The 243498-nt window shown below is 36.5% G+C and overlaps 7 protein-coding genes and 2 long non-coding RNA genes across 17 annotated transcripts; 4 read left to right on the plus strand and 5 right to left on the minus strand.

The window, feature by feature from the left end:
* Positions 1-1998: 1998 nt before the first annotated feature.
* Positions 1999-12026, minus strand: LOC127975914 (14-3-3 protein zeta). Its single transcript, XM_052579968.1, has 6 exons — positions 11858-12026; positions 10260-10650; positions 5132-5255; positions 3936-4099; positions 3747-3842; positions 1999-3374 (listed from the first exon to the last, which is right to left on the minus strand). Exons 2-6 carry the CDS (start codon positions 10551-10553, stop codon positions 3315-3317), a joined length of 738 nt encoding a protein of 245 aa, XP_052435928.1. The 5' UTR covers positions 10554-10650; positions 11858-12026; the 3' UTR covers positions 1999-3314.
* Positions 12027-28874: 16848 nt separating this feature from the next.
* LOC127975923 (uncharacterized) lies at positions 28875-45784 on the minus strand. The gene is made up of 3 exons (XR_008157654.1): positions 45378-45784; positions 30534-30608; positions 28875-29506 (listed from the first exon to the last, which is right to left on the minus strand). It is a non-coding gene; the product is annotated as an uncharacterized LOC127975923 (long non-coding RNA).
* grhl1 (grainyhead-like transcription factor 1) lies at positions 42592-60248 on the plus strand. Of its 2 annotated transcripts, none has more exons than XM_052579940.1 (15): positions 42592-42740; positions 44640-44826; positions 45402-45475; positions 46246-46582; positions 47030-47112; positions 47373-47529; positions 48088-48199; positions 49011-49105; positions 51226-51472; positions 51604-51734; positions 53921-53949; positions 54243-54328; positions 56470-56555; positions 58256-58320; positions 58827-60248. In XM_052579940.1, exons 1-15 carry the CDS (start codon positions 42721-42723, stop codon positions 58939-58941), a joined length of 1824 nt encoding a protein of 607 aa, XP_052435900.1. In that variant the 5' UTR covers positions 42592-42720; the 3' UTR covers positions 58942-60248. The 2 variants fall into 2 exon arrangements, with proteins under 2 accessions (XP_052435900.1, XP_052435901.1); XM_052579941.1 differs by lacking the exon at positions 42592-42740 and adding an exon at positions 42799-43213.
* A 6679-nt stretch (positions 60249-66927) lies between these two features.
* Positions 66928-72302, plus strand: klf11b (Kruppel-like factor 11b). 3 transcript variants are annotated; one of them, XM_052579951.1, is made up of 4 exons: positions 66928-67062; positions 69554-69808; positions 70706-71504; positions 71596-72302. In XM_052579951.1, exons 2-4 carry the CDS (start codon positions 69563-69565, stop codon positions 71889-71891), a joined length of 1341 nt encoding a protein of 446 aa, XP_052435911.1. In that variant the 5' UTR covers positions 66928-67062; positions 69554-69562; the 3' UTR covers positions 71892-72302. The 3 variants fall into 3 exon arrangements, with proteins under 3 accessions (XP_052435911.1, XP_052435908.1, XP_052435909.1); XM_052579948.1 differs by lacking the exon at positions 66928-67062 and adding an exon at positions 68231-68433; XM_052579949.1 differs by lacking the exon at positions 66928-67062 and adding an exon at positions 68526-69465.
* A 3404-nt stretch (positions 72303-75706) lies between these two features.
* On the minus strand, positions 75707-84187 carry dhx32b (DEAH (Asp-Glu-Ala-His) box polypeptide 32b). The gene is made up of 11 exons (XM_052579939.1): positions 83715-84187; positions 83195-83388; positions 82331-82709; positions 81394-81624; positions 81177-81270; positions 80147-80296; positions 78622-78813; positions 78243-78383; positions 77744-77934; positions 77231-77421; positions 75707-76868 (listed from the first exon to the last, which is right to left on the minus strand). Exons 1-11 carry the CDS (start codon positions 83988-83990, stop codon positions 76688-76690), a joined length of 2220 nt encoding a protein of 739 aa, XP_052435899.1. The 5' UTR covers positions 83991-84187; the 3' UTR covers positions 75707-76687.
* LOC127975910 (fibronectin type 3 and ankyrin repeat domains protein 1-like) lies at positions 83308-89601 on the plus strand. Of its 2 annotated transcripts, none has more exons than XM_052579962.1 (11): positions 83308-83421; positions 86110-86278; positions 86402-86526; positions 87145-87226; positions 87395-87469; positions 87647-87712; positions 87805-87970; positions 88868-89011; positions 89094-89171; positions 89303-89347; positions 89420-89601. In XM_052579962.1, exons 2-11 carry the CDS (start codon positions 86175-86177, stop codon positions 89507-89509), a joined length of 975 nt encoding a protein of 324 aa, XP_052435922.1. In that variant the 5' UTR covers positions 83308-83421; positions 86110-86174; the 3' UTR covers positions 89510-89601. The 2 variants fall into 2 exon arrangements, with proteins under 2 accessions (XP_052435922.1, XP_052435921.1); XM_052579961.1 differs by lacking the exon at positions 83308-83421 and adding an exon at positions 84873-85178.
* On the minus strand, positions 89598-177791 carry LOC127975893 (disintegrin and metalloproteinase domain-containing protein 12). 5 transcript variants are annotated; one of them, XM_052579926.1, is made up of 23 exons: positions 177343-177791; positions 157225-157331; positions 153063-153136; positions 135684-135762; positions 132948-133024; positions 130374-130560; positions 126412-126477; positions 125447-125518; positions 125055-125224; positions 124013-124097; positions 119173-119321; positions 108171-108348; positions 105697-105786; positions 104867-105062; positions 104355-104463; positions 103315-103513; positions 102427-102504; positions 100356-100464; positions 98905-99091; positions 97952-98060; positions 96775-96996; positions 92038-92207; positions 89598-91960 (listed from the first exon to the last, which is right to left on the minus strand). In XM_052579926.1, exons 1-23 carry the CDS (start codon positions 177452-177454, stop codon positions 91921-91923), a joined length of 2865 nt encoding a protein of 954 aa, XP_052435886.1. In that variant the 5' UTR covers positions 177455-177791; the 3' UTR covers positions 89598-91920. The 5 variants fall into 5 exon arrangements, with proteins under 5 accessions (XP_052435886.1, XP_052435887.1, XP_052435885.1 ...); XM_052579927.1 differs by having other exon boundaries at positions 98905-99043; positions 177343-177789; XM_052579925.1 differs by lacking the exon at positions 177343-177791 and adding an exon at positions 176363-176807.
* LOC127975924 (uncharacterized) lies at positions 117617-120550 on the plus strand. Its single transcript, XR_008157655.1, has 2 exons — positions 117617-117818; positions 118474-120550. It is a non-coding gene; the product is annotated as an uncharacterized LOC127975924 (long non-coding RNA).
* Positions 177792-178971: 1180 nt separating the features above from the next.
* On the minus strand, positions 178972-191272 carry LOC127975902 (uncharacterized). Its single transcript, XM_052579946.1, has 7 exons — positions 191054-191272; positions 188818-189826; positions 186759-186928; positions 186119-186287; positions 185348-185411; positions 184951-185050; positions 178972-180415 (listed from the first exon to the last, which is right to left on the minus strand). The coding sequence occupies exons 1-7, from the start codon at positions 191117-191119 to the stop codon at positions 180377-180379; spliced, it is 1617 nt and encodes a 538-aa protein (XP_052435906.1). The 5' UTR covers positions 191120-191272; the 3' UTR covers positions 178972-180376.
* Positions 191273-243498: the final 52226 nt, after the last annotated feature.

A 243498-nucleotide genomic window follows, 5' to 3' on the forward strand; every position in this document is an offset into this window, starting at 1 on the left:
TGTTTAACGCGTAATTAAACGTATCATATATGTTTGTCTGTGAATAGAATGCTTAATTAATAATTTGTTTATTGAGTTTGGTCTTTTTAAAAAGCGATTGTAATGCATTAAAATCCTCTGTCTGAAGTCCATTAACGCATATACGCGTTTTGCGGGTTAATCTCCTGATAACGCCGAAAATAACTTAAATTGGACTTCCAGTTTTTATCTTACAGATAAGAGCAATACATCAATCGAATCTGTAAAGTGTTTACTGTTTTTTTGTATACACTCATGATAAAAACAAAACGCTATACTTTTGTAGAATAAACAAAATAAACAGTGTGCGTGATCTGCCGTCTCTGTCTCTGTCACCTCTCTTCACAGACACCTAAATGAAACAACCCGAATCTCAGCGAATACTTGCCTCAAATACAAGATAAACATATCTATAGAACGCTTAAAATGTCTGGTAAGAGACAGGACATTCCTTGGAAATGCCAGGCATGTGATGTGAACTGTTTCCTGGAGTTGCACAAAGACCTATAACTGTGCAATTCTGGGCACTTTATGATAAAGTGGTCCCTTTTTTTTTATCTTGCACTCTTCCTGATTACCTTTTTTTTTTGCACTTTCCTTTTTTTTTTGCAGTTTCACCTTAATTGTGTCTTCTGTACTTTTGCTAACTTCTAATGTTATTTTGTGTGCTAGTTAAATAGTCTAAATAATAAACAAAAAATATATACATTTATTTTTTGTCCTCACATTCTTTCTTGTAACTCCTCCCTCTTAGTGGCATAGCTGACTGAATGGCTCATTATGCGGGCATTATGCGGGCATTTGTCTTCTCAGGTGTAAATCACAATGATATTCATGATAGTTCACGCCCTCTCGCATATGACTTTTACCAACAAAAAGTGAAATAGAAAATTTAAATCAATATATTGTTTTCTGTGGGTGAGTAAACAAGATGATTTTCACATCATTTAGAAAGAAATATTCTAGGCTACAAGCTCCAGTTCTCGAAAATCCCGGGAACCATTGTTCTTTATGTGTTTTATGGCCTTATTCAGGTGTTTTAACATTTTTAGTTTTTCACTAACCACGCATAATATTTTTTTTTCTCAAAAACACAATCATGTACATACATGCATTTCACATATTATTATAGCCCAGTTTGTGCTGATTACAGTGAGATTAGACTTTACCCATTTAGATATTTATAAGAAACTGAAACAAGCACAAATGTCGGGGCATGACAAAACTTCTCCAGGCCCCAAAAATACCCTTAGACTCCAGAGGGTGCATTAAGCCACGTACTTTCACGTTAAGCGTTTTAGAATGTCCCAATGATTCATTCGTGAATTCGACTGGCCAAGAAGATTAAACTTGCAGCAGCTAACATCTCGTTATATAATAAGTCAGAAATAGTGAGTCAAGTTAACAATAAACAACTGTGTATTATAATGAAGGCTTTGTAAAACTATACAGCGTTTTTAGCTTTTTAAACAACATACTCCGCATGCCCTACACCAACTACGTACACATTTCCTATCATGTATGTCAATGAAAGACGATCGGACCAATCAGAGTAGGTAGGGCTGCACTTGTCGCCCCGCCCCTATCTGCAGGCTGCAGCTGTTCTTGGCAACTGAGGGTGCTGAAGCATGTATAATACTATTATATACTATACGAGTTATAATGTCTCAATATTCCATTTTTAGTGTAATATTTGGGTAAAAGTTAAGAGTAAATAAACTTTTAATTAATATTTCCAGGATTTTTAAAACCTTTCATCAAAGTTGTTGTCTTAGGGCAACTTTGATCTTGTTTTATCCAAGTGCACTTCAAATGTTGACTACTGTGTGTGTATATATATATATGTATCTTCCTGCCTTTTTCCATTGCATATGTTACTACTAAAATATAAACAAATTTAATTTTGAAGGATTGAGCTTTGATAGGTTTTGGCATCCAAAGTTACCCCCCATAAATAATAAAAAAACACAAGACCGTCAATTGGTTTATAAAATGTAATTAAGCATGTTACTTAACATACATAGGGCATAAAACATTTTCACAAGGCTTTTGTGAGACTAAAATTCATGGGGGGAAAATAAAAATAACATACACAATAGAATAATGGACATAAAGGAGAAACAAAACATATAATAGTGGTCGAATCTATAATGACACTCTCTGGACAACCACACACCTGTGCACAATGCAATGAAAAGTACTGAACAGATCTTTAATATTGGCAATATGGCAATTGATTCCCATTCCAGTGTTCTGGAAATACACAGGCAATGTTATTTGCCACCAACACAAATTCACCACTAGCAGTCAAAATCAAGATGCTCGTTCCTGGTTTCTATCATTCATAACGTGCGTTATGTGAAACTAATTTCTAGAGTGGGTCGTTTATACGTGACCCTCAAAACCATATCACCAAACTGTGCCACAGATTGGGACAGAATTGGTCTGCATGCTAGTGGGGTACTGCTAACCAAACAGTTTCACTTTAACACAGCATTATTATAAAAAAATCAAATCAAATAAGCCTTAAGTCGTCTTACAAATGGTTTAAATTTCTACGGATTTCGATTTCCATAAAATAAAAGTAAAAGGAACACTAAACAGGCCAAACTCAAGTGAAAAACTGTTAATATATTATTAAACCGTTTAGAAACCGAGGACCATCAGATACTACATACCACTGCAGATGCTAATATTTACAAGTTAAATCTGAAAGGCAGCTTGAAACATACGCCATTTCAACAAGTGTCTTTTTTTAATTTCCACATTGAACTATCTAAAACGTGACTGACCACTGGTTCCAGTGGAAGTGCACGACCCGTGGTAGTGCTGAGGTGAAACAGGTAAGAGTGTTAAAGTTCAAGATGCAGTAGGTGTATATGGTTATCAAAATGCTTTTAATATCCCTGCAATTACTTTTTTAGTCTCAGACTTACCTGTGATTAAATGCATGTCCTTACTTTTAATTTATTCATGAATCAATTTCCAGGCATTAACTATCACTTTAAGATTATGTTTGTATAGAATGACACTAGTCATACTTTCCTACAGCAGAAACTGCACATTATGGAAGGCCAAGACAAACAAACTAAGGAACAGGGGTTCTCCCCAAATATCTTTCTTTTCTTGTCCAAAAGCTGCACCATGAAAGGACTAAATGATTATTCTTATTTTTTTTTCATAAACAGCTCTTCATTAATCATGGGTTTGATCTTCACTGGAGGAATTCTGGCATGGAGTGATAAGGAATGGAGATGTGTAAAAAGGTCATTTTCTTTGTTGAAGAAGCATATGGTCTAGTTCTCTCCTCCGTCGCCTGCTTCTGCCTCATCTGGAGCGTTGTCGGATGTCCATAACTGGTGGAAGAGGAGAATATGACATGGTCAGAACACATTCAGTATTATTATACACTATTACAATATTTATTAATATTTTAAACAATTTTTTTTTCATTATAAATTTAGTATTTCTAAATGTTACTTCTGTTGGTATGTTATATTATTTTTTCAGTTAGTTTCTTTGATTTTCATCTAAGCTATGTTTAAATTAACAAAAATGTTTTATAATAGTTTGTGAATGATAACAATACTGAAAACAATGGCAATTTTTCACCTTGCCTGATCTCTTAAATTGCACATCACACAACTATCAAATCATAACTGGTCATATTTGCCCTCAAAAATCGTATCACCTGTGAGAAAATAACATTTTTCTCTGCTGTTACTTACTGTGAGGTTGTCTCTCAGTAGCTGCATGATAAGAGTACTATCTTTGTAAGACTCTTCATGCAGCATGTCAAGCTCTGCTATGGCCTCATCAAAAGCCTAAATTTGTACAAAAACACATTCGTAAATAATGTCAAGTTTATATATCAAACAATGTAAGATATACTGCCAGCATGGTCACTTGAAAAGTACCTGTTTAGCAAGGGCGCAGGCCTTTTCTGGACAGTTAAGGATTTCGTAGAAAAAGACAGAAAAGTTGAGGGCCAGACCCAGACGTATGGGGTGTGTGGGCTGCATCTCTGTCTTGCTTATATCAAATGCTTTTTGATAAGCATCCTGAGAGTTCTCTATGGTTGCTGTAAAAACAAAAATATATATATACTTTTTTAGGCTCGCAAATAATATCAGCTACAAAAATGTTGACGAAGCACTCAATAATATGATGAAGTTACAGGCCAGTGCTGATTTGACTAAATCTTGCATTCCCTGATGTACATGCATTTGTCTTGCAATTTTTTTGATAAAAGTTTTTGAAAATTGTGATTTAAATGTTACATTATCAAGCTTTCTAACATAAATGACAATGTCGTAAATGCAAGAAAAACTTGAGAATAATTTCAAATGGGTTCATAGTCATTAACCAGTGTAATATTTGAAATATTTAGCATCTTCATAAGCAAAATTGCAATTATGAATTCTTTAGATTTGTAATTTCTACTTTTTGTAAAAAAAATTGTTTTTTTTTTAATAAAAACAAAAGATATATATATATATATATATATATATATATATATATATATATATATATATATATATATATATATATATGCTACAATAAATATAAATATTGTAATTCAAATATTATACATGTTTAGTTTAACTCGCACATAAATAGCTAATAAGAAGAAAGCAAAAAAAACTAAAAATATTAACTAAATAACTAACTAAAATAAATACTAAATAAAAAACTAAATACAATAAACAATTATATTATTACAAATACATGCACAAAAATGTTAGCTAATATAATAAATAATATAAATATATATACACTTTTTAAAATGTTTACAAAATATATGTTGCCATCAGAAACAAAATCCTTACTGTTGATGCCTACAAAGCTACAAAAAGAAACACTAAAACTAGGTCATCCAAAAAAAAAAAATATAAACATGAAATTACTAATATGAGACAAAAAAAAACAACACATAAAATATTTGTTGCTGGTAAAGAGTATCTCTATTGAGCAGATAATGATCAGCCTATACTTAGACACAAGACAAACTTCCCCTTGTTTAGATCCATTACATCATACTAAGGAAAGTCCAGTCCTACATTTAACAGAAATGCTTGTAAAACCCACAAAACCAGGAGTAAAGCATTCTTACTTTTCTTGTCGTCTCCTGAGGCGACTTCAGCAAGGTATCTGTAGTAGTCGCCCTTCATCTTCAGGTAGAAGACTTTGCTCTCAGGATTTGTGGAATTCTGGATTAAATATTTGTTCAGCAGCTCCTGTAGAAGAATAAAAGAAAGAATTCAAATGGTGGAAAAGCTTGAAGTCCACATTTAGACACTTCAATGTCATTTCTTTAGGCCACAAGAATCATGCAAACCAAACCACCAGGTGAATGACCTTAAATACAGGTTAAATATCAGCTCATCCTCCTGTTAGTGCTGTTCCCATGCCGAATCAAAGTAGTTTTAAGGAATGTCCCTCCTTCATTTTAGTCCAGGATTAAGTTTAATCTCTGTCTCAGAGACTAGTCCCTATCTGAAACTCTCCATCTTTGCCACCATCTACCCGTCTAAGACTGCTTCAGCAGTAATCTGTTTCAGTGAAAGAAACAGCTTTAAGGCATGAGTAAATACCAGATTAACCACAGTTTACCGCAGAAAGGCCAACGCAACATCATAAGGTACTATAGGACCCACTCCTTACCACGCTATGGTAAGAACAGGTCAAAAAATACACCATCAAGAGCTTAATACTTCTCTCCATCCTCCTACACTTCACAGCATTCTGCTTCACAAACACCATTACAACAGAAATCATTTGGAAACAAATCAGCTCGGCTTCAGATCAGCAGAGGTTTGCTCTAGGATAGTCCAACATTTTATTGCTCTCTCAGTGAATAAAGGGATAGTTCACCCAAAAATAAAAAATGTGTCAACATTTACTCCCCCTGAATGACTTACTTTATTTTGTAGAATATGACATAATTTTGGGCTTACAATGAAAGCCACTGAGACTGATCACACCGGTGTGATCGTATGTGTTAAAAAGCTATACCACATAAACACATTGCATTACACCAAATACACAAAATAATGTTCTTTTTTGCAACGTCATATGACCCCTTTAAAAGAAATCGAGTCATCTTTGTTTAAGCTTTAATATTTTAGTGGCGGTTCTATAAAAGGGAATAATTTAGAGATATCACTTTTCAGTGAGGATTAAGTGTGGAAACAGTAATTTCAGTACATTCTGGGAGCCAAAGACCTTTACACTTTTTTTTTTTTTTTTTTTACAAATCCACTACATTGTACAATACATTTTGAGATAATTATGGTCAGACCACAAATATTTTTAGTTGTTGATCATGAACACACATAGGTGAATGTCTTCATGCATTCCCCTGATGTTCAACAAATATAAATTAATCATAAATGGAGGAAACCCTTGTTCAGTGAGTGTAGTCCTCCCTACTGAGAGTATGAGAGCTGGCAGCATGTGGCAGGCTGTCTGGACAGGTGGGGGTGTGGAACAACCTTGATGCCAGAGCAGATTCAACAGTAAGATGAGTCACAGACACACCCTCAGCCATCACAGACGAGCTGGGAAATCAAGCCGGAGTTCTCGCTAAAGCCGTGCACAAAAAACGGCCATGAATCACTGAACAAACACAGTTCAGCACTTACATGGGTTTAAACTGGACTACAGCAAAACCACTGCTAACAGCACCACTGACTTACAAGAAAGACAGTAACTGATTGTGAATGCTTTCTATTTCCACATGAAGCACTTTCTGGAAGTCCAGGTAGAAACTGATGCATTTTTCAGATAATTGATAAATGGCCGAAGTTGGCATGAAACAGAAATTTGTCCATCTACATTCTAACTATTCTGAATTTCTAATCGCGCCATGTTTATAGGGCTTTTTTATTTTAATTATTAGAATTTTTTTAATAGTTAATCACAATGTTACTGTTGTCTTCTATAAGAATTTCAGAAACAGTGCAATATGTGCATTAAGAAAAATTAACATTGGTAAGTAATTTTGAGATTTGCTGAAGATTACTTTTAAATTATTGGTAGTTGTTTAAAGATTAAAACACTAATAACAGTGTTAGATTTTTATCCAATACTGATTAAATATTTTTTATATATATTTAACATTGGCAATAGGGGTGTAACGGTACGTGTATTCGTACCAGACCGTTTCGGTACAGGGCTTTCGGTATGGTGCACGTGTGTACCCAATGACCAAATGCAATGTTTTGTTTGGGGAACATAGGTAAATTTTCGTGTTTCAAAACGAACATATTAAGTGGCGGAAATCTCTGCGTTCAGCGCAAATCCCGCCCTCCAGCTGATTAAGGCCGGTGACACACTGGCTCCGTGGCGTGAGTTGTGCATTTCTGCTGTGTGTCAGTTGCTTCGCATTTTCTGTGTCTTTAAACACTAGAATCGTGCCTGACCCCTCCTTCACACCGCAAGCGTGAGCGGTGCGCGAGCAGCGCGTCCGCGCAACTACATTGTCACTGCAGCAGCAGTATTCGCTGCTCGCGCACTTAAGGTTTTCAAAAGGCATCACGCGAGTGTGAACATCACTACAACTAGGGGAAAAAAACGATTGTAATTCAAACGCAGCTCCCGTCTGCATTTAAACAGACCTTTGCTCTTAATTCCGATCGGTCCAACGCAATAACGAAATCTGAGCAGGTCTAAAAACTGAAACTGTTGATGCTGCACTTTACACTTTGGAAAAGTTATATATATTTTTTTTTAAATATGAGCAGGCCTACAAGCTGGGATTGGTAATGCTGAACTGTAAGCATAGTTATTTATTTATATTTTTCATTATATTTTATTATATGGTATTGGTTTGAGACAGAGTATTTTATTTAGTGGAGAACTTTGCAGCAGAATTTTATTTCTTATTCTTTTTTATTTTATCATAAATTATATTTTATTATTTATTTTATTAAAAAGTATTTAAAAAAGGGTAAACAAATTGTTAAAAAAAGTTTATAGTAATAAACAACCTGCAGTTTAATGTTTGCATTTCTTTCCCTTACTGTACCGAAAATGAACCGAACCGTGACTTTAAAACCGGGGTACGTACCGAACCGTGTTTTTTGCATACCATTACACCCCTAATTGGCAACTTTGTCTATAGCTCACATGGTCACTAAATTGTATTATGCATATATAAGTCACCTAGATATCACCTCACACACTGGTTGACCACTACATACGACATTAGTGAATTTTACAATATTGTTCTATAATAAAACATATAGCAATTGTCTATGCAACACCCATAAAACATGGTCTAATAGTAGTAATGAGTTATGGTTTTCTCTATGAATGAACAGACCACAATAAGAGCTACCATTTCAGCTCTTTGTGAGAAAATAAACCACATCCATTTTTAGAACAAACCTCCTTCAGGCATCATTAAACATTATTGCATTTATTTAAAGAAACAACATGTCTGAGTGGATAAGGCTAAAGTATTCCACCAGTAGCACAAGCATTGAGAATGAGGAACTGCATAGCTCACTATTACCCAGCTGACATTCAGAAAGCATTTCTAAACTGCACCTGAACACACACACACACACACACACAGCTGAACTTTGATCATCTCATCAAGTCAGGGCCATGATTTGATTATATAAACAAACACTTCCTTCTGTGGAAAGTGTCTATCAGGAAACACTTCTCTTTTTACATCACACCAATTACATCATGGTAGGTTTATTTTACATAAAGCTATTAAATACAAACTGCGTGGCTTCAAATCGGACACATCACTACATATTCTAGATTTTAAAATAATGAGACAGTAACTGTCCTTGTGCAAGACTGTGCATGCTCCCCTTAATATAGACACCCTCGTCTCCAGCGAGAGCCAAAACTGGGCTGCTGGTCCACCAGAAAAGAGGACATATTCTCTTCCATGTTACGTTTAACACACACACGTGGTGAACATATACTAATATGACACACATATATGAATATGGTCAAATCATATCTGTGCTTATATTCAAAATGTCATTGATTCAGCAAAGACCACTGAAATGTACATACTCCAATTGTAAACAAAAAGCCAAAAATGACAACCATTTGCATACTGATTTGGATTAGTAGTTATTATAGACTAGGGCTGCACTATTTGGGGAAAATAATTAATTGTGATTGCACTTTTTCTGATGACAACGTTTGCTGTGTAGGGCTGCACAATATGGCCAAAAGAACTTGGTCAAATATTCATAGAAAAGTATTATTACTATAAATTGCCTTTTTCATTATTAAACCTTAAAGCTGTCATTTTGGCAAAACACTGCCAGAAGACTTTGAAGCCTCTCTTTTGTTCACAACAGCCGTTTTACAAGCACTTGCCAAACATTATTTGGGAAGATGGCACATGGTGTTCCAAAAAGCACAATATAAGTGACCCAAACAGAGAGCACGTAGAGATGAGTTTGTGTTCGGAGCAGCTTTTCCTGCTGAAAACACCAGCTCATGAGCTGCTAGTGTGTAAATGAACATGGTGCCATGCTTCGCTCTAAAACAGGGATTTATCTATTTAATTAATTGATAAATTACACAAAGCCATATCACAGATTTGGTTTTATTTGGATTAACTGTGGAGCCCTGTCACAGACATTTCTGTTCTTAAAGCTGCAGTAGGGAACTTTTGACGCTCTAGCGGTTAATAAACAGAACTGCTTGCATCTTGCGGAAGAACATCGTAGCCGGAACTACTTCTCTCTGTTTATGTCTATGAAGAATCACAAAGGTACTGGGTTAATTCGCCGCGGTACCCCCGAAGCAATCTACAATAGTCCGAATATAAACACTTATTATAGGTGCACCCTAGTGATTAAGGACAAGCTAAAAACATGGTTTGAAAAATGGATTCATGGTGTACTCGCTTATTATATACATTTTTCTACATTTTGAACACAAACAAAGTTACGGACCGCAGCTCTGATTGGTTGTTTTTTACCGGGAGCGCATGACTTTCTGCAAATGGCAATAGGACCACTGGGAGGAGCCAGAGGAGCTTGATTTTTTTCACAGATTATCTGTCTCATATTCTACTGTCAGGACATAATGACAGGTTTAACAAATATGTAAAAAATATATATTTACAAAAGTTACCTACTGCAGCTTTAATTGTGACTGTTATTTTTTTTCCACCTGTTCATCCATTGCTGACAAAAAATTATTTTATCTAGATATTTTACACTATTCTTTTAAATTGTATGGATGTGCAAACTCACCAGCACATCGTTGCAGATATCCCGCAGTTCATTCTCCACTTTCTCCCGGTATTCCTTCACCATCTGCAGTTTCTTGTCGTTTCCTTCTGTCTTTTGCTCAATGCTGGAGATGACCCTCCAGGCAGACCTCCGTGCGCCCACCACATTCTTATAGGCGACAGATAGCAGGTTTCTCTCCTCATTAGACAACTCAGACCCACCTTCAGTCACAGACTTCATACAGGACGCCATATCATCATACCGCTCGGCCTGCTCAGCCAGCTTCGCCTTCTGGATGAGTTCTGTTGCGTCCATCCTACTGCTTTTCTTTAAGTCTGTGAGTGTTTCTAGGTCTATAGGACACTCGACTGATTAATGGGGGGGATGAACCGCTGCTTAATCCCTGGAGAGGCTGAGAGGAAGATAATGACAGTCAAGACTCCATAATATTGATTAGAGAATAGTGGTCACGAATCATTTATGCAAACCAATCATTCTGTTCACTACCATACATTGACGGTTCTTCCTTATGAAGCATGTGGCTATTTCGTGATTTCAAAGGCAGAATTTTGCACAAGCTTTTCAATACAAGTTGTGGAGCATTTTAGCAACAAAAACACAATTTTTGATCTCTAAGACTGAGGTCTTGTCATTAATGAACTGAATAAACTGGGATATCCCGCTGCTAAACGAAAAGAACCAGGTGTGATTCAATGAATCGTTCATATCAAAAGACAAATTTATCGCCATCTACTGGAGTAACGGTTAGAAAGAGTCACTGAACGAATCTTTTTGGTAAATGATTCAAAAGATTCGAATGACTGAAATTACTCAAAATCCCAAATTAAACGTTCCGTTTTACACTTTCATTCTCCACACATACTTCGTGTGGCGTTTTGACAGATGCTGTCGAGGTAACATTAGGTAAGTTAACGTTAAGTCTCTAGGTTTGAAGACACGAAAAGGGTGTTTGTGTGCAGCTTCTGTGTCACATCTGTGTCAGTGTGATCCGTAAAGCCCTGCCCAGTTCACTAAAATGAGCATATATTTAAAGTGGACCCTCTGTTTTATTTAAAATTTCATCTTAAATAAACAAAATGGTACACTGCAGTTCAATACACCGATCATACGGAGTCGATATGAATCAATGAAATCCAGCCTGATTTCCGTAGCAATGAGATTAACGTTACTGGCTCACTATTACAAAGCGTTAATTTGACAATCTCAGCAGTCAGATATGACCATATATTAAAACATTTTCATTTATACCACAAAAGCTATATCTAGATCAAAATAAAGATATATAAATACATTTTCTTTTTAATCTTTTTAAAAAGCAAGTGTAGACAACACAAAATATATAACAAATATGCAATCGGAGAATACAAGCGTTTCATAAAAAGGTAAATAAATGTTTACTACATTGTAATAAGCAAATCAAGCCTTTTTCCTGATCGATATGGACGCAGTTTGGCAGCCTCTCCTGCCTCTCAAACGACCGCGCGGTTATACCGATTACGCCGTCCATTGAAACAATACAAATTGTATATACGAATATAAATTTGTACAATAAATTAACATTAAACTTTAAAGCTGAAATAAATGAGTCTGCATCTCACCTCTCGATCAATGGTTGACTCCACCGGATTGATAGCCTTTGAGCTTGGATGGTTAGGCAAAAAAACGTAGTGAAGAAAGACAATCGAAAGTGTTACCGTAGGACGTCGCTAATCCCGCCTGTCAGCCAATCAGATGCTGCGTTTCCCTCCTGTCACGCGTTATACTTCAGATGATCATCGAATAGCTGATTAGCGCGGGGCACGGAGGCGGGCCGATACGAATGCGTTCGGTTGCCCCGTAGACTCTGACTTGTAGCCACGGGGTTTCCTCCAATTAGAGCACGGGGGATGACGTCACTATTGCTATGGTGACCCCCCTCCTCCTACTCATCCCCAAGCATCACCATCAGCATCATGATTGGGAAGTGGATGCAGCAACAGCAGAACTAGCCTACCTACTGAGACCCAAAGACCATCTCTCTAATTATAAAGATTTCAAAGTTAATTGCTTTGGTTTCTTTCTAGTTAAGTCCATAGGAGATTTATTTGGGTTTTGCAAAAATGTACAGAGTTAAGCTCTTAAAAAAAAAAAAAAAAAGGAAAGATTCTGCAATCCCAGCTCAGATGTAAAGTATTCTGAAAAAATACACTTATTCATAAATAATAAAGTAGAACTGGATGTTTCACATTATTAATATAACCATGCCTAAAGGACATCTTTACAAAGCTGTCATTGCAAATCATCAACTGACTTAATTTACAACTGGCATCAAGTGCATTTTTGCTTTTATAAAATGTTTACTTCATGTTAAAATATTAAGGACACAAATTTTATAGACGGTTTCATCGGGCGCACGCGCCTGGACCTATGTTAACTTCCGGTCTGTGTTATATCGGTCTGGCTGCGGTGCCATCTACAAACCCAGTTAAAGCCAAGGTGATTAGTAAACTGAAGTTGGGCTCAGGTGGTTGTGCTGCGGGATGTGTTTCCCATACATTTATTTATTTTTGGAGACTCGCCACAATTTTAAAACTGATCGATTTTCAAAAAGGCTTCGTTAAATAAACATGAGTAACGTAACATTACGTAACGTACTGCACGTTTAATATAATTCCTTACATTTATGTTTCCGAGGCACAGTTGTTTTTATATCGCTGTATTTCTGAAGTAGCCTAGGACTTGCATGTTATATGCGTGATAAAGCCGCGTGTGAGCGTACCAGCTCTGCTTTGTTTACAGCTGTTACTGGGGAGACCTCTATTTCTCGGGCTTTATGCCTATGCTTTAAAACATCTCCTGCGGGCAAAGAATGAATTTGCATTTTCATTAAGTCCGCCTGATCCACACAGCAAACATATTTTGTTTGTTATCAAAAAATATCTACTCTAGAGGGACTTGATTGTTGTTATTGATTCTATTTGGAGTCTACCGGAAGTTAAGTTAGGTCCACAAAAGCGCTCACGCGCATTAACGTTTGTTTATGTTGATGCCCTTGAAACCGTCTATAGAAAAAAATAAATAAATAAAAAACAGTCTTGGTGTCACTAAGATTTAGTCTGATGATCAACAGTACATTAAAAACTGAAAAAAAAGTGAAATATTGTTACAATTTTATAAGTGTTGTGATGGAAGCTGAATTTTCAGTGCATTACCCCAAACATTTGATTGACAGTGTATAATACACTTTTAATATTTGTAGAAAGAAATATAATACATAAAATACAGCAGAGAAAAAACTATTAGACTAATTATCCCTAGAGCCTTAAACCTTGAGAGTTCCCATTTGACCAAAGGCCCTTTAACTTGTTGAAGCATGTTTTACACTCCACAGTCAATTTCCTGTGAGTTAGCTATCAGATTGAGTAACTGGGTGGGGCTGAATGTATGACAAATTCTGACATCCTAGCTTTGTCTGAACAGGTGAAAGTATATTCATCCATTTAAACACATGATAACTCACAGTGACTGTAGTAAGTAAAACATAGGTGGTATAAATTTTGTCCAAAATGATGAAAGACTTAAATTAAACAGGTAACTTTTCAGATATTTAAAAAAATGGGAATTTTAGCTGTATTTATACAACTCACACCCTACCTGGTTTTAGCTGAAGCTCATCTATTTTGGAAAGAAGCAGGATTTCAGTGTCTCTCACACAGCCTGCATTGGCAAAGACCAGGCTCAAGCTCACGGAGGAGAAGGCTTGTTTAATCCCCTTTGAAAAGTGATGTGTTAAACTCCAGCAGGACACGTCATGTCCTACTCAAACAACCTACATCCCATGAAAAAAAAATAATAATAATTATATATATATATATATATAGCTGTTGAGAGTAGAAGAAAATAATCCATGATGCGTTCCTGTCCATTTACTTTCTTTGAACACTAGACCTAACAAATGAATAATATATGTCCAGATATATTTTACAATTTAAAAGAAAAGTTTTCTATTTGAATATATTTTAAAATGTAATTTATTCCTGTGAAGACAAAGCTGAGTTTTCAGCATCATTACTCTAGTCTTCAGTGTCATATGTAATTGCTAGATAATAATTGCTAGAAACATATAATAGGTAATAGAAAAAACTATAGGTGCTCAGTTATTAACAATGGTTCTTATTATTATCAATGCTGACAACAGTTTTTGCTGATTAAAGGGATTGTACACCCAAAAAACAATATTCTGTCATCATTTACTTGGCCCCATGTTGTTCAAGTATGAATTTCTTTCGTTGAACATATAGGATATTCTGAAGAATGGTGGTTGCCATTGACTTCCTGCGACTATTTATTTACCAACATTCTTAAAAATATCCTATATGTTTTCAACAGAAGAAAGAAACTCATACAGGTTTAGAATGGGGTGAGTACATGATGACAGATTTATTTATTTATTGTTATAATTTTTATCCCTTTCATATTTTGTGGAATCTGTGATTTTTATTAATGGGACAGCATTTATTTGTAACATTATTCTCTTTTCTCTCTATTATTAGAGTTGCACTGAGTAAAATAATTAATTTCTCCATTTTTTTTTATATCCCAAACTTTTAAATGATTTGTGTTCCGCAAGAGACTTATTCTATACAAATCTTAATTATTCCAAACTTTTGGCCACCTGTGTATACCTAAACCTTACTGAAATGTGTTACCAAAAGTTGTAATTATAAAAAGTAAGTGAAATGTGCTGTGTTGGTGAATGAAGCAGCAGCTTTGAGCAGTCTGTCAGTGATGGTGCTGTCACAGGTCCTGTGTCATGGTCACATGCCCGGAGGGGAATCAATATGTGACATCAGTTTTTGTCAGAGAGGAACAAAGACATTCACCGACATACAACAAAGTCCTGAAAATGGCTGCTTGTGTGTGTATGGATACATAGGATACAGAAACAGATGGCTAATAAGAGAGCAGATGGACAACAAGCTTTTTCTACAGAAGATATATTCAGTTTTTTTTAAGCTTGTGGTCTTAGAGATCCATATGCAGTATCAACTATGTAGGTGTTAAAAGAGCTGTTCCACATGAAACGAACAATCCACCCACCCATAAGCAAAAACAGCAAGCTCTACTGCATATAAAGACTCAAACACATGGTCAGTGTTGCACTTGACCCTGTCCAAATTTTCCTTTGAACTAAATCGTTTACCTGTCTACCATTTCACACAGTACCGACATGATCGGTTTAACTACACTGGTTCAACACAATCATCAATCTTTACTTAAATTAGATTCTGTTCTAATTACCATATGAAAAATACAATAACCTTGTCTCAGTGGATACATCAAAGCCCCTGCTGAAAGTGCTCAGACTTGGAGAACTGATTACCTTATTGCTTTCCCACTGTAAATGAGGAGACAGGGGGGATGTAGCAGTTACGTAGGTGGGTGGGCTCTGGGAGTTGTGTAGGCAATCAGATTGAATGAGATGAGGGTGTATTTCGTACTCTGCATGGCTGTGTGTGAGTGTGTAGGAGTGAAGAGGGTGTAATTGGCCCATGGCACTCTAATTTTCTGTCCTTTCACCATTGTGATCATCCGTCAGTGAGCATGTAGCATTGGATCCATTACAGCTTTAACACAGCAACAAAGAGATCTTTTCTTTTCTTCTTCTTGCGTCAATTGTTAATGTTACAGCCCATTCAAATTGACTATTTACTTAATTTTCTTTACTTTCTCTCTCTCTCTCTCTCTCTCTCTCTCTCTCTCTCTCTATATATATATATATATATATATATAAAGATTGCTTATGCTCAAAATCTTTTTTTCTTTTTAATCAAAATGTAACCGTTTTCGCCACTTTTAAATGACTTTCCATTTTGGATGACATCACAAATCTCTCTTTTGTTCCTCCTATCCAACTAACTAGTTCCATTCTAGTAAAGAACACCCATTTTTCGCAGAAAAGCAAGTTGTCCAACATTTTTTTCCCTCACTGAATAATTATGTGCAACTTGGAAACACATCTCATTGCTTTACAGACTATGGACATCTGATGCTTTAGATTAATACCAAAAACAGTTCTAACTCAACTTCTTTTTGACATCTAGTAATTTGCACATTTACTAATATATTTTTAAATGTCTAATATGTGTGTCTATATGTACTGTAAGTTATTCAGAATTTAAAGTTTATATCTCAACATACATACAATACATACAACACTGTAACAATTCAAAGGTGAACATCTCCAAACGTATTGTTTAATTTCTAATAACATTTCAATATTGTGTGTTGCTGTGCAAGAATGTCTGCATCTATGAGTCCTGCCTTATAATGCACCTACTAAGCAGAATGCTCACAGGACCTTAACTACACAACTACATGTGAATATGCATGCATCACCTTTATCCTCTTTCAGTCTTGCACATGGTGTTAGTGAAATTTTATCTTTATGTTAAAGGTGCGATAATAGCAGCAGTGGTATTTTATTGCATAGTTCAAAACTGTCTAAACTGAGTCACAACCAAGAGCTCAGTCATCTCCAATAGTCTCATCATCGATATATTTTCGTACTGTTTCCATGGATGTGTTTTACCTCTCCATTTGATGTGGTTGGTGGATGCAGAGATGAGAAGGACGTGAGCAACAGACTATAAAGAAACACAAACAGAGCATTAGTTTGTTTTAAATTGTGCATTTCTGAGAGAAAAAAAAATCCAATTTCAAGATGTAAACTAAATTTTCCCTTTACAAAGAGCTGGATTGAGAGGTGATCTGACCAATCATAACACCGAATCTGCCAGTATTGACGTCTTTCCGCGGTTTAAATTAAAACCGTTCTAGTGTTCATTCATGTATATTTTGTGCTTTAAGTAATTATGAAAAGACTTGGAGTGATCGGTCACAACATTAAAGAGGCCACAAAACTGTATTTATTGTTTGAATTTCTTACAAAATGACTAAATTTGAAAGCTGAGACCATGATGTTCCATGTTCTTCATGGTGCAAAGAGGAAACTGACAACCTGCCGACAGACAAGACAAGACAAGACAAAACAGGTTAATTCTGGTATGAAACTGTCACGGTTGGTAAACCGTAATCTCGGGTTTTGCACTATGTGGGTGGAGTTGTGTGTGTTTTGCATCAGCCCTGATTGTTTCATGTGGGCGTCTTTGCTCATTGTTCATTATCACCTGCTGCCACTCATTATCCTTCCCTATATATTGCCCTGTCTAGCGTCTTGTGTTTGTCAGAGCATTGTTAGTCATTTCTATGTTTCTCATGTTCTGCCTTCCGTGTGTTTGTGATTCTCGTCGTTGGATTGTCCTATCTTCCTGGAACTCCGTCCACTCCATCTTATCCCCAGACCTCATCACTCACCTTCACGGCTCTTCCCCCGCAGTTCCTGTGTCACACTCTCCTGCTGCCAATGCACCCCGGATCACCTGTGAGCTCTGCCTCTTCCTGGACTTCGTATTCCCGTCAAGTTGAGTCGAGAGAACATCATCGATCACAAACCCATGCAGGTGGTTAGAGCTCGACTATCCCGGGAGGAGAGAGAAAGGCAGAGGTCCCGAGGACTTTGTTTATACTGCGGTGGCTCGGGACTTCTCCTATGCACGTGTCCGGTAAAAGGAGCCAGCCAGGTTAGTAAGTTTGAGGCTACTATCGGGTGAAGGTAATTTCATTGACACTGTCCTTGCTCGTCACCTGAACCTTCCTGTCCTTCCCTTGTCCCATCAGATCCACGTCAGTGCACTCAATGGCCAGGAACTACCGCACTTCACCCACACCACTGAACCCATAACTCTGCTCACCTCTGGCAACCACACCCAAACCCTATCCCTGCTCCTCATGGACTCCCCTGTAGCACCCATCATATTAGGTCTTCCCTGGCTGGTCAAGCACAATCCACAAGTGGATTGGGGTTCCAACACTGTCACCTTGAGAGTGAAAGTTGTCATGAGTCTTGTCTGGTTTCTGCTTGTCCTGCTGTGTCTGTTTCTATCTTTCAGGGGGAGACCATGGTTTTGTCAAACGTGCCCGTGGAGTACCTGGACCTGAAGGAAGTGATCAGTAAGTCCCGTGCTGCTTCTCTCCCTCCGCATCGTCCCTATGACTGTGCCATAGATTTAGTTCCAGGTAAGTCTCCACCTAAGGGAAAACTTTACTCTCTTTCTATTCCGAAGAGGGAGGCCATGGAGAAATACATTTCTGATTCTTTGGCATCGAGGTTCATCCGCCCTTTCTCTTCTCCAGCTGAGGCGGGATTCTTTTTTGTTGGTAAGAAGGATGGTTCCCTGCAACCTTGTATTGATTACCGAGAGCTGAACAACATCATGGTAAAGAATACCTATCCTTTTCCGTTGATGTCTTCAGCGTTCGAGAGGTTACAGGGAGCATCCATCTTCACAAAATTGGATTTACATAACACTTATCATTTGGTCCGCATCAGGAAGGGGGATGAGTGGAAAACTGCCTTTAACTACCCTAGAGGGCACTTTGAATATTTGGTGATGCCGTTCGGGCTCTCCAACTCACCAGGAGTTTTCCAAGCACTCGTGAATGATGTGTTGAGAAACATGGTAGATCAGTTTATATATGTTTACCTGGATGACATACTGATTTTTTCTTCATCTCTCCAGGAACATGTGCAACACGTCAGACGAGTGCTCCAGAGATTACTTGAGAATGGTCTTTTTGTCAAGGCGGAGAAATGCGTATTCCATGTACAGTCTGTTCCCTTCCTAGGATATAACGTCTCGTCTGAGGGAATTCGTCTGAGGGAATACGATAGATTGGCCAAGTCCATTGGCTAAGTTTCTGGGGTTCGCCAATTTTTATCAGCGTTTCATTCGTAATTTCAGCCAACTAGTCTCACCTCTGACCACCTTGACCTCCCCCAGTACTCCGTTCAGGTGGTCTAATACAGCCGAAACTGTATTTTCCAACCTCAAGAGCCGCTTCGTTTCGGCTCCCATCTTAATAGCCCCTGACCCCACACGCCAGTTCGTTGTGGAGGCCGACGCATCAGAGGTGGGAGTGGGTGCAGTTCTTTCCCATCGTGCTGCCTCAGACAACAAGATGCCATGCACGTTTTTTTTCTCATCATTTATCTCCTGCAGAATGTAATTATGACATTGGTAACCAAGAATTGTTGGCCGTCAAATTAGCATTAGAGGAGTGGCATCACTGGTTGGAAGGGTCAGTGGTACCTTTCATCGTTTGGACCAATCATAAGAACTTAGAATACATTAGAACTGCTAAAAGACTCAATTCCAGGCAGGCTCGTTGGCCACTTTTTTTTCGGTCGTTTTGATTTTTCTCTATCGTACTGCCCGAGTTCCAAAAACATCAAACCCGATTCTATGTCACATCTTTTTGATCCTTCCAAACGCCCGGTGACTCCCGAGTTTATTTCACTTTGTTTTGGCTTGCTCAGTTTGCGCCAGTGGCAAGTCGTCTAATCGACCTCCGGATGGGCTTCTTCAACGACTGTCATTCCCTTCGAGACCCTGGTCCCACATCGCACTAGATTTTGCTACCACCCTCCCGCCCTCTAATGGCATGACGGTCATTTTGACCATAGTGGACCGATTCTCTAAGGTGGCACATTTCATTCCCTTGCCCAAAATACTTACAGCCAAGGAGACAGCGGTCAGTGTTATTGATCACGTCTTTTGGTTACATGGCCTCCCGGCAGACATGGTTTATGACAGGGGATCCCAATTTATATCCAAATTTTGGAAATATTTTTGTAAATTGTTAGGAGCGACAGTTAGTCTGTCTTCGGGTTATCACCCTCAGAGCAACAGTCAGTCTGAGCGAGCCAACCAAGATTCAGAGAGAACGTGGCAATGTTTAGTCTCCAAGAATCCTTCTTCCTGGAGCCAACAACTCTCTATGGTTGAGTACGCTCATAACTCGTTACCAGTTTCAGCCACGGGCCACTCTCCATTTCAGTGTAGCATAGGTTACCAGCCACCTGTTTTTCCTAGTCTGGAATCTGAAGTCCCGGTCACCTCCGCTCACACGTTTGTCCAGTGCTGCCAATGCACCTGGACCAGAGCCCATGAGACTCTGCTCCAGGTGAGGGAGCGCACTAAGGCCAAGGCCGATCGCCACCAGTCGAAGCCTCCCGTATACGTCGTGGGTCAAAAAGTGTTACTTTCTACTAACAACAATCTGCTCTGTTCCGCTTCTAATAAGTTAGCTCCAAAATTTATCGGCCCGTTTCCTGTCACCAATATCATTAGTCCGGTGACAGTCCGCCTCTAACTACCTCTGGTGTACAGGAGGATTCATCCCGCCTGCCATGTATCAAAAATCAAGCCCGTGTTTTATTCAAGCATTAATCCGCCCACCCTGGTTCCCCCACCGCCACAACTCGTAGATCGGGAGCCCTCCTATTCGGTTAATCGTATTTTGGACTTGAGACGGAGGAGACGAGGATTCCAGTACTTGCGGACTGGGAGGGTTACAGTCCGGAGGAGAGGAGTTGGGTACCTGCTAGGGACATACTGGATCACTCCCTGATCGATGATTACAATCAACAGGTAGGCCCGTCTGGGAACTCCAGGAGGCGTTCCTAGAGGGGAGGGTACTGTCACGGTGGGTAAACCTTGATCTCGGGTTTATCACTATGTGGGTGGAGTTGAGTGTTTTGAGTGTGTTTTGCGTCAGCACTGATTGTTTCATGTGGATGTCTCCGCTAATTGTTCACTATCACCAGCTGCCACTCATTACCCTTCCATATATATTGCCCTGCCTTGCGTCTTGTGTTTGTCAGAGCATTGTTAGTCATTTCTGTGTTTCTCATGTTCTGCCTTCCGTGTGTTTGTGATTCTCGTCATTGGATTGTCCTGTCTTCCTGGAACCCCATCCACTCCATCTCATCCCCAGACCTCATCACTCACCTTCACGGCTCTTCAACCCGCAGTTCCTGTGTCACACTCTCCTGCTGCCAATGCACCCCGGATCACCTGTGAGCTGTGCCTTCGTATTCCTGTCAAGATTCCCAGTATCACCTGTCTTCGTGTTTATTGTTTGTTTTAATTTATTAAATATTCTTTACTCGCAATTGCTTCCTCCTACTCATTGACCATTCGTTACAGAAACTCAACTTTTGCATTTTGTCATATTTTAAGATATTCAAACAATAAATACCATTTTGTGGCTCTGTAATGTGTCGTGTCATCTTTTTATACTAGTAAAAGCTCAAAATAAACATGAATGAACATCAGAAGGTATTTTATTTCAACTGCGGAAAGACGTCACAACATTTTTCAAGTTTAAATCCACTGGTTTGTTAGACACAATAGCAGATTCTGCATTACGATGGGTCAGATCGCCTGTCGATTAAGCTCCTTGTGAGATAAAAAGGCATTTTTTATTCAGTGTTGGAAATGGGCTTCCATAAGCATATACCCATCTGTGGGGTTCAGAAAGGTTAGAGATTCCTACTGACTCATTTTGTTGGGATCAGAGATAATCACGTCTCTAAACAATTCAATTAATAGAGCTAATGTTAGCAGAGGACAATATAGACGGACATGGAGCGGCTAGGACAACACATAGATAACTTGTGTGCAGCAATAATCTCTGCTCTCTGTACAGTGTGGAGGTGGAGAGCTGTTATGTAAGTAGTGGGTGTCCTCCTACTAGCTGCTGTAGATTTCACTGCTCAACTCTGCTGTGTGGGACGAAGTGCTTTTGTCCCTTTCTCTCTTCCTCCTTAGCCTTCCCACCTTCTATACTTACTTTCATCCAAACTCTCGTGCCAAAGATCACAACTGAATTACGTAAAGCACACATACTGTACTTCCTGTCTTCCTGGGAGGAGTTTTATAGTGCTGTGTCAGCAACAAAGCTAAGGAACTGCAGGAAAAGATACTTCATGCTTTCATGGCAACCCGTTTCTTCTGAGAACATGAATACTACATTTTTTACAATTTACATTCAATTTTTACATGTTTTAAGTCTGTTTGCAAAAGTGAACTGTAAAACTGTAAATTCTCTAAATGGTAAAAACATAGTAAACATTGGGGGTTTTTTTTCTTACAGTTTATACAGTGATAAAGTTTGACAAGATGTTGCTATGTAGTTGCTAGGGTGTTCTGAAATGTTTTAGAGTCTCTTAATTTTCAGTCATGTGCTCAATCATTGCTGAATAACAGTGTTTTTACAGTAAAATGACCTGCTTCCTGTGAGAAAATGTAGGGCTCTGATTGTAGATTTAGGGAGTGTGTCATGAAGCCGCTGGCTGGTGACTCAGGAGAACTCAAGCACACCCAAGCCATTCACTGATTGGAAATCAAATGGCTGCCGACTGTAGTGAGAGTGAAGCTAACAGGTGTGTCTGTGAAATCATAGGAACGTAATTAAGTTTTTAATCACCACTAATGATCTTTTCTGAAGCCCGTGGTTGTTCTCTTTACTCTGCTGCAGTTTTTTAGGCATGCTTTTGTATTGCCTTAGAAACACTGTCATTTGTGCTGTTGTAAATATGAGGTCAGGGTTTTGCTGGTTAGCATGACTCTGTTAGCCCCTGCTGCCTGGAACTGCCATAGAATACCCATTATTAATTAGCAGTGCATTGTGATTTTGTTGTTGTTAGCAAGCAATATATGCTATTAATCATGTATATTTATCCAGTACTGGATTCTCTTTTCAGAGCACAACTAATATGACTAGCGCAATCATCAGTAGCCAGGGTCTACTAGAGTGCCCCAGGAAGACTTCTAATTCAATTAATTAATAATTATTAATATATTAAAATGATCAAACTCTAATCTTAAATAAAAAAACAACATAAAATTAAGACAATACATAAGATAAATGTAACATTGTTAATTAATTTAATATACAAACAGCACACCGTTTTGTGTGTGTGTGCATGTGTCTAAATAAATGCACACATTTATATTTACAACACACATTTATAACATAAGACTTTTTAGAATACACATTTTTACAAATGCCCTGCCTCAGCCCTGATAGACTTGATTTTCCATATTGACATAAGCAGCTCATCATCTGATTTGTTTAATAAGTATGTTAAGGTTTTGGATGTGGTGAAAGAAGTGAAACTACATCAGAACAATTGGTCAGCTAAATGCTCTTATCACAGGTCCTTATTTAACAACATCCTAAATCCCTGAACATTATTGTATTAGACTGATAATGGTTGCACTTTATTTTACAGTACGTGTACTTCCATGTACTTATAGTGTACTTACAGTGTATTTATCTAAGAAAGTTCTGGTAATACAAGGTAACTACATGGGTTACACTGTAAAAAATTTCTTGTTGTTTTTACAAAAACTTTTTGGCAGCTGTGGTTGCCAGAATAATTTTGTAAAAATACAGAAAACTGTAAACACATTTACGTCAAAAACTGTTAATTTTACAATATAAAGCTGTAATTTACAAACAAGAAAATGTGAATATAAACCAGTAAATTCAACAACACACAAAATTAAATCTGTTTTTGTACCTTGAAAATACTGACAACCACCATAATAATAAAGATGGTACTGTATAAGAGAAAGCCACATGAAGTATCAAAGCTCATCACAAGTAGCTTCACCACAAGCAGAAGTATATATTAACATATAGAAGGTGCACATTTATGGAAACACAAAACACCATCATGGTAACACACGTGATACTTAAATAATGCAAAAAACTTTCATTAAGCAACAGAAGATGTAACATAAAGCTCAAATATACATAACTGATAACAAGAACTATTTAAAAACTTGATTATTTAAACAAAATACTTTCAAACGTGGAGTGTCACGCAGGGAATTCTGGGAATATCAGTTTACAGTTTTAGACTGTAAATTATACATTGATTTGTTCTTTTTTTACTTCTAAAAGCTGTATAATTAACAGAATTTTACTGTAAACTTACATTAAATGCTTTGTTAGATCTTTTACAGTTTTTCCCTGTATATAGTACGGGAACTTACTGTTAACCTATTATCAGTTTTTTTCCGTAGCGTTTTTACAAAATTTTACAGTTAAAATTACACTTATTTTTTACAGTGTAGGGTTAGGTTTAGGGGTAGGTTCAAGGTTAGTACCTAGTTATTACATAGTTATTGTAATTATTATAATAAGTACATAGTATGTACATGGGGAACAGGACTGTAAAATAAAGTGCTACCCTGATAATTGTACTTCTGTCCAAAAAAGTGACGTCATGCTGAAAGTAGTACATGATGCACTGAGCTCTCAACCTACATTGATTGAATTGGCAGCGTAGCGCTCTCTCTCTCTCTCTCTCTCTCTCTCTCGGTGAGTACATGGGCAGGGGACAAACAATGCAGGCTGCAAGATGAATGTAATTACAGTTCTGCTGAGTCACTTTGTTTTGCCTCCAGATGAGTATCTAAAAGATCACCAAGGTCATGCAGAGAAAGTTGCATTATAGGCCAGGCTTTGAATTTATATGTGTATTTGTTTTTTGGTGAACAATAGCCCACAGCATTATTCATGGTACATAAGAACAGAGGTAAATGAAGGTTATTTAACCTCAAAGAGGTTTTAGTTCTTGCCTTTGAGCATATGCTGATCATTATCACTGATCTTCATGACAAACCTTGCTTCCTATTAATATTTAAAAAAAAAAAAACACATCTCATGTGATGAAGCACAGACTGTGTTCTCAGACAGGGTTATTATTGTTAACTAAAACCATTAAAAATAAGATTTCATTACATTTAATTCCAAAGCCATAAGACCTAGGAAACATATAAGGACATTGTTAAAATAGTCCAAGTGACATCAGTGGTTCAGTCATAATGTTATGAACCTACAAGAATACTTTTAGTGTGCAAAGAAAAAAATTTATTCAACAATGCATCTCTTCCAATTCAGAAAGGCGCCATTCATAAAAGTACCACAACATTTTCAACAAATCTTTTTTTTGAGTGAAGTATTCTTTTGTTAAATTATATAAACATATACTTAAAAAATAAATTAAATGCTAAAACAAGGTAATAACATTTAAAAAATAAATTCAACAGAAAATATAAAAATAAAATCTAATAAACAATATGAACAAAAACGCTTTTATTTTTTGGTACACATTCTGAATGAGTTATTAGAACATTCTGGCCACTCAAGACCCATCTGGGTTTAAACAAGTGCGAGTGTTAACCAAGACCCCCTCCATCTCACACATGATGCATGTTGAATCATCCTGCAATGCTGCCTTTTTTATTTACTGATCATCACGTTGTTATATCAGTTTATTCAGCCACATGAGAGGACATGTTTTCAAATGAGAGAAGAAGATGAAGTGACTATATTCCAGCACAATATCTTTTTTTCTCACTAAAATCTTGCTCTTTGAAGGTCTGTGCATCTCTCTGCATTCTCCCTCCGCCTGTCTTGTTATGCGTAAAACAGCACCCTCGTGGTTACTATAGCAATCCTCCAGGACAACCTACACTTCCTTTTGAGATGACATGTAGAGATTTAATTCACAGGACAAAACCAGCAGGGCCATGTTTGTTTACTGCTTTGTTGTGAATAATCACAAGCAGAAATGCTTCAGGATATGCTTTGCACACTGACACTTTCCTAAAAGGAGTTGCATTTGGTCTCAGGACAAGTTTCAGTCAGCTAAACTTTAAGAAATAATTCAGCCAAAAATGAAAATTTGCTGAAAATGTACTCGCGCTCAGGCCATCCAAAATGTTGATCACTTTGTTGCTTCATCTGAACAGATTTAGAGAAATTTAGCATTACATCGCTTGTTTACGGATGGATTATCGTGTGGATTCTGACGGCACCCATTCACTGCGAATGATTTATTGGGGAGCAAGTGATATAAGGCTAAATTTCTTCCAAATCTGTTCAGATGAAGAAACAAACTCATTTATATTTAGGGGGGGGTGGGGTACATTTATTATTATTTTTAGCATGCAGATGGTTTCTGTGAAAGATACCAATGTCTCATCAGAGTTGATAGATGAGGTTTGAGAGAGCCAGCAATAGCGTATTTGCATATTCATCCTCTGCAGTATAAATGCTCGATGATATAAAGCACTCATTTGGAGGTTGCTGTTGTCATGGCGATTTGGTTTAATAAACAGCATGGTTCAAAAAGACATTACTTATGTCTTTCCATGAATCACCGTTGAGTTCACTTGTTCCACACACACACATAAATACACAGAGTGGATCATTTGTGACTATACTTCTCTTACATAGCAGAGGTTACATTAAGTCTGATACAAATCTCCATAAAAAATACAGTTCAGCCAAGGTTTGTAATGCTGAATGTGCAGATTTGTCATTTTCACTTTAAGGTAATGCAAATACGGCGGTGATTTCCATAAAAATGGAATGCACTGATTGCTGCTGTACTGTCAGTTTAATAGCTTCAGATTTTTCAGGCTGAGATCAGTGAGACATCATTGTACTGTATGATAGAACGCATTTACAACAAGACAGGTCATTTATTAAATATACAATAGTGATATATCTTAGATTTGAATCATAGATTTGAAATGAAATTTGTCCGCAGTCAAAGGCTTTGTATCACATACTGTTAAACTGCTGCTTCAGTCTCTGTGTGAGATCTGTGACATCATACTCCGTGAGATGAAGCTATAATGCAATCCAGTGAATCTGAAACCATCAGAGCCACATGCATTTCAAACATTAACACTCTTCTCCTGTCTCCATGGTAACCAATATGCTGGGGCTAAACGTGGGCCGAAACTAATAACAAGTCTTTTGTGAATATCGAAAAATGTGAAAATTGTTATATGTAGTGTGTGTAAAGCGTTTGCATGAAAAGGGTGAATGGAATAAATCTAGGACCTTATATTATTAAATAATCAATCCATAAACTTGTGAATAGCTAGGACAGCAATATAGCCTTTTGAACTTTAATAATATTTTTGCAAGCAGTTTTCAAACCTAGATTTAATTATTAAACAAAGAGTAAAAACTATCTTTGATAAACTATTAGTCTATTTTTTTTATTAATGTTTAAATTATTTTCATATATTTCTTTTTCTTTTTCATTTTACTTAATGTCTTTTTTTACTAGTATTTTATTTCTTATGTCAAAACGGTTTTTATTAGGCTACTTTTTATTTTAGTTTTTTTGGTACATCAAGTTAAATTAACTGAGAAATGATAAATGTTTCCTTGGTAACTAGCTGATATATTACTTCAGTTAATTTTTATTTTACATCAAATAAGATTTGTTTAATTTTAGTTTTTGTATGATAACCTTGCTATATATTGTTTATTTTTTATATTGCTTACCTACCTTTCATATTATTTAATATTTCATATTATTATACACACAATTTATATAATATTCAACCTTATTTTGAGTTATCAACTATTTTGACACTAAATAAGCATTTAGTTAAAAATGTTAATGTATACATTTAATTAAGAAAAAAAAAAAGAAAAAAAAATTATTTCCCACTTTCTACTCTGACAACCCTAGAAATGTTAAGACTTTTTTTCCCTAAAAAATATCATATGGAACAAAAATACATTTGTGACAACAACTTGTTCATTGTCGAGTATATTCCTGTATGCATTACACACACACAGAGAGAGAGAGAAAGAGAGAGAGCGAGAGAGAGAGTGTAGACGGTAGTTACCTTCTGCTTTGATAACATTTTGTGAAATTGCCCACATGAAAAGTATAGTCTACATTAGAATACACACACAACACAATAGCTGTCCTTCGTAAGAAGAACCATAGGTCAGTTTCTTTAATGAGTGAATGAAACACATGTAAACAGATGCTCATGAAAGTTGAAAGGTCATACAGAGAACAGACCTACACAGAGCAGCAGAGACAAAAATTAAGACTGTGGCTCAGTGGTAGAGCATTGCATTAGCAGTGCTAAAGGTTGTGGGTTCAATTCCCAGGTAAAAAAAAAATGTTAGCCTGAATGCATAAATATATCTACTCATCATTTGTTTTGTGTTTTAAGTATCATGTCATGTGATTTCACAGCATGCAAAATCATTTGTAAGGAGAGGTGAGGTGGGAGTGAGAGTTTATCAAACCACATATCTACAGCATCAGCACTCGCTGATTTCCATAAACACTGGATGAAGGGATCATTTGAATAAAACATAGCTGTCAGTGAAGAGGAACAACTGTCATTAGACAAGACTAATGTCATGTTAGTGTGGTGTAGTCAAAACACTGCACTGATCATTAACATGTTCTTTGTGATCATCTATGAACCCCGTCTTCAGACACTCTCTCTAGACACTGATTGGGCATTGAGAATAAGTTCTCATGATGTAGCCTGATTATAATATATTTTAAACATGAAAAAAAAAAAACGGTATTTGAATTGTTCTAAATGTGAGTATTGATATTTAAGTGCAAACAACCCATTTCTGTTAAGAGGGTCGTCATGTCATACAGCAGGAATAGGTCAATGCTGCCCCCTTGTGGTCATTGGTTAAAATCAGTCCTTGGCCCATCTATTTTTACAGTCTGCCCTCCTTGTAAACCCTCCACGTTTAGTTTGGTTTCAAAAGCAGACGTGCGCAAACAGTAAGTTAATAAATAAATAAAACAATTTAACATTAATAGATTATAACATTTAAGCACGACTGAAAAAAGTGAATAAATATACATAGAATATTTGAACGATTTAATTCTTTAAATTAATAAAAAATGTCTCTATAAAATCCTGTAAAAGGAAACTATCAGCGATTGTATCTGCCATTCATCCTTCACTTAAAAAAAAAAAAAAGTGTGTGTGTGTGTGTGTGTGTGAGTTTGGGCGGTAGGGGGGTAAATGTACAAATAAATTTCACTCCAGCAAAATATCACAAACAATTACTGAACAAAATAAGGCAAGTAACACATTGAACTAAACATGACTCGGTGTAAGTAGAAGAGCTAGTATTTTCTTGGGAAACATGTTTTATTTACAGTGTTTGACTTAAGCAGATGTACATTTAAAAAAAATTTTTTTCGTATTCCCAGATCTTTGCATCCAATAAAGCTGGAATCACAACTGTGGCACCATCAATCTTCCCCATGCTGTTGTTTGCTCACACATCAGCTAAAAGTCTTGGCCTAGTATGCATGCATTATATGTTATCTATAAGTATCCATGTACTGTTCAGTTATTTGGGCCAGTAAGCATGTAGATGCCACTCTGTATATCCATCATATGGTGTGATAAGTGCTGTGCACTCGATCCAGACTTGACCGTCTTGTTGCAGGTCTAATATACTGAACGGAAAACATAATGCCTCTGTTTGAAAGAGAAAAAAAGTTTTGTTTTAATCACAAATGCCACGTGGTTGTTGCAGCAAACTGACAGTTGAAGAAACAATCCCGATTTCTTTTAAAGTGCATTGATTTGGATCTTGAGGAGCATGGGATGGGCAGTAAGACTAGTTTAAAGGTTAACACAGGACAGGTCAGACTGGTTTTCTTTAAGAACAGTACATTCACATCCACAGAGGTGCTGAGATTCAATCCAGCGATGATAAGACACTGCTGACGATGTTACTCTGAAAAAGGGTTCTTTCAAGAGGACATCAAAACATATATTCCACATCGAGCATTCCTTCAGAACTGAATTCGGGTTTCAGGGTCATCTCTATAAAAATATTTTAAAATAATAATAATAATAATAATGTTAAGAGTCTTGATATGTAAATGAATAGAAGAAGTCATAAAATTGTGGCTTTATAAATAAGTAAAAATATCTGTGATTTATTTGTATTTTTATGTGCTCTAATCTAGTGATCAACATTCAAAAATACATTAATACATTGCATTTGAGTTAAAAAATTGTGAAAAAATTTAAAAAATATACCATTGGTCATCAGAATACAATTTTCATCTAGAAAAAAAAGTGACAAAAACAAACAAACAAAAAAACAAAATAATAATAATAATAATAATAATATATATATATATATATATATACACACATATATATATATATATATATATATATATATATATATATATATATATATATATATATACTGTATATATACATATACATATATGTACAAGATTTGTTTTCCCCTTAGTTTCTTAAATGTCCCTTAAAGTCCACGGCTGAAATTCCACCAGCCACACAAACATACACACAGAGAGAACACTTTTTCATATTAATAAAATATATGATCTGTCATCCTATAAGACAATTTAGTGTTTCATCTAGAAAAATAATACACAATTGGTTAAAATGCAAATAAATAAATAAAAAGAACAAAATATCACATGTAGCTCAGAGTATGTGCAATGCTGTATCATTTTCTTACCTTGTTCAAGATTATTTCCCTTAGTTGCTTAAATCTCCCTTAAAACACTGCAATTCCATGATGCTGATCTTAAATCTGCAACAAAAACTTTGATTTTGTTGTTGTCACATTGCCAGTCTAAAGACATTCAGACAGATATTCATCAGATTGTCAAGTCTAAATCTGTCAAATTTAAGTGACCAATTTGCTTTTAACCTGACTGAATATACAGTTGCCTTTAAAATGAATATGGGTTTACAGCATTTTCTTTGAATGACTGTGTCTGTGAGTGGTGTTTTAATCACTGGATTACAGTAGATGTCTTTCAGTAATAGCCTGAACGCTGTCTTTTCCTCTTTGTCTGCAAGATCTGGCTCAGGTTCAACTGAAACTCCTTGGTTTTTCAGAGAGTCGACTTTCCCTGAGTTTATCTGACACTGTGAAATCCTCTTCCATTCCATAGTCACAACACAATTTGACACTTCACTCACTCAGTGCACATCAGCTGGTCTTCTGCTCAGACCGAAAGATCGGTTTCAAAAACTTCATGTTTGTGAGGATTATTAGTTGTGCCAAACCATGCCCTGGATAAGTACTGAAAGTGTGACAAAATGAGATGATGAGGTGCTTTATAGTCTAAAGTTAAGGTGACTCAAACTGTACCAGTCACTCTTCTCCAGTATAAAAGTCTGCCACAATCAAGACAGATTCCTGTGTAAAACAGTTATAAATAGATTCAGTAGTGTAGGGCAGTTTACGTGTGAAAAGAAGAATGATTTACACTTGAATTTATATCATGACTAAGGGCCATTATTTAAAAAAAAAAAAAAGCAGCAAGTTTCCACAAAGTAGTTCTCTGTAATTTTAGTGTAACATGTCAGTCAAGATATCATCGTTCTAATCTATAACTGACACTTTCATCCCACACAACCCACCTCCTCCATCATCTACACCTTGACTTAGACATCCTTAGACATTAAGTGTGCTTGTGTTTTATGACTAGTAAAGATCATATGGCTGCATCAGATCAAATGTAAGTGGAACTGAGACCGCGTTATCTAAAAGAACAGGAACATGGTGTATTGAGGCACTTTTAGGATAAAAGGAACGTTGATGTCAGACCTAGAAATAAACAGAGACAAGATGAGACAAATGAATTTGCATTTTATTAGTGAAAATATATATTAATGCTGTTCTTTTTAATGTTTTATTTATCAAAGAATCAAAAAAAAAAAAAAGTATAAGTGTATAAATGACCAAGTTTTCCTGAGCTGCAAATTAGCATATACTAATGATTTCTTGTGACTCTGAAAAGTAATGACTGCTGAAATTCAGCCTTGCATCACAGGAATAAATTACACCTTAAAATACATTCAAATAGAAAGCAGTTATTATTGTTTCACTGTATTTGTAATCACTTGAAACAAAAAATGCTCAATCGTATTTTTCCTGAATTTTCATTTAGTTGCAAAGCACATTGTGTGAAAAATGTAAAATACTAGTAAGAATTACAATTATTTAAATTATGATTATTAGCCTGTTATTTTTTTAGCTATAGGGCAAAAAGGTGAATGACAGATCTTCACACTGTGACACTAACCTGGGCGGCAGAGCATTGTAACGGGTGACAGAAGTGTGTACAGGGCTGTTTCGTGGCTCTGAGACTGAGGTGACGATAATAAGTTCAGTTTAATGGCTTTGGCTTGGACTCAAGTGAAACCTGCCTGTTCCTACCTGCCCTGGTGTTTGAGTGAATGTTACTGCACCTCCATCACACACACACACACACACACGTTTGTTTTTGTGAAAAGTGGGGACATCCCATAGGCGTAATGGTTTTTATACTGTACAACCTGTATATTCTAAGGCCCTACACCAACCCTACACCTAAACCTAACCCTCACAGGAAACTTTGTGCATTTTTACTTTCTCAAAAAAACTCATTCTGTATGATTTATAAGTGTTTTGAAAAATGGGGACATGAGTTATGTCCTCATAAGTCACTCTCTCCTTGTAATACCTGTGTCATACCCATGTCATTATACAGAGTTGTGTCCTGATGTGTCACAAAAACATGCCCCCCCCCCCCCCACACACACACACACTGTATCTGTCTGCATATCTGTGCCAAACGGCCAGCTTCCTGTTTGTTTCACAATGCCCGTGCATTTCTCTCAATTTGCACTCTCGCTCACAGTATTCTGGGATATTAAGGTCTTGCCACTGTGAATGCATCATGGTCTACAGCAGTGGTCCCTAATCCTGGTCCAGGAGAACCACCAAGCCCCAACACCGCACGTTTTTGGTGTCTCTCTTATCTGACACACACACATTTGAGGTCTTTGAGTCTTCACTAATGAGTTGAATCAGGTGTGTTTGAATAGGGAGAGTGTTGGGGGTTCCCCAAGGCCAGGATTGGGGACCACTGGTCTACAGAACTGAATCCTGCACAGCCTGAAAATATCCGCCAGAAAGTTAAAGTGCAAAATGTTGAAGATGGAATAAGAAATCTAAAATCTCCGTAGCTGAAAAGTTGCCTAAGCTGTAAAAGAAGCCTAACCAGAGAAGCACGTTCAACCTCTGCGGTTTGAGGTTGTTCTTCAGGTCCTAATCTAGTTCTCCACAATGTAAATCGCCCTTTACTACAGCCACATTAGCAGCAGTGTTTCACTCTAATGAAGATTCAAACGCTGTTGTCTCCAGAGGAAAGCGCAGGGTGTGACATACACATGTGTTAACTTGCTCGTTTAAAGTTCTCCTCGTATCAAGCTCCTGTCCCTGCATCTCTGAGGATCAGGTGTCATCTTATGAAAGTCTCTGCGGTGTCAAAAGCAGTGGTGTGTAGTAAAGAAAGAAAGACAATGCTACTTGACCTCTTGATGATCCGAGATCATTTCATTGCATTGCTAATGAAATCTGCTCTTCTTATTTTGCGTTCATGTCATATTTTATGGCTTGGATGGAGCATTGATTTATCTGTTTTTCACTATGGACCGAGTGCAGCGGTGTAATGAGTACTGAGTGCATGATAGTATACTGTGACTATCTATACAGGTGGGTGTGTGCGTGCGTGTGTGTCACGCCTCTCTGTCTTATGACCTGAAAACAAAGGTGAGAGGTACTAAATCTGCCATGCAACGTTCTGTGAAACTGCAGTTGATCCATCACAATTCTAGAGTCTAAGCAAAGTGCATTTCCATTCAAACCGATGAGTGCATGTAAAATGCTGTATAGCTATTTAGATCATTTAATGAAAAGGTTACGATATAATCACTATAATTTGTGAAAAGAAAAGAAAAAAAATTGACATCCAGGTAACAGGTGAATTCTGACATTTCTGGATACTTTGCATCAGTTCTGCAAACATTTTCCTCTCTAGAAGTGTCAAATATGATCATTCATTAAAGAATAATACATTGGCTTAATTGTAAGGAATATGCGTGTACTTCAAATCTTAAAAGCATAATAAAAAATCATTACATACAGAAAATTGTACATTTTAAATGTTAAATATTAATTTAAAATAATATTTTAAACAGTGCACATTTAAAACATTAACTGTTTTAATAATCTTTTGTTGTGCTTTAAAGTACACTTATGCTGACATGTTCACTAACATACTAAAGTACTTGCAAAGTGAATGATTATAATTGTAACTTTTTTAAGTTATCTATTATGCTACATTAGTATAATGCAAATTCAGAATTGTAAAATTGCACAAGACTAATAAGAAATTATATGTATTTATTATTATTATATTTTTTATGCATAAATGTGTGTATGTTGGCAGGATAAAAAAAAATAATGAAATTACATAAAGATGTACTTAAGTCCTACTTAGGTGGCTCAAAAAACACTAAACTTTAGTTTACTTCTTTTTCAAAAATCTAAATAAATCTAACTGATCATTTAATTCATGCAACATTTAAAACGGAGCCAGATGTAAAGGTTTCTTGTAAGCACTGCAAGTGCTGTCAATGCCACTGATGAAAGTGACATACTGACAAAGTATTTAAAATCTTAAAAGTGATTTTTTTTTAAGCGAGTCTTCATTTGAGTGCTGGAACTAAATGGAACGCTGCAAGTTTTGTTTATCAACATTCCTGTCCAGTTCCTGTTGAAGCAACCAGTAAAAACAAACCTGAGAGTGTCCCATCATTTTTACTGTGAACACTTTCCATAGTCGAAGCAAGAGTTTTCAATGTCAACTCAAACTTTGCGTCTATTTTTATTTCTACAAAGGAACTGACTGAGTTACTGAAGTTGAAATTTTAATGAAATATAACTGAGAACATTATATAACTGCATTATATCTCCATTAACTCCATTATATCTCCTGAGATGATAAAACATCCTGCAATGTAAATGAACTAGATGTCTATGTAAACAAGGGGCCAATAAAACATTCTATTAGGGCTAACATAAATGCAAACTATATGTACATACAAAACAGTGTCTTAAACGGGCTACACAACACCCACAAGTCTGACTGCATGTTTGCTTTAATAATTAGTTTTGTCACTCCGCAATTACCTCACTGAAAAAAGGGAGACCTGCTTTAAACACTTTATTAATTATTTTCTCTGAGGACAGTGTCATGAAGATTACAGGTTTTGTAAACTCTCTGAGAATTATTTTGTGAGGTTGCAAATATCTGCTTATCAAATGTACCTGTCATATTTTTTTGGATATGCGTGCTGAAGCATTGCTCTGCCCTTCAAACATGTTTCAACCTGCGTGCTTCAACCGCTTGAGAAAAAGAAAGAAAATGATAAGTGAGTGAAACTGCTGTGGGAAAAGGGTCAGTTTTTAGTCTTGACAGTTGCAAGCTTAAGCCAATCAGATGTCTTGCTACATCTTCACAACAGAACACATCCCATCATCTATTGTTGTACAAATGAACTCTTTCACCCAACCCACTGGGCAAAACCTTGGATATAACCTGAGTCAACATTAACTGGCAGCTTGCTCTGGCACGAAATGCCTATGGAAATGATGTCATTATTTGGATTTCGAAATGCTTCATTTTGGCCAAATACATTTTTGATATGCAACCAGACAGAAAGCCCAGCAGTAACAGCTGGTCAATGACAAGAAATATTAGTTCATTCAAAAACACAAATCACTAATACAATGACTTCTATGACAAACATGTCTTTAGTCTCTGTATTGAAATTAATTGTGATATATCTTGGGAGCATAATTTAATAAATGCCAAACATGATGACTTAATGAATATATATATATATATATATATATATATATATATATATATATATATATATATATATATATATATATATATATATAAAAGATAATAAAGTCATGTGGTGTAAGTAAAAAAAAAAAAAAAAAAAACTCCAGAAACACGCAGAGAAAACATAAAACAGAAAATGACATCACAAAGAGGACCACTGCAGTGTGATGATCAGTTTCTTAAGATATCAGATCATTTGACCATTTTATAATAAGACAAGGTTGTAAAATGTCATGTGGTACAACCTAATTTTATTTTATATTTATCAATATTATTAATAAAATAATAATAATAATTAAAACATATTAACATATATTTATTGTAGGGGTGCTCCGATCACGATCGGCCGATCGTTAATGCGCATCTCGTCAGTAAAGCCGGTTCTCTAATCAGCGGTTTATTCCATCAGGTGCGCGATTTCACATAGAGCAGCTGTTACTACACAGAGCCGTTGTTAACTGAGAAGATGGGCCAATAAACGCTGAAAATTAACGTGATTTGCGCATCTTCTCTATTAACAACGGCTCTGTGTAGTAACAGCTGCTCTATGTGAAATCGTGCACCTGATGGAATTAACGGCTGATTAGAGAACCGGCTTTACTGACGAGATACGCATAACGATCGGCCGATCGTGATCGGAGCACCCCTAATTTATTTATATTACAGTATATTGTATTTTTATAAATTCAGAAATGCCTCAAACATAGTAATATTAATTCATCTTGGTAATAATTCATAATATTTGTAATAAATAATGAAATTATTAAAACTGTGTACACATAATTAATGATTATAATAATGACATGACATTTTATTAAAGTCAGTTAAAGATAAGTTATTTAATTAAGGCTTTAAAAAAAGTATAAAAGTTTTTTGAAAACAAATAAAACCAAACTCGAATACAAAACTTGACACGTGTTTTAAATTCTATTTTCGTTAAATATTTTTTTCCTAAATGCTCTTATTTATTATTGATCTGCCTACAGTAGCTATGAAAATTTAAGTTATTGATGTCAGTTTCAATATATACTGTATAGCCTAACTTCACAAGCAATTTAATAATCCACTAAACTAAATCAACCAGTCCGCTGATGTCCCAGAAAACCCAACATTTCTGCTGACCTCAAGGATGTATTAGACCTGAAAGGACAGGGATAGAGGAGGATTCAGCATACGGGCCCACGCTACCCTCACCCTCTCGCTGTGTTTGCACTGTAAGCACATAAGATAACATCTTCCTAATAGTTTCTCCAAAACACCAGAGCTTATCCCAGCAACCTTCACCGCTGCTCTGTTTATTGGGAAAACGCAAAAAAGCAGTTAGTCATTTGGGCATGTCAATTTCAGCACCTCATGGAGATCATTCAGTATTCCTATTTTATTTGCCTAACATCCCGCTTTTGTCTCCAGGCAGTAACTGGTCAAATGGCAGTGAAGAGGTGAACAGCCGTTACTGAGAGCAAATAGGATGTGGCTTGAATGTAATGCTGATCAGTCTGACTTTATCTGTACCTGGCTGAGCACTGAGAAACACTAGACTCTAGAAGATACACGCAGTCAGGATGAGTCCTGGCAAGCCTAAAAGGTGGTCTGTATTTGCATCTTATAACCCTCACATCCTGGTGCTCTGCACTTATGACTGGAGCTGGCAAATAACTGTCAAGAGCAGAAGCAAGGAGAGAGAACACAAACATTGAGGAATCACACAACACATCCAGAGGGAACTGCAAATAGACTCAAGCAAATCCAGCCATCCGTCCTTCTAAGGAATATGTATATCAGTATAATTTAAGTGTTAATAGTGTTACAGTGCACACTGTAAATACAATATGAGTATTATATATTTACAGTCATGGCCAAAAATATTGGCAACCCTTGGTAAATATGATCAAAGGAGGCTGTGAAAATTTATTTGCATTGTTAATCCTTTCAATCTTTTATTTGAAAAATTCACAAAAACTGAACCTTTCATTGGATAATAAGAATTCAAAATGGGGAGAAATATTATGAAATAAATGTTTTTTCTCGAATACACGTTAGACACAATTATTGGCACCCTTAGAAATTCTTATCAGTAAAATGTCTCTGAAGTATATTCCCATTCATATTCACAATTTTGAGATCTCCAGATTGATTATGAACATATCCAGCCACGACTTCCTGTTTCACAGGAATATAAATAGGAGGGAAAACAAAGCCCAAATCCCCTTAATCGTCCATTACAATGAGATAAACCAAATAATATATTTCTGATATGCAGCAAAAGATAATTGAGCTTCAAAAATCATAAAAAGTGACTTTAAGAAAAGAGCTAGAGCAGTGAAAATTCACATTTCCACTAGGGATGTAAGTAACGGTATGAAAATTTTCATCACGATTCTAGTGACCAAAATTATCACGGTTATCAGTATATCATGGTATTGTTAAAATGTGCTGGATATGTACAGACACTTAAATCACAAGTTTTATATTTAAAAATCAACAAACAACAAATATATTGACTTTTTGTTTGCATAATCACTAAAACAATAACATTAACAATGATGTCCGGATTTTAAATGACAACTTGACTGACAACAGTTTAATAGCATGCTGAGATAAATAAAGAAAGTCAAAATGAGAATTGCTTAATAAATGATTATATGTATTTTATCTGCTCCATAAATAATTCTAGATAACTTATCTGAATTGTTTAAAAGTGTAGAATCCACATTAACTTTTTTTTTGTTTATCAACCTGTCAAAATTTACAGCAGGGCATGCAAATTCGGTCAGTTTTTGGCCAGACAGAAGCTGCACACAGACAATGTAAATATAATTCTCTGTAAATTCACTCTCTGTCAGCAGGTGGCGCTTATGGAAAAGCTGAATTACAGCTGTTAACCCCGTAACCACTGTGGATAAAACAGCATTGCTATAAAGAACACTTCCTTTAGGTCAGCAGTTCTCAATTCCAGTCCTTGCGACCCTCAGCTCTGCACATTTTGTATGTGTCTCTTTCTTAACATACTTGATTCAAGATACTCCTTGAGCAGGGGAAATCTGTTAAAGTTTACCTCACTTCGGAACATTCATTCAAGGATTTGCGCTGCGCAATGTCTTCACACACGGACAAGCCAAGCATGACATCATATACCTCTGTGAATGAATACAATTTAAATTCACGTCCTGCACATTTCAGGGGGCACGGGGACTGGAACTGAGAACCGCTGCTTTAGGTATTACATGTAGCAAAGATGAAAACAAAATGCCATCAAATAGTTTCTGAAGACATTTCCTTCGTTTCTGAAGGTACATTCATATAATTACTTAATTCATATATTTATTTGAATAATTCCCTTGGCACTCTTTTAAAACCTCCCAGCCTTTCCACCCTGTTTTGACTCAAAACTAAACTACTCTGCGTGCTGTGCACAAGTGAATCTGTGATTTATGCTGGACGGTGTTTATTTATCGTGATTTGTTCAAATCAAGCTAATCTAATACGGTTTTAATGGTTATTAAACGATGAAACGGTAATACTAACCGTGGGGAATTTTATCATGATTTACCTGTAATCGTTACATCCCTAATTTCCACCATCAGGGCAATATAGTAATTAAGAATTTCCAATCCACAGAAAATGTTACGAAACTGCCTGGAAGAGGAAGTGTGTCTATATCATCCTAATGCACGGTGAGGAAGAGAGTATGAGTGGCTAAAGACTCTCAAAAGACCACAGCTGGAGAACTGCAGAAAAAAGTTGAGTCTCGGGTTCAGAAAACCTTTTAAAATGGTCAAACAGCACCTAATGTACAGCACTTCATGTTGCTTCGGAGGATTTCAAGAAAAATTCTCCCAACTCATCCAAAAACTCCAGCATATTTAGTTCTCAGACATGACTGGAACTTCAAATGGGACTGGCTTCTATAGACAGATGAAACTAAAAATATGAGCTTTTTAGCAGCAAACACTCAAGATGGTTTTGGTGCACACAGGGATAAAATGTACCCCATGTGTATAATGAAATATACTGCTGTATTTTTGATGTTGTGGGCATATTTTTTCTGCAGGAGGTCCTCCTGGAGGCATAAATACCAACACATGGCATAAATACCAACAGATAAAAAATCTAAAAGTCACTAACTCTTATCAATCTTATAATGGGCCATGTTTGGATCTTCCAACTGTACAATAACACAAACACAAACCTCAAAAACAACACAGAAATTGGTCACTGAGCACAAAAACAGGCTTCTGCTATAGCCATTCCAGTCCACCTGAACCCTACAGAAAATGAGTGAGGTGAACTGAAAAGGAGAAGCACCAACATGGAGCTGGGAATATGAAGGGTCTGGGGTGATTTTGGATGTGTCCAATGTGTATTAGAGAAAAACATTTATTTAATAATGCTATTTTCCCCCATTTTAAATTATTATTATCCAATGAAAGGTTAGATTTTTGTGATTTAAAAAAAAAATAAAAGATCAAAAGGATTAACGATGCAGATTAATTTTCACAGCCTTCTTCGAATATATTTTCTCAGGGTGCAGATATTTTTGGCCATGACTGTATGTAAATATTTTGTTTAATCCTGTGCAAAAATTGTGTAGAAAATTTTTTACCCAAAAAATTGCTAGTTGATTTGACAAATGAGCACAAAGAATCGGCAAGTAACACATTGGATAAAACATGAAACTCCTGCTCTGGATCCTACTTGACCTGTATCTTCATTTACACCTGTGACTATCTAGAGGGATGGATGTAAAGTCTACGCCATCTGACTCGCAGGCTGCTGTTACTGAACTTCCTTGGTGATGGTTTCTATATAATACGGTTTCTTCCATATTCTACAGTATTCATCTAGTGCAAGTTACATACATTTAATAAAGAAATATAATTACAGCTGTTCAGTACTATTATAAAAAATCTAAACACAAAAAATAATTGTGGGATTTTTTTTTTTATCTGGTTGACTAAAATTTGCTTCAGGCTTTTAAGGATTTGCTTTGAATGCATAGTTTTGTAGGGTGTTTTTCAGTGGGTGTTGGTTCGGTTGTTTTGCTATGAGCAAGATAATAAATCCTTATTAAGTTAGATTCATGTGTACAATCACGTCCTGTTCTTGAGTTCAAACAGGGTTTTAGGAATCTAGAAGTTGCTTTTAATGATCAAATATATATAATGTGTCATTAAAAATAACTTCCAGAGTCCTAAAAACCTGTTTCAAACATTTTTAAACCAAAATAAACAAGTAGCAATAACTAAATTAGGCTTTGCCAGTTGCCATCAACCATCAACTACCATTCCTCTTGCATACGGTCTCTAATATGTTCCTGCCGTCAGCACACATTCAAAGCCATGACAGCAAATATAAACAGTGTGCCTGCTCAAGTACGGTTCTGGGCATTAGGGTAAATAAACACTGCAGCAGGACTCAGGACTCAGGACTCAGCAGGAGAAGTGTGTGTATGGAGTGGGGAGTATAATCTGAAAACCGAATGATAGCATCTCTAAAGCCCTCTCTTACTAAGAAGAGGTGATATTTATTTTCTCAGCTCTGTATCTTTTTAGGTATTATCTCTGCTCAACTGTATAAACACACTTATCCAGAAGTGAGAACGGCTTTCTATGCTTAAACATAGATATTAAACTACCCTTTTCAGTAATAATGTCACAGAAACTGAGGGGGAAATGGGTTTCATGAAACTGGGTGATTTGCATATTAAAACAAATTAATTGTCTTGGAATTTGGGAACTGCAAGCAAGACAAACATCGCATTTGGGCTTTAGAGTGGAAGACGATTAAAATGATATGTAAATAAACTAAAATCAGTGTTTTGCTCATAAACAAACAAACAGATTATTCTAAAGACTGGACAAATTTGCTTAGCATGTGTAATTTTATAAGACAACATTTAGATTCAAATCGGTATCTTCTTCTTGAACATTTACATAATTTGCATGCAACATTATTATGCTATAATCTTCTATAAAGTGATTGGTCAGTTTTATTAAATACTGTATACTTGCATTAACCCCATTTTTTCAGTTATGGATCTCTAATCTTCCGTTTTGGGTTGGTGTGGGTGTTCACAGCAGTTTGAATCGGGCCTATCCTACTAAATGAACGCAGGGTACTCAATGTTGTATTGGCAACACCTAATATTGTTATGCATACAAATCACAAGAACCTGAAGACAAATGAATACACATGAATAGAAATGCTGCCGAGAAACTTTACAACATGATAATTATTTAACAGCAAAATAACACATTTCATGGTTTAAATGTGTCCCTTACTTTTTCAATTTTTCAATTTGTATCACTTCGGGCCTTCTTAAGCATTCAGTAACTTAAGTAACAGTAACAATCAACAGTTTCAATTTTAATTTATGTCACACTGAATTTCATTTTTAATGTTAATGTCATTATATAGAAGCCTTAGATATACTGTCAGATGATTTAAAGGACTTACAAAAATAATATTCAATTGTATTAAATATAAAGAAGTATCCTTTATGGTAAATCTGAATTACACATGTTTGCAAAAATTGAAATACTGTGTACATTACAGCAAGATGTAGCTCTGAACAGTTTAAAGGTCATTCAGAAACAAAAACATACTAAGATTTTGCTATCATGTAGTGCTAAAATAGATAAATAAGTAAAAAACACTGCACCATTCATTTCACTGGGTTTTTGTTAAGTTAAACATGCACAGACCATAAGCAATGAGCATTGTTGAATATTAAGCTCCTCCTCTCTGGTGTAATCCAATCCAGTGCCCTGTCACAGGTAAAACCGGCCCCAATTTCGCAGTATATCCAAAAAAGCGAGAAAAGCCAACAAAACCCGTTCTCATACAAGCAATTCTAACGCAGCCCTCATCCCATCCTGAAAACGTTGCTCCATACAAGAAGAAGGATCGGATTTACAGTACCAACTAGAAAGTCCAGTTCGACCATAAGAGATGTCACAGGAGCATGACAAGTAAGTTCACCACTGTAGGTCCATAGTCTACCAAGAGATGATCAACAGAAAAGGATCCAGTGATTGTTAAATAGAGCACTATTTACTGCTTAATCTTGGTTAATTTGCTGGACCTGGCACAGATTAGCTCCTTGAGTCTGACTCGTCTCAGTAATTCCGGAAACTGTGTCTTACCACGAGAAGTCGGACTGACAGCCGAGAGCCGATTCCGCTACACACTAGTGCTGTCTGGGCTCTTCAGTTCACCTGTCATGTTCAGACCTGCGTCGGTCACAGGTGTATCTGCACCTGCCGCGGGAGTTACGAGCGACGCACTCTATTTGTCAGACTTGCGTGTTATTTAGTTGGTTCGTTTGTATTTTTTGTGTGCACATCTTCCTTGTTTGGAGTGAAATCACATTGGAGCTTAAAGGCTCAATAAGTAAAGGCTTCTTGTAGGTACAGCTGGAAACAACATCTGTGTTTCTGGAAAGGTAATATTTGGTGAAACGTACTGGCTGAAGGTTTTTAGATAGTAAAACCATTTTTAATGGCAGTGTATGAATATTTTATGGATTAGTATGATTTATCAAGTGAAATATTGTTAATGTTTTGAAAGAAGAGTTGACTGAAACAGCACACCTGCTTTCTAGGCGTTGGCAATTCCTTCTCAAGAGCAGTGTTTAAGCCTTTTGTAGATTGTTTCAAGCATGCTAATCTAAACTGAATCTGCTGCAACCTTTTTGGAAAAGTTTGGGTTTTGTGTTCTTCTCCGAATTGGTTCGCCTGTACTTAAGAACATCGAGAACCAAAGTATACACCCAAAATATTTCCCCCGTTGGTGAGCTTTGCCCCATGCAAACAGAACTTTGTTGATGGCCATCACCATAGCGTAAGCAACATGAGATCTTGCGTCTGTGAATCCTGAAGAGAAAACCAAAACTCTCCTCTGTTAGTGTTTGGAGTTCGGCGGATGAGGCCACAAACACATCATTAGTAATTTTGCGCTTGGTCGCCTCTTTTGTTTTAGAAGTGGGATTGCGTGTCCACAAAGTTTTATTGTCCCAGGATAACGGCTCTATCAGGTTGCAAAGCTAAAATCAAATAGGGAGAAAGAATGGCACAATTAGTTATCAAATTACTCCTAATCCGTTTGCGTTAACCAACTTGGATGCAAAGTTTTGTCATAGCAACTCTTTATGGATTCATTCCATTATTAAAGGCTAGAGTGTTGTGTGACAAGAGACTGAAGAGACTAACCATCATCAGGATGAAGACTGTCACACATTAATTTGAAAAGGCATGTTCGAAGTTTACACTTTAAAATTTGATCGTAGACACAGGATTTTTTTCCCCTACCTGACTTAACCTGGCCACTCCAGTTAACAGGTTTAAAAGTTGAAAAATAAACTCTACCTTGTCCGTATTTCATTGTCAGATATTTACACATAAATACATTTAATGAGCACTGAATCAGAGTATATTCAATCTCTGTAAGCCACCTTTTTCTAAATAATAGATGATGGTACTCAAGAATGAGGCCATAACCGGTTTTCTTAATGAACTTTGTCACAGTCTGTGAAAAGTCACTAGATCTCCTTCTGACACTTTACTGGCCGTCTTACTGGAAGAGCCAGTGAAACATGCTGTCAAACGGGAAGCTGCGGTCTGTGCAGAGATTTGTTGTTTGGGCCGGTTTTGTCAAAGATCCTGAGATAAAGAAGGCCTTTCACAACTTTTTTCAACTTTGACACTAGCAATAATGCCAAAATATCTTCAGATTGTTAATGCTCAACAGCCATCATATTGTTCCTTTTGACTCTTTGCGTTTACAAATCACACAGCCCGCCTACCACTGCCTGATGATTCATTTAGCTGTTGCTCTAGTACTGACGGCTCTTTCTGAACTGTTCCTCACAGTAAGCGGGCAGTGCTCGTGCTACAGAATGACCCGGCTTACAACCAGCGGCGGCCTTACACAAGTGAGGATGAGGCCTGGAAGTCATTCCTGGAGAACCCCCTCACAGCCGCCACTAAGGCAATGATGAGCATCAATGGAGATGAGGACAGTGCCGCAGCTCTGGGTTTTCTGTACGAATACTACAAGGTATGACTAGTAGAGATTAACATTAATAATAATCATCATCATAATTTGAAATTAACTTTTCACAAACCCAAAATCCTGTTATAGCAATAATACACCAAACACAATAAAAATGTAATTATTAAAATTAAATATTAAATATGTGAAAGTAAAAAATTGTGACCATAGACTGTATAAAAACTGGTCGTGACATTTGTCAAGGACCCTACTCGGAATTGGTGCTCTGCATTTAACCCATTCAAGTACACACACACAGCAGTGAATAGGGAACACACACACACACACACACAGCCAGTGAACATTTAATAAGTTATATCTTAAAATAGACGCATGGAAACTTCATAGAATTATTATTTTAAAGGGGATGAAAGGAGGAACTTTACACAACAACAACACAACCTTATTTAATACCTATGATAATGCGTGCAAAATACGTATTATTTTAATGATATCTGACTTCCTGTTGCTTCATAAAATGTCACCTAGTATGTTAAATATGTGCATTGACAGATATAATGGGTAAAGCTGATGCTATTGGATGTGGTCAGACTTACATAGAGTTTGTTTACTTTCCCCAGGTGCCGCGGGAAAAGAGAACAATATCCCAGCAGAAGGCTGACGTCCTGGGCTCTGATGTGGATCCCAACAAAAGGTGAAGCTCTCATCAAAGATGCAATAGTGAATGCCGCTTTTCCCATGCTGAGAAGATGAGACCCAACTTTATGTTATTCTTTGCTAGGGCTTCAATTAGCTTACTATCCAACAGAAATCATTAAAGAAAACTGTCAGCAACGATTTATTTGATTCATTTGTTAGGTCTGTTCGCTGAGCACGCTGAAACTACGTCATTGACAGCGATGTAAAAAATTACTAAAAGTTCACCTGCACAGATATATTTTTCATAAAAAAAAAAAAAAAATTCAAGCATGCTATCGGTAATATATTATACTTGCGTAGGGATGCGCGTGCGCGTCAAACAGAAGCGAAACACAACAGAAAGCGAAGGGAGGCTAGGCTATAATTCATTTTTAATCACCAAACATTTATTACTATGCGTTTCATTTAGGTTACAAATTTCTACATATAGAGTAAGTAATTTGTAAACCAATATCTGTAAAAGGTGTTTACCTTTTAACATTTAGCAGCTTCATTTTTTACAAATATGACGTATTGTTTATATTTATTCATTTTTGTCAGTGGGTTATATGACTTGGTTTATCTTAGATATATGTTTTATACATGATAGGTTTTTAACAGCCATGCATTTGTGTGTGTGTGTGTGTGTGAAGAAGAACAGTGTTTGTTGCAGTTAAATGTGTACCTCTTACATTTATCAGTTGTTTGTAAGTCATGGAAAATATTTTTGAAACATTTTATACTGTATATTTTGGTTTTTACATATTCATCTACATTTTCCAACAGAATCTTGATGACCACTCTCCAAGAGCCATCGCCGGAGAACCGAAACCAGGTTCTGAAAGGAGTAAATCTCGTTCTTCCAGGGAACCAGCACACCCAGGACAAGAGAGGACTTTTCCCCTCACCCGATACTACAGTGACAGTATCCATTGCGCCTGGGCCAAACTACCCAGTGAAGACTGAGGGTCCATCACATGGATTCTCCGTCACAGTCCCCAATCCACACTGCTCAGAAACAGACAGTCACACGGTGGTATTCGACCCTCAGCTCCCCCACAACCAGTTCAGTCCGAACACACAGCCACGCACCCCAGACTCGACCTTCCCAGAGAGCTCAGATGTGAGTTCTCTCTCACACACACATGCACATATCTCCTGTCTCCCACCCTCAGACAATACTTCATTTACCTGGTGACTCTAAAGACATTGTTGTATTGAGCCCCCTCCCTATTTTTATTTGAACATGCCAAAATAGCAGCTAGCATGTCATTATGCCATTGTCTCTCTTACACAATAAAGTGCTGTATTTTCCTCTCACATAATAGCCAGGGCCTTTTCTCTCGCTCTCTCTTTTGCCCGCTCTCATTCCTGCTCCCTCTCTCTACCTGCTTTTTTTTTTTTAACCTGGAGGGAGGATTTCCTTAGAAATGATAGTTCCACAAAACCTTGCACACACAGGGAGAGCCGTTTGTTTTTTCTATCAGCTTTCTCCCGCTGACTGAATGAGTGGTGATGTGGTGTTTGCACTAATGCCAGGCCCTCTTGCCCCCTCTTTTGTGCGCTACAGGTGTTCGCGTTCCCAAGGGATCTCCAGTTAAGTATGGGTCCCATCCCGCAAGAGGACTACGCCACTTTTGACACAGTGTCAGGGTATGTCAAACATAACCTTATGAAAAAAAAAAAACTTAATTTCAATTAAGAGATACTTTCAGCTGAGTGTGTGCAAAAAGCATGGTGCATCGCTCTGACAGGTGCTCATGGCCCATGTGTAAATGACTGTCAGCCTACAACAAATATAACAAGCTGCCTCCTCTGTGTAATAGCAAACATGGAAATTGTCATGGGTGTATTTGGTCTGATGGTGCAAATATGTATTAAGTGGTGACCCCTTTTTTGTGTTTGGTCAACAGTAATAATTTTGAATACACATTAGAAGCCTCCAAGTCTCTCAGACAGAAATCTGGAGATGGCACAATGACATACCTCAACAAGGGACAGTTCTATCCCATCACCCTCAGGGAAACCGACAATGGCAAACTGCTGCATGGCCCCATCTGTAAAGTTAGGGTAAGAAGAGTATATATATATTTATTTTATTTGACCCTCTAACTCTTGCACTCTCTATTCTTATTCTATTTGATCTGTTTTCTTTTTTTATTAAAACCCTTTAAGACTTGCACTCTTTTTTTTATAACTGCTTGTTTTCTATATAAAAAAGACCTCTAACACAAGCTTTCTCAATTATTTTTCTATCTGTTTTCTTTTTATCTATTTTATAATAATAATAAAAAAAAAAAAAACTTGAGACTGAGACTTGTCATACCAATTGCTCTTTTGTTGATTCTGTTTGCCTCCGTTTTCCTCATGTGTAAGTCGCTTTGGATAAAAGCATCTGCTAAATCACTAAATATATATAATCCACGGTTCCAAAACAGGACCGTCTTCCACATCCACTAATAAATACTTTTTTGCCAGTTGGTTAAAAATACTTGCAGATACTTTCCAGTGAAATTCGTATGTATTTAAGTGTGTAAATACTTCCTGTACCACTGAATAGATGAGTATTTGTTTGAGAGTGCTGGTACATTACTAGAAAACAGTACCAAACCCTGTGGTGTGTTTCAGAGTGTTGTGATGGTAGTGTTCGGAGAAGAGAAATCCAGAGATGACCAACTCAAGCACTGGAAATACTGGCACTCAAGACAGCACACGGCCAAGCAGAGATGCATTGATATCGGTGAGAAGTCTTTGTCTAGGGATATCAGTACACCATCAGTACACTCACAGATATCACTCATACTTTCATGTCTCTTTGAGTCTCTTGGTCCAGTCTAGTTCAGGGTGGAGTAACAAGTACAGATAGCAAACAGATAGCATACAGACAAAGTGGGGGGGATGTAGGTGGGGACAAGATAATAGGTCAAGGGGAGAGCCATCAATGACCTCCACAATGAACACAACAAATAAAAGATGAGCACTGTAAAACATGAAAGGGTACACAACATGATCTTGCTTTGAATGGAAGTCAACTTCTGAGGGGAAAATACCCTTTGTGACTTAAAGGGATAGTTCACCCAAAAATGAAAATTCTGTCAACATTTACTCACCTTTTAATGTTGATCCAAACCTGTAAGGGTTTCTTTCTTCTGTTGAACACAAAATAATATATTTTGAAGAATGTTTATAACTAAAGCCATTCATTTCCATGGTATGGAAAATAATAATAACAATGTGGAAGTCAGTGGCTGCCATCAACTGAGTAAATGATAACAGACATTTTGATTTTGGGGTGAACTATCTCTTTAATGTCATGATATTATATTAGTAAAGTACAACATAAGTAACAAGCCTCGATTAACTAGTTATGCTTAATTGTCTTGATTTTGAATAAAAAGCTCATTAACACTTAGTTATAGTCTATGATAGACACTTCTGCCTGTGTTATTGGTTTCAAATTATGATACTAACAAAATATTCCATTCCCCATTTATCATTACTCCACTTTGTCCATCTATACTAATTAATCAAGCCTCTCTTTTCTCCCACAGCGGACTACAAAGAAAGTTTCAACACCATCAGCAATATTGAGGAGATTTCATATAATGCCATTTCATTCACATGGGACATCAGCGAGGAAGCAAAGGTAAAGACATTTTAGGGCATTTCTAATGAAAGCCTGTAATTATTAAACAACATTATTGCACTTTTATTTGATTTGCCTCTGGACATCTGTTAAAAAATAAGTGGCTTTCTGTTGAAAAGCTTTAGAGTGTAAAAAAAATAAAAATAGCAAACATCTTTTTTCAAATTTGTTTCCATGTGTTACATTTCTAGGTATGTATTTTTGGTATGCGGATAAAGGATCTTAAAAAAGACATGACCTTTAGGAAAAGTATGACTAACATGAAGATTTACACTCAAAATAGACCATATGCATAACACTTTCTAGAGTACATTAAAAAATGCAACAAAAACAAAGTGTGCTGTATATGCCGGAACATATTAAGAAATATCTTAAGAAAATGTGAAGAAGGGACTTTCCAAGATTAGTTTAGTTACTTGAGCTGGGCATTAGGGGTTTCTAACATTGGCCAATACCTTGACTTAATTTTTAGGTGTATGTCAGTGCTGAAATGATTAGTTCTCAGATCGTTGGGCCTGACAGCCCTATTTTGTGCTGAACTGATGGGTTTACGGGGGAGACGCGCCCATCAGTGGCATTAAGAATGAGGAAACTCTGATGGGGGAGCAAGTGAGCACCGACAGCTAATGGAATCCTGTTTGGCGAGTGTGTCGAGACTAGTCGGGTAAAACCCGTCGCAAAGTGACAAACAAATTTTGGTAGACAAATCCTCTTGCCTCAGTCTGATTAGTTTTGATTTTTCTAAGTTGAAGCAGATCTATCTGAGAAATAGTCCTTGTTATGTATTCATGTAATTATAGTTCTAATTAGTCACATTAAAGTAAATAATCCAAAGTTTAAAAATTGAAATGGGGTATTTTTGCAGTGAGCAGTGTTGTCCTATAACCAGGATGCAGATCATAAGATAAGCCCGGTGCTGTAGGATACTCATCCGTGTGCACAGTCTCCCGTGTACTGACTGTTTGCAGTGTTACATGTGGGAGTGGTTTGGATTCTGTGTGCTTTGGAAAGACAGAAAGTGGAAATAGAAAGGGCAAGACCCTGAGGACGGTTGGAATGGATTTGTGGCGCTCCCTAGCGGACTTTTGGAGAAATGACAAGCGTTGAGTGAATGCTTGAGCAAATATTTGATGATTAGTTGAAAGACCATTTGTTTCTAATTCTTATTTTGTCTCAGGCCTTTTGTTAATAATCTATTATTACGTAAGATGCTGTATTGTCGTTGAATAAAGTTAAAGTATATTTTGCTTTGGTAGGAATAAACAGATGCGGTTTAGGAGTTGTACATATTCACAACCGTTCAGAAGTTTAGGGTCAGTAAGATGTTTTGAAAGAAAATAATGCTTTTGTTCAGTGAGGATGCATTAAATTTATCAAAATCTACAGTAAAGACTTTCACATTGTTTACTTTATATCCATCAAAGAATCCTGAAAAAAAATGATCACTACTAGCTATAACAGTTTTATTTATTTTATTTTTAAAGTGTAAATTACCTATAAACATGTTGCACACTTTATATGGAGTGTTTACAGAAACATTCATTTAAACGAAACAGTAAAAACTGATATTTTTTTAATTTCACCTTTTTTATTAAATTATTTCATTATATAATATAGTAAGGTTGTTTTATAGACCATGATGGAGCAGTAATTCCATAATGCTGGATATTAAACCAAAGTCTAAAATCAATATGTGCTGTGATTCTATTCTGTTTTCAAAAGGGGGCGACAAACAACAACAGATAATGGCAACACAGTCTGGTGTTCCCAGTTCCACCTCATGCATTTACAGAATAACAGTATTCATTAGTTCAAAACAAGCAAAGCTGCCCACACAGTGAATGAAGTTTAAGACTAAAAAAGCTCTTTAAGGTTTACTCTTGCTTGTTTTTTTCTGTTCACTGCACTTTAACACTTTGCTATTTTTATTTTTTGAAACAATTCTGAAAGAAAAAATAATTTTTTTTGGACTTGTAAGAATTTATATTCAGTGTGAACTTAGTTATTCTTTTTCTTTTTTACTTCACACAATTGAAGAAATTTAAGTTAAGCATAACATTACTCTTTATTTCCGAGGATCAGTTTGTGGCATTTCAGTGTTCCTTCTCTTCCCTTGTTAGATCTTCATCTCAGTGAACTGTCTGAGCACAGACTTCTCCTCTCAGAAGGGAGTGAAGGGGCTACCGCTCAACATACAGATTGACACCTACAGCTACAACAACCGCAGCAATAAGCCTATCCACCGCGCTTACTGCCAGATTAAGGTCTTCTGTGACAAGGGTGCAGAGCGCAAGATCCGTGATGAGGAGAGGAAACAGTCCCGTAGGAAGGGCAAATGCCCTGATGTCAACCCTCCTTTGGGAAACTGTAAGCACAGCTTCAGGTTTTTACTTTGACATGTAGATTTAACTAACATGATGGTACTTCGTAGTAAAAACATGTGACTAGAGCTCCAGAAAGAGGTGTTTTTCACTCTGTCCTTGCCCCATTTTTCCCAGTTGGGCAAGATGTCAAGGTCCCCCTTCTGCACAAGCGCAGTGACATCACCATCTTCAAGACAATGACGGACTTCGAGACGCAGCCTGTTCTTTTCATCCCCGACATCCATTTCTCCACCTTCCAGCGTCATGTGAGTACACTGTCTGCAAAACTTTAAATATTTGTTTTAATTAAAAATATCAGATATACAGTAAAAGTTTGTACATTTCAAATGACCTCTTTGAAACAGTTGGGGCCCAATAAATGAATATCAGCTTAAAATACCCGTCCCATAAACATATCTAAAAAGATTGATATTTGCTGCTTTTTAACATTTCCATCATTGTCTTATGACTTATGAAACTCAAACGCACCGTGCTCCACAAGTATACAGCTGCTAGACATGTAGATTATGCAGTGTGTGTATGACACACTGCATGTGAGCACTGGTGATAAGATACGAGAATACACGATAATGTATTTTTGCACAATCATATAGTTTAGATAGATTTTGACCTTGGAAACTTTCCAGTTTTTGGGTTACTTCTGCATGGCAATAAACTTGCAGCTTTTGCATTAGCAATCCAGAATCTTATCTGTTAAACTTAGCCGGAGATGGTTCAGTCTGAGAGAAATTTTCTCAGAAAATGCTGGTGCAAGATTGGGTTAATGGAAAAAAAAAAAAAAGATAGAGCAACATGACTTTTATTTGACCAGTTTATCACCTTTTCCCATTTAAATTTATTTAATTATAATTTATGAACAAATTAATGTATAAGTTATACATTTTATGAAATAAAAATATATTGTATATCTGCATTCAACTTTTATTATTCCCTTGCATATTTTTTAAATAATTTTGTCTGAATTAGTCAAAGCTCAATGAAGTTTACCTTATTTAATTAAGTATTAAGTATAAGAATATGTAATGAAGTATATTGTATTAAAACCCATTAAACATATCTAATGCTATTGGGAGTGTTAAAAAAAATTCTGTTTAAGATTATGATTTGTAGTCTCTTGAAAAAGTACAAGTACACCCCCTACAAGTGCCTCTACGTTGAAGCCTCCGAGCAGAAATGTTCCATATGATCATTAACATATAAGTGTCTGTAGGTAAAAGCATATTGACATCATCATTTCAGTGCTCTTTATTGCTTGTGTGAGTGCAGACTGCTGAAACATTTCACGGAAACAGCAGATTGTGTTTGGGTCATGGTGACCAGACTGATGCAGTCAGTTGGAAGGAATACAGTCATTTCTCACGATTATGAAATCTGCCATTTATGGCGTACGATTGGCTGTTATCAGAGGGTTCTTGGCAAGGGATCACATCTTAAGCCCACGTGCGGTTTCTTAATAAATCAAAACATGCATAATTTACCCCGCCAACTTTGTTCAGCGTACCATTTCCGGTCATAAACATCATAGTACCCATCACTGACTCGCATGTCTTAGACCTGGAAGTTATTTTTAAATCAGTTCAGTTTCTTGGTAGAGCTCTTCATTTAACTTCACTGTCCACCTTTGACTCAAAAACCTGGCCATCTATACGGCTAAAATCACATGACACACAGGAAAGCAAATGCTAGACAGTGTCCTGTCCAACATGACCTTTGATCATCACTAGTTATGTGACATTGAAACCCAGAGTATATCTAGATCCAAAAATAAACCCTCTGGCTATTTACTTTTCACTAAAATCACCCAAAAAGAACAAGAAAAGTGAACTTTGCCATACTTTCTAGTGCCACACAAACGAAGAGTGTTTAGAGTGGGAAAGATGTGCTTTTATACAATGCATCTGTGTTGATTCAAATGTTCTTGCTGTTGTTCTGAATGATCAGATTTTGTGAGGAGTTTACACTGAGGTATGTAGGACCTAGAGAGGAAAAATAAAGTTGGTCTCAGTTTACAAGCAGATAATTAATCATCACAAGTAGGTTAATCATGTTAGCATGTGTTAATGGCTTAACCCAGGGGGCTTCAACAGGGGGTCTGCGGTCATCCGGCAGGGGATCTGGAAATAGTTGTTTCATCTGAAACAGATTTTTGAAGCAGTTCAGCTGAATGTTTAATTCCCTTCCAACAATAAAATGCATAAAGTAAAATTAAAATGTAATGTTTTGAATGTAAACATTTTATGTTGACTTGCTTTGAAAAATGTCACAAATGAACTGAAACCAAATTTTCAGTGCAACACTTTTACAGTGCATGGGGCTCTTGGCCTGACAAATGACCCCTGGTTTTACAGTGCCTCCTTTTTCTGAAATATTAAAGGAATTTTGTTAATGAATGTTTTTAATGAAGCTTCTTTTGTGGCTTTTCTCATTACAGCCTTTCTCTCCGGAGGACTCAGAGGAGGGGTGAGTTTCTGTCTTTTGCTTACTTTGTGCTCTTTTATGTCAGCAATGTTTGTTCAAGACAGGGGAGGGTTTAAAATGTGCATTATTAGAGCGAAACGGCCTTTAGCTCTGCCCTGAAGTGTTGCTCCCTGTACAACGTTTCCAGGAAATGTGCCAGGTGCTGTTTGTGTCATGGGTAATGATGTACTTGTTAGCTCCTTCTTTTCCTATAGGGATGGAGGTTTTCTCAGAAATACACTCGTCTGCTGCATCTTTCTCATCATCTCCTCTCTTTTCCTTTTTTCACTGTTCAGCTCAGCTATGAAGAGATTACCTTATTCCGAGGAGGAGTTTGGATCACCTCCCAATAAGCTGGCAAGGACGGATGAGCCCAAAAGAGGTGTGTTTTAACTAGAACTGGGTTATATGTCATGTGTTTTGTCCCTGCTGTGGAAGAGACTGGGTAGTTTTGTGTTTATTTCAGTATTATTGGCACTATAAGTATCGGCACTGTTATGGTGCAATGCCATTTGGTTGCTTGTGAGTAACCACACACAAAAACATCCTAATTCAAAACACATTTGCTCTGTTCCAAAACCAAGTGAGCTGCCTATGAAGGATCACTCCGAAGATGTTGTTTTTGACTAACTCTAAGGCAATCTCCCATGTATCCTTCATGGAAAACACAATCCCATGATGCACTGCAGTATGCTCAGTAAAAATAAAAAATCAAGGTGGCAGACTTTCTGAGTGAAATGTTGGTTTTAAATATATGCTGTGTTCAAGTCATGCTGTAATTAACGTAATTATGAGATGCCAACTAGTGTGATGTGAAATGATATGTTTCCGTGGCAACACTAGCAATGGCAAAATGAATTTGCAGACGTCACGTGATGCAAGTCACAGCTCTCAGAAAATTCAGTTTACAACTTGCAACTACAAGTTCTGTGAGGACTTCAATGCTTTTTACAAGTCAGAGACTCATAATTACAGTAATTCTGACATGACGTTATTTTTATTTAATTGAAGATAATTGTATTTTATTGAAGATAATGAATTTTAGTATATCCAATAATTATATATAAATTGTTTTTCTATTATTTTACCCAGTATGTGTGCTATGTCATATTATGTTAATTAAATGTGGACCATGGCCACGTTTTTCTTTTTATTACATTGACACAGGCACAGATTGCTGCAGTTTTATTGCAGTGGTTCAGAATTCAAATGTGCGGTGAATTCTGCTAAAAGTTTAATGCACCACTGTGTTAGAAAAACAGCCCCTACACCAAACCCAACAATGAACCGAACCGATACTGCTAATGAATGCAAACGTGATATAAAACCATATTTGTCAATGCAACCATGCTATACTTTCTTAAACGCAGGTATCAGCTGTTTTGTCAAACTGCAGTTTCACAGGATTTGTTCCAGAGCTCTTCCACTCATAAGTGCAAACCACCGAGCAAACTTGCTGACTTAAAAAATCCATACATATGAAGCTGTATTCAAAAGTATTAGTTTTCAAATCTTGCAGCATGTTAAAATTGGTTCGAATAACATAATGTTCTGCAAGTAGGCTTTCTTAAACCCCGGCCCTGCAAATCTGTATGTGTGAAAATTAGTTTAGTTTTCATTTCAACTGGAAACTGCAGTGATTTGTACACATAGGTACATTATTTTAATTTTTGCCAAAATTTACATAGATGCACATATTTCCAATGAGCCTGGAAAGGCTCATGCTCATGCATTTGCTCAACTTTAGTTTTTTACTTAATTGCGTGTGTGGTGGTGTGTGGAGTCACTCTGTCCAGTGTGAGGGTTCATGACGGTAGGATGCTGCCTTAGAAGGCAGTTGCCTTTAGTGATTCAGCTGACTAGGTTTTGGAACAAAGCTATTGTTTGTACCCAGATAGGTTCTAATTATAGACTAGTATGTCTCAACATTTGAGTGGTAATCAAATAAAGAACGGAAATGTGTAGGTCATCAAATCCTGCTAGCCCTCCCAACACGATGTCTTGTCTCTCTGTGGCCATCCTCTGCTTGTTTATCTATCAAATAGCAGTCACGGTCAAACATGTGTGGGAGGGTGCGTGTTTGTGTGGATTTAACCAAACCTCTTGCCAAAAGCAACACGTCGGCTTTGGAGTAGAATATTATGTGTGTAATCGGTGTACTCCGGACTTTCCACATCACTGAACATCCCTTGCCGGAGCTCAGTGTTCCCAGTAATGCCTTGGGATGCTGGCCCGTCCTTCTGGGGATTTTTGGGTGAAATGGGAGGAAAGGATGGCACCGGTGTTTATAGATAACAGCAGCAACTCCAACTACAGGGAACAGCATGTGAGGCACAAGGTTATAAAAGGCATGCATTAAAAGAGCATATCAAATCATCTGCCATATGAAAGCCTTGGCAGATGATTTGGACTTTACTTTCTAGTTTATGTTGGTTTCCAAGTCTGACCTCAGTTTAAAAAAAAACTGGGCTTGCAGTTTGTGCATGAGTGACCATAGCTGACCACATTTCTCTGCCTTTGCAGTTTTGCTGTATGTGCGCAAGGAAGCAGAGGAAGTGTTTGATGCTCTCATGCTGAAAACTCCCACACTACAAGGCCTGGTGGAAGCGGTGAGTTCACTACTCTTTTCCCAAATGTCCTAACATTATTAGTGCTGCTTGCTAAGGCAAACATCATTTTTGATCATTTACGGTTAGGAAATGGTGAACACACATTACCATTAAGTATTGCAGTGAGCTCAGTCTATAAAATACATCCAATATAGTTGACTTTAAAAAGTATCCATAAAATAGTGTAAGTAGGTAATAAGTCCGATTTATACTCAATTATTTGGTTGTGCATTGTGTTTTAATGCTTATTATGGTATTAGATTAACAACTATTGAATTTAATTTCACCACCTAATGCATTCCCATTATGCATTGAGATGAGCTCAGTGAAAAAAAAAAAAAAAGTCCAATACAATTATCCATAAAATATTATTTTTATCTAACAACAATACTCATAAAATGCTAATACGCTAAAATAATACTAATAATATACTAATTTAGGATTATGAAAATATTTTTGCTACTTGTATTTGTATTTTTATGCTTAATAATAGATATTTGCATGTGCAACATCAAACTACTGAAATCAGTTGCGCACCATAAAACATTTACTATAAAACATTTTAAAATGGTAATAAATTAAAATGCTAACATATTACAGTTCTTCAAATTATACAAATATGAACTTATTTAATAAAATATAATACATTTATAATAAATGTATAACAAATAAAATAAAATGTGTTTGTGTTTTGTAAATGTATGTTCATAGACTGTTGTTCTATTAGCTTAGCAACATGCTACCTTAAAACTCCTTATGACCTGGAATTGATTTCACTTTTTGAAACAATCATTCTTTGACTTTTTTCCCTGCCTGATTATAAAACTAATAGCAGTGCACTAAAAACGCTAGAAGAGTACCTTTGCAATAACTGCATAACTGCCCACCTATAACATCAGCGTCATGTTAGCACATTTTGTTCAGACGAGAACCACTCATGTTTCTTTAGGAAATCTAATATAACTAATAGAGGTTCACTGCCTGTAGTGCGGGGTTATTTAAGGACACAGTCACAGAAAGAATGGAGAAAAACATTCATTTGATGTTCTAAACATTATAACAGTATAATTTTGTTTAGTAATGCATCGCTTGCACCACAGAAACGGACAATAACATACTCGAATGCTCCTTCCAAGAAAGCTCCCACCCAAAAATTATACATCCCATCCAAACCCACAGCTTGTTTCCACAGCTTCTAATGCAGCACACTACCTCCCAGAGAAATTCAGATGCCAGCGAAGTGCACTAACATGTGGCCAGTGCAGAAAATTCCCTGAAATTAGAGTCTGAAGCTGGGTGATTTAATGGGAGCATTGAGTTACGTAGCAGGAGATCGACTGTCAACAGACCGTCTGCATTAAGACATTGCAGGAGGCCACAACGAGAATCACGCTGGCTCACAAACACATCCATCTAATAATCACAAGAGCTGGCAAGGGCTAAAGAGGTTCCATTTAATCAGTACATAGTGTTGCATTACTCACCGAATTACTACTTTAAATAGATAGTTCACTCAAACATGAAACAATTCTGTCACCATTTGTGGAACATATAAAAGATACTTTGATAAATGTCTTTTATCAGATGTCTTTGATAAATAGTTGAGTTGCTTGAAATGATAAACTGCTGTCCTTACTGCTATGTGATTAAAAAATGCATGTTAATAGAGTGAACTTCCTAATGGATTTGCTCTCCACCAGATTTCAGAAAAGTATGATGTTCCTCTTGAGAAGATGGGAAAGGTCTGCAAGAAATGCAAAAAAGGGTAAGATTGTTTAAAACTAGGGCTTTCAATGGATTACGTTTAGGGGCTATGACTTGCATTAAATTCATTATTTATTTATTTTATTCATTACATTTATTTTTCTATTTTCTATATTTTTATATTTCTATTTTTAATTTGTAAAAAAAAATATTATTATTATTATTATTATTATTTTATTTATGAATTTAATGAAACTAATGAAATATAAATAAAAGATAACACATAAATGATGCATTTTTATTCCAAATGAAATAAATGACCAAAAAATTTTAGTCATTTATTCTAAGATCAAAATAATATTTTTTTTGCAAATTATCATATTCTAAATATATTTTTTATAGTAAATTAATTAACATTTATTTTTATGAATGTATTTTTGAAATCATTTTACTAAATTGCCATGTTAAACTGAAGGACCTTATTTACCCGTTTGATCAATCACTGAACCACAGTCAGTCAGGGGGAAAACTAAACCACGGTGTCCCTCCATCTCTGGTTCTTTTCAGGATCTTGGTAAACATGGACGACAACATCATCAAGCACTACTCCAACGAGGACACCTTCCAGATCCAGATGGAGGAAATGGGAGGAATGTTTAAGCTCACGCTGACAGAGATTTGAAGATCCTACAGACTGGTTTACACCAGGCTTCCTGCTCTATTAGGAGACATCAGATCTTTTAGTGTAATCTAATGAACAGTTTTGGGGTGACCTAATACAGTATATGAGCCTTAAGTACTTTTTGAATTGAGAGTGAAATAATAGAATCTCTCGGATGTGTTTCTGCCAAATACCTTGAAGGTTTTGAGCCATATTTTCTATTTTACCTGAGTATAAGCAGATAGCTGTCTTTTTTATCCCTTCTCAATTATTTTGTGATGCTGAAAGAGAGGTCACAATTACAATTTACTATTGGTTTTCCTCTTTAAAGTCATAGCACTGGAGATGCTAATCTCAAAAAAGGTTGAATGAAAAGGATGTAGTGAAAATGAGTTTGGGAAATACACATTTCTTCGCTGTATTGATATGAATAACCCTGAGCAGTATTTAGTGAGTATAATAGTATATCATCTCTTGCTCAGCAACTCTACGAGATGCAGTGTCACAAGCATTGCTTGTACAGTATGTCTAACTTGTATTCCCAAGAAAAAATGTTCAACCTTGGACTTCCCCAGAGTCTGTCATTCCTCATATGAACAAATAAGGTCCATACAACAGGCCCTCTGATGAATCCTTCAGAAGGCATTTTCAAAATGCGATCCATAGAGAATCAGTATAAACTTTCTTTATTTGAACAAAATAACACTACAGATTTATAAGCACATTATTTTGCAACTGTGATTTTGCTGAATTTGCAATCAGTGCTAATGTAATTCATAATTACTAAAGTTACCATATCAGGAAGTACATGCAAGTACCTTTGAAGCCAATCAAATAAATAGTGTTACATTTTGTTTATTTGGTTACACAAAAAACTGTTATTTGGATTGCACTGACCTCAGTGCACATGCAAAAACTATAATTCATATTTCACTTCTGATTATGCATTCCCCTTTCTAAACAAATGTTGTTTCTGATTAAATGTACAGCTTTTGATTCGTTTTTCTAAATGCAACTGATACACTCTTCGTATCATTTCTTTTGTAAATATTTTTTTTGACAAAGGGGGTGGGACTGTTTTTTATAACCATAAAGTTTTCTATACTATTTTACAGTTTTGCATCATTCTAAATGATCTATTTATGCAAATGGGTATATTTGTAGTTTGTTGTTGATGTCTGATTTGGATTTATGTGCATATTTAAGTGTTCTTATACACACAGATATTGTTTTCCTTTACTTCTTAACTGTTAGTTAGACATGTTTCCTTTTTGTATCAGATGCACAACTGAAGCTCCAATAAAAGCCACTTGGGCTCTTGTATTTTATTTGGCTGTCTGTGTGTCCTGTGGTTTTCAGCTAGCTGTATCCAAAAGAGTTGTCATGGAAACAAGCTGTGCTCCAAAAGCCCATCTGTCTGGTGGACAGGAAGTGGGCGGCTAAATAGAGAGTGTCTCAAATCAACAGTGGCCTCAAATACCCCCTCAGCTTTTAAGTTCCTTCATGGAGGGGAAAACATTCACTCTTCACCAGGGAGGAGAGAGATAGTTTTTTTTATATTTTTATTCCACTTTTTTATATTTTCTTTATATATATTTATTTATACCAATATTTTTTTAATTTTCATTTATGTTCCATATATATTTTTGTATGTATTTTTTGTACAAATAATAATATTAATATAATATTTTAATATTTTTTATTGTTATTTTAGGAATTCACAGTATTTTTATCCATTTATTTATGTATTTTTGTAAAAAAAAAAAAAAAAATCCTGTATTTTTGAATTACTGCATTGTGCACACACAAAAAGATTGTTTTATATATATATATATATATATATATATATATATATATATATATATATATATATATATATATATATATATATATATTTATTTATTTTTATTTTTTTATATAAATGGAAAAAAGAGTCGGTGGTAAGTAAACTGTTTCTGTGCGTGACAAGCTCTAGAGGTGTAAGTGAGAGAGAAAAAAATGAGTTCATCGTCATCATGAGCCTCTTCATGAGTGTGCTTCACTATAACATGAGAGATATTGTTAGATTTTACTCAGGGACGTTTAGTGTCACAACAATGCGGTGAGCCGTCTGCTTTGTGTTTTACACCTCCATCTTTCTTCTACAATTTTCCATGAACCACTTCTGTCCTCATGCAACCTCGTAGTACTGGCTTCAATAACCTCCTCCTTGTTTACAGCAGCCATTACTCCAGTCTTCAGAGTAACATGAGCCTTCAGAAATCCTTCTGATATGCTGATTTGAAAACATACTGTTTAATATTTCTGTGGAAACATAATACTTTTTTTATTTTATTTTTTTTAATCGCAGCATGTTCTTAGTTTGGCACAAAAACATCTCTTAAAGCACTAGATTTGGCTTCATCCTTACACATACTCACTAATAAATTTAAGAAGCATAAGTGCTTTTTTATAACATTTATATAAACTCAAGGCTTTTTGGAACAGACAGAGCTAAAGAAATCTGTAAAGATGGTGTTTTCTACATTTGTTGTTGTAATACTTGTCATTATGTGTGACAAACTATAAGCTACTTCGACCGGTAGGAAGTTTGACACACTTAAAGTGTTAATTTATAGTTCAGGAGGTGTATTAAGTAGCCTGTTCTTCCTGTGTGTGTCTGTACACACAGACACAAAAACGAAGAACACACACGCAAAAATGTTGTTTGCTAACATCCTTGTTCTAATCCATTGTCATTCATAGCACGTGTTTGTACTCAAGTGGGTAAAATGCTGAAAGGTCTGTAATTAAAAAAAGTGGTTACTCTTTACTTGAAACCATACCTCCAAACACCTTAATTTGAGCTATAATGGCTGAACACAAAGACAGCATGTGGAGACACAATATAGGCTCATCCTGGCCCTATCCGCAGCTGTAACGGTTTAGGCCCTGAGGACTGTGCCATGGCTCTGAGTCAGCACACTCTTACTGGATTGCCTCAATACTCAGCAGAGACACACCCTTCACTCGCTAAGACTGCTGACTGACAGGGCAACTGCCATTCTTCATCTTGGCCTATATTCTTCAAATGCATAGGAGGCAGACGTTAGGTTAGGTTATTTATAGTTCACTACGACGGTTGAAGTATGTCACGCACAAAGGCCTTGCAGGCGATTTGGTCTCCCCAACTTGGCCATCTGCCTGCTCCAGACTGACAGAAGCCTAAACTGGGCCTGACTATATATGGTCCATAACAAAACACTAAATATCTAGCACACACCTTGCGTAAAAAACAAAAGGTTAAAATAAATGTAACAAATTTACTTTACGTTTTTTTTTATCCTGACACAAAATGACCAGCTAACGTTAATTAACTAATTGTGAAAGTGTAAATGAGTAGTAGTCAGGTTAATCACTATCATACTAATAAGATCGTAAGATCAGACTGATTGCCATAAAAGAAGGGAAGAAGCTCTTCCAATCATTGTGTTCTTGTTAGCAATGGTTACATCCAAATAAAACACGTGTTGCCATTTTTACTATATTTCTAATCTAATTCTAATATATTAAAAATCATACCAATTCCAAGCTTTTGAACAATATTTTATACAATACACTTATGTGTATTAATACAAGACAACAGCTTTGTATCAGTCGCATCTTAAATGCTTTATTTACCACAAATGCAGTTAATTAAGCTGAATAAAAAAAAAAAGATAGTGTGTGCAATGACTGCTGGGTAAATATATTGTATATGTAGCTCGGCATCCTGATCACTCGTAGTTCTAGCACTGCTGTTTTTTGTTTAGGTTTATTCATTTTATGGTTTTCTTAGGAAACTAATTAATATACCAATGTGTAATATACCAAGTCCTTTTCAGATCATTGTTTGCACTCTGTTTGTGATATTGACAGAGTAACTTTTTCCCATAAAATATTCCTTCAAATCTAAAACAACACAAACTCTCACAGTAAAGAATCAGTGTAGCCAAAACATTTTTTTTTCCTGTGTCATTCCTTTCCATCTGTTGTTTTGTTCCATCTGTTGTTTATGTGGTTATGTAGTTTTTTGTTGTTGTTTCTTTTTTCCATTGGAGGTGGATCTTGTTTGCTATTGCCTTTGATTTTTAAATACACAAAAGTTGGTTTTGACCATACTCATATGAAGCTCTTAAATACAAGAACTAGAATACTATGTGCATCTTTTTATTCAAATGTATATTTTTAAACTTTGGTGCACAAGACTACAGATTCAAACCCTTAAATGTTTAATATTCTTAGCTTCATTTGCTTTGTTTGTTCTAAATCACACTATCACAAACTTCTGAACATGTATATTTCATCACATTTATATAAATTTTATAAAGAAATATATATATAAAGAAAACCACTTTGCAAGTATCCTCAATAACATTGTTTGTGAGGTAAGTCTGTGGAACATCTGTGACAAGCTCAGGCATACCTGCATTATTTTCATAATATGACTCAGACACAAAGATGATTTAAGATGTTACTATGAATGTGATTACAGGTACATTTGAAAATGTGTCTTACAAGCTAAAATTACAGAAGATTGATTACTTACTTATTATGGTTACATATGTCTTACATTGTCTTTATAGTTTGTATCGACTTTTTAGGACAGCATAAAGTGTCTGTTGTATAACTTCTGCACACAATGACAAAGCAGATCTGTATAATTTTGAGCTCACAAAACAAATCATAAACACATAATGAGTGGTTGATGATGCATTTAAACATCTCCATCTACCCGGAATCTTCAGAGAACACAAATAATACCAAATGTTTGGGGTTTCAAAAGATTGAAATCATAAAAAAAAGAAAAAAACTATTCATAACTCACATATAAGGAAAACTACTGGAAAGTACAGTGACGAACCATGCGTCAGACGATCAGTATAGCCTGGAAGGCTGTGAATGAGACTTAATTTGACCAATGACAGGTTTGTCTGGTTCATCAGGACTCAATGAATTATGCTCATGGGCTTTAATCACATAGCCCCCCCTCCCCCCAAATTAATCAAAATAAAATAATGAATTAAAATTAAAAATTAAAATGTCTAATGCATCTATGCTTCATGCAATACATTTAATTTAAATTGCTTTGTCATTGTAACCATCTACAGGTCACGAACATGCGTTTACACATGACTTCAAATGGTGTCAAATGTGCCACTCATCACCTCACATACCACAGAACAGGATCTGTTTTAAATCAGAAATGACATTCTGTTCCAAATGTTGCCCTTTCACCCAGATACACACCCACTTTAGTGAAGCAAGTGAGGAGTTCCTGTTGATCAGCTTGTTATTGAAATCTACGTGCATCTGAATTGTGCTGCCAAAACACAAACACACAGAGAGAGAGAGAGAGAGAGAGAGAAACAGAAACAAACACTAATGCAGCCAATACTTTTTAATGACAGCTGCTTACAGTCTAAGAACTTCTTAGGTCTTCAGATCTAAATAATATAGTGATGGAAGCGGTGAAGTAAAGTATGTAATACTTTACGCTATGTTGTATATGGAAAGATTCACAAATAGGAGACCAAATTGCATGCATAATACAACACCACCACAAGCACAGTAGTATTGTCAGCACCTCTTAAAATAACTGACCCACGCTCTTTTCTGGACTGAAGCCGTTATGTGAGAACTGGTGTCGGGTCCTGGGAGGTTTGGGACAGGGTGGGAAAGGGGTGATGCGAATAGCATAACCTTTCCTCTAGTTTCCTTCCTTTCACTCTCAGTCTGGCCCACTTATATCACGAACATGCCTCCTGCTCCTAACATAACTCCTACACTTCCCACACGCTGCTCGCTGTTGGCAGAACACGATCCTCACTGGAGCACAGACCCCCAGAGTTACGTGATGCACTCGACCATCCTGATGCTGCCAAAAATGATGCTTTCATAAGTGCACACCAGCAGACAAACTGACATGTGGCCTTTCATCCTAGATGGGTCGCCATGATTTTGCCAAGTATAAGACATGTTCCTGGATCAACATCTTCTGATGATCCTGGATCAACATTATTGTCCAAAATAGACTTAACCCAATCCCTAACCCTAAACCTAACCTTACCCATAATTTATTCCTAAAATCAGTGGGAAATAATAGCTGATTAACAAGGGAGTAGAAGCACCTAAATCTGATTGTAAGCCCAAAACAGACATTTTCTGAAAAGTTTTATCTCAATTCTGATTGGTTAATTGGAAAGTTGTTCCAGGATCAGCAAAGATGTTGATCCAGGAACATGTTGTACTTGGTGAAATCACGCTCGCCATCCTAGATGCCAGATAAAGAGGATTTTTACCTTTATTTTCAAAGTGCTTTATAAAGACTGTTTCAAAGCAGCTTTAAAACAGTCTTTATTGCACTATTGCAAAATTTATTGGATTTGTAGTGATTTGACAAATTTAATTGATTAAAGCAGTTATTCTTAATACGAATGACACGAAGAAACAGATCCAGAAGAACTGCTGCAATGTCTCAAAGATGCTTCAAGAAACCTACCTGCAAAGCTGCCTGAAAAACTACGCGCAAGTGCACAGAGGGCAAAAGCTGCTTTTAACACAAAGGATGGTCACACCAAATGCTGTTTTAATTCAGTTAATAGAAGTTAATGGATAAAGAAAATCTGTTTATGACGATATTTTTGACAGCATCCTCCTTTTACATCATTTTTAGACAAGTTCCTAAAACTTTTAACAGTAATGTAGCTTTTCTTGAAGCATCTTGGAGACATTGCCACAGTTCTTCTGGATTGAATCTGTCTCAGGTTGTTCTGTTTCTTCAAGTCATTCCAGACAGACTGATGATGATGATGATGACGATGATGATGATGAGATCGGGTCTCTGAATGTTGTCAGACTCCTTGTGCAAACAATAATCTCACTGGATTATTACAATTAATGGCAAAATGAATGTTTGGAAATGTAAACTGATATTTCCTACTAACACACTACAGCAAACCAATTTTTTTTTTTTTTTTTTTTTTTTTTTAGCTGGTGATAATACTAGTGTTCTATACTTTTTGCCAATACTGCATTTCAGAAATGAAAGTTAAATGAAAACAGTTCTCAATCCAAAGTTTCAAATAATAATGGTTGTGATTTACTTGTTTATTTAATAGGCATAACACATAACAATGCAGCACATCTGAATGTTTTTGTCCCAAAAAATGTCTCATCCAAATAAACTAAATTCAAATGATTAAACTAAACAATAAACCAATAATAAGATTCTATATTTCTTGAACTGCTTCTGTCACTTACGGGGGGAATACATTTTTCACCCACAGTTGGATTTTTGAAATAATTTAATAAATCAATAAAATGCTTAATGATATACAGTATAAATGTATATTTTATATTTATATTGTAAAGTCAAACATCATAACTTTTGGTTTCTCCAATTTAACCCTATATCTTTGCTTGCCAAACATTAGCCTACAGTATCTATTTTATAAGGGTGTTTTTATATTGCTGTGTTAAATAATTAATTCAATGAACTTCAGTCAAACAATTCTGCCACAAAGGTTCAAAGGTTATGAGAACAATTTCCAACCACCTTCATTCTGCTTCTGTATTTGAATATAGCATTAATAGTTCACTGGCTTTAATAATTCAATTTAGGGGTGTAGAAATCATTATAACATATTTTCCCGTTCATACAGTATCTCCCATTTTTGGGAAATTCTCTTCAAAAGACTCTTTCAAACTAAAATGACTGAGATAAAATACTTGGAAGTCTGACCGTTTTTATGCTCAGTCTGTGGGTATCAGTGTGTATTCATGGCAGGGACTGGAAAAGACATTCCCTGAACAGATTTTCCTTTCAAAGAACAGCCTCATCTACAGCACTTTTTACAGCTCCGTCTGTCACCTGCAGGGACCGCGATCAGAACTTCCTGACATTTTCCAGGATAACTTCATTTAACATCGACTCACATAAATGTCACTGCTTCTGAAGGCAGACGAATGAGTTACTGTCACCCCATCCTCACAGAGAGGGTGTGACTTAAATACTACTAAATTCAAGCAAGACAGAATGACTTTCGACACATTATCACACACAGAGATGGTTACATCCACCTAAAGGCCCTCAACTGGGCTCAAATCAGACCAGAGATTGAGGTAAGATGGTTTACATTGTACTAGCACAGTATCAGAAGAGTTGTTGCTTTTTTATGTTTCAGTGTTATAGCATAATAACTAAACTATATAGAGGGAAAACATTCAAACTCTCCTGGGCCTAAAGTGATTTGAAAACAATCTATTACATTGCAACAGGTAATGTGAATGCAGGAAAAAATAATGCTTGAAGAAGTTGAAATACTTTAAATTAATAGGCTAAAATTTAAATATGAACCTTTTTTTTTCTTGCAGATACAATCTCTACATAAATTACATGTATGCATGTTTGTATATATTTAGGTTCAGTTAAGCATCTGGAAGGTCTTAGAAAATCATTGTTCACATTTGCACTTTCTCATCTGTGTGCAATCATGTTATAAGTGTAAATGATGTACACTATTTGGAAAGTTAATTTTTCAAAAAAACATTAAAAAGGCAGATAGTACAAATATTTTCATTAAAAAGCTAAAAGAGCAGGAAATATTTAGTTTTCATGTAACAGACGTATAAAAAAAAAAGATGTCCCCCATTAGACTCTGCAGGTTTGTGTCAAACGTAAATGGGTTAACTTTTGGAGTAACCATAAAAACACATTGGTTTGAAATTAAAACCAATTAAAAAGAGTTAAAAAAAAATATTATTAGCATTTGTATTATTATTACTGCATGCATTTAAGGTGCAAGAAAAATATATATTTTTAGATTCTTCTTCCTTGATGGTTAAACCACTAATCCACTCATTCTCGTTTGTACATCTCATTCTGCATCCATAAGCATTAGTCACTATTAAAACGATAAATTAAATGCATTAATAGATTGTTTGTAAGCGTGTCATTGCTTCTTCGCGTCTGCAATTGTGCTCCTCGTGCTTTGTGTATTGCCCTTCTATGTTTAAGCGGACCAGACACACACACATGTTTCACTACTACACGGCTCCTAAAGGCTGCGACCTTTCGCCCAGATCCGGACTCTCAGTTCAGCGAGTTTACAGTGACACTGCTGACTCCCTCCACACGCCCACCGGAGCCACGCAGGGCACGCACTCCCGCTCCGCCAATCGCGCGCTTATCACGCACTGATCACGCGTCGGCCTTCACACCATTGGTCAAGGTCTCACACACGTTTGTTTTTCATTGGTGGCGTGTTGCCACCCGTCAGACTGTTGTGAATTTTGTTTTCTTTCTTTTTTTTTCTGGGGATTGTTTTACTCAGCTGCTGGTTAAGGCGAACTGAATTCCGGTGCGAGTCGCGTCACTGAACGGGCGGAGCAGCTCCGTGTCTTTGTTCTGCTCTACTTTTCATTTAGTTATTTTTCATACGTTTTGAGCAAATGTCAACACGTCAGTTTTCTAACATGGAGGAATTATGTGGGGTAAGCCCGGAATATTTAATTATACAATATTTATATTTATGCCATATACATTACTTTATGATTTACTGACACTGGCAGGTTATTGCTGATTGTGTTTAACTGGTAATGGAACTGGGACGCATGACGTCAACTCTCTAATGTTACATTGTAACTATTTATCTCACGAAATGTTACAGTGTATCTAAACATTGTGAAGTTCTGAATACATGCATCCATCACCACCTACGTCTTGAGCTGTCTTGCCCTGAGATAATAAACAAGGCTCTTTTGTAGTATACAAACATTCAGTTTCAGTGGGCACCGTTATTCCTGTTAGCCTCATTTAACCCTCAGTTCGTAGTCTGCAAGAAGTCATTGTTTAACATTTTAATAGTGTTATTTTCCCTTTACATTTTTATGTTTATACTTGTCTGTGTAAATATACTTTTACTTTGCTTGCTTTTTTTTTTTATGTTTACATCAGAATTCTGGTGTAATATTCATTAAGTATTTGGTATTCAGTGCTGTCCAAATCACACTTTAAAATGTTAAAGATGCATAAGATAAGTTGTCTTTTGGATCCCACTGAATACCAGTGTATTGCATGCATTACGTAAAGAGTTGAGGCTGGTTGAGATGTCCATACTGCTCACTATATGAAGACTACAGAAGTCAATCAAGTGTACAGCACCTTGCAAACCTGCTGTAAAAAAAAAAAAACATGGATGCTGCTGGCTAATGGTGTTATTTTTCTGAAGAGTAGCGGATAGGAGGGGCTTGAAGTCAGTCAAAGTTTTCCGGCCTCTGGCTGTTCCCGTGTCTGTCAGGGGGTTTCAAGTTTTGCTCACAGCCGTTTCACATGGGCAGCTTGTGAGCATGTCATTGTTTTGGCTTTATTTGGAAGTGGGAGGTGACTTCAATGTAGTGATAGAGGGTCCCCCCAGACGGGCTGTGTTAAAAAGGGCTCCTCTGTTAAACTGTCATACTGCTTCTGGATCCATGAATAGATACAGACAGAGAAAGATTCATTCAGATCCACTCAGCAGCTGAGCTGTACGTGTCAAAACAATCAGAGGGCTTACTTTCACCTGTAACTCATCACGTAACATTCGTATTGTTGTCTTCTTGTGGTTCTTCTCAGGGAGCTCGGATGGAGGTCTGTGAGGATTTTCTGGAAGGGAAAAAGCACAGTGAGCACTCTTCATGCAGTGTTCTGGAATACAATGATCTTGAGGCTGCTGAAGCTCTGGTTTATATGAGCTTCTGGAGTCAGATGTCTCCAAAGCCCAATGCCTTCAAACCTCGCCCTCTTACGCCAGCGTCAGACTCTTGCGATTCTCTCTTGCACCCTGAACCGCCGGAGACCCCGAAGGACTTTGTCTCGCTCTCTTCACTGGTAAGTCTTCTTTGGTTGGAATTATCTGCCAGAAGGTAAAATATGTACACTTCAAGCTCTGTTTAATTTGTCAACATTCACTCCGGGGAACCTCACGGTCCTCTGGCGCCACATGGTGTAGCACAAAGCTCTTATCAGAACCTGATTTGTTTGCTGAAATCTTTGGGAGGGTTTTATGACACACTGGACAGGTGGCAGTCTTGAGATAAGCTACATCTGCAACTGAACTTCAGCACTTCTGCTGAGAGATGAACAGACAAAATAGTACAGCTATGATATTACTGAAAAGAGAAGCCAGTCATCCATAAAATATTCCTCAATGAGATTTAGTTGTTTAGCAAAAGAGATTGATTTTTAGGGATTAAAATGTCTGATACCGATAAGCCGATAATTGTGGTGGATAGCCAATTTTTCTATACTTTACAAATAAAAAAGTAAATTAAGTTAAAGATAAAACATTAAAACCAAATTTATATAAATCTGACATCACAAAATCATAATGTACATTATTAAAAATGTATATCAATTCTAAATATAAACAGACAATTAGCATGCACAATTAAATATACAAATCTCAAAATTTCAATTTTTTTTTTCATGCTGTAGGCCTAGATTAGAATATTTATAATTTGTGAAAATTTAAGTTTGATTTTAGTTTTTACTTTACTTACTTTCCATTTATCGGTTATTGGCCGTAACATTGCCGTAATCGGTTATTGGCTGCTAAATATTTATGAAAATGTGAAAAAAGTTAATAGTAATTAATTGCATGCACAATTAGAGTAAAATATAATATTGGTCTATATATGTCCAATATTGATACCGATATCGGCAGTTAATGATATAGTACCAAAATTGTTTGCACCACTTAACTCCAAATGTCTTCTTTCCTTGCAGTGCATGACCCCACCACACAGCCCCAGCTTTACCGACACCTCCAGCACCACATCAGTGCCAGCCCCCCCCTCTCCGCTGGCTCTGCTCTGTCCCAGCCTCCCCAGTCCGAGATCTGCATGCCCTACCATGGCCTCCATCACACAGATGCCCTCTTCTGGGCACCCCACAGAGAAGATCACACCCCCACCTTGCAGAGCAATGGCAACCAGCGTAATACGCCACACAGCCGACAGTTCTTTATATCAGAACATTCCACAAGCTGTCCACCCACAAAAGACTGAGAAGGTTCCTTCGTCCCACCAACCTGAGACCGAAACTCCTACAAGAGGCATGTGCCAAAACAGCAGCAAACTGACTTCTAAGGCTTATACGCCCTCCATTACATCATCTCCTCAGTCACCACCCCCAAACTCCAGTCCGCCAATCATATGCCAAATGTTCCCAGTGGCCCAACCTGGAGTCATCTCAGCCACGTTTATTCAGAAGCCCAGCCCTGGGGTGAAGTCTATCTTTCCACAGCCGCTCCTGATGGGCTCGCCAGTGCCTCAGGGGACGGTGATGTTCGTGATGCCGCAGTCATCGGTGTCTTCGGCTTCTCAATGCCAACAGACTGTTATGACCCTAGGCAACACTAAGCTCCTGCCTCTGGCTCCCGCACCTGTATACGTGCCTTCGGGACAGAGCAGCACCACACAGGCCGACTTTTCACGCAGGCGCAACTACGTCTGCAATTTCCCCGGCTGTCGGAAGACCTATTTCAAAAGTTCTCACCTAAAGGCGCATCTCAGAACCCACACAGGTAAATAATGTTAAGCAAATATAAGACTATGTGATGTAACTTTCTAATGTCTAGGTTAAGTAGGTCATCTAACAAGTCTTCTGTCTTCTAGGAGAGAAACCTTTTAGCTGCAACTGGGAAGGATGCGATAAGAAATTTGCTCGATCCGACGAGCTCTCCAGGCATCGGCGAACACACACGGGTGAGAAGAAGTTTGTCTGTCCGGTGTGTGACAGACGGTTTATGCGCAGCGACCACCTCACCAAGCATGCACGGCGACACATGACCACCAAGAAGATCCCATCTTGGCAGACAGAGGTGCGGAACCTCAACAAGATCAGCGCAGCCAAGGCCTTGCCCACTGGCACAGCACTACCGGTCAGCATGTTGCTGCCAGCCTCCAACTGACTCTCTTTGAGACTGAACTCTGGACTCTCACTGATGTTATGCAGGGACTCACTTTATGAGGGCATTGCTGCTGATTCTCTCATGGGCAAAACCTGATTATGCACTGGACTCCTTTCTTCTTTGCTGCACATATTTCGCACTCTGCAGTGGAACATTTCGTTTACTATTGTGTAAGATTTATGCACTCTTTTGCCAAAGTCTTTGTACTATGCTCGTCTTAAATTTTTTTTCTTTTTCTGTTTTTGTATACATTTATATGTACATATCTAGTGGAAATGTATGCTAAACTCCACAAAATTAGAGAAAGGAAAATATGTAAAAATGTATATGTGGATAGTTATCTACACTGCGATTATCATATAATACTTTTATTTAATACCCTCCCTTTTTTAATTAAACTACGACAATGAAGTGTTTTGTTTTGTGTCATTTTCTTAAGTTACTAAAGAGCTGAAATCTGTAGCAATAGAAAAATTCAACAACTCCTATGTGGTTTTGGGATGGTGTGTTCTGGCTGTACTTCAGTTTTGCTTCTTCTCGCTGCTCTTGGCAGTAAGTGAACTTCCACTCTCACATTGCTGACACACCCATGATGCATCCACTTCTTGTCAGATTCGAGAGGTCCATGTAATAGATCTTTTGTCTCATGCATCACCGCTAATTCATGTTTCAGCAGCAAGTTGATACAAGTTTAAGCTAAAGTCATTTTGTTTACCGTCAGCAACATTAAGGTCAGTACAAATGTGCCAAATTAATTGAAGAAAGACTCCCTTAAATAAAAACTAGAGACATAGACTTTTTTTCTTTTTATAAAGAGGCATACTAAGAAATAAGTTTCATTTTTTAAGATGTAATTATTATTTATTCCTTCAATCACAAGATTTTATTTATGGAAAATATGCAGTGGCGCACTCGACTACTGCGTTTAAATGAGGACCAATCAGATTACAAGACAAACTGTGGATGTGGGAGGCGCGACCAATCAGCTTTCTGAACCGTGCCCCGCCTCCTGCCTTACTGACCGACTTTCTCCAATCAACTGTCCAATAATGCAGCAACAGCGACACCGTGTGGTGAATAGCTTAATGTATAGCTTTATCTCGAATGCATGTGAAGGCGATATACAGATAGTGATAGTGATAGCCCATATTATTAATTTAAATTGTAGGCCATATTTACCGCCCCCCCCCCTTTTTCCTGTTGGGTAATTTTTTTTTATCACTCAATATAAGATTAACATTAAATATTTTTTTACATAGTAACAAGTAAGGAGACATGTCTACACCCTACTAAAATGTCAGAAAGAAAGAAGATTATAGACAGCTTTCGGTGTTGACAAAACTAACTACTTCTAACAGACATTAATTAAATTTAGGAGCCATTTAGTTTTTATGTTGGTTTTATTCCTACTTACAGGGTCTATCTAAAATAAAATAAATTATTTTAAAGAATCGCCAGATTATTTCCAAAGGTAAAATGCATAACAGTAGGCTATCTGCATGACTTTCCTTGTGTGCAGCAGTTTGGAGACTATTCAGTCTAGTGAACATACATCAGGGTAGTTTAGGGCAGTTAGGGGGCCTCCATGGAGACACTAAAACTGCTGATGTGCATTCCTGTCTTAGACGGCTGGAGGATTTTGCATGGAAATGTGGTCAGGAAATGGAACTAAATTATCCACGCCATATGTTTTTCTCTCTGGCAAGCTGCTTTACAGAATATTATTCTTTAAAAAATGTCAGATGCAAAATATATTTTTATTCCTTTCCTTTTTTATTAGAATAACGACTTAATAAACTGAATAAACTCCATCCTGAACTAGGTATATGCAAACTCTCAGAGAATTACAGGCTTCTAAAGCAGTCTTCCTGATAGCATGGACTCAGCTGTAAATGAAATCACTTTAGACAGGCCTGTGTACATGATCAAACATTTCATGCCAAAACATCAGTGGTTAATAAAAAAATTATCCATAATACTTTTTGGTGATTTATCAATATTCCTTCTCATGCATATTTTCTCTTTTTCTTAGTCGTCTCAGAAGATTATTCTGGTTGTTAACCAAACTCCCTCTCGATTGTGTTCATGAGGTCCTCTTCTGAAGCATCATACATGATAGGCAAGGCCACAAATGAACCACTAATTCCAGAACCTCTAAATAACAAAAAGAGGATTTTTATGGTTAATAAAGGGGTTTTGCTATTCATTAGACATCTCAAATCAAATGTTAAAAAAATATTATAAAATATACAAGTAAAATACATCAATAGTGCTTTTTCATTATTAATAGAGATCTAAAGTCATCAAATTATACAATGTGTAAAATATACTTTACAGTAATAATACATTTGTTCATTTTAGTTAACATTTACTAACTATAAAAAATACTCCTATAGCATTTCTTAATTTAATGTTAATTCCAAAATTTACTAATGCATTATTAAAATTAGAAGTTGTGTCTGTTTATATTATTTAATAGAGCTAACATGAACTAACAGTGACATTCTGTGTTTTTAGCAACTAACGTTAACAAAGATGCTTTATGCATTAACCATCATTAACTAATGGGACCTTTTCTAAAGTGTTACCACATCATCAGTATTTATTTTTATTTTAGTTAACCCCTATAATAATAAAAAGAGAGGATTTCACAGTTAATACAGGGATTTTCGTTTTCAGTAGAAATCTAAAGTCAGTCATCAAATGATCAAATGTTGTGTACAAGTGAAATGCATAAATATTTATTTTTCTTTTTAATTTACATTCCAGACCAGTACTCTCTACTAAGCATGGCACTGGTCTGGACACGAGCTAACTTAGTTGAGTGGAAATGATGTGTGTCACTAAGTTCAGATCAATAATTGATGGAATACACTTACGGAGCTGTTGCTGTGCTCTCTGTGTTGTCTTGTTGAGGCCTGACCTGTTCAGAAAGCCATACATAGGTAGCTATTCCTTACTTAATAGCTGTAATAGTTTCTATTATAATTTATTGCCATTGTCATTGTCAAAAGAAGAAGCCATATCATTTGAATGGGAAAACTAAAAATGAACAGTAGTCCTACCTTTTTATGAATGGAAGTTGGTATGTTCACTGTGTTCATTTCATTGTTGTCACGTGTGCTGAAACTGTAAACGTTGTTGCAGTCTTGGCCTTTGGCGTAGTAGTAAAGCCCTAAAGACTTGGATCCAAACATTGGCATCTTATAAGAAGTCCTGTTCAGTGATATATCAATGTTGTCACACTCAGCGAGGATTCTGCTCACTTCCTCAGCGAGATCCTCGGCTGAGTCCTGTCCCTCACTCTTCCAGTCTGCCTGGACTCTCCTTCTGACGGACACACGCAGATCTGAAGCTTTGCTGTTTGAGGGACCAAACAAATGACTTTCATCCCGGTGAATGCCGCTGTTACTGACGGTTTCCTCTGCCACTGACACAGGTGCGACTTTTTTCAATCTGCTTTTTGATATGCCCATCTTTCAGATTAAACATTTTCACGCCATCGTTGAGAAATATGCAGATTTCCAAATCCCTACAAGCGCTGACAGACTATTTGAATAGCTGATAACATAAAATAACAAGGAAAATATACATCTTAAAACATCTTAAATCCGTAAAGTCGACGCAACGAAAAACTACACGCGACGCGTCTGCCAGTGTTGTGGGTGACGTCGGCATTCATTTGACCAATCAAAACCTTTGTTTACAAGCTGCGAGCGTCGCGTCCACCTCTGCCATCTGTCATATGAGTGAACTGGGTATTTAGTTATTTAGAAAGAACAGCTGCGTGACGATACATTTCAAGAATTAAAACATTTAAAAAAAGTCTGTGGATTTTATTGAATCAAACGTATATCTACACCATACATTAATTTTCAACAATATCATAAAACCTTAACTTGTGACTTTAACATATTCACCACAGGAAGCGTCTAAAACATAATTGTCATAACATGTTTTAAAATGACACCCTTAATTTACGTCTAGTGTTCAATGTGATGTGATGTGAAACATGAATGAAAATTATCAGAATCTAAAGCTGCAGTGAAATTTGGCAAGTGTACACTACAACATAATAGATATGATGAATTAAGTTCTAGATAATTTGAGAACACTTTTTGGACTTTGTTCAGTATAAGTAGTTTGGAAGAAGAAGAAAAAAGTCAAATACATTTGTAAACTACTTATTTTATGCAAATTATCACAGTGAATTTGAGATTAATTATATATATAAAATATTATATTAACTGAACAAATACCTTGCAAATAAATACACATACAAACAACAACAACAAAAATTCAGTAACCAATGGGAAGCACAATCAATGCAAAAAGAAATGAATGTCCAATGATACTATAATGCACATGGCTGAATTACATTCTATTTTTATATATTATTTAAAATGCTAACTAGTAGCTACAGTTTAAAAAGTACATTGTAGACACTATAAAGTCAACGACAGTTTATTCATTAACTACTGCACAGCAGTAGGTTATTTAAATTGCTATTAATTCAGCAGAGAGAATACAAACTGTACAAACTACTATTACTTAGAAGCATCGTCCCGGACGCTTTGAAAAGGGGGGCATAATAAATGCAACACCCCATCCCCCACCCCCGGCCTTTGAATTTAAGCAATAGCAAATAGATCATTTCTTTTTACCATTATTGATTAATCATTTAAACTAATTTGGATTCCTTGTTGTGCCTCAGAAATTCCATGGTTACTGTGTAATAGACCAGCAGGTTGTTTGTTGTCATGGTAAGAACGTGGCGAGGCATTCTATTTCCTCAGTCACTGTATGGTACAGCGCTCATGGCTCTGCTCTTCACTGGCGGGGCTGCTGGGGGTCTGGGGTTTTCTTTTGCCTTTAGATGGGGCAGCTGAACCGTGATCGATAATGTGCTGCAGTAGGTCTTTACTCTCACTAGGTGGCAGGTTGTAGAAGAAGTACTGTGGCGCCATCTGAATGAACCTGTTACAAGCAAACAGCAAAAGAAACCACATGATTACAAAGCACAGAAGAACAAATTGTTTAAATGGTTGAAAGAAAAAGAGTAAATAGCTTGCTAGCCTTAAAGCTTCAGAAAGACATTTTTAATGAAACAAAATAATTTAATTGTAAAATTATAAAACAATAAATAGATAAAAATAATTGATAGGTGGTAAAAGAGGAAAGGAGAGAAGGAAGATATAAAAATATTTTATATTTTATATAAACAAAGTATAATAGTGGAATGGTGGAATGAACTAAGTCACTTTCTGAAACAAATACAGCTGGAGATGTATTCATTGTGAGTAATAAGTTCTAGACAAAGCAGATGGTCCAGTACGTACTCATGTGCTGAGATCTGAGAGACCGTTCTGATGCAGTTGTTCTCTGACAGCGTGTGCTCATGGTACAGAACCCATTCTGGCAGGTTCTTCTTGTGCATCTCGGTTCCATAGCCAGACAGCGGGTGGATCTGAGCCACATGTTTATGGGTCAGCATGAAGTAATTCCCTGACCCGTCAATGTCCCTCGCCACCTGGAAAACCCCACAGAGATTAAATAATGGAAAATGCATTAGAGCACTAAACACTAAATTTGTAACACCACTGTGCCATTTACTAATCTGCCTTCATCACAGACGTTTACTGCGCCAATGCAATGATTTGAGACAGAATTAGTGCTCCCATTTCCACTATTGTGCATTAACAAAGTGCATTTTGTAAAGAGATTAATCCTCTTTCTAGTTCAGTTTTAGAGAGACTCTGACCTTTGTACATTAGAGAGTTGCTTTAGTACAAAGCACACCAATATCTTACAATTTTCAAAAGTGTTTTCTTTGGTATATGATATATCCATACCTGCATGAAGAAGCCAGCTAATAGGGCATGTCTGATGTTCAGGCTGTTGCTTTTAGAGCCAAAGGCAGGTAAAGACACTGGCAGCTCTAGTCGTTTCAGGATTTCTGTTAGCTCAGAGCGTATCGCATCCGCTGTCTGAAGAGCAGACAGACTGAGGAAATGGTCTTCACACCATCCTTCCACATTAGAGTCTGAAATACACATGTGAATGTGATTTCAACACTTTATATATTATAATTGATAGATCTTGTAAGTCAGATCGTGGCATGCACAGCATTGGTTCAGTGTTCGGTAATAGTGCTCGGTAAGTATGCTCAAACTGCTCGCACCCTCCCTCCATACCGCCAAAGATAAATTGTGTTTCAATAAACTCCAGTTACTTGCCAAAGTGGTCCTGTCTGAACTACTGTCTACTGTCTTGTTTCATTCATAGTATGCTCGTGGATTATAAACTTAGGTGGCTTCAATTAATTGCATTAATGCACAAAAAATCACTCACATGGCCCTTCCTTAGCATATTGGTAAGCATTAAAGATGTTAATAAGGGTGAAGTGGTCTCCCTCTGCATGCTGGAACCTCTGATGACACAGTAAGGCCTTCTGTCTCACTTCCACTGGGGGTGTAAGGAAACTGCTTGGAGCTAAATAAAAAAGAGAAAAGGCATTATTATCAATCATGAATGTACTGTATTTGTAAATGCATTTTTAATAAAGATAATAATTTGGTGTTTTTAATTTTATTTTTATATTTAATATTTCAGTTGAAGGTCACTGTGAGTTGACACAGTTCCAAATATATCTGAGCGGAGCACAGACATTATGGAAAAGCAGACACATGGTGGTACAGCTGTTGAGTGGATTGTACTGAGACAGGATTACCTGTTAGCATGGCAGCGATGGTCAGCACTTCGCTCACACAGTCAAATTCGCAAGACGCAAGCAAAGTCTTAGCCATCTGTGGCTCCAGGGGAAACTCTGACATGATAATTCCAATCTCGGACAGATTTCCGTCATCATCCAAAGCAGCCAGATAGTCAAGTTCCTCTAAAGCTTGCATCAGGCCTTCTGGATCTATCGTAAGAGTGAATAAATATTTAATATGTATTTGAAAATATGAATAACAGTTTTCCAAGTTTGCTAGTCATCTATTATAGAAAAATAGTACAATTTAATAAAATAATAATAATTTTAAAATAATAATAATGTTTGTACACACACACACACACACACACACACACACATATATTGATTGGCTAATAAAAAAATCTGACAGTAATAAAATAATAAGTAATAAAATAATTGGTTATAGCTGAAATACTACACTAAAACTGAAATTAATAAATAAATAAAGATAAATAGAAATAAAAAAACAAAAGAAGTTACAAAAGCACATAACAAACTAAAACTTAAACAAAAAATTGAATGAAACCTGAAAATACAAAAATGTTTTTAATTTAATATACTATAAAATTATATAAATAATACTAAAACAATACTCAACTGACATAAATAAAGTTAATAAACTACATTAAAAATTAACTGTGTGATTTAAAAATAAAAATTGCAGTAAAATAAGAACAAAACATTATTATGAGTTCGTTAAAGCTATAGGTGATTGTAAAAACACCAACTCGTTTTATTACTGGAATAAGTCAACCGAGTATAAATTGTGATCTGCAATGCATTTTTCCTGACAGTGCAGAAAGTAAACAGACAACAAACTCTCACTAATTTGCGGCAGAACAAAAGCACCTCACATATTTGTATAATGAGATAAACAAGTTCATCTAGTTCATCCCACCATGTTGTTTTGAGAGAAATGCTGTTGTCGTAGCTCCACTAATGAAGCTGCCCATCTGACTGGTGTGTGTTATGGAAGCAGGTTATCTCTGGAACAATGAACCCAGTCAGAGTGCTGTCGGCTCAGCTAACATACGGCTCACCACCTCTTAACACCAGCAGTGAGCAGGACAGGCCCATCTGCACCCTTACCGGGAGCCAAGAGAACCTGGCTGATCCCAGCTTTGCTTGCTTATTGTAAACAGCGGACAGTGAATAACCTGTTTGTGTTTAGCTGGACTGCTCAGATTCGTGTGAGAAATTCTAGGAATAACTGAATGTGATTATCTTCAATATGTGAAAAAATATGCATACAGTACATTCACTGTTTAGAATCAGTGTAGCAACATAGATTACAAAATATTTTATTAGTGGTGCAATAAATCAACTACATTTACATTGAATGTGGATACCAAGCCGTATCTAGAGACTTACTTTTAAATGGATCCTCTTTATTTGGAAGTAAGCACATAGCAACTGTATGTGCGCCTTATAGTGCTGTGTTTTAAGAGACTTGATTGAAATTTAAAGAGAATAGGTATATCATATAAGAATTGTATCTTACCTGGTCTGTCAATAAAGTCACAGTGGCTCAGGCCAGCAATTTCCATGCGCTTCAGGAAGAGCACAGTGGAAGTGATGTCAGACTCAAGAATATGAGGGACGCTCTCAGCAGGAAGTGATGTGTCCTCTTGATACAAACAGAAACACTTGCCTGCCGAAATAAAACATTTCAGGAATATGATTCAGGGCATGCAAACAAATTTAAGAAGCTTTAAATTTGTTTATGTTAATCCAGACTGCATTTATTTGGTCAAAATTTCTGTAAAATGAATAATATTGTGAAATATTATTACAATTTAAGAGATCGGTTTTCTATTTTAAAACATGTTAAAATGAAGATGCACCAAACATGACCATTTTCGTCTGATACCGATAAGTCTTTATATATGAAAGCCGATAAACGATATGTTGTCTGATAAATCTAAATCCAAATTTGTATATAATTTTTGAGAGCCTGATACAAAAAAGTCATTAAAAACCATTAATGATCATTAATGAAAAAAACATTAAACCACTTCAACATAAATCAAACATAAGGCAGCCTTAAAAATGAAATAAAATAAAGCAAACAAGTCCCAAGGCAACATGACTTACGTAATGTTCAAAATATCATCAAAAATCATGTACCATAGATCAATTAAACTGAATAGACTCCGCACCCACAATAATTCAATTATTTTCATATCAAGCAATGAAAAACCATGATGGCGAACAGTGTGCATCTGAAGTGTCTCTGCAGGAAAAATGCGTTATTTATCGGCTTTAATATATCAGCGAAATGTTCTTATTGGTCCGATAACGATAACATTAAAATTAACATTTATCGGCCGATATCCATATGGTGGGTATCCTGTGATGGGAAAGCTGATTTTTCAGCATCAGTTTGTGTCTTCGCTGAATAAAATATTAAATTTCTTTCAAGAAAAAAAAAAAGAATTCTGATCCCAAACCTTCGAATGTTAATGTGTGTAGAAAAAAAAAAAAATATATATATATATATATTTTTTTTTTAGAAAACACAAAGTGCTCACCTGTTGGGCCTGCAAGTTGTTTGCGGCTCTCAGCTTGGCTCTTGCTGATAGGACGAATAACAATGGAATTGGCTCTGATTCTAGGATTGTACACCTGTCACAATAAAACATCAATGTTTCATATCCACCAATCAAAATGTATACAGTATATAACACAGAGCTCATAATAAGGACAAGTATCTATGAAGTTCAAAATAAAAACAAAATCACTACATACATATCTTTTTTGCACTCCAGCATCAATCACAAAGCGAATGCTGTGAACGGCCCAGAACAAATCTTCACTGGGGCTGCAGGTGAGGAAGACTCTCCTACTCTTGCTCTCCTCAGAGATCACTGAGGGACTGTCTCCTTGCTCAGGGCACAGAGACACAGGCACCAGCTCGCCATGAGATACTGCAAGATTGGCACCCTCTCTCCGCAAAATGGCATGGGCACATTCAATCTCCTTGAAAAAAAGAAGAGAAAAATATGTTTTTATTACCATGGAAATGGGACCATCTTCTGTTCTATGCAAGATTCCCAAAGGAAGGCAGGTTGGCATTTATGTTATGTTACGTTATGTTATTGAAATGTATAAATATAAAAACAGACATAAAGTACTTTTACTTTCTAGCATTTCATGTATTTTATATGTATATATATATATATATATATATATATATATATATATATATATATATATATATATATATATATATATATATATATATATATATATATATATATATATATATAATTACATTATAATTAGCATATTAAAATGCAAATCAGAATCTATTTAATACATAAAATAATATATATATGTAAAGTACTTATGTCTGTTTAACCACATAAACCACAGGAAATTATATATTTTATTAGGATTAGTATTTTATTAGTATTAACAGTATTTATATTATATTATTTTATATTATATAAGGGGGAAAAAAATTAAATCAACAGGAGCATTGTTAACTCTTTTTGTATGTAATAATACGTCACTCTGTTCTTCCTTCAATAAAAATAAAACTAATTTAAAAAATTATATTATATTATATAAAGAATGTGATTTATTTGTTCACTTAAAATTATTTGTAAATAATACTTTTAAAATGTCAACAAAATGTAAACAATTACAGAAGTTCACCTATTAATGTTTAAATGTCTCTTACTTGCTCAGTTGCCAGAAATGTCACAATGTCTCCATGCTTTTGATTCTGATGTATCTCCAGAGCCAGTCTAAGAGCAGAGCAGAGGTAATCCTTCACACCTCCTCTCCCGCTACCGTACACCACCTCGCACGGCTGCGGCCCATCCAGCCGGATCTGAGGAGTGCTTCCATAGTGACGTAGCAGTTTCTCAGCGGAGTGAGGGGCGCTGAGGATGACCAGCCTGAGCTCTGGCCGTGCGAGGAGCACATCTTTGAGCAGCCCGAGGAGCAGGTCTGTGCTGACGGTGCGTTCCTGGGCCTGATCAATGACCACCACGCCACACTGCTCCAAGAGGGGGTCCGACATCATTTCCCGGAGCAACACATCATCAGTGCAGTATCTGCAAAGCAACAGATGTCACTGCAGACTTCTTCAAGAGTCAGCATCGATTTAATACAAACAAAAATAACGAGCTAAGCGAAGACAAGCAGACATGGTTGGATGATAATTTACTCTGGGAATAGTCAGTGATTTCCTTAAGGTCAGTGTTTTCATTAAGTCAGACCCTCTCAGCTGTTTTAATCACTGTTCTGGCTCTTTTGTTTGTTCGCCAGACTGACTTACGGCTGCTCTAAAAGCTCTGATGAAGCATATGGGCAGTAAGGAAACACGGCAGCTGCCGTGGAGACCCCCAGACCGAGTCCCCTCAGCCTTTTGTTAGCTTTTATATTGTTTAGATGGACAGGCGCCCCTGAAAAGGGGATGCACGTGTGGTGGTAATGAAGGGGGGAGGGGAAGACTGCAGAATTGAATGGAAAAAAGGTCCAGAAAAAATGACCAAATAATGCTGTGAAGGCTTTACATGCCTAGGGATCATCTACACACCTCAGTACAGTGTCAGGGGAGCAGCAGGTCTGAAGTGGGATGCTGTATCCAACCTCATTGCCGATGTTGACGTCCATCTCATCAGCCACACGCAGGGCCAGTTCCACCGTGCTCTGTTGATGAATCTGAGTGCACACTACCATGCCGTTCTGATACTGCGCAGACAGGCAAAACTCTGCACACCACTGAGGGATCTTAATGAAGATTAACACAGAAAACCACATGCTGTAAGGCTATTCAGAAATAAAACACACACATATAAGACAGTTTCGCTTTCAGTGATAAATTAACCATGAATAGGTTTCATCTGCCCTATACTAGGTGATCTTTTGCATAAAATAATGAGATTAATGATAAAAGATTCAACAAATTCACTATAAAAGTAACTGAAAATCTGTTCAAAACTCAGCCCTAATTCATCCTGAACATGGAATGAGGTTCAAATAAAATATGAATATAGCCTACTTATTTACACCTGATTTTATGATAAACACACTAGGCATATAACATATAAACTCACCTGAGTGCTTTGTCCTGTTTTAGCTGTGCCAGTAACTATCACAATCTGGCTGCTCATCAAACTGGCCATAAACTCGCATTTCGCTCCCCACACAGGCAGAGCTTTTCTTTCTCTTAATAGTTTGTAATATCTTGAAGAAAACGGGAGCCCGTCGAACTGATTTAACTCTAGCAGATCATCCGTATCAATATCTTGAGTTTCGCTGGTTTCAGACGTAGAGTGTAGAAAAGAGGCTTCAGATAGTTTCTCCACATCTGTTGATAGCTCCATGTCCATCGGTACCCTAATGCGCTTCTCTCTTCAGTTGCACAAATAAATCAAACTGAACAAATCGACCGAAACACGCTCTGTTAGTTTTGTGACATATTTATGGTCTTAAACAGGTTACCTCCTCCAGAAGAGTTTTAGGAACCCGCGCTCAGGAGATACAGACCCTTTGTGTCATCAGTTGTCCCGCTCAGTGAGTGTGCGCTTGTGAGGTCCGATTCGTGGACGAATCATTCTTTTGAATCGGATCTTTTTACTGAATCGAGAACCGGCCGTGGAAGTTAAAAAGCAGATGGTGAATAGCAGAAATGTTGATTGAATTGACAGTTTTATCAAGACATGAAACTGAGTTGATTTTAATAAATTGTTAAGACATGCAAATGTTTTAAACAAGGAATGCAAATTAATCAGTAGAATTGTTTGTTGTAAATGTTTAGGTTTTACAGGTTCAGGTTTAATCAGATGAATCAAAACCGCAACAAACTGAATGTGGAAAAAAATAAAAAAAAAGAAGAAAAAAAGGAACAGCCTTTATTTAATAATCTACCTTCGAAGGTTCTCAACCAGAGGGTCATTAGTGAATGTCCAGGGGGCCTCAAGATGACTTAAAATTATTTACATTTTAATAATTAAAGTTATTTCTAGAGCTTAAACAGGTTTTAACTAATAAATTCTTAAAACAACAGGATATTTATGTGATGGTATGCGTACATTTTCTTTCTGGTTATGCAAGTTCTAAAATAATTTAGAAACTGTGACCAGGTAAAACAATCGCTTTCGATCCGGTTCTTTGAGTGAATTGTTCGAAAGAACCGATTCGCACGTCTCGTCATTAGCTCACTGAATCACCGCTCAGACTCGCAGGCAGAGATTCCGAGCGGTCATGTGGTCATTTAATCCCATCACAAAAGAGCCCAAGCTGATGAAAGTGACTAAAGGGTAAAACAAGGATTATGTCTCAATCACCATACATCGCTCTCATGTTAAAACAAGACTAATATAAATATATTTAGGAAACTCGTGTTTTATGTAACTAAAATTAAATGGTCCAAAGATTGTGCGCAATGCTGCACCACTGCTGTCACCATGACAACGTTAATGCTCGCACGGTCAGATGTGCGCGCGAGAGAAGAGTGAGGCAACAAACTAACATTTCTCTACAGTACACTACAAGGAGACTGACCGAGATGAACCCAGGTAGATATTTGTTTTGTGTTAACTAGTAGGCAGCCTGTTTGATGTTTGATAGAAAGGTTTTTAAAAATGTGAGAAAAACGTTATTCAAACCAATACCACTATTGCAACATAGTTTCATAATGCAGTCTTCGATTAACATGGTAACACAGTCAGCAAAAACTTTTTTATGTTTCGGTGACTCTTTAATTTGAGGACCATGTCTGATAATTAACTAAAAACTACGACTTTTGCCTCAACAAACTCTCAGTTTGCCGCGTCGTAGTTAAGTTTTGGTATGGGGTAGAATTAAGGGATATAAAAATATGATCTTGCAGGATAAGGCATTATTATATAGGCTTTATTAGTTCTAATAAACAGACAATATGCTTGTAGTAATGCTAATATACAAATATAAATAGGTATAATATTTTATTACCTTATAAAGAGCTGCATTTTATTCATTATTTAACAAATCAATATAGCCTATTTATTTTTGAAAATAATGTTATGTTTCCAGCCCGTTTTAGGAGAAAAGAAAAAAAGTCTAAAAGTTTTCTCCAGCAACAGAGATTAAAAAGTAATGGGTAAACTTTTAACTTAATCATTAATCCAGAAACAATCTTTTGTGGTTAGTTATTCTGGGTGTATTGTTATGTGATATTCATGACCTTTATTAAGATGAAACCAATAGGCTGCAGTTTACCCATAAGTCACACCTGAATAGCAAGATCATACCATGGACGCTGCTGTATCAGATAACTGCATATTAACCATAGATTGGTTTAGGTTTCAACCCTTGTCAAAAACACGCATACAAAAAATAATATAACTGTGTTGCATATTACTGCAAGGCGAAATACTGTATATAAAAAAATTCACATTAATCCTACAACTTTATTAACAATGTGCATGATATTAAGAATCTGCCATGTATTTTTCTCAATCTCTCCAGGAAAATATCCAGAGCTTACTCTTGTGATTAAGAAGGTCACTCACCACAGTATTGAGCTGAGTTGGATGAATGAAGAGAATAAACCTCGAAATGGCCCTCCTGAACGCTGGACCCGCTTCTCTGTGGAGCAGATGGACCCCAAAACACACACATACAGCACCGTATACATGTCAGTTTTCTCTGTTTGACGGTGAAGATCATTTCTTTGAATATAAAAGTTATTACAACATGTTCAAAACTGGCCTTTTAGCAACAGTGCATGTAATAATAATGTATTGGTGTTTTATCACAGAGGGTACAGCACTCATCATCTTGTAGAGGGCTTGGAGTCCAGCACCTCCTATAATTTTAGGCTGAGGGTCACCAGAGCCTCAGGGGAGTGCATCCTCAGCCCCGTGGTCTCTGTCTTCACTGCCCGTGAGATATTTTACTGTACCTCCAGTCAAAGCCTTGGTCTAAAAAACCTAGAAAATCTCATGCTTCTCTCTGCTGTTATTGGTAGAAACACAAACCTTTAGGAATTCATTCACACAAAATGTACACAGTAGTTCAAAGGTTTTTTTCAGCATAGATGCATGTAAATGATCAAAAGTGACAGTAAAGACTTCTAGATTTTGAGTTCTAGTAAATTGTGTACTTTGAAATTTACATTCATCAAAGAATCCTAAAAAATCATCAGTTTCCAGAAACCTATTAAGCACCACAACTGTTTTCAACATCGATAAAAATAAGAAATGTTTATTGAGCAAATCAGCAAATTAAAATGATTTCTGAACGATCATGTGACACTGGAGACTGTAGTAATAGCTTCTTTGCCATCACAGGAATATATTATATATTTTAAATAGAAAATTATTATTTTAAATTGTAATAACATTTCACAATTTTAAAGTTTTTACTGTTTTATGATCAATTAAATACAACCTAGCTAAGTGGGACTTCTTTCAAAGGTGTTAAAATCCTTACTGACCCTAAACCTTTGGATAGTAGTGCATTTGTTTCATGTTTTATAATGTTTTGATGGTTTGTCCACAGGAGAGCCGTTCAGTGGGAAGAACCTCCATCAGGCTGTGAACAGGGCGGATGAGGATGAGCTGACCACAGTTCTGCAGTCAGGGTGAGACCACACACACACTTCACCATCACTTCAATCTTCTCCAGCCTTTCTTCATTCTGTGGTACAGGGTGATTCATGATGACAATATTTTAACCTTTATGTGAAATATCCTCTTAAATGCCAGTTCACACATTATTCATAACCCCTCTCATGTAATTCCTCTTCTAGAATGGTCGACGTGGATGTTTATGACAAAATGGGGTTCACCCCTCTCATGGTGGCAGCACAGAAAGGTTTCACCAGGTAAACATGTTCTGATGTTATTCATTTAAACACAAAGCTGGTGTACAGAGAGATGAATTCACAGCAAGCTACTGAATCCCACATCAGTCTATGTTTAGTTATTGCCATGTGATAAAGAGTAAACTCGTTGAAATATAGTCATGTATTTTTAATAATGATCAGCATCGGTTTTTGTAGCTTAGTGGACATTTTAATGAAGCATGGAGCTGATATTAACAAGAGAGACAGCACTGGAAAAGACTGGTAAGCCTGCATATGCATTTTCAATGCAGTTTAATTTTATAATGATTCATGTTTTCAAATATATATTTTCATCTATGCACGTGTTTTATCAGTCTAATGCAGGCTTGTTTCGCTGGTCACCTGAACACAGTGAAGTATCTGCGTAACTGCGGCTCCACATGGCAGTCCCGAGACACGGATGGCTGCACGCCGCTCCACTGGGCTGTGGATGGAGGACACCTGCCTGTCATTAAATATATGATCCAAGATGGTTGTGAGGTCCGAGGTCCATTTTTCAACCATTTAAATGTGTGCAATGTGTGAATATTTGTTGACAATTTACTCCACCACAGGCCCTCAAGGTGAGATTGTTTCTAAAGAACAGATTTGGAGAAATTTAGCATCACTTGCTCACCAGTGGATCCTCTGCAATGAATTTGAATTGCTGCCTTTAGAATGAGTCCAAACAGCTGATAAAACATCACAATAATCCACAAGTAACCCGGACGACTCCAGTCCATCAATTAACATCTTGTGAAGCAAAAATCTGTGCGTTTGTTAGAAACAAATCTGTCATTAAGGCATTTTAACTTTAAACTGATGCCCCATAATAATGCTTCATCCAGTGAAAAATTCTTTACCCTGTTGTCTTTTCACATCAAAATCCATTGTTTTTACTTGTAAAAAGTGCTTGATCTGTGCACATTTCTCTCCTGATTTAGATAAGATCACTTTCTCCTTGGAGAAAATAATATTATGGATAGCGGACTCATATTTCAGCTGGAAGCAATTTGAAGTTGTTTTTATCACGGGGTGTTGATGGTGCAGTGGATAAGACACATGCCTTCGGTGTGAGAGACACGGGTTCGAATCCACTGTGAGACACCAATGTGTCCCTGAGCAAGACACTTAACCCCTAGTTGCTTCAGGCATGTGACCTCTGACATATATAGCAATTGTAAGTCGCTTTGGATAAAAAGCATCAGTTAAATAATGTAATATTACAAAGACGCAATTTTTCAATTTTGGGTGAATTATTCCTATGAAGGTATTTCATATGATCAGAAATATGAAGTAACCGAACTTCATAATACCGTTTGTGGCCCATTACTTTGTCAAATGGTGTGCTTGACCCTGTATTGTCAGTTTAAAGCATGTGTTCTTGTACTCTGACAGGTGGATGTGATAGATAAAGTGTCTCTCTGGACTCCTCTCATGCGTGTGTCAGCCATTGGTGGAAACGCTGCGGTCGCCTCCATCCTCCTCCAGGCTGGAGCTGATGTAAACGTCCGTGACAAAGCTGGCAAGACACCACTAATGGTATTCATCATCAAAACATCCACTAAAATTGTCGGGGACAAGATGGATGGCACCATTGGAGTTCTTGGTTATCATTTTTCAGGTCGCTGTGCTGAATAACCATGTAGAGCTGGTGAAACTTCTGCTTGACAGTGGGGCAGATCACCACATGAAGAACGAGGTAACAGATTATGGTCATGATGATATTCATAATGCATAAATGATTAAACAATACGAGTAGTGCAATCAATTTTTTTGCCACAGGGAAACTAATAACACTTCTCATAAAATGATATTTACACCCTAATGTAGTATGGAGCAGGTGCAGCGGATATGGCAAAAGCATTTGGGAGACAGGTAACCTGACAAACTATACATGAGCAAATTAATATTTTGTAGCTTGGAACAAAAAGACAATTTCTGTTTCAGAGCATCATAAACTTGCTGGATAATATAAGCTTGGAAGATTCAAATCGACTGACATCAGCAGGACAGTTCTGTTATGGAGACAAGAAATGATCTTTCATATTTTACACATTACATTAAAGCCTTAAGTTATTAAAAACAACTTTTATGTCTCTGTAGTGTAAAATAAAATGATCTTGAATTCACGATAGTAAAATCCTCGTTTATTGTTCTTGTTCAAGTTCTTACATTATCAGTATCCAGTTATATTTTTGAAGGCATTCACAGTTCCCTTTTAATATCCTAATTCATAGAAATGAAAATGGACTTTGTTGATTATAAAATTGTTACATAATGAATTCAACACCCAGTGCAAAAACTGAGCAATCATCTTTGACCACAGATAAAAAAAACAAAAACAAAAGAAGTGAGTATTTAACACATCCACATGAGTGCATATAAAAAGGTGAAATGTACATACATTGTTGTAAATAGGTAAACAAGAACATAAAGAAAACACACAGGCTTGGCTTGAATGAAACACTGTGACAGCTGGGTTTGTTATACTCCCAAAGCAACAACGCTGGAATATTATGTGGAAACACTGAAGTGTAATTTCCCTCAGGGTGAAGTACCAAGCAGAACAACAATCTCATAAGTTTATGAATAACAGTGAGCCCAGCTGTGCATAAAGGAAGGATCCATTTATTTTCTGTTATGGGCAAGAAGGAACCACTTGTGTAAAATTGCCATAGTTGTGGCGACACACACCAGCAGTAATATTTACTACATCCTGTGTACTTTACATCATCTTGATGTTTAACACTTTTGTGAAAAGGTTATGTAAAATTACTATTTGCCTAAAGATTTTTTTCTGAAAGTATCTTATAAAGTTAGTGTTCCTGTAGCTCAATTGGTAGCTCAAGGTTGGGGGTTCGATTCCCCGGGAACACATGATAGGTAAAAATTGATAGCCTGAATGTATGTCGCTTTGGATGAAAGCATCTGCTGAATGCATACATTTAATTTAATTTAATTTAAATTTATAAAGCTGCATTTATTTGATCAAAAATACAGTAAAAATGTGTAATATCATGGAATATTATTACAATCTAAAATAACCATCTTCTGTTTTAATATATTTTAAATGTAAAGCTGAATTTTCAGCATCATTATTCCAGTCTTCAGTGTTTGTGTATTTTTTGATGAAGAAAAAGTTCAAAAGAACAGCATTTATTTGAAACAGAAATCTTTACTGATAAGTCTTTACTGTCACTTTTGATCAATTTAATGCATCCTTGCTGAATAAAAGTATTCATTTCTTTGAAAGAGAATTCCATTGACACTAAACTTTTGACTGGTTGTGTACACTGTCAAAAATGATACAAGAAATACAGTACAGAAAATTCAACATCTATAACCTCAAGTATTGGAAGATATTTCACAGAACGGGTGTATACAGCACAACAAGGCCATAATGACAGACATGACAGCTGCTGGATGCTGATGGCTCAGTGGGAATGCTGATCTGCTATTCCGACATATTTTAAGGTCTGTGGTGTCACTACATATTTTGTGTTGCCGCTGGTATTTCTCTGAATGCTTCAAAGCATGTTGGAAAAATGAACATCACAACCTCTCAAGTGTTTGAACTATAAATACTGCCTGGATTTTTTTCAATTTCTGTAGACAAACTGGACAAGCTGTTGCTATGCAGCTGCAATGCATATTCTCTTCTCTAGACTTATCTAGAGCTGATTAATTTTCATATAGCACATCTCACCTCGCATAATTTGAGGTATCATTACAAACAAAGCTGAATGCTTAGGGCTAAATTTGTAGCAATAGTAATAGCGATTCTTGCTTTGTCAGATACTGTAGCACTGCATTTGCTCAAGCACATGTGATTTTAAGGTACTGTAGTTCCCGAAAAGTTTGTTTGTCAACTGGTTTGTCTCACATCACTTCCTCCTTCATGACATCATCATTCATCATCATGCATCAATCCAGTAATTATTACAGATTTTTTTGCACTCAGTGGCACTGATTCCAGCGCTCTGTGTTTAAACATTTAGACTTCATGTTGCTTGTACTCCAGTATCCCAGACATGCCGCATCGTTTTAAAGCAGGCCTTTTTTGATCTTCACAACACCAATCTAAGTCTTACCATAATATAAACTGAATAAAAACACTTAAAAAAGGAAAACATGATTGGTCGGCTTATTTTCAACATGTAAAACCAAACAAAAAACTGTCAGACAGTAAAAAAGGTGTCAAGCACAGCACGTAGTTTCCTCCTCACAATAAATATACATCTTAAATAGTTCTGCAGTACCTGAGCGAGGACAAACTAACACCTTTTCTGAGGAGGCGGAGCACCAAGGTGTCGGGGCAGCCCTCTTCTCTGTGAGACCCTCCGTGGAGTTTCTGCAGGGGTGGTCACTTGGTCCAACAGAGTTTTCATAGTGCAAACAAGTGTGTTCAGATGCTGGTGAAATTCACCCAGTGCTGTGGTGTCCATGTGTCAGTGATCATAAAAGGGCTGTGGTAATCTGGGAAGAGGCCTACGATGTAGCAAAAAAGCAGTTAGTTTTCATCCATAAATATGTGATTTTGCCCGCAGTATCACAGTGGGACCGACCTGTTTGGCAGTGGTATGGCAGGAGGCGGTCGTGGTACAGTTGGAATCGGGATGGCTAGAGGTCCAGGTATCCGCACTCCTGCTGCAGATGTGCTTCGACCCACCCCGTGCCCTCTGATTAAGGGGTCTGCGGGAAGTGGTTTCTGTGGGGGACTGGGCTTGTCGTGGTCCTACAGATAGAAGACAAATTTCCTGGTTTATCACACATATTTAAACTATTGTATAGACCAGGGGGTCCCATCAACCTTTATGACCTTTATGACCACATTATGACTTAAAGTACTGAAGTATTTAAATTATGAATTATATATTAAAGCAATCTAACTGTAATCTTACCTCAATAATATCTATTTAAATTACACAAAACATAAAACTTTATGTGATGCACATTTGTGAGTCATGCATAAATAAACTGAATATGTTTAATAACACACACACACACACACACACACACACACACACACACACACACACACACACACACACACACACACACACACATAGTTTTGAGTCAAAAGAATTTAGAACCCCTGTCATATATATATATATATATATATATATATATATATATATATATATATATATATATATATATATATATATATATATATATATATATATATATATATATAAAAATATAAAAACAGTGATAGCATACTAATGCCACTAGATGGAGCTGTGATTACACTCCTCTTCCTGGTGAACCCTGCTGGCAACAATGCAGAATAACAAAACAAAATGTGCAGCACTCCCATCCCCAACACCCAATTCACCCCATGTTAAGTCAAGAGGTCATTGTGTGTTACCAATTTACTCAGAGGATGAGGTCATGGCATACAGCTGTTACCTTTTCACAGCTGTTCAGCCTTGTTTTGTGGAAAACACTGGAGAAACTGACTAATCCAAAATGCTGAGACAACAAAATCAATCCATTTTTTTTGTCTTTCTGGAACAGCCATTGTACAGAAAAGTGACACGTTCCTGCAAAACCCTCATCCTAGAGAAAGCAATGTCATTACGGCAATACAAGACCTTTTAATCATGAGTGCACGGCGGTGTGTCGAGCCATGAGGCCAATTTGCGAGAACACCGTAAGAGGTGAAAGTGTTTCATGGCTCCCCAAATTAATGTGAACTCAGTCAAGTAGAAAAGGGCACTCAGAGAGCACTAAACAAACCACAGTGATTTCATATGTTAAAGGGTTTAATGTGAATACTTTCAATGAGGTCATTATATAAGCCAAGCTAACTTCAATGTATCAGTCATCTGTATTGTGTGGCACAGCTACAGAATGTGAGCTCTGAAAGGCTTTTTGACGAAAGGCAACTGATGGGGAGCAAAAAACGTCTTCAAGACAGAATCCGTGGCATAATCTATATGCAGCTTCTGTAGCAAAATACAGTAATGAATTTACAATGCAAGTCTATGGGGCAAGGAATTCACTTTTGGTACAAAAATGCATAGCTGTATTGTAAAAAGTAGGATCTTGTTATGTGTTTTCTAATGTAATTCCTATGTGTGGAGCACCATGTCAACAGTATTTTACAAGTCACATCCTTTGTGGTATCCTTGCACATACTGTGACATTTAACAGGTTTATGAGCTTTAGAATATGATTGTAGACTGCGCAGACAAGGTTCGTAAATGATTTAATCAATGCTAGCATGTACGTTTTGTTTATAGTTTACATTTATTCAAGTATAATGTCTCGGCTTATATTGTAATTGAAAAAAAAAACAAAAAACAAAACAGCATGTCACAGATGGTTGTATATTTAGGATATTATCTTTCCTCTGGAGTAACATGTTTACCCTACGGCAAAAACCAAACAGCCTCCTACCTCAAAATTTCAACCTTAATAGTACTTTATAAAGAGAATCTAGTAAACCTATCTCATGGATCAACCTTTGGGTTTCATATTTTAGAATACAATGTGTTATCATATGTGTTATAATCCAAATACTCATCTTGCACTTTTATAGCATGTATATAGAGTCGCGTTGGGGTGAGCCTTTCACAGTGTGCTGGATGTAACCACAGCTAGTTGACTGCAGTGCCGTGAAGTCGAGCTGAGATTTAAAGCAACAGATGTTCTTCTTCATGCTGTCTGATAGCATATCCTGCCAACGTCCCCGAGCAGCACTTATCGTCTAAACCACATACCTTCACACACGGGCGTCTCTCATCCCATCTCACAGGAAAGCTCTCATGCACCCGTCCAATCTCATTCTCGCTGTATCACTTTCACTCCTCCGCCCGCTCTGTCTACCCCACTTTAATATTTTTTGTCTTTGTTTATCTTCAAATGGAAACTTCATATTAGAAAGTGCAGAAACCTCCACTTGGTTTCTGCATCTGTCAGTCTCTTTCAACCAATGAAGTTGTATCAGCTGCAGTCTTAGGGGTCATTTACACAGAACACGTTTTTTCATTATAAAACTTGGAATGGGATAAAAGGACTCAAGACGGGTCTTAATTTATTTTAACTTTGAGTGCCGTGTTTTTAGAAGGACATGCAAGAGACGCTGGAAAAGATGTGTGACGTGAGCGAGACATCAGTCTAGTAAGTTACTTTTCTGGGTAAACAGGCCCTTATGGTAAAACCTCCTGACCCACAAGCCTTTTTCTGCTATATTTTTTGTGATTACAGGCTAACAATTCTAATGCCAATTTATAAAAAAATGAATGTGTGATTCTATTTTGTACATAATGTTCATACTCACATTGTGTACTAATCAGGAACTACATGACAAAGCATTGATTCTACATGACACTGTTTTTAAGTTGATCCGATAATATTCATATATATTTTTATTGTCAGTATATATGTTGATAATGGATATTTAATTGTGCATTTTTTTATTGTATTGCATTATATTATATTACAACTTTTTGCACCAGACATTTTTTTTTCTATTTAGTGTATTATTTAAATTATTTAAAGAGCCAGTAAGATGAAAATTCTAAGCTTCCTATCACTGTTTATAAGTCCTGTACAATAGGTTTAAATCCATCCAAGGTTAAAAAACATTGTCATTTTGTCAAAATATCATTTTAAAATTACCTCAATTCTCAGATATCCCCAAACGGTTCGCGCGAAGCTCTTCAAAAGATTCAGTTTCCTTAAACCCCACTTTTCGGTAGCATACTGTGTTCTGATTGGTCAACTAACATAGTCAGTTTTGATTGGTTGTTCCGCACAAAACATCATGGTAAACAATGCGTTAGCATCTTTTTGGGGTGAATTATGTCTTATTCCTCTCACCGCGAAGCAAACAGTAAAATAAAAAACTTGAACAGTCTCGCTGCTTTTTCTTCTGTGTGTGTGTATTCAAGCCGCGAGCTTCAGTTTGAATCTGAATAGCCGTTCAGCGCGGGGGCGTGGACACATTAGATATAATGAAGGGAGACGTGAAAAAGGGACATCGTGTTGTTTTCATATGGATTACTTTATCACAGAATATCTGTTTTCAGCAGCACTTGTTTAGTTTTAAAGAAGACATGTCAAGCTTTCTATAGATATCTCTCTCATGTCTCTTCGTTGAGTATTAACGGAGTTATACTTCATTTTAATGACGTGTTTGTACATGACGATCAGCGCAGACGGGCTGCAGACAGCACACATACTGATAAGACGCTCGGGAGAAAACAGACACATAACTTCAGAATCATACTTCGCGTTGTGATTCGGAGATGCTCGTTGGTCTAAATAAAGTTGGTAATGAACCCTCTTTTATGACCAAACGCTTTGAAAATCCCGCTGTACTCACCGAGATTAGAAAAGCAGTCATCAGTGAAATGTTGTGAACACAACAAAGGGGATTTGTTGGACTGCTCTGGTATTGTGGTAAAAATGAATTTAGGCATTGGTTCTTCTGATCTTCATTCGTTGGCAGTGAAAATAAAACAAACTTGCCTTTACAATTAAAAACACACTGTCTCCTCGACATGATGCTATCACACCAAACAGAGCTTCTGTGTGTGGGGGGTGGGGCAGGTCAGAGTTTAGTTTCTCCCCAGACGGTAGGCGGAGATTATTATGCAAAGTGTCCCTAGTGACGTACATAGAGATGGGCAAAAGATTTGAAATCTATAACGACTCGTTTCAGCAATTCAGAGTCGACTCCTTACTTTAGAAGCCAATAACTTTATAAATTGTGTAATTTTTGGTTTAATTACTTTGCACATTGTTTACACTGATGGACAGCTACATCATACATGGTAATACAGGTAAATTTCCCATCTGTGTGGCTCTTTAAATAAAAAACACTTGTGTTGCTCCTACATCAGATATCCTAGCTCTTACAAAAGTACCAGCAGTCTCACGCATATTATTAACAGCTCTCTGACACCCACATCCTTATTTCCAGGGTATTAAAGTACATTTTTGAAAATTCAATCACAGGTTGCCAGCTGAGATGCATTTACAGTTATCACCTGGTAATAAATCTGTTTTGAATCTGTCTCTTTTGACCACTTCTATTCAAATTTTGTCAAACTCTAGATCACTTTTGCAGGATTGAATTAACCTGTGTATGTTGGTTTTGAACGAGTGGGAAATAAAGCAAAAGCAAATGATAAGGGAAAGCAGCTGTGGTGCCAATGTGCCTTACATTAAGGAGTTACTTGATTGATGTACTACTACATGTTGAGGCCAGCTCAATTGGGGTAGAAATGCTACTTCATGAAGTGAGTTTTTGCAGGGTTGGATGTCTGGTACATGGTGAAAGCACTTACCTGGATGTTAGCGTAGGGCAGCTGGCGTGGGAGTGTGTGGAAGCCTGCCGCTGTGCCTGGCGAGTGTGTGTGTGACACCAGAGTCCTGTGAAGCTGCAGACCTGTGATGGGCATGGGGTGGCTGATGTGGACGGGCTGGCAGCGCGTGGGACATTCAGGCAGCCGACGCAAACTGTGGAAGTTGTGCGGAGGAAGGAGAGGCTCCGAGCTGTGATGAGACATCTGTGGAAAACAGACAGCTCTTGAAAATAAAGATACAAGAATGCAATACGAGCTCTACCGCTTTTCTTACTGCTAACTTGAGCAAACTATCTAAACATCTTATTGCATATGCTGCCTCACAATTCAATACTGTTTTAGGTCCTCTTTTATAATAAAGGTATTCATGCATGCTGTTGTGGCATGGCACACAGACTTAAAATACATAGATGGAGCAATCAGTCAGTGCTTTACTTTACCAACACCCTTCACTGGCAGCTGCCCAATCACATTGAGGTCTGAGCAAACAAAGACTTCAAAATCCAACAAACAGTTTCAATCATGACATTGTTATGCTACTCAAGTACATTAGACTGAATTAAAACAGAAAACCTTCAAAATTAATCTTTGAGGTTTTAGATGAAGATCTGGACTTCATTAATATTCTTTGATGGTCGATACTGGAGACTAAATCAATTATGCACCTAAGTCTCATGCCGTGTACACAGAAAGCAAGGGATGGATTGGCTTGGACAGGCATAGTAATTCTGCGAGTGAGCTGACCTCATCTGCTCCTCGCTGGGCAGGACAGACACCGAAGTGATGAATTATGGAATTTGAGGTTTAATAAAATATCTTGTAAGTGCTTGTTAATAATAAGGGTTTAAATATTCATTTAAATAAATAAATATTCATTACCATTCTTCACAAAATCATACCATATATAATAAAATCTGGTTTTTGGTCACAAACAGTCTGCTTTGATTCAGTTCAGTATGATTATTAAAAAAAAAAACATTTAGACAAATGCAGCTGTAAGGAAATTGTACAATGAAAACAGGCAAATCATTTTGGATAAGACATATTGAAAATATATAATCCACTACCTACTATTATTTAAAATATTATTACATATTTTGGACGTTCTAATCATGTTGTGTGCCTGAGTCCGTGATGATGAGTAGAGTATCACTCTTACCTTGTCACAGCGGGAGTGTAAAGGTAAAGAGGCGGGCTTGTGCTGAGGCGAGACCCTGAACACTGACTGTGTCTGCGGGGGGCTGGGAGTCTGCTTTCGCCCTACTGATCTGTAAAATTAAGAAACAGTTTTCAAAAACTTTCATGTTTTAGGTTATGGTGAATATAATTACTACAGTAGGGATGACTCCTTTTTATTAAACTCTAATGCGAATAGAGCACACATTTTTACTTGCTCATAATTATTTTTAAAAAGCAAAAATCATGTTCAAAATAAGGCAAGTACAACGTAAGTAAACAAAGTTTAGGCAGTAAATATTAAAAAACAATTAATACAATCAAATATATGCGGTGAGTATAAGAGACTTCCATAAACAAATGTTCTCGACCTCAAACTCCATCAAATACTGACCTAACGCTCCCTGTTTAAGCATCAAATGTCATCATGTTAACCCACTAACCCCCATAACTTTCGCACAAAACACTCAATAATACTAGAAAATGACTTTTTGGAGATAACATACTCCACCCAGAGGAATGACATAAGTAACGCAGAAGTTCATCCACAAAGAAAACTATTCTCACCTCAAAAGGGTGATTTAGACAGCTTTATCGGGGTTTTACTGAATAATTCAAGTGCTTTAACAAAAATACAAGCTTCACAATTTAGACTGTTAAACCCTCTGGAATGCTGGCCCAGTTTACTTCTATTGAAAGTGTGTGACCATGAATTTTACTTTTTCAAGGAACAAGTCAAAATGATTTTCTGTGCAAAACTACATTATGCCCCGAATTCCTGTTGATATGAACTTAAACTGAACCTGAAACTTAATTCCCTTAAGCTTCAATAAAACTCAAGGGACTTTTGTTGTCCCTGGATGGAAACCAGCAGGAATCCAGGATCAAACATATTTTGGAAACTATCGCTGGGGGAAACTGCACCATTTTCGGTACCTGAGCTTTTGGATGGCGCTCTTCTTATTGATGCAGAGCATCCGAACCAATGCTTTCCTCTTCAGGCACACAATCAGTCCCGCCGACAGCAAGCAGAGGAGGGTGACCAGCGCGCCCACGGCCACAGCGCTGCTGTCAGCTGTTGTCACATAGGACAGCACGCACATTAATACACACACTCGCACATCTGTTGTACAGCACGGCACAGAATGGCACAGAGAGGGAAAACACAAGAAGTCAGAGTCAGGTTAGAAAGAAAAAGAATGGATCAACGTCCCTCAGTGTCTCCACCTGCATTGCTTTTACAAGATGTCTCAAAGTTCTTGAATGTCTGCTGAGTGACATCTAAACGCAGTGCTTCAGGTTTCCACCAGTAAATCAATGACGTGTCCTGTCAATGCTGTTATGCTCTTCCACTGGAAAATCGTTTAATGGGTTTTGTAAGTACATTGTACTTTCAGGCTGCACTGTTCTACCTGCGGTGCGGCTGTCACAGAGGGGATGAAAGTGGTTAGAGCTAGTGCACCTCCTCAAGAGGTACTGTCGGAACATCTGAATGCATGAGGACAAGGAGGTCCAAACATACTCTATGCATGTTGGCAAACAGAAACGCTACTACAGTAGGTATGCAAAATGTAATATGCATCTTTGCATCCATTCTCAATAGACATTATATGAGGCATTTGTGTAAGCTTCTTTAATAGTCAGTTTTTTTTTATGTTTGTTTGATATATAAATGATAAAAAAATGATAACAGTTGTCTAATAAACCTGTCTTTGTGTATATAAATTGCTTTGTTCCTCTTTTGTAATTTGCTTTAGATGTGGAAAGTGTCTGCTAAATGCATAGATGTAAATACATTTGTAAATTTGTCATTTATTTGTAATTACGGATGGTCGTTTTCAACATTTAGTTTAATTTATTTGGGTAGAGTTGTTTCTGAAATAAATAAATAACTTTAAAAAAAAAAATAATAGTTACCTTATAAACCCTGCCATTGTGCATACAAATCATTTTGTTCCTCTTTTGTAATTTGCTTTAGATGAAAGTGTCTGCTAAATGCAGAAATGTAAATCGGTTTGTAAATTTTTACACTTTTTTTTTTTTTAAAGTAAAGCATGGTCATTTCCATCATTTTGCTTAATTTCTTTGTGTACAGTTGTTTCTGAAAGAAAGAAAGAAAAAAAGAAAGAAAGAATGAAAGGTTTAAGAAAACTGCTGTTTTGTTTAATTTTTTTGTGTAGAGTTGTTTGTGAAATTTTGTTTAATTTCAAATTATTTCTGAAAAAAAAAATTTAAAAAAATAATAATTTTGTGTTTGCATACTTGCTTGGAAGAGTATGTTTCTGACTGGAAAGGAGCATATAAGCACCGCATTAAGTCATGCTATGTTAGTGTAATGCATACTGCTGTAGCAGTTAAGTCAAAAGTGCAGTTGTCCATCACTGTACCGGCTTGTCTCATTGGTCCACTGTCGACGCTGCCGCCAAACCCCGCCCTATCACAGAAAGGAGGTGCCCAGTGAGCTTCACAGTGGCAGTTCTTCTTGTTGTTGCATTCCTGTAAACATAAAGCAACTGGCATTAATTCCACACACAGCTCAATGCCCCTGATCAAATTTCTTGCCGGACATTATCAACAACATCCCGTTGTTCAATGCTTAAGGAATTCTGGGGGATAATGGTATGAAATCTCCTCATGAGCATTCAGTTCATGGATGCTCTGCTCAGTGTTGCATTCAAGGGCAACATTTTTCCAATTGCACAAAAATGCATCAAATTTTTCCATCAGGATATGTGTCAGGGGTCGCTGCATAAGTTGATTGATGTCACTTGATGCTTAAATCAGTCTGAATATTAGATGTCTGCCTTCTAAAAAGGAAAGATGCAGCTATGTCTTTCCCGCCGTAAAAAAGCATGAGGAAACTTTTCAGACTCTCAAACTCTTAACACTTCATCCAACTTTCTTGGATGCTTGATGGTTTAAAAAAACAAAAAAAAAAACAGACCCTCTCCGCAGACTCTTAAATTTCAAGGATTAATGAGATTGAGTCTTGATTTTGTGGACATGATCTTAAGACCTCTCAAAACTAGAAACCGATAGCCTTAGTGGTCTAGTATTAATTAAGATCTTGAGGGGTTTGTTGTGGGGCTTAAGGGGTCTAGTATTGGTCTCAGTATTTAGTGGTCTTCTATTGTTCTAGGTCTGGTTCTTTAAGGCTTCGATCTGGCCTAAAAACAACTAGCAGTTGGAGCATCCAGGATGCTGACAGTGCTACTAACATCTTTATTAACAATGATCAGTTCATCTTGCAGCACAGCTCCAGTAAGGAAATAGACATTGGAGAAAAAATGGATGCAATTGCATAGCCTACAGACGATATAAAAATTCCAATTTAGGAAGCGTATAACAAGAGAAAATAATATAAACATTACACGCTTGCACACGTGCCCTCCAGAGCTGACAGTGGGTGCAAATGCAAAAGACAGCGTGGGGATGTTCTTGTCCACAGCGTTTGGCAATTGCATTTTAGTAGTCCTCTGGCAAAAGAGTGCATGTGCATGATAAATGGCTCTTTTAATGGTACACAAATGAATTAAATATGACTCATATAACCTTATTGGAGTGACAGAGATTGATTGTGAAGTACTTCAACAGCTGAGACAAGCCTCAAGTCACCCAGCATGTTGGGAAAACAATAGTGTGGCCGCAAAGGTGAACCACGGTATGATTGAGTGAAAAAATAGTTTCTCCAAAATCTGAACTCACTCGAATGTTCTTTCAAATCTTTATAACCTTTTTCCTTGAAACATAAAAAGTGAAGTTTTGAAGACTACCCAAGCTGCAATATTCTATAATATGGAAGGGACATAAAAGTGGACATATGACATGTAAGCTGTGTGAGGAACAGTAATTTACAAGAATCTTGCCCTGGAAATGTTGCTTAACAGCTCTGATCTCCATTCACTTTCAATGCAAAGAGAAGAGCAGCTTGGACATTCTGCTACATTCTTCTTTTGTTTTGTTTTTTCAGAATAAAAGAAAGTCATACGGGTCAAACAACAAAACAACAAGATTAGTAAATGATGACAGATTTTAATTTGGGTGAACTATCATATATATTTAATGTATCAAACTTTCAGGAAAGACCATGACTGACACAAGGTTACACTGTGATCTAATTTAGTCCAGAATCAGTGTCTTAACTGTGCTTTTAACTGTTATTTCATCCATAGCAGTAAACTAGTTCAAGTAAAGTTATAGTATGTGGACCTAGTTGGTGAAGTGCTATTATGGGCACATGCTGTCCCCTTTGCAGACAGCTATAATGTAATGAAACTGACATTTTTATAAAAGGCAAGACTTTGAGCACAGGGCAATAATTTGTGCTGACTTACTATCAGCATTCCCGACTCAAATCTGAGCCTAATGCCTGATAATTAATGTCAGAGAAATTAAAGAGGTTAAACTTTTCCTGCAGATTTGAGGAAATATCAACTGACAGAGTGGAAGCGACCTTACCCCTCTTCCATTACACTTCCCAGAGCACTTGTGCACTCCGAAGACACTGACATTCTGACACTGCCTGTTCAAACACATCTGTTATGATGAGAGAGAGACAGAGAGAACTGCAGGTTAAGAAAAAAACAAGACTTAATGGGCTTAACTTCTTTTTATTTTTTTTTGTAAGGGCCAGGGTAAGGGCAAATTAATGCCAATAGCCAGTATTATATATATATATATATATATATATATATATATATATATATATATATATATTACTGTTACAGTTTTAATTATGTAATAACTCTAAACATACCTTTAAACCTAACCTTAACCCATATAGTCAAAATATATTATCATTACTTCTTTATGTAAGTACACTGTAAGTACATGTAAATGCAATACTGTAAAATAAAGTGCAAATGAATTATTATTATTTTTGTTTATATGCAGATATGGATTTTATTTCTCACTGTTAAAAACTAGGGTTATCAAAAGAACAAAACAATCCTAATTAATTTACTTTATCTAAACAACTGATACATTTCTTTAGAATAAAATAATTTATATAATAATTTAGTGATTTTCTTTTTGTTTAAAGTAATCATGAAAGTCTGTTTAATTATCCAAATTAGTCTTTTTAATGATCTTTTAAGTTTTTTTTCTCAAATAATATAGTGCTTGTATATATAATATAATATAATATAATTATACACCGATATAGCCTAAATTAATATGTGGATGTTAAAATGGATACATTGGGGAGGTTTTTTTCAACAAAACAAACACCAAATGGTCAATGGAAAGCAATAAAAATGGCCAAATATCATCTCAGCCTGCTGATAAACCACTAGCATAATTTCTTGATGACACAACTAATATCTACCAGATGATTTATTCTCGTACCATTCCTTCAGCACACTTAGTGCCTGCCAATACCAGTCCTGGATCAGGCATATCGTCACCCAGGTACACATGTGTTCCACGGCACAGAATACGCCCACCCGCTTGCAGAGGTATGTTTGTGTCTATGGAGACCGCATTGGTTCCGATCACAGGCCTGTTGGCACCTCCTTGGCACTGAATTTTCCCACACCTAGCATCCCTGTTTAAATCACACAGACAAAATACAATGAGTGAGCATGCAACAACAGTGCTAAATGTTTTTACACTGAATAAATGGGAAAAGATGAAAAAACGCCTGAAAACCAGAAAGAAGATTGTGTTGTCTTGAGGTAATCTCACCTTTCACACCCTCTCACTCATCTGTGAGGAGCAGAGAGTGTAATTAATATTGACAAAAGATTACATGCAAAACCATGGGGATGCCACTGTCGCAGAATAATAATGTCATGGCAAAAAATAAATTAATAAAATTACATTCATTACAACATTTGATGGGCCATCTTTTAATAATCAGACAGCAAGCAATATGAATGAATCAGGATAAGCTAAAGCAAAACTATTCTTAATTTCACACTTATCATTCTTTATTTTATTATTCTTTTGTTTGAAAATTGTTATTTCCGTGTCAGTCACTGTTTCTACAGTTTAATTATGTATGCTGTATTGGCACTATAAAAGCAAGTAGAAAAAAGTTACAAAGCAGCAAAGGAATAGTTTAACAAACAAAACTGAACAATGTTGTGTCAAACAAGGAGAACAAGCAAAACAAAAAGTAAAGCAAAGACAAACAAAAACATGATCAAAAATTTAGTTAAGTTAAACAAAGCAGAACAAAACAAAACTGAAAAAGAAAACTAAACAAAAAGCAAAGCATAAGAAGCAAAACAAAATAAACAAAATTAAGTGAACTGAAACAAAAAAGAAAAAAAAGAAATACTATAATAAAATGCAAAACTGAAGCAAATTTGAAAAATGAATGTAATTGTACTGTAAGTAAAAGATAAAGTGCAAAGTGCTGTAGTATCATGCACCGACTGTACCTTGCTTGACATTTAGCAAAGGAACCTTTGGAGTCTTTTCCACAATTTCCATAGGGGTCACCTGCAGAGTTTACTCTTTCAAAACAGATTCCTGGGGCAGGTTTCGCTCCTGGAAAACAAGAAAGAGTGAAAATAAAACAGCATATGCCCACTGTCAGAGATGGAAATGCGACACTGTACAATCCTTCCGTCTTGTTTCAGCTTGTATATAAACCAAAAACCCGATGAAAGGATAACATATGTCAGACTGTGGCCTGAATCCTTTTGGAAGAGCACGAACAGACATATGGAATTAATATCAGCAATCAGTGTGAGCTTTCATATTGCTTGAGCTTGCCATATGAAGGATTGCAAGTGAAATTGCTGGCTAGATAATGGTTACATATAGAACACAATGTCAAAAATGTATTAACAAAATATATATCTGCAGAACCCCACAATCATTTTTTGTCAACCAAATAAGCCTAAGAACCCTGCAGCTATCTGCATATTTGATCTACAGAGGTACCAACCTGGTCCCCACAGAGTGATGCATTGCTGCTCATGAGTCTGACAGATGCCGTTGTAGCAGTAACCATCCATATTGTGGCACGCATGTCCATCGTGCAGGTACACATTGGCAGGGCAGTGGGGGTTTGTTCCGGTGCAGAACTCAGGTAAGTCACAGGAGTTACTGGACTCTCTACAAGGAGTCCCAGCTGGTTTTAACTACAGAGACGCACAAGAATAAAAGGCTTCAGACAACACTAGAAAGCAAACTTAAAGTCCTCAGGGTCAACTAAAATCAAGAAAATTGAGATTTCCTTCAAAATTAAGCAAAGAGAAATATATACTCAACTTCAAAGCAGGCATGATGGAATAAACTCAAAGTCATGCAGAGACAAGCCTTTACATGAATTACAAAGACTATTGGGTACAACAGACAATAGTCCATGGAAAAGTTCTCCAAAAACTATTCCCTTAAGTTGCACTTAGAAACTAAATACAGTCCAAGCGGCATGACTATATTCTTTTAGTTGCTATTTTCACTTAATGAAGCACTTTGTTGAAAGCTTGTTGTAGTTTGTTGTAAAGTCTGTGTGAACATGTATCCTTGTTCTGGGATCTGTTCCGGAGGGCTCTGGTCTGGCTTCTTTCCTCAGTAAGTAAGTGAGCTGAGCACTCTGATTTATGTGTCTGGAGGCCTGAGAGGAAACTGAGTGTCTATGTTTGGAGCGCAAATGTTGGTTCATGTTGCACTTATTAATGGGGCACGGAGAATGTGATTTCCACGCCTTTATATTACACACAGAGAAAGAACGAATGAGGAGGAAAGAGGGACAGGACAGATTTACAAAAGTACCTGGCAGTCATGACAGCACTGTCCATGGGCACACACAGCATCTCCCTTGAGAGTGCAGGTTGTAGCGTTACAGCAGGGATTCAGACACTCCTGAAGAAAACACAGGGATGACAACAGATTTGAAGGCATCGTGTGTCACTGTGTCACATGGGGAAAAGTTAAGTCAATCATAGCACACTTCATTTAACTACCGAAGTCCTGGATTTAAAGTATTAAACAGGTTGTTTCATTTTAAGAGTGAGAAAGAGGGTGAACATTTGTGTCACTCTAAGACCTGACAGACTAAAAGCAAACCAACAAAACAAAAAACAAACAATGAAAAAATAAAAACAAAGCAAAAAACAAGACAGGTAAACAAAGATCAAACAAAACACAAACCCTAAGTAAACAAAGAACAACAACAACAACAAAAAAAAACTAAACATAACAACAAAAAACAAAGTATGCAAAACAAGCAAAGTAAACGAAGAACAAAACAATGAAACAAACCAAAAAATGACAAAAACTTAGGACATTTTAATAGAGGTAATTTACATATTTAAGTCAGGCTGTTTAATTGTCAGAAAGATGGTGGATAATTGTATAAAGTGGCCAAAAAGTTAAATGACAATTATTTTTGGTGCAAGAAACCTTGACTAACATTATAAGCAGACTTTAAGGGGAAAATAAAATGCTACAATAGCACAGGCTATGAGCCCTTTAATTTGACATTAGATAATTAAGGGTTACAGAAAAACAATGGAAAGAAAAAAAAGTCTGAACAGTCACCCCATATGATCACTGCATTGAATATTAGTTCCAGGTGTGGAGCTCATATTCTTTTAGGAAATTCCCTTCTGTCAACCAGTTCTTTGCATCCATGGAAAAAAAAAAAAAAAAAAAAGTTTGGAAACGTTACTCTAGGTTTGTGTATGTGAGTGCATTGATGTCTGGTTTAAATTAGTGGTCCATGCATTGTTCTGATTTTACAAAAAAAAAAAAAAAAAAAGAAAATGTTGTTTTCTCAAACTCTGCGCTCTTGGTATCAGTGAACCGTGTTCATGTGTGTACGTGTCTGAGTGAGTGACATCATCACTGACCCGAGACTGGAAGTGATGGGAACGTCAGAGTCCGAGCACAATTGAAGGAAAGAGGACATTTATCTCAGAAAAGAGAGGGAGAGGAAGAGAGAGAAAGAGGTGAATTTTGAAGACTAATAAACCTGTTTTGTTGTTGTAGTGAAGCAGAAGAGCTTTGTTCTTCTCTAAAAGTACACAAGAAGCTCATTAAGACATCAAGCACTAAAATATTATTTTATACACCACACATACACACACACAAAGTGTCTAAGGGACTTTTTATTCCTCTCTTTCACTCCTCGTCTCCCACTCTTAACAAGGTCCTGGTGTGGGCTGGGAGAGGTGCTGTAGGGTTGGGCTGGGTTAGGTCAGTCCGCTGGCTCCAACTGCTCCTCAGAGTCACAGAAATCTCTTTACAGACCTGCTGTTTTCTCTAAAACTACCGTCAACTAGGGTGAAATGATGGGGGGATGGGCTTCTCTCATCCTTCTACCCAACACTCAAGACCCGCTGCTGGGCTCCGTCTCTGCTCTTTCCCCGCTTCCTCCCTCATTCCCCCCGGTGAGATCACTGGAGCTCACGGGTGCCATTCTGAAGCAAACTTTTCCCCATAACAAGATCCTAGACTTTAAAGTTCAGGCCAGGCTTTTTTCCTCAGGTCTGCACTGACACAATATGCCTGCATGACATCTAAATTACACAGACCATTTCTGAAGGCTCCAGTTCCATTACTAAATGATATTTAGGGGGCATTTAAGCATTTATTTATAGGACAGCAGAGACCGACAGGAAGGGGAATAGAGAGGTGGAACGGGATCAGGCTGCACAGATGACGTCGTCTGGACTCAAACCCGGGTCCCTACAGCTCTTTTACATCACAAATGCACCACAGCTTAGATGGTCAGAACTGTCTATATCATAAAACTTTCCTGTGCAGGATATCTGACAGCTTTTAGGGCATTAATGACTGAAAAGTAAATGGAATTTCACACTGTGAATCATTTCAACGACACCCTGCAGTAACCGTTATAGGATTAGCGACATGACCGTCACTTTTTGGCAGTACTTTTCTACTGTTAGTTTTTTTACTTTTATGTTCAGTAATAAAATGATATATATGTTATATATGTATACAATTTTATATTTATATAAAAGTAATGTCTAAGACCGCCCTACTTAAAAGTAATATATTTAAAATATATTTATTTAATACTAAGTATAATTCAAATCTATTAACATATTTACTGACATCCATACTGAAAGCCATGATTTAGTCTGTGAAAATTAAGCGGACCAAATCAAATTCCAAACATCACCAAAGGCTAGATATGGACCTGGTTCAGATCCGCTAATGCTAGCAGTGGCCTGCTCGGTTGTGACGTACAAAGGTATTTGATGTGTGTAAGGTTTTCATACCTCCAGCTCTCCGCAGTCACACTCCTCTCCTTCCTCAATGTATCCGTTGCCACATTTCTGTCCCCCGTAGAGCATTTTGACTTCAGGCATATTATACAAACACATGCCCACCCCCTTCTCCAGACTAGCCCACAGATCCTTCTTACTACACGTACTGAACACTGTGGGGAATGGGTACCTGTTCACAAAGAGAAAAGGAAAGGGAAAGAGAAGATTAATTGAATATATTTTCTTTTGTATTTTATTTATTGTTCTACTTCTTTTCTACTAATTTTATTTGAATTTGGCTTCTTATTTTATATTTAAATTATTTGTTCTACATTTTTAATTATATATATATATATATATATTTTTTTTTTGATTATACATATTTATTTAATTTTATTTAATTTAATTATTTTGTCATCACTAGGCTTCTTATTTTATATTTAATTTCTTATTTATTTAACTTAATATTCTTTCATTTGACTATTTATTTTAATTAATTTTGTAAAAAAAAAAAAAAATATTTGATTTAAACATTTTATTGTATTTTTTTGCTTTCAAAGCAAATATATATATCTAAACAGATTTTTAAAACAAAACACTTTTTGTGATAATTTAGTAATAAGAGAAAAATAGGCCACAAAAGTAGAATGAGTCTAATGGTACATAATCTCAGCAACCCAGCCAAGCATAAAAAGTGGCAAGTATTACAATTTCCAAAGTCATTAATGGCATTACTTCAACAAGCACGAAAATGACAACAAAGCAAAAGGAATTAGCATATGACCTTCCGCCATGACATTCACGCCCGAGTCCTCTACGTGATAGAACACTAAGCCAGCTAAGAGTAAGCCCATATGGTACAATTCATGTTAATTCATCATACGATACATAATTATAAACAAACCAGCACCGTGCCTGACCTCAGCCTGACCACAGTCACCGTAGAGGCCACAACACAAAGACCAAGCTCTTTGAGATGAAGCAGAGCAGTGGACGATCATATGACAGCCTCGGTCTGGGGCGGCTGCCTCGGGCAGGGAGCGAGACGAGGGGAGATATCTAAGAGGTCATTTGGGTCTGGGCTCTGCTCACTGGAGAGCACTGCAGAAGATCCTTCATGGTCTGTTGCCAGTATCTTCAGTTCACTATCTTACCCCAGCAAACAAGCTAAACAACAAAGTGCGTATTTGCTATGCACTCATAAATATGCGCAATGTTGAATAAATGGATGTCCTTGAATTTGTGTGTTTTCGGAAAGTGACTCTTCCTGCAGATTAATAGTGTATGCATGCATGCATGTTAAGAAGGGATTAAAACATTAATAATCATAAGGTTAATGGGTGTTACACATCTGTGCTGAAGAATTACAGCATGGTTACATTCAATAATAACAGCGTGGCATTATATATATATATATATATATATATATATATATATATATATATATATATATGTTTTTTTTAACTAAAATTATATGATGTTAAAAATATATTTTTAAATAAACGTGACATTTACGTATATACTTGTATATAAAAAAAATAAGTTGCCAAGGATTCGCCAATATTTAAATGGTAATTTAAAGGATAATTTTAAAGCATTTAAAATAATGGTCAGGGTGAAAAATGAAGGAAAAAAAAAATGTAAGCAAATTTGTGACATTGAAAACCTTTAATTTAATTTAATTTTATATATTTATTGTTTATTTTATTAATTGATGATGTCCCCATAAGCTTGTACTTTTGTTCAAAATTTTTGTTTAATTTTCATTTATATTTTAGTTAAATGTATGTTTTAGGAAAGGACCATTTTAAAGTGTTAGACAGATCAGAAAACATGATAATAAGAAATGAAAAACAAGATAGAAACACTGTCCAATTTTTCATGCCAATTTTATTCAGATTATTTAATTAGTATAGAATGACACTGACTACAATTATTTATTGTATTAAATCGTATAGGCTGGTTTATGCTGGTTTTTGGAGCTGGAAACTATTTCTTTCTGGTTAAGCTGGTTAAGCAGTCTAATAGGGACAACAAAACACTAGCATCCAAAACATAATACGCCGCAAAAAAACAAAGTACTCATACTGTTTTATTCAACAGAATGGTTACTCATCCCTACCAAGCTCTTCAGCGCTGAATAATATTTTCCAGCTAATGCCACAATCTTTCATCCACATCAAAAACGGTTGTCAAACAGAGGTGTGCAGCCACACGCATGTCACATCCATCTCACTTTCATGCACCCTTGTCCGAGAGCCTTTGAAGAGTTAGCTGATGAACTCTCGCGCTTTTAACACCTCAGTTCCGTCCGCTGGGACCAACTGTTTCCCCGCCACCCGTACTCATCAAAGTCAACTTCAGCGCTCACCTTTAGCGAGCAAACACAGGAACACAGGCCTGAATCACACATCCATGACTCAGACAAGAAGCCATTCTGTCATCGGTGCCAGTACAGCAAAATAAACTCTGCAGATGAAAGAGAGGAAAACGGGAGGGAAGGATGGAGGGAGGTGTGGGGAGGAGAAACTGTTTGCTGGGAACATCTGCGCTCCCTGGGGGTAAGTGACCGCTTGTTTGAGGTTTTGCGGTGGGAGCCAAGCGCATGGAGGTGGACTCCAGACTCCTGCAAGGGGGTTTCTGGGTCTGTCCTCATACTTCACCCTGTGTCCTCACCGCACCCTGCCTAAAAACACAACACCCCGGACTGTAACGTATTACTCATTGGTTTCTCTCATGTATGTATGTACATATGTATATGTGTATGTAATTCATTAGTTTCCCTTATAATTTTACATATGATAACCTGCAAAAAAGAAAAAAAACTATATATATATATATATATATATATATATATATATATATATATATATATATATATATATATATATATATATATATATTAGTGGTGGGCATAGATTAATTTTTTTAATCTAGATTAATCTCACTGTGATCTTGAAATGAATCTAGATTAATCTAGATTAAAATGGCTCATTCTAATTCTGCCGAAGGCATTCAGAGTATGTGTGTTACCCAAATAAAACTGACAAACAGTAAGTCTTTGAGAAGGGGTTTATCAAGCTAGGTGGTGCATTAGAAAAGGGGCTCATCTCCTACAAAACAAATTTATTCAGACACCTTCAACATTTCTCAAATTATTACAGTTTTGCTACATATATCAAAAATTATATCTGGTGTCTGAATAATTTTTGGTTTGACTGTTAAAACTAGAAATTAATTCAGTCAAGAGTGATTTTAATTTTCTTGGATTAACATTACAGCAGCCAGTAGCTAAGTTAGGCGCGGTCACTTTAAGAGACGATGAACGCATCCAATATAATACACATCACATTTTTTTCCTCAACTGTTTACTTTCACTTAAGAAATAACTGACAGTTTTTTCGAGCATAATTTCCGAGGTGGATATTTTGACATATTTTGTATGTATTTGTCGGCACAATAGCAAAAATAAGCAAATTCGATGTTCAAGTATTTTGAGACGCCTTTCTCTGCGCAAGCCCTGAATACCAGAACACCGCGAGTACTGAATTGGGCTCTTTCACATCTTTTTGTTTGTTCAAACTGTGATTTGTATTTGTTCGTTCAGGTGCAAGAGGGACTTCGAGGAGAACTTTTATTCGAGGCGAACGATATTTTTTTTATCGCCTGATAAGAGTCTCACGATAACGCAGCACGTTAACGCCGATAACGGCCCACCACTAATATATATATATATATATATGTGTGTGTGTGTGTATATATATGTGTGTGTGTATATATATATATATATATATATATATATATATATATAATTATTTGATTGAAACATTAAATAGATCATATTTTGACTTAACTCTTTATTATAGGACCGCACATACACCATCATAATTCAGCCACAAGAGGAACAGCAAGAAATTTATTGAGACTTCTACGTTTTATTGCCAATCAACAAAGTCAGTTTAGTGACAATAAAACAGAAACAATTTAGCAATTTAGCCCCAAAATACTGATTTGCAGTGAGCCCTTGGTCTGCTGAAAATCTCACAGATGGCAGCAGTGTGGCAGTAAGCTGGGTCACAATCAAGTGCTTGCGAGTTTTAATGCCGCCTTTAAAGGGATTACAGTTGAAAGAGACCAATCCGCAGGGGCATCTGGAAGTAAAAGTCATGACATTTGCAAATAGAAGCGACACATACTGTATCTTAAACACCCTAAGAAAAAGCTAATGATCCAAAAATGACATTTAAGTGGTGCTGTAGTTTGTGCAATGAGCCGTTTGCAGCAGCGAGGGCTAGAATAGTAATGTGACAGAGGAAAGGACTTTGCTTTAAAGAGGGATTGGCATTGGGGACAGAGAGCTTGGGATGGCACAGGCTAAGCTGGGAGAAGTTGGCATCAGGTCAAGTGGGTTAAGCGGACTTGGCTTGGTGAAGAATGGCGGATGCAAAAGCCAGATTGGTTTGTATGGCCTGGCATGCAGAGATGGTTTGAGGCACACATGAGCATGAGTGTGAGATTTGTTTGCTTGTCCGCTCTCAAAAAGTGCTGCAGGAGGGTTTTGGGATAAGAGTGAGCACCGATACAGTTATGCATAAAAACACATGCAAACACATGTCCATATTTACAGAGTTAAGCGTGCGAGTTGCACTCAAACCTTCACATCATTTTTCTCTTCACTCAACTTTCGTGATTGCAAAAAATTCGCTCTGTTCCCAGCATCTGTCCAACCCCTAAAGCCATCTTTATGAATTCAAATTCGAGCAAACAACAAATCCTTCCTGCCTGAACTGCACTTTTCTTCCTTACCCCAGTAAATCACAGCCGCAGACGCACAAAAATCCACAGAGAACTCCTGCAGTCTACCCTGTCAAAGCCTCTTTTCTCAACTCAAAGATCTGCTTGCATCTGAAACTTTAACTGCTATCATTAAGCCTCGGCTTCATAATTCTCGCTAAGCGAAACCACATCTTTTCCAAGACTATTGAGCACAACAATGAACCCAGATGCTGATTACAGTGTAAATTATTCTGAAATTACACGCCTGCTGTCCTCTCCAAAACGAGTATGCTTAAACATTTTGATATATTTATGAAACAGTGAGATGTTAAGTGTTTGCAGAAAACCAATGGCCCAAATCAATCTAGCTCAAGCTGTTGGCAACTCTGATCTGAGGCCAGTGCACCTGCTGTGCTTTAGGGATCTTTAAATTACAGGGCAAGGGTGAGAAAAGCCCAGATGCAACCAGCTATAACACTGCACTGAGCAAGACACAAGAGCTAAATGTTGAAAACAAGTCAATAGTAGAGGAATGAAAGAAATTCAAAGACTAGCAGGCTGGCTTATGCTGGTCAGAGCAGGTTTGGAGCTGGTCAACCAAACACTTGCTGGTCAATTAAAGTATTTAAAGAAAATGTAAATTCTGTCATCAGTCTATCACCCTCATGCCTTTACAAACCTGTATGACCTCTTTATTCTGTGGAACACAAAAGGAGTTTTGAAGAATGTACCAGTTTCTTTTTCCATGCAATTATAGTAAATTGCTTTGCTGAGGCTTTCAAGATTTAAAAAAATAACACAAAGTACCATAGAAGTATCACAAAAGTGCAATATTATAGGCTACATATAAGTCTGAAGTCATAAAATAGGAACAGACCAAAATGTAATTGACATCCACCTTAGTTATTTTAAAACATAAAAAAGAAAAGAAAAATACTTTTGTGTTCTGCTGAAGAAAGAACATCATATGTGTTCGGACTTACAAGACGAGTAAATGTTGACAGGATTGTGCTTTTATGGTGAACTCTCCTTTTAAAAAGCAACTTTAAATATCAACCCTGGATCTTTTGACTGGAGGTGCACTTGAGGTCCAACTAGATCCATGAGGTGCATATGGCTTGTTTGTTGTTTTAGATTATGGAGGGTGTTCACACACAGAGAAACACACCCTGATGAGTATTGTTTCAGCTGAGCTTGCAGGTTACCAAAGTATTCCTGGAAACAACGGAGCATTCCTGATTCCTGAGCGATCTTCTGGACACTGTTACTGTGAATCTCTCTACAGTATACGTCACAGAATGCCAAACGTTCAGATTTCATTTTGGGAGATGTCAGAGCAGCCTGGTTCCCGGTCAAACCATGATGACATCTGATATCATAACACACACACCCATGCGTGACAAAGTGTTTAAAGAAAACACTCGGAAAACCTATTCAACACAGGCTGATTGGAAAAACGTTTTTACAAAACTCCATAAACCAAAACCTATACATACATTTCACAGCAGTTTCCAGCCAAAATGAACACTTGGGGCAGTAAAATACCAATAAGTTTTACTCTTGTTTACATAGAATATGATTACAGCAGCAGGTTACCGATTAATCAGGACTCATCTTTTCCAAATGTTAATCGAATGGTAGGCTACTAGCTTATGATTTCATAACACTTTTACCATAGTTCATGGTTTGTAATCTAAAGCATTCTGACATTTGCATCACATAACCATCCCATTATGTATGGCTTTTCTGAAATAGTAAACATGTTCAGTAGCTCCCCTGGTACAACATCACACATGTAGCAATGAAATAGTTTAAGGAGCAAACTAAAATGGCATGGTTTCTACATTAAATGCATTTTTATGTGATGCTTGCTTTTGTTAAAACTATATGTTAGGCTCAGGGAAGGGTTTTGTGTAGGTGGTACATTATCTTCATTTCAAAACTGTAGCAATATGTACAACAACTAAAGTTATAAAACACTGCCAGATTCATTTTCATCTGTTTAGGATAAAGTGCCACTCACTGGACAATTCACTTTGAAAGTGTTGTGAAACATATAAGAAGCAACATATTTCGCAAAAACGTCCACACAGGCATTTTTTCCCAAGAGCCTTCACTGAATCCATTACTTATAAATGACATACATATTTAAACACATTCTCACTCTTTGTGCACCCCCCCCCCCCCCAAACACACACACAATCATCTGCATTAACCTGCCCGAACAGTTTCTAAGTCGTAGAAAAAAGCTGCTATTCCAATTCATTTGCATCTAGACTTTTTCAAACTGCCATTCTGACTTTGACCTATTAGAGCTGTTACGCTATCAGCAATAGGTGCGGAATGAGGAAATTAATGTCTGTTTAATCAGCCTCCTCCGGCGACGCAAACTGATTCGATGTCGGGCTCTATTGTACTGCCTGTCGTTTAGAAGATAACACCGCTGTTTGGGATTCGGTGTGTGGCCGAAACACAATAAAAGGTGAAAGCGATACCCATTAAGCGATAGCATCTGATGTGCTCTTTCCAAAAGGCCATCTGACATGCTTAATATTATTGGCAAATGTTCTTCCCCCATCTGCTCTGTAGTGAAGATACTGGCAGAGATTGTGTGAGGTAAGCACAGTCTAAAGATGTGAAATCACAATGTTTAACCTCCTGCTGAGAGCCGTATACCTCAAGCTAAGATATGTGCTGTGCTTGTACTTTGGTGCCTTTCAAGAGTAGGTTAGTCCACCTTGCGGTCATCTTGGTTGTGTCCCTGACAGCAATTTCCAGTTTTGCATGTACTGTTCATGTCTAACTGAATGAGGAAACACAATAACATACAGTGGGGTTTAAACTTTTTTAATACACACGAAATATTTGGTTTCAAAATCGGATTTATACACAAGTCAGATTAGCTCCCTAAATCTTAACACTTCCTTTTCTTTGAGGCGCCATGTTTAGCAATGCAATTTCCTTCATTCGTTTTCAAACAAGTGCCTTTTTTCCTTCCTCAAACTGTTGTTTGGCACAAACGTTAGCTATTGTATTTGGCTGAAAACATTAAGAAGCAGACAATAACTTCCTGTTTATGCTGAAGTTACAGTAGTTCTTTAGCCTGCGCTCTTAATTTCCTTTTTTGTCTCTGAATCATTCTTTGTTTTGTCTGTTTGTCCTGTCTGTCAGTCCATCTTATTCATTCTCATTTGCAATTGTTTTTAGAAATTCTGCTGAGTTTCCAGCTCTGAATCTCTCTGTATGGTATTGTTGGTTCGATGGTGCAGACAGGACACTGGGGCTGAGAGCTCGCAGCAGCTGTCAAAAAAAGAAAAAACGTTGCATGCAAGATCATGAATTTCTCATGTTTGAACTTTAAAATAGATCCTTGCAGAGTAAGAACACAGCACAACACATCCAGCAACAGCAGAAAAAGGGGCTTTGAGGAACTGAATAAATCAGAGCCAGATTGTGTGCTTTGTTAGAGCCAACTTACTCCAGGTTTATTTAGGCAGTCAAAACAGCATGGAAACAAAGGATCAAACACATGGAGAAAATGAAAACTAAGAATGTGTGTTTATATCTGCATCTGTGTGTGTCAAGTCTATTTTTTTATCCTCAAATAATGATTTTTTAATCAGTATTTAACTGTAATTTTCCAGTACATTTATCTTATCCTTTAAGCAAATCTGATCCTTTAGGCATATTTTTAAGATCTTATACAGTATCTTAATTTAAGATTATTAATTTCATTGTAATAGTACAAATATTTTTGAAAGAAGACTAATTCTCACCAAGGCTGCATTTATTTGACTTTTTTAATATATATATAATGTAGTTTATTCCTGCAACGGCAAAGCTGAATTTTCATTAGCAATTACTCCAGAATCCAGTGTCACACGATCCTTCAGAAATCATTCTGATTAATTTCTTAAACAACAACAACAAAATCTTACCTACACCAAATATTCTGAATAGTAGTGTTTATTCTCTGATAAACGTATCAATATATTTAGTGTGTAGTATTTAAATATCTTTTTAGTCTATGCATGGGCTTATAGTATATTTGCATGTAGTGGATCTGTTTTTGTGTCTTTGAGACCACGTATGTCCGTGAGTTACGGCCTTAGGGTTGAATAAACTAAGGAAGTCTGTGATTCTCCCATGGGAAGTGAAAAATAGGCCAGCATTTTCCTGACTCTGCAATAGTACACAGCTTCTCTGATACAACAAACTCATGTCCACTGTCCTAAAACAACGCAAAACAAACGCTTCGACAAATGCTACATGAACCTATCAGAAGAAGACACCAAACTTCAGCTAAACTGTGACCTCAAAACCCCTCAATGACGCTGCAATGAACAAATGTGTGAGGAGCTATTTTGAAAAGTGGGGACAAGCTTTAGCACTCCAGCATTCTCTTAAAAGCACCTTCTTTTTACAGAAGCACCACGTCCTTTTAAGTATTCATCCATTGCGCTTCTGGAGAATTTGGAGCTATGAATCTTTAAAGAAAAAAGTTAAAATGATGTCAACCTCCCCTGTGGTTAAAATAGTCTACAAAACACCTCAACTGACTTTTTCCCTAAGGTAGCTTTAAAAAGCCCAGAGAGGTTTCTTCCCAGCATGTCGTCGTGTTGTCATATGAACAAATAATGGGAGAATAGGGTTCTGCTGTTTGTTATGGCCATCATCCAGGGTTGAGCAGCGGTCCAACAAAAATATCCCCACTATGAGATAGGACAGCCAAAGCAGAGAGATTGCAAAGTGGTCACAGTTGAGAGCGGACAGATGATTACTGGTGACTTGACTTGTGTGATATGAGTGAAACTGTAAACCTCTTTAGGTTGAACACACAACTGCCACAATTCTGATTCTGGAATATCTCAAAAGAACTAGAAGGTAATACATGTCTTGTTTGCCAAGAATGTTGCATTTTAAGGCAAAAAAAGTTTGATTTGTTTTTAATATTAATTTCGGGGTACTGCCTCAATAATTCATACCTAATAAAAATGAGAAATCCTTCATAGTGTATACTGTTTTTATTCAGCAAGGTGACATTAAATTGATTAAAAGCTGCAGTAAATGACATTTGAAATGCTACATTTCTTTCATTTTAAATAAATGCAGTTCTTTTTAACTTTCTATTCATCAAACTATCCTGAAAAAGGCATTATGGTTTCCACAAATTTTCAACATTAATAATAATAAAGTATCATATGACACTGAAAATGGGAGGCAATGGCTAAATGTAGCAATTAAATGTTAAAATCTAATCAACCCCAACATTTCTTTTTATAACTTTACATAAAGTAAAAATGCAACTGATTTGACAATTAACCAGTTTAATTATACCGACTTGTTAAGTTTTTGCTGGTTAGCATTTGGTAGACATGAAACATAAGAAATTGTATTCTGTATTCTGTTTTACATGCAAAATATAAAATCGCAACTGATTAATTATTTCATAGTGAATATTTTAGCAGTTCATGATCATTTTGGGCTCATAAGCCATCAGCCAATCAGTGTTGTCCTGTTTTCACTTTCCTGCCATTAGACACACAGAACTAAGCAACCAAATACAGCAGATTCACACTCAATTCTCCTACTCCACCGATACATCTAAAGACCCCATCCCAGCTGACTCTCTGGTTCATCGGCTGATAACGCAAACTTGCCTAAGTGTAAGGAGAGGAAATTTCACATTATGAGCAAGCTTCAGCTTATCAACATGGTGTCTACCCATGTGCGAGACCAGCTGCATTCTGAAAACCATTACCAACAAGCACGTTATCAGGAGAAGCCAGGTGACGGCTAAATGTCTGAAATCCAAATTTCTGAGTGGACCAAGCAAGCCTTCCGTCCATATACCAGTTTTTGAGTTTCAATCCAAGACCGGCCTAGTGTCAGTGGTGACGTATGGCTATGTAGTGCAAATTCATCACTGAGAGACGGCTAATTAACCCCTGGTCAATAAGATGCAGGTAAATGGTTGATTATTCTCTTGTGTACATGAATGATGAGAGCTTGATTTGCCCGTTCCCCAGATAATAGGGCTCGTTGGAGACTAATTGAGCCGTAGAGTGATGCGTCTGCAATGCATTAATACATCAAATCCAGACAGGCTACTCCACTCAGGAGGAGGAGAGAAGAGGATATCAAAGACTAGTTCAATTTTGATTTGTTCAGACATAAATATTTTTCTGGCAGAGGTTTGTGATTTGTCAAGTGGTGAAACCTGGTATCATGTACTCACCCTGTAGAAGGAGTCATGATGCAGCCGCCACGATCTACAGTCATCGTACAGCCGCATCCTCGCTCTGGTGTGTCGTGGTTCATACCAAAGTTATGGCCCAACTCATGAGCCAAAGTCACAGCAGCTCCCAGAGGATTGTCTGAGTGGTCCTAGGAAACAACAGGATGTCAAATCATATATTGAAGTACTCGAGCTGCATTTATTTTCATAGTTTTCTGATGTCTATTACTTTGCACACTGATGTACCAAAAATGTACCACTAAAAACATACCTGTCTCATGAGGAGCATTAGAATCCAAATAATGCTCGACTATTTTGATGGCAAAAAAAAAAAAAAACCTTAGGTGTGTGTGTGATATTTATATATATAACCTTTGATAAATCTGTAATAGTTGTTTAAATCTAATATATTGCAGAAACCAAACAAAGCACGCCTTGACTGATCTTGATGTAGGTTAGACTACTGCAAGCACATTTAGTGTTAAGGCTTGCACTGTTTAGTTTATTAAAGGGGTCATATGATGCTTTTTTAAAGATCATTATTTTGTGTATTTGGTGCAACAGTATATCATGACATGCTTTAATGTTAAAAAAAACATTATTTTATTCAAGTACTGGGGCGTGGCAGAGTCTAAACTTTGATAAAGAATATCTCTTTGGACTTGAGACTTTAGTCTTAGCAACTTTACAGATCTTCTTCATGCACCAAGAGCTTGTAACAGTCCAAAGAGAAAGGAAAAATTGAAATCGCATCATATGACACTATTAAAGGGGGGGGGGGGGGGTACAATGGTGTTTCGTGTATTCAGAGTTGTTCACAGTGTTAAAGATGGATTCTCATGCTAAACATGGTAAAAAATAATTTAGAAGAATGACTGAGAATTTCTTCACAGGAGCCAGCCTGTGATAAAAGACCCCATTCATGTAAGTACAATTTTATCAGATTTCTGTATTTTTTTGGAAATCAGCACATAAGTGAAGATATGTTAATGGAAACAACACGAAACACGTCACGCCTCCAGGAGCTCGGCTTTTTCCGGAAAGAATCGGAAAGCTGTATTTTTCTTTTACAAATATGATAAAACTAAAGACTTTTTGGATATATGAAGAATGCAGTACTTCTCTACAGGTACTCAAGATAAACATGAGATTAGGGGAAACTGTATGTTATGTATCCTATAAAATACTTTTAGAATTACCACAAAAAAAGAGAAGGGGCAAAAATGCCCCCTTATGACTTATATACAGTATTTATATCATCTGACAGAGTTGTTAATATCACACTAAGAGTTGTGTATATCAGCATGATTGCAAATGTGATATTGATTTGATGAACAGCTCAATAAAGTTAATATTAAGTGACTTTCATTTTACACAACAGACCGTTTTACTGTATTTTTTTCAACAACAAAAGTAATTCCGAACAAAGCCACATCAGAACTGTTTTTGAGCAACACAAGAAAGTTTTGCTACTGAATTAATCATCCTTTTGAATGAATCGGTTGAATGAATGACTCAACAATTCACTCCTGCAATGATTTGGAGCGACTTGAAGGTGATCTTAGGCTTATGTTTAAAGTATATTTTCCTTTTTTTGTCCCCAAATCATTTCAAATATCAGTATTAAAGTATCATTTTTTTTAAACACAAAAACATTAATTATGCATTTGTAACTGCAGGTTAATTGCATTGTGTGAATGCATTTGAATCATTGTGTGAATGAATCTAAATGCCAAATCTGTTTCAACTCTGCATTACAAACACAAATGTTGTTTATCCTGATTTAATTTGTTTGGTAACAATCCTATAGTGTCTTAATATTAGAATGTATTGATTAAATCCAATAAAACATGTAATTAAAATATTATGCATACACTTAATTAGGTTAGACAAAATGGTTTTATAAAGGAAAAAAAATCCTATATATAGTAAAAAATGCATTTAAATGTGAATGTCTGTTTCTGCTGCAAACAAACCACCACACAGAATATGAAGAATATCATATGCTTTGGGAGTTAAATGTCAACAATAGTCTTAATCTTTCCAAAGTACTAGAACAAATAACACGCTCAACAAAATACAAATTTTCCTTATCGACAATATTCCAGAAAATATATATTTTTGCTTGACCAACTTGAACACACTGCAGAATCTGTGAGGGGAAATCACTTGCTCTCACACTAAAATAATTTAAACAGCATAAGTCAGATACACACTTTAATTTAGTACAAGTATTCATTATTTAAAAAAAAAAATTTGTTGGCCACAATATTATATGTTAAAATATTCTAATATAATTTCATGTTTTTTGACAAATACTGACATATACAATTATTTGCAATCAATTTGTAGCAGTGTATGATTAATTAATTGGATACATTTTAAATTAAATTACAACCCTAATATTCAGTTGCTTCCTCATACTCGACTGGAAAAAACCACAACATCTGATTAATAATGTATGACGCGTGAAAGGACCAGCAGACAGTGATGTTGTGTTAAATGTCTTGAAGGGCTATACTGTAGATGCTCCTATGAATTTTTATATATTTTCTCTTTCAAACTCTCTCTCTTAAAAATCTCTTTCAACCTCGCCATAAAACACAGATACAAGCACCACTGCCCTTATTCTCCTTTCCTTTTTCTTCTGTTCTCTTCATCATCTGTTCACTGAGAACAAAGAAGAGCTTCAGCATTATCCGTTTCAGCTGAGGTGAAGAAAACCTCCCTGCTGCCTCACGAACGTGACCTGGTTACCAGCGAACCAACTCTAATAACCCAGAAACAGATTTTTTTTTTTATTTTTTTTTACACAACTATACTCTGACTGTCTTTTTTCCATTTCGCTGTACATCAAAATGTCATTTCCTGCCTTGATTGCAGAGCAAGGAACATGACAGGCTCATCTTAGCTTTCAGAGCCAACAGAGGTGATATTTATCTTCCTCATTTCACTTATTCAAAATCTATAGGGTGCCACTGATGACCGTATATCTTGAGTATAACTGACTTGCCCCTTTTTGAGAGTAATTGCAGACTAATACGATGGTTAATGCCATGGGAAATCCAGACTTAACTATTCCAAGTATCTCCTATCAAAGACATTCCAACTTTTTGAATTCCTATAATCATGTAAGACTTGTCCATTGTGGTTACTTCAAATTTGTTCGCATAAAAGTCAAACTGTTAAGATTCAAATCTTCACATCTTTCAGAGTTTTTAAGATGATCTGTCTTATAACATGGTACAAGATTTGGTTTAATTCACAGCCAGACACATTTTCAGTCTCTGTCATATGTATGTGAATGGGGGACAGACATGCATTTGGAAATAAGACAGCCAATACAGAAATACAACAGTTAGTGTACAGTTACCCTTTTCCCCAAATCAAACGTGTCCCCTTTTGTCTCTTTCAATTTTCTTTCTAGCTTTAGTGGGTCTGTTGATCTTATGAAATAACATACAGGAATACATCATCCAAAAAGGAAAATTCTGTCACCATTTACTCATCCCCATGCCATGGAAATTTAGCAGAACGTTCATGCAGCTGTTTTCCATACAATGAAGTAAATGTTGTCAAAAATGACAAACGTACTATAGAAAAAGTCAATTTGTGCAAAATATGCACAACTTTTATGATGATTTATTTGTCATTTTTGCAGTGACCTTTCACTGTCATTGTACAGAAAAGTGCAACATGATCATTCTTTTGACAGCAGAAAGAAATAATCAACAAAGGAGGTTAAGTAACTGATGACAGAATTTTCATTTGGGTGAACTATCCCTTTAAGAAGTTAATGGAAATCGTTTATCATACAGCACCACAATAGTTTGTAATTCAGACCTATGGCCAATGACTTCATCTTTGTGAAGCCCCGTTTAAGAGGCACAGTTTGTTACAGTGGCATGGATGATAGATCTATTCTAATAAAAATGTAAATGTGTGTTATTTAGCCATACAGCAGCAAAGCAGCGATACAGGTTCAAATAGGTAGTGCAACATTGACTGACAGACAGCTTGTGGGTGGTTAAGAGAAAAAAGACTAAACTTGTGAATGACCTTCAAGAGCTAGTTAGACTCATTTTCAGACTAAAGGTTCTACAAGATAAAAGAACATTAACTGCCTCTATGTAGTTTCATTACACTGGAGTCTAAATCCCTGTGACCTTAATGAAAACCCTAATGAAAATATTTAAATTTAGCATTTTTCTAAAAAAAAATTAAGATATCTTTATATCTTTAAGATATATTTAATTGCATTTAATGGCTATATATATATATATATATATATATATATATATATATATATATATATATAGTGAAAGCAGTATTACTGATGACTAGTGGGTGCAGGGTAAACAAGCAAGAGTCATTGTTTATTGATTGGTTGAAAATTTCTGGAATTAAAAACAAACAAAAATGGATTTAGTCAATCTGAGCCGAGTGGGACACAACCTATACCTTGAAGGAATAGTTCACTCAAAAATGAAAAACTCATGATTTATTTACCCTCATGACATTCCAAATCCAGATGTCTTTTTTTTTCTTTCTCTTTTTTTTTATCTCAAAAAAGCTGCAGGCTCATCACAATGAATGGGACTGAGGCTTCTGAGCCTTTTGCATTTATTGAAGCTTAAGTCCCTATGTAAAAAAAAGTATGTACCAGGTTTGGAATGGCATGAAGATGATTATTAATGATGGAATTATTATAGAGGGTGAACGATCGCTTGAAATTTCAATGCTTTTAAATCATGAAAGTCTAAAACAGCTGGATGATTGTGCAGCTCAGTGTGAATGTGCTAATTATGGGACACAGAGTGTGTGATGATTTATTTCTCACCATGACAATGCCTCCTGACTGCTCAGCGGTACACATACTCATGATGGGAGCCATGCCTATTGTGGTGCCCTGGAAGTACACCCCACTGCCATAAGAGAATAAAAATGGTTAACTATACAGTGCAATACTTCCACAACCAAGTAATGAGACTAAGATTAATACATGTTCATACAATGCTACAACACCTGCTGAATTAAACATGCAACCCAGAGGTCTTGCAACAATAATGTGGCATACTGTTTCAACTATTTATTGTACCATGATTGTTTTTTTATAAAACTGTAGGCAGCATTTAGTACAATATAGTGTTTTACACAAGTCTTCACATGATCCTTCAGTATACTTGTCATTTTTTATTTATTATTATTAATGTTAAACATGATGTTTGATATTTTGGTGAAAGCTATGACATCTTTTTTTTACCATGACCATTTGATGAATGTAAAGTTAAAAAGAACAGCATTTTTTGAATCAGGAATCTCTTCTAACATTATACATGTCTTTACCGTCACTTTTGATCAATTTAATGAATGCTTGCTGAATTAAAGTATTAATTTCTTTAATTAATAACTTTTGAACGGTAGTGAGTATACAGCACAGAATATGGGAAGCAATATATCTGTATACAGTATTGGGAATGTTGCTTTGAAAATGTACTGTAACAGATTACAGATTGTGAGTTTTAAATGTAATAAGTAGTTTCTACCTACCTTTAATTTCAATTATTTTATTAAAGTAACCGATTACATTTGATTGCTTTTCTAAATGTCCAATGAATGTTTCCAACCATTAATCCTTTTCAAACATTTAAACCAGACAGGGTTAACCTTACAGTAGTACTCAACATTGATTACTGTCAGACTTTCAACACTTGAATAACTCACATTACATATGAATGGCACCTACTGTAAGATGTGCATGCTACTGAGTTAGCATTCGATTATTATGTGCTGTTACAGTACAGATTGGTAAAGAATATAAGACGGGTGCTAAAGGGTGTACAGTATATGTGATAATATTTGTAAAATGGGTGTGTTTGTACCTAATAAGCTGGGCGTTATCATGTGGCCGCTGTGGCAACAGTTTAAGTTTTCTCCAGTCCAGAAACTCATGAAGCGTTGTGAAGGGGTCTTGGGTGACTGCACACTTATCAGCATCACTCCACACCTCCAGTCCCACCAGAGCAACACGGATGTTCAACACTCTGTAAAACTGCGAGAACACATAATACAGTTGATACAGCAGTACTGTATGTCTGGACATCAGTCAATTTAACCTAATAAAAATGACTCGGCTTTCTTTCAAATGGGGGTTTATTTAAAAATCTCATCCTTTACCTCAGCAGTCCTACATTCATCTCTGACAATCATGCCTCTATTTCAGACTTCTAATCAAGCATTCCTATTAATTCGGGCAAAGAATGGCATTTAATACCTTGTCCACGTAATTGGCGATTTCGGCTAGCCTTTGCTTAACCTTCTCCACATCTTTTCCTTGTTTCTGGAACTGAAAAGGGAAAGAAAAGACAAAGGTGAGATGAAAGACATACTCCAAAAAGTATAAGACCAGAGTCTAGATGGATTTTTAAAGAATGCAGGACCCTCTGAGTGGCTGTCATATGTAGGGCGTTATCAGAAGTGTGTCTGATGGCACACTCTTAAGAGCACTTGAAAGTGACCATCACAGCAGGGTAGAGGGACTGAACAATAGCAATCGAAGTATAAAATTAGAATGCGCAAATGTGACAGCTGGCCACTTTCAGTCCAGCATTGCTTCTCCTGTGAGTGTAAGTTTAAGATGTAGAAAAAAAAACTACATTAACAGAATGGATAAACCTTTTAAGTCAAGCAGTGTTGCATGAAAATTTAATTAACAGGGACGAAATACTTCACAATATCTCTGTCTCTCTCTCCCTCTCACACACACACACACACACACACACACACACACACACACACACACACACACACACACACACACACACACACACACACACAGACTTTAATATACAGACAGATGTGTTGATAATATGATAGCTTTCTTGTTGCCTAGTTTCCTTTTCCCACATCCAATGTTCACTTTATACACAACACTTCCTGTTTCCTGTCTGATCATTTGGGAGCATTGCCCTACTTCCTGTCAGGTTCCACCCTCTATGACCTGCTTTTGGTTTGGCCTACTAAGGTGAAACAAAGAACCAAAACTTTACCGTAACCCAAATACTGCACAGCAGTCAACCAAACACAATTGGTTATTAAAGCACATTTCCTTTCATTCTTCTTTCTTTAACAGTCTGTTAAATTACTTGTGCAAAACAGTTTTATATGTGATATCTTAAAAACATTTGAACTTGTCTTGCACTACAATTTCGGTCAAACCTTTTGTGTTTGTTGTCCTACCTCTCTGTTGTCTGCTACAATGATGAGCTCCACGTATTTGGTGGTCTTCTGAACATCCCGTTTATGCTGCCGAACAGAAACATGCACGTCAGTGATCTTAATATTTGATAAAAGGCTCATTACCAACAAAATTTGCCAGAGGGTCTACCAGAGCGTAGTGGTAGGGATTTTAATTCATCCAGTGACTTCAAACTTTTAAACGTGTTTACCAAATTACATACATATTAATTCACTACTAGGCCTACTTTCAAAGATACTTTTAGCAGTTTATACCAGTAAGTGACTTTTTTGTGTATAATAAGCCACTTCACTGCACTTCTTTAAAAGCTACCTGAAACAAGTCATATTTTTCTTTATAAAAGTATGTGTTTTAACTACCTCTATATACTATATATATATATATATATATATATATATATATATATATATATATATATATATATATATATATATATATATATATATATATATATATTATACTATACTTAAAAAAAGTTAGTGCAAGTGTTATTTAAATATCACATATTACTTTATTATTATTATTATTGTTTTCTGATTTCATTTTAATTTCAGGTACATTTTTAGCATTTTTAGCATTTTTTTTAAACTTATATCTATATTGTTTTATTTACTTTGCTAGCTCTTAAACTTTAAACAATAATAAGTATTTTATTTCCCATAATAATTTTCTATGGGGTTAGTTTTAGTTAATGATAATAACCCTGCTTTTTTACGACCTTAACCATTACATTTAGACTTTAATTCTAAGTTTAAGGAGCAAGAATGAACAAAAATGTTGTCATATGATGTATATGTACACTGTAAAACCCGACAAGTTAACTTAACTCAAATCGTTTGAGTAAACCGATTGCCTTGACTGTAATACCTGACAAGTAAACTTAACTCAAACGGTTTGAGTAAAGAGATATCCTTAAGTTATGTTAACTCAAACCGTTTGAGGAAACCGATTGCCTTAAACCATTTAAGTTGAAAAAACTAACAGTTATCAGTACTCTGAACTTAATTCAGTTGAGTTCACTGAAAGAAGATGTACATTGCAATTAAGTGATTAAGTGATTAATTGAGCTTTAGTGATGAACACCTGCTGTTAACAAACAGAATTAATGAAGAAAAGAGAGAAAGGAACAACAGCTGACTTCAGATACAGCCTCACTCAAACCTGACAAGTTATGTTAACTCAAACCATTTGAGGAAACTGATTGCCTTAAACCATTTAAGTTGAAAAAACTAACAGTTATGAGTACTCTGAACTTAATTCAGTTAAGTTCATTGAAAGAAGATATACATTGCAATTAAGTAATTAAACGATTAACTAAGTGCTGATTGAGAATTAGTGATGAACAGCTGCTGTTAACAAACAGAATCACTGAAGAAAAGAGAAACACAAGAACTACTACAACTGACTTCAGACACAGACTTAGATGAAATCAACTGAAATAAAATACATGAAATCTCTCAATATCTGATTAAACAACCCCACAAACAGCATCAGCAGCTCCACTTATTAATAACCAGACTGACTTTATTTCTGTCAGACGTCTACAGAAGATCTTATTGAGAATGAACTAAGGTTTAGATGTTGTTTTATTGTTTCATTCGAAGTAACCATGTTAGAGATCAGTGTTTGCTTTAGTTGGGCTCTTGACCCATGATTTCTGTCTTAGTTTTTTCTTCGGCTGTTATAACTGTGTGTTTCTAAAACACATTTGTTGTAACTCAAAAGCCCAGAAGAAATGCCATCAGGTGTTAACCTGTACTTAAATGTAGGTTGTTATACTTTATATAGGTGGTGATAATTATTCATTATTGTTCGCTCTAATTGGAGTCTAATCTCTGATGAAACAAATGTGTAATTAGAAGAAGAAGACCTAATAAAAATGACACTAAGAGCCAGTGATTATGTGATCGTTAATATAAAAATGACTTCATAAATATTTTGTACACATACATTTGTCTTCTATTCCAGTAACTGGTCAAAACACAGACATCAATAATCAGAATATGAACCTCAACAATGGTGACAAAAAAAAACATGCTGCAATGCATGCTGGGTACTATTGTAGTACAAAACTCATCCATGGCTCCCAGCATGCTCTGCAGCATTTTTATTTTATTTTTTTATGGTCACCATTGTTGAGGTTCATATTCTGATTATTGATGTCTTTGTGTGACTGTTTGACACCGTAGAAGACCACACTGTTTGGAAAGTCTTTGTATTAACTGCTTATTACAGAACCACTGGCTTTCGAATCACTTTTACTATAATAAATCAAATTACACAAAACTTATTTCATCAGAGATTAGACTCTGTACAGTTCAATAATTGATGTTTATCATCACCAATATAAAGTAAAACAACCTACACCTAGGTACAGGTTAACACCTGATGGCATTTCTTCTGGGCTTTTGAGTTACAACAAATGTGTTTTAGAAACACACGGTTATAACAGCCAAAGAAAAGACTAAGACAGAAATCAAGGGTCAAGAGCCCAACTAAAGCAGACACTGATCTCTAACATGGTTACTTCAAATGAAACAATAAATCAACATCTAAACCTTAGTTCATTCTCAATAAGATTTTCTATAGACGTCTGACAGAAATAAAGTCAGTCTGGTTATTAATAAGTGGAGCTGCTGATGCTGTTTGTGGGGTTGTTTAATCAGATATTGAGAGATTTCATGTATTTTATTTCAGTTGATTTCATCTAAGTCTGTGTCTGAAGTCAGTTGTAGTAGTTCTTGAGTTTCTCTTTTCTTCAGTGATTCTGTTTGTTAACAGCAGCTGTTCATCACTAATTCTCAATCAGCACTTAGTTAATCACTTAATTACTTGAATGCAAAGTTTTAAAACTTACAGGGTTTAAATCAAGGCTATCTGTTTACTCAAACGGTTTGAGTTAAGTTAACTTGTCGGGTTTTACAGTGTACAAGGACACTGAGTGCTTTAGAGATCAGTTTTTGTTTCAATGAGTTCTGCCCATCTTGAGCTGAAATCCTGACGTGTCTATAAATAACCACATAACCAAAACTTGTTGTGGGCCATCACATGCAGATAGCAGCTGTGGTTAAACCAAGTAACCATAATACCATTAACAAAAAACTAGCGGTTTTGAAATAGCATAGAGGATATAATTCAACAAATTAATTTTCATTTGACAAGGACTGATCCTTTTCTCTTGTTCAGTGCTACTTTGAGCCTTCAGATGCTATTTCCTATAGTCAGCCATTAAAGACAGGAAAGCAAATTTATATTATACACTTTGATTTAGTTAAATTTAATAAAGATGATTTGTTAATTAACTAATCACCACAACCACCAAAAATAGCTGCCGCCCGAACCAACAAGTAACCCCTCTGAACGGTCTCTTTAACCTCCTTGTAACACTTTCAGTTCTTTATAACTTCAACTAGCAGTTCTGTAGTCACCATGGTGACAATATCAAGAGTCTTCATCTCCTTTTGATATATTCTCGCCGAATGGACAATGAAATTATCTATAACCTTTAGATGTGTCTGCAAATATCAGTGCCAGCATTGATACAGATCCTAACCGTAATCACTTTTATTATATAGATATCATCAGTTTGACATTACGTTGAGTTATAACAAAATCTTCTATCTGCTGCTATCCTTTGGAATCAATACAATGGCGTCTGAATATCTTATTTAGACAGCTATGTTGTGATAAGAACATCTTCAACGTCAAGACTTGTGTTGGGATCATCCGTTAACCTTTAATGTCTCGCCGAGCTCTCTAATCTTGTTTTAGCATGCATGGGAAGTAAGGGCAACCACAATCCTCTCATCTGCATTAACAAAGACATCACATGCTGAATGATGCATGTTAATTCATCCTCAAGACAAAAAAAGTGACACTCTTCAAACAAAACACTGTTATAATAGCTGCTACATTGACAGGCGCTGACGGATCGCATTCATACCCTCGTGCTGAATGATTGTGGCAGTCCTCCAGTGCTCATATGGCTGCCAGTCGATATGTTGTGTCCGTGTCCACAGGTTCCGGAGGGGAAGTGTAGGTGATGCCCTTCATAAATCACATGCGTGTCATTTTCTGGCTCAAAAGCTGGCTCCACCATCAGGGTTTTATTTTCAAGTAAGATGAACCCTCTGTGGATTGAATTCAGATTTAAAAAGTGTGAAGTGCTAAGAATTTTGTAACATTTGTGATATTAATAAGAATTACATATCAAAATGTACGGCTTGCTATGAACGGCTTTTTAAACTGATAAAGGGCTGCATTTATGAAACATTCTTAAAGTAAAGGTTCATCCATAATGAAAATTACCTTTACTTACCATCAAGCCATCCTAGGAGTATTTTGTACATTTGTCTTTTAAATATGGATATTTTTCTTACATAAATTCATCGATTCACTTCAGAAGGCCTTTATTAGCTGTGTGGAGCACTTTTTATGATGGATGGATGGATGCACTTATTTGGGATTCAAAATCTCAATTCCCATTTACTGCCACTATAAAGATTATTTTTTTGGGTAAACTAACCCTTTAAATTCACAAAGGTATGATATTTAATTAATTTATTGGGCTCTTTAGAATATTAAGCTTTTCAACATAAAACTAGCTATAATAGGCCTACTGTACATAACACTTCTAGGAATGTGCACAAGTACTCTGAAGTGACACCAATTATCGGTAATGTAAACAATGAACACTCATGATTATGTATGACAAGACTTTTTGTTGCAAAAATTACTCAATTAGGGACTCTACAAAACAAGGACCTCATATTTAATTTTAGAATTGACATTTTGGCAGCATTCAACCCATATAAGAGATCCCATTCACAGGAGGCATTCACTCTAGTGCTTGCACACACACTGAGAGAGGACAAAAAAGAAAAAAAAAGAGGACAAAAAAAAGAGCACAGATGAATGCATCGGACCTCTCCATCTTGAGGCACTAAAACATGGTTCATTAAAAAACACGATGCGACCCCAGAGATTTAGAGACTTAGTGGTGGGCTCGTTTGACTTGTATCAGTAATCAACTACCAAACAATGCCCCGTAACAACTCCGAACACCATAGAATTCAATTTCTTGGAAACAACCTACAAAAGGCTACCATATCATTGTGTTGTTAGTAAACATGGCAAGCATTAATTTTTTCAGAAAAAATATATGCAAATAGGCTGTGAGGTATAACTGGCAGGTACATTTCTTGAGGTGCAGGACACTTAATGCTCTAAGTATTTAGTGTGAAACAAAAAGATGATGTAAGTGGGAGAAAATAATGGGGGGGGGGGGGAGTGTTATAAAGTCTGCATTCTGGCTAAATCCAGCTCTAATAAGTCCATTTGTATGTCTTCGTCCCATTTGGGAAATGGGTTTATAGGTTTTTTTTTCTGCAGAATGACACTGTATTGTACAGAATTTAATTTCTCCACCAAGTTCTATGACCAATAACCCATTACTCACCAGAAAGTGAAATGCCTGGATTTTCAAATGTGTGAATTTACATTTGTCATATCCTTAATAATATCCATGTGTGATAAAAGACATTTTGAGAGATATCGTTTAGCGATAATTGAATATGAAGGGTTTATGTATAAGAGCCACTGGTTGCAAGATGAAAACTGAGTTTTCACTTTGCAATATAATAACTAGATAAAAAAGATGAAAATCTGGAGCCATACTGATAGCTCAAATGATGCTTGCAGAAGGAATTATAATTTAAATTATATCTGATGATACCCTCCTTTCAATTTATAACAAATCTGCTAATATGAAACCTGAAAGTACTGAACAGGACTGAAATTTGATCTACAGTTTTGCATATTTCAGCAATCTTCATATGTAAAAATTTCCATCTCACACCCCCACACCAGTGTGGAAAAAACCCACGATCACATTTACCTCGGCTCTTGATTCACAGTAACCTTCTGTATTCACATATGGCCTTAATATCTGCCTACCTGAAAGTCTCCAGGCTTGTGATAATGAAGATAAAGTAAAGACTTTCGGTAGAAGTGTTTTGTAATTACAAGCAGGAGACCGTGGGTTTGCTTCTATCATAGCTCTGAGTTCATCTTTACCAATGCTGTTGTACAGGTTGTGCTTTTTACGACAAATTTACTGTAGACACATGCTCCCTCTAATTATATTTAACAACATCACTTAAGCTTTTCACAACATATTAAATGCTTTCAGTCATTTTATGTGCTTATCTTCAGGATAATGAAGCATGGGATTATACTAAAGCATTTATTGATGTTTAATCTCAAGGTTTTATAGGCTTTAAATGAACCCTTACATAGGAAGAGCTGTGAAGTCCACTGGAAACAATGGCAAAGCAATAAATGTTGGACAACTTAAGGCCTAATTTAATAGCTTTCCACACTAAAGAATACACATGCTTTAAACTACTTGTTTAAGGACTTTTAATGACTTTGAAAATTGGAACTCAATATGGTTAAAATTACCGCCTATAGTACATAATGGGATACATGGATATTATGGGGGTGATACCGTGCTTACCTGATACCAGAGCATGTACTGAGGCTGACATCAGAGTGAGAGTATCCTTGGACTTCACCATGGTAATAGCAATTCATCTGCATGAAGAAAAGAAAAGATCCTTGTAAAGTTGAAAATATGTGTCAGGTTCTTGGAAATGTACTCTTTCTATTCATGCAGATTTCATATGGTTTTGGAAAAGTTTGCATGAAAAGTCTTACACGTGCAGGTGGTGCAAAAAAAAAAAAAAAAAGTAATCAAAAAGCAATCAAAATCAGCAAAGGAGTAAAGATATTCAAGTGCTATAACAAGTCTCAGTTAGCTTAACTCAGAACTCGTAGCAAGGTTTTTTTAAAGGGTCCTGTGAAGTTGCTAAAAATAACATTATTTAGTGTATTTAGTGTAATGAAATGTGTTTATGCGGTTTAACTTAACTTTTATAAAGAATATCTCTTTGGATCTGAGACTTAAGTCTTTGCAACTTTACAGACCTTCTTTATGCAACAAGAGCTTGTAACACTCCAAAGAGAAAGGGAAAAATCTAAATTGCATCATATGGCCCCTTTAAACAAATAAATGCTTCTTAGTACAGCAATTATGTACATCATAGAACTCGTATCATAGTACTTGTATTATTAAATGCATTTTCTATGTACTTTTTTATATTTTAAGAATCCGAAAAAAAGGGGAAGCATAATTTACCTTACCCAGCAGACAGATAAAATTGAAGTAACAATTGAATTTTGGCCAGAAGATCAAGTTAAAGTGAGGTCATTTCAGAAATCAATTAACCATAAAATTGGATCATTTACTAACTGAGATCCTGTTCAGGTGCAAGATAATGTCAGATAATGTTGGTCTTAAGGGATCATGTAGCATATTGCCACGTAGCAAGTGATCTTCAAGCAGCTGCTTGCCGATGAAAACCACACTTTTGTGGTGCCAGTAAGAGTAGTGCCTGCTGGTCTATTTTACAAGGAAACTATTCTCCCCTGTTATGGCTGGCACCAGCCCCCAAAGACCTTTCATGTGGAAATACCAATTGGTAGCCACAGGCTGGACGTCTAACTGCCATCACTCTCAAAAAAATGTTCACACACACTCACGCAGGCAGACAAAACCATTCAAAAACACACCTCTCTTTCAAAAGCAATCCGCGTCTCATGGCAAAAATCCTTCACATCAAAACTCGGCTGTCTTAGAGAATTTTTGTGGCTACCATTTCCACATCTTTAAGCTTTAACAGACCAAGAATAGCAAAGAACCTACCAGAAACAGTACTAGATGTGGCATATCTAAACAGCCAGAGCTAAAAATGATGACTGACTAGCTAATGGCCCTGTTAAATAATACACTAGGCCAACAAAGTGAAGTCTGAGACATATATTAGTAAAAGCAGGCCATTTTTCTTTCATAATGTCCTGATTTTAAGGATCACCAGAAAAAATATTAGGCTGCTTTTTTTATGTGTCTGCCTTCGATGACTTTTTTTAATGTTTTATTTGAAAAAAGTTGAAGGATAAAATCATAGTTTCCATACAGTATTTCAAAATAATATTTGAAAAACAGTTCTTAGAAATAAAGCATAAATAGTCTGTATAATCTAAATGCCTTTCAAAGCATTCATTCTAAAGCATTTCTAATTTTTCTGTTTATTCGCATACAATTTCTCATTTGAAAATAAATGAAAGTATGTTCTATCTTTGTGCAAATAAGATTGTCAATCAAGTATCTGTTTTATTACCACTCGCACCAAAGCCTTGTCAAGCTGTTTAACCTATTTTGATGAATTAATCTTTTACAACGGCTCAGTTTTTTTTAGACCTTCTCAGCTTTGAAGACAAAAGATGTTCATGGCTATTTGGACAGGCTTAAACGATTATAAATAAGAGCTAAATATGCCCAGCAGGAATAATATTGTCAAGCCTACACATGTGCGACTGGGAATGGGGGGGGATGACAACATGTAGTCAAAGCTGTCAGTTGCGGTTCTTAGCACTAGTCTAATTATAAAAGTACAAAAGACACAGCGGACAATTCAAATCAGTCCTGACAATAATGTCAACATGCTGTCCTCGTGTCAACATCATATCACAGCAAAGATCAATCAGCTTTTCTGGGAAAATGGCCAGTCAGAGAATGCTAGATCACTAGCCAGCCCAGTTTAACTTTTGAAGATTTTGAAGTATCATATTTGACAACAATATTGGAATATTTCACTAAATTTATATTAACAGTTCTGTTTCAACCTCATGTCCTACTTAATCTTATGAAAATCCTTCCTTAGACTGCAGTGTGCTTTATAGCTAAATGACCAAGATGCTCATTTCAGTTCAATGAAAGCTGTTGTTTTTTGTAGATTTTCAAGATTTTCTGTAAAAAAAACAATACTTCAAATGTAGACTGTACCTCACATAAAGTTATTGTAAGACATATTTATTTATTTTTTTGCTTTATTGTCTATGAGGACCTTGAGAGCCTTTGGTCCCCATCCACTTTCAGGTGTACATAAAAAAGCAGCTTGCACTTTTTACTAAACGTCATATAAAGGAGGCATGAATAAATGATGATGGTCATTTACTCGTGTTTATTTTTGGTTGAACTAACCCAGAAAAGTAAATGCAGATGTATTACAAAGTTGGTCTAATTCCTCTAATAGTATTTGAAATTGGTCAACAATTAATATCCATTTCATTATCTCACTGAGATGTGTGTATACCAAAAAAAGATAAATGTGTAAGAGACTGTTTAACTTACCATAGAGTTGTGAGTGCCCATTACAGTTTGTCCATCTTCCCTATAATGCGTTTCAGTGTAATTGCTGGCGAACAGGCCGCTAAAAGAGAAAACACACACACACAAATCTATTAAGCATTGCATCTTCCCTGCCCAGAAAACTAGCTTTTAGAAGATGCACATAATCAGGAAAAGTGGGTCATCGTATGTGTTGTGATGCCGAGCGTGATTTCGTCAAGTACAACATGTTCCTGGATCGACATCCTTGTTGATCCTAGAACAACATTGCAATCAACCAATCAGAACTGAGATATAACTTTACAGGAAATATCTGTTTTAGGCTTGCAATCAGGGTTAGGTGCTTCTACACCCTTGTTCCCAATGATAAATTATGGGTAGGGTTAGGTTTAGGGGTAGGGTTAGGGATTGGGTTAAGTCTATACTTTTGGACAATAATGTTGATCCAGGATCATCAAAAAATTCTATACAGGAACATGTCTTACTTGGCAAAATCACGGCAACCATGTTGTGATCATAGAAAATGATCAGTAGATCTACCAGATCAAGTGATGACCCACCTAAACATATGGGCATAAATGCAATGTGATCCAAAAGTCCACTAAAGAAAATGCTTCTGATTAGCATTTTTTCACAATTAAGTGCACTTTTCCAAAAGAAATGTATTCACTATTTTCCAAAATCCTAAAACTCTGTTTATTTCCAGGTTTAAATATTATTTTGCATCCCACTGTACAAACAAATACTATGCGCATACGAGAACAAAGATCAGTGTACGTAGCTCACAGAAACACAGGGGGAAAGGATGAGTTGTGCTTGCAAGGATTGAATGTGTGTTTTGCTGGCATGTCAAACTCTGCTCAGGCATTGCTGGAAGAGATGACGGAGTGATGTGTGTCATGATGCTGACATGATGAAATCCAAATGTAATCTGAACAACATAAGCAGATCCTCTTAAAGGGCAAGTATGTAAGGGTGTGTGTCTGTGCAATGTTCCATATTCTGAAACCCTTTAGGAGTGTTTTGTTATAACCTTAAATGTAAGCAAACTTTCCTACTTAAAATTTTATACACAAAAACTCCAGAGACCAGCTACAGAGCCAAAGATCAAACAAGGGAATTTTTTAAAGAATTACTCTTTGTAGCCCAGTTTATTTTAAGCCTAAATTAAGTGTTTTGTACTTAAAAAAACAAACAAGTAAATGACAATTTAGCTGACTTAAAAGTAAAAGAAAGTGGGTTTTTGTTTTAAAAAAGTTTGTTTCTGTGAATTGCGGGGACTTTTCTTTATCCTATAACCCTAAGGCCCCGTTTACACGTAAATGGTTATTTTGAAAAACCGAAACATTTCCCTCCGTTTGAGCCCTTCATCTACAAACAACTGGAGAATTCGCCTCTGAAACGGATTCTTTCTAAAAACTCTGGCCAGAGTGGAGATTTTGAAAATCTTTGTTTGCACGTTTGTAAGTAAACTGAAACTACATCAAAAGTGTGACCTATGTTTACATGTAATTTTCGGGATTCTGATTGGCTTACGTGGGCTTGAGCTTCTCGTTACACCGCCACCTACAGGTTTGGCATGCTCTTGATGGCATATATACATGGGTATGTGTAAATAAACACTTTTCTGAAAACTGACATGTTTGCACGTTGTCATTTTTGAAACCGGAGAGGTTGAAATGTCCGTTTATGAAAATAGCTGGTCACATGTAAACATAGCCTAAATCTACTTCTTACATAAAACCTGTTTGATTGTTACAATTTCATTTACTATTAAATTATTATTATTATTATTTTTTTTTTTATTTGTCTGGTCCCCACTAGGGCTGTCACTTTTGAGAAAAATCTAATTCAAATGGATATCGAATATCATGCAATGTATTCGAATATATTCGAAAATCTACGTGCCCCAAAGGTGCAATTTTTTTTTTACTAAATGTTCAAAACAGCAGGTTATCAACTTAGAATATCAATTTATATGAAGTGCCACTATGCATATCCCACAACATTAGGCTAAATGAAAAAAGAAAAGAAAAAACGATTCAGAACAGGCACAAACAATAACGTTATAACTTAAATAGTAGCAGGAGTAAGGCACATAGCCTAGTCTAATTCATTTCTTAATATTGTTAGCAAGAAACACCAGTCTATCAACTTGATCTGTATTAAGTGCGGCTCTCTTTCGGATATTTTATTTATAGTTAGATTACAGATATTTCACGTCATGTTCACATGCATATTCGAATATCGAATAAAAAGTGACAGCCCTAGTCCCCACAATGTCAAAAATTTCAGGTGTTACTATCCTTGTGGTTACATTTGGTTCGCACAATGTAGCATAAACATTAACAAAGTACACACACACACACACCTTGACAGACCTCACACTCCTCATATTTCTCCTTTGGGGTTATGCATGCCATAATTATGCCCTTGTATACATACACATTCATCAAATGAACATCAGGATATGAAAACAGATCCATTGTTTGTATTCTCCGGGCAAAACTACATTTCGAATTCGCCTCATGAACCTGCCTGGTTTAGACCTTGGGCTAACGTATTAGTAAAACACACCAGCTCAGCTCCCTCAAGTATGGGGGCTGCTGCCTCCATGGTCGCGGTGAGGACTGCATTTTTGGTTTAACGTCATTAGGCCATCTTTCAGTAATGACAGCACTCCAGTCCAATTCCCATTCTCCTCGATTTGATCCACATGCCAGTGGAGGAATGGTTTGTTGTTTTGGAAGGAACTTCAAAGCCTCTAGTCGAAAGGCTTTGATGTTCTTGGGGATGAACTGGTGTGACAGCCATCCGAATCCGAATCCCAAACGTGGCGTGACTCCCTCAGTGCCACCGAGCGATGAGCAAGGGAATGTGGGAGTTCGTCCACAGGGAAGTGTGAATCATGAAAGAAACGCTGAACGTGGTGTAATATGCCAATTAGGGTGGTTACAAAAGAAAAAGTCCACTAAGGATGGAGTACGAAACAAGCCTCGAGTGGTCTACACCATGTTCGCAAGTTGTAGGCCTTGTAAAAGGCCACTGAAAGCTTAATACTGTACATGAAAAGAGTTGCTGATGTAGAACTCCACATGGAAAACCATTTACGCCTACAAGTTAATAGTGAGATTAAGTTAACCATAAAAAATAAAAATAAAAATCACATTGTGAGAATATACTGTAAGTTTTAATTTTAAATAACTCTTACTAGACAGTTACCTCAGTAAGCACAGGCACAGTGACCCACAAAAGGGTGTTTGATAGAGGGCAATATGAACTTTCTCACAGACAGCATCGTAAGCACTTCAATACTTATAAAGACATCCTCTAACAAACCTGCAGAGAAGTGCAACTTGTCTAATGATCAACTAAAAGGGCCAGAGAGCAGTGTTATGTGTGTGCGTGTGTGTGAAGTTGATCTTGACTCTGTGTCTTGAGATATGAAACACTGAGCTTCTCTAATCCTGAACTAATTCTCCTTGAAATCCCAGCCCAGAACTAACAGAGGATGGGTGAAGAGGTGAAACATGCTCAGAGGATTTTAGCAGTATATAAAAAAGACTTGCTTGCTCCACTAAGTTTATATGATTTTGTAGCTTGTATATACAAACACGAATATATATCTTTTAAAAGTTTGGGGCCAGCAAGATGCATTAATTAAATTAAATTGACAGTAAAAGGGCTGGATGGGACCAGCAGTGACGATAGACAGAGAAGATGGGGCATTTAATTTTCCAGTTCAGACTCCCAGTCTTCGAGATCCTCCTCCTCATTTTGGCCCTTTTGTTGTGCCTTATTCAGCTCACACTCAGCCACGGTGTAGGGGGCGGAGCTCCTCTCTGCGCTCAAATTGTCTGTGGCTTTCTCCCTCGTGGCAGGCGGTGTTGTCAGCTCACACACCTGGACTGATGTCACTGCCTCTGGCTCCACGGCGATCCTCAGCTCTGTTGTTCCATGCACCGATGGATCGTCGGTAGCGGCAGGTTCTGGCTTTCCATCAGCAGTGGGGATTGGGGAGATGGTGGGCTGGGATCTGGGTCCGGAGTGGGGCTGATGTCATCCGCGATGTCCACAGTCAGAGGCGATGACACCAGCACCCACTCCACAAAGGTAGCGAAATTCCCCCGAGGACCATCTCTGGACAACTGCCTCTAAACTTGTCGTTCAGGCTGGTCTTGCGTGGCAAGCCGTTGATTATCCTTTACACACACACACACACACACATATATATATTCTGCTACAGATCTATAATTTCGAATTCTGCCACAGATCTATAATGGGTGCAATTAGTTCTGACCAGCTCTTGCATACACAGCATGTTTATTTATTTCCTCAGAGTTTAGATACATCAAACACTCATTAAAAGACCACCTCAGGTGACTTTATTTTTATAAGCTAATTCATTCTGAGCAAAGTAAATAAATGAAGAAATATGTAATATGAAATGCCTCCATCTATATTTAGTCTGTACATACACACTACAGTCAACAGTGCACATTATGACTGAAATCAATATTCATCGATCCCAGACATTTCACAGCCTGCTGACTTCCATTATATGTAGATAACAATCTTATTACAGGTTTGTTCGCAGACTCAGTTAATCGTGATTAATGCACTTGTTCATTAGATGCTGCAGAGAAAAAAATCAGCACAGGTCACTATGACCTTTGACAGGACAAAAGGCCACATGCATTGTTTCTGGTGACAGAACAATGAAAAAATTATGGATGTAAATTCTGGGCCTAAAGCAACACCTGTTAAAAAAAACTGTTTATTTACTGTAAACTATAATATTTGAGACCTATTTAGTCATAATCTGTGTCACGTGAATACCACAGTAACAGAGATGACACCAGATGTGGTACTATGGTACTTACTTTGATATATACCATATTACCATGTATATTCATGTTGCTTAGCACTTCAAAGAATACCAGGACAACACCATGCTACAGCCCTGTGGTACAAAAATACACAGTATTTTTTCATGGAGCATATTGGAAAAGACATGTCCAATTTGTCCAAAAATCATGGCATTAGTGCCATCACCAAATAACCATGTTGGTAATATTAAGTTACTGAAGCTCAGACTTCATACTTTTTACTTTTTTCATCCTCTTCTATTCAATTAGACTGTTAATTGACTCCATATCTGACTAATACGGTTTTAACAGTCAGGGGGAGAAATGAGCGAAACGTTTAAGCGGAAGCATGAAGTCTCAATGGAGGAGAGAGAGAAAGTGCAAGAGGTCTTGAACATCATTTGGCCCTTTTAATTAGACAGTTCATTTCTCTGCTGGAAATTAAATGTGCCCATTACTGCACTTTCTGACACTAACAGGCTCTAAAATGGACACAAATGTGACAACTGCAGCAGAGACTGAAATACTGTGATTGGAGACACATTTTTTAAAAGCACTATTTTTAACTTGCGGTATCTTACAAACTCAACGCACATGGTGTCAGATGCTGAAAAAGTAGCGAGACCTGATTCTCTTTCGCCTTTTCTCTCCATCTATCTATTTTAAGGTGGTAATCTTGTTTATTTTATCAAGTTGCTTTTTTTTTTCTCCCTCTCTCATCTTCTCTCTGGGTCGAAGCATGTTACCAAAGCAGATACTAACACTGAAGAAAGTAAACCATCTCTCACACAAACACACACACATACTAGAGAACAAGACTGGTCTGAAGACTTAATTCCATTTCCACACATAGCTGTGCCTCCAATTGATTTAGCTTTCCACACTAAGATTCACACACAAGATTCACACATAATGGGATGAGATGGGGGATGGTTGAGGATGAAGGACAAGATGAAATCCTTCAGGCTAAAGAAATATTTTTCTATATTCCCACCATCTGGTTTCAGTATATCTGCAAGAATTAATGTACAACAGTATGTCTTTAAACATTAGCTTACTGAATATTTAAAACAAACACATACAGGTGCACAGGAGAACATGATATAGAAGAACAAGAGCTTTTTAATGTTACCGCATTAACATATGCAAATAATCTAATGTTCAATTATACTGTTTAAACAGAATTAACATGTTTATTCAGTTTGTCTTATTGTAACAGTTTCAATAAATGATGGATAAATACCCTCTTTATGTTTATTTCCTTATAAATCAAATCTAGAAAACATGTTTGACAAAAGTAAAGTCCTTTGTAAACGCATATGGCCAAAATCATCCCCATCAAGCATCCTCTAATCTTCCTTTTATCCACTGCAAAAATATATGTGTAAAAATATTTTTAATCAGTATTTTTGTCATTTTTACCCCAAAAAAATTATAATAAAAAAATAATCTAAACAGCCTTTTCAGTGAATGCTTAATCTTGTTTTAAGTACATGTAATAAAAGCTAATTATGCTTATGCTTAACACAAGAAAAATAATTGTTAGTCACATCCTTTTGCTTTTCGAGCAAATTTATTTAGTTTTTTACAGACAGAATACTAATTAAGAACATTTGATGTTTATTTTCTCTTTCTTTCTCATTCCTTTGGTGAACTTCCTTCTGTGGCTTCTGTCATGTGTGTAGCTCTGTATCTGTGTGTAAGATCTCAGGAAAGCCCAGTTCCTTTGGTCTGCTTTCAGGCTCTAGGGTGTTTCAGTCGGAGTGTGTATCTGTCTTTGTATTTGTTTGTGTGTGTCTCTGGGGAATAGATTTAAAGATCAACCAGTATGTTGGAAGATCTCCTTGAAGAACACACCATCCTGTCATCCATGAAGCATGTGTGAATGTGTATATTTGTTCACGTAACATACTGCAAACTTTGTTTTCAAATCCCATTTTAAGGGCTAATTTTAATTTAATTTCAAGTCATATTGTGTTACCAAACATCAGATTTCAATGCTACTTGAACTATATACTAAACAAAATCAGATTTTTGCTTGTAAGAAAGTGAAGGAGAGTAGCCTGATTAATTGATCCACACCAACAGCATTTCTGTTCATATTTAAGCTATTTCACATGACCACATGCTGTTGCTTTTGGAACTGTGATATTCTTAGTGTGATTCCTGGTGCTTTCAACAGTTCAACAAACAATCATTTAATATTCAAAAAAATATATAATAATAATTTATAACAAGTTTTCCAGTTACTTCACCTTTTTTTTCTATGCAAATTGAAATATTGGTTACACTTTATTTGTAGGTGTCATGTGACAGTGTAATTATACATATAAGAATTACTGTGTAATATTTATTAACTAATGCATTTTACTATTGGGATTAGGATTAGGTATTATTTTAATTATGCATAATTAATTGTTATAATAATAATATGTACATGTAACGTATAACAAAGACACCTTAAAAAATTGTTCTCGAAATATTTCCAACCAATGAAAGGCACAAAAGCATTGCATCTTTGAGTGACACCAACTTGAGTTGAACTAATCAGTTAAATGAATTATTCAATGACTCACTTGTTCCATTCTGAATCAGTGTTTTAAATGAATCTATTTTGAGGATTCAATGACTCATTTGTTTCTTTCCACTCTTTTGAATCAGTGTTTTAAACAAATCAGTTGAGCGTATAAATCAATGACCCAGTAACTAGCTGTCACGTAGTGTTTCATCTGTATCAACAATAAACTTCACCGTTTTTTCTGTTTTCCTCCAATTCTTTCTTTCATTATATTTTAACAATATAATATTAGTGTAAGTTGGGATGTTTATACTTTATGTTTCATGTTGTGTTACTGTTGTAGAGGCAGCCAAAGCAGATCACTGAACTGTACAGATGTTGAGTAATCCTTAGTGAGGAAATCTGTGACTCACTTGATGATAAATAACAAATGACAGCTCAGAAACTTTGTTCTCAGCTGGGGGGGAGTGAAACTGTAGCTTTCATGGTCATTAAGAACTTCTTCAAACCACAGATCCTCTACTTCACTAGTTGGGGAGCAAAGGGCGTTCACACTTGAATACAGTTTAACAGATTTCGGCTCTTGGCTCTTGTAAATATGTGCTGTTTCTCTGTGTCGGTTTCCACGCCATTAACCGCTTTCTCTGTCTATTTTCTCTTTCTCTCTGTCTCCCTAAAGACTCACTGATGCTTCTAGTTTAATGGCGTCTCCTCTTCGGCTCATTATACAGGTCTGACCAACCTTCTGGCCTTTTCTGTTTTGTCTTATTTATGATGATCTGATCTGCATATGATCAGTCAGACTGAAAGAGTGCATCACAGTCAAAGGATGAGATCCAACTGCTTTCTTGTCAGGATGTAAAAGACTAAGAACAGTGTGTGAAATGATTGTTAGGTTTCAAAACATCTGTGAGTGATGCAGTAGAGCATTCTTCATTAACTTATCCAGATGCCAGCATGAAAAACAGCTAGCCACACTTTTGTTTGGTCAGCTTGTTGTTAGCTAGTGTAGAGCAAAAGTAACAAAGACAGATGACAAATGAGAATGGAAAAAACAGGAAGGAACAAAGCAAGAAAAAGGCTCGGTTTGCACCTGGTACCCAGCTAAAGGCTGGGAAACACCACACAATTTTTATAGTCTGAGCATATTTTAAAACACTATCATACACTTGCTTTGTTTTTTGACTTTGTAAATAATTACAGAGGAAAACTAGTCGTCATACACTAGTGAGATACACTACAAGACTTGAAATTAATCTTGATCACAACAAACTCACACAGTTGCCAGAACATTCATTGTTGCCAGAACACATGTGACAAATGGAAGCAAAAGGCACTCTACAATTGGCTAAAATCTTTTTACTGAATGTAAAAAAAAAATGTCTGCGCTCATCACACTATGCGATTATGAGCCTGTCCTCCAAGAAAAATTATGAACATATAAGGTCGTTTCGACTTTTTACCCTGATCTCACAGTAATTCGTACATATTTTACTAGGTGGCTTATTCGTTCGAATGACCACCCCAACCCCACCCCTACCTACCCTTTGCAGAAATCATGCAAAATTATGATTTATACAGAATATAAAGTTTTTGAGCATGTGTGTTTTCTGGGATCGAACCCATGATCGCATGATTACATATCATCGTATAACGCAATACTCTACCAACTGAGCTGCAACGAAAACCAATTTATAGCGCAAATAAAAGAGTACAAAACATTAATATGAAAACGTCCTTTTTCCAGTAGGGGCGCAATTGTAATATACGCTCTAATGGGTCATATTTTAGGGATCTGGACAAACGACCTATACGTGCGTGTTGGTTGGATGACAGGTTGGCGAATATGCAGACTGGCTCTGACTTTTGCCAACTAGCATTAACTTGTCTAGACAGTAAATTTGGTACAAAAATCTGGGCGAAAGTTACCTGGTTATGTTCCAATAACATTTGAAAAATGATAAATGTATGTAATATTTTCTCTGATGTTCGGATAACCTTTGTTCTCTCTTTCTCTTTTTTTATTTACAGAACTCAACATTGTGTATTTTTAAAGAGCTAATCACATGTGGCTAGTGCTATGTTTAAACAGGGTTAACAATATTCTGTGATCAGATCAATCTAAATTCAATAGTTAGAAGCTCGTATGAACATCATACTTTGTAGCATAAGTAAATGCACGTTTTTGTTTTAACAACATGGAGCAAACCTCAATGTTCTCAAGTGCAAGTTCTCAATGAAGCTGCTAACCTTACTCCAAAAATGATGTAGCTCTCTGCAGGTCTTTACAGCTTCCTGTGAATAACTTCCCTTTGGATACAATACACAGATCATTGTTTGTCAGCTCCCTCTCCTTCTTTCTGAAAACCCCCTTGTTTTTTCACTGGAGCGTTTCCTCTGTTTTTGCTGTTACTGCAACCGGTCGATGAAAAAGAATCACTTCCTGGTTTGACTGTTGACCTTCAGTGATGAGATCATGGAGCGGTCAGCTGCTAAAGACTCCTGGGAAAACAAAGTGAGGCTGAATGTCTGTGAGACCGAGACCTTTAAAGCTTCAGCGCTCAGTGAGGAGAGAAACTCAAGCTATTCAATAACTGTAAGCTCACAATCTATCATTCTATGCTGCAAATTGCAGATGAATAGTCAAAGTCATATTTTTAAATGCTGGAAATTATTTAAAACTATTTATATAAATAAATAAATTTGAAATACATTACAATGACATACATATTTTAGAAATAAGAGGGGGGAAAAATAACAACTTGTGTCTGATTGTACTGTATACAGTACACAAAACATATATTGGCACAAGATTATTAAAAAATATATCTTCTGGGAAAATCTCAAAAACCTGCAGTTCCTCACTTTCCAAAGTTTAAATGACTTATGTGAGTCGGCTGACTTAGATAAATATGCCAAGGACTCTTCTGAACATTACACTTCATAAAGCCCATATGAAAAATAATCCAGAAAGGCATAATTTACCATATACTTGGCAACGCTCTATTTCGCCCCTTATGTTCTCTATTCTTTTTTTGCATCTAAGCAGCCTTCTGATGACAAACCAATCTATACAGCATTTCAAACGAGCTGCGCTTGCTTCATTGAGGGATGGTTAGAACCAAATTACATTAGCATAACTCGCCCTCTGTGTTTCTCTCTTTATATTTCATTCCCTGCCACCAAATGTGGATAATGCACTAGCACACACACACACACACACACACACACACACACACACACACACACACACACACACACAGAGACAAACAAAAAAGCACTGATGTAAGCTTCTCCTCATAGCTCTTTCTGCTTTCCTCATCTCTGACAGCTGTTCAGAGTTCAGCATGTTCTTGGTTTCTATGTCTTGCAGGTACATAGCATATTCAATATTTTTATTCAGATGAAAACAAAACATACAAACATGCTTCTGTAAGTAATTAGGGAGTGTACAGGGCTAAAGAAGGATACCTGCCTCCAGAAATAGCAGGAGGCAACAATGCAAGATCAGGGAGAAAAATATTTTATTTTAATTTTTAGTTGTTATTCACCATGCAAAATTTATAGCCAGGATACCAGGATATTGTGGTTGCCAGGGTGTCGCCAAATAAGTTTGGGCACTTAGAAAAGTGTTACAAGTTAAGTGCTGCAGTTTAAAACAAAGGGTTAGGAATGGGTTTAATTTCATGAGCAATAATTATAGTGATTCTTGCCTTTAAAAACTAATTTCTTTTGTTTGTCTGACAACTTAATGTTGGCATAATGAAAATATGAATTGTTTTTGCATACTTAAAAAAAAACTAGCGTGTTGTCCTGTCATGCTCTGTCATTAAAAGCTTTGTCAAGGACGTACTGTTATTATGTTCTCTCTCTCTCTCCCACATTCATGCACTCTACAACCCCTGATTAAACTACACACCATGTCATTAATTTTAGCTAGAAGACAGAAAAAATAATTGAAGCCTCTGAGAGGAGTAATTTGTAACAGATGGAAAGTTCACAAGCGAGTCCACAAGTGAATCCATAATTGAATGTGGTGCTGTATCATCTCCCAGTTTCCCCCTTTTATTGTTTGCTCCATCTCTCACTCAATCGTTCTAACCTTGTGTATTGTTCAACTGCTCTACAGAGCAACAGACAATCAAAGTAAAAGACAGCCTACCTCCACAACAGTACATATTGGGTGGAATGTTTAATAACAGGAGAAGCCATATGAAATACCTCACACCTTCACCTTACAGCCACAATAAATAAATAAAAACATGAAAATGAATAATAATGTTAGTAGTAGTAGTAGGAGAAATAATAATAATATAAAAATAAAACAATACAAATAAATTATAATATTTAGGTAAATAAATCAAATTATTATCATATCATAAAAACTGTTTATGATAACATAAATACTGATGATGAAGATGATAATAATAACAATAATAATAAATTTTAGTCACATAAGATTTTTTTATAAAAACAAACAAACAAATAAATATGCATGCATGCAAAAAAGGAAAACGTGAACATTATTTTTTATATACTTATTTTTTACAGCCAACTGAATAAAACAAGCAGCTTACAGAGGACTTAATGCATTAGTGATTACATGTAAAATAAAAAGTATGTAAATTAAGTCCGACAATGTTGTTTTTCCCTTCCACCAGTGTTTGCAACATTGCCGACTGTCTCTGTCAGACAGAATCGTTTATCATCTTCGACCTGTTATCACTTCTAAAATATGATGAATTATATTCATTATCTTAGCATTACCTTACTACTCACACGATACTTCATGTAACTTCGACATTTACTTCATCTTATTTAACATTTAATTACATATTTATTTTTAGCTCTAATATCATCTGTTCCACTGTCAAGGACTTTAAAAACAACTGACAGTAAAACCACCATCCCAATTAATTTTAATAATGTGTATTATGTAAAACTTACCATGCAAATGTTAAAATTTTATACTTATGATAATTCACAAACTAAATAGCGGTGATTGGCTAATCAGAACTCGTGACTGTAACAAACTGCTCACAAGTGGAAGCAAGATTTCGTCATTTTTCACGCAAAATGGTTCCAGCACAACTTTTGAAGTTCTTCAAGAAGAAGACAATAGAAAAAGTATGATTTTTCCTTGATTATAATTTAAAAACATTCCCCGACATTATGTCATTGTGCTGTATGTGTGACTGTGAGGGATTGAGAGATGATAGTAGAGCTGACATTATAAAGTGAGTCACCTACTTTGCAAAAACCAAACAAAAACACGTAGAGAGTCCAAAAGTATTTACTGTGTGCGATGAAGCCTATTAGAATACGGTTAGAATAACCTTATAATTCAAGCAATGAAAGAAAAAAATACCCATGTGTGAGTTTTTATGTGTTTACATTCATTGCACAAGCAATGTAGTTTTCTGAATGTAAGCATCTGCTATTAATTTTATACAACAGTGCACAGCAAAACGTGTTGCATTCCTTGAATTAATCAGATTGTGAACAAATCGAGTGAGCCAGTGATTCAACAGTCCGTTCAGATGCCCTGCATCTCAATGTTCATGCTATCCATCCTAAATAGTATGCAAGATTAGAATAAGTCTGTTCCAAAGCATAGTATGTTGAAAAGAGTATGCCAAAAGTCCCTGGATGGTCTACTATTTCAGGTCGATTTTTAAAGTGTGGATCTGTGTACACTCAAATGGCTAAAATTGTGCACTATCCATTGCTTTGGCGAAGGATTTGGTCCAAAACTACAAACACGAATAAAACGTGTTAGAAAAACTACAAAAAGCAATGTGAACTTTTATAAACACCCAACTTTTAAATGCATCATTATTCAGAAAACATGAGCCGAGTTCTCAGCATGAAAGAAACGCGACTTGCAGATCAACAAGCTACCTCTTTTTTTCTCCAATATGGCAGGAAGTTAAATTCAATGAAATATGGACAAGATTGACAGGATGATTGACAGGCCAGTTTACAGTGAGAGAGTGTGTATAACAAGTGCGACAGAGCGGTCCTTTAAAGACGTGATAGTATGTCCCAAAGCTTGCGTACTATTCTACTACACACTCAAAAATGTCTATGTCTTCACCATGTCTTCACCAAGTCTCCACCAAAAGAGTACATACTTAAGGGCGTAGTACAGGTAGGCACATTGAGACACAGGGATGGACTCACTTGTTTTGTTTCTAATTGAATCAGCCATTGTTTGGTTTAAATGAATAAATAAATCACTTATTAAAACATGGACTTGACATTATGACGGGTCTAAACCAGACAAGGTGCCAGCACTACCAGCACAAAACACATGTAGCAAAATATTTACCAAAATACCTTCATTTTAGGCACCAGAATGAAAAAGCTTATAAATAATAGTTTTATATTAATAATTTAATAATTTACACCTGCCCCCTGCCTCACTGAAAAAAAAGAAAGAAATATTTTTACAATTCGTCCACTGACAGTAATTACATGTTTTGTGAGCTTGGCTAAGCTCCTTCCTGTTTGGCTGAATAAAAGGAAGCCTTTCAATGGCACACACTCTGTCTCTTCCTCAGTAACAGCTGTTTGTGTCGTCCAGAAGAAGCTCTAAATCTTCCTACAATCTTCCTTCATTCAGCGTCCTGTGGACTTTGATCAATTCTGTGTCAGGGATGTTGACTCTAACGTCATTATCAAGATTTACAGTCTAAAAGAGGCAAAACACTAACAAATGAAAAAAACTGATACTGAAACGGAAAGAAATGAAAGTAGGGATGCTACAAGCTACATTTTTTCAGTAGTGTGACAGTAGCTAATCAAAATAATGCAGTTTTTCCAGTAACAAGCTATTTTTACAAACACTACATTGTTGTTTTTTATGTCATATATTGCTCACGCAGCCTTACAATCAAATAATCAAACGTACTCTCTCAGAAAGTGTGTCTCGCTCTCTCTCAAGTACCGCTGGGGAGTCCAATTATTTTTAGCGAATTAGTTTGTTTCGGACGGTGCATTTCAATGAACCGGCTCCAAAAATGAATTCATCCCTTCATGTCACACAGTAATAGTTTTTCCAGTCACTGTGGAGCATTGTACATCTTTTAGTTGTTAAATACTGCTGTTCGGCATTTCATTGATAGAGACATTTGTTATATTTGTACTGATGGGGAACGGTGAAAAATGTGGACTGGGAGAAGACACAAGCCATTCATTCATCAAAAAGAAGCACAATGGAACGTGGACTGACTGCAAAGCCAACAATTTTATCAGTTGTATTTGGGGTATCTCACTTCAAGCCTTCAGTAAGCAGGTGTCCATCATTCAAAATCCAGAAGAGGTACACATATTGCACTGCAAACTCACCCACAGGCCATCCAAGATGTTGTTGCTTCATCAGATAAGCTTGTTGCTCCAGAGCAGATTTGGAGAAATGTAGCATTACATCACTCCCTCTGTAGTGAATGGGTGCAGCCAAAAAAAAAAAAAAGAGCACATAACAGTGCTTCATATAACTCCAGGCTATTAAATAATGTCTTGTAATGTGTAAAACTTAGTGTTTATAAGAAACATTTTTATAATATGATTAAAGCATTTTAACTGTAATTCATAATTTTAATTACTATCATAATGACACTTCCTTCAGAAAAAAATGATTACATCAAAATCATATTTGTTTAGAACTGTTTCACTTGTAAACAGTGCTTGATCTGTGCATATGTCTCTCCTAACTCAGATGAGATATTTATTTTTCACTGGAGAATGCAATATTATGGATAGAGAACTCATATGAAGTTAAAAATAATGGATTAGTCTAAATAATGGATTTCTTTCACACAAACATGCAGTTTTTTTCTTTTATTTGACATTAATTAATTTACTGCTGTGTGGATTACTTGTAGATTATTCAACACAAAGTTTTTATCAGCTGTATGGACTCTCATTCTGACGGCACCCATTCACTGCAGAGGATCCAATGGTGAGCAAGTGATGTAATGATAAACATGGTTTTGGCGAAGAAAAAAAACATCTAGTAGATTTTAAGAAGATTTTCATTTTTCGGTGTATAATGTACCAAGTTATGTTTTATAACTTGTAGTACTACTTTTTAAAAGGAATAGCTCAAAATTCTTTTTCATTTTGAATAGCTTGCTAGAGCTTAAAGTTAATTTCCCAGTCATGCTAAATGATCTTGTTTAAGGAGGCTTTAAAACATCATACACATGCTCTCACTGTGTCTCGCTTTTTGTTACAGACTTTATGGTAAGTGTTTTCACTCAGTCTTGAGATGAACATGGCCCTTAAGAGAATTCAGCAAATTAAGTGAAGCAAAGCTGCAGCATCACTGGGCAGCTGCTGATTAGAGTCTATCAGCATTACAGCGTTCTCTTCAAGTCTATGACAGTCAGCTCTGAAGCTTCACTCACCACTGCACACAGCCCTAAGCCATTTGTTTTGGAAATCCTTTGGATGAGCAATCAAAGGTGGCAGTGCTTTCCTGTTCGTTATGAGTTAAACAGAGTTCAAGGCTTTTGTTTGGTCTGTGTTATATAGCTGATATGTGGTAGAGAATACAGGGAGGAGAAATCCATAGAGTAAAACAACGATTATCAAATGAATTAATCCGAAATGAGGTCAGGATGAGGTTAGATGAAATCCAGAGAAAGATGGGAACTATCAAAGCTCTTTCATCAAATGCATCGTCGAGTGAATAAATGAGAGCCTCAGTTTTATCGTGGCTTAAAAAGATACACGCTGGCTGTTTTATTTGTCGAGGACTTGCCACTTGTTCATCTTTCATTAATATGCAGTGAATCACTTTGCATGTGTAGGAAAGCTTTCAAGATCTGACACTTCATTGTAAAAAGGCTCATATTAAACACCGAGTTGCACTGGATTTCAAAACCCATGCAGATATGTTTGCATGGTAGTGTCTTGATTGTTATGATTACTTTGATGATGTACACACAAAGCTTCATGGTCCTTCTAGAGAAATGAGTGTGTGTCCTCTGGGTTGGGCTTTTATATATCTGGATGAGTGAAGTTTTTTTGTTGTGTTTTTGCTGTGGGAAAAAGTTGAACTCAGCTTAATGTACAGAGAAGGTCAGTGTGTATCAGACGTCCCAGGAGTTTCATTGTTGGCTCGTCGGCTCTTTTCTTCTGTCTGTTTCTATTTCTCTGTTCTTTCCCATACAGTAATGTTATATATGACATACATTGCCCTATATTAGTGCCACATATGTTACCTGTTAAGCAATATCCTCTAGCTATATAAAGATATTTTATAGCATATTTAAAATTACCACAGTAAATGTATACATATGTTAATAATATCTACTGTATATGCACAAGTTGCATATAAGATGCATATGCTACAATTTCACATACTCTTAAGAGTGTATATGATTTATAATTCTGCTTAACTGTTCTCAAACCATCCCCTTGAGTTTTATTCTGAATAGTGCATAACCTTGGTAAAAGACAGAAGAAGTTAAAGAAAGAGAGAAAAACCTAGACATTCATGTTTTCAGCTGCTTAATGTTTCAAACTGTTGAGTTTCACTTTGCTTGAGTGCCCCTTACTACATTAGCCGTTTACTGCATTAGCCCATTTTTTGTTTTGCAATATTAAATATATTTTTTATCCGCATAAGGAAGTCTTACATCATGGTGACATTAACTGTGTGTGTGATGGCTGCCTGCCTGTTCCAATGAATATGAACTGGCACTTTTAAGCTTCACAAAGGACACAAAAGCACCATGAAAGTATCAGGAAAATTATTTATATGACTTATGCACTGTATTCACATTCTTCTAACTGATGTAAATGATATAAGCAAATGATGACAAAATTTTCATTTTTGGGTGAACCATCCCCTTATGTTACTTGAATGTGCTTTGTTTTGTTGAGACAGGATCTGCAGAACTAGATCATGTGGTTTTGTAAAAACTCTGTGTGTCTGGTCATGTGTGTGGATATTTGAGAGTCAGGAGTGTTGTGAGAGAGACTTACTGGTTCTTTTCCAAAGATAAAATCAGCTGTTGTCCTTCTGCTTGGATCAGGATGCGCAGCGAAGCAGGAGGCGTCTAAATAAATGAAAAACAAAACAATCACTTCATGTCCTGTTTTCCTATTTCAACCATTTTTCTCTAAACCCTGCACCTTCCTCACTGAAACACACATACACATACACATACAGTACACACAGCCTTCACACCTTTGAATGACTCAGCCAGAGCCATACAGTCAAAAGGAAGCCACCAAACTGTCATTTTACACATAATAATGTGTCAAGCACTTTGCACGGGCCCATGGCTGATGTGTTCATGTACAGCCACTGCATCTTTATTCGTTCGACTCATTCAAAGACATGGGGAATATAAACTGAACTCCGCACACAAATAGTATCTAAACATAAACTGCTTCACGAGAAATAACAAAAAACCAGTTAGCAGCAAGGCCAGAAATGTTGAAGTGAGTGGATCTTGGTGAATCGGGGTGGACCTCTATGTTGTACCTGTTCACAGTGTTCTGTCAATGGGAATGTTTTATATTTCTTTTGTTTGTCTAGACCAGTGGTTTTCAACCTGTGGTCCGCGGTATTGCAGGTGGGCCGCCAATTATTTTCTGTTCATTTCCAGTTCTTTCTAGGGCTGTGCGATTAAAAGAAAACGTCCTAAAATCACGATTTGAGCGTGCGCATATGCCTAACTCCAGGTTCACACACTGTCTGTGATGCGCCTTTTTTCTGAGCCAATGTTGACGGATCAGAGCGTTCTCACTGCGGTAAAAGGCTAGAAATAAAAACGTGCGAAAATAATTCATGTCTAACACATGAGCATAGAGTGAATTTGTTAGTGAACAGGATGCAGTTTAAGTGAGAGGAGACACGTTTTAAGTGTGCACACTCTCTCCTCGCAAAGCAGCGTGTATCTGAGCAAGCATGACCGGCTTTGTGACAGAGCAAAGGAAATCTGCTGCGAACAGAGAGATTCGCACTCGTGCATTATTTTAATGTGTTTTCGCGTTATATGTATGCGCTCTCACTGCTGACCGCATACACATACTGTATACACACTGCAAACACCTGAGGCACCGCTACAATTAATGAGCTCTATGAACAATGCATGGCAAAAACGAAAAAAAAAAGTCCCTGTATACAGGATTTTTTTTTTTTTTTTTTTTTTTTTTTGCCACAAGTCTATACATTTTTTTACATCTTCACTATAGTGATAATTTTGACTTATATCTGTTCTAGAGATGTTACAACTTTTTGATAAAGCTCTGATTGGTTTTCTTTTGGAAATATGTTTCAAATTAATCCTGAATGCATTTATGACTGTAAAAGCACAATTCCAAAATTGATCAAAAAAATCGCGATAGTTTTTTTTTTTTTGTCCATATCGCACAGCCCTAGTTTATTCAATAAATATAGTTTAAAATCTAGCTTCTGAGTACTAAGTTATTAACCCAACAATAGCGGGGTCAGTTAATTTTTTTGAAGTGGGCCGCGCAAACATATGTGTTTGGTTGTGTGGGCCGCGAGTTGAAAAAGGTTGGGAACCACTGGTCTAGACAATGTACTGTATGCTGTGTTTTCACAGCCTAATGTTCATCTGCAAAGTTAAGGTGAACTGCTTGAAACAAGCATCGTTATTCTATGTGGTGGTGACATATTTCAACTGAAACAGGAAGAGAGGGCGCGGCATATTGAGCAGCCCCGCCCCCTTTTAAAAATAGCCAATGGTGTTCTCGTTAAAGTCGTATTTGACAGAAAAAAAGTTAAACAAAATAGTGTTCATAATCATGCTGAGGCAGTGTAGTGGTGAAAGTTTTTTAATATATGCCAACTGGTGCATGTGATCCACTTCGTGTGGTCGCTTCTCTGGACTGGAGACAAAGTCCAGATGTGTGCTGAAACGGTTCATGTGACACAACGTGAAACCACACCTCATTTGCACCAATCGAAAGCATATTTACACTGTCTGAATCATTCCCTATCACCTACACTGTGCACTACGAGCCATTCACTGTATAGGAAATACTACACTGTGAACAAGTGACTGATCTCAGATGGCACTTCAGTCATAGTGACAACAGCCAATCACATTAGTTTTCTGGTGTTGCATGAACGCGATTGGCTAGCATCTGCACCAGGATATTTGCATAAGCTGATCTGATTGGCTGACGCCGCCGTTGGCGCTTGAAAAGTTGAGCGAATTTTGAAATTACTTACAAAAAGTATTTTTGTGGTTTTGTGCTTGTAAATTTTATTTTTTCATACTGAGAATGAAGAAATTTAGAAATAAATTGTCATTTTACTGATGTACTATACAATAAAAATTATTATACTTTACGAAAAACACTTTAGTATTATTTTATAGTAGAACATTATTATTGCAAATATTTTTTCTTATTTTGTGTTATACGTTTATGGATATTTTATGTTTAATGTTTATGAATATTTATAAATAACACAACTCTTATTACTTTACAGTCATATTAAATGGGTCAAAAACAGTGGAAATGTGGCCTAAAAAACTCAAGCTTTTCATGGTCATTGAAAGACGTCTGTTTACCCAAGTGTGAACACAAACTTTTCCAGTTTTTCTCATTCAGTAATTTTTCAACATTCTAGAATTGCTCACTATTTCCAAACAAAGCTTTTCACATAATCTGGCAAAAAATCATGAATTATATATAGCACAATATATAGCACAGAAAATATTGCAATGTCCTTTTTTCCAATATTGTGCAGCCCTAATACTATAATTAGGCCTAGAAATGTGTGCCTTAAATATGACACAAAAGGCTTCATAGGGTTCAAAAAGTCAATATTTGGATACAGATCCTGAAACATTTCTGAACAACTGTTAAACTTTCACTTTATTACAACAGAATGACCATTTACTTTTCCTTGTTAAACAGCTGATAGAGCATATCTTCCTCCCTTACTCCAGCTGGAGTGATATGGCTTTGGGCCATCAGTCAGGCCACTCGTGGCACAGACCGACGGGTCTTTTATTCAGAGTGGAATTTCCTGCCACCTCAATCTCCACCTGCATATGTTTAATCAAAATTTCTTGGAAAGCAAAGCAAAGCAAAGCCAACCTTTCCCTAGCACTGCATTTTCATGACATACAAAACTTTTTCCTAACAATGCATTAAAACATTCTCGACATTTCAGACAGGTATGAAAAGCTCTGGGTGTCGAGTTTCCGTTGCCTAATCCTCAGAGCACACATGAATTCACAGCAAAATGGGCACTGAAATGGCCTCTAAGTGCCATGTGCCAGACATCGACATTGCTCTGAACTATGGAAGACGTTTGACTGTAATATATGATGTTTTATTAACAAGGTTCGGGAGGAGCGCATCAGATACTTAGCCTAATCAAACACCGGAGGAGCACTATCAAGTTAATCAACACCACAGTACAAATACAGCTGACTCACCTTTATCCATTGACAGTTTATCAGCATCCCTCCTCCACCCCATCACCTCACTTCGAGTTCATTTCACACATATGGGGGAGGGGGGTACTCGAGGTTCGTGTCATTCCCGAGCTCGGAGCCCTTCCCCGGACAGCACGCCACATACGCATTATCATACTTCAGCTAATTATATCTAGCATGAACTCGTGAATCACTGGAGCTCGAGTAACTCTCCAGAGTAACTCACCAGAGACTGGAATCAATTAAGCCTTAATGACGAAGGCCCTGTGACTTTTTGCGACAATGTCGCCACGGCTTCAGGCAGTTAATCTAATCTAATGTACTCCAAAACAGTTTTCAAGATTCATCACCTCATCACTCAGCCTCTGTGCCTCTGGTGGCATTTGGCAGTCAAGCCTTTCACTTATTTTCACAAATGACCCTTTTAGAGCTAAAAGGCTGTGGCTCAATAATGATACTGACTATGCGAGTCATACATTGTGAGCTAATTTGTAACGTAGTCTAATGTTATACCATTTTGAACTGAAGTGAACTTGCACTGGACTCAATATATTATCCATCTGAAAAGAATGTACACAACTCAGTGCTATTCAAAACCAAAAATAACATAAATAAACACAAGCAACAAGACATCATGATGGAAGGGTAAATTACTTTCTAGAGGTTTAGGACAATATGTGAAAAATGGTGCAGCAACAATACACAGTGTTCTTTCTTACCCTGGAGTGGAGCCAGCTGATTGGTCGCTGCTCTCTTCCTTCCAGCAATAACGGTACCATGGTGTGGTAGTGTTCCAGTTTGTTGAGCACACTTTTTAGTTGCCTCCCTGCGACAAGCAACAGCAAATGTTCCCATTAGTGTTGCAGTGGGTACCAGAGACACAATATGTGATGCAGCTGAGCTCTTTCAATTTCTGTGTGTGTGTTGGAGGCAAGAAGTTCAAATGACCAACAGTTAAAAGTGGAATTGTAAACTGAAGACATCAGTAAGCATTGCTGTTGTAAATTAGGATCAACATGAACAAATGCAGAGATAAATTAACTTTAAATCTTTAACTCATTACATTTTTAATCCTAAAACTTGGAAAAGGAGCAGTATTTAAGTAATGGGTTCCCTCTGATTTCTAATGGGATTTTAGGATGCTGGTCTTCCAGAAAGTTTAAAGATGTACTATGCAGGTTCCATAGTTCCAATAATTCCATTATTGAGCATTCCATTATTGTCTTATCCCAAATCTGAATTTCACAAATAATTACAATGAAACTCCAACTAACACAGTGAATTAAAAGCGAAATTTTGAAGTAGAAAAAAGCAGCCTTGGTTCCTGAAGTGTTTTTCTCACAGGGATTTGAAAACATCTTCTATAAAATGTTTCAAGCTGCGGACCAAATCAACCAGCAACAAGGTAAAACATAATATTACAATCTTTGATTTGGAGCAAAAATTCAAAAGGTATAAGAATCATTGGTAATATGGTTCACCAGATAATGCAGACTGATGGCTACACAGTAGGTATTTATTTACTACTAAGTCATAGTTAAAAATTTAGTTATTCCATGGAGAAAATAAAGGGTCTTTTTACTTTAAGAACCCGGATATGTTGTCAGATATGGTACTTGCTATCATGCAACATAATTTTGCATGATAAGCATTTCATAGTACTTTAACATCACCTGAATAGACGTTACAATTTTGTTTTACAATATAAATGACAGTCTTCCCACAAAACAAAACATGCTGAAAATCTGCATGCTTTTAAAATGTCAGCTGCTAACAAGTTGCTGCATATAGTATGGATTACTATGGTTGTATTTTACATCCAGCACACCTTGTTAAGCACACAGAAACTGTTTCCACTATTTTCAAATATTAATAGTAGCTTATATATTCAACAACTGAAATACATTTCTATATAAAGAAACAAGTTGACTGCTGTCTTCCATTTAAATCAGAAAGTATGAATTTTTAGGAACAGCAGAACAGCACTTGATGTTGGAAATTTCAGTTTATAAACTCATAAGGAAACACTGATAGATGAAGATGATGTAACGTGAACATAGCAGCACCCTGGGAGAGGTACATGGCTGATGAAATATATTCTCTTATGTGCATACAATGATGAATCAAAGTAATGCTTGATAAATGAGCATTCCAGGATGGGCAACAATTTGACATAATGACTGAAAACTTTTTCATAAGAGTATGAAAAAGAGTGCACTGCATGAATAAGAACGCTGAGTGCATGTCATAATTTGACATCAGTATTTTTTAAGTACAATGGGGTCCAAAAGTTTGAGGCCGCTGATGAATAGGTTTCTGTTTTGTTCTTTTATATTAGAAAATTTCATTCTTTTTCTCAAACTGGCATGTAATGAGAAGAATGATAAACTTGACTTGACTTGCTTCTGTGTTTCGTGAGTGTAGTTGCGTCATCAGTCTAAATCAAAAAATTTCTCTCTTTTCTCTCCCCTCAGTGAAAGCATCGAACGCTTTGGCCCCCACAGGGCCAAAGCGTTCCATCCTCATCTGAACCTCAACACTACGGCATCCATTATGAATGAGGGGGACAGACATGGAGAGAGAGAGAGAGAGAGAGAGAGAGAGAGAGAAAGAAATGAAGAGGAGGTATAAGAGAGAGAAACATGCACAATACAGCATTGTACAGAAGTGCAGCCTTAAGAGCGGCTGAGCTGAAGCTGCAGAGTGACAGCACACCATGTTTTTTTCCATCTCTCTAAAGGCTGTAAGCCCTCCCTTCTTCCTTTCTCTCTCTCACTGCAACTTACTTACAAACACAGTCATTTTTTATCAAATTTTTTTTTTTATATATATTCTACATGTGTTCTATTTATAATTTAGGCATGCAAATTATAAACAAATAGAAGAGAAAAAAAAACGGTTCAATCTGGCCACTAACCCCGGCACTTATTATTTAATTTTTTTTAATAATATTAAAAGATATACAGTATCTTATATTGTAAAAATACATACTACTGTCCTGTAAAAATAATAAGCAGTATTTAATAATCATGACAACAATTAATAATATGCAATATCATATAAAATACTGTAATAAAAGTATGAATATAATTGTTATTATTAAAGTACTTGCCAAAATTATTACAATTATTCATTTAATAAATATTATTATTTTTTAACAAACATATAGTTAAAACAGCAATATTGTGAAATATTATTACAAATATATATATATATATATATAAAAACGTTTTATATATTATCAAATGTAATTTATTCATGTGATCCAAAGCAGAATTGTCTGCATCATTACAGTCACATGACCTTTCAGAAATCATTACAGTTTGATTTGATGCTCAAAAACATGTCTTATAATTATCAATGTTAAAAACAGCTACTTCATATTTTGTGTGAAAATGGTGATATATTTTATTTTTCAGGATTCATTGACAAATAGAAAAAAAAACTGCATTTATTAGCATTTACTTTAGATTTACATTTAGTAGACGCATTAGCATTTACCAAATATATTTATTACATTTATCATTCATCACTTTAATGTGCATGATGAATACAATTATTAATTTCTCTCTCTTTTTCAAATCTTACCACAAACGTGGTCTCACTTTTGTGGTATCACTGTTTCCACAAAAATGTTATACATCAAAAACAGTTCTTAAGATTGATAATAATAAACAGTAAATGTTACATGAACAACAAATTGGCATATTAGAATGATTGATAATAATAAATAGTAATTTTTTTTGAGCAGCAAATCTGCATATTAGAATGATTTCTGATGGATCTTGACACTGAAGTAACAGCTGCTGAAAATTTAGCTTTGCCACAACAGAAATATATTACATTTGAAAATATTTTGTTTTGTAAGTTTTAATTGTATTTTTGAACGAATAAATGTATCTTCTTTCAAAAATACTAATAATATGCAATATTTGCATTAAAGAACCATTGTATGAACATGCATCACAGCAGATCCATTCTATTCTTTGATGTAGATTGGGCAACCATATACACTCTTAAAAATGAAGGTGCATTACAATGGCATAGAGGAACCTTTTTGTCTAAATGGTTCCATAAAGAACCTTTAACATCTGAAGAACTTTCTGTTTGACAAAGAATCCTTTGTGGTGAAAGAAGGTTCTTCAGATTACAAAAAAGGTAAGAAAGAGATGGTTCTTTAAAGAACCTTTAACTGAATGTTTCTTTGTGGAATCAAAACTGGTTCTTCTATGGCATCGTTTGAAGAACCTTTTGAAGCACCTTTATTTTTAAGAGTGCAAATGCATGAATATGGTAATTATTCAGTATAGTTCTGTCATTGATTTAAACATGGATTAAATCCAGTGTATTACAATCCAGTACCACAACTAGACTGTAGTACCTTTTTAAGGTCAGAACAAATATACTGAGCCTCAAATCCTAGAACAAAATGACGATCACTTTACAAATACATTGAGACACTACAGGAACTAAACAGCCCCTGAAAACACATACTTAGTGCACTAGTATCCCATAAATAGAGAACAAATATAGTCAGTGAGAATCTTGTCAGATCATAATAACACATATTCGGTCTGCAGGTTGCACTGGGCTCATGGTTTTCCACTGCTGGTTTGTCAGGTAACCATTTTTACTAGTGATTCAGAGTTCTGAAGGAGACAGGAAGTGCCACAGTACTCCGGAAATGTCTTTTCTCCCCACTGGGATGCTATCACTCATGCTTCAATATGTGTTTGTGCACATCCTGTCATTTTGGATATAATTTATAGCACATAGGCATATGCACAAACCCCCACTTCCTTTACCCAGACCCCATTTCCTGTCTGTCATTATCATTCAACCTATCCTCTCCTTCTGCTCTTTTAGTCCAAGAAGGATTCAATTCAGGAAGAGGCTTTAACAAAGCTGACATTTGTGCTTAAATGAGAAATGAGTGAGGAAATTTAATTGAAAGACATTGTCATAATTTAATGTTCAACTTACACATAGATAGATAATATACAGTAAGTTATTTTACATCAAATCCTAAATATTACACACCTAAATATGGTATCAAATGATATCAGATAACAAACCATATACTTTAACCCTATAAATCCTTCCATATCATATTTGATAGGATAATTTCTAAGGCCTATCTATCTATCTATCTATCTATTTATCAGGGGACATACAAGCCAAAATTCATTCTTGCACTCTCACACACTTATATTCTCTTTTTACATACATATATTTCTACTTTCAAACACTTCTATTCTCCTTTAAATACAGAACAAGCAGATAGAACAAATTCACTGTTTGAGAAGCTCGAAATACTGGAAGAAAAACCAAAAACCATAAATACTTCAAATAAAAACTCTCATGGCATTTTCTTTTGCTATTCTGTAAAATACATACAGTATTTTTAAAGGGGTCATATGATGCAAAGGGGTCAAGTTTTCCTTTCTTTTTGGAGTGTTACAAGCTCTTGGTGCTTAAAGAAGTTGCAAAGACTACAGTCTCAAACCCAAAGAGATAATCTTTATAAAAGTTAAGAGTCAACCACACCCCCTTAAAATGGCTCAGTCTAATGGCCCAACATGTCTACATCACAATGTTGGAAGATTTACATAACACCGCCCAAATTTTCACGCAAAGAAAGAATGTGTAACTTTGATTCTTGCTGTTGCCATCGCCACCATGTTGTGGAGATGCTGTTTCGTTGTGTAAAAAAGTACATATATATATATGTAAGCAGAAACATATGCATGTAAAACAAGAATGTATGTGTGTGAGAGTTAAGATATATGTATGCGAAAGTAAGTGTGTGAGAATAGAAATGTATGCAAAAGGATAATGTTAGTATGGGAATAGAAATGTATGTATGCGAAAGGAAAATGTAAGTGTGTGAGGATGGAAATGTATGCGAAAGGAGAATGTATGTTTGTGAGAATAGAAATATATGTTAAAGGAGAATGCGTGTAAAAATTGAAATGTATGTATGAGAAAGGAGAATCTAAGTGTGTGATAATAGAAATATATCTACGCAAAGGTGAATGTAAGTTTGTGAGAATAGAAATATATGTATGCATGTGAAAGGAGTGTGTGCGCTTGTATAGACATTATAGAGAGAGATTCAATAAATAAACTTTTATATAAAAAATAAATTAAATATTATATATATATATATATATATATATAGAGAGAGAGAGAGAGAGAGAGAGAGAGAGAGAGAGAGAGAGTTTATTTATTGAATCTCTCTTGCCCTCTTTCTATATACAGACTATAATAAACATACCAACACCTCTTGTCAAAATGCAACACAGTCACACACCTTATCAGCAAAACTACCAGAGCTCAAGGCATTTCATTATCACCAGTATTCACACACCATCCAATCCGTAAATAACAATATGTTTTTGTACACAGTGTCTAGCTTTGGCATAACTCTCCCTGCATCTAAATAAAGTGCACCAGTGGAGTTCTGGAGGTAAATATTCCACTCACTCTCTCCATACAAACAGGTTTTTACAAATAGTGTATACACATTTTGTATAGTCTTCTTACAATTTATAGACTTCCTACAACTTATAGATTTAAATTTGACTATTTTTCAATAAATATTTAGTTTTTAAAACTGGAATAAATATACATAGTTTTATATAACAGTTTTATATTAAATAATTAGTTTTATATTGCATCATTGATTTTGTTTTTTATTCCATCATTTGCGATGCATTATGATCTGCTTAATTCAGTGTTAAACTTGTCCAGCTTTGCTTTTCGCCAGTGTTCAAAAATTGTCATTGTCATCTTTGGTTATATAGTTTGGTTTATAGCTTTTTTAGAATCCCCATGGAGGAAATTAACAGGAAAAATACTTCCTGAATCAAGACTGCTGAAGAAGGGGGCGGTCATTGTTTCACTCTACTGTATATGCGTAAATCCCTGATGCACAGTATACAAACAGAGTACTTTTTCTGCCTAAATTCTGAAATGTGTAAACAGTTGACATTTTGATATTCTATAAAGTCATAAAATTCATATAAAATACTTGGTTGTCCTAACAGTGCGTAACTTTAGCATTTGTTTGGAATGTGGCCATGTGTACCTCCTGCTTGCTTTTCCTTCTTTTTTTCTCTTTCCCTTGACATCCATGTCACGTTCAAGCTATCTGATGGCCTGATGACTTGACCAGATTTATAAGTCTAGTGTCAACGTAAAACCCCAGAGAATGTGTGTGTGCATATGCGCATGCGTGTACGGATATGCTTTATTGAACATAATGAAATTCCATTGAGGCTTCTAACTAAATACAGCACTGATAGCAGCAGGCCAAACAATTCACCAGTACGGCATCTAACGAAGCCTGAGTGTTGAATAGATATTATGTTGGATATGTCTAAGGCCAAAGAGAGGAAATAAAGCAAAGATTTGAGGTATAATTAAAAAAAAGAAGAAAAAAAGACATACCATAAATGCTTAAACTAGATGCTGCTGCTTTTTTTTTTTTTTTTTTTTTTACGGACCACATAGGAAAAGTTCAAGATGTTTAGAAGCATTTATGTGGGAATTTTAATTACATGTGAGAACTGCTGCACATGTTTGTAATGGTGTAAATTAATTCAACATGAGAGAATTTAACTATATTCTTTATGTCAAAAAAAAAAGCTTTCCATGAAATTCTTGGAAACTGACAGGCACGATTATTCACACGTTTCCCTCAGATTTAACATCAATGTATTTGATCATAGAAAAGTAGCAATGACACATTTAAAAATAAAGACTGATGGATTCATGGCAGCTTTCATTGGCCAAGGCCCGCCCATGAGGCCGTTTGACCGACATGTCAAACAACCAATCACAGTTTGTTTCATTCAGCGTCACGTTTTGGGGCGTGTAAATGTTGCCATAATAACAGGCCGGTGTGTAAAACTCTGACATATTTTAAATATTCTATGCAGTGAACTTTAAATATTCCACATACTTTTAAAAATCCAGGATTTAGTTGATCCAGATAATCACTCGTTGTCACAGTTGTAAACATGACGGCTTTCTTCTTTCATGATGGGGTTTAGCGACACGGTATCTTTGTTTCCAGGCGGAACGTTAATGAACGCAATTTGCATGTCTCGTGGTAATCCTGTAGAATTCAACCAATCCATTATACAACCAGTCTGCCCAGAATGCTCTGCTTCTGCTCAAAATATCTATTTAAAGTGAGAGGGTCTAACAGTCAAACACACTGTCAAAAATACTGGATAGAGCTTAATATGCTAAAAGCTTAGTCCAACCTTATTATGAATCATTAGGGGTCAGCACACTTGGGCTCTGAGGATCATGTAACTTCCAGGCTTATTTTGAGTCAGACAAGACCAAAACACTGATCTTTCAACTTGAGACTCATTCTGACTGAATCACTGAATCAGTAAATCATTAACTGAAGCAACTGGCTACATTCACATTCACAAAATAATTATTACATTTGTGTGGAACAACTCTTTCATTGGAAACAATTATTTGAAAACAATTTTCTTTTTTGGTAAATTTTCTTTTTTGACTTGAATTGTCTCATTGGAAACAATTCAAATTCAAAATAATAATTTGTTCATGAAACATACATCAGAGCATGGCTGTATCCAAAATTGCAGTTCCTTAGAAGTAGCGGGTGAAAAATATTATATGAAAAGATGAGAATGGCTGAATTCACAGTTCATAATAATGTAGGTGAAAAGTACGGGAATGTATAGTATCTCATCTATTATGGATACTTTACTACACCATAGGAGAGGAGTTGTGAATGGCAGTGAAGTGACCTACTGTAACTGATGCTGACAGGTCACATGAAAATGACAACAAGACCACTGTAGTACATCCGTATTTCATTCACAATACACATGATCACAAAGTAATCACTTACTCTTTGAGTAACTGTTTGAATATGCGATTTCGCCAAAATAATTGGTTCCAAAGAATAATCTGTTCATGAACTAAACATCAGAGTGTGTCTGTTGTGCTCAGCCGAATCGAAGAAAATAATCAGTTTAAAATAATCTTTGTTCGAGCACTGAACATCAGAGTAGTGTACATTCGCTTCAAAACATTTTCTGAAATGTAGTGGAGTAAAAGGTTAGAGGTCATTCTTTAAAAAGAAGTAAAAGTTTAAAAAAAAAAAAAAAAAAAAAAAAATATATATATATATATATATATATATATATATATATATATATATATATACATATATTTCGATAGAGTACTAAAATTTGTTACCGCCAAACTAGCACAAGTGCATGTTAAGCATGTTTTAATGAACATGTTGACCAAATGCTTTTGCTTGCTTATAAATGTTTAGTTATATAAAACCATAAGTTATGCAAATAACGAAATTTGCATAATTCCTTTAGCGAAACCAATCACTTAAAGAATACACCGTGATCAGTGGGCAGAGTTCAGTCTTACTAAATTGCTTTCCAGCTCACGGAAACCTCTCACCAGTCACTTCCAACGTATCTCAAATTCAGAAAAAGTAATGAGGACTTTCTTCCACCACTAGGCAGACAAGTTAATGATAAGTTTCTTGTTTGCAGCGTCTTCAGGTTTCTCAGTAGATGAGTTGAATGCATTAGTTCTCTCCTAACATCCTAAAAAGCACCGTCAGCACTCTGAGAGCGAGCTGCTCAAACGAGACGAGAGGTGAGAGATTGGGGAGTGTGTGTGTGTGTGTGTCAGATAGAGAGAGTGAGTGTGTTGGTAAATGGCTAATGCGGGTGTGATGGTGTGAATGAAGAGAGATTACTGACTGAAAGAATCTACAGACTTCTTGACCTTGCTATAATAATCTCTCTCTCTGGTTCCGTCTGTCATTCTCTCACTCTGAGCTCACTGTTATCGATGTGTAGCTACAGATTATGATTTTGAGGCTCTCTGGCAGGGAAAGAAATGAGAGTTTGAAAGATCGACATCTTAAATGGTTGAGGCAAACTATGAGTGGCATCTTATGGTATTAGCCTCTTTAAACAGTGGCCCTTGGGTTAAGGATTTCTGCTGTTCATCTTTCTCTTCAAAAACATATTTATCCTGGGACACATATATAAATCTGAAAAACACTTTTTTATTTTAATAAATTAATACACTATTGGATTCATAGACACATTTGACTTATACTTGCAATGTAACATTTTTATTGGAAAAAAATCAGGATAGCAAAAAAGTGATCTCAGATAAGCATTAGATAGATAGATAGATAGATAGATAGATAGATAGATAGATAGATAGATAGATAGATAGATTGATTGATTGATTGATTGATTGATTGATTGATGGATGGATTGATGGATAGATGGATAGATGGATAGATATCATTTAAATAAATAAATAAATATTGATGGTCATCATTTGAATAAACAAATGATTTGAAGGGTTACAAATATCTGTCCTCCTTACCACCAAAATGATTTTATTTCATATTAAAACGTTTTTCTTTCAGAAGTCTCTTATAGACATGCACAAATATAAATAAATATTCTGTTACATCAGATATTAAAAACACAAAGTCCCCATGAATCATAAGTAGTGATGTCAGTATATATTTATGTATTTACATGTATATACTTATATTCAAATCCTTTATATTATATATAGTATATAAACATTTATTTTCCTTATATATATACATACATGCATGGGTGTGTTTTTATATATACACATAATAAATATTCACAGTACACAAACATATACCATGCGGACAAAAACTTATTTTGGATGCGATTAATCGTGATTAGTCACAAGTAAAAAACTAGTCATAAGTATTCAAAATATGACCAAATTCGGAGATCACATGACCCTTCGGCAGCAATGCAGGCATGGTCCTTCACTCTGCTCACTTTGTCAGAAATTGTATGCATCCTGTCAGTAAATGTTGAACCACTCTTTACCTAGCCCACAATGAGTACTGAGATTAGTACAGACTTTAGTCCATCCACAACTATCAAGAGAAAGAGCTTTTAACCGGTCTTGAAGAAAATGACAGCACTCAGTCTCCAGCCCTTCCTTACTTATCCAGCGGTAATGAAAGGTGAGAAGATGATGTTCAACCCTCCTCAAAAGGCAGAGGATTTTGTTATTTTACTGTCACAAAAGACTTATTCTGCAGTGCTGCAAAGCAGTGGGAGGGCAGCGGCTGCCGTCTCCATCCTTACAGCTCAATGAGATGAGGTCTGTGGTGATCCTAACTGCCCTGAAAAGGAAAATAAGAAGGTGGCCATGGACACTTGTTGATTTCTTTTTGGAATCTTGCCCCTGTCCCCTACCTTCGTCCGCTGACTGGTAAATAATAATGATTTATTTTATTTATTTTTATGCATTATTTCTATTTTTCAGGCTAATGTAGTGCAGGTTCATCTCTAAACCTTTTGCTCAGTAGGCCTTTTGGGGGGAAATGTCTTGCGCTGAAATAGACAGGTCACATATTAACATTTGTTGCTTTGGTTTATGCAGACCTACACTCTTGGTAATGTGCGGTCTGCTTTGGATTTTGTACATAGTTTTTCGTTGTTCCTTTTTCTTTGTTTTTTTTTTCCATGCCCTTCAACAGACATCAATAATTGTATTTATTTTGCTTTTCTTTTAAAAGGATTATGCATCTAGGTGGATTGGTATCTAGGATACATACTGCCATATACATACTAACGTCTATATGTCAGTGGCAGTATGGCATTATTTCTGTATTTCTTCATGTAGATATAATTTTGACATTGCAAACACACAATGCAGGTTCTGAATATCTTATCATTGAATGTACCCAGACATTAGAATATTTGCACCATAAATCGATTTCCTGTGCCCTAATACAAGAGTCCCATTTAAATCAATGCAATGTGGCATGTTTTCAAAACAAGTATTACAAACTAGCAGCCTTCTCTTGTGCTTGTAATAAAACTATGGGGGTGCTTATGTTAGTCGATAGGTTACATTTAACTATTGAACATACCGGGAATGATGATGAAGGTAGATTTTTTTTTATATGCTATAAAATACATAATGACAGGTAGAGCACTGGTCTCCATTTACTGCCGAATGAGAAATATTTACAATATATTACTTGAGTAGATTGATTTTCTTTTAGTGATGGGTGGTGATTTTTATGCTGTCTTAAATCCTGCACTGGATAAATCTCACCCTGATACTACAGCTAACAAATCCTTTAAGTTATTGAATACATTTATCACAGAGCTTAATTTAATCAATCTTTGGAGAAACCAGAATACTACATCTAAGGACTTCACTTTTATTCTAACAGACATAAGACTTTCTCTAGGATAGAATACATATTTCTCATCTCTAATTTCATTTAACTCTTCCAACTCTACTGTATATTACCCATTTTATTGTCTGATCACTCTGCAGTAGGGGTGGGCAATATGACCAAAATCTTATATCACGATATGCAAAATTGCAAAATCTCTATAACGATTGATATAGTTATTTTTTCTTTTAATAAGGTTTTTTATGATATTAAGATTTGACACCATACACTTTTCATAATCCTTGTCACCAATGTCAATAACAAACTAATACAAGAAAATAATAATAAAATAATAATAATAATAATAAAAAAAATAAAAAATAAAAAAAGCTCACTGGAGATACATAAACAGCCAGTGAAGAAATAAGAATAAGAAACTAATTACAAGCAAAAGGACATAAACTACAATAAATAAATACATTGTGTAAATGAATTAGTCTTCACTGTGTAAGTTATAACCATCTATCTATCGATCCATCCATCCATCCATCCATCCATCCATCCATATATATATATATATATATATATATATATATATATATATATATATATATATATATATATATATATATATATATATATATACAGAGCAGCACTGATGAGGGGGCGTCTGAGGTAATGAAGGGGGTGATAACATAGCACAGATTTAGGCCTGAGCCCAGCCCGAGCCCAGCCAGAGCCCGGCCCGTGTCCGGCAGCTTATCAGAATTACCGGCCCGAGCCCACCTCCACCCCCCCTCCCAAGACAGTTTATAACCAACTGTTTCAGCTATCAAATGTAATGGCAAAAAGATTACATTTCGTTTCGTTTTTTTATTTAGTTAATTTTGAAAAACGTTTGGAGTATTTTTTGTTCGTTAAATATAATGAGGCAGGGATGTCCACTTAACCCTTTTTTTTGTTTTGTTTATCCTTTGAACCACTAGCATAAGAGATAACATTAAGGGAAGTCGTGGCCTAGTGGTTAGAGAGTTTGACTCCTAACCCTAGGGTTGTGGGTTTGAGTCTCGGGCCACCAATACCATGACTTAGGTGCCCTTGAGCAAGGCACCGAACCCCCAACTGCTCCCCGGGCGCCGCAGCATAAATGGCTGCCCACTGCTCTGGGTGTGTGATCATGGTGTCTGTGTGTTCACTGCTCTGTGTGTGCACTTTGGATGGGTTAAATGCAGAGCATGAATTCTGAGTATGGGTCACCATACTTGGCAGTATGTCACTTTATCTTATATTTAGATCATTTTGATATGTCAATAAAAGGTATAATTAGGGAATTTGATAACTTCTTTTTACTACAACTTGATTACATGTCTAATCCAGGTTTATGTCTTCACAATGACGATTCAAACTCCTGTATAAGTTCATTAAAGAAGAGAATGTTGTTTGCTGGTTTTACAGCTGCAAAGAAGACAATAATACAAAATTGGTTAACTCCCCATACGTGCAAAAACATTCTGGATTCATATCCTCCTTAAAATAGTGATAGTGAATGTACAACAGCAGGACTTAATAAGACTAAAGCTTGTACCGTTGATGCATGGCAAAGTTTTTCTTAGAAATTCTATATGAAGGAATGATCATAAAATATTTTTTTCTCTTTCGGATTGTAAAATTATTAATGTGTCTGTTGCTTCCCCTTTCCTGTTTTGTTAGTTTGAATTGATGCAGTTTTGTTGAATAAAAAATATTTTTTTAAAAAGTAAAAAAAAAAATGATAATGACCATACTGAATCTACTTACATTTGGAGAATAAACACAAAAACTGCTGCATGCTTTTCATTTGGCCTGCATACTCCTCATATGTTTTTCACATTTAATTAAATCTCAAATAGACTACAATGTAAAATATATTTTGGATCAACTAAATATACATCTCTAAATGCAGTTCTGCACAAATGCAACACATTCACAAACTTGGAAGACAGCTTTGATGTTTAATATGTGCAACATTTAGACATGTTTGCACACTTAGAGAAACCGACACACACAATGACAACGAAAGACTAATGAGTGCAGAGAGCTTAGACCTGCACCACCTGAATGCACAAACTGATCCCTATTGTCTGAGCCAGAATCAATAACTGGATGTCTCTGCCAATCAGTGAATGAGACTGTGTGTGTGTGTGTGTGTGTGTGTGGTGTTGAGCTTTGGATCAATGCAGAGAACAACAGGGGTCTGTTCAACATGTCAAAACTGTTTCAGAAGCAGTGAAAGTGGTCTCAGCTCCTTATATTTGAAAAATGTAGATGAACGTAAGACTGAAATGCATCTGCCTTATATTAATCTAGAGATATTTGATCATCCTGTACATTTGGATGATTGGCGTATGTGTGTTAGTGTGTGTCACTCCAGGAGGTAAAACCAGACCCCTCACATAAAGAATGGATTGGTCACGGAGACCAAAGCCACAGTGAGGTGATTCACATGACTGGGAGAGACCTAAATCCTTTTAAAAAGAAACACACAAACACACACATGGTCCAGCTCATGAGGGTGCGGTAAAATTGTGTCAAAGTTTGTTGATCACTTCACCCCACCCTTCAACAAAAAGCATTATCCAAAATCTCTACATGCGTGTCTCTGTCTATCTCTTTCTCACATGAAAACCAAACACACACAGGAAAGGAACTGTAGGTTTCAGTGGAAATTCCCACCAAATTCACCACTATTTTATCAATATGTTCCTCTTTCTCTGTCAGGATTTACTAGGGCTGGTCACACTACACTTTTCATTCCACTGACTTCCATTCATACAAATGTGAATGCAGGATAGAGAAAGCCCAAGCTTATGTGAATTTCACTGGATTCTACTGTAAATTTGGACATTTCCATTGTTTTACAGTATATGTTGCATTATAAGAAAGATGTCACAGAGTGTGACATTATATTATGACCATTTTGGTGTCCATAGAAATGTGGCAAGATCAAAGTTTAAGTGTTACTGCGGCTTGAGAATGAATTACGCCCACTGACATTGCCATTTACTTCCACATGCTGTCTCGTTTAGCCTCTGATTTAAGAAATGCATTATGAAAATCATACATAATTATGAAAACTACAAATGTGCCTCAAGAACACTAAATGCAATTTGCATATATGTTCTGAGTGCTGTTGTGTGTAGGTTGTGGCAGATAACTATAATCTGGTCTACTTTACTGAAATTGTATGGAATTGATGCCCCACTGTGACCCAAACACTTGAATCGACACTTAAAAATATCAAAATGTGCTTGACTACTAGAGTTGTGTGATATGGATCATCCACAATAATACTGCAAATGATATTTTAACAATAACAAAGCAACATATGTCACTTTGCAAAACTCAAACAAAATGGAGTTTTTGAATGAATGATTTGAGTGAATGATTCAATAACCCATTCATAAAGAAAGTGGCTCCATCTGAAATTGCACAATTCACTACTATATAGTGGGAAAAAAAAGTATAAACAGAGAGCAGTAATTCTGAATTTACTGTATTTATAATATTATAGGTAAAAATACTTGGATGTTCTACTAATTCCAGAAAGTTTCTAAAGTGCACATTCACTGGAGACTTCCCACAAGGCCATGGGAGATGATCTGTGAATTGCAGTGAATGCAACATAATCGACACTGGTAGATCATATGACATTGACAACATGACAAATATGGTATGACCAGATTACATTAATTCTAAATGGTTGCGACGTAAGTGCTTATTCAAAATTACTTACTCAGAGAGTATGCAACTTAAGGTACAGCCAGTCGCTTGTATCGTTTCTAAATAAATATGTCAATTTGAACAAAATGCTTGAATGAAAAAAATCAATGACTCACTTATTAAGACAGTGACTTGCTGCCACCCATTTGGCAGTTTTAGTTTTATATTTATATTTATCAGTATATAATTTCTTGCCAATGTCACACACCCTTTCGACTACAAAAGTCTGCATATGTGCCTGATTATAAATCAAATACATATACAAACATCTCTTAAGAGGTTTTTGCACTGAAATTCCATGTGCATGTTCAGGAACTGGAGCTGTGTCGAAATGCAATGAGAGCACCTTCAGAATGTGTAATCAGTCCAATGGATGGACTAGACGTCATGGGCGGGGTGACGTAGCGACCAGGAAGTTTAAAAGCACGTGCGGTGTCTCTGTTTGTGAGTCTTATTTAGTGTTGTCTGTCCCTCATTATAGGTCATGCAAAGGCAAGTGATAAGACAAAACACAGAAAGCAGGCAGCGATTCAGGCTGTGTGTTCCTCCCTGTCCAGGCTACATTATGGGTTGGGATACACAAAGTCTGTCCGTTGTCTGCTTGGGAGCGAATTATGCAAAAATCAAAACATTGCGAGCATCTCCCACTGCATGTGCTTCACTCCCAGAAGGCCAGGCTAAACATCGACTTGCCCGGCGAGAAACAGGCTGAACCGCCACCTCTAAGCCGTAGCATGAACACCCCACTTGCACCTTCTGGCCTGTTCGGTGATGCCATCAATTCCATCATCGACAGGTACCATGAGGCTTGTAAACAAGCAATGTAAATTTCAGCGGTTCCTCCCTCGGCTGCTATCTAGTTTTTGGGGCTGCCGGGTGGGAGAGTTTTTGACCAGGCTCAGGTTGATCTGTTTGTGACTCAGGAGACATTGGACTATCCCCTCTGGTTCTTTCTGACTTATCCAGCTCCTCTGAGACTGGACACTATGGTAAAGACTTGGCTGAGGCTTGGTCTGTACACCTTTCCCCCGATTGCACTACTCTGTGGAAGTTGTGCGTGTAACTTCCGGTCTCTCAATTGAGACCATACTCCAGTCCAGAGCTCCCTCTACAAGGAAACTGTATGCACTGAAGTGGAAACTTTTCACTTCTTGGTGCGGAGACCACCAGCTTGACCCAGTTTGTACAGTGATGGAGGTCCTGCAGGCACGATTCTCTGCAGGGTTGACCCACTCCACCTTGAAGGTCTACACAGTGGCCACTGCAGCCTACCACACCCCTCTCTGTGGTCAGTCAGTGGGCAGACACCACCTTGTTACACATTTCTTCTGCGGTGCACTGAGGCTGAGGCCTCCGTTAGGATCTCGTGTTCCCTCGTGGGACCTGGCTGTGGTGCAAAGGGCTGTCTGTAAAACTCCTTTCAAGCCTATAGAGGAGATATATAATCATCATCTCACTATTAAAACTACCTTTCTTCTGCCGATTTCTTCTCTTAAGAGTGTTTGGGATCTACATGCCCTCTTAGTGACCCCTTCTTGTTCAGATTTTGCGCCCGGTCTGGCCAAAGCATTTCTCTACCCTTGATTGGGTTATGTACCTAAAGTTCCCTCCTCTACCCCATGGCCTGTCATACACCGGGCCTTCTGTCCTCCTGCCTTTCAGAAGCCTGACAAGAAGAAGCTTAACTGTATATATCAAGTGCGAGCACTGGACTAATACGTCCACAGAGCTGACCTGTGGAGAAGGGCAGAGCAACTGCTAGTGTGCTATGGTCCCCCCATGAGAGGTCTTCCTGATACTAAACAGACTCAGCCAGTGAATAGTGGATGCCACCTGCCTAGCCTATGAGTCCTCAGGTCTCCTCACACCCTTGGGGGTCAAGGCTCACTCTACTAGAAGTGTGACAACCCCTGCAAGCACTTAATTTCCCAGAAGCTGCCACTGTATCCACCACATGTTCTTTTAAGCTTCCTGGCCGCTACGTCACCCCACCCTTGACGTCTTGCCCATCTATTGGACTGAATACACATGTAATTCAGAGCATGGTCATGCTGAAGGCATTCCTATAGAGTTTTGACACAGCATCTCATTCCATCAGGGAACCATGGTTACATGCATAACCTAGAGACGATTTCAACCATGGATGAACATACACACATACACACACAAACAGACTCGATGCACAAGAAATAAATTAGCCATGGATGGATTGACTCAAATTGCATTTTAATGGCTCTAGGTACTTTTTGCTGTCATGTGTGATACTGTGAAACCATGTCAGCCCTACTAACTTCAGGAACTTGTCAGCACTGGGAATGAGGTGCTAACAAGAGGAAATATGAGACACACACACTTGCATACTCAAAAGTGTCAGGCATTAAGTGCAAAGCCAAAGTACTGCCCTCAAAATGTGTTCAAGACAGTGCCTCTCAGTGGCTAAACCACTTACATGCACACAACATATACACACAAAGACACAATGTCAGTAACTTAAATAATAAAGAAAGGCATTTGAGAAACATATGACTGTTCACAGGTTCTTTTTGTTTGCATTCAGTTTCATTTGCTTTGATCAAACCGAGAGTTTCGAGAGTCCCCTGCAATCACAGCTCAAAGATGTATTATCATCCTGCCTTTGCTGTAATTACTATCTTTCTGAACACCAGCTTAGAGGAGCATGTGTGCACTCTTGTGATAGAGAGAGCAGAGGAGGAGAGCTTTTGAGATGTGTGGAACAGATGTGTAGGAACAATACGATCTGATGAATAAAATGGTGGAATTCACAGGTGAAAGAGAAAACGTAACCCTAAATGACCTAATGATTAACATACACACACCATTTACTTCAATAGTTATGTCGAAATAAATGCAGCAAATGTCCATGCCAAAAAAAGAGCCTATTTTAAACCTAATCCCACTGACCCAATAAAACTGTGGAGTACTGACAAGCACATTGCTGATAATAAATGCATATCACTAATTCCAATTCCATATAGCTGATTTCATCTGTATTATATTTGACTATAAAATGAATTAGTGTCAGTGCATTTAAATTATTTCTTATAGTAAAAAATACAAAGTAATAATAAAACGCAATGCAATAAGAAGCATGCAACATATATACATATATTTTACAGATATTTTTACATTGTGGCTGTTTAATATATAAATGTGTGTGTGTGTGTGTGTGTGTGTCTATATATATATATATATATATATATATATATATATATATATATATATATATATATATATATATATATATATATATATATATGTGAATTTTGTGCATGATTAAGTATTACATTAAAATATTAAATATTTACATATTATATCATTAATATTTAATTGAACATTTAGGGGTCCAAGCATGCTTTTATTCCTATTTATATACACAGACAGGACATCTAGACACACATTGTGTTTAAATGGTCACTGTTGAAGGTATCTCCTAAAGCCACATGTAAATGTGCATCTCTGCTCTTTCCTGCTATTGTTTTTCATCCTCATGCACTCAAGATTTCCAATTTATCTCATTCAACAACTCTCCTCTTGATTTATTCATGTGTTATGTTGACAAACTGGCTTAAAAATATATTCCAACAGATGGCTAAATATGTCATGCTTTTACAATAAAAATATTTGATTTGTATTGATTTCAAATTGTTATAATTTTAATTTTGAACCTTAAAAAAATACACTAGTTTGTCACTGGAACAATACACTCAAAAGGTAGACATGACAAAATACAGCTATGCAATACTGTAATTACGTAACAACAATAAACTTTCAGTAGGCAAATTGCATTTCTTTATTAGTTTTAATTAGTGAAAATGGACTGTAAGAGAAACACTAATATGAATTGTGTCTCATACCGTCGGGTGAGTGATGAGTGGAGATGTCAGCTGTTAGTCCCACTATCAGCAGCACAAGAGCGCGCAGTCCGCTCGTGAGGCACCAGTTCTCCATGCGCCGGTCGATCCTCATAATGCCCGGCTCCTTATGATGAGATCTTCATAATATACCGACACAAAAACACAAACACACACACACACACACAGCGCAGGCAGAGAGGACGTGAGGGACTTCCTGCAATACGATTAAATCCACTGGGGAGATGGGGAGTGTGCTCTACAGACCCGAGATAGATAGAGCTGTCAGGAAAACTTTACAAAGCCAGTGCTGCTTAAATCTTATGGTCTACTGTGTTCACACTGTCCCGTGTCACAAAGCAGAGTGTAAACACAAGCAAAGCGCACACCGACAGCTACAAACAAACGCAGATCGGTCCGCTTTGGTGAAGTGTTGATTTTTTGGAAGAGTGCTGCTTAAATCTCCACGTGTTTTATAGCGGGGTTCTGCAGGGTCCTAAAGCTATTCCTTCGGTGTCCTAAAACAAACAGTAGCCTAACTTTCTAAATAATATTTGACCTTTCAGCAAGCCGTACTAATGTCATGATAGTATTGTATAGACAGGTAAATGGGACCCACTTTATATTAAGTGGCCTTAACTTCTATGTACTTACATTTTAATTAATAATTTAGTACAATGTACTTATTGTGTACATACATTTTTACATTGTACTTATATATATATTTGTATATATATATATATATATATATTGATTTGTATTGATTTCAAATTGTTATAATTTTAATTTTGAACCTTAAAAAAATACACTAGTTTGTCACTGGAACAATACACTCAAAAGGTAGACATGACAAAATACAGCTATGCAATACTGTAATTACGTAACAACAATAAACTTTCAGTAGGCAAATTGCATTTCTTTATTAGTTTTAATTAGTGAAAATGGACTGTAAGAGAAACACTAATATGAATTGTGTCTCATACCGTCGGGTGAGTGATGAGTGGAGATGTCAGCTGTTAGTCCCACTATCAGCAGCACAAGAGCGCGCAGTCCGCTCGTGAGGCACCAGTTCTCCATGCGCCGGTCGATCCTCATAATGCCCGGCTCCTTATGATGAGATCTTCATAATATACCGACACAAAAACACAAACACACACACACACACACAGCGCAGGCAGAGAGGACGTGAGGGACTTCCTGCAATACGATTAAATCCACTGGGGAGATGGGGAGTGTGCTCTACAGACCCGAGATAGATAGAGCTGTCAGGAAAACTTTACAAAGCCAGTGCTGCTTAAATCTTATGGTCTACTGTGTTCACACTGTCCCGTGTCACAAAGCAGAGTGTAAACACAAGCAAAGCGCACACCGACAGCTACAAACAAACGCAGATCGGTCCGCTTTGGTGAAGTGTTGATTTTTTGGAAGAGTGCTGCTTAAATCTCCACGTGTTTTATAGCGGGGTTCTGCAGGGTCCTAAAGCTATTCCTTCGGTGTCCTAAAACAAACAGTAGCCTAACTTTCTAAATAATATTTGACCTTTCAGCAAGCCGTACTAATGTCATGATAGTATTGTATAGACAGGTAAATGGGACCCACTTTATATTAAGTGGCCTTAACTTCTATGTACTTACATTTTAATTAATAATTTAGTACAATGTACTTATTGTGTACATACATTTTTACATTGTACTTATATATATATATATATATATATATATATATATATATATATATATATATATATATATATATATAAAAACTACATGTAACTACATCTGTATTTAATTTCTGTAATTACATTTATAATTACACTGTTGACCCATACTTTACACCTTAACCCACTCTTAAACTTACCCATACCTCCAACCCTCTCCCTAACCTTACCCCTATCCCACCTCAATAGCAGCAAAAGTGTTTTAAAATACAATATGAACACAATAAGTACATTGTACTTATTTTTATGTAAGTACATAGTAGTTAAGGCCACCTAATATAAAGTGGGACTGGTAAATGATAGTATAGTATAGATAGGTCAATGATTTATCTATTTAAAAAGTTTCATAATTAATAATAATAGCTCATTATGGTCCCAATTTATAGAGTTTCTTTAACTTCTTTGTAATTATGCAATCAATGGTTACACTTTCTTTTAATGTGTTTTGTGACATGGTAATTATATACTTAAGTATCATACTGAGAAAAATTAATTAACTAGCCTACATGTTACTATATGGTTAAGGTTAGGATTAGGGTTTTGCTTAGGGTTACTTGCATGTAATTATTCAGAATTTGTTCTTATAATAGTAAGTACTGTACATGTAACATGTAACAAGGACACCTTAAAATAAAGTAATACACAATCACTCAATCAATAAATGACGATGAAATTAATTACAGATGTATTTACAGTAAGGTATTTCTTAAATGTAAGTACAATTTAAAAATGTAAATAATAAATGTTAAATTAATTTTAAGTACACAGTAACTAAACACAATATAAAGTGGATCCATTGCTATTATATAGCTAAAATAAGATAAGAAAAGGGTCACACAGAGAGAGAGAGAGAAAGAGAGGCACACAAATAAATATATTTCATAGTCTTTTAACATGTATTTCAGGTCAGTTTATAGAGGTTTATTATTATTACTTTTTTTCAGGTCAATGGTTTATGTGTAGCCTTTAAAATGAATAAATATATTTACTTACTTCATGTCAGATTTCACTATCACAGTGCACAGTGTTACACAGAGTAATTTGCAAGGTACTGTGGTTATAATCTAGCATAAAGGTTGTGCATTTTAAATTAAATAGCATATTGCATTCAAAACATTATGTGAACATCAAGCAATCACTGTGTGATTAATGTCAAGTTAATTTTCGCCCATATAACTCTGCTGCAGAAATTCAGAAACTTTATTTGGCTCTGCATATTCTGTGAGTTTATTTGCAAGGAAATTATTCATTTTCTTAATGGGGTCATTTCCACTTTCCTTTCAGGTATGCAAGGCACTCTATAATAACTCTCTCAAGGTTTCCAGCAGGTAGAATATTGACCTCAGAGACTCAAGGACTTGTTAACATTTTTGCATTTTCAAATAAGCATGTTTGCTTGCTCTTCCTTTTAAAGCATCACAACCAGCTCAGAATTCAGATTACTGAATAAAGACAAGTTTTCCATCCTGAAGTTCCTTGTCTCTGTTTTATCATCATGTCATCCAATCTGTCATCTAACACCTGATCACTGACTTTCCAGTCTAATCTCCTGTTACGCTGTTCTCTCCTGAATTCTATTACCCCAAATGTCACGTTCTGCACCAGAAACCCTGACACTTCCAGAGCAAAGGAGACTTTTTCATTTTATCATCCTCCCCAAGGCATTTTAACATTACCAAGCAGCATCACTTATTGAAATTGGCTATAACAGAAGGAAATTATAATGTCCAAATTTTAATGTGAGGAAAATTGCATAATGAATCTGAATAAAAGCAGGTTCAAAGATGCCAATATTGCATTTTCTTTCCTTCTTTCTTTTTTTTTTTTAAATAATATTTGAGACTATTGTTGATGACCTTTGAAATAAAATGACTATTATTTCCAAGGTAGAACAAGCTGTACATAATAAACCTAATAAACTATAATAAAAGTACATTTTTGTTAACTCTATATGTGTTTTGTAGGGTTTATTTGACATACAATTTTTAAATGAAAACACACTCGAACTAGGTCTAGAGCCTTATAGAGTCTTAAGTGGTCTTAAACTTAATTATCAAACATTTTATCTTTAAAAATAGCTATCACACGGCACAGACACAGCAGGGCATGGACGAGCATCCATATGTCATGTGGATTCACCCCAGGTCCGTTAAAAGGTGTTTTATATTTGGAACAATGCATCAGAAAGCCAAGCTCTACTCTCAGGAGGAAGCTGCAAAGGTCTTGCTCGTCTTCAGTTCTTTGCCTCAGGCAAGGAGAACGCAGGGGATATGGGTCTTGTGATGAAATAGGCACTTCCCTCAGTCACCGTGTCTTTGAAGAACCTGATCCAAAAGTTTCTGTGGAAAAAAAGAGAGGAAACTTTTAACTAAACTAGAACCAGGCAAGCAGCCTGTTTGTCAAAGCATCTGCACGCTCAGGTCAAGTGGTGAAGAAATGAGGGGGAAGTGACTGTGTGTAATCTACAGATTACCCAGAATTCTCCCTGTCCATCCCCCTGGGTGGCCATTTCCCCGGGAGCAATGATAACATGCTATCTGTGCTCCAACCACATACTGCTATCGAGGCGTTTTCCTCCTCGGAGGTATTCATTTTATTTTCTGTCTGCTTCCCTTGTCCTTGGCTATCTTTGATGCTGCGCTCCGTCAGCTGCTACAGAATAACCTGCACATTCCCGTGTAGATTAGGAAAAGTTAAATAGGTTTTGTTCGAGAAACAGACTTTTGTCATGAACTGCTGATTCTGACTAACTCTTAATGAAATAGTTCAACCAAAATAAAAATCTATTATATTTACATAACTTTTGTAAAAATTCAGTCGTTCAATGACAGTGTTGACCTCAGTGGAGCTGTCTAGAGGAATGTTCATGCTGCTCTTTTCCAGAGTAAAACTGAAATGGTTTAAACAACTCACTAACATCTCGTGAAAACTTGAAGCAAATCAAATATTTAGGCATTAGATCACTCACAAATAGTCACATCACTGGTTTAAACAGTTCACTTTTGATTTACTGTAATTAAGAACATTACGTTTGAAACTATCAAGCATTTTAAAACTACTGTACTCCTTGAAGTTTTAGAGGCAACAAGAGTTAAACTCTAAAACAAGGATGCTGAGACTAATGGAGCAAGAAACTCAGTAAGCACAGCACATTAAATGCGCAGTAACTGTATAATTGAACTACAGAGGGTATTTGTGTAGTCAAGCTACAGTCTTTGTCCAAGGCTGCATAACTCTTTTGTTTGTATAGAATTTAAATATAATTTATTCCTGTGATACCAATGCAGAATTTTTATTAGCCATTTCTCCAGTCACATGATCCTTCAGAAATCATTCTAATGATTTGTTAATTGAGATACATTTATTTTTATAATTAATGCTGAAAACAATTGTGTTGCTTAATATTTTTACTGAAAACCATATTTTTTTCTTCATGATTATTTGATGAACAGAGGGTTTAAAAAACAGCATTTTTTGTAATAGTGTACTGTAAATGTATTTACTTAATTGAGATGCTGAATGTAAATATTAATTAAATACATTACATACAGTAAATATATAATTATACATTGTAGTTGGATTACGTTTACACATGCTGGAAGAAGCAATAAATAAATACAAATAAATAAATATTTGCAAAAACCAGACTGGTATGATTTCAGTCAGAATAGTAGGTAAATTACATTTTACAAAGACAAATTAATGCTTTTTCCAAATTGAAATTAATGTGTAAAGGTGCATGCAAATTTGCTTATGATAAAAATTGTCATTATCAATTAATGGAAATTGATCTCCCTTCACCTGGTTCTCTCGATCTTTCTTCAACCTGACTTATCAAGAATTCATCACTGTCACAGAGGAGGTGCAAGCCTGAGAAACAGAAGGGCTTCATGGGAGACAATGAGCCAGACACTTCATGACAAAGTATCAGCCTCACAGGACCTGACACCCATTAAAACAACACAGCCCGACAAGAGATTGCTCCTTTACAAAAGCACTCGTTTTAGGCATCCAGGGATCAGCCTGTCAGCAAAGACATCCAAAATACCAGTGAAAGCTGTCCTGGTGTGGAATTCAATACTCTAAACATCAAAAACAGGGAAATTATTGTTGACACAAGCCTCCTTTGTGTCTCAAGAGTCCCCTAAGTATCAGGGCCGTGTCTGTCACCGAAAAGAACAAAAGGAATGCATGAATAAATCAGCCTTGAGTGGAATTAATCTGGATATCAAAAAGTAGTTTGATAGGAAGGATTAATTTGAAGAACTATACTGACCTCTGCTGGAGGACAGGGTAAGTACAATTAATAAGAACCTCTGAAAAATAAACTTCTGTCTTCATTTCTTAACGTTTTTTTCAAAACTCTACAACTTTTTTTTTCTTTCTGTGGAACACCAAAGGAGACATTCTGCAGAATTTACTAGAAAATCTGTTAAAATGATAGGTGACAAGAGCTCTCAAGCTTCAGAAAGGATGAAAGAATGAAATGATCATAAAAGGGGTTCATCTGACTTGTGTACAATATTTAAGTCTTCTGAAGTCAATAACAACTTAATTTATCATACGACATAAGAAGACTTGAAATACAATGTACACTTACTTTAATAAAGTTTTTCCTTTCAAAAAAATACAAATATATGAAGTTTCAGTCACAACTTATTGCAGTTTCATGAGGGGTAAAAACAACCAGTCTTCAGATTGCATCCTTTTGTGTTCCACATAAGAAAAAAGCTTACATGGAACTAGATGAAGGTGAATAAATAATGACAGTTTACATTTTTAGGTAAACAACCCCTTTAAGTGGGTTTCCATAATGACCCAACAAAATAAATGCAACAGTCATGTTGTCTATTATCATTTCCAAGCTGTTTCGAAGGACTGTTGGCTCTCTGCACGAATGCCCCTCATGGGCCTCTATATATCGCTTGACACATGAGTCCAGAGGTAAAAGTTCAGCAAGGTGAGATCAGACAGTCTGGCACCACACAGCACCTGCTGTTTCTAACCGAAGGGAAGGTTTTCACAGAGCAGCACAAGTTTAATCTCCACTGGTACACTTGGGCTGACAGTTGTGACAGAACGCATTAGGAGACAAAAGCCTCAGGTGTGTTTGTCCTTGTGGGGGTCATTAAAGGTCAGTCTGGAGGATCACTTTAGAGTGTTCTCCATTACAGCATCAGCACAAAGCAACAGTCCCCCCCCCCACCTCTCTCTCTCTCTCTCTCTCTCTCTCTCTTCACTTTTCATACAAGCAAAAAAAAAAAGTTCTTAAAATGTAATTTTAATTGACTAATAATTCAAGGAACATTATTTTCTTGAATACACTCATTAGACATCCCTGAGGGAACCCGCTGCTGGAAAAAGCTAATTCTCTTTCAGATTTTACTAAAAACTGAACATCTCTCAGAGTCTTGGTTAAAACTCTGAATCTAATTTAATTTCAGCTGTTAAACCCGGCATGCTTTAATTTAATTCTCATTTTTAATTACATCCTACAAAGGTAACTACATACTGTATCTGGGTCCTGAAAAAAACACACTACCATATTTTTTCTCTATATTCAGCTAAGCATGCCTTCAAGTTTCATTTTGCTTTATACTGTCTGCTCTTCAATGTTCATTTGATGTTTTTTTCCACAGTCTTACTCACAATGGCTTTCACAATCATTCCAAATCAACGGCTGTGCTCTTTAGCTAGTTTAATCAAGCTTACAGTGCAAAAGGGTTTACAGCTGTAACCTCTGCTCCCATGTTCCCTCTAACACAAACTGGTCAAATCTGGATTATATCAGACTGCCTTATGATTTAAAATATCAGTTATTTGATGAAAAAAACAATATGTGACCTGGTGCATTCTCTGCACACACATGTTTATATATATTAATCACATCATTAGTGATTAGGCATTAGCAAACAATGCGATTTACATTTTCAGTAACATTCAGGCATGAGATCAGCTAGAGACAAAAAAAAGAGGAAAATCTGGCCATGCCCCAAAATACACCCATAAGACACGCCCCCAGCACTCATTATTAAAAATATATATTTTAGTACATTAAACGATATATCTCTTATTGTAAAAAATACATACTGTCCTATAAAAAATAAAAAGCAGCATTTTATAAATATGACAGCAATATAATAATATAGTACTATAATACATTATAGTAAAGGATATAGACATTTTATTATTATTATTATTAAAGAACCTGATAAAAGTTTGGAAATATTACAGTTATTAATTATTCTGCTAATTGAAAATGTAATGTTATTCTTGTGATGCAAGGCAGAATTTTCTTGACCACTACTCCAGTTTTCAGTGTCACATGATCTTTAAGAAACTATTTCAATGTATTTGACTCTCAAGAAACATTTCTGTTTATTATCAATGTTGAAAACAATTTTACTGCTTCACGTTTTGTGTGAACATGGTAATACACTTTGGGCCCTATTTAATCGATCTAAACGCAAAGTGTAAAGCGCACGGCGCAGGTGCACTCAGGGCATGTCCAAATCCCCTTTTGCTATTTTAACGACGGAAAAATGGTTGATGAGCCCATGCGCATGTTCTAAAGGGTTGTCCCTATTCTCTTAATGTGTAATGGGTGTTTTTGGGTGTAACGTGCAATAAACCAATCAGAGTCTCATCTTCCATTCCCCTTAAGAGCCAGTTGCGCTCGTGCCATGATGGATTTGCTATTTACACGGCGGAATATGTTAAGCGCAAAGACAGAACGCATCTCCAAGATGAGCGGAGCTGCTTGTATGCAAGCAAATAGCCTAATTCTGATATATATGATGACGATCCATTATGACATGTAGGCATATATATATATATAAATATAAGCAGTTTTGTTTGAGATTTAAAAATGAACCTTTTTGAACACATCTGCCCTCAGTCTGTTGGTTTCCAACACTAGCCTCTTCCTCTCCTCCTCCTTCTTTTTGGTCACCTCAGGGAGTTTGTTGTAAATCCTGCAAACACAGACTGAGGATGATGAATGCATAATAACATGAAAAAAGTGACTTGGAGGTGGGAGAATGAAGTTATTCATCTACTTTTCATCCAACAGAAACAGACAAGGAAATATCTTGATATATGTCAATATATACTTTTATCCACTATAGTTCATCTGATCTGGTGGCGTTTATTCAAGCACAGAGATAAGCAAACACTGTCCTTATCAGAAAGGGGAAAATCATATTGTGTTCTTGCACTGATAAGCACCCGTGCATGTGTGACATTATGAGGGTGTTTATGCGAAAACTCACCGTCTGGATCTCCATTGCATCTCTTTGCCTGAGATGGCTCTGTCTTTGGGTTTGAAAAGGTTATCTACAACACACATATATAGCTGAAGAATAAAGGATAACTGAAATGAAAAGGTCATTACAAAGCTTTATATTAATTTTCTTTTTTATATTTTATTCTTTAGTTTCAGTTAAAGGCTGTTCTGGTTATTCTGTGAACTTATTGGCCTTCTTAGCCTTACAAATCAACAAACTAAAGCGCTTACTGACCAAATATTCCATTTGCACATACCATAACTTTTTAATGAGAAACTTTTTTCCAGAATCATAATGGCACCAACAGGGGGCATCAGTTAACTGCGGGAGCAATAGTATGTGTCGTACTATTTAAGATTTATTGTTCATTCTCAACAGGGCCGCAGTGAAACAGGCAGAGGTCTTTGAGATCTCTACTTTATCTGTTTTCTTTTAATAAGTCTGTCCCACTTCAAGTTTGTTCTGATACTTTCGAAGTTCTACTGCACCAAATGATTCACTGCAGCATTGAATTGTCTGTGAAGGCATCTATAATGTGTTGTGCTGCTGTAAGATGACCCTTATACTTACTGTTGGCACTTTTTGCAGGCATCTGCCACACTGATGTACTGTTGCCAATTCATTGTTCATTGCTATTATTGATACCTGATTTAATTGTTATAGCAATAATACTGAGACTGCATTGCTGCAGCACTAGATCTGCATTACAGCTCCCTCAACTGTGCATAGGATGCTAATGAAAACGGAGTATCTTACCACTAAGGGGGTGTGGTCTGGTGCAGTTTCGCCTACGGTAAGCCGTCTCCACGCCCATGATAAATTCAGCTGTTTGTAAGCTCCGCCTCTCCCTGGCCCTCAGTTCCAATCGTCGCACCCGATTCTGAGAGCGAGAGATGAAATCTGGACGAAACCGCTCAAGCGCATCCTACACAGATTTGGATATGAACACAAGGTTTAAGCCACAGTGAAATGCTGGGGTGTATATTTATGATTTGCCACAACTGGGTGTCCAGGAAGGAAGTAAACTTGATTCACTGAGGCTTTGTTTACACAAAAATCCAGAATGGATATCTTATTTACTGCACTGTACATTTTAATGCTGTGATGCCTATATTCAGTTGTAGCATTTAAAACAATATCAGCCATAACATGTACATATCAATATCAACATAATTAAATAACTAATTCAAACCATACGTGGGTGTATGTTTGTAATGGTTTGTAATTTTGCCATATCATCTTTATGATAATGATGCCATATCATCTTTGCAGTTCAGTTTACAAAAAAGAAAAAAAAGTATTTGAGTCAGATACGCCCCAATAAGTGTTTTCTGCCTGTCTGAACAAACCCTAAGGAAAACCTCATGGTAGCCAGATTCCTTCAGTAAAACCATACCCTCAAGCTTAGCAACTGGTATCCTCTGTCCTGCTGGTCAGTCTTGGGCCCACAAGTGCAATTAGTCAGATGAGGAGAGACCGGGCACTCAATAAGTCTCCTGACTTTCTCAGCAGTGTGGAAAACTGTTCTGACCTCATGATGGGCCCTTATGCGCACCTGAGGGACTCCTGTTCAGATGAATAATGATGTTAGCTCAGTGCCTTGGCATACAACATGAAACACTTGCTATAACACACTTTTATCTGGATAAGTACTGATATATTGCAATACAAACAATACTGGTACATAAAAGTAGTGTTAGACATGCAGGTGAACAGTCCACTCATAGGGTTTGTGACCTTTTTAGTATTTAAAAGCAATGAATTTTAAATGTTGATATCATATAGCACTTATTTAAAGCAAAAATAACTATACTGCAATGTATAGTTACCATGAAATAAAATTACTCATATCATGATAAAAGATTTTGGTCACATCACTCACACCTTTTTAGCAATATGCTTAAAACACTCCTTTACAACCACACAATCCAAATAACAACAATAATAATAATAATAACAATAATAATAATAATAATAATAATAATAATAATAATAATAATAATAATAATAATAATAATAATAATAATAATAATAATACAATTAAATATAAAATAAATAAATCTGTTGCATGTAAAGTTGATGTCACATTTACCATAATTCAGCATATTTTGCAGGTTGGTGACATAGGTTTGTCGCACTGTTCTTAATATTTCTACCCAACTGACAATAGACGGTGGACCTTTTTGCCCACAAAATTCTGTTTCTACTAACATGCAGATTGTATTTACAAGATAACATTTTCATTATTAGATAAAAAACTGGTTTGTAATATCATACAATTGCTTTTGCAAGCTCTTGATGCTTGATCCTCTAAAGCGGAGTAAGATGTTGCACTTTCATGGTATTTTATGCTGAGCACATTCAAGTTCTTGATTATCGCAGGGGAGTCCACCATTTTATTCAAAATTGGCTCAGAAATAAATGCTATAAACTAAGTGATGTTAGGATCAGTGAGAAAGAGACAGGCTGATTTAAAAGACAGATGCAGAGGGTTGCAAAAGGACAGTGAAGGATTGACACATAAATAAATTAAGACTTGTGGATAAGTGCCCTGCCTGCAGTGGTACCTGGTGTTAGTTCATCAGAGCCCATGCAGCCTTGCCGTCACACGCTTCACGGACCACATGCAAAAGATCAGTGTGCTGCAGGGAGGATGTTATCCTTCAACTCATCACAAAGAAATGTGTTTAGCCGTAATAGGGGCCAAAGAAACCAATAGACTTTATGCAAGGTAATGTGGAGTCAATGATGCATCATCTCACATAAGAAGATTGAAACTCACCCTATTTTCTATTCAATAGCTTCCCCTCGCTTGCTTTCTCTTCCTTTATAAAAAAAATCTGTGTCCTGACTGTGCATCTACTTAGGTAAATAACTGTAAAATACCAGCATCAGATGCTGATAATGCTACAGTCTGCTACTTGGCTTTACTTGAAAAGCATCCCATTATTCCAAGATCAAGACTCACTCGGTTTAAATCCGAAATCCTGCCTCGCAGCAAACTTACAGATTTAACAGATTTCACTCCATCTCTGGATACCCAGCCGTGCACTCTGTATCAAATGATGCCAGATTAAAACTATTTTGCCCATTTGCACCAGCGGGCCATTTTATCTGGCATCTGATTGACCCACTTGAGCTTGCACACTCTATTCCCGGTCTAGTTGCATTCTTTTGTTTTCACAAAGCCATTTATAGTTTTTTCTGACAATGCATTCCCATTCCCAAAGGAGCTTGAGGAAAGGCCGTCTCATTAACAATGCATGAGCCTCCAATCAGAAGGTGTGCAACCAGAGTAAGAAATGTTGAAATGAAACCGCGCTGGCTAAGACATCACACGGTGTGTCGGAAAAGAATGTCACAGCAAAGCTACAGAATAAAGGAGAGCAAGGGCAAGAGAGAGAGGATGGATATATTTGCATAACTGCTGAGGAGCAGGGAGGTGTTATAGGTACCTGATGGCTCGCTGAATGCCTGTCTGGCTCTTAGATTGCACTGCTGAGGCCCTAAGACATCATTAGCTTTTCCATTTGGTCTGAAGGCAGCAGAAGACGAGTGGCACCTTGTTCTAAATGGCATTGATGTTAAAGTGGAACACTGCATGTCCGAGTCGGAGCCAATATTACTTTTAAAAGCACTGCCATTGATGGTTGACCCATTCAGGTGCTGGGACAGCCTTTCAATTCCATCAACGCCAACGTTTGCCATGTCCCAGTCACTGTAAGACTTTTTAGTTTGAATCATGGTTTCGGGTTTCTCAGAGGTCCGAGTAAAAGATGGTTTTCCAAGGGAAAGGGACAGAGTGGATCTATACAAAGTCTGTCCAAGAGGGATTGAGAGGGATTTATCCAAGTACAGAGTAGATCTGGACAGCTTGGATGGAAGGAGCTCCAGATGGGCACAAGAGCGGAAGATAGGACGTTTTAAAGAGTCCGTTTGATCTTCTTCCTCAGTGTAGCTGTGCTCGTGGACTGGTGGAGCTTGAGGACTGCTTTGGGACTCACTGGCACAATGCCGTTCTCTGTTCTCGCTCACCATCACCACAACTGTTTTGTGTCTAGGAGGCACCGGAGTGCCAGCAATGGCTTGTGGGGTTTTATATTCACTGCGGGCCATGAAAGAGGGAGGTCTGTCAGGCGTATTAGGAGGATGAAAAGTTGAGTTTGAATAAGCTATACAATCCCTTTTAGGAGACAAACTCCTGGCGGTGATGGTGATCGAAGAGAAGCTTGACCGCAAAGTGGGTCTACTGTAGCAATGGAGAGCTTCAGGGACGCTACGTGTCCGGCCCAGGAATAAAAAAGGACTAGTTGTGTGTTCCGATCTCCATGGTTCATCAAATGATGTAAAGCCAGATAAACATGGGGGTGTTCGTCTTCCTCTCACTGGGTCCTCAAATCTAGTCCTCAGACTCCTCCATGGTGTCATGGCATTTTGGTGCCAGAAATACACATTATCCACTGCCTGTGAAGAATATGACCTTTAGTACAGTATGAAGCTAAAACTTTTACGAAATATTATAGGTATATTCGGAGTTAAATACATATTAGATTTAGCAGGGTTGAGTTCTGATGACAATTCAAAGAACATACTGGGTGAATTTAAGATGGATTCATTCACACCAATATATGAACCAATTTGACCAGAAACTATTCAAGAATAAAATTTGCTCATATATTGGTTTGAATTTTTAAGCAACCTGCTAACATGTCTAATATCCAGCTGATAAGATATTTAACAGCATGAAAAAGTATATATTTAGCATAGTAGACAACTATGAAAAAATCTAATCATTGTACAAACTATTCTATAGTAATCAAAGGCATTTCACAAATGCAGTCAATGGAGTTTAACTTGCATTTAACCTGGAATATTAATTTAAATCGAAACAGTAACATCCTCGCATGCAGGGTAACATCAGTTATTTCTTCTGCAGGCTACAAACCAGCTCTAAAGGTGCTATGAATGCATCTGTGATATTTGTGGTCTTTTTATTACCCCTCTATAAATATGAATTTCACACAGAGACAAAAAGACAAACACAACATGTCAGACAGTCTTGCTGTTTTATGATGAAATTTTGAGGCAGTAAAAATATCTGTAGCAACTAATATTGCACTGATTTCTGTATTTTATATTTACAACAACTGCTAAACATGATTAAACCTTTGCATGTTTACTTTGGCAAATTACTGATAAACAAGGAAAAACTGTTAGTATTCTGTCAGAAAAGCCTCATGTGAAGGCATTGGAAATGCAGTGTGGAAACAAACTGTGAAGAAAATGGTTAACAATCACATAAAAACAGAAATCCTAAGAAAATAAACAACTGAGACATTATTATATGGATTATAATCCAAAACTGTTGCGGTTTTCAATTACAACCTCCAAATTTTTTACTAAATCTGAGGACAATCTCACCACAAGACTTTGCCACAGTTGCTGAATGTTGACTTCCGGACTGAAATAATGAGTAATTATTAGTAATTGTAATTAACAAAGTCAGACAGTTTTCACTCAATGTTTTCACAAGACATGCTTTGCTGTGTGACTTTTGAAAACTTAAAATTAGGTTTTATTTAAAAAACGCTAAAGCCCAAATGTGCCCGATACCTTATCTATATCTATAATGCATATGCAATTTATACAGAATGGATTGTATCTGTAATTCGATGCTTGCGTCTCCCTTACCTCATTAATGTTGGGAGTCGACTGATGAGAACACCTCCAGCCACTGAGCCGCAAGTTTGAGCGCATGTCTCTTACATTTCAAGCTGTGGAAAACAATAATACGTCATTCTTAGTTATTATATAAACGCAGTTCACTTAAATGCGCTAGACAGGTGCCATTACTACAAGCGAGAACGGGTTCGCAGTAGTTACGTCACAACACTAAACGACACGAGCACGCGCAGTTTGTCAGCCCAACCTACGCCCTTCTGCTCACTTTATATAAATTATTCATGAGGTGGCACTATTATCCAGTTACCACGCCACTCTGAGAGAGTTTTCAAGTATTTTAGCGTACCTGTTACTGGTATATTCACAGCTTATTATCGTAGTTACTTCATGAGTAGTTGTCTTTCCAAATAATCACGGAGTCCTGAAAAAGCTTTTTCATATTTACATTGGCATGCTGTTGATTCATGATGTGTGTAAGCCCTGTTAACCCCTCATTTGCCATATCAGCTTACATTATTTAAATATTTAATAGCAAAACAATGGATATTCTTGTTTGAGTCTATAATGTTTGACAGCAAACACATTTGTCTCCCCAATAACTGCTGCTGAAAACAGCAGACATCAAAACATAATTCAAAGTGTGGGTGTCACTACTCCAAAATTAATAGTTGGGAATAACTTGTTAGGCCTATTTAAAAAAAAAACAAAAAAAAAAACAAAAAAAAAAACAAGAAAACTAATTTACAAGTCTGAATACAGTTTAATAACTACTACAGCAATAGAAGAAAAATTATACATCCCATGTAGATGTGGTTATGTTCCCTTAAAAACAAGATAATTCGGAATTACACTGGAAGGTTTGAAACCCTAAACATGTGGTTATTGTGGACATTAAGGTCACCTGGTTTAAACAAATGTATGTATGCAAACCAACAAAATTTCCCCATTTATCTTCTGAAGCCAAACTCAGTATCTTACTCTCTTGCACTTTAGTTCAACAACCAAAACACCCAGTTGATGAAAAAGGAAGAGAACCGTAAAACATTTCCTGTGAAAAGGAAAAATTATGCATTCATTGCCTTTGTTTTCTGTTGGTTCTGCTTTATCTGTGTTGAACCAGCCAGGAGAATTGCAGCTGATCTGTCTCTGAAGAGTAGCTGGGCAATATTGGATGTGCCTCTCCGGATTGACTGATTGCTATCATCAGAGGGGGCTGAACTGTCATGGCTCTTGCCCTGACCTGAGGATTCGTGTGGAAAATGGTGAAAGGCTCAAGAGGGTGCATCTGAGAGGGAAATCACTTGCTATGTGAGACTGCCAAGTCATTGCGGGCCATCTGTGATTAGTTGGTGTGTTGCAGATTTAGAATAACTATTTTCATACTTCTGTGTTGAATTTAGGATTTTATTCAGCAGTAGTGTTTTCTTCCATGGTATTTATTGATCAATTTCTATTTTCTCTACTCGTTGCCATTTATCTTTGTCCCTAACATGTATTATATTTACAGAAGCAGCTCTCAGCTGATGGTATGTTACCGTACAGTGGTTTGCAAACCTGTTCTGAGTCAGGACAGCAATGCTAAATACAAATAATATATATAGGCCTAATCTCATAGAATCCATATAATCCTATATTATGGTGAGAATAAAAAGGTAGGTAGGCTTTCCATAGCATTTGTTGTTCATGTCAAATAGTCAAATCCAACATTTTATTTTTGTTGTTTGTTGAAAACTACCCAATTTAGGTATATGTCCTTAGAAATTATGGACAAAACTGCTCAAGTTACATGAACATAGACAGGTGGCAATAAATAGGGTCTCGAGGATGAACATGGATTGTGCTGAACATACTATTGCTACCGATAGTGTGAAATCATCACATTTCAAAAGGTGTTTAGAAACTAAACGCTCAAACTATAGAGACAATGTAAAGTTATTAAATCTTAACATTATTCTTAAGATTTCCTCCTATTGAACCGGTTATTACATACAGTTTTTAAAACAAAATTGGGTTACATTTTATTTTAAGGGATCCTTGTTACAGTGTAGTTATACATTTAAATACTTAGTAATATCAGTTGACTACATGTGCTTACTATATAGTTAGGGTTAGGATTAGGGTTTGGTTTAGGTTAACTTGCATATAATTAAATTAATTGTTATTATGATACAAGGAACTTGTGTAACAAGGACACCTTGAAATAAAGTGTTACCCCAAATCTGGTAGGTTATATTGGGTCCCTATCAGTCTAAAATCTGTCTCCTAAAGTAAAACCAGTTGAGAACTTATAGTAACTCCTTTCAAAAGAATTGATGGACACAGAATCAGATTTACATAATAGAAATCATGTTTCATTTCTCTCATCCAAATTATTTTGAACCAGCGAAGCTGATCAAGAGCTGATTTGGGCTTTACATTGTATTAAAGCATAAACCAACATGGGGTTGGTAATGTGATATCAAGCATGTCTCTGGCTTCTCCCCAGTGCTGTTGAGTTGAGAACAGTACATGATCTGTGTGGTCTGTGCAGTGCTGTTGTTCCAGAGCTCATTGTGATGGGTGAATACACTGATTCACATGCAAAGGGATTGGGATGATGCCATGGGGCATTGCAGCTGGGTGGGAAAACATCTCAAAGCACCATCACATACAAATAAACACATCAGCAGCCAACTATAACAGCAGGGGAGGTACAAAGAGAATGCTCTGGTGGTGAGACTCCCTGATAGGCTGTCGCTTTGTATCAAAACATTTCTCTGCTTGACTCCAAGGTGTTTGATTAGAATGGTAATTCAGCCACTTGATTAATGCCTGCTATAATATGTAAGGACAGTCTGCTGTCTCAACTTGGAAATCTACTAGAATTTTGTATTCTACTTAAATATAGGTATTCAGGCAAAAATTATTTAATTTTGCAAAAGCATATGCTGTGTCTCATACCAATCCCTATCCCCATTATGTAAAAGTTAGCATGAAAGTCTGGTCACTATAAATGACCTTGATCCAAAATCTGTGATTAAAAAAAAAAGTAAGAATGAAGGTGAACCCTAACTTCACTTTCAAAATAAAATAACCTAACTTGGTAAATAGATTGTATGAAAATGATACAAATTTAGCCACCAGTTTAGAAAAATGTATTGCCAAGAGACTATGTTGGAGGCACAGCTCACACAGAAGTCACCTTCAAATCAAGCAGCTTATGGTCAGTGCAGCAAATCTGTGTGGCCAGCTTGAACCTCTTGCAAAATCTGCATGGGGAGACATTTTTCTTATACATCATTTGAACTAATAATTAAACGAATGCACATTAACAGTAATTTGTTTGGAAATCAGATTAAACAGATAAAAAATAAAAAAAAATGAAATGCTATATTTAATTTCACAGACAATTACAAAGAATCCAACATGACATTTTAAGATAGAAGTTTAAAGTAGAAAGACTGAAATAGCATTTTCTCATAAAATTTCTCCGAAATGTAATTTACAATTTTTTTACAGTTTACTCTGCAGATTCAGTAGCATTGTTGTAGCACCGTTAAATCACTTGCTCATAGTGATTTATTGTGATGTTTCATCCTCATCGCTGTAAGAATGTACACAAGAGAACAGCTAATGGAACCATGCATTACATGTTGTGAAAAAGTTTGAGGAAAGGGATTGAGACTCATCCAGTCATATATAAATCTGTGAAGAAATGAGGGGAAATGTGCTGAGACTGGAAATATACTTCCAGATATTCTCAGCTCTCAGTTTATTTCAATAAGCTGTAACTAGTAAGAATAGCTCTGTCAAAGGCTGGTTCTAAGTCACTTGATCAGTTAATCTGCTGGAAAGGCAGATCGACACATTCTGAAGTCTCCATTCTGAGGCTCAAAACAGTATTTAACTTCCACTGATCCTTCAGTTGAAGCCAGATATTTCTTATGCTTTTCTTTCTGATTCCTAAACATGTCCGTCTGCAAGACGGAGAGCTTTTAAATCAGAGCTTAATGCTTTGATTCAATACAAAGCAAATCTCTTATTTCATCAAGATTTGTAAATGCTTAATCCTCAGATCATGTTCTGTGTTCAGTTTCTAAATTCTTATTGTTTTTATCTTTTAATTAGTTTTTGAGTTCCTGCAGTTTAACTGCTAGAGCAATGCCAAGATCACTACTGTTCTCTGTTCAAGATTTTACCACTAAATCATCGACCAATTAATTAACAGGCGCTTATGTCACCATAGATCATCATCCTAATCTCCCCATTTCACCATATGCTTATGGGATCAGTGTAATTAATACATTCACAAGGACTAATGGCCACATGTCATATTTGTGTGGTAATAATCATGGGGTGAATTTTCCCTGAGGCTGTTCAACAGGTGTACTGCAGAACAGAGCATATTCATGGGAGGAACATTCCACCAGCCGGAAAAAAATTATTTATGCCCACAGTCTCATAATCCCTTGACAGAAGCGGACGTGCTGTTTATGTAATGCTTCTAGGAAAGTTGTGAATAATGGATTCAGAGCCACTTTATGTGTATCTAAAGTCAGCTCAAACAGTGGTTCATTTTTGTACCTGTTAAAGTCCTAAGAAACATTGTGCTTTAAGTAGGGAGAAAATTCAAATGTTTATATAATGTTTTAATAGGGAATTAATAATCTTGTTTTGCTGATACTGTAGTAAACAAGGGCTGCATAACGGAGGCTTTTTATTATAAGGAACAAAAAATTCCATGTAATTTATGTTTGTTTTTGTTTCATCATTTGAGTAAATAAACCTACCTTGTAATTATATATGATGTATTCTGTTATGAAAATGTGTCAGAAACAATGATTCTCGTTGGATTTTAGCACACCAACAAAATGCCAAATCTGCTTAACAAACAAAAGTATAATCCTATAATGTATATGTAATGAACTGCATAGGCAAACATTTTTATCATTTTGCGCTAGACCAACACACACACAAAAACTGCTGTTAAATGTTTTGCAAGCTTAAGTATAAGTTGTAAGAATTAAAATAAAATTATTAAAGATTATTAAAATAAATTATATTCTTAATAAAAATAAGAATATAATTTAGCTAACGATTTCTCAAAATGTAAATGAGTGTTTAAGATTTTGTTGTTATACCTGATTCAGAGTTGTTACAGATCCTTGTTGTTACACTTCTTTTTTTGTCAAATTGTCTCTCTGTTTCCTCAGCTCCTTTCGGTGGGTAGGTCTCCCAGTCTTCCTGTGTGGGTACCTCTCAGCCTACTCTCTACATCCCAGGGGAGCTGGCTGATTTGCTGTAGCCCAGCCTGAAAGGCTTCCTCACTACTTAGAGAAGTGCTGGATCGTTGCTCATCAGAGGACTTGGTCTCACTGTAACTCTCACAAGGGCTGATGGACCCTCTGTAGAGCAGCTTCGCTGAGCCTATTCCGTTTATGTCCAGTCTCATTTGTACATGAAGGGTCCTTTCCAGCAAGAGAGCTCTGAAATGGAAAATTAGGTAAACCCTCTTGGGTTCCCCTGTCCTTCACAGGCTTGTTTTCTTTCCCATTTTTATACAGTGGTTGAACTTGGGAGTCCCAGGAGATCTCATTCTGAACGGTCTCCGTCCTGAGAGTCTTTCTTATGGGTGAGGACGGAGCCGCTCTGCTTGTTGCTGCTCCATGGTTCGATTCATTCCCAGGCAAAGGATCAGAAAAAAAGTGTCCCGTTTCACTCAGCTCCATTGCACAATCAAGCTTTAACTTATTTATTAGACTAGGGTATCATTTATTTGTTGCTGTACAATGATAAGTACTGACTGTGTACAGTTGCCTGCGTTTGGGTTTTAGTGACCTGGTTTAGATAAAAGATGAGAAGGAAAGAAACACAAATTTTGCATAATGTCTAGAACATGCTAAATGCGTCATCCTAATTCCGTATTTCATTATGTAACAGTGCTGAGAAATTCTTATAGTGTCAGACGATTTGTTTAAAACAAATCGAGTTTTCACGTAAGAGATAAATTGGTTCACCTGTCCTGTTAATTAAGTGGGGAACTGTGAAAGAGTAACTGCTGCATTTTTGATGAGAGAAAGAATTTATTTAGGTCCTGTGCTTTGGGTGAACAAAAATTTAGCATGGCAGTTTGCCAATTTAAAATACTTGAATGAACTTAAACTCATGCTTGAATGTCAACGGTAAGTTGACATTATTCTTATAAATTTAAACACCATGTACATTTTTTATATATAATTAATTGTCTTGTTTTTATATATAGTTACCTTCAACCTACATCTAGAGAAGCACTGCCCTACAAGGGAAGCAAAATCCCCCCCCCCCCCCCCAAGGTTGCAACTATATTCCTTTTAAATGAATCTTGTTCAGTCAAGCATCAGTAATCTGTCCCCTTTAATCATTGCTGCACACTGTGAGCCTGCTAACATTTTTGTGTACATTGCCTAAGCACTGTGCACATATTACTATAGCTTATACTATAATTAGTTCTAGTCCTCAAATTTGAAATCTCTGTCGCTTCATTATACTCATATTTTATAGGATATCCCACAAAGCTTGTCAACAACGTGTCTTCTTCAGGACCTATTTGCATTGGCACAATAGAAATCTGCCTTTTACTCAGCTTTCTTAAATACTCAATTCTGATTGGTCAAATCACACCATTTAGCACTAAAACACTTAACATGGAAAATGGCAATGCTGGATATCTAAACATTGAGTAGGACTGGGCTGGGTAGGCCTCATATTTCATACAATTGCAATAGGAGCCATCTTGTGTCTACTTTATAGATTGTTATGAAAGCAATTTTAGAGAACTTGTATTAATATTACTGTAGTGTTGTAACAGTATTCGTCGTGTTCGGTTTCTGTTAACTCTGTCGGTGATTATTTTACAATAATGACCACCTGACTGTTTTTCTACATAAATGTGTACTGTATGTACTGTAGGAAGACAAATTGTGGGCTTTACACAATAGTCTCATTTTTCCATTTTTTACTGCTCTATTTTTCAGTGTTTTTTCTATGTTAATGTGCTAGATGGATGTATTTCACCATATATCTTTTGCAGCGTCTCTCATGCATTGTATTTTATGACCAAATTTAAAGGGTTTGTTCACCAAAAAATGAAAATTAGCCCATAAATTACTCACCATCATGTCATCCTAGGTGTACTGTATATGACTTTCTTCTTTCAGACGAATCCAGTCAGAGTTATATAAGAATGTTTCTTTGATCTTTCAAGCTGTTTAATGGCACTTGGTGGGTGTTGCTGTGTATCAGTCCAAAAGAAGTGAAATAAAAAGTGCCCAGCCATAAAAAAGAAATTGTCTCATATGGCTCCGGGGGGAGAACAATGGCCTCCTTTAGTGAACTGATGTGCTTTTGTACGAACAATATGCCAACCACACACACATTCCACTGCATTTTGGAAAATAATGTACCAAAATGCATGCCCTCAACATGTGTTTTCCCTTACCCCCAAAGTGCACATTAATGAATGTGCATTTTATGCTAAATCACGCACTTAGGTTGCTTGTTTTGGTGTGAAATCACATGCTTTTGATGGGTCAGTGTGTAATCAGCCCAACCAGGTGTATATGAATACTCTGGCTTGCCATAGTCAAAGATGTCGGTCCAGTGCATGTTAACATAGAAAAACAATGGAAGAGTAGCAAAGTGGGATGGAAGAAAGTTCTGTGTGAACCAGACCAAGTCTACTAGTCACGCATTTTCATGTGATTGCTTATGATAGGGTATTTGTGGGTCATTGCTTATAGCATCGCACATTTCTATTCCGGGTAGTTACATAGTAGGTTATGTCACATTATTTTGTTATTTCTGTACTTGTGCATTGGTCTAGCAGATCCCATTTAAAATCATGATGGAGTATTACAACTGTGCTGAAGGATTCTCTAACTTGCAGCCCAACCATGGTGTTTTAAATAATTAAACATTTAATTTAAAGAGGTTAAGTTATAAATGGCCTGCAGAAGCAGTTTCTATTCCTCTCTACAGACCGAAATATAAATTAGATTGCCCATTTATTTCGCTCAGTATCTGGAGGGATGGTAGGCCATCTATCCAATCAAAAGTTCAAGTATCTTTGTCTAGATAAAGTAACAGACAGTCTATGGATTTCCAGGAGTTTTGATGGTTCCTGAGCAGGTGATAAGCTGTATATAGCATACACAACAGAATAATCCGTTTTTTGTTTAAAAATTAGTTTAAATATTTGTTTGTGTTTTTTTTGTTGTTGTTGTTGTTGTTTTTTTTTTTTAAGTATTTTGGTGCTTCACTGACTCACAACTCAGTGGGCTTGTGAATGAATCAACACAGCAAAAATACATTGAAACCAAGGGGTCAGCAGAGTCCTTAAAACATGCCCAAATGCAGAAATTAGAAAAAAGAAAAAGTGAAGCTGTAAATAAAATTATTTGTAGGAAATAATTGGCTTTTGCCCTGAGAATGTGTTTGTGTGTACCTGAATGATTTTGATGTCCAGAACAATTTTTTCAAATGTTGTACATGACTGTGACCTATTATATAAACCTATCAGTGTTTTAAAATACATACATACATAGTAAGCTTCTGTGGAGGAAATCCATCCGATCACATGTACAGTATAATTTTGTTTTATTTAAAAAATAATTGCAATGCATAGATATATGTACATATACAAAATATTCACAGCTCATTTTGCAGCAAGGATGTATTAAATTGATCAAAAGAGAAAGGAGAGACATGTATAATGTTATAAGATTTCTATTTTAATATAAATGAAGTTCTTTCTTTTATCAAAGAGCCCTGAAGTGTTACAGTTTCCACAAAAATGTTAAGCAACTAGGGCTGTCAGTCGATTAAAAGATTTAATCTGATTAATTGCATGATGTGTCGATTAATATATCTAAATTATGTCTTTATATGAAGTATTTTTGTTGGCAAAACTAAGCAAAAACAGACAATGTTGTGTTTAAAATATTACACATTAACTTCTTATTTACAGAACTGTTGTATAAAATCACATTGGCATATTTGCTATTCGGACATAAACAACACTCTTGTAATATTGTTCTCACTGCTCATGTGATATTGCTTATAATGTCATAGAAATATGAGATAAAAACCAAGGAGCACAAATCAGCATATTAAAATGAATCTGAAGGATAATGTGAGACTGAAGACTGGAGTAATGGCTGCTAAAAAATTAAGCTTTGCCATAACTGTAATAAATGACATTTTATGATATATTACAGCTGAAAATATATATTTTTAAATAATAAGGATAATTCACAATATTTCTGTATTTACTCGTTTTCTACAGAGAAATAAATGACAACAATTTGCCTTCAAAGAGATAAAAGCTGTCACTGTCACAATTTGATATACAGTATGTCACCTTTGACCTTATCAGCAAGAAATTTACTAATCACATCTATTTCAAATTAGCATGACCTCATTACATGAGATGTGTATGTTCTACATACTGCACCCTAGTGAGATGTCATGTAATGAGTGACTTCTCATTTGTCAGAGGTTTGGCTGATAAATAGATGGTCTAGATTTTCTCTCTTCTGCTCTGCTCTGATTGAGTTGTTTTGAGGAGATCTGGCAGGTGGCAGTGCTCTAGGGCATTCAGCCAGTGCCTCACTGACCTTTATCATTGTTCCATCTTTCCCTTTTAACACACTTTTAACTTTTAACACACTTCAGAAGAGTTTTTCGCTCAGATTCTGTGACAGTGGAGGGCTGAAACTAGGAATATTAGGCCCAGTTTAAACAGCACCCCTTGGTATGTAAACTTTATTGATTATATTGATTGATTTTGTAATTCAGCATGTGTTTTCAATATAGTTTGTTCAAAAGTAGGAGAAAACCTAGCTACATGTGTGTTATCCTTATCTGTGCATTAACTCACTGTTAATATGACTTGATTGGCAGACTTTCAGACCTACACTAATTTTGGCCTCTCTGGCTTCCTTTCCTTTCTTTCATGCTACACCAGTTTTTGTTTCCCTCTTGTCAACATGGTTTGCCCACTGCACGAACCTCTGTCATCTGTTCAGTTTCAGAATGTGCAAGAAAACAGAAGATATTTTTTCCTCCTCTTTTGGTAGCGGATACTAAATTAACCCTGTATAGGAATTGATATGTTCCCACCTTTCACTTCTTGTACATTCTTTCCTCAGGTATTTTTCATTTCTGTCTTTTGTCTAACATTTAATCCAGCTGTCACTTTATGACAAATGATCCAATGTATCTAATGCATGACAGAAGTATGGTCCAATGATAGAGAGATTCTTTCATCCTCCCTCCCTCGATCTTCTACACCCAGAGGTTGTGACAGATGTTCACTGAATTTATGGTTGTGCAGAGGCCCAGATATTTGATGCTCCATCTGGTCATTAGGCAAATTATGTAGGTAAACTTTGCTAATAGTTTCATTTCTGCTTGATAAAGCATTTTTATTTTTATGTCCAGATAAATAAAAAAAATAATAATAATAATGAAAGAAATCCCCATTTTACATTAAAATCGGTTTCTTCTACAGACTCACCTTGTGAGCAAATTGCTTTTTAAATTAATTTAGTCTATCCTGCTTTAAAAGATAATGAAGTGAGCTCAAATAGTGGCACTAATGAGCAGAGAAAGGACACCTAAACCAAAGACCTGCAGTTGTCTGTCATTTAGAAGCTCCTGTGTTGCCTGAATGATAAATGACAGACTGCCATATGAAACAGCAAGCTAAACATACTGAATTCTCAAAGACAATAAGTCATGCTTTCGTAAGTTGGATGCAGGCTGCTTAATCATTCAGTTGCACTGACACAGGTCACTACATTTCTTTGAAACATTTAATAAAAAATATATTGTGTGTATATATGGTTAATTTATCGGTCAATTAAACTTTTTCACCCTATTAATGTATTTGAAAATGCATAAAAATACATTTAATAAATATATTAACATAATATTCATGCACATAAAATGAACTTAGATATGCATGTGTTTGTGAGTGTATGTGACTACTTCTTGAAATAGTTTGACAAAAAAAATTGTACAAACTATATTTACAAAACTGCTTATAATATTTGAAAAGGACAATTTGATACATTTTGAAAATGCGAAAGGAAAAGATTCAATAATTGAAGTTGTGAAATATCATGTCACAGCTTACAAAAATGAAACTTAATCATTCACACACACACACACACACACACACACACACATATATATATTAGTGCTGGGCAACGAATATATACAAATCCAGTCTAGTCCCCTTAAATAATAACTATTATAACGCAGTTGTCCAGTGTCCACTGGTTTCTGAATGATATGCATTCAAGTGTGGATGATAAATTAGATCTCTTCGCTGTCCTCTTTAATAATATGAGGTCAATGTCTCCTTGTTCAGAACAGCAGTAACTGTTAAATGACAAAAGTCCTTTAGCCCATGTCAACAGCTGCTGTGAGCACCATTACAATGAATCCTGACTGTTATATTATTTTTACTGCAGCTACTGTAGCATCCATTCGCTTAATAAAGAAAGAATCGGGTGACCCCTTTAAAACTTGTAGTTTTTCAACAGATGATGAGTAGCTTCATTGTTCATCTTCTGCTGGGTCTCGTAGTCTTGCCTTTGATCTATTTGGTTTTTAAGAAAACCAGTCAGTTGTGACTGATTGCACTTGTTGGACAAGGGTTTGGATTTATTCTTTGAGATGTTTAGGATCTAGGCTATCATGTTTTGATGGATGAGCCAGTGACCCTCCATCCTGAACCAACATTTTGTTATAAAAGCCAAGTGATCTGAAGATGAGCTGTCAGTTAGTGAGGCAAGGCTATTGTAAAACCCCTATAGAACAGGATGGGAATGTATTGTTATTATATGATCATCCATCTGCCACAAGCTCCGTTGTGGAAAATATCCCCATAGTTGTTATTTTTGGTATAAGCTATTTAGTCTCTGGGAGGTTTTCCAAGTAGTTTAAAAAACCTTTACTTTTTAATGCTGAGCTCTGTCTAATCTTTGTCATTATCAGTAGCTTTGTGTAAAACCTCACAGTGATATTAATTAAAAGATCCTGCTGCTTTCACTTCCCAGGTATATTCGGGAATGCATTCTAGTTGGACATTAAATCTAGATTCTTACCTTAAAATAACTTCACCTTTTACCCTTTTCTTCTCAGCGGCTCTTTCCCTAGGGTTCAGTGTAAAGTTGGGCTGCCTCTGATCTGGAACAGATGGGTTCTCTAGATTAAAGGAGCAAACATTGGCAGGTTGATTGATGGAGGCTCTAATTGTATTATTTTATGAATTTCACACTGTTTAAACCCTCATCTGAAGCTGTGGGAAGTATAAGGTCACATACATTATTTACTACAAGTAACATGCTCGTTATATTAAAGATATAGTGTTTTAGCAAGATGTCTTCTTGACAGTATTTATTATTTATTTATTTTTTTTGCATTAATGACACCATTTTCTTAATGAATGTTGTTCAGTTGCTTTGACCCAATGTATTTTGTTTAAAGCGCTGTATAAATAAAGGTGACTTGACTTGACTGACAGTACTGAATCTAGAATACATATAGACAAAATATTATCTCATAGCATTCTGTTACTGCATGTCAGTTCATCGCCAATGTGCTAGTCTGTATTGGGGAAAATTACTTTACTTACTAAGTGACTCATCTGAGGCAATGTGTGTTGCATTAGTGCTGTCATATATGACATGTCATATAGCCTATACCATGAACTGAGGTGTAAATGCTCTCCAAAACACTTTTGGTGCTATCAATCCACTTCAGGAGGTGGTCTAGGAAGCATTCCAGATGAAACTGGATTGTTAAAACTGCTTTACTCCTCCCAAAATGTTAAAATAACATATGTGTGTATATATATATATATATATATGATATCGTAATGAAAAAAAGCCTATTGTTAAAAGAATGAAAGTATGAACTAGTAAGTAATTAGGTAGCATACACTTTTGTTGTTGTTGTTGTTGTAGTCATGTGGACATATAATGCAGAAACATAAAATCAATCTAAATCACCATGGCTCAGTAAGATGGATCAGATAACTTGACCTTTTTAGGACAAAACAAGGTTAGGTCAAGAGGTAAAATGTTTTGTGATGTGACTTCTCAAAAATGTATATTTATAAAGGAATATTTATAAAGGAATAATTCATGATATTTATGGAAACCTGCTTTTTTATTTAAAAAATAATACTTAAAAATATGGGAATCATTCATTAAAACTTGCATACTCACATGTAAGGAAAATGTTATTACTTTTAGCAGTAACTACCCATAAGCACTATGAGTACCTCTATTATAGCAGGGTTACCATATCATATCATATGCACTGCAAAAAGTGCACGCAATTGTTAATTCATGTCTACCTTAACCCATATAAAGTAGTTTTGGTGGTATATATTAATGTATTAAGGTTGATTGTGAAATTTTTTATAATAATTAAATAAGTTTTGAGTTTTGACTTGAATAAAACCAGCTAATATATAATATACAGTGTTTTTTTTTTCAGTGTATATTTGCTGAATATTATAAAGACTGAGTTGTTTCATTAGCTCATTGATGATTAATATTGCAACCACTACTTCCTGTTGGTGTCACATTGAAGTTACGCTGACATTTGACAAGCCTAAAAAGTTTTTTGTTCCCACACTTCAAACATGGTTTGATGTCAAATCATCTTAGTGCAGCAGGCTTTCTAACTGGCGTATGGTTCCACCTTTGAGGAATATAGAGGCACAAAACACACAATATTGTTTGAGTGGAGAGTTCTGAAATTCTCTGAAGATGAAAAGAAAAGATGTTCCAGTTTGCTTGATGATAAAAGACAATTCTTCAACAATACGGTACGTAATAGCTCAGCCTGTTGCTTGAGTTTGAAACTGATATGAGGGAGGCACGTAATATTCATGCCCACGGGTAGAATAATAAAATCTTGCAGTTCTTTGATGGGAACACCTTGACTAATGCCTAAATAGTGTTTTCTGTTGAACAAATAGGCCTACTTATGTAACAGCATTAAAATGACAGAATTCTCTATATTTGTCTGAACATCAAAATCTCTTTTCTTGCCACAAATGATAATGGTATAATTTGTGGTATTTAACCTCTGCTATTCCTCCATAAAATTACCCAGTTCTGTCTGCATAACATTATACACAGATAACAAATGTCAAGTGCTCTGGCTCTGCAGTGGACCTGGAAGAATTGGCAACATTTTTCCATGTTGATAAACCAAAGGCAAAGAGCCGATCTAATTAGTTAAAACAGACAAGGCCAGCAGGAGCAACTCAGACAGCTAGTCTTCACCCAGGGCTTCCCAACCATGAGTTTTGAATGAAGGGAATAATTACATTTAAATGTTCTATTTGGAAACTTTCTCAAAATTATAACTTAGTATCTCGTTGTACTGAGAAACTTTCTCGTAATAATGAGAACATTTCTTGTAATAATGACTTAGTTTCTCATAATAATGACTTAGTTTTTTTTAATAATGACTTAGTTTTTATAATAATGAGAAACTTTCTCCTAATAATGACTTAGTTTCTCATAATAACGACTTACTCTGTCATAATAATGAGAAACTTTCTCTAAATCATTTCTGTGTCTCATTTAGAAGGCTTGGTTTTCCGGGGGTCGCAATTTAAGGCTGAATACGTCATTGGGGAAGTCTCACAGTATGACATTTTTTCCTCTGAATATTATAATATATTAACTCACAATTCTGAAAAAGTTTCTCATTATTATGAGATAAGGCATAATAATTCCGAGAAAGTTTCTAATTTTTATGACATAGTAAGTCGTTATTATGAGAAAGTTTGTCAATATAATGAGAAACTAAGTCATAATTATGAGAAAGTATCTCATTATTATGACTTACAGAATTATATATATTTCTTCTGGGGCCCATGGCAGGAACGGGCTTCCATAGGAAAATGAGGCTTTGCACATTTACGCAATCATTTGCATACATAATTTAGTGAGCTAGAAGTGTAGTTGAATATTCATATTGCCCACACATCACTGGCAAATTCCTCAAAGTGGATCTCAGACCAAAAAAAATAAATAAATAAATATTAAAGCAGGGAAAAAAAAGAGAAAAAGTCAGAGCACCATGACTCCAAAAACATAGAAATCTACTGACAGACTGTCACAAAGGTGATGTTTTGAGAACACAGGTCTGATGAGAAGCTTGTGTGGTTCAGACTTTACCTGTATGAATAAAAGCATTTGTGTATTTTAATGTTTCCATTATATATATTTGAGACACTCAAAATGAAAAAAAATAAAAATAAAAAAAACAAAACACTGCCTTTCTTTTTCAATGGACAACAAATAATCCAGTCATAAATTATGGAAGCTGTATACACAGCAAAATAATATTCACTGCACTTTCAGTATCTTTTAAGTCCTTTATGGAGTCTGGGTGAATGGTCTATATGGAGACAGTCCCATTGGGAGCTCTATGGACTGTTCATATGAAGACACAAATTCACACCTCCTTATTTTTTCTGTCAGCCAAGCTCTCCCTGATTACATCCAAACCCCTGAGGGCATCTAAAGAACAGGCCTCATGAAACGTTTGTAACCTAGGTTGGCTTTGCCAAGGCAGTTTTGAAATCAATACTGTACCTGAGGCTATGATAATAGTACCTGAGGCAACCCAGCCTACCATGGCAGTGCCAGCTCTCATTTAATATCTGACAGAGTCAGCGCTCCATCTCACTGTGTCCGAGCCGGACATGAATCCGTTTACAGCCAATTTCTTAGCCTTACAAAAGGCCTGAGGAACAAAGCCAGGTTATGACACTATATAATGCACAATCCACCAGTTCAAGGCTGTTTATACTGCAGTAGATGCTTTTAAAAGAAAATAAATATATAATACCTTTTTATTTTTCTGTTAGATAGTACTAAATGTGAAGGGGCCAGAATAGGTTTTTTTTCCTATTTGCAATATGTCACATTCATAATAGCTCCCATCTTCACATCAGTAATGTGGCCTTTTTAAAAAATATATATATATTCCAGTTTATTTTTGCTTTCAAAGCTTATATGGTTTCCAGGTTAAAAGTATATGGAACAACATATTTATCATGAACCATTAAACGTCATTCCACATTTTTTATCTGTAACTATTGCTTGAAACTTTTGCTCAGCTATATTTTAAAAGTCACGCTTTGTGAGCCTTATATTAACCAATTCTCAGTAAACACTGCAGGTTTAAGTGCACCTTTAATATAGCTGAAAACAGTCCTCTCCAGGGTGCGGTTATCCCTATTTCTTGAACAATTTTTTATACCACATCTTTTCCTTCCCTTTGCCTATCTATTAATGTGCTTGTAGCACTGAGAACAGCCAGTCTCTTTTGCATTGACCTTTTGTGTCCTGCCCTCCTTGTGCAACGTGTCAATGGTCATCTTTTGGACAACTGTCAATTCAGTAGTCTTCCTCATGGTTGTGTAGCCTACAGAACTAGAATGATTCCACATCCACACGGAGACGCGTTTCTGTGAATACTCACAAATTTTTTTATCGGATAGGCGTTTCGTCCACACGTATCCTGCGTTTTCATCAGGTGAATCCGCTATTTTTTGAAACCGGGTCCCAGAGTGGATAAATTTGAAAACGCCTTCTTTGCGTTTTCGTCTGGACGGCTAATCCGTATATTTTCAGAAACTCTCGGTCACGTAACAGCAACAAAAACATGAACAAACACTGAACGATTGTCTTTTTATTAACTAACATTAACACTGATTAATAAATGTATTGTTCCATGTTCGTTTGTGTACCACGCGCAAGGTTTATGAGCATAGTCCAAGTCTTCTTCTCTGTTTTTAGTGTATCTCTGTGGCAGAATTACAGCGCCACATACTGGTCTGGCATGTATACTACATCATTATGCGGTTTCGTGTGGACGCGGATATTTATTGAGACGAGGAAAAAAAAGATCGGATTGGGGTAAGCTCCATCTCCGTGTGGACGGGGCAGACCATTTAAAGGCTTTGCAGGTGTTTTGAGTTAATTAGCTGATTAGAGTGTGGCACCAGGTGTCTTCAATATTGAACCTCTCCACAATATTCTAATTTTCTGAGATAATTATTTAGGGATTTTCCTTATAGTTGTCGGTTATAATCCTCAAAATTAAAAGAAATAAACATTTGAAATATATCAGTCTGTGTGTAATGAATGAATCTAATTTACAAGTTTCACTTTTTGAATGGAATTAGTGAAATCAACTTTTTGATGATATTATATTATATGACTAGCACCTGTACACACACACACACACATACACACACACACACACACACACACACACATATATGTGTATATATATATAAATATATATATATATATATATATATATATATATATATATATATATATATATATATATATATATATATATGAGAATGTACAGTATTAACTTATGTGCAAAAAACAAAAGTGCAGTAATGTGCAAACTGAGTGCAACTACATGATAACAATAGCAACAGTAACAGTACCAGATGTTCAAATTGAAAGTGAAAAAAAAGTGAAAGTGACGTGACATTCAGCCAAGTATGGTGACCCATACTCAGAATTTGTGCTCTGCATTTAACCCATCCAAAATGCACACACACAGAGCAGTGAACACACACACACACACTGTGAGCACACACCCGGAGCAGTGGGCAGCCATTTATGCTATGGCGTCCGGGGAGCAGTTGAGGGTTCGATGCCTTGCTCAAGGGCACCTAAGTCGTGGTACTGAAGGTGGAGAAAGAACTGTACATGCACTCCCCCCCCACCTACAATTCCCACTGGCCCGAGACTCGAACTCACAATCCTTTGATTGCCAGTCCGACTCTCTAACCATTAGGTCATGACTTCCCCTTGAGATGAGGCTACAGTCTTCACCACTCTCTGCAGATGTTTGCGGTCCCTCACTGTAGTGCTGCCGTACCATGCAGTGATGCAGCTGGTCAAGATGCTCCCAACTACACAGCTGTAGAAGTTGTTGAGGATCTTAGGTGACATGCCAAACTCCCTCAGCCTCCTCAGGAAGTACAGCCGCTGTTGTGCTTTCTTAACCAGCGGTGGTGGTTTTGGTGGTGTTAAGTGTTGAGTGTCCAGGTAAAATCCTCACTGATGTGGACCTTCAGTTATTTAAAGCTGCTCACCCTCTCCACTTCAAGCTCTAGGATAAACAATGGCTGTTTAGTTCTCCTCTTTTTCTTTAAGTCCACTATCATCTCCTTTGTGGTCTGACTGGCCATAACCTTTGTAATGCAGGAGATTCACAGCCAAAGGGCCAAAAACAATTAGCAGTTCTGAACTACTTTGTCTAATTACAGATGTATTGCAAAATACGGATTCAGTGCACTAAGGTACGTAAATAAATTATTTATTCAGTGACCTTATTCTAATTTTTAAAGTTCAAATTAAAATTCATTATTCAAATAATACAAAATTATAATAATACAAAAACAACAAAAATAGATTTTCTGAAATTTAGAGACTTTTTTTAAAGACAGTAGATAACATGAAGTTTAATAAATTTGCTCTTTGTTGTTTTGTGTATTACTATTGTTTTGCTAAACAAAAAAAGAAAGCTTTTGTGTGTTTAGCTCATTCTAAAGTTGACTTTAGCCTGGGCAGTTCACGCATGTTTCTCCAAAAGATAATCTTTTGCCTTTACCTGTCTGGATCACAGAAATGTTCAATGTCATAAGTACAACGGCATTAGCATATTATCACCCCCAGAGCCTGGATCCTCCTGCTCTATATGGAGGAGTGGGCAGTGTGCAGTCAACTCTAAAAGCTGATTATCTGCACTCTGCAGAGGTGATGTTTGGTGATTCCCATGAGACTTCATTAAAAGCACATTGGTAATTAACTCACCAGACACCATTCAGGCCACATGCATTACCCAGAGTCCACATACACAGAGAGCCATGCTGGTGCCGTAATTAACTTATGAGTTTAGACTCTCTCTGCACTGAGCTCTTTGATTTATGCTGTATGACTCATGACCTGAATCCAAAATCGGCTGCTTGATTTAGCAAATCTGCAGTCATACTTTTTATTGCTAGTCCGTTTCCGAGAAAGACAATGGTATAAGGTAGAGAGAAGTACAATAAAATCTGATTATTATTATTTATTATTATTTTATTTTATTATTATTATTTTTTTTATGAATGTGTTTACAACCGAGGTTGATGTTATTTTTTTATCATTTTTTATTGTGAAAGAGAGAGAACCAGTACTTTTTTTTTTGTTTTCTTTTTAGCTGAATTTCTATTGTCATACACAGTTACATCAAATATTTTTTAAATAACTCTTATCTATCTATCTATCTATCTATCTATCTATCTATCTATCTATCTATCTATCTATCTATCTATCTATCTATCTATATAACTTGCTAGCTATCTAGCTTGCTTATTTTAACTAAAGTTACAATATTTTTAATTTATTAAATTTGTTAGTTTTGGTTTGATAATTCTTCCAAGTGGTTAATCACAAGTATATGAAATCCATTGTTAATCAGTTGGATGACTGCGAGCAAAGAAATCAGTGAAATCAAATTTTGAATTTTGTTCATAATGTGAATTTGTATAAAATATTTTAATTGTTTTATTCAATTCGATTCAATTCAAGTTTATTTTTTCAATATTAATCGTTACAAAGCAGCTTTATAGAAAATTATGTTTCTACAATATTTAGTAGTAGCTGATGATGCTGACTGTCAGTTTGTGCACATTTGACAGAATTTTTAGAAAAAAATTAATACAAGACGTAGTCAGCTAGACGATGAACATTATTAATATTATTAATTAATAATTGTTATATTTAAGCTTAGTTCAATCATGACAACTCTCTGAAGATTTTAGCAAGGTGATGGACATGAAAATGTTAAAGGCACCATAGAATGCATTGATACAATATTTTAAATTGTTCTCTGGTGTGCCCAGTGTGTGTGTGTGTGTGTGAAGTTTTATCTCAAAATGACCCACGGATAATTTATATAGGTTGTTGGGTATGAGCCAAAACACTCTGTTTTTTTGTATTGTCCCCTTTAAATGAAAAAGAGCTAGTGCAGGATAGCTGCTATGCTGCTGCTGCTGTTGGTTATTTCTGTAGTTGTAGACTGTATTGCTGCAAGTACAAAGCATATGGCCATACAGTGCCATGAGCATGTACGACATACTGCTGCACAAATAGCATATAACCCGTAGCAGATCTATACAGGTGGAGCTGGGGAAGGTGGAGGATTTCAGAGAAACTCTGAAAGCACACTGCAAGAATGGTAGCCACCCATATAAATGCAAGCCAGTAAGCTCATTGGCTGTGTGTGCAGCATGAACCAATCAGCTTGTGCCAAGTGGTTTAAGTCTCTGAATATTATCAGTTACTTTAACAACCCGTCAGCCTGCATCATCTAGAGTTTCTTGACTGAACTATATATTTTTACCTATTCTTTGTGCTTTTTTCATTTGTATTAGTTTTTCATTTCTTAGCTTCAATTAGTTTAAATTTATTTTGTTTCATTTTTAGTTATTTTAGTTTTAAAAATGTTTTCATCTAATATTTATTTGTATTTTATTCCAGCTTAAGTGAAAATGATTTTTTTAGTAGTTCTATAGTTTTGGTTAACAATAACAACACAGATTGTAATCCTTTATCAGTATGCCTCAAATACATGAATAAATCTGCTGTTCTTCTTTGTAAAGATCTGAAATTAATGTTAGTCTAGCATGAATTTTTTTTTATAACATCTTGTCACTTACATCGAATTGACCTTGACTTTTTCATCCTCAGTTTTTCCCCATCCTTCCTTTCCTGTGTGTGTATTGAGCTGACACTGAAGGTCAGTGCTTGTGGTAAATGTGAGCACAGAGCAAAGTGAAGCGCTGCCACTAGCATTCATATTCATTTGCCTTTGTCAGGCATTAATAAGCTAGCGCTGATGCTACGAGGAAGCTCCACGCCACCCACTGATGAGGATTGATTTACCCCTGAATCATCACATCAACCCTCAAATCCATTACAGGTGGGCGTATTATCATACTTCACCCCTCCATATTTCATGAATACTTATAAAGCCTATCCATTCGTGTTTTATAGAGGACTTATTAAATCAAGAGAGCTGCCACAGAGATACACAACCTCAAATTCATTAAGAGGCAAAGAACCGATAGTTCATACAGGGGACAAGGGGGTAGTTGTTGCAAATAGTAAACAGTATGTCTTAATATGTATTTGTATGTAAATTAGCCCTATGTCCAGGCTTTCAGCAGGATATTATATTGCAGTTATAACTTGTTATTTTGAAAATATCGTTGTGAAGGGTCGGTAATGTAAATACTATAAATGTAAAATATACAGTATATAAATATAAATAAATATTATATATATATATATATATATATATATATATATATATATATATATATATATATATATATATATATATATATATATAATAACTAATAAACTAATAAAAAATGCAAGCACATAACGAAACCAGTAAAATGTCATCTAAAATGAGAAGTGAACCATTTAAATCTTTAAAATATTGTGCTGTAATTAAATGAAAAGTAAAATGTGTATTTATTGAAAAAAATATGTATTTATTGAATCTGAACATTAATGAAGCATTCAAACTGCTTTTGAGAACTAAACCAGACAGTTCAATGAAAAGATGCAAAAGAATGATTCTTTCCTAAATTGGACATTATTATTTTTCTAAGAACACTTCAAGAAGAGCAAGGGCAGAAGTCTGCATTTTCAGTGAAAAACTACCTACTGTACTTCAGTCAAGTTTATGACACTTTTATGGTATTTCTGGCTCATTTTTTAAACTTGAAAGCTTCAGTCCCCGTTCACTGTAATTGCTTGTAAAAGAATGACCAACTTTTGTTTTTGTAAGAAGTCATATCAGTTTGAAATAACACGAGGTTGAGCAGATGATGACAGAGTTATTTTTTCAGTTGAACTTTCCCTTTAAATCAAATGCATTCACAAACAAATTTTCCTAGGTCCTCATAAGCTACCAGCCACTGGCAAAGAACTTGATTTACTCTCCAAACTAACTCTTAAACCCATTTGACACTGTGTGATTGTTATTTTGGACCCTGCCAGTGTGCTAGTGTGTGGTGAGGAATCCCTTACAGTTAAGAGACAGACTACGATTGCATCTGTTGAACGTAGTAGGCAGAGTCTGGTTCCTCACTAAAGCTAAGCAGGCCTGAAGGTTCATTAGTTGGAGACCATTTGTGAAAATGTAACTAGTTTTAGTCCAGCCAGCAGGGGTTGATCATTTCTTGGCTTGAATGGGTGCAGAAGTCTTAGTGTGATGACACAGACTTTATAGACTTTATGAAATGGAGCATCCTTCAGATGACGCATTAAACTGGCCTCCTGACATTCTGTTGTCATTAATTTCCCACCTTAAACATGAATTTGACCTTATTGGCTGGTAGCACATCCTGATGGCCATATTGAGCTCGTCTAGATGCAGTACTCCTCTATAAGAGCCGTTTCATTAAGGCGCAGACTATGAATGCAGCTGTTGCTTGCTACAGACATAGAAGCCATTTGTGAAAATGTAGCTTGCTGCTGCAGATATAGATTAGGTCTGGCCAGCAGGGGATGCTCATTCCCTGACATGTATGGGTACAAAAGTCTTAGTATAATGACACAGACTTTAGAATGAAAGAAGAATCAACCTTTTGATAAAGAGTTATACAGACACCTGTAAAAAGGAGCATCATTCAGATGAGGCATTAAACTAGCCTCCTGACATTCTGTTGTCATTCATTCCCCACCTTAATTTAAAAAGTGCCAGCAGAGACCTTGCACCAAAGTTGCTTCATTAAACTAATGAATTGTTAATTAATGCTAACATGGGTGAACATGTCTCTGGATGTGACATACTTTCCTCCAATGTTGTGTTGTCATCAGTCACTGTGTAATTTTTTCAGGATAAGCTGAGAGATACAGAAAATGAGAGAGTAGAACGAAGATAATGTGTGTGGAAAATCTGATAAGCTTGTTTGATAAGCTAATAGCTTGTTTAATCTAGGCTACATATTGTAAGTAAGACTAATAGAGTTGCACTTTCCAGTCTGTTCCTTCACTACAAGATAACTCTGTTTCTAGCAATGGTGAAAAACTGGCCAGATTCACTGATGGAAACGGCGTATAGGCCGAGCGTGCTACTGCTCCTAATGCTACTAATTTTGAAAGCCAGTCTAGACTGAAAAGAGACCAGCTGGCAACTTTGAAATGGTTTATGAATGAAAAAGACTAGCTGCTGTTTCCCTCTGGCTGTGAGAAGAGTTTGATGTAGCAGGTGGTACTCTTGATTCTGCAGGAACAGTAGCTAGTGAATCTCCTGTCATGATGGCTAAAATTACAGAGACAACAGGACCTCTCAAAATTGATCTAATATATAACCCAGATCACCTCTTTCACTCGGTGCAGTCTGGGATTAATTGGACAGGAATGATACACAGGATTTAGGTTTATCAAGCAGTTTTACAGGTGCTGGTCATATAATTAGAATATCATCAGAAATTTGATTTATTTCACTAATTCCATTCAAAAATTTTAACTTGTACATGTATATTATATTCATTCATTACACACAGACTGATGTATTTCAAATGTTTATTTATTTTAATTTTGATGATTATACCTGATAACTAAGGAAAATTCCAAATTCAGTATCTCAGAAAATTAGAATATTGTGAAAAGGTTCAATATTGAAGACACCTGGTACCACACTCTAATCAGCTAATTAACTCAAAACACCTGCAAAGCCTTTAAATGGTCTCTCAGTCTAGTTGTGTAGGCTACACAATCATGGGGAAGACTGCTGAATTGACAGTTGTCCAAAAGACGACCATTGACACCTTGCATAAGGAGGGCAAGACACAAAAGGTCATTCCAAAAGAGACTGGCTGTCCACAGAGCTCTGTGTCCAAGCACATTAATAGAGATGTGGTAGAAAAAAGTGTACAAGCATAAGGGATAACCGCACCCTGGAGAGGATTGTGAAATAAAACCCATTCAAAAATGTGGGGAAGATTCACAAAGAGTGGACTGCAGCTGGAGTCAGTGCTTCAAGAACCACTACACATAGACGTATGCAAGACATGGGTTTCAGCTGTCGCATTCATTGTGTGAAGATACTCTTGAATAACAGACAGCGTCAGAAGCATCTTGCTTCAAAAATGACTGGACTGCTGTTGAGTGGTCCAAAGTTATGTTCTCTGATGAAAGTAAATTTAGCATTTTCTTTGGAAAATGAGAGGAAAGTAAAGAGAGGAGAGGCACACAATCCACGTTTCTTGAGGTCCAGTGTAAAGTTTCCACAGTCAGTGATGGTTTGGGGTGCCATGTCATCTGCTGGTGTTGGTCCACTGTGTTTTCTGAGGTCCAAGGTCAACACAGCCATATACCAGGAAGTTTTAGATCACTTCATGCTTCCTGTTGCTGACGAACTTTATGGAGATGCAGATTTCATTCCAACCGGACTTGGCACCTGCACACAGTGCCAAAGTTACCAGTACCTGGTTTAAGGACCATGGTATCCCCGTTCTTAATTGGCCAGCAAACTCGCCTGACCTTAACCCCAGAGAAAATCTATGGGGTATTGTGAAGAGGAAGATGTGATATGCCGGACCCAAGAATGCAGAAGATCTGAAGGCCACTATCAGAGCAACCTGGGCTCTCATCACACCTGAGCAGTGCCACAGACTGATCGACTCCATGCCACGCCGCATTGCTGCAATGTTTCAGGTAAAAGGAGCCCCAACTAAGTATTGAGTGCTGTACATGCTCATACTTTTCATGTTCATATTTTTCAGTTGGCCAAAATTTCTAAAAATCCTTTCTTTGTATTGGTCTTAAGTAATATTCAAATTTTCTGAGATACTGAATTTGGGATTTTCCTTAGTTATCAGGAATAATCATCAAAATTAAAAAAATAAACATTTGAAATATATCAGTCTGTGTGTAATGAATGAATATAATATACACGTTTCACTTTTTGAATGGAATTAGTGAAATAAATCAACTTTTTGATGATATTCTAATTATATGACCTGCACCTGTATATATAATGCATCAGTAGAACTGCTCTTAAGGAATGATGGAATGGGGTTTGAAATCAATTGTGCATTCTCACTGATGCATCGATTCAGATATTATATTGTTCCTGTAATATAAATGATAAAAATCTGCAGAATTGTCCATGTTGTTGTTTAAACAGCATAAGGGATTAATAAACATGACTTTACGCACAGCAAATAACTTTAATATTTGCGAGTCTAACAACTATGATGTGTTTATTTAATCATTATACAACAATTAGTTATGCTCCACTAATTTGATTGTACAAATGGTATTCTAACAGTGCTCATATTTTGTGTGCTAGCACTAGACCATTTCATGGTTTCTATGAATGTCAATGTCCTCGTCCCCACAAATGTCCCTATAGTGTATAGTAATACAGTAAATTGTGACCTTGTGATTACATTTATTTTGGTCCCCATGAGAAAAATAGATGACAAAACATACAAAATGCAGTGTTAAATGCAATCTAAAAATGTATAAAGTTTTCCATGAGGGTTGGGCGATTTACCAGCAGACAAGGGGTAGCGAAAGAGAAACTCATTTCGCTATACGTGCTGTCTGAGAGACTTTCAGAATGCTGTCAGAATGTAAACACAGTACTTTATTTCTTAAATGAAATCAAACAGGATCAGGGCAGCTCTTAAAGTGACAGCAGTCTAATATTCCTGCTGTCTGTCATTCATGTTAATCAAAACAACAAAACAGAGAAAATCTCCCACTGCTTAATCACTTTTGTAACTGTAATAGAAATATATATTTAATTTGTGTGGGGAAGAATATACAGCGTTTTATACATTTGATTATATTATATGTATGTTGACTTATTGTTCTACTGTATTTTAATTTGTATTGTATTTGTATTTTTTTGGCTAGTATTAGTTTTTTTGTAATATTGACACTGGTGGCAAGAATTATGAAATTTTTATGGTATCAAACATTTTGATATCATAAAGGTCTTATTTAAATCAGAAATAACTATATTGTGATATATATTGTTACCGTGAAATAAAATGATATCGGGAGTATTAGAAAAGAACCTGTGTGAATCTGTGTGTCCATGTTCAACAAAGCCCTGGATAAACAGGCTTATAAATCATGCATGTATTTGTTTCTGGAAGTTTGTGCGAAGACTGATGTCTTGTTCAAGATAACTTGCAGGACAGGAGTTCAGTTTGACAGACAACCTTTTACAAACAGTTGTACACAACTGTGTGAGGTGAGGTGACAGCAGTCTTCACAGCAGTAAATGAAAGATAAATGTCAAATGACAACAAGGTACAGGTATACAAGCATACAAACACGAGTTGACACCCAAATATACTAAAAGGGAAGTCTGCAATTTATGTGTTTTGCTAACACTAACACAAGGACATGCTGACTGACAAGGAAATGATGACCGTTTTCAAACAGGTTAGGGGTTAGGTTTAGTTTTAGGGTTAAATTCACCTTTCACATCTCATGATACAACAAATGTATAAACACTCAAGAGTCTGTGCAGAAACAGCCTGCATATGCCTGTATGGTTGCATTATTTATCCCTTTTTCAATGAGTTGAAAGATTATTTATGACCAGGCTTTTTGAGCTGGATATAAATTTATGCATGCAGAGCACTGTATAACCTCCTGTAATCATAAATTACAACTTGATCTGATATTGAGATGTATGACCACTTCTGACTCGGAGACCTCCACGAGCTGCAGACATTATTCTGAACTGGAAACAGTTTGAATGCTAATACATACGCTGCTTAGATGGCTAGTGGGACTAAATTTGTTTATTTCTGAAGTGAAAAAGAGCCGCATTTCAAGTCCAATCAGTGCAATCAGTATATCATTGAAATGTCTGCATTATTTAAAAATGAGAATAATTGCACTTGAACATGTTAAATGTAACATTCTGGTGTGCCATGGTATATCACATTTAAAATGCAGTATAATATACATACTTTTTAAATTATCTTCTGTTTGTTGTCTTTTGTATTATATTTTGTAAAACTGTGCACATATAGATATATAGCCAATATTTTTTTATAAACAGAAGGTAATTAAAAAAATCCACTTTACCTTCTACTTTACATTTATGATATAGATAGATAGATAGATAGATAGATAGATAGATAGATAGATAGATAGATAGATAGATAGATAGATAGATAGATAGATAGATAGATAGATAGATAGATAGATAGATAGATAGATAGATGAATCAATGAATCAACGTTTTAAGCAAATCGGTCATACAGACATCAACTAGATTCATTTAGTTTTTGAATGAGTCAGCTGAATGAATGAATCTTTGGCACTGGCAATTAGGATAAACCTGAAATTGCACAGTGTATATGATACAATTATGTGCAATTACCTATTATATGGCCATGTTGACTATTTTGAATGCATTGTAAAAACTGAAACATTTACAAGGACTTCTCCAGCCAGGGACAGTTCCTGTTTATTGTCCCTGGCATGGCAGTCCTTGGTAATGTCTCAGGAAATCATCACCTATTGTATGTGCATATGTTTGAACGAGAGAGAAAGAGAGAAATATTTTGTTACTATGAAGTTCTGTGTGTGCTTATGTGTGTGTTGATGTTTCTAAGGGGCATGCAGTCAACTGTATCTGTAGATGTTATGGCACAGACTTTTTGATTGACACCCTTAACAAAGGTGACCAGGTGCAAAGGGTGCAGGTCTCACCACAATTTTATTTGTGTTTGAGAGAAAATGTTCACTCTGTCTTCTTTTACATTCCATCTTCATCTCTGCATCCTCCTCCTACAGTCTGGCACACAGTGTACATGTAAAACCCTTCTAGATTAGCATTAATCTTTAGCATACTAATAAGGGATTTGTACCTGTCTGCCATGTTTCAGAGGGATTACACAGACCTCTCAATTGGGCATATGCACAGCCTTTTTATCTTCAAGCATCCAAGCCTGAGATTGCATCTCACACATTTTCACAGTTTGGGTCATCAGAATGATGGACCACAATACTGTGATCTCGGACAAGCAGCCCTGCTGCATCTAAATGGCTAGCGGTTGGTTAAATACAGCATGTGTCCAATACTGTTTAGCGTCACTCCATAAACACTGAAAGTAATGTCACTGCAGGGTTCATGATGCTTATCAGTGCTTGCCTGCTGTTCACTGTGAGAGCTGAGGTTTAATGACACAATCAGGAGACTTGTTACATTTACATTTTATGCATTTGGCAGATGCTTTTATCCAAAGCAAATTACAACGCTTTCCACTTTAGTCTTTTGTAGTTTGTTTTGTTTGTGTTTTTGTTGTCATTTAGAGGGGTTTTATTTCTGAAATAGGTTATACCAAAATAATAGGCTGCTGTGAAAAAAATTGCAGGCTACAAAACGAATTGCATAGAAAATGCAGGAAAAATGACAAAATGGGTCTAGACCGTGATCAAAATTGCTTCCTGTCCAAAAATACCATCAGTATATATATATATATATATATATATATATATATATATATATATATATATATATATATATATATATATATATATATTGACATCCTATATAAAATTTTGTGCATTTTAAGCATGTCATTAAAGGCAAAGCATTTTCTCCTGTTCAGACCTTCAAGATTATGTGGTCTGAAGCAACCACTTATTATGTTTAATCTGTTTTTCTCAACATAAATATATCTGTCAGGTGTAAATCAAGCTGGTGACATTTAAGTCCTTTAACACTCCACATGGTTGTTTTTGTCTTAAAGAGTCACCTTTATTAACCAGGTCAATGCATGGTGCCTGACAGTTTAATGATGGTGAAGTTATGGCCTGCTGACAGTGACAATTATCTCCATCCCAGTGGATAAGTCTGAAAGATGAAATATTGGAAGAATAAAACAGGAGGAGGTTAGAAAAATGTGCTGAATCTTTTGTAGAACAACAAAAAAAATGGGAGACAGATAGACAGAGATGATTAAGATAAAAAATAATGTTACAGAAAGAAAAGAAAACATTTCGCTGAAGCAAAAAGACACTTCAGATAATCCCTGCTGAAAAGACCAGAATAGACTAACCTGTTTAGTGCTTGTTCAGTGATGATGTAGTTTAGCAGATGAACCAGAACAAGCAACAGTAATGTTGTATTCATATCAATAGCACGACAGTATGCAGTTTACTCTACTGGTATATCAATGTGTGTAGAATGAGCAAATGCAGACATGCAGAGCATTTTACACATAACCTGTTTTGCATTGAAAATGCCTTCATGACAATGAAATAAAATATGCAAGGTCTAGAGACACATTTCTTGTTCTTCTTTTAAAGTTAAACTTCTTTTAACCTAAGCACAGAAGAGACACTCCAAAGATGGGAGTGCAATTGTCAAACATGTCCGTATAGCACGTTTACCTAGAAAAACAATGGAAATAACCACTCTGTTGTTTATAAGTTAATACAATGATGTTGTGAACTGTTAAATTTTACATATGTACAACAATGCACAAACATTAGGAATTTGTGTTTACAGAAAAACAGTACAACACTGGAGCATTTCCCCAAAATGCATTCCACTGGAAATTTTCACCATTTTCCAGCTTTCCTGTAACCCAGATAGCAAAAGAAGATGTAATTTGTGTAGCCACTTTGTTTATACAGAGGTTCTATAGAGACACTGAAAAGATCCTCCACTGACACATCTTCATGTATCACTGTCTCCAACTGAGCACTGCTGGGAGCCTTTGCCACTTGCAAGAGCCTCTGGGAAATCAGTTCACGCCGAGCAAGGGATTGTCTCTCATCCCAGAATGCTGTCTCATATCCAAAAAATAAAAATAAAAAAGGTTTGGGGAATTTCTGGACGCTGCTCAACTCCATTATTGGCTTGGATGGCTCATTGCTCTCAGCGTGATATTGTGTCTATTATAATAAATTTGTATTTGTCTTATTGCAGATGCAGAGTGGTTCAGCCTAAATTCAATGCTAAGATGATTATTTGTGCTTTTAAACAATTTCGTAATTATGTTCATCTGAAAATGTAGCCAAAAAAAAAAATGCAAATAATTGAATTAACTCTAATGGCGCAATAAATAGAATAGAAAGCTAGACTTTTTTAAATTGGAGCTCCTGTCTTGTGCTGAGAGTACTAAGAGATACAACTACGGGGACACTTAGGGTATACCTCACCTAATAGTGTATCCTAGCAACCAAGTGATTTTCTAGACCTCCCTGGATATATCTCAACAAATTAATGAGCTTTGAATGTGTGTCTGAGTTTGTGTCTGCGGATCAAACATAATCTGCATCATTTGGCTATTTGTGGCCAGTGATAGAGAGATAAAAAGACTCTAATGCATCTAATTATTTATATTTGACAAATATTTATGTCTGATTGCAATGCCCTGTCGACATTCTGCTCGGAGCAATTAGACAGAATTGTGCATGTAACAAAAACTTACATCAGGCAGACTGCATGAGACAAAATTTATTTTAGAAATTGAAATGAGAAAAACAGATATTAAGATGTTTTAGGCATTTCCATTCAAATCTGTGACTAAAGAATACAGTACACAACTTTCACAAATGAACACATTTTTTAAAAATACAATAGGCATCACTTGCTGACTTTTTAGATAACAGAAAAAAAACTGCATCACACAAGAATTTAAGTCATTCCAGACACAACAAACTCACACAGAAACATGCACCTCATTGCTAGTAGATACATTACAAATTAAAACAATATGTGTTCTAAAATCAGCTAAAAATATTAAACATATTCATATCCTCCGACTGGATGGAATCATAGTCTGAAGCTAAGAACAGAGTATCATACACCATGAAGTTTTCTGTGAATTCTTTCAGCTCAGATTTGCAGAATGGCTCTGTCTTTCGGCAGCAAGCATCAACCCTGACTGTAAATCTGGGCAAACTTTGTGTAATAACTTCCAGCCTTAACCCTCTGGAGTCAGTTTACGTGTATATACATTATGAGGATTTTCTCCTGATAACCCCGAAAATAACTTAAATTACACTTTCAGTTTTGATTGTACAGATAAGAGCAATACATCAATCGAATCTGTAAAGGGCCTACTTTTTTTGTATACAGACATTTGACTTCGTGCATTCTTTAAATAAAGATAAGAAATAAGGTGTGCTGTGTGCAGCCTTTGTCTGCGGTGATCTTCCTTTACAAACGCGTCATTAAAATGAACTGTAACTCAGTGAATACTCAACGAAGAGAAATGAGATATATCTATAGAAAGCTCGACAGGTTTACTTTTGAAATAAACAAGTGCTGCCGAAGACAAATATTCTGTGATAAAGTAATCCATATGAAAACAACGCAATGTCCGTTTTTTAAAGTTTCTCTTCATTATCTTCTAATGTGACCACGCCCCCGAACGCGCTATTCAGATTCTAATGTTTCAAACTGAAGCACGCGGCTTGAATACGCCCACACAATTGTTTTTCAAAAAGCCTTTTTACAAAAGGTACATCTGGAAAAAGGTGGGTCATTTTACTGTATATTTGGGTCAGTATGGTAATTCACCCTAAAATGAAAATTTGCTGATAATTAAAGGAACCATCAAAACGCCATTGTTCTCGTCCATGGCCATAGAAAAAAAAAGTAAGGATCTGGTGGAGAAGAAGTTCTAAGCCAAGGACACCTGCCACCTGTGCCCAGGAAACAAAATAGAAACAAAACCATAACACAGCAAAACCGTGACACTCGGTCAGGATATCCAATGTATAGATGAGTTTCTTCATGAAAACAGATTAAGAGAAATTTACCATTACATTGCTTGCTCACCGACTGATTCTCTTCAGTGAATGTGTGCCGTCAGAATGAGAGTTCAAACAAGTAATGAAAGCATTACATCCGTTAGAACATTTTCTGCAAATTTTTCAGTGAACTACTCCTTTAACTCCAATGTGAGTAGTTTGGACATGAACTTTACAAAGGGGTTGAAGTTCATCCCATTATTAACAGGTGCTTTTCATTACTGCTGTTTGAATATTTGGTTTTCATAAGGATGTAAATGACTCAGGGAGCCACAGTTTAGCGGGGCCACAGACCGCATGTGATTAATAACTGAGGAACCATTTGCTCTATTAATAATCTTTTGAAGTGCATTCATAATGGATAATGGGTTTGTAATGGATGGATATGAAGGGCTGACTGGCAGGAAGATTCTGTTCTGTTGTTCTGATGGATGAGTCTCCTCGTGCTGATAGAGCTTCCTCTGGCACTGGAGGACTGTATCATGCCTGCTTGAATACTGAAACAAACCTTTTGTTTTCTTTATATTGCAAATGAATAAGCAAAATATTGTAAGCGATGTCTGCAGTACAAATGCTTTGGTGGGTAGCAGACAGAATGAAAGAAAACAATGCAAATAATAAAATGCAGCTAACAACATGATTATGCAGCCAAATCAGGAAGATTAGGCAATGAGGACAAGTTGCCTTAAATTACCTAGCTTCGAAAACCATTAACAAAACTATGGAAAACAATTGGACCCAGACCACATTAAATACTGGCAAGTTTCCCATGTGATTAAACTTGGTTTGTGCCTCTATGTGCTTTATTGAGGTGGATTATTGGATACTGAGTGCATGAAACCATAGAAAAGATTTATAGTACACAATTAAAATAAACTAGTTTTTTTTAGTTTAGTTTAGTTTTGTTGATTTGTTATTTTTCCATGGTAATACTGGTAAACATAAAATTATCTGATGACATGTCATTTTGTTGATGACATGAAGTTTGAGAGCTCAGATTATTTCTGCCTAGAATAGTCATACATTGATGTTATGACACTTGGTGGTTGAAATGACCTTTAGGTTTATCCCAATCAACCTCTCAAATTTCCTCTCTCAAGGTTCCACTCTCCCTCCCGCCACTGCTTTACCCTTTCCTTCTTTGAATACTAATAAGTAAACAGCACTCTTTCTTCACACGAGGAAGAAAAATACTCCACTCTCCTCTCTACCCATGCTAGAGTCTTCTCTCTTTCAGATGGTATAAACACAGGCTCCAATAAGTCTATTTGAAGGCAGCTGCTGTGTAATTGGATTTGCTATTAGTTGAACTGTCAGTAAATTAAAAATTGATCTTGGGGAACGGATCTAAAAAAAAAAGGGAATACCGCCCACCCTGAAGCTCACACTTACTTGAGGGACACTAGAAATAGTTAATACTTAAATAAATATTCTGAATCCAGCTCAATCGACCACTTCTGTGGCTTCATGTTAATTTACCACATTTATTTATCCCTCATTTTCTTTTTTTCTTTCTTTTGTATGGTAAACCATGCACATACAACGAAAGTGAATGCTATAAAATAGAATAATTTAGTTACCATAAAAGAGTTATATATTTTAAAATATATTTATTTCATACTAAGTATAGTTCAAATCTATTAAGATATTTATTGATACATCACTCAAGACTGATTATATAATTAACTTCATTCGAAATACTTCATGTACACAAAGCACATTTCTTAATATTAAGCCTAAAATGTATTTAAATGTCACAACTGATGAGGGATATAATATCCTAGAATAATGTCATTCTTCAAATGCAAAATATTTTAAGTGTACCTGAAGAGTACTTGCAATAGGTCCACTTTAGCACAATCAAATATACTTCAGCATATATATTTTTTTTTTTACTGCAGCATAACTTTCGGCACAATTAAAGTACATTAAGCACAAAAAAAATTTTTTCAGTTTAGCAGACATTAAGTAAACCACTTAAGGATACTAAAAGTACAGTTGGTGGGTTGCAGTTGTTTAATTAAGAACATAAATATGTAAATGTATTTGTAGTAAACTTAGTATGAAATAAATGTATTTCAAATACATTTTAGTATATTTATTTTTCCCCAGGGAATACCAAAATAATATTTTATGTAGCTTTTTTTAATTCCATTATTTATTACCTTTTGCTGGGCTGTCTAAATATAATGACAAAAACCCCAACTTCGCTGTAAATAGATGATTTAAACAACTCACATATTTGCTTTTATACCCTTTCTTCCTTTTTCATGGTGATCATCATTATTCCACAAGTGCTGTTGATTGAGCTTAATTTGAACCTGGAATATTCCTTTAAATACCAAATCTTTGAAGCAGTCTTTAAGCATGAACATCTGGAGATATGCAAACAAGCACATGCACAAAACCACAGAGATTCACTCTCTGGTGCCAGGAGGGTCACTTGCACTGTGCGATGTCCGAACTGATTGCATTAACTTAATTGCATTGTATTTTATGCAACCTGTACTATCTTGAATTTGTGTTTAAATCAATTTTTTTATATATTTTTTTTTATTGAAGTTTTTAAATTCCTTGTTTTATTTTTGTGTTATTATTTTATTATTTTTTATGATTATTTTGCTTTAATGGAATGAACTTTGAATTAACATTGTGTATGAAATGTGCTATATAAATAAACTTGCCATGCCTTCTCTTTTTAATGTCAGTCGCTGTGTCTCCAACCTGTGTTGGCGAATTCATTACACCACATGTGCACTTATTACCTACTAATTAGCATCTTGCTTATCACCTGCCAACAAACCGTTAAAGCCCATTAAACTGCTTGTGGCCACTTAGCCATGAGGACGAGCCACATAATCTCTTGTATACCAACCTCCAATCACTGTTTATAGAGCTCTCGCTGTGCCTTAAAATTTTATAACCAGTAAACTCTTTAGAGAAAATGACACTATGAGGGTTGACTGCACCAATGCCATGTCATCTAATTACCCGCACCATGTTCTTCACCCGATAGACGGACATTAACATAATCTGCATAGCATAATTAGGAATCACTAAAGTCTGCTGCCACTAAAGAGGCTGTAGTGCCTCCTGGAAAGGAATGTACTGACTGAGGCTGCTGTGATTTATGAGACCGCTAGACTTCAAAGGCAGTTCTCTCCCCCAAGACAGTGCAGATCAGATGAGCAGACATGGCTTTCCTGGGTCCTCCTGTGGCCTTATAGGTAGAAAGGGCCTTGCGTTCCTGTTCCCAAGGGCGAATGTCATGGATCTATTTATAACTTGTGTCACGCCAAACAAAACAGGGGTGGTAAAAGTACTCAAAAGTTATACTCAAGTAAAAGTAGATGTATCTAAATAAAAAATGACTCCAGTAAAAGTAGAAAGTCCTCCATTCAAACATCACTTGAGTAAAAGTACAAAAGTATCCGATTTAAAACATACTTAAGTACCGGAAGTAAAAAGTAAATATTCAAATTAACTGTAAATATCAATAATTAAGCAGATCAGTTGTTTTGGTAGTGATATGCAGTGTTTTAATTGAACAAATGATGAGATTAGATACTTTAGAATTTGTTAGATTCACAATCAAAAGAGACAATGAAGAACCTTATCGCAGTATAGGGATTGAACTTTCAATAGACATGTTCCATAACATCATAGCTTCATCAAACATAAGATGTACAAGATACAAGCTAAGACTGTTTCAGAATATCAATGAGGAAGAACCACCTCTTTAAAGAGTTAGTTCTCCCAAAAATGACAATTCTGTCATTCGCATTTTAGGGGCTAAATATCACATTATTGGTATTGTCGCTTCGACCTGCGGACATGAAAAACAACCACAGACTTGGCAACACTGGTTGGCATATACTACACAGAGCCGTAATTCACTGACAATATACACAAAAATGATTTTTTTTCTCGATTTTGAAAGCGATTTTGTATTAGTTGTCGGTGGACTACGGCTCTGTGTAGTAACTGCTGCTTCACCTGAACCAGTGTTGACAAGTCTGTGGTTGTTTTTCATGTCCGCCGGTCGAAGAAACCCCAATCCCAATAACTTGATATTTAGCGCCTAAAATGTGAATTTTACCAAGGCAACCCTTCCAATAAACATATATTTCAACCCCGGGAAGCAATTTTTATCGGGGAACCTCCTGGAAACGCGTTTATGGCTAGTTTTGGACTAGTTTTGAGAAGCAACTGGTCAGGATTTAGCTGTATCATTTCTGGACTTTTATGTTTAAGTGTTTCCTGTGTCATGTTTTTAGTTTTTCCCCTTGGTGTGAGCTCAATTCATGCTACTCATATTCCCCTCTTTCGATTACCCTTTCACAGCACATCCTTAATGTAGAGATCTATGATCATCAAGCTCCAGCCTCTGAAGTCTTCCCCACTGCTGAGCAGCACCTGGAGCAGGACGTCCTCCAGCCTCGGGATGTCAACACTCCAGTTGGTTCCACTGAAGACGACAACACAAATTTGGACAAGCATAAATTCACTTCCATAACCCAAAACATAAAACGCACATCCTTACATTCCCAGCTGTTAAGGATAGCTTTATTTGGTGTTACCAAAGTAGTCAGTATGTACAAATTTTTATTTAATTAATAAAGCGATGGTCTCTTTACCTTATAAAGGAAAACTCCGCCCCCGACTGCAAGCGGCTACTCTGTGGCCGTGCTTCAAGTTGAACTCACCTTTTCTGTCCAGTCACATGCATGATTCACTCTGTGTGTCAATGTTCGATCCCCTAGATCTTACTTTACGAATAAGTTTTAATTCGGTTTAATTGGTAAACTTATTCAGTTACATTTTAGATACCCAGTCATACAAGTACCGTATTTTCCAGACTATAAGTCGCACTTTTTTTCATAGTTTGGCTGGTCCTGCAACTTATAGTCAGGTGCGACTTATTTATCAAACTTAATTTGACATGAACCAAGAGAAATGAACTAAGAGAAAACGTTAGCATCTACAGCCGCCAGAGGGCGCTCTATGCTGCTCTGTGCTCCTGTAGCCTCTCCCTGAGCAGCGTAGAGCACCCTCTGGCGGCTGTAGATGGTAATGTTTTCTGTTGGTTCTTGGTTCTAGATAAATGCTACTTATAGTCCAGTGCGACTTATGTACGTTTTTTTTCCTCATCATGCAGTATTTTTGGACTGATGCAACTTATACTCAGGTGTGACTTATAGTCCGAAAAATACGGTAATAGCTATAAAGAATACAATGTATTTCAGGAAAATTTTTATATTTGTCTTATTTGTAATTTAAATGTTGTTATTCTAGTAAATCATATTGATATTCATACTGGCAATAAATTGCACAGTTTAATAGGTAAATTAACTTATCAGAGACAGAAATAAACACAAACACTTTTAGGCTTTTAGTTGTTCATGTAGCCTAACTTGAATCGATCTATGGAATGTGTGGTGGATGCTTCGTCCAAGGAGCATCTTTCATGGCCCTTTATTATTATTATCTTCCTATTTTTTTTTTTTTTTTTTTAATTCACTAACCACTAGATGGCACTGTTTTCGATACTCCCGAACCTTTGAAACTTTTCCCGAAACAGTCTCAGTGCTCAATGAGAAAAGCCTCAGTGCTTCAGGAGGCTTCATTTGCCCATCACTAGAACCAGGCCAAAGAGGATGCACCTTACAGCCGGCAGAAGGATGTGCCTTTGTGCTAGTGGCTTAAAAAGAAGTGGCGTTTGAGCTGGTGGCTTGAGAAGAAGAGGCCTTGAGCTGGTGGCTTGTGGCGGAGCATCCAGCTTGTTGTCAGAAGGTAAGAGCTCGAGTTCAAGATATTTTTTGGTAGTCAAATGAATCTGGATGCCGGAAATCTGTATATTGTGCTAGTTAGGATGTTAAGCTGAACGTGTTAGACCTGTGCCAAATTCTATCAGCCACCACTGATTCTCAGTATGAAAAAAATACTTCAGTGAAGTGATTTTCATAAACTAAAAAGCAACTAGAAAACTAACAGTATACCTAAAGGTTTACTTGTAGTAAAGTTGTAAAGTTGTTATACAAGAGAAAAGCACATATAAACTAAGTAAATAGCTTTATACACCGTTTACTAATTTGACCCTTCAAATGTGTTTTATAAGCGAAAACATGGGACAAAAATCTAGTCCAAAAGACATACTGAAATGGACACTTCTAAAGTTTATTACTGCATTGATTTTAATATACTTACTACATAAACTGTACTTGGAAAATGTACTTGAAAATTACATTACATTAATTACATACTTTACATATACGTAATACATTACTTAATAAAACATGACTTCAATTTAACGTAATTAAAAAAAACTTGAAGTATACTTCTGTATCCTCAAAATTAAATTAATAAAATAACTTTTTAAATTGGTGACTTGCCATCTGTTGACAACGTCAATCTCATATTTAAAGGAAATGTCAACGTAATGGATATTTAGGTCAACTTGAATTCAGATGTTACCTTTTCACATGCACAGGAGAGTCTGGACTGCAAATCCCTATTAAATGTGCCCAGGTTGTTGATTAGAAATTCTAGCATTGGTGTTAATTCTAATATTGTGCATTTTCCATATTGGCAGATGTTTTTGCAGTCATTACTTGGAGGACAATGGTGATGTTGACGAGGAAATTCCACCTAATTTGTAGGGTGCATTCATCCCATTCACTGCTCTGTTTCATGGTATGTTAAAAAATGCTGAAAATCTTGGCTCAGCTGGAATGAATCACTGTATAGGCAGCTAAGAATTAGTTCAGGTTTTTTTTTATTTTTTCTCATCTCTATTCCAGTCGAGGATAAGCTCCCCAGATCCTAGTCTTATTTATTAGAGTAAAAACTGTGTAACATATCAAATCAGGGCGGCCTGCTGCCAGCACCTTAAGATCCACAATGAAGTATTCTAGTCTTTGGGCTTTACCTCTGGGTAGGTTTCTTTTAGACTAATGAGAGCGAACTCATTTAACCTACAACAATGACAAACCATGGTCCACTGCAAAACTCAGACAGCTCCGTCAGGCCAAAGACCAAAACAATCCATGTGCACCATTCAGAAACGAATTGAAAATTCCTTGTAAATTCAAGTTTAGCTACTGAATGTGAAGTTAATTTAAATTGTGGTGGAACTAGAAGTAATATTTATATACTAGAAGTTACATTTAAATAAGTCAAATTAGAAAGAAATAACTGAAATGCAGAGAAATTAATATCACCCCAGCATGTGTAATTTTTTATAAACAACAGTCGTCTTTTTTATAGAATAAAAAATAATTATATTATTATTAATAGGCCCTATAGATAGTCAGACTTATAAATTATTGTGGAAGAACACTTAATTTCCTAGAATGACCTAAATGACCTATGATATTCCTAGAATAGTTGTTCCCCCTCAAGGGAACTTCGAACTGCGTCCTCTGAAGGGACACTATGGGGAACACCTCGTCGTGACCCGTGTCTGAAGCATACTTTGAAAAAACGCCAACTTGTTGGCCGGCGACAGCGTCTGACGTCACTACCGGCGCGACTATAAATAAGCGACCGGAGAACACGTCATTTATCTTCTTCGTCTTCATTTGACTGTTTTGTTTGAAGTGTGCGTCTGAGAAACGACCACGGTAAGAGCGATCTTTACTTTTGTTATCATGGCTTCCACTAGCAAGGCGTTTAGACAGTGCGTGCATCCGTGTCAGCGTTATTTGACACCGGATGACACACACAGTCTTTGCGTTTTTTGTTTGGGCGAAGAGCACGCGCGCGATGTCCTTGAGGGGGCGATCTGCGTGCACTGTGAGCGTTTTTCCATGAAAAAGCTCCGCTCTCGTTTGTCTCTCTTTTCGAGGAAAGAGGGACAGCCATCTGTCTCCCGCGGCTCAGGACCCGCCGCTGTTGAGGCACGGAGGAGAATGAGCTCGTGGGGATCACAGGTGGACCTCGTTGAAGAGTTTAGAGAGGGACTTTCCCTTTCTCGCTCTTCGGCGGCGGACGAGAATTAACTTCAGGAGGAAGACGTGTTATCATTAACCCTTTCTGATACTGAAGTTAGTGCTCTGCTGGGTTCTACCCAGGAAGAGCAGGAGATGTCTGAGGTTGGCGAAGAAGCTGAGGCTGAGCCTTCTCAATCCTCCTGCCCTGCGTATGAGGAGCTGTTAGAGGTTATGGATCGTGCCACAGCAAAGTTAAACTTGCCATGGAAACGTACCAGCAAAATAACGCCGCGAGGTCGCCTTGATGAGCGTTATTTATCTGACCATAGCCCTCCAGCCCAGGTGAGCCTTCCATTCTTGCCTGATTTACATGCGGAAATCAAGAAAGAATGAAAGAGGCCATTTTCTTCTCGCATCCATCGGTTTCAGCATACGAGTTATGCTAACATCGAGGGCATGCGCGAAAATGGCTATGAGAAGATGCCCCCTGTAGAAGAGACGCTGGCTAGCTATCTCTCTGTGGGGGAAACATCCTCTCTTAAATCTCCCTCTTTGCCATCTAAGCCCCTCCAGGATACATCCCGCTTAAATGGCAAAGCATACGCAGCAGCAGGTCAGGCTGTGGCTTCATTGCACACTATGGCGGTGCTTCAGGCCTATCAAGCTGACCTGCTGAGGGACCTGGATAAAGGCGAGGGCCTTTCAGCTGATCAGGTGGCCGAGCTGCGCCGCACCACAGACCTCTCTGTCCGTGCTACCAAGCAGGCCGCCTCTGCCATGGGTAGGTCTATGGCTGCCATGGTAGTAACGGAGAGACATCTGTGGGTGAACCTGGCAGACATCGGGAAGAAAGAAAGGGGCTTTCTTCTCGATGCTCCGGTCTCGCCTTCTGAGCTTTTCGGTACCTCAGTCGAGATGGTGGTCGAAAAGTTCAGGGAGGCAAGGGCGCGCTCAGCTGCTTTTAAAACCTTCATTCCACGAAGGTCCAGGTCCGAGCCCGAACAACATAGGGGTCCTGGCCCGTCTCGTTCTGAGGATCAAAGACGGGCGCAGAAGGCTAGTGTCGCGGCTCGCGCTCCTCCCCCGCCTATGGGCAGGTGCAAGAGGAATCGTGGGTCGCGAGGAGGTAAGCAGGACCTGAGGGATGTGATTCAGACGAGGCAGCGTTCTCGTCCGAATCAGAGCGATACCTAGAGAAAATGCTTTTTATGTTTAACTTCTGCTCTTTTCCTCCCTTGCCTGAATTCCCCTGCGACCACCAGCTCTCCACCTGATCGAGGTTAGGTGGGGGAGAATTTCTCTCATAACAGTCTCATATGCTGGACCTATGATGTTTTTGGTTGGTTCTATATTCATAGTAACCACCTTACTGATGGTCCGGACTATAAGGAGGCGCCCTGTGAGCAGGGTCCCACTACAGGAGGATGGGTGAGTATGTAACCCTTTTTCTGTATATACTTATGAGTTGAATTGCTGGTGGTCATATGTCTACTAACTTTCTAAGTGAGTCTCTTTTACAGTGCTCAGTTATGGCATCTACTAACACCCATCAGCACCGTCCTTCCGGCCTCGTGCTCTGGTATTAGGCGGCCGAGATCACGGGCTTCTGGGGGAGCCTCGCTGATCATCAGAACTGGCACGGCACTGCAGGAGATTTCATGAATGTTGGCCAGGTCACCCTGAGGGGCCTCCTGACCGCTTATATGCACTGTCACATCCAGTGGGAAGGGAGGAGGTGGTAGTTACAGAATTCTTCCTGTTTTTTACTGCCTCAGGTGATGCTCCCCTCGTCCAAAGAGGTTTGTAAGTTTGGAGCTTGCCTCTCCCGTGTGGCTCAGAATCTCTGCGATGCTTAGGAACCTGTAGGTACGCACGCTACATTCTGTGTACTTCTTAAAGTGGTAAGTGTGCACGCAAGTCTCTGCATATTTTTCTGAAATCCTGTATGGTAAGGGTTACGCGCTCAGCTTCGTTCCCTTTTTCGAGATGTTTAGACTTTGGTTCCTTTGGCTCCTTTCAGCCGGAGTGCATTTGTTTACACTCAAGCATTGCTTCCCTCATCAAGGGATATTTGGGCGGTTCTCGCAGTAGTTTTAACAACGGGCCCCTTTTTCCCAGAAAAGGGTCACGTGTTAGTACGCTACTCTGAATTCAGAGTTCCTCTCATTTGACGGTGTTCTCTGTTTTTTCCCCTTCAGAGTGCCACGAGAACCCCTCCCTAGAACAGTATTTTAAAATCCATACTATGGTAAGTGTGCACGTGTATTCTTTGCGCACTTTCTGAAATCCACTCTGTGGTAAGTTCGCACGCTAAGGCTCTGCGTTCTTTCTAAAAATCCTTTATGGTAAGGGCTTTGCGCGGTTGCTTCGTGCCCTTTCTTGAGTTGGTGTAAAGCCCCGTTCATCTTGGGCGCCACTCCATTCAGGTATCCTTGAATACCTATCTAGCAGGTTTTTGCTACCAGGGTTCTGTTGAGACAGCTCCTTCGGAAAATTTTTGCAAGAGCAAATGGTAGCCCCTGTGTGACAGGCAAGACCTTGTATAATACTGGTTTCTTAGCCGTATCCCTTTAAAGGAATCCTTCCTATTCCAAGCCTTTAAGCTCTACCCCGGGTCGAGGCCCTGATCAATTAAATTGGGTATGTAGCTTAGGCCTTTGGCCGTAAGGGATAGTGTCACAGACAGCTGTCTAAACGTCCTAGGGGCAACTCCCATAGAAATGGTAGAGTTTGTACTTAGTGTTCGCCATGGTCTGGCCTGCGCTCCCCTCAGCATGGCGGTGTGGGTATACTGTTCCCCATAGTGTCCCTTCAGAGGACGCAGTTCGAAGTTCCCTTGAGGGGGAACGTCTCAGGTTACGAATGTAACCATGGTTCCCTGAGAGGGAACGAGACACTGCGTCCTCTAGATCCCTTGCCATGCTTCGGACGCAAGCTTCACGAAGAAGATAAATGACGTGCTCTCCGGTCGCTTATTTATAGTCGCGCCGGTAGTGACGTCAGACGCTTTCGCCGGCCAACGAGTTGGCGTTTTTTCAAAGTATGCTTCAGACACGGGTCACGACGAGGTGTTCCCCATAGTGTCCCTTCAGAGGACGCAGTGTCTCGTTCCCTCTCAGGGAACCATGGTTACATTCGTAACCTGAGACGTTTTTCCACCCCTAAGAGTCTGATTCCAATGCACTTCAGCTTCATATGAGATGTGATGAATTCAGTATCATCTCATGAACTGAAAGAGAGCCGGTTCTTAAAGCAACAGTTCATCCAAAAATAAAAATGTCGTTATTAATTACTCACCCTTATGGCGTTTTAAACCCGTAAGACCTTTGTTCATCTTCAGAACACAACATAAAATATTTTTTGATGAAATCCTAAAGCTTTTTGTCCCTGCATAGACAGCAATGCAGCTGACATGTTCAAGGCCCTGAAAGGTAGTATGGACATTGATAAAATAGTCCATGTGACAACAGTGGTTTAACCTTAATTAAATGAAGCTACAAGAATACAAAGACTTCATTCAACAATTTCTTCTCTTCCGTGTCAGAATTCAGTGTGTGTTCATGACAGTAATGCGATGCATGTATGTGGTGCTTCTATTTTTTCGATTTCCTTACTACCTTTTAATAGGCCTTGAACGTGTCAGTTGCATTGATGTCTATGCAGGATCAGGAAGCTCTTGGATTTCATCAGAAATATCCATGTTTTGAAGATGAACGAAGGGTGAATAATAAATTACATAATTTTTATTTTTTTGGTGAACTATCACTTTAAAACATAAGTTTCTGTCCTCCAGTGAACACATTATGTGTCTACTTATGTGCAAGGGTGATGTGTGTCATTTCACCACCATTAGCATCACCAAATGAAATAGCAAAAAATGCTGAAACCTTTAAACTCTTTCCCTCCCTTTGAGAGTTTTCAGTATGAGCTGAGCTCAGGTTGCAAAAGCATTTCTGATGGCAGCAGAACAGCAGTAAAATCAGTAAATGAACCACTCAGTGCAGCAACAGATGAGTAGTGTGAGCAGTAACAGGTTAGACCATCATAGCCATGTTCATTGCAAAAACTCTGCATCTATTAGCGGGAAAATGTTTGCCAATCTCAGAATTGGGTTTCCTCAGCCTCTTTCGTCAATCCATATTGCTTTCTCACGATCTCATCTTTCCCTGCCCTCTACATTACTCCCTCCGCTCACAGTCAGAATCTACTCTATTTTTCTTCATCTATATCTCACACAGGGCTATCCACCTTCTTCACTGCTACATTCAATCTTTAGAGCATCCAGAAAAAAAATTGACATCACTGCGGAAACCTAAAAGCCTCATTGAGAGAACAGAGAGCTATGATGTTTTCCTCATGTTCCTGCGTTGACCTCCCTCTGGGGACTGCAGGCTGTTTGTGTTAAATGATGTGTTTCCAGGCCTGCTTGGGCTCTCTTAAAGCTCATACTTCTCTCTCTTTCTGTAAATGCATATTAGAGCCACTGTAACCTGTCATGTCACTAATAGTCCAGGGGAGTCGCAAGACATTTGTTTTTTTTTTACCAGGGCACGAGCCTCAGTGAAATAGTTCTGTGCCCTACAAAAATACCATATACCAATCTGGGATTCATTTTGTCTAATAATATTTTAGCAATCATGTCGCTTGCCTTTTCTACCTTCTGTTCAGAACTATTGATGCCAGATTCATAAATAAATCATAGTCTTTATGTAATCTGATTAACTGGCTCGCAAAAAGGGCTGAATTTGTTTGTGATTCAGATTTTGACAATTCACATCTCGCACACTGAAATAAAGGAAACTGAGATTTTTTATATAACAGAAAACATAAAGAGTGCTGGATATCTACAATCCATTGCAGGAAACAAAATTAATTTTAGAAGCTTTAAATCCACTGTAGAAATGTCCCTTTAATAGTCACTTGATATCACATTTGTCTTAAATAAGACTTTTTTTATTGTTTAGCTTATTGTCATGAACATTATCCAGTATTTTTAATGAGGTCCAGCCTGCGGTCATACTGGAATCTGGGATTTCAATTTTATTTTAAACCTGGAAATTTCAGGATTGTAAAAAATGTTATAAAGATAGATATTACACCAAAATAACTGTCATTTTGTGTCAGTTGACTTAAAAAGCCCATTTTGTGCCAATAATAATTTTTCAATTCAGAGCATTTAGCACTTCTTTGAATCAGTGAGTGAGCAGCTCAGTTTAAGAAAACCTCTCATGTGGAGAATGAAGCTAACCTCCTCTATTTTATTGGACAAATAGGATTACTCCTCAAAAAGACATTGTACATGAAGTGTATTTATTCGGTATTCACTTTATTAATGCGGTTCAAATACAGTCTATAAGGCTCTAAGCAGAGACGTAAACTTGTACTGCCACTTTTTAAATGAAAATGAATGTTTAATGAAATGAATGACATGAATTGTTCAGTGATATGAATATGTGTCATCTGATTGTGTGTGTGTGTAGTATGAGTGCTATGCTGGTCTGCACTGATAGTTCCACTTTACTGCTTTCAGCTCTCCCAGACCAAAGCTGTAGCGCTGCTGTTGTGCAGAGATCCCCTACTGAAGAGCTCAGGCAACATAATGCAGTTATCACAGCCACTCTGAAAGCACAGGAAAAACAAATCGGTCTCCAGGTACGAATCTGTCTTCCTCACTGTTCCTGCTCTGCGCTGTTGCTTGAAGACTTTGATCTCCTTGCGGGGATCGTTCGATATCTTTTTTCATGATGTCTCTGAAGCACTTGTAAAGCATTAATGCATGCTTTTGTTGTTTCTTTATTTGTTTTACAGGATTAAATTGTAATCTTTATAAATCCTTAATCTGTATGGCAACTGTTGTGTGTATGTGTGACAGCCAGACATTTGTAATATACTGTATGAAACTTTTGCTTAACGTTTATAGAGAAATCCAAGTACCTTCAATATATTCATAAATCCCAGGATTTGTTTGTTTCCTAGAACTTGGTTACTGTTTCCCGCACAGATAAGATTATGTTCCCTACAAATGAAGAGATTTCTCTGAACAGTGCAATTTCCAGAAAAATGTGATTATGTAGTCAAACTTAATCAAAAGATTTTATTTTTAGGTGGTTTTGAGTGAAGTGTGACATTAAAAAGCCCCTTTCTGGTATTTTTCTATATAGAAATTAAATGATGAGGTATTGTGATTAAAGCCTTGTATGTATAATGCATTATAAAAGTAGTTTTAATGCATAATTATGCCTTGTAATGCACCTTATTATTCATTGTACAATCTCATGAAAAATTGTAACCACAGTTAATGCATTACAGTATAACACTTAATTCATTACATTATGCATTTTAAATTTGTAATTATAATTATTTACAACAAGATATAATGTATTTCAACACACATTATTAATAATTAATGCATTATACCCTCTAATAATCCTTAATGCATTTTACATAAAGTCTTAAAGGGATACTCCACCCCAAAATGAAAATTTTGTTATTAATCACTTACCCCCATGTCGTTCCAAACCTGTAAAAGCTTAGTTTATCTTCAGAACACAATTTAAGATATTTTGGATGAAAACCAGGAGGCTTGTGACTGTCATTAACTGTCAAGTAAAATACACTGTCAAAGTCCAGAAAAGTATGAAAAGCATCATCAGAATAGTCCATCTGCCATCAGTGGTTCAACCATAAGTCTATGAAGTGACGGGAATGCTTTTTCAAACGAAGCCTTTAGTGGTTTGGAACAACATGGGGGTAAGTGATTAATGATAAAACTTTCATTTTGGGGTTAGTAACCCTTTAAGTAAAATTTTACCGAAAAGTCACTCTTAAGGCCTATTCACATCAAGGACAATAACTATGAAGATAACGATAAAGATATAGTTCTAAAATTTTTCTCAATATTAAAGAATACTTAAAGCTGAGTCCACTCAGCTATAATGATAAAGGCACAGAGAAACAATATTATTGGAATTACTTTCAGAACGATTTTGTCCTGCTAAGGAATGATAAAAACATGGACACCCAATCAGCATCTATCCTGCTATAATGAGCTTGAGAATGTAAAGTTGCAGACAAGTATGTGCTTGGAATAAACAGATGATATCGTCCGCTATACAGTAATTTTTTTGTGAACAGGCCTTAAGGCAAGTTAGTTCACTCTGGTGCCATAATGTTTTCTAAGTAGGTAATACATACTTCTAACTGGATAGTGAAATACAGAATATTTTTTAGTGATATATTTAAAATTATAAATAATTTTGTAAAAAGAAACAGACATTTCCTCTGCTAAAAATACAATTGGCTCATTTAGCTTAATGGTAAGACTTACTGTGTGTTATGATTTCTCTCATTCATTTTACGTTAAGTGGTACATCTCCTCCCCTTTCTGTTTCTGGAAAAGAGTTAAAGGCTGTCTAATAATATTGGTAATGGCAAAAGTTGCAAATGTACGGTAGGTTAAAGGCTATGTTCAGAAAAGGGTCAATTGTATGTGGTTGGGGACAGTTCGGCATTAAAAAGATAATACACTATCTCCAAAAGCAGGTGGTGTTTTCCATGTGCTGTATATGACTGTACTGTATCTCTGACCACATCTTTTTGCATGCATTATTTGGCATATTAAAAATGTCTCAGCTGCTGACTGGCCTGGCAGACTGTCCTCTGCAGTGTTTTATTAGATGTCAGAACAGAGACTGTACTAGGGCTGGGTATATTTAATTATGGACTGGCGCTCTGGCTAATGGTTAGCATCCTCACTGCAAGAGATGTCAAACAATGAGTTTACAGAGACTTATTGTACCCATCTATAGGGACACAACTGCAGGAACAGACATCAAAATAACCTGCACAGAGGACTTGTTCACTGTGGATAAGATCTGCTACAAAAACCTTAAACTGTCCTGATTTTTTAAGTTGTGATGCCATTTATGCATTTGACCTGAAGCAATTAGAGTCACTGGGCCCTATTTTAATGATCAAAGTGCAAGGTATAAACCACACGCCGCAAGCATATATACTATAGGTGCCTATAGGCGCATATTATGAACACTCTCTTTAAAAAACAAAGAAAACATATTGCACCAGACTTTAGACCAGCTTTAAGTTTATCTATGACAGTCAATTTTCAGTTCCTCAAAATAGCAATGCACCAACAATGCACCTAAACACACCTCTTATTTAGATCAGCATGCCTATGGGTGCATAAATGGGTGCAAATGCATTTGCTATTTAAACAACGTGGCACAGGACGGGAAAATGAGAATTGTGTTGGGCTGAAACTAGCAAAAAATCTTGTGCCACACCTTGCTTTACACTGCACTGAGTCTATGATAGGGTCCAATAAGTCCAGGTAATATTATGTTTTGTTTTGTTTTGCTTTCTGCAATAACTATCTTAAGTCAACATTAACTTCATTGCTGCTCCAGGCTGGTTTATCCTGATTTAGTGCTGGTTTAGTTGGTAAGCCAGCAATAGATAGAAAAAATTCAGTGCCTTAACAGCGCCATTAACATTTTTTTATTAGCCTACTTAGGTAGTCTTTAAAAGTTCTGTCTAATACGGAAAGAGGTCTGCCTAATTAAAATGTATACAAAAATTATTATAACGATTGGTTTTATAGTATTAGTGATAGAAAGGCAAACATTATAATACTTTCTCGTTTGCTGTCAGCATTCAGCAAATACACATTTACATCATTTAAACAAGTCTTTGAATGGCTGATGAAAATTTTATTTTGCAAAATTAGTCGAATCCAGTTCCCAGTAATCCAGTGAGATCTTATGAAGTGTACATGTTCTCTGCTTGACTTTCCGTCCATGCATTTATTCATCATTTATACCATTGAATGCTTAATACACCAAATTCATGATTTCAAATTATTCTGCACTTTATGCATTTGCCCAATGTCATATTCATCTCATTTTCACTGTGTGTAGAATGTATAAAATATGTTCACTGTATCTAATTGAGTGTTACCATGGCTTTATTTGAAAAAATATGAATCCCAATACACATAAACTTCCCAGAATAATGAGTGCTCTGTTGATTACAGTTTACTTCCTTATTTAATTATATTTTTATTAAATATTTATTTATTTGTGGAAAATACTTTGTTATCTTAAGTAGGCCTATAAGTATGTTTATTTTACAAATGTATTTTTTTATCAGTTTTCAAATGACTTCAAATGTCTTAAATATTAATTAAAATAAATACAATTGTATCGGCTTTATATTAAGCATCTGCCACCCTGCTTTTCAAGATATTGGCATCGGCTATCAAAAAAAAAAAAAAGAATTGGTCGACCACTAATATTTTAATAATGCAAAGAAAATAATGCAATTTCATTGACTTTTTTTTTACTTTTTTTTAGTAAATAATAAAACATCTTTCAATCCAAAGGAACTTGAGACATCAGTTTGTCGAGAGTATCTCGTACTGCTTCAGTATCATTCTCTACCCCAGATTCAGCTATGACAAGGCTTGCAAACACTGGTATTCTACCACCCCCATACACCTTGAGAACAGATTTGAAGCATTAATGTGGGTGAGGAATCCCGAAATGTGATTGAACATGGATCGTATGAACCAGAACCTAACATCGCTAGTAACATGCGCTCAAAGTCGAGCAGAGAGCGGCCTTCAGCTCAGACTGCAGCTGAGCCCAGTACTCTGATAGTGGGTGACTCAGAAATATCAATAGCAGGACTACAACTACATGCTGCTTTCCTCAAGCAACCGTCTCTGATATGTAAAGGGAACTTCAGAACATTCTAATGTGCACAAATCGAGTGCAAATCGGTTCATCATCCATGTGGGAAGAATGATATTCAGAAAGAGCAGTCGGAACTCCTTAAGAAGGATTTCAGTGAACTCATTGAAACACTTCAAAGACTTGAAGTTCAGTCGTTCATCACTAGACCACTCCCAGCAAGGGGAACTAACATTTTTTCACAACTTCTTGGGCCTGAATACATGGCTAAAAAGAACCTGCAGTATAAAAGGAGTCAAATTCATCATCATCTTTTCTGGGGCCATAGACTGCTGTTTAAACTGGATGGCCTCCACCCAAACAAATTTGGTGCAAGAGCTGATGCATATAAACTCCTGCCAATTATGCATCAAACTAAGATTGGTGTAAAGACTCAAAATAGTGCCATCAAGTTAGCATTTTTAAACCTTTGGTCACAAAAATAAATTCTGATCACTGACTTAATAACCACAAACAACCTGGATTTTATGTTTCTAAATGAAACATGGCAAGGAGACAGCTGCAGTGCAACAGTCCTCAATGAAATAACCCCTCCTGATTTTACCTTTTATAAGTGTCTGCAGAGCTGTAAGGAAAGGTGGAGGGATAGCTGTTCTATTTTAAGATGTCTATCAATGCCAGCGTCATTTGGTCAGTACTTGTTTTTTGAATATCTAGTTGTTGTGCTGAAAGGTGCTGCATGCATTCTGTTAATAATTATTTACAGACCTTAAAAATACTCCAGCCTTTGTTGAAAAGTTCATAGAACTGTTATCAGTGATTTCCTCAGAGTTTGACTGTTTTGCTATTGCAGGAGATTTTAATATTCACATATATAATGCAGGAATCAAATTAAGAAATTATAACTGTTTTAAACCCATCTGACCTGATTCAGCATGTGCATGGACCCACACATAAGATTTTGTGGACACACTATAGATATATTCATCAGTATAGGTGTAAAAATTTCATCCATTGTTATTAAGGATGTAGCACTATCTTCTTTTGTATCACTTCTGTATTTTCTTTGATATATTGATTTCTGCTACCACTGAATCTAATTATGTCTCTGTCAAAAAGAGATGCATTAATAAAAATAGTTTGCTATTTATGGAGGCTATACAGTATCTTTAACAGCAAGCATTTCTGCAGACTCTGTTGATCTTCTCCTTGATTCCTATAATTTTCGATGTGAAACTAGCCACAGCTAGACAGACCTTCTTCTCAAACCTTATAAACAGTAACTTAAATGACACACACACTCTTTTTGCTACTGTTGAGAGACTGACCAACCCCCTAAGTCAGATTGCAGTGATATGCTCTCCGGCAGCAAATGCAATGAGTTTTCTGAGAAGATAATATCAGAAAGACAATTAGCACATCTTCAAGTTATGCAGAGGTCAGACAGACTCAACAGCAATTTCAATAATAAGTTACTATGTCTGTTTTTGAAGCAGTAGACTGCTATCTTGACACACTTCCCTTACTTCTTTCTGGGACTTTTCCAAAATCCCTGAAAACTGCAATTGTTAAGCCCCTTCTGACAAAGAGTAATCTTAATAACACCATAATGAGCAACTACAGACCAATTTCAAATTTTCATTTTATAGGCATGATTACTAATGTTATTTTATAACATTACAATATTATTGAGAAAGAACTAAATTGCCTATCACAGCTATGCTGATGATACCCAGATTTACCTAGCCTAATCTCACCAAATGACTATAGCCCCATTGACTCCCTCTGCCAATGCATTGATGAAATGAACAGTTGCATGTGCCAACGCTTTCTTCAGTTAAACAAGGAGAAAACTGAAGTCATTGCATTTGGAAACAAAGATGAAGTCCTTAAGGAATGGAGGACTGAATGCATACCTTGACTCTAGGGGTCAAACAACTAAAAATCAAGTCAAGAATCTGGTGTGATTCTGGAGACAGACCTTAGTTTCAGTAGTCATGTCAAAGCAGTAACTAAATCAGCATACTACAATCTCAAAAACATTGCAAGAATTAAATGTTTTATTTCCTTTAAACTTGTTCATGCCTTTATCACCAGCAGGGTGGACTATTGTAATAGTCTCCTCACCGGCCTTCCCAAGAAGACCATTAGACAGCTGCAGCTCATACAGAATGCTGCTGCCAGGATTCTAACTAGAATCAGAAAATCTGAGCATACTGTAACACACCAGTCCTCAGGTCCTTACACTGGCATTGCAGATATGCTCACTGAATATAAACCTAACAGACCACTCAGATCATTAAGATTAAGTCAGTTAGAAAAACCAAGGGTTCAAAATGAGGAGAGTCCGCTTAGTAGCTATTATGCCGCCTGCAGATAGAATCAACTTCCAGAAGAGATCAGATTTAAATCTAGACACAAAACTCATCCGTTTAGTTGTGCATTTATTGAATGATCACTGTGCTAGATCTGAACTGATTGCACTGTATTTTATACATAAATATTTCCTATTTTTAACTGTGTTAAATTCAGTTTAAATCAATTGTTTAATTCCTTGGTTTTTTTGTTGTGATAATTTTTAATTTTTTTCTTCATTTTATACGGGTCTTGTCTTTTTCTTGCAGGACCCCCTGTACGTTATAAAAACTAGTTTTAATCGTTTAATTACCACCACAGCGTCTTGTCTCCATTGGCAATGATTTGTGTTGATTGCAAGTGACGTCACAGGTAGCGGAGAGAGCAAGTGGCGATTGCAAATTACATTGTGATTTAGTTTATTTTTTCTTGTCTTCATCATCTTGCTTCTGTTGTAAAATGTTGGGAGATTCAAGCAAAAAGTAATAAAAAAACTGAAGAAAAAAAAAAGACTGCAAGTGACGTCGCTAGAAGAAGTGCAAGTGTCTGAGAGTGCAAGT

Source organism: Carassius gibelio, chromosome B17 (assembly GCF_023724105.1).
Source record: "Carassius gibelio isolate Cgi1373 ecotype wild population from Czech Republic chromosome B17, carGib1.2-hapl.c, whole genome shotgun sequence".
NCBI lineage: Eukaryota > Metazoa > Chordata > Actinopteri > Cypriniformes > Cyprinidae > Carassius > Carassius gibelio.

What these genes read in the sequence shown, in the direction of transcription:
- LOC127975914 (XM_052579968.1), bottom strand. Translation starts at nt 10,553, where the DNA reads ATGGACGCAACAGAACTCATCCAGAAGGCGAAGCTGGCTGAGCAGGCC. An exon ending in CTCAGGAGACGACAAGAAAA is followed by an intron (nt 4,100 to 5,131) that starts GTAAGAATGCTT and finishes TTGTTTTTACAG; the next exon opens with CAACCATAGAGAACTCTCAG. An exon ending in CCTGCGCCCTTGCTAAACAG is followed by an intron (nt 3,843 to 3,935) that starts GTACTTTTCAAG and finishes GTACAAATTTAG; the next exon opens with GCTTTTGATGAGGCCATAGC.
- grhl1 (XM_052579940.1), top strand. Translation starts at nt 42,721, where the DNA reads ATGTCACAGGAGCATGACAA. An exon ending in TCTCCACCTTCCAGCGTCAT is followed by an intron (nt 51,735 to 53,920) that starts GTGAGTACACTG and finishes TTCTCATTACAG; the next exon opens with CCTTTCTCTCCGGAGGACTC. An exon ending in CCGGAGGACTCAGAGGAGGG is followed by an intron (nt 53,950 to 54,242) that starts GTGAGTTTCTGT and finishes TTCACTGTTCAG; the next exon opens with CTCAGCTATGAAGAGATTAC.
- klf11b (XM_052579948.1), top strand. Translation starts at nt 68,392, where the DNA reads ATGTCAACACGTCAGTTTTCTAACATGGAGGAATTATGTGGG. An exon ending in ACATGGAGGAATTATGTGGG is followed by an intron (nt 68,434 to 69,553) that starts GTAAGCCCGGAA and finishes GGTTCTTCTCAG; the next exon opens with GGAGCTCGGATGGAGGTCTG. An exon ending in GCATCTCAGAACCCACACAG is followed by an intron (nt 71,505 to 71,595) that starts GTAAATAATGTT and finishes TCTGTCTTCTAG; the next exon opens with GAGAGAAACCTTTTAGCTGC.
- dhx32b (XM_052579939.1), bottom strand. Translation starts at nt 83,990, where the DNA reads ATGGACATGGAGCTATCAACAGATGTGGAGAAACTATCTGAAGCCTCT. An exon ending in TCCCCTGACACTGTACTGAG is followed by an intron (nt 82,710 to 83,194) that starts GTGTGTAGATGA and finishes GTTGCTTTGCAG; the next exon opens with ATACTGCACTGATGATGTGT. An exon ending in ATATGCTAAGGAAGGGCCAT is followed by an intron (nt 77,935 to 78,242) that starts GTGAGTGATTTT and finishes TGTGTATTTCAG; the next exon opens with ACTCTAATGTGGAAGGATGG.
- LOC127975910 (XM_052579961.1), top strand. Translation starts at nt 85,025, where the DNA reads ATGGTCCAAAGATTGTGCGCAATGCTGCACCACTGCTGTCACCATGAC. An exon ending in CTGGCAAGACACCACTAATG is followed by an intron (nt 89,012 to 89,093) that starts GTATTCATCATC and finishes ATCATTTTTCAG; the next exon opens with GTCGCTGTGCTGAATAACCA. An exon ending in ATCACCACATGAAGAACGAG is followed by an intron (nt 89,172 to 89,302) that starts GTAACAGATTAT and finishes ACCCTAATGTAG; the next exon opens with TATGGAGCAGGTGCAGCGGA.
- LOC127975893 (XM_052579926.1), bottom strand. Translation starts at nt 177,454, where the DNA reads ATGAGGATCGACCGGCGCATGGAGAACTGGTGCCTCACGAGCGGACTG. An exon ending in TCGCCAATTACGTGGACAAG is followed by an intron (nt 125,225 to 125,446) that starts GTATTAAATGCC and finishes GTGTTCTCGCAG; the next exon opens with TTTTACAGAGTGTTGAACAT. An exon ending in GATAACGCCCAGCTTATTAG is followed by an intron (nt 124,098 to 125,054) that starts GTACAAACACAC and finishes CTCTTATGGCAG; the next exon opens with TGGGGTGTACTTCCAGGGCA.
- LOC127975902 (XM_052579946.1), bottom strand. Translation starts at nt 191,119, where the DNA reads ATGCGCTCAAACTTGCGGCTCAGTGGCTGGAGGTGTTCTCATCAGTCG. An exon ending in ATGCAATGGAGATCCAGACG is followed by an intron (nt 185,051 to 185,347) that starts GTGAGTTTTCGC and finishes CTGTGTTTGCAG; the next exon opens with GATTTACAACAAACTCCCTG. An exon ending in GGGCAGATGTGTTCAAAAAG is followed by an intron (nt 180,416 to 184,950) that starts GTTCATTTTTAA and finishes TTTTTTCCACAG; the next exon opens with AAACTTTTGGATCAGGTTCT.